This window comes from Schistocerca serialis, chromosome 10 (assembly GCF_023864345.2).
Source record: "Schistocerca serialis cubense isolate TAMUIC-IGC-003099 chromosome 10, iqSchSeri2.2, whole genome shotgun sequence".
Lineage (NCBI taxonomy): Eukaryota > Metazoa > Arthropoda > Insecta > Orthoptera > Acrididae > Schistocerca > Schistocerca serialis.
In genome coordinates, this window is record NC_064647.1 from 51,206,771 (window position 1) to 51,438,562 (window position 231,792).

The following is a 231,792-nucleotide window of genomic DNA, read 5'->3' on the forward strand; positions in this document are numbered from 1 at the left end:
CGCGTCGCCTGCCACGAGTGTGAGCGGCTCGCGGACCTTCACCGGACCGCTGCCCCGCGTCCAGCCTGGAGCCCGGATCTCTCATCTGCCGACCTGCAACTGTTTGGCCAAGTGCAGGACGCACCCCACGTGGCTGATCGGCAGGCTACTGACGTCAGCTCTGAGGCCTTCCCAGTGCGGAGGCGTGAGGCCGTCACGTTGAACGAAGGTTACGTTAGAAACCTGGGTTTTGTAGCCAAAAGTGTGGGGAGTAATACAGTGTATTGTAATCCTGAATAAAACCAACCCACTTTCAGAACAAAAAAATTTTCGCGTCAGTTAGTAAACGTCCCTCGTGTTAATTCTCATTCCAAAGAAAGCAAGTGCTGACAGTGACAGGACTGAATGTTACGGAACTGTCGACTTCATAAATGACTGTTGCGAATTACCGAAGTGAATTGTTTGCGGAAGAATGGGTAAAAAGTGGTTGTTGTTGTGGTCTTCAGTCCTGAGACTGGTTTGATGCAGCTCTCCATGCTACTCTATCCTGTGCAAGCTTCTTCATCTCCCAGTACCTACTGCAACCTACATCCTTCTGAATCTCTTTAGTATATTCATCTCTTGGTCTCCCCCACCTTATCTTCAGCATTCTTCTGTAGCATCACATTTAAAAAGCTTATATTCTCTTCTTGTCCAAACTATTTATCGTCCACGTTTCACTTCCATACATGGCTACACTCCATACAAATACTTTCAGAAACGACTGACACTTAAATCTATACTCGATGTTAACAAATTTTTCTTCTTCAGAAACGCTTTCCTTGGCATTGCCAGTCTACATTTTATATCCTCTCTACTTCGACCATCAAAGTTTTTATTTCTTCTGCACGGATTTTAATACCTACTCCGAAATTTTCTTTTGTTTCCTTTACTGCTTGCTCAGTATACAGATTGAATAACATCGGGGTGAGGCTACAACCCTGTCTCAGCCCCTTCCCAACCTCTGCTTCCCTTTCATGCCCCTCGACTCTTATAACTGCCATCTGGTTTCTGTACAAATTATAAATAGGCTTTCGCTCCCTGGATTTTACCCCTGCCACCTTCAGAATTTGAAAGAGAGTATTCCAGTCAACATTGTCAAAAGCTTTCTCTAAGTCTACAAATGCTAGAAACGTAGGTTTGCCTTTCCCTTAATCTTTCTTCTAAGATAAGTCGTAGGGTCAGTATTGCCTCACGTGTTCCAACATTTCTACGGAATCCAAACTGATCTTCCCCGAGGTCGGCTTCTATCAGTTTTCCCATTCGTCTGTAAAGAATTCACGTTAGTATTTTGCAGCTGTGACTTATTAAACTGATTGTTCGGTAATTTTCACATCTGTCAACACCTGCTTTCTTTGGGATTGACGCCAGTTTCGGTTCCGGAGAAATGTTGGAGCACGCGCGGTAATATCCCACCCACGATCTGGGGTAATGCTGACCCTACGACGTATTTTTTGAGTTCCGTTAAAGGAAGTCAAACCGATCGACTTTTGCAGCATTTGTAGGTTTAGAAATAATATTCGATAGTTTTGAATGAAATAAACTCTTTGAAATTCTGAAGATGACGGGGATAAAACGCGGGGAGAAAAATGCTGTATGTGAATTTCACGCAACTTTTATAAAAACCGGACTTGAGCTACAAGAGTTCGAGGAAATGAAATGGTAGCAGTCAGTCAGTACAACGAGCAAGCTGTGAATGAAAGCCAGGTGAAATTTGGAAAGAGAATTTAAGTTGAGAGAGAAGAAATTAAAACGTGGAAGTTTTCGGACGACATTGCAATCGGACCGTAAGGGTCTCTTTCTCTCTGTTGTGATTGTCTCGAACATGTCCGTACTGAAAGAGAGCGGTAACTCATTACAGTGAGTGGAAAATTTGTACGGGTCTTTCCGCAGTAGGTCGCGATCGTCCTGCGCTGGTGACCACAGCGTCGTCAGCGAGAATTCTGGAACTGCTGTCCGATAAACACGTGTTATACTACCTGGTAGGAAATTTTGGAACCCGCAGGGCTGCCTGCGAGGTCAACGTGTTTTGCGGAACACGTCGAACCGGTGTGGCTAGGTCGGCCAGCGCGTGCACACCGCACTCCTCAGGATCGCGCAGAGCGCAGCAGCGCCCGCGGCCGTCCAGACGCGACGCCCCTGCGCCGCCGCCATTCCGTTTCTCCTGGGCGGGCTGCCACCGGCGACCACTGCTCGTGAGCCTCTTTGCGCGCTGCGTGAGTAGTTCTGCGTCTAGATTCTAGCACCTTGCAAGCCCCTTTTACACGACCCACTTTGTTGTCTAGATGGCCTACTGCAGACACGTGCGTCTACTGCAGCGCCCTTGGCGTTCTTTTCCCGTACTGAGTGTCTCGCCTGTCTCCAGTGTTCGCTTTAGTTTACGCGTGACAGCTGTCCGGTGTGCCATTCGGCATCTGAACGGTGCAAATTAGGCAGTGGGGGACTACCCTTTCCACCGACAAATCGTAATGTACTAATAAAATTAAGGAACGAGCACAAACAATAGAGTTTATTAGAAACCAAAATAGAATTCATAGTACAAGTTCTTGCCAATGGTCGTACATTGAACTCTTTACACTTCTGAGAACTGAAATAAAAGTACCATCGAAACATTTCACAACGTATGCATCCATCTGCTCGACAAAATATGTAAAACATGTACTTGCAGACAAATTAGACAATATTTTTTTCGTTTTTAAATTTTTCGAGTCAACCGTCTGCTTACTGGTTTGGTACGGCCCGCCACGAACCTCTTCATGTCAGTGTAGCCCTTGCACCCCACGTCCCCATTATTTGCTTTATGTATTCCAATCATTGTCTTCCCGTACTGTTTTACCCTCTACAGCCCCCTGTCAACGGTTTCTGTATATTCTTCTCCTCAGCGAATCTGCGGAGAACCTCCTCATTGCTTACCTTATCAGTCCACCTAATTTTCAACATTCTTCTGTAGCGCCACGTCTGAAATGCTTCGATTCTCTTCTGTTCCGGTTTTCCCGCAGTCCACAGTTCACTGTCAATGCTGTTCTCCAAAGGTACATCCTCAGGAATTTCTTCCTCAAACCGTGGCGTTTGTTTGAGACCAGTAGACTTGGCTCGTACACCAATGCCCCTTCTGGCAGTGCCAGTCTGTTTTTTATGTCCTCTTTGATCTTTCCATGATGCGTTATTTTGCTGCCTAGGTAGCAAATTCGTTAACATCATCTACTTCGTGATCACCAAGCCTGATATTAAGTCTCTTTGCTGTTCTCATTTCTGCTGGTTCTCATTACTTTCGTCTTTCTTCGATTTACTCTCAGTCCATATTCTGTACTTATGACAATGTTCGTTCCATGCAGAACATCCTGTAATAATTTTTCATTTTCAATCAGGACACCAATGTCATCAGGAAAGCTTATCATTGATATCCTTTGACCATTCTGGAACGCTTCTTTTATGTCTCTCATTGTTTCTCCGATGTGTAGATTCAATTTTGAGGCCGGAAGACTACGAAGTACTTAAAGGGGTAGTCAAAATCAAATGTGTTATGATAAGGACGTAGCCAGGAAGCCAGGATTTTGAGAAGCGCGCGCGGGGGAGGGGGGGGGGGGGGGGGAGAGGACCTAACTCTCAAGTTTTTCATTTTACTGAAAATTTCCAAAAAGGACGATAAACCATTTTATTGGAAAATGATCTCGGTGTTTCACCAAGCGTAGGTATAACCTAATTACTCAGGAGTGCTGTATTTTGACAAACCCCAACGAAGCCGCCATGGTCCGAACTACCTTCACGCTCCAAGGTCGTTTTAAACCTTTCCTCTTGAGCTAATTTTTCGGGACACCATTAGTATTACCGACAGGGCTTTTCGAATCAAGAGATCTCTGTCTGACGGAAAAGACAGAATAATGTGGCGTAAATGCGAGGATCTGGAATTATTCAACCTTACACTCTCCCAGATTTCCTCATTTACGTTACGTGATGTAAGAAAGATGCTTTTCTGCATTGGAGATGTCCCGGCAGACAAATGCATGAGCCTAAATGAGGAGGTGAGGAGATTACTTTTTTGTTTATCGTACGGCTTTTGGAGATGGGGGTGTCCAAAGAGGTGCTCGGATCACCTTCTATGCGGCTCTTTTCATTTAAGCAGGGGTACTGCATCTTCAACGGCAGTGGAATTTGTCAGGAAAGATCGTTATTCGGAAGGACTTGACTGTCGCCTATAGAAGAGACCAAACCCTGCATTTGCCTAAACTGAAAAACAGCGGAAAACCATTTTGAAGGTTGTCGGCGGATGGCTTTAAGCCACCTCGCATCTCGGATCCAAGGGTTCCTAGCTCAGCGGCTCCACCCGCAGAGCTGTCCCAAGTCGGTGCAGAATTTTCAAAAACGGGTTGTTGTACGCTCTTCTAAAATAAAATAAAACGCATCGCAACAAAGATATTAAATTCTGACATTGTATTTTCTTTAATTGTGCGTGTTTAGTCATTTGATAGTGCACGAATGCATGAATATTTTAAGATTTAATCGTGCATGGAATTGCTGGCTTCAGTTATTATAGTATTACAAGAGCGTAAATAGATTTTGGACGAAAGAGGGCCGCGCTGTTCGAGGCGCCATGTCGCGCATTGCGCGGCCCCTCCCGCTGGAGGTTCGAGTCCTCCCTCTGGCGTGGGTGTGTGTGTTGTTCTTAGCATAAGTCAGTTTAAGTAGTGTGTAAGACGAGAGACCGATGACCCCAGCAGTTCGGTCCCTTAGGCATTCACAGACATTTGAATATTTTTGACGAAAGGGGGAGGGAGGGATCTAGAACGCACTGGGCTCGGGCAAATTCACGCAGGATGCTGTAAACATCTGTTAGGAACGAACGGACTATAGAATGTGCGGTCATCACACACCCCTTGCGCTCTCCACGAACCACTCCCCATCGTTCGGTATCGGAACTGGCTTTCATAATCGGCACCGCCCGGGTGACGACATTCGGCGATATTTTGCCATTTGGGATACTCGAGATAGAATATTGAGCAGATTTCTTAAAGAAACGCAACCATTGTCATTTGGGCGATATTTCTGTTGATCAACTGGATTTTTGTACGGCATAGACAAATCCAAGTATGTTTATATGCACTGATCTTAATTTAATGTTAGACAAATAGACAAATCCAAGTATGTTTATATGCACTGATCTTAATTTAATGTTATTTGTAATGATATTTAAAGCTCCCCTGCCTGACGTATTGTAACCCCAAAGTTCTACCAGCCTCAAAATAACGACTTTATTGATTACATTTAACTGCCACAGACAGCTAATTGGGCTGTTATAGTAACGCTTACATGTTTTTAAGTTGCCATAACACCAACGGGCGACTAAAAATCTGTTTTCCTCTTCTTTCATGTTACATACATAATGAAAAAGTATCACAATAGCATACAGCACTAAAACAATAAATGGAAGGTCTTATATTACATTCAGTTGTTTGTAAGAACTGAACTAACTGAAGCAACAAGTGAGCTCAAGATAGGCCAACAACTAGTCTTGGCTAAAATAGGGGAGGGCGAGAGCCAATAGTGCTATGGATGTATAGATAGCTTAAATCTATCGTTGACCTTGCTGGCTGTCAACAGTGCGTTTCCCATTTTCGTAGTATGACTGAAAATCAAAATATCTTTCGATTTCACTACTTGGCAACTGTGTCGTATTTAATTTCATCGAGGCGATAGCCCGCTGAAGGGGCTACGTCCTTTGTTCTGAGTGGTGATAAAGAAAAATGTAGATTCCAACAATTTTTCAGACTTTCTGTTTGTACTTATCGAGTGCAGTTTTTTGTACAAGTTTCAACCTTGGAATCCAGTCTTATGTGAACTTGTTTGCGCAGCAATCGCCGACATAGTGTAGCTGAGGCGGAATAAGGGGAACCAGCCCGCATTCGGTGTGGCAGGTGGAAAACCGCCTAAAAACCGTCCACAGACTGGCCGGTTCACCGGACCTCGATACAAATCCGCCGGGCGGATTCGTGGCGGGGACCAGACGCCCCTTCCCGCCCGGAAAGCCGTGCGGTAGACCGCACGGCCAACCGGGCGGGCTGAATCTAAGATGTAGTTTCCACTACTGAAAAATGGTTCAAATGACTCTGAGCAGTATGGGACTTAACATCTGAGGTCATCAGTCCCCTAGAACTTAGAACTAATTAAACCTAACTAACCTAAGGACATCACACACATCCATGCCCGAGGCAGGATTCGAACCTGCGACCGTAGTGGTCGCGCGGTTCCAGACTGTAGCGCCTAGAACCGCACGGCCACTCCGGCCGGCAGTTGTTTTATGTGAGTAGGGCGACAGTTGCTGACGAGTCTTCAGGGCTGTGTGACGGCGGTCGAAGAAACTTTTCTGTATGCATTACTTGCTTTAGTTTAGGTATACTTTGTAATAGCACTAAACAAACACTACTAAATATAATATACATGGGTACCACATACTATTCCAAGTTCATAACTTCACTTAAACCGCCACCGCCACATTAGCGGTCCCCCCCTCCCCCATTGTTGCAGGAGCTATAGCTCGTCTAACAGTACACATAGGAAGAGAATCCAGAAAGCAAATTACAAGTTTCAAGAAACCTTCGTAAAACCAGGAGGGTACTGGGTACTGACATGCAACCTGTCTACCTGACTCAATTTGGATAACAAGAGGTACACTTTCGTTTGAAGCAGTCTGAGGCGCACTATTACTATTCCTTTTTTCATATGGGAGCAGTTCCCAAATTGCTATCACAATAGGTTGGCTTTAACCTACCAATTCAGACCGCGTCTGGTTTACCATTTTTGTCGATCATAAATACCTTGTCATCACGCTGTAGGACCCTGAAAGGGCCAGGATAGTGAGGGGTAAGGAGAGAGCTGACAGCAACATCACATAAGGAAAAATAGTGACACGTCTTCAAATGCTTATGTACAAAACAGGTTAGGTCCCTGTCCAGTAGGGGTTTTGGGAACCGGATATTTCATAAGCATTTGTAGTCTGTTTAAAAAAGTTACCAAACTCCTCGGACAGTGACGGAGGAAGTTTGGATAGCAAAAAAATGAGCATGTGCATTTATTGATCCACCATAAACCAGCTGTGCAGGGAAACATTGCATGTGCTGCTTAATACTAGTAGGCAGTCCCAATAAAACTAAAGGCAATACCAAGACGGCACGACAACGCCCGTCTTTAAGGTGCGTTGCATACAATCTACCATCCCGCTTCTGGAGGGATGGTACCTCATAGTACGGATATGCTTGCAACCACAAATATGCAATAGTTCTGTGAATAACTGGCATTCAAGCTGGCGTCGCCTTTCTAACTTAATGACCTGTGGGATACCAAAACGGGCAAACCACAGATATCAAAATGCGAGGAATAGATACTGCAGAAACGTCCTGACCATGTACAGCCTATGGCCAAAGAATAAATTGGTTGACCATCCTTCAGAAGGGGGAGGGGCCCAGCAGTGTCGACGTTCAGGTGAGGAAACCTCCCAGAATGGGTGGCAAAACCAGCAGCAGCAGAGGCACCAAAGTGTCTGCTGACACTTGACGCATTCCCTCGCCCAACTTCGGCAACACTTCAGTATTTCGAGACAGACAACTCTCTAACGAAACTCAAAGTCCACCTTACTCCTGGGTGAGCCAAAGGCTAAAATTAATGAAAAACGTTTCGACCCCAATTTCCCGTGATTAATGGACGTATTTTTAGTCCAGAGGCATCAGACTACATACCATTTGCGAAACCAACCAGCGGTGGGCGTTTCTGGATGCAGTTGATGTTGGAGTGAGAGTGGGTCTGTGTCCAGATCTGCAGCCACTTTCACCCAATCACTGACGCTAATCGCCACACAGTTGCAAGATAAACAATCTGACACCAATTTGTCCTGCCCAGAAATATGCTGGACATCCGTAGAAATTTTAGCTACGAAATAGGCCTGGCGTACTTGTTGTGGGGCTATTAGATCTGACCATTTTTGAAAATGGATGTTAATGGTTTGTGGTCAGTATATACAGTAAAACTCTGGTCTGCAAGCCAAGGGTGAAAATGTTTTCCAACAAGAAAACTGGTTATCAGACATCAGAAGCATTCCAAGGTTGTTGCTGTTTTTAGAAATTTTTGGAAGAATATTGTTGCAATACAGCATCCGTAGTGACCTGACTAGTAGCAACAAAAAGAGCAATGGGAGTTTTAGGAGGGGGGGAACCAGCTAAGAAACCTAAGCAAGTTTTAAGTCCTCGAAAGCCTTAACTGCCCTATCATTCCAAGAAACCTTTCTGTTGCCAGAAGTGTTCTGTCCTTTAAGGAGGCTGTTAAGGGGACATTGTACGTCCTATGCCGCCAATGTTAAATTATCGAATTATGTGACCCATCATCGTGAAAAAATTTTTAAGACACCAACTTACAATTTTCCATAATTATTGAATGCACCTTTTTAGATACCCTGAACTAGAATCATTAATAAAACTGTATTGTGGGGCATGTTATCCTTTTTTCACTCAATTTTTGACAGAATTTTGTAAATAAATGAATTTAAAAACAAAACAACTCAGGATATTTTAATTATTCTAGTTCCATATGTGTTGAATCTCACACTTGACATGCTGTGAAAATTTCATGTCTCTACCATCAGTACTTTTTCAGAACACGGGTCATTTATTGCAAAAAATGTAGTTCAGAGATATTGAGGTTTAAAACTTTTTTTATTACAAATTCTTATACAGACTTAGTCTGTGTCTTCTTCCTCCTTTTCTTTCTTGCTAATTTTGTCATTTGCTCAGCAGCCAACTCTGCTTCACAAACACGAAGCTCATCCAGTTCTCGCAGTCCTTTAGCAGTGTTCTGTCCATATCTTACCCCTAACTTCTCCAGAACACCTTAAGTCTTTCATAGTTCCCACCAGTAAAAGATATTACAGCATCAGACACTGCTAACGTTAGAGTCATAAGGCCAACAAGTACATTTTTAGGCACACGGCACTACGCAACCAGGACTCAATCACATTCTGGGTCTTCCCATGTAAACACTTCTTTAGTAGCTCAGGCTTTGCCAAATCTCTGTAAATAGGTTTTATTGCCTCCATTACTGCCAAAGGAGGAGTATGTTTATGTGTAAATTCATGCAGGGTGCCAGAAAATTCAGCTTGCTTATATTTACACCAAGCGTTTGGTGAAGGTGGACACAAAGCATGATATGGCTTTTCATCGGTTGATATTCGATTAAAGAAAGTGCTCCACACAGCTCTTTTCATCTTGTCTAAATTGCCACAGTTATCTCTAATGGCTTTCCCATAATATTCCTGTAATTCATCAATTACTTTGTCCGTTAGTCTTCCAGCACATTTTATTGTCTTGCCATCAGACAGTTTTGTGTTACCCAGCTTGGTTCTTAGGTTACGCAGACGTGTTCCCATCCTTTTCTTGACATGTCCTACACACTCAAGATTTTGTATAGGAACATCATATGGCTTACTGTTTTGTACTGCAGTGAAAATCTTGCTGTCTCCATCACCTAAGTAATTCACATATCTGACACCTCTTTCCTTCTGCGAATGATGGAAAATGTTAACTTCTCCTTTTACCTCCATTCCTCCACTTGTGCCATCATAGTTTTTTATACACTGCTGCTTATGAAGTAATCTGTTCTTGTGGTTCACTGTACTACCTTGGCAGTACTTACTGAGAACTTCAAAATCCAGAACTTTTCCAGTGTCAATATTTATTGCAGATGTAAAACCATTTTTAGAACTAAACCCAAGCTTTTGGCTGGATCCATCCACAGCAATGCTGATGTCTCTGTCACCCTCATTTTGTTCAACGGCTTCTGATCTAGCAGCAACCATTGAATCTTCAGCCACAGCATTTACAGAATCCCCAATCGCTGTTACATATTTCGTATACCTAGAAGATAATTTTGGCAAATTCACCACAGTGCAGAGAACATTACCAGCCCTAGCATCTTTACCAATGCATCTAAGGCCATAGAACAGGCTCCCATTATTTTCATACAATTCATTACCTGAACACTTTGATGAAGTATGAAATGCTTTTTCGTTTTTGCTCTTCTGACATTTAATACTTAATTTAGACACAACACCTATTCTGGCTCCAATGTCCTCATAAAGTTTAACTTCACCAGCACAAAGACAGCGAGAGACAGTTTCAGAAAGAACTTGTGCAAGGATTTGCAGATCAATAATGACTTGTCCATAATATCATTACTTTTACCACTGTCACCCGTTTCTAAAGTTACTGTCCTTTTCGATGGATTAGGGGGTGTGGTCACTTCAGGAACATTATCTTGGTTTCCTTCACTGCTAGCACTCATGTTTTCAAGTACTTCAGAAGGAAATGCAGGTCTCACATATCTGTTACCCGAAAATTTGCGTTTCTTGAAGTTACTTTTACGCTTAGTCATTTTATTGACGTATAAAACTCAATATAAGTTAGCTTACTACAAAAATAGCTGATAGTCACACTACTTTCAACGAAAACTGGAATCAGAAACAAAGGACTGATTTGTTTATTCGTAGTGCCAACTTGTGAGACGTAGCAGCAGGCACCAAACAAAGCAATTCACAGCCTTCTAGACTGTGTAGTTCCCAAGATATGACTGCTCAGCTGTGGCAGTATATGTGTAGCCACGAAATTTGACAGTCACATGTCAATATTCAAAATATTATTTGAAGCTCTCACAATTATCTGATTTTAATGTATTATATACCAAAATGTTCAGGACAGTCCAAAGTACAATATGGAGTAGGAAACAGAAAATGTCAAATTTCATGTACAATGTCCCCTTAATAGCCTCTTATACTGCAGCCAGCATCGGAAGATGTTTGCGATGATCTTTTTTTCTTTTGAGTCATCAGTCTTCTGGCCGGTTTGATGCAACTCGAAATGACTTTATCTCCTGTGCGAACTTTTTCATCTGAGATTAGCACTTGCAATCTAGGTACTCAATTATTTTCTGGATGTATTCCAATCTCTGAGTTCCTCTACAGCTTTTACCCTTTATAGCTTCCACTAGTACCATGGAAATTATTCCCTGAGGTCTTAATAGATGTCCTGTTATATTGTCCCTTCTTCTTGTCAGTGTTTTGCATACACTCCTTTCCTTGCCGATTCTGCAGAGAACCTACCTATTCCTTGCCATACCAGTCCACTTAATTTTTAACTTCTGTAGCACCACCACTACATCTTAGATGCTTCGATTATCTTCTGTTTCGGTGATTCCACAGTCCACGTTTCAGTACCATACAATGCTCTGCACCAAACGTACATTCTCAGAAATTTCTTCCTCAAATAGAGACTCTGTCAGAAGCATGTTTTGAATATCAGAAACCTTATCACGCATTAGAGAAATGCCCTTGTTCGACACCTTGTAGACAAAGAAAGGAACCTCTTTCTTCATTTAAATGCACCTGTCAGCGTAAATCATGATACCACAGTCCTCCTTTCGAGCACGCCAGGAAAATATCTCAGATGGCCCTCAAACGTTGCAGAAAAAATTAATATGTCATCGTCATAGCAAAAAACGAATGGACAACCCTGACGAACTTCGTGCATGAACCGCTATAATATTTGGGCTGCCTTAGGCAGTCAAAAACTCGTAATATTGTGTTTGAACAGCCCAAAAGGTGCAGTAGTAGCAGCCTTCATTTTGTCTGTGGGGACCATGGTAATCTGTGTAAAAGCCTTAGGACAGTAAAGAAGACTAAAAAAAAAGTACACCCGACAAGTTTCTTGTAAAATCAAGCACGTTCAGGACAGGGTACCTTTGAGGGATTGTACTAGAGTTCAAAACTTTGTAATATGCACAGATTCTCGAGTTTCTTTCCTGACCATCTGTAAGGGAGAATCAAAACACTCATAGAGCGAGGAATACAACCATCATTAATCATTAATCATTCCTCCAAACTTTTTTTGAGCAGCATGTAGCTTTTCCGGAGGCACGCAACGAGGCCTCTTAACCACCGGCGTTGTTTTGATGTGATGCAGAGTAGACTGGCAACCCTTCTACGTTTCAGGCGTTGAGTCACTCAGAGTTAGAAAATCCTTTAGTAGGGCATCGTTCTCACGAGAGCTGCCTTTAGAAAAGCGCCGAAATGAGAGAAATGGGTAGCGAAATGCTTATCGACACGACAACGCTCTTAAAACTCGCCGCCTTGCTATCGAGCAGTGCGCTACGTTCTCCGGAATGCGCCACACGGCACAGCCAGTTCGTGCCGACTACGGAGGTCGAATTTCGCTCTTTGCAATACGCAAAATCGTTGTCTGAGTGTGGTAATAAATCTTTACAAAATGATGCTTGGGAGGAGAAAGCAGAAGACTGGGAATCACCAACCAGCAAAGAAAAAGAAAATAGTCGACGTCAGTACGTAATGTATCTTTATTTCAATAACGTAAAATAATTTAAAAAATTATAAAAAAACGTTCGATGTAGGTAGTTCCAGCAATTGGTCTTTTATTCATCTTCCCGTCTGTTGACAGCTTGGTATTGGCACGAAATCTAACCTTGTGCCGCTATGAAATATTTAGCAAAATAATCTCGTACTTCCAGACCTACCTAGTTACTTCTTAGCCCTGTTAGTTGTAAATGTTGTAATTCTCTATCATGAAATTGGACTCTTATCTTCAGTTCTGACAGAATGCTTTAACTACTTATTTTGTGCGATTGTGTTGAAGGTGTATATCTGTAACTACAGTTCTCTACTTGTTCGAAAGAATACCGAAAGTATATTAAATCATTCTTCATTCTCGTGTAAGACGGTAATCATAAATACGTTATTGCACAGTTATGTTGCGTTTCGGATACGGTCTTAATACATGTCTAGATAAAGACAAATGACCCTAGTTTTCTGTTCTTATCATTACGTACTATTCTCGGTTCTGGTAAATCGAATTTTCCCGATGCCAGTATCCTGTTAAATGACGTATTTTTGTAGATCTCATATACGTAGGGGTTCAAATCCCAGCCATATCACAAACTTTAATTCAATTCGTGAGCTTCTATCCTTATCGTAGATATATTTTTACATATGTTTGAGTCAACAGAACCAACGTGTGCCCCTACTTCAGTGCATGTAAAACTGTAGTTTGTATCGCAGATTGCCAGTAAAGTAATAGAAAAGTGATTCTAAAAATTGTAGTACAGGGAACCACTTTGACCGCGTTTTGCTATTCCATTAAGTTTGCCGTCTACAGCCCTGAGCACATTATGAAAATTTGTGAGGTGATAAATGTCTTCTGAAATTTTTTAAGGTAATCCTCGTTTCTTCTGGCTTATACATAGCCATTAAACAATCCCATATTGCGTCAGAAACCTTCTGAACAGTGTAATGTATGGTAGACAGTCCAAGTAGAAACTGATAATGTAAATCATGAAAACTATTGCCTGGCGCTAGAAGTCTGTATAAAATGAAAATGAGGTATAACCAGATAAATAAATAGTTTCATTTTTTAAAGTTTAGTCAGATATTAAGCAAAGTTGAAACATATAAGAGGAAATTTTCGGCGTGAGTATAAAGCCTAGAAAGGCGTTATATAAGGGCAAGGCGCAAAGAGGAGAAAAAATACAGATATTACGGGGAATTTCTATTTCTTGTTCCACACGTCAAAGATGTTAAAACGTTTGAAAACTACAACACCCCACGGAGTTAATCACAACGAAGTGCTGAGAGCCACGTATCAGTAACACCGTGTGCTGGAAGTTCACCGAATTCGCCATCTACGTCCTTTAGTGAAGGTCAACGAACCACACTCAATAAGAAAAAGAAAATGCTTACGTATTTTGAAGATGAGATTCTAAAAGGTGTAAGAAATGAGATGAAAAGAGTACATTTTGTATGTCCTTCATCAAATCGCTGAAAAACATGGATGACGACAGTAAACTGTCAGCAAAAACTGAAACTTTAAATTTAATTTGTAGATTTTCAAATACGTCGGAGAGCAGTTCCCATTAGTTTTCCATACTACAATTACAAAACAAAATTTTAGTCAGACACAAACTACACAATCGGCATTACTCACAGTCAACGTTCCTCTATGCACAGACCATGCATCAGTCCTCTTCTGTTAATCACATACTTCGATTAAAGACAATTAAGACCCTAGGGAATTATCAGTACAGTCCCTCTACACGAGTTACGCACGGTTCTTGACCAGATTAGGTGCAAAGCTTTTATCCCGCTGACGATCGTGTTGTCAGGTGCTGACACATCAACTTCAATAACGGTACGAAGAACAACAGATGTACACACACCTGATCAGTTGTACAGTATGTCTCGAGGCAGCTACTGAATCCAATACGTATATTTTAATGATTAAATAATGACTGGGTGTAGAATTTTCCTCTTAATTTTAACCTGCGTACCTCGGTGTGACAGTTAATCGTTGTACAGCTGGTATCGCCAACTGCATGTTGTACCACGAAGTGTTATTCGGTGCCCCATTATTCCCAACTGTTCGTCAGATGTGCTTATGGACATCGGAAAATATTTAAAAAATTTGCCAGAATACTGCCTCAAATCTTCGTAACATGCAACGAATCCTCCTCTTAAATACCGTTTGTCATTCAGGAAATGCACCAGCCCAGAATACCTTCTGTTTGTTTCTTTGCATTCCTGCAACACAAATCGCTGTTCCTAGTGATTTTGTGGAATTCATTTCACTTCCAACTGCACCGAGAAACGAGAAAAGGGAGATATTAAAGCGTCCGTATGAACAGCGATGTCAAAGACCGTTTTAAAAGCGCCAACGTCGGGTTTTGTTGACGCAATGCTTCTGCGAACGCTGCCTAGCGGTTGGCCGGTGGTCGGCCTCAGGGGGGAGGGGGGGGGGGGGGGGGGAGGAAGGCAGCACATGTCGTAATTACTAGCGCTCCCGCTCCAAGGCCACACACACATTGCTTTGTCCGATTTCGAAACACCTGCTTTCGATCTCGTAGATAGGCTGTTGCATCGATTTCTTCACGTCACATTTCCAAACGATCTACAGTGAGAGCTCTAGCTAATGAGGACTATGCGTTCAATTGCAAAAATTGCGTCATGACACATGCAGGAAAAAGTGATTTCTTCTTGACTGTCGCACGTGTGTGTGTGTTGCGAGAGCGGACGAGTGCAGCTCCGAGATGCGTTGCACCGTCTCAGGAGATGCGTCCGGTCCGGGTGCCCGTGGCGTGAAAATAGCGGCAATCGCGAAGCGATGTGGTAGGGACTTGAGAAAACAGAAATCCTTTCATAAGGCACTGATTCACCAAGTCTGGTACCAGAGAAGTACGACGCAAGAAATAATAGGTCGAGAAACATTGGCAACAACAAACGTCCAAGTGGGCGAAAAATCATTCTCCAAGTCCAATGTTAACGTTTGTTTACTAAATGGTTTAAAGGTGAGTTACTAGCTGCCATTAAAATAGATTTTTAGTTGTAAATGTTCAAATGTGTGTGAAATCTTATGGGACTTAACTGCTAAGGTCATCAGCCCCTGAGCTTGCACACTACTTAACCTGAATTATCCTAAGCACAAACACACACACTCATGCCCGAGGGAGGACTCGAACCTCCTCCGGGACCAGCCGCACAGTTCATGACTGCAGCGCCTAGAACGCTCGGCTAATCCCGCGCAGCTATATTTTTAGTACATTGTTTAAAACCACTTGAAGTTGGAGGAACAACACTAATTACCAATCCAGTATTAGTCACACAGCTTTAATGAACAGTCTTGCAGGACCAGCAACGTCGGTAACCGTGACATTTGAGAAGAACTGCAGACTCTGTAACCGAAACCGACGAGCGGGCAAGCCTACTGGCAGACGTCGGTGAGGTTTCGATACGAGTAGGGTTCGGCACACTGCCTTGCTGCCGCCCCAGAGTGCTAATGATACCAACACCACCTCCAAGGGCTCTCATATATAATTTGTAGGGTTCAAATGGTTCAATTGGCTCTGAGCACTATGGGACTTAACATCTGTGGTCATCAGTCCCCTAGAACTTAGAACTACTTAAACCTAACTAACCTAAGGACATCACACACATCCATGCCCGAGGCAGGATTCGAACCTGCGACTGTAGCAGTCGCGCGGTTCCGGACTGAGCGCCTTAACCGCGAGACCACCGCGGCCGGCAATTTGTAGGGGAACCGGCAAACCGTGGGGAGGGCTTGTATGTAGCACATCTCTCACTCTCTGGCGCATTTTGTACGTGCAGGATGCATGTATTTGTCCGTCCCTTCTATTAAACTATTGTTATGATAATTGTTTTATGGCCTCTGGAGGTTGATTTATGACCCCCTGAGGATAATCCCCAACCCTCTCCATTCCCCTCATCCTCTTCCACCCCTCTGGGGAAAGAGGCATTCTTTTTGTTACCCCTCCACAGTTCAGTTCTGAGCCACTTGTGGCCTCCTGGGAAATCCTCCAGCTTACCGCTCCCCTACTCCACTCCCCCCCCCCTCCCCCTCCCCCACTGCAGTGGGAAAAGTACTCAGTCTGTCCTGAACTCCTGAGGCAAGATAATGCTTCATTTATTCACTTTTAAGGGTATTGGATTGTCTTCCACACTCTGCCACCCCGGCCCCGCGCTTTCCCCGGTTGGGCTCGTATGTTCACCTCGAAGTTTGGAGACCACTAATAGAGGGTGACCCCACCCACCTGCACGTTCTGCTGGCCCCTCTACCCCACTTGCGAATCGGCTGGAAAAAGACTGTACTGGAAGGAACTGTCTTTATTTCTGGCAGCAAGTGTGTTCAATTGAAGAGCAGTTTAATAAGTGTTTCCTGTAAGCATACAGCTGAGAAAAGTGTCTGTGGACTCCTGCACAGGGAGTGTAAGGAGGTGACAATGGATCAACGTAAGGAGAATACATTTCAGCAAACAATGATGATGTTGCAGAATGATCTGACGATGCATTTTCCAAATCACAGAGACTACTGCCCGGATCAGATGTGAACAGTGGGCGAGACACACCTTTAGAAAGCTATATATTGCATGAAGCGCAAAGAACCTTTTTTTTTCTTTTTTTCTTTTGGAATAGAGTTTCCCACCATAGTGAGTGGGGTGGACAAATTGTAAGGTAAATGTACGTCACGAGTTGGAAATATATTTCCTGCACTCGAGTATTAACAGCATTGCATTCCACGCTACTAATGTATCGGAGACCACACCGCTTTAACCTAATACCCTGCTTAAGCGCAGAACCACGTATCCTTAGGAGTGTGTGTTTACGTTCTACAGTCATTTCTCTCTCTCGAGTTCCTTCTTGGTATGGAATCCAAGCACGGCAACAGTATTACAGAACTGATAGCACAAGCAATTTATATAGAATGTTTCAAACTCCATCCATATGGAGCTCCATCACGCATAAACCACACGTTTCTTCTTCGTAATCGTATGTTATATCACCACAGCACGTTGAAATGTATCAGACTCGTATTTCCTACACACCAGTAAGGAGCGCTAACCTGCTCAGCATGCACGCGTCCAGAGAGATTGTGTGTAATTTAAATGGTGTCGTGAGTAAGATTGGCACGGATGAGTCTTTGCAGAACGGCAGTTCCTATATTGGAGTGAAAATACCAGTCTATATCGCTAGCATCATTCGGTTGTACAAGTTTGGAACGCACGCTATACTCTTTCCGAAAGCAAAATATCGAAGTGTATTAACTGCATGGAACTCATCTCGTTCTGCTCCTTTACAAAACGTCGAATGTAGCGTGTATAACACCTTCCTACTTCTCTTCAGTTCCAAATTAAATCGGAGACAATGTTGCGGGGAGGGTTGGTTAAAGACAGAGGAAGACCTATAAGATTAACACAGACCATCTAGTGTTCTGCTACGCATCCTTAGCCAGTAGCTTAAACGAAGGGCCAGATCGTTTTGAAATAGAGGACAGAGTGTTGCTATGGATATGATTTGTTTGATGGGGAGGTGATCGTCAAAGATGTAGGTGAGAACTTTCGGTCTCCAACTTTATCCAACGAATGCAAGAATACCTTGCAACTCCCCTCCACATAGGGGGAGATGATCAATCACAGTAATATATTACTGAATTTATAAAGTGTTTTGACTAAGGGATGTAGTTTTTGCGCCTCTTCTTTGCTGATGGCTATTTACCACACTACGAAACAGCATTTGTGTGATGTGGTGTGGGCAGTGTAACAGCGTCCACAATGTATCCACATGTACATAGCACACACAGAGCAACGGAGGTGGTCGTTAGCACTGACACAGAAACTGAAACGGTGCTGCAGTGTCACTGGCTGGTAGCACCAAGAGGCACAAACGATGAGACGTTTTCTGGACATGAGAAGTCCTCGAGGACAGTGGTTTTGACCTCAAGCAATTGAGTAAAATGCGTTGAAAATTCGGAAAAACTGATAAAATTGCGAAAATTGATGGAAAATACATAAAACAGAAGAACAAATGGAAACGATTTGGAGGAATGAGGGTACTTACATGTTTTCCTGGTTGTATGAAAATCATTCCATTCCTCGGCCAGTGCGACTGACAATAGCCGATGCATATTATCCTTGCTCTGTGGGTTTAACTCCTGCAGAATGGCCCTTTACACCTTTGTCCCACATGTGGTTATGCACTGTAAGCCATAGAAATTTGGGTAATATACATTGACATCACACAAAACCTGGTAAAATTGCAAAAAATTGATGGAACATATGTAAAAATGAAGAAATTATGACAAAGATGCTGATGAATGAGGATAATTACATGCTCCTTTAGGTTTATGAAAATCCTTCCATTCCATTCCTCTCTCTATTGTGGTGGCTGTGAGTAACGCAAGTGCACTGAGGATCTCAAACAGCTTGGTCCAGGTCAGTACTGGACCCCAACACACGCACCACCCATTGGCTCATCCCAGCAATACCAGAAGTTCGCAGTGTGGATAGGAATACACCAATAGCCACTATCTATCACATCAATGTATGATGATGCAGCATTCATTGTGAAATCTGGAGACTGATCCGTTTATTTACAACATCCCAAGAGCTAAATACTTACAGTCTTTGCTTGATTCTGATTGGCTGGAAGACCTGTGTGTTAAGCCATTTCGTGGAAGTGGTGAAATCGAGACCTCGTTGGGATGAGACGTCTGGGATGCTGAGGTGATGTTTTCGTAGAACTTAGCTGGAGCCTTCTAAGTTACTCATTCTACATTAAGTGAGTCTGTTCTTCCTGCTCTGGCATATGCCGAATATTTTGGAAGAGCGTACGTAACGCAAATAGAAGACGCAAGTGCTCTTTAATTGTGAAGTGGACTGACAAGGCAGCCAGTCCACAGTGACGGGTAGCCGATAGAAAGGCACGCGTACACACTCACGCCGACGGGCGTCAATTCTGGAACAGGATAACTATTGAATGGTAGCAAGAAAAGTACGTAGCTGCTTTATACTTAACTTTATTATTTGATGACTACAGCATTCTTCTTGAGACATTTATACTATAACTCTCAAAGTAGGTAAGGCTAATGGCGCCTTGCTAGGTCGTAGCCATGGACTTAGCAGAAGGCTATTCTAACTGGCTCTCGGCAAATGAGAGGAAGGCTTCGTCCGTATGGTCGCTAGCAATCTCCTCGTACAACTGGGGCGAGTGCTATATCGTCTCTCGAGACCTGCCTTGTGGTGGCGCTAGGTCTGCGATCACACAGTGGCGACACGCGGGTCCGACATGTACTAAATGGACCGCGGCCGATTTAAGCTACCACCTAGCAAGTGTGGTGTCTGGCGGTGACACCACAAATTGTAATTACTTCCTTTATTCCTCGACAAATATGTAATAACGACGATGTGGCCGGAAGGTTTTGCTACTGGTAAGCTGTGGTAGATCGTGCGTAACGACACTCAGCTGGTTCGGACGCTATACACCTACAAATGCTAATCGCGCTACTTGTTGGGAATGCTGTGCTGTCGGAACGTTATTGTTCCGACATATCACGAGACGTGTGGGAAGTGATCAGACTAGTATTCACGTAAACAAAATTACGTACGTCTGTCGGTAAGGGTAGGATAGATTTGACATGGGAAATCGTGATTTCAACCCATTGACAAGTCTGTGTCTGACTGTAACGGGGGATAGATTCATTTCATAAGCACCTGCACAATATACTAATGCAATGGTTCAAATGGATCTACAGGGTGTCCGAAAAGTCTTTCCCTGATTGCATAAATTGATAACTCAGGCTAGAAGTAAGATACAAATATGAAACAGGTGTCTAATTGTTTACAAACTATCAAAGTTTTTTTCACACATCAGTAAACTTCCACATGAGCACCCTTGGTAGCACGTAGCACATCTAGGCGATATTCAATTTCCGTCCACACATTAGCCAACATCACTGGAGGGATCGATTCAACGACTGTGGTTATCCGTTGCCGCAGGATTTCAAGACCTGGTACACGTGTTCGGTAGACCTCGTCCTTGACATAACCCCATAAAAAGACGTCTAATGGGGTTATGTCAGGAGAGCGTGGAGGCCAAACTGTTGGCCCATCACGACCAATCCGTCGCCCAGGAAAGGTCATATCGAGATAGGCACGGACGTCCAAACCCCAATGAGGCGGTGTACCGTCTTGCTGAAACAAGACATCGGGGTGATATTGAAGCAGCTGAGGAACAGCATCCAGTTGCAACATGTCCAGATACACTGCAGATGTGACGGTAGCCTCAGCGAAGAAGAATGGCCCAATAATTCGATCGTGCAATAGCGCGCACCAAACATTCACCTTTGGACTGCCTCTAGTGCACTCCGTGACCTCGCCAGGGGGTTGTGAACCCCAAATGCGCACATTATTTCGATTCATTACTCCACTGACAAAAAAAGTCGTTTCGTCGGAAAAGGCAATTCGTCTGAGATAACCATCATCGTTCTCAATACGTGATAGCATTTCGACCCCAAAGTCATATCGACGTGTACTGTCATTGGGCAACAAGGCCTGAACGATTTGCACGTTGTATGCACGAAACAATAAATGTTTGTGTAAAATGTCATGGAGAGAGCTTTTTGGCATCTGTAATTCACGTGAGGCCCTGCGCACCGATTTCTTCGGACTTCACAGAAAAGACTGTCTTACAGCTTCCACCCTGTCTGCTGACGTTCTTGGATGACGAGACCTCGGAAGGTCAGCAACCGATCCTGTGTTCTTGCACTTCTCATACCAGGCTTTAATGCTCTCGACATCAGTTGGAGTTCTTCCAAATGTTGTCTGGAAGTGTCTGTGCACTGTGGCTGGTGATGGTGTCTCACGGTACCACAGGACACACTGTGCCTTCTCCTGATTGGTTAACATGGCTTCTTCGGCACTGCACCTCATCCACTACTTACGTACTGTGAACCTAAAACAGAAAAAAACTTTGATAGTTTGTAAACAATTCGACACAAGTTTCATGTTTTATCTTATCTCTAGCCTGAGCTGAGGGAAAGACTTTTCGGACACCCTGTACTATAGTGCACAGCGAGTGTTTACGATGGACGATTGTTCCCCTCCGCGTGAATTGATTGGTCGACTGGCTGGCGGTCGCAGTGACAACCTCTCCGGCCTCTGACACTCGTGCGGTACGTCTGGAGACGGGCGCACAAGCGGCTGCGTGGCCAGAGGACCTGCGTGACTGCTCGGCAGTCAGCGGACGGTGCGTGCTTTGCGATCGGCAGGTTTCTTCGACAGATATGTTTAGTGTAAGATGGAAACCTTGTGCTGGAGGAGGGTGCTTGTGTTCTCAAACGTCTGTGCATGCAAGGCCTCCGATAGATTTAGCGCTACGATCTATTTGTGGCGGCAGTTTAATTACTTGATATGTAAACAGTTTGCACGTTATTCTGAAACGTTGAAAATACGTTTCATTACAAAGAAGAAACGACATAAGGTAGTGGTCAGTGTATTCAGCGATATACCTGACTCCTGTAAATTGCTGAACAATTAATCTGATAGAGTAGTGCAGATGGATTATTTCCAGTCATTTATAATACCGAAATTTCTCGGTGGTACGGACGCGCAGTGTGTGGAAGAGGGTGCTTGTGTAGTCATTTATAACGAGTTTCATCTAGATCTCTTTGTGCATAATCAATAACAAGCTACAGCAGGCCTGCAAAATCCATATCCCTGCCTACAAGAGGAGGAGGACAGGGAGGGAGGAGCGGAGGTACGTGGGGAGGTAAGACTGGTGCTGAGCTGCTCAGTCAGTAGCTGCACATTGAGTCGAACGAGTCAGTTGTGTATTTTTTTTATTTACACGTCGAGTTCCGTAGGACCAAATTGAGGAGCAAATCTCCAAGGTCATGGAACGTGTCAGTACATGAAATTACCACATAAAAGTAATAACAGATGTTTATAAACCCGAAAAAAGTCAGTCCATAAGTTAAAGCAAACGCAATCAAGAATACAATAAGAATCAGCTTATTTTTTCAAGGAACTCCTCGACAGAATACAGGGAGTGACCCATGAGGAAACTCTTCAGTTTCGATTTAAAATCGCGTAGATTACTGCTCAGATGTTTGAATTCGAATGGAAGCTTATTGAAAGTGGATGCAACAGTATACTGCACAACTTTTTGCACTACAGTTAAGGAAGCCCGATCCAAATGCAGGTTTGAGTTCTGTCTAATATTAACTGAGTGAAAGCTGCTTATTCTTGGGAATAAGTTAATATTGTTAACAAGAATTGACAATAAGGAATATATATATATTGAGAGGCCAATGTCAAAATACCCAGACTCGTGAAGAGGTGTCGACAAGAGGTTCGTGAAGTTACACCACTTATTGCATGAACCGCCCCTTTTAGAATGGGAAGAGTTACCCCAAAATATAATACCATGTGACATAAGCGAATGAAAATAAGCAAAGTAGACAAATTTTCGTGTCGAACGATCACTCACTTCTGATATCGTTGGAATAGTAAAAATGGCAGTATTAAGTCTTTGAAAGAGATCCTGAACGTGGGCTTTCCACCACAGTTCACTATTTATATGAACACCTAGAAATTTGAACTGTTCAGTTTCACTAATCATTTCACCGAAATTAAAACGTCAGGTTTTGTTGAATTGTGTGTCAGAAACGGTAAAAACTGAGTCTTACTGTGATTTAGCGTTAGTTTATTTTCTACAAGCCATGAACTTAGGTCATGTACTGCACTATGTGAAACCGAGCCAATGTTGCACACAACATCCTTTACTACCAAGCTAGTGTCATCAGCAAACAGAAATATTTGAGAGTTACCTGTAATACTAGTGGGCATGTCATTTGTATAAATAAGGAACAGGAGTGGCCCCGACACTGATCCCAGGGGCACCCCCCACTTGACAGTACCCTACTGAGACCCCACATCACAGCTGTTATCAACTGCCTGTTTGTAAAGTAAGAGGTGAACCAATTGTCAGCTACTCCCCGTATTCCCTAATGGTCCAACTTCTGGAGCAATATTTTGTGACCAACACAATCAAATGCCTTAGTTAAATTAAAAAAAAAATATGCCAAGCGTTCGAAACCTTTTGTTTAGCCCATCCAGTACCTCACAGAGAAAAGAGAATATAGCATTTTTAGTTGTTAAACAACTTCTAATGCCGAACTGTTCATTTGATAGCAAATCCTGTGATATAAAATGATCAATTATCCTTACATACATAGCCTTTTCAATAACTTTTGCAAACACTGATGGCATAGAAATAGGTCTAAAATTGTCTAAATTATCCCTTTCTCCCTTTTTATAAAGCAGCTTTACTACTGCGTACTTTAATCGTTCAGGAAACTGATCATTCCTAAAGGAAAAATTGCAAATATGGCTAAATACAGGGCTAACATGTACAGCACAGTACTTTAATATTCTGCTTGACACTCCATCATAACAATGAGAGTCCTTAGTCTTCCATGATTTAATTATTGACTCAATCTCCCTCATGTCTGTATCACAGAGGAGTATTTCAGACATCAATCTTGGAAAGGCATTTGCCAAGAAAGTTGTATGATTTCCTGTAGAAACTTAATTTTTATTTAGTTCACCAGCAATGCTCAGAAAATGATTGTTAAATACTGTACATATGTCTGATTTATCAGTAACAGAAATATTTTTACTGCGAACTGACTTTATACAGTCAACATTGTGCTGCTGACCAGACACTTCCTTCACAACTGACCAAATGGTTTTAATTTTATCCTGCGAATTAGCTATTCTATTTGCGTACCACATACTCTTTGCTTCCTAATAACATTTTTAAACAGCTTCGAATACTATTTGTAATGGGCTACTGTAGCTTGATTGTGACTACTCATAACATTCTGATATAGTTCCCGCTTTGTTCTACGAGATATCCTTATCCCACTAGTCAGCCACACAGGCTGTCCATTACTGATAGTACCCCGTTTAGAGCGTTGTAATGGAAAGTAACTCCCAAATGAAATGTGTTAATAAAAGCATTGTATTTATCATCTATGTTATTAGCACTATAAACATCCTGTCACTCTCGTTCCTTGACAAGGTTTAAAAACTTTGTATTGCTGTTGGATTAACTTTCCTACATAGTTTGTAATTAAATATGACATTGGTTTGAATACAAAAGCCTTTTAGTGTTAAAATTTGTGCATCGTGGTCTGAAAGGCCATTCACGGTTTTACTAACAGAATGCCCATCTAGTGATGAAGAATGAATAAAAATGTTGGCTATGGCTGTGCTAATGTTCCCCTGCACCCTAGTTGGTTATAAGACAGTCTGCATCAGATCATATGAATTTATAAGATCTACCATCGTCCTTTTTCTTGCACCATCATATACAAAATTAATACTGAAGTCACCACATGTAACTAATTTCTGGTGCTTCCTAAAAAGTGAATCAAGAGCCCTCTCTAGCTTGAGCAGAAATGCTCTGAAGTCGGAGTTAGAGCACCTATAAACAACAACAATTAGAAGTTTAGTTTCACTAAATTCAACTGCCCCTGCACAACATTCAAATAACTGTTCAGCGCAGTGCCGTGATACGTCTATGGACTCAAGTGGAATACTGTTTTTTACGTACATGGCAACTCCCCCACCCGGCAAGGAGCGCCTTGAGAAACAGCCAGGTGATCTATATCCTGGTAAAGGAAACCTCTGAATTGTCAAATTATTTCAGTGTTTTAACTTCGTTTAGTGTTCCAGTGGCCGTTTGAATTTATTGGTTTTAGCTAATAAGTTTGCGAAGTTTTGTTGGTATTGGTATTAGCTGTGGTGTAGTAGTATTAATACAAGTAGTTGCTTTCTTACTAGGCAGAGAATTTCGAGACCCTTATTGTTAGTTTCATAAATATAAAGTTCGAATGGTGTAACTGAACTTTGGTAACGTAGACGTATAGTTTTTTCAGTAACTGTAAAACTTTACGATGAGTTAGAAGTGTGGGCTCTGTCGTAGGTTTGTGAGTAGTAGGTTACGGTGTGGGATGTTCAATGTGGGGGAGAATGCAGTGGGGAAGCCAGTGGTCATTTTAGTGAGATCCTCCCCTGGGAATGCAGAATCTGTAGTAGAAATAAGTTGGTAGAGGAGCAGGAGCATAAGATCTATGCCCTTCAGGTGCAGTTACGACGCGCAAAGGAGTCACTAGATAGGTTGAGAAGTTCGCAATGCATGTGTTGTATTATGATCCGTTGTTTGCGAGTGGCCTTTTTTTGCTCCTTTTTTTTTTCAGGACAATTTCGATATGCAGTTAGGGCCGTGAAGCATTCTAGGCGCTACAGTCTGGAACCGCGCGGCCGCTACGGTCGCAGGTTCGAATCCTGCCTCGGGCATGGATGTGTGTGATGTCCTTAGGTTAGTTAGGTTTAAGTAGTTCTAAGTTCTAGGGGACTGATGAGCACAGCAGTTGAGTCCCATAGTGCTCAGAGCCATTTGAACCATTTTTTGAACCGTGAAGCATCCTGCGCCAGTTGTGGCAGCGTGTGTTGACCTTCCGACACTTCCGCGATAGTTTGCTGCCCTCTCCCTTCTTACCACGTATCTGTGTACAAGTTCCACAGCAGCCACACAGCTGTAGATTTCTAGGAGGCAATTCTTCCGGCAGCTCTGGTTCATTCAGTCTGGGGTAGCGGAATAGGACAAAGTTCTCCGCTGCGCTGCGCATTGACCGGCCATTCCAGCGACGGTTACTATATTTTCAACTACCTTGGTGCAACTACTTTTCAAGGTCTTCCCCACCGTATACTGCCCTGCCCACCATATCCAAAAGGCACACACACAGATTAAATAAGAGATTCTCTTAGGCTGCTTGACTGAGTAGAGAATACAAAAGCAAATATTCTTTTACAAAAGCTTTTATTAATTTTTGCATATAAATTTACGCACGGAAAACAACCATTTCTTTATTTTTGTTTGATGTAGTTTTAATAACATCCAACATAAATTTTAACTTATTATTTATGTCTACATCTGAATCATATATTTCATTCTCCAGCCAATAATCTGATAAGTATAAAGAAGGTATGTACATACATAGATTTTTCCTCCAAACTATCTCACTTATGGCTTTAACAATGAGTTGTGTTCTTTCATGCAGTTCTTCTATCTGATGGCATTCAGGAATTTTAATTTTTCCTCTTATTTCCTACATAACACAGTTATTTAAACACTCCACATCGTCCTGAGTTTATGTTGATAGATCGTCAGATCCACATTCTTTCACAATTTCCGTACTGAAATTTAACTTTACCATTTTTGCAAACTAATTTCCATTGAATGATGTTACTCCATCAGTTAGAAATTCTGCAAACGGGTATTCTGTTACTAAGGGCACAAAACTGAGTCCACAAGATTGAGGAACAATGTAACCATCCTTTTTAAGCGGATCGTATGGGAATGGGACATCATAAATAGATTTTTCGTCTGTCTGTCAACGTAGTAAATGTTATCGATGCCGGCATTTTTGGCCAGTACTTCAACATACGGCCTCTTTCTACAGCTGTTTACAGTAAATGCTGATATCTTATATTCTACACTTTCCCATACTCTGTGTTTAAAGTAAATTGTTGTTCTTGTCTGTACATCGGCAGAGGCTTCTTAGTCTTCCAGGAGCAGTTTATACTCCTCCTTTGTGGCAATTGTTTTCGCCAAGTACTCCAATTTTCGTTTTTTGCTTCGACCTCTTCTGTTTCCAGTGTTCTTCTTCGTATATTTAGTACATTAACACCACTGAAAGGAGTAATTTTTTTCGTGCGGTATGATTTAAGCCCGTTTGATGGATTTGTTCTTTTCTTAAAACTTGAGGTTGAATATTATTTGTAGGAACAACTCTCAATTCGGCGATACAATATCCGATGGTATTGTGGAGAACAATGGCCTGGATTGAGAGAAATATGTTTCTCCTACTTTAACATAGCACTTCTGTATAATGCTTACATTGTCTTTATTGGAATCAGTTTTCAGAATCTGCACGTGGTTTTGCAGGTGGGTAATTGAAACTGTGTGCCGACAGAACATAGCTTATAAGCTTTTCTTGGTCTTCAGAGGCGGGCAACGTTCTCGCACATCAGTGGGTTGTCGGGTAGGCAAGCCGCAGAACGTTCATAAACACCACACAGAAGCTGTTCTGTAAGTCAGTAGTCAGCTGACACCACATGGGTGTGACTGGCACAGAGTACAGTGGAGCGCATTGTAAATACTCTTTGTTAGAGTTTAAAACACTTAAACAGTTTTGCACAGGGTCAAGCACACGACCCTTCTGTAGTTGTATATTGTAGCCTCCAGTCTGGTAATACCATGTTGTTTAACCAAGGAGCATGTAAAAATTTCTTGTGGCTGCATGTCTGGACACTTTATAAAATCTATAAGGTTACTACCGATACCTTTATTCACACCTCGACTTGTGATCTGACACATAAATTTGTGATAAATTTTTTTTGAGTTGGAAGTCATCCACCTTAAACAGACTGTTTCAGCGGTCTTATCGTTGTCCACAATCACACTGCTGCTCCCCTGGCGGTGTCCTCCCATGCAGAAGTCGTGGTTTGAGATCAGGTAGTCGCGAATCTGGATTTAATTACAAATCCCTGCGAAATCTCTAACATGTGTGAGACTAGTTCTGATCTATCTTCGTACCACAGCTGTACGAGGACGCTCTGTGAGCGTTTTAGGAATTTGTGTTGAACCAGCGGCCTGCAAGGTAGGAAGACACCAGCTCGCCATGCAGAGTTCAGAAGAGTGCAGCAGTGCGGGCAGTGATGTAATCAGACAACGATCTAAATGTCGGTTTCGCTACATTTTCCGCGAAGGAAACATTATCGCTAACAGAAATTAGTGTACGGATTTTCGTTATTAAGGTTTATTTTTTGCTCTAAGAATGACTTTATAACATATCAATCATACTTATAATACGTACAGGATGGAAAAATGTTGATATTGGGTGTTCACAACTGTGAAACGACATTCCTAACTATTCTATGGTTCTTTGATACGTGAGACGGTTGATGACCATGTCTGGGGGTCGATGAAATACAAACAAATTAAATACAGCTGGGGTCAGAGATATCAATTAAGCTAAAAACGCACAGTGAAAATAACCAAATAATGGATGGAGTCGGAAGAGAGCAATCAGGAAGGAGTACACAATTACAACAATTCAGTAACTTCAGGGTATGAAGCACTCTACAGTGGATGATCAGTTCTTTTCGCGAAATCGGATATCTCGCGTTTCTGCTTCAACTAAGTCCGACAATTGTGAGTATGCTTAACCACCGGTCATGGCTGGATGTACGAAAAAATAGGGGAGATGGAGACGACCGCAGTTCTGACTGTCAGTTGACTGTCACCTGCTGGTGTGGCGGGAGCGCACGTGTTTGCCTTCCATCGGCGGCGGCAGTGGCTGCCGCTGGTGTGAGCCGTGAACCTCCGAATATATTCTAAATCTCTCTCAACTGTTAAACATCGGTTTGACACATTTCTTACTTCTTTGATAAAGCCGTGACTCCTAGTTGTTCCCTAGCTAAATTAATTGGCATGGTACACGGTGTTTCGCTGGAGTAGTGCGTACGTTGTTGCCCTGAAACCGCCCGCAAGCGTCAACTGTCAGTGCTCGGTGCAGTTTTACTCCTTATGAGTTAAGACGAGCCTGTGAACAAGTGTTGCCGGCCGGGGTGGCCGAGCGGTTCTACGTGCTTCAGTCTGGAACCGCGTGACCGCTACGGTCGCAGGTTCGAATCCTGCCTCGGGCATGGATGTGTGTGATGTCCTTAGGTTAGTTAGGTTTAAGTGCTTCTAAGCTCTAGGGGACTGATGACCTTGGCTGTTAAGTCCCATAGTGCTCAGAGCCATGTATACAAGTGTTCACATAATGAGTCTCACAATCGTCTCGGCGCGGCGCGAGTCGCCTCGCTCAGACACTCGACGATCTGCTGCAAGAGAAGGAGCGCATCTCTCTGTCTGCAATTTGCTCTATCGTCTGGCCAATCACAGCGTTTGCACTTTTTATAACTCCACACAGTAGAGTTTCTCTAGTCTATCACAGGCGTTGTTTCTTTTGTAGGGCAGAGTTTAACTTCTGCTATCTAACACTGAAACAATCAGCTTTCTTCCCTGAGGGTTTTTACGCAGATGACCACAGTGAGTGACCAGTGTTCTCTGGACGTTTATCTGCCACCTCCAGCCGTGTTCCTGTAGAAAAGCTTTTCCAAAAGTCGTCGTTAAAAGCTCTGCACAGTGGCTCCAGCGTCTCATCGTGTTCTCTGGTTGTCCCATTGTGAGAGTCTGACATACACGGCACGGGCGTTGCCTTCGTAAAATACTCCTTCCGTGAGAACTGCGCCTCATTGCTCGGGTCTGGGAAATTACTCGCGTGCAGTTACTAGTGTGAGTGGTGGTAGTTTACATTCTGCTGCATATCAGTAAGATTCGCACAATTTCAAGTAACTAAGTTGCATGACATATAGATTTAACTGGAGTTGTTTCAGCAATTCAATGTAAGGTGTGTTCTTTGTCCGACACCTTACAAATCTTGTGTTATGTCCAAATCCGAAAGGTAATACTCGTCCACAAGTAGCATGCTGCAATATTCCAGGCAGGCCTTCCATTAGAAATTGCATTTTACCGTCACCTAATTCGACTTTATACAGTATAGTCACAGGATTTTTATATTTCTTCGAAATGGTTTCACGTGCTTCCTTGCCGCTTTTACCCAATATTCCTGTTGCTGTCACACTGTCGCTTCCATGTAGGGGAAATGGTAGCTTCGTCTTGACACTTTTTCTTGCAGTGGCGATGTTGGAGAATTTGCTATGTAGATAATTGGCAAATGAGTCACACGTCTCCTTCTTCAACATTACTGATCACTCCTTCTCTAACTGCTGCTGGCAATCCTATTGATCACAGTTAAAGTTATCACAAAACGGTTCTGTAATAGGAGTGAGCACATTTAAATTCCTTGCTTTGAAGCGTACCGTTTCCTGTGTAATTTATGTCGCCAGTGTCAGAAACAACATTGTCCAAGTTGTTCAGTAGTAACCATAAACCGGAGGATTCGTCAGCTGGTCTCTTTCTCCTCCCTAATAGCTGAGGCATATTAAGCGCTTTGGAGGAATACATATTGACACTTTCAACTACCACAGACGACTAATCAGTTGCAGCTGCCAAACCTCCTATTATACTTTAAAGATCCGAGATGTTGACACTTCCGGTTACGTGATCTTCCGTTCGTACAATCTAAATTTGCTTGCACTTGCAATACAATTGTAAACTCCTAGCCCAATTGCATTATTTTGTGTGCAGGGTGTCCATGGGAAGCAGGAACACTGCCCTTCACAAGTACCACCCTTATGCATTGGATAGAACCCACGCAGCCAGAATGCATTGTACAGAGGTGTACCTGCACGCATTTTTAGACAACATAGTTCAGCATAATATCCACATAGTAGAGTTTGGAAATGTACCTGAATGTGGTTTCGGACAGGGTCATGCAATGCACTATTCACACAGTAGATTTGTGCAGTCTGTACCTGGACAATGTATTGGGGTGGGTTGGTCCGGCGCAATACCTCGACAGAATAGTGTTGTGCTGTTTCCAAGCATGTTAGCAGGATTGTGCACCATGGGATACAGTGGTACTTGCGAGGGGCAATATCCCCTGATTGATTAGTTTATTGCTACAGACTGGTACTGCGAGCACACTGCATCAAACCCCTGTCCTGTCTCCTGCACATTGTTCAGTACAATAGCGCTGTAATTTGAAATCCTCAGTATCATTTTCAGCTACCTGCAACGTAATGTATTTCCTGCCAAACAGCCTAACTGTGCCAGTGTTCACCAATAGGAGAAAAGAAAAAAACCAGATGGAGGAAAAGCAGGGTTTGGAAACCGGACACTTGTGGGATAAACCCCAGAAAACCCCAGAATTTCATTCCAAATACGCCAATACTAATATCCACCAACAGGAAGCAAGGAAATACTTTACTTCACGTAGGGTGTCGATTCAGTTAATTAGTCAATAGATTCCATTGAGTCAGGAAAGTGCAAATGGACTGACTATTGCCAAAACATCCACAGCTTGGCATTTTGGGAAGGGGAGGGGGGGGGGGCTGGGGATTTATCAACTATCTGCAACTTTGTTGAGGATAAAGTGGGTGTTAGCATGGATTCTGGTGGTACTTGATAGGCACTTGCTGGTCAGGAAGTAACCACTTTGTTGAGGATAAAGTGCGTGTTAGCATGGATTCTGGTGGCACTTGATAGGCACTTGCTGGTCAGGAAGTAACCACTTGAGATAGTGCGCATGTTCCGAGGCCACAAAAAAAAAAAAAAAAAAAAAAAAAATGAATTCCCAGGTTTCAAATATCAAACAGTTGCCGCCACCTGATGCTTTTTCGGAGGTTGCCTTGGCTTCCAGTCTGCACAAGAGAGCCAGCTGAGCACACATGTGAGTCTCTCTCCTGATCAGTGCACACAGAAAGGCGCAGTGTCCCTTCCAGGGGGGACCCCACCATGTCTGCCATATGGTCGCCACGATAAGAATGTTTTTTTCCCACCCGATATGCGGTGACTGTTTCAAGCGAGTTTTCTTTCCCGCAAATTGCAATATTCTGCACAGTAAATCAGTTTGATAAGATATTCCTCTTCAAACATACAAAAGAGCTGTAGTGATCAATCAAAAGTGTCTCAATATTTCTGGGGAACCGACAGGTATGTGGGATCGATGCAGTAACTGCACCAATATCCACCAGCAGGCTGTCAGGTGACATCATAAGAGTGAAGGTGCGGCACCTGAGCGATTTCCCACCAGGGAGGTGCCCTGTCTGCTGCGAACTAATTAAATAAAGTGCTGCAGTCCCCGTACCGTGGAGCGCCAGCGGCCGGATGTCTGCTGTGCGCTCGTACCACTGCAGGGCGAGGAAGTCAGCAGAGAGGCCACCAGGGGGCGACTCGAGCGTCGCACACAGCTGGAACTCGCGTGCGCAGATCGGCTCTGTGTTCTTCTTCCGTGGCCCAGCTCTGCAGCCAATCAAAACGAAGTAATCCTCCACGATGCGAGGATTTGAGCTCCCACTGCAGCAGCAGAAAGCAGTGACACTGGCCTGCCTAGAACTGACAGCCACCGCATCATCAGAGCCGCTGCCAGTGCAGCTGTCGCCGTCCAGTTCACCGCTCACCTCAGCTGTCCCGACCGAGACTCTGCGCTATCGGGCACCGGACCCTACCAGCTTGGCATATCTGGACTGGGACATCGTTTTGGGGATTGTAATAAGGAAATTTAACTTGACAACACTTGTACTCATTAAAGAACTTCGCATTCGAGATGAGTGGGCTAGTAGTGTTTCAGAATTTAACTTTTCTTTCCACCATATAGTCTAACAAGTTACTTCATTCTTGGCAGTAGCAAGAATGGCCTTTTATACCATCGAAGAATTACTGAAGAAGTGTTTGTTTACTTGGTGTTTTATCTGGAAGATTGCTTGTTCAAATAATCAGAATTGTGTGAATAAACAATTAGTCATTTCACCTGAATGTGCGTGTCTTGTGTTGGACATAAAGTATATGCAAATTGAATTGAACAGAATATTTTATTATTGACATTTATTTGAATTTTGTGTTGTGTGATCCTTCCTCTCCAGCACAGACTGAGTCTCTTCCCCTCCAATTCACAAGTGGTGAGGGGAGGGGAAGTGTGGGTGGGGAGGGATAGGCAGTACTGATTCCTAGGAGGGAGAAAAGTGGTTCAGACCTTAACTACGGAGGGGTGACAAAAAATGTGTGCCTTTTCCCAGAGGGGTGGGGGGAAGAGGAGGAGGAGAGAAGATGTGTGCATTTCTCAGGAGGACAGACTATGGTGTGGGGGTCATAAATCAATTAGCACAACAATAGGTGTCCTCAATGAGTCATAAGACAATTAACACAACTATAAGGTAATTTTATTATTCAGTCAACTGTCACAATTTAATTAATTAGTATATCGATTTGATATCAAAAAGTGCTCCAGAACTCGCTTTGTCCCAATACTTTTATACATACAGCATTTCTGCCTGTATGTACAGGTTAATCTCAAGAACTGGTACAGGAATTTTGATAGAGTCTTCTTTAATAGAGTGATAAAGGAAGGTTTATTCAGATTAACTTGGAAATATTTCGTGTAAATGATGCACTAATGTCCAATGAGGTGTGAGAACGATGCTATCGCCATCTGGTGAAACACCTTGGAAGTGCAGCTGTACGACAGCGCGACTTATCCTTGTCGAAACATTGAGGATGCGGCGCCGAACACTTTCTGCCTGTTGGCGGTACGCCAAAGGAAGACGATCGTTTGCATACATTCACTCAATGTGGAAGTGCCTTAACTTATTCACGTATATTCTACTAGGGCACTTTGAAATTGAACTTAAGAGCGCATTCGTGAGTTTCTTCAAGAAGGAAACTCACATATCTTCTTGGCACGTTAAAAATAGAATATGGAATGGGATCCACAAATTCCCTGCCTATAGCTACTGAATGTTTCGAAAGACTTCTGCAGGTAGCTGGGGATACATTTTGAAAAAAGATGATACATCCAGACCGCCAATTTCTGCTTGCCTCAAATCAGCAGACGCAATTCGCCTATCATTTTCATTGCAATTTTTTCAAACAACGGACAGTGCATTACTTAACTTCGAACTATTGTAGTGATGACCACTTGGTCATGATGCTGTGATGTGCGACGATAAAATGCGGAAGAATCAACTATTTTTACCGGATAGTTTCCCTGCAGCCGTTTGAGAATAATTCCACAGCGAAAAATCGGGCAAATCAAAATTCTGTAGTTCTTCATTTTTTATGTAGAATGTAAAAACCTTTTCCGCAAATCTACTTCCCTGGGGGATGCAGTTTTGCTTCGTTTACATACAGAAGGTTATTTCAGCAGTGCAGCACATAGGCGAACTTTCAGCTTTCTGCTTCCCTTGAATTAAACCTTATGTTGGCTCGATTATTTGCGTGGTGGGGTGAAAAAGTCCTGCCACAAAGATTCCGTGACGAAGATTTGCGGCAGAGAGTCTGCACAGTAAATCAGTGTCTACTAATCTTTACAACTGAACTGCTGTCATGGGCTACACGTCTACCTCAGATGTGTTTTTTTTTTCTTTTCTGTTTCATTTTATTTGTGGCCTTCAGAAGTGATCCATTCAACGAGTGTCCAATAGATGGTATGCTAAAAATTAAAAGACATATTCGATCACACACACATTCAACCACTAATCACATATAACATTTACATTTGTTCCAACCATATTTATTGAATAGCAGAGTACTTGTGGCGTACACATGGTTTTTTTTAGGCTAGGCAGTAGTGCGAGGTGTTCTCATGAACACTCACCAGTCGACGCGCAGGCAGGGAAATCAGGACGCGCTCAGTCTAAAGACACTTCAGCTATCAAGATATTAGCAGTAAATTTTCAGAGTGTTCGGAATAAAGTTCTTGAATTCACTGCCCTCCAGGAAGCGTGTGGCGCGCAAATTATTCTCGGGACTGAGACCTGGCTGAACCCTGATATAGGAAGTTCTGAAATATTTAGTGATGGTTAGAACGGGTTTCGGAAAGACAGATTAGACACCGTAGGAGGTGGTGTCTTCATTGCAGTTGACAAAAATATTGTGTCTACTGAGGTCGAAGTAGAGTGTGATTGTGAAGTTATCTGGACACGTTTAACAGGGCTACGGGAAATAAAGTTAATTGTGGGGTGTTATTACCGACCACCAGGTTCCACTGTGACAGTTCTAGAATCATTCAAAGGGAGTCTACATTCTGTACCGCAGAAGTACCCGGATCATGCTATATTAGGCGGAGGCGACTTCAACCTACCTGGTATAGACTGGGATATCTATGGATTCATTACAGGTGTTACAGACAAGCCGTCGTGTGAATTACTTTTGAACACATTATCCGAAAACTGTCTTTAACAGCTAAATCGACAGCCAACGCGTAACGGAAATATTTTAGATCTGGTAGCCACGAACAGACCAGACCTCATCGACGGTGTCAGTGTTGAGACAGGGATTAGTGATCATGATATTGTCATTACGACTATGGTTACGAAAGTTAAAAGGTCGTTCAAGAAGGCTAGGAGAGTATTCTTACTAGAGAGAGCAGATAAGCAGTTGTTAGCATCCCACTTAGTAACTGTATCGATTTCATTTGCTTCCGGTACGATGGACGTGGAAGAATTATGGGCAAATTTTAAACACATTGTAAATCACGAATTTAAGAAGTATGTGCCGAAAAAGTGGGTTACGGAAGGAAAGGACCCACCGTGGTTTAACAGGAGAATGCTCAGGAAGCAAAGGCAGTTGCACTCGCGGTACAAGAAAGATCGGGAGAATGAGGACAGACAAAAGTTAGTAGAGATTCGTGCTGCTGTAAAAAGAGCGATGCGCGAAGCATTCAACCACTACCACCGTCATACCTTAGCAAAACATGTTGCTGAAAACCCAAGGAAATTCTGGTCTTACGTAAAATCGGTAAGCGGGTCGAAGGCTTCCATCCAGTCACTCACTGATCAGTCTGGCCTGGCAACGGAAGACAGCAAAACGAAAGCTGACATTTTAAGTTTAGCATTTGAGAAATCTTTCACGCAGGAGGATCGTACAAACATACTGCCGTTTGTGTCTCGTACAGATTCCCGCATGGAGGACATAGTGATAGACATCCTTGGGGTTGTGGAGCAGCTGAATGGGTTGAAAATAAATAAATCGCCAGGTCCTGATGGGATTCCAATTCGGTTTTACAGAGAGTACTCTACCGCAGTGGCTCCTTACGTAGCTTGTATTTATCGCGAATCTCTTGCCCAACGTAAAGTCCCGAGCGACTGGAAAAAAGCGCAGGTGACGCCTGTATATAAGAAGTGTAGAAGGACGGATCCTCAAAATTACAGACCAATATCCTTAACATCGGTTTGTTGCAGGATCCTCGAACATATTCTCAGTTCGAATATAATGAATTTCCTTGAGACAGAGAAGTTGCTGTCTATGCATCAGCACGGCTTCAGAAAGCATCGCTCCTGCGAAACGCAACTCGCACTACGATCTTGCGAACCATTGATGAAGTGTATCAGACGGATGCCATATTCCTTGACTTCCGTAAAGCGTTTGACGATAACTAAGGTACGATCATATGGGATTGGTTCCCAAGTATGTGATAGGCTCGAAGACTTCTTAAGTAATAGAACCCAGTACGTTGTCCTCGATGGTGACTGTTCATCGGAGGTGAGTGTATCATCTCGAGTGCCCCAGGGAAGAGTGGAAGGTCCGCTGTTATTTTCTATCTACATAAATGATGTTTTGGATAGGGTGGATAGCAATGTGCGGCTGTTTGCTGATGATGCTGTGGTGTACGGGAAGGTGTCATCGTTGAGTGACTATAGGAGGATACAAGATGACTTGGACAGGTTTTGTGATTGATGTAAAGAATGGCAGCTAACTCTAAATATAGATAAATGTAAATTAATACAGATGAATAGAAAAAAGAATCCCGTAATGTTTGAATACTCCATTAGTAGTGTAGCGCTTGACACAGTCACGTCGATTAAATATTTGGGCGTAACACTGCAGAGCGATATGAAGTGGGACAAGCATGTAATGGCAGTTGTGGGGAAGGCGGATGGTCGTATTCGGTTCATTGGTAGAATTTTGGGAAGATGTGGTTCATCTGTAAAGGAGACCGCTTATAAAACACTAATACGACCTATTCTTGAGTACTGCTCGAGCGTTTGGGATCCCTATCAGGTCGGATTGAGGGAGGACGTAGAAGCAATTCAGAGGCGGGCTGCTAGATTTGTTACTGGTAGGTTTGATCTTCACGGGAGTGTTACGGAAATGCTTCAGGAACTCGGGTGGGAGTCTGTAGAGGAAAGGAGGCGTTCTTTTCGTGAATCGCTAATGAGGAAATTTAGAGAACCAGAATTTGAGGCTGACTGCAGTACAATTTTACTACCGCCAACTTACATTTCGCGGAAAGACCCCAAAGATAAGATAAGAGAGATTAGGGCTCGTACAGAGGTATATAGGCAGTCATTTTTCCCCCGTTCTGTTTGGGAGTGGAACAGGGAGAGAAGATGCTAGTTGTGGTACGAGGTACTCTCCGCCACGCACCGTATGGTGGATTGGGGAGTTTGTATGTAGATGTAGATGTAGATGAATCACTATGTGCTTCCATCATTGGACGAGATGTCATTTCATACGCCACTTAACGTATAGAAAGGATAATATTCACGTCTTCTGAGAACTTTCCTGGCGTGCATTGCATAAAACGATTCAGTTATATGAAAGCGATTATATTCACTTACTTAACATTGTTTTCTGAATTTATACACAGTCCTACGCAGCGGTCCATAAACAAATTTACTGGCACGCTAGGCAACTCTTCCAGCCGCAGATACTTGCCAGTAGTACAGCCCGAGCGATGCCGAATGGGCCGCCGGTTTTTAGTATTTTAGAAGACGAACGGCGACTTCTAAATACCCATAAAAATTCTAGTTCTGCCGTAGTTTAAAGCTTTGTCCTAAAATACAAGGCTAAGGTACTCATCCTGTATTGAAAAATAACAAGAAGTTATTTTTACTAGACTACTGGCCATTAAAAGTGCTACACCAAGAAGAAATGCAGATGATAAACGGGTATTCATTGGACAAATATATGATACTAGAACTGACAAGTGATTACATTTTCACGCAATTTGGGTGCATAGATCCTGATAAATCAGTACCCGGAACAACCACGTCTGGTCGTAATGACGGCCTTGATACGCCTGGGCATTGAGTCAAACAGAGCTTGGATGATGTGTACAGGTACAGCTGCTCATGCAGCTTCAACACGATACCACAGTTCATCAAGAGTAGTGACTGGCGTATAGTGACGAGCCAGTTGCTTGGCCACCATTGACCAGACATTTTCCATTGGTGAGAGATCTGCAGAATGTGCTGGCCAGGACAGCAGTCGAACATTTTCTGTATCGAGAATGGCCCGTACAGGACATGCAACATGCAGTCGTGCATCATCCTTCTGAAAAGTAGGGTTTCTCAGGGATCGAATGAAGGGTAGAGCCACGGGTCGTAACACATCTGAAATGCAACGTCTACTGTTCAAAGTGCCGTCAATGCGAACAAGAGGTGACCGAGACGGGTAACCAATGACACCCCATACCATCACGCCGGGTGATACGCCAGTATGGCGATGACGAATACACGCTTCCAATGTGCGTCGCCAAACACGGATGCGACCATCATGATACTGTAAAGAGAACCTGGATTCATCCGAAAAAATGACGTTTCGCCATTCGTGTACCCAGATTCGTCGTTGAGTACACCATCGCAGGCGCTCCTGTCTGTGATGCAGCGTCAAGGGTAACCGCAGGCATCGTCTCCGAGCTGATAGTCCATGCTGCTGCAAACGTCGTCGAACTGTTCGTGCAGATGATTGTTGTCTTGCAAACGTCCCCATCTGTTGACTCAGGGATCGAGACGTGGCTGCACGGTCCGTTACAGCCATGCGGATAAGATGCCTGTCATCTCGACTGCTAGTGATACGAGGCCGTTGGGATCCAGCACGGCGTTCCGTATTACCCACCTGAATCCAAAGACTCCATATTCTGCCAACAGTCATTGGTTCTCGACCAACGCGAGCAGCAGTATCGCGATACGATAAATCGCAATCGCGATAGGCTCAATCCGACCTTTATCAAAGTCGTAAACGTGATGGTACTCATTTCTCCTCCTTAGCCTACACGAGGCATCACAACAACGTTTCATCAGGCAACGCCGGTCAACTGCTGCTTGTATATGAGAAATCGGTTGGAAACTTTCCTCATGTCAGCACGTTGTATGTGTCACCACCGGCGCCAACCTTGTGTGAATGCCCTGAAAAGCTAATCATTTGCATATCACAGCGTCTTCTTCCTGTCAGTTAAATTTCGCATCTGTAGCACGTCATTTTCGTGGTGTAGCATTTTTAATGGCCAGTAGCGTATTTCATTGAAACACCAATTGAGGAGGAAGGTCCTTATATCTTATACGTCAAACAAACTGAAAATCATGGAGCTTTGTTTTTTTTTTTCCAAACACTCTTTATTGGTCCAGGCTTCGTACCATAATCTGGCTTCTACTTCCACGTTGGCGATTTGATAAGTCGTTTGCAAACTTTTTATATCTCTCATTATATCTTCTTTCTTCTCCTTTTCCATTAAATGTGGGGGAAAAATTCCACGTTTGAAAGGTATGTCTTTACCCTTTTCAAATCTTTTGACAAATGGCGTGATTATAGAAGCGATGTACCAGTTGTGAACTGTCGCTATCAAATAGTCGTTGGGCACTCAGAACTTGACATTCACATTGCACCTGTGGGGCTGTCTTCAAGCCAGTCTTGGGATTTTTATATCTGTGTCAAGTTCTTATAGTTTTCCATCACTGCCTCGAAAATGTTAGTGAATTCGTCATTACTTGCTCCCTGCTTCTGAAAACTGACTGGCGTGCCAGTGTTGTGTCTACAGGCAGAGCGGTGATCAGTGTCAGTATGGTAGACTTTGCTGACTATTGGTTCTAGATACCAAATCTATCTTGAGACAATGACGATGTTGCGCTGTCTACTTGCCTGGCACGTGATCTGACATTCTGATTGTTTTCACTGTCGTTTGCAAGGTGACTGGAGGTGTCTTTCACTGGCAAGAAGTTTTCTCTGAAAGCCTTTATTGTTGTATATTTGTGTGACCATTTAGTTTCACAGAACAGTGTAATGTTACGTCCTGTTTTCCTACGCAATGCACCTTCTTAAAGAGCGTAATAACTTCATTTATAGTTCCTACAGTGTTACGAATTTCCTGGAAACTGTTAAGGTCATGAACACTAAATTAAGTATGTGCAGTGCACAATGGAAATAGCAGCTCACGGATATATTTCTCTGATCCTAGCTTGGACCGGAGTTTGAAGACCTGCGATTGTCGAATAGCCATCAAAGCTTAAGCCAAAGAACTTATTCACATCAGTGCCAAAATTTTCGACGGATTTTAACATATATGAAGAAATTATCTTAGTATCGAATGCAATTAGCTCTGCAAACGCTAAAAATGCTTCTTTTAGTGTAAAGTTCAGTTTCTCGTCTGCGAATCGTACTCCCACAGGCAGCAGTTATTTCCGGCTAATATCAGCCGATCCATCACCCAGTAATGAAACCACGGCTGATCTGGTTATCTCAACAACTATCTAGTGTTGTAACATAGAACCAGATGTACTTATTAAATTGTTTTGAACTCTGTGCGATGTACATTTTGTGTTTGCTCTCTGGTTTAGTAATTGATCCTCCAACTCTTCGTCGCGTACACTTACTCTAAACAAAATTAAATCTTGGAATTTTTCTAGACTCGAATTCTTTCCTCTAACAGATATGTCATGAGTGCCACAAAATATTGTATCAAAGTAGCAAGAATTAATTTCAGTTTTATTTTCTATTGGTATTTACAAGAGCTAACTGTTCGAACACGTTGTTCTCTCTCATTTCTACGCACTCTCAAACACTTATGGTCTTACTTGCTGAGTCGAGGTGTCCATTACCCTTTTCATGGGCTCGAGCATTATCATGAAAGTGTTTATAATACTGGTGAGCCTTAAACACGAAAGCACCGAGTATTCCTCTTTTTAAAACTGGTTTGAATAGAGTAAAAAAGATACAGAGCGCTCCATTCAACTTGCATGAGTATATTAGCCATGAATACTTTTCTAGCCAAGCTTTCTAAAAAGGGCCTTTTTATAGATTTTTTTGTCGTCAACATCCTTTCTGACATCATCAAACGATTTTAGAGCACGTAGACGAGTTAGAAACAGATACTTGACTTAGTCTGCCATTGAATACGCATTCGTGTGAATCAAAGCTGTGACTGACTGCTAATTAATGAGACTTCCCCAGCTTGTTGACAGTAGGGACTGAAGTTGATGGGCTGACGTGATCCAACTCGGTCGCGTCAAGAGTTGTGACATCAGAAGACTGAACACTAATGGTGGGTGAACACTGCGGCGATGGCACTTCAGATGACCGGCAGTGGTGGGGATTCTTCTCGACAAGTAACGTGAAGTTAGAAGCTTGTTTTGGCAATAAACTAGTTGTTGTGGGATCCGAAGGTACTGGACGTGGAACTTCTTGTGAGTGTGTAGCAGAACACCTTTCTGTCGAAAGAAATTCATGATATCTATCTCTGAAATAAATAAAATGAAACTTAACTTCAGAATAAGTTAATAGTAATCCCCTTCAGGGGATCCCCAACCTGCCATAGTAAACCGACTTAAGAATTTGGCCGGCCGGAGTGGCCGAGCGGTTGTAGGCGCTACATACAGCCTGGAACCGCGCGACCGCTACGGTCGCAGGTTCGAATCCTGCCTCGGGCGTGGATGTGTGTGATGTCCTTAGGTTAGTTAGGTTTAAGTAGTTCTAAGTTCTAGGGGACTGATGACCTCAGATGTTAAGTCCCATAGTGCTCAGAGCCATTTGAACCATCTGAACTTAAGAATTTAGTGTCTTTTTAATTAGAAACAGTAGTATGCATAATTTATAATAGTGTACACTCACCTGGAAAATTTTAGAAATTTTGAACCGATGCAACGAAACAGGAAAACCGAACATCACACAATAATCGTAGTTTTCATATTTACACTTTTCGCCGATTTATTTACACTACTTTAAAAGTTATTTCCACCGACTGAATAGACTAAACGAAGTCCAGACGAGACGTTTGGGAACTATAGCCCTATGATGAAAAAGCTCGTTTTTGAGAAGTTAACAGTGAACATACGCATTGTTGTGTTTTGTTGCTGCGTGCGGTTTTCTAGGACAGCGGAGAGGGGATGATTAGACAAGAGCGTTGCGCTTACATGAACTTTCTCGCTGTATACCATGTCTTAGGAATGCTTCAACTCATGTAATAAAATGAAGAATGCAAGCAAAAAAAAAAGGTATGTAAAAATATTTCAGTGTTGAAAGACTTGTTACCTTTCTATATTGTAATTTCATCCCGCACACTCCATATGGGCGGAGGGTAAGCTGTCAACGGCACAACATTCCGCTCTTCAGCCTAGAGCATTCATAAAGAGATAAGATAGGTGATAGAAAGATGAAAATATGAAAACTGTTTACATTTTAAATTAAAAATATTGATGATGGACGGCATAAAGGGTAAAAAATATATACAGTTTAAAAAACACATTTGCGAAGAGGTGATATTTTTCTATAATAAAAACATTGGGGGAATGCACTTTAAATTATATCTGAAATACTTGAACTGGCTGAGAAGTGTTGTGGGATGAGACAATATGTTGGAGGGTGTGGGTAAAGAGATGAGGGTCCGTTTGGAGGAGGAACAATGGAGATGATAGGTAGAAGGTGAAGTGGATAGTAAGGATAAAAACGTTGGGAAGGAAATAGAGGGAGGAGGACTAATGATGGTGGGGAGGGTAGTGGCAGAAGATGAAAGGGACAGGGGGGGATGGAGAGCGGAAAGGAGAGAGGAGCCGTGACGTGGAATGAGACAGGTGGGGAAGGGCTAAATTGAGAGGGAGGGATAAGTATCAGGGCAGAGGGAGTTGATTGACGTTGCAGTGAGATAGGATATGGAGTATGTGAAGGTGTAGTGATGGAGGGATATGTTTGCCAAGGCGCAGCAGCATACCAGCGTTGGTGATCAGAGGCAAGGCAATGAGGTTACTGGAATCCAATTTACGGGTAGTACTGGAGATGTAGAGGTGTTCAGTGTGGGTGAGGAGTGATGGAAATTAGATAAGATGGTAGAGGATCCAGGTAAAAGGATGCAGGAAGCGGGGAGGAGCGCATGGTGTACGCAGGTGTGCCATATTAAATTCTTTACTCACTTCACGTGCTCACAGATAACGAACTGCTGGCTGACGCTTCGTTAAGGATCTTTTGGATGTGCAGGCTCCAGAAAATGTTAGGGTGGTTCTGCTGCCCAGCAAACTCGCTCACTATTAACGTTACCACTGTAGGTACACTACGTAATACCATCGAACAAAGACTGTTAAATGTACTGAACTTTCTTCCATTTATTGTATACTTTCTTGAGAGCACGCACAATAATAATAGATCACAAAAATGTATCGCAAAGAACTCAATCCTTATACGCAGATATCACCTTTTATTCTAACTTCATAACTTGATCCAAATCGATTGCGCCACATTGATATTATTAGTATATATCTGCATTCCATACAGTGTTATGGCATTTTGTGGAAAATGAACATCCCACCGGTATGTCTACACACTATGTCGCCAGTGAAAATTTAAGAATTTAAGTTAAGCCAGGTGAGAAGGAAAAACAAACGCGTAATGTTGGAATGCAGCATTCGTTAGGTGCTGCTTGACACAGCCACGCCGGTTAGATATGAATCGTAATGTTGCAGAGCTATGTTGAATGGAACGAGCATCTAAGGACCGCAATAGGGAAGGCAAGTGACCGACTTGGGTTTCTTGGGAGGATTTTAGGAACGTGGGGATCATCTTTAAGGACTCTGGTGTGACATATTCTTGACTTTTGCTCGAGTATTTGAGATCGCTACCAGGTCGGATTACAGGAGGATATTGAAGCAATTTAAAGGCGGGCTCCGAGGTTTGCTACCAGTAGGTTGGAACAACACGCAGGTATTACGAACATACATCGAGAGCTCAAACAGGAATCGCTGGTTCAAATGGTTCAAATGGCTCTGAGCACTATGGGACTTAACATCTGAGGTCATCAGTCCCCTAGAACTCAGAACTACTTAAACCTAACTAACCTAAGGACATCACACACATCCATGCCCGAGGCAGGATTCGAACCCGCGGCCGTAGCGGTCGCGCGGTTCCAGACTGTAGCGCCTAGAACCGCTCGGCCACCCTGGCCGGCGGAATCGCTGGAGGAAAGGAGATATTTTTTTTCAAGGAGCCCTGTTGGGAAAATTTAGAGAATAGGCATTTGGTACTGACTGCAGGATGATTCCACTGCACCAGCGTACATTTCGCGCAATGACCATTAAGGTAAGATTTGTATAAATTAGAGATGATACGGAGGAGGCGAGTGGAACAGGAAAGGAAACGCCTAGTAGTGGTACAGGGTGCTCTCCTCCACAAGGCGGCTTGCGGAGTGTGTGTGCACATGTAGGTGTAGGTGCTTCATGAAGTGCGGTGTAGAGGGTGGGCGTAGCTTCGTGAAACATCCCGTCGTTATTTGTGTAGTGCCGTAGCTTATCGACGGTTCTGTAGCTGGCGCGTCGCCGGGGACCTGGACGGCGCAGTCAGTGAGCAGCCAGGACGGAGTTACAGGTGGTGGGCGCCCGGCCACCTTCTTCTACCTCGAGATGAGTTTCGCGCTGCTAGATGGCGCCAAACGTTTCACCGAACTGTTGGCGGCTAGCTCTACCGGCCACCATGCGGTGTACTTAGACCCACGTCCGCGTCAGGCTTCTGCTTGCAGCTACCCACAAGTTGTCAACAGTGTAGCAGTTCTTCAGCGACAGGTCGAGTAAAGTACAGCGGGAGTCAAAGAGGACTTCACAAGTTTAGAATCATATAGAAATTTACTGAGATAACTTAGGGAATCGGTAGATGCGTCATTTTGTAACAAACATGCTCAATTTTCATATAAAAATGTCAAGTGTCACTTGGTTCGGTGTGACTACTATTTGTTGATAGCCCGCTAAACCCGCTGGGCACAACAGGTGATTAGGATTGTGGAAAGGGCAAAATAAGGTGTCGGCCAGTTTCACTTCAAAATTGTAATTTAATAACACCTTTAAACCAAAACGGCACATAGTCGAACCTTTACAGCTACGGGTTTCAAAATACAATTCTTTCACGGCTGAAGGCCTCCAAAGAAGAAATCTTAAAAAGTGACTGAAGACATCATGTTAAAATTGCAATGAAAAGCATATACAAGGTGCAATACAAACGTCTGAAGGCCACATTTAAATTTCAAAATTTTAAAATATATTACCATAATCTTTTAAGGGAGAAGGCCGCAATGTTTTCGCTTAAGTGGAAATTTTGAGAATAGTGCTTTAAGCGGCTGAAGGCCCACAGTTGATTTTCCAAAAATTCAAAAATACCTAAACCTTTAGGCTTTCAATGGCCGAACACACACTAAACGAGAAAGCAATGCAACGACAATAGCTGAATTTAAGAATAGGGTTTTAAGTGGCTGAAGGCCCACAATTGATTTACATAAATTGGTTTACATAAAACACAATATATTTTTCTTTTAAAGCATTGACTATATTACCAACAGACCATTAAACACCCATGAAAAGGGCAGTATAGACAACGGCACTCAGACACCTCCAGGGGGGAGGGGGGGGGGGGGGGGCTCCCCTCGAAACATTAGCGTTCACTTAGGTGAGACAGGTGGTGGGCCCAACTACACTTGATCCGTCAGTAACCCAACCAAGAGACAGTCACGGACCGACCGACCAAACGACTTGCTTGCCACCAATCGGTACATAAAAACTCAAAGACCAAAGTGTTACAGACGTGATTATCCACAATAAAATATGTTTTAAGTTGTCAAAACTACACACCATGTTGGACAGGAACAACAGGTGAGGAAAGGACGCGGCCTGAAATTACGTTAGTGGCTAGGGCAGGTAACTGGAACACTAACGCCCACAAGGCAGAAAATTCTGCTGGTGCACTCGAATTTTAGTCAAACAATACAGTTAATTCCACCACACGGCGGCTCGATTTCACCACTACAAACACTCAGAGTCGCTCACAGGAAAAGCTCCCCAACAGCGAACCACTGAAACGAACGACACAACATGAACGGACATCGCTTGGGTACTTAACAGGCCACTCAGCTTTCACTTCCTGCGTCGGTGAGCCCCGAAGCTCGTAGCGATCGGACAGCTCCACACGCGCTCTGACACTGTGCAGGGACCGCCAGCGGACCCAGCCGACTGCACCGCACGGTCCACACCAACCGACCGACTGCCCTTACAATGCCGACAACATCTAAAATTGTCATCTGTGGAAATAACGCCAACTACACACACAACCTGAAAAACACTTGCACGAAGACCTGTACAATACCCAACAGTAACTAAGCACGCAACAAGACAAATCGGGAGTCGATGCACACACCCACACAGCCGACTCATGAACGATTAGCGAGCCAAAACGCGTCGTCCGGTAGGACGACCGACCGCCGATCCAGCAAGACCGTGGCCCGGCTCAAGTGATGCGTGGCGGCAGCGGTCAGCGAGCCATGTCGACGCAGACCTCACTGCTCCAACCCGACTGCACTACTCCAGCACTGCAATTCCCTGACTGGCAGGTCCGGACTGTGCTCCGGACACGTTCAAAAATGCCTCCGAGCACTATGGGACTTAACTTTTGAGGTCATCACTCCCCTAGAACTTAGAACTACTTAAACCTAACTAACCTACGGACATCACACACATACATGCCCGAGGCAGGATTCGAACCTGCGACCGTAGTGGTTGCACAGTTCCAGACTGAAGCGCTTAGAACCGCTCGGCCACTGCGGCTGGTCCAGTCACGTTCCAACTGACTGGCAGCCCGAACTCGTGACCCGAACTCGCTTATGACAGACAACGACCGGGAAGTAATGACAGTCAAGTAACGATACTACGAGAGGGGATATATTGATACGCGCTCCTAGGGCCGCTCATGGTCAGGCAACGCAGCAACCCAGTGACACCAGTAATTTAAATTAACTTAGTGACGTAGAAGTACGTTAAAACAGGGTATAAAACACATGATGCCACGCACGGCTCATTTATAATGTGGCAAACATCCCACTAGTAATAAATTTTTTCCCATACGCGTTGCAGCGTAGATTCGATACTTCACTTCAGCTCTAGTCTTGTTTGGAGGTTCTTTAGCGTATTCGGTGCGACATTTACGCCGAACAGTTGTTGCAGAGTTCGTTTCATGAAACTACAACACCCAGCAAGCACGCTCTGCACCAATGAATGTAGCCATTTTAATTGTGCACTATACTGGCCCTCATGGTGGCGGAATGGGGTACTGATACACCACGTGAATCAAACTTCAGGTTGCTTGCTACAAAGTGACTCCTTTACCGATTCTGTAAGTATTCTTAGTAAATTTCTGTATCATTCCACAGATCAAATGTTCAAATGTGTGTGAAATGTTATGGGACTTAACTGTTAAGGTCATCAGTCCCTAAGCGTATACACTACTTAACCTAAATCATCCTTAGGACAAACACACACACCCATGGCCGAGGGAGGACTCGAACCTCCGCCGGGACCAGCCGCACAGTCCATGGCTGCAGCGCTTAAACCGCTCGGCTAATCCCGCGACGCATTCCACAGTTGTATAGTCGTTTGTGACTCACCCTGTATACTTATTTAGAGTACACTTTTGTCATCTAACCGTTTGCTTGCCTGTCCAGATTCCTATGACGACAGATCTCTTGCAGCTACTTTTCATTAGCAAGAAGAACATAACATTTCGATCCTGGGAAGACACCTCCTACGGTAACAGTTTCTTGTGACATAGTGGGGTAGGCAGAGTGGGGAATCACCTGCTTCATTTTCAGTTTGCTTTCGAAGGAGGAAGTGCATGAACACAGTGTGGCGGCCTACCTTACCTCGCGCCTCAACCCCACACATCCCGCCCTTGCGGGCTTTCAGTAATATAAATGATGAAATGGCGTGGCCCTCAACTACGCACCCTCCGGCCCATACATGCAATATTAAAAGTTTTTGCTGGTTTCGTTGTCTAGGGGCTGGGTTACGTAGTTGCCGCATTACAGGCCAAACACTGCTGAGTATACAGTATACGATAGGAATACACACACGAATCGAATGGGCGAAGGTTTCTATCACTCGGCAATTGCGAATTATGAATGTAACATATAAATTTGTAAGTGTAAGATTGCAATTAAATAAAATCTGCAGGTACTATCTTAATAATTTTAAATGAGTACGATAGTAGAAGTACTTTTGAGAATGCAGTATATTTCTGCAAAACACTTATTGGTGTCGATGGTCCAGAAATAAAATAAAATATAAGTTGAATAACAGGGAAACAATAGATTCCTACTGCATGTAATTGGCCAGGAACAACAACAAAGCTCACGAGATATTCACTTCTAAACGCACACCACGTCTTCACTGTAGAAGCCACGGAAATCTCACAAGTGCACAAGTCAGCACTGCGAAATATTTCTATCTACCGCGACCACGCGTAAACCGCTTCACACTCTCCAAGTCCCTCTCGCGACTGTCGCGTCCAGCACTACGTGCCGTACTTCCGTGTTCTCTCGAAACGATGCTCTTCTCCCACTTCCATCCAGTCACCCCATTCACAAGCGCTGTGATTGGCTAGAGCGCTCTCCCCTTGTCTTCAAGCTCACAAACATATTGAAACACAAACGAAATGCTGGATTTACATTTAAAAATCTTGAAATTAAATGTATATTCCTGTCGTTGGAGCATAAACACGCTCTAAGACACATTATTAGATACATAAGCCAATTAAATAAACATATATCAAAGGAACATGACCATAGATGTTAAGTCCCATAGTGCTCAGAGCCATTTATATCAAAGGAACAGAACAGAAGGTAGGCGATTAGCCTAATGACTCTGTCCTTTCTAAAACATAGTAAATATTTAACCAATTTCTTCATGAATAGTATATATCGGATATAAAGAAAGACAGACGAATAACTGTACCGTTTTTTCGTCTAACTGTGGAGTACTTATCGCCTGATGCAATCGATAGTAATTGTCCAGTTTGACTATTCAAGTTACATACCTGTAATTTATACCAATTTAAGTTTACACTGATAGCTTTCTAAAGACACATCGATCGACGAAATCAGATGAAGTGTTTAAATTTTGGAAATTAGTTGCAAGGTGTAACTTGTCTAATTCACATTCAGGTACTAAACTTTAAACTAATAAAGATATTCAAAATCTGATTATATCACCAGAATCGTCATGCAAATAATAGTAAAGTACACGTTTCTTTTTGAGGTATCATGATTCATCTGGCTACTATTAATTTCTGTACGAACTGTGAAATGGCTGCCATTAAGGTTTCACAAAGTCCGCCACCTTTGGCGCTGCCGGCGTGTCTCCTTCATCGACACAGCGTCACCACGGAGTTCCCAGCCACGCTATCGGGCTGCACCCCTCTTGCTTCGGCCGGCATGGTCAGCCAGCTGAGCGGCCCGCACCCGCCATGCAGCCCGTACAGCCCACTGCTTCCTCCAAACTTAGAATAGACGACTCGCCCGTTACCTCACACCCTTCATGTGGTTGGAACAAGATTTATCTCTTAATATGGTTTTACTGCACGTAAATGTTGTATCTACATTTGATACTTGTTCTTAACCCACTTCGTTTAAAGACAAGTGTGTACCCAACAATATTTCCACGAATCTGAAAATTTTCCCGTCCTCTGCAACGCGGAAGCTATTAGCCACACAGAAAAAAATGAATGGGACACTTTTTGTAGGAAATGTAATGCAGTGTAATTATGTACTGTGAAATATTTCCTCTAGGCGCCGCGGTTTTCGAGTTATCGGAGAAATACGCAACAAAGTGACCTTTAAAAGCCTTCACGCCTGCCCTCCATGTGCTCGGAAACCGCCGCTCCCCACCGGTCACGTTCTTTATTTAGTATTGTGGTGTCACCGCCAGACACCACACTTGCTAGGTGGTAGCCTTTAAATCGGCCGCGGTCCGTTAGTATACGTCGGACCCACGTGTCGCCACTGTCAGTGATAGAAGACCGAGCGCCGCCACACGGCAGGTCTAGAGAGATGTCCTAGCAGTCGCCCCAGTTGTACAGCCGACTTTGCTAGCGATGGTTCACTGACAAATTACGCTCTCAATTGCCGAGACGATAGTTAGCATAGCCTTCAGCTACGTCATTTGCTACGACCTAGCAAGGCGCCATTACCAGTGACTATTGATTGTAATACATGTACCTTCAAGAGCGATGTTCACCAATTATGGATTAAAGTTAAGTATTCCAGAAGCTACGTCCGTTTTTATAAGTTCTCATATCCGTGTCCTGTTCCAGACCTCACGCCAGCCTACGTGAGTTTAAATGCGTGCATTTCGGCCTCCTCTAGCAACACGGTGTTGGCTCTTCTGCCAACACAACAAGTATGTTGTTCAGAACACTGCTTTTTAGTACAAACATTTGAGCCTGCACCGTTTGCTCGTCAAGATTCCTTCGTCGAGTGCACAGTACAGGGCAAGTCAACGTTGGCGACATCGTCGAAGCTTCTGGCTGATCTTGAATATGTTTTGAGAGCGTTCTTTATTTCACGTTCATTCGTCAACAAGTGTTAGCGTCCACGAAGTGACGTTTTACATCCTGATACCTCGTGCTCTTGCAGTGAGGGAAGATACCGATACTCTTACAGATTTGTCCAGGAAAATTATACGTGAACATAATGTTGCACTCATTTAAAATGCTGAAAGCTGTACACAGATTCTTCGTTGCGCTATGAAAGCGCTTTCTGCTTCTGAATATCAGATAGAAGCCAGATCCCGTTAATATTAATACTCGAGTAATAATTTTCCATCAAAATTGGCATATTTTTAGGACATTTTCACGTAACTCATATCAGTTAAGTATTCAGTTTAGTCCAAAACAAGTTGGCCAGGTGCGAGTACGACGCACATACTGAGGGTCCCTCACACACTTAGCCTACTTGTGTACACAGACAGTCTCTAAGGCGTTGGAGTCATGTGTGGCTGGTTCCAGTGGAGGTTCGAGTCCTCCCTCGGGCATGGGTGTGTGTGTTTGTCCTTAGGATAATTTAGGTTATATAGTGTGTAACTTTAGGGACTGATGACCTTAGCAGTTAAGTCCCATAAGGTTTCGCACACACACACACACACACACACACACACACACACACACACACACACAGACAGTCCATCCATTGCAGGACTCGAGGAGCTCTACCATTTTTGCCTCTTTTCGACATAGATACTGCCATGATATCTGTCACAAGAATTCCCAGATTTCCGAGAAAGTTTTAATTTCAAAAATATATATGTGGCATAATGTCATGCAGGAGGCAGTCAGCCATTATTATAATAATCAGTAGTTCTCCATTCAGGCTAACTGGGTGACAATGATAAGAGTCAAACAGCAGACCAGGAATGACGTTATTGCTCATATCCACGAGCTAGTACTGCACGTAGATATAGCGTTTCAAGACTCCGGTGCGAATGTTTGTGTCACATACAACTTGAAACTCTTTATCTACGTGTAGTAATCACTTCTGGACATCTGATGGTGGATAAATTCCGAAACACGTAATATGAGCAGTAAAGTCATTGCCTGCCTGATGTTTGACTCTTAGCATTGCCACCCACTCAGGGTGAATGCAGACCTGCTGATAGTTTTAATTTCAAGCTTTTCGTCGGATAACAAATGGCAAAAGAATTTTTTCATGTGATTTAATTACAAAATAATAATTTTCGGATTTTTTTTTCCTTTACTTGTACTGTGAAACCTGACTTCTCAGCAACTTTTCACATTATAGATTAACAGGAAGTGTCCTATAGGTTCTGATGAGTGAGTTTCCAACTGTCAAAATGTGCGACATAAACGGCCGTTCGATCATACTGCACCGACTTAGAAGCTTCAGCTTTTTTACACTGCCAAGGGCTGTTGAGCTCAATAGGTGACGTGGCTTTGAACTTGATACATCTACCCGTCCCTGAGCAAAGGGGTTTTCAAGAGAGTCAAGCAAAAAGATAGATACACAGACAGACGGTCACCAAAGCGTTCCTATGAGGGTCCCTTCCCTACCGTTTGAGGCACGGAACCCTAAAGAAAAAGACAAGTGGAAAGCCTTTAAGGCGTGTCCCTGTCACAAAGCCAGAATCTAGCTGCACTTGTTCCAGGAGCATGATAGTGAACTGACTTTGGTGTCTTGGCTACGAAATTCGCCTGATCCGATGCCAATGGAGCCCTTTTGTAGCCCTATGGGCGCTATCTCCGCAACCAAAAACCGCCCGGCCGCAATTTACTGGGCTCTGCGTGACATGTTGGTAGGCCTGCGTGGTGCCGCAGACATCCAGAAAGCTACCGGGGACTCGTCAGTCACGTCCGTGCCGCGCGGGATCGCCGATGCACTGCGCTCCCAAAGTGGGCTGGTACACTACTGAGCGTGTGGCTGCAGCGTGTTGGCTGCTCAGTGTTCAGCGGCAGGCCTCACCGTCACCAACCACAGGTGTAGACGTTGGCTCGACAATCACGTAGCAGTACTTTTGCAGTGAATTTACGAAACCAGCTGATATTTCATGCATTGTTGGTGTTGATCGTGAAAGTGTGGTGCATTTCCGACTGTAGCTCTTCTTTATACGGCTGTTGTGGTAGTAACTGTTTATATTTATCAGTTGACGTTCAATAAATCTACATGTAATATTACATTTTATTCAAACAAAATTTTCTCTACTTCACAGGAGGATTTCTGTACGGTCAGTGGCACTAACCACCGTCGTTCTTCTCCATCTATTATGTTTCGCCAAAAAGGAATAACGGAGGAGGAAGTTTACCGAATATCATTTGATGAGATTCCTTCTAATGACAACGGAGTTGACAGTGATGAGAGTGATTCGACATTCACTTTCATCGAGAGATGTAAGAAAGTCTGTTGGCTCCAAAAATAGTTTCGGTGGCTGCTGCGTCATCCTCTGCATACAAAAATGATTTATCATCTCAGAGCAAGCCACACAAGTGATACGCAGACGAAACTATCCGCCACGAAAGCTGTAGACATCAGTCTATTCACTCATCATTTAGAGGATGTGGAGTCTCCAGTTCGCAAAGAACCCTGGCCGATGTTGTGTGGATGTGTTCAGTGTGCAAAGTACTTTTCTGCTGAAAGCTGGCAAGAACTCTTTCAAGAGATAGCACGAAAATTAAAAGAAAGTTACAGCAAGTTGAACCACCAACTATCGAACTTACGTACTGTGAAGGGGTGATTGTTACCTGCGGTGACCAAATTTAATGATAATATTTTGTTGTTATTAAGGTGAATTTTTGCAAACTAACTGTAGAAAACATATCATACTAGTAAAATTACGTAAAGTCTTACAGGTGACTCAGGTTTAAAACATATAAATTATTGTTCATGCTGCTCTAGGACAAATTTTTATGACGTTTGCCTACCCTCGCAGAGTTAATTGACCATTTATTTGAAAAAATATTTTTCATTTCTTGTACTTTTTATAAGGGGCGATCAAAATGTTTCAGTTTGGCGGCGTTTCTGGAGCACATATGCAACGTAGCGCGACGCCCATGCGGATATGGAAGCACCGATTAGTAGCCAAGAGATTAGCACAGCATTCATGCCTTTTCAGGTGAGTCTGCGGTAAGTGCAGAAACGACAACATTGGCGACGTTGTTACCGAGTGCTTCTAAGCAGGGCGAACGTCCTTCTTTTCTTGGTGGTATAACGGCTCTTCTTCTTGATGACTTGGTTTCATTTGTACTTGGCCTCGGCTAAAGCTCGTCGACAGTCGGTAGACTGTTGTGATCGTTATCAAGTTACGAAGACGACGTTACACAAAATAACAGTGCTGAACTGAAATGTCGACGTGCCTGAGATATTTACTTCACCAAGTATCGTAATTAATCGTTCGTAATCGATGTTTAACTGATTAATGATGAAACATTAATGATAAAACCAATACAAGTCACATCCACAACAAATTCCCTACAAGCTGGTCGTAATTTCAAGTATCTAAGAAATGTAATAGTGGGCTTGTTATTTGAGTCAAAGATTCTACACAAGCGCCGAGCGCTACAGTCAAATATTATCGCTGCGCGTAATTATTACTCGGGAGTTTCATGTCAATAATTTGATAGAATTTTAAATTACAAATGCACGACTTCGCACGAGAGGGTGTTTTATTGCACAATATCAGTCACTTCCTAACCGAGCCTTGAGAAAAAAACTTTCCCAGGTGTTGGGGGGATTCAAATGATATGCTTCGGACCTATCACTGAAGTTCCATAAACCCCTGGCTATTATGAATGAAAATTGTCTATCGTGTTCGTTGCCTAAATCACTGTCCAAGTAATGTTTAGTTCAATTATCTAGTTAAAAGTTCACTTTATTCTAGTAGGTAAAAGTCCTCCGTTCGAATTCTAATGCCGTGATATTTGAAGTCAGAAGATCGTATTACTGCGTCATAATAGATCGCAATTATTCAATCTCAAAAACAATCTAAGCGCGCCTACATGTACGAGCACTCAAATATATGACCTGCTTCGGTTAACTCTCATAACGTAGTGACAATGCATTGAATTATACTTAGCCATTACTCACGATTCCCAAAGAGTACTCACACGGAGTATCCTTTGGGACCGTTGGTTCTACTTTGCGAATATTAATTTATGCTAATTTCGCAATTTACTATGATTTTGATTTTAATTTTACTGAAATTTAATCTTTCTTTCGTAGACTGCTAAATTGTCAAGTCTTAGATTCCTGATTTAATTACTTGTTATTGTCCTAATAATGTTGTTCTGGTCTTCCGTCCTGGGACTGGTTTGATGCAGCTCTCCATGCTACTCTATCCTGTGCGAGCTTCTTCATCTCCCAGTACCTACTACAAATCCTTCTGAATCTGTTTAGTGTATTTATCTCTTGGTCTCCCTCTACGATTTTTACCCTCCACGCTGCCCTCCAATACTAAATTGGTGATCCCTTGATGCCTCAGAACATGTCCTACCAACCGACCCCTTCTTCTAGCCAAGTTGTGCCACAAACTCCTCTTCTCGTTCGAGGAAGTGACATTACAGTAGCCAAAGGTAAAACAGCGGCAGACATTCATGAGAGGATTAAGAATGTGTACGGGGCAGCATATCTGTGGAAAGCCACCAGTGTGGAACGGCGCGCCGCGTGCCGTGTTGGTCACGGAGGCCGGCCCCGTCCAGCCAGCTCCAGTCGGCTGTTTAGAAAAAGCCTTGAAAGGTCGCCGACTCCTGTCGGAAAGTCTGAGGCTGTACACTTGTCAGTTACCGACTTATTCACGCACCAGAACACGCTGTTTTACCAAATGGGCATACTCGACCTGGTGCGTCGGCTGGACGATTGCCTCAATGACTATGGCGATTTTGCCTGACTGCCATAGCTATTCTAAACTGCATGCCTTCAAACGGAAACTTTTTGATCATCATTTATTTGAACGCAATACATTTAAAACACCGATATTGTTGACAAAACATGTGGTGGTGCCCATTATTTCTCAACTTGACTGTTGACGGTACCGAGAAACATCAGAATACGTGACCAGCTGTGCTTCTGACTGCAGGTCGGTTGTCGGGAGCCTCCGTTACCTGTCGAACAATGGCGTGGTGGTGGTGGTGGCTGGTGCAGTTGGCGGTGTGGTGCTGCGTCAGCTTGGTGGCGGTGCTGTGGTGGATGTGGGCCACCAAGCCCCATGTGGACGCTCCGGGGCCGCCCACGCTGCCCATCATCGGGAACATCCTGGAGTTCCTCGAGATACCGGTCACCCTCCGTAAGATGTTCGACCTCCACCGCCGCTACGGAAACTTGACGAGGTAAGCTTATGCCATCTGGCAGGTGAGTGGTCGGCCACAACGAAACGTACACAATGAAACATGACGTCTCATCTCTGGAAATTAGTAGCATAATTTTGGGCGATACAATTTTTTTCCGTAACTTGAGGCATTACAGTATTAATGAAATGAACTATGATGTGAGACATTAACTTGTCCCGGCGAATTGAATGTTCAGATAACTTACGGGTTTGCTGCCGGGTGACGTCGTCGAACACCGCCGATTTTTCGACAGGAGCACACCCTGCCATTCTCAAGGCACAAATGCAAGGTAGAAGAATCGTGCAAGGAAAGTTAATACCTCCGTTCACAGAGGAGAAAAAAAGAAGACACCACATACAGAACAAGTGTCAACACAAACAAAGATAACCAACATCAGAAATATCGATAGCTACCATTAATCAACAGGTGAGGTAGCACTAATTCTGTCCCTCTTGGATCTTATACATATTGTATATTACCTGTCTCTCCCTATAGCTTACCCCTGTTTTTCTGAGAATTTCGAACATCTTGCACCATTTTATATTGTCTAACGCTTTTTCCAGATCGGCAAATCCTATGAACGTTTCTCGATTTTTCTTTAGTCTTGCTTTCATTATCAACCGCAATATCAGAATTGCGTCTTTGGTGCCTTTACCTTTCCTGAAGTCAAACTGATCGTCATCTAACACATTCTCAATTTTCTTTTCCATTTTCCCGTATATTACTCTTGTCAGCAACTTGATTGCCTGCGCTGTTAAGCTGATTGTGCGACAATTCTCGCACATGTCAGCTCTTGCATTCTTCGGAACTGTGTCGCTGACATTTTTCCGAAAGTCAGATGGTACGTCGCCAGACTCATACATCCTGCACGCCAATGTGAATAGTCGTTTTGTTGCCACTTCCCCCAATGCCTTTAGAAATTTTGATGCAATTTTATCTATGCCTTCCGCCTTATTTGATCCTAAGTGCCCAAAAGCTATCTTGAATTCTTATTCTAATACTGGATCCCCTATCTCCTCTAAATCAACTCCTGTTTCTTCTCCTACCGCATCAGACAAACCCTCCGCCTCACAGAGGCGTTCAGTGTACTCTTTCCACCTATCCGCTCTCTCCTCTGCATTTGACAGCGGAATTCCCGGTGCACTCTTAGTGTTAGTACTCTTGATTTTAATTTCACCGAAGTTTATTTCGACTTTCCCGCACTTTCTATTTATTTCATTCTTCACCTACTTGTATTTCTGTATCCCTGCATTTCCTGAATATTTTTGTACTTCCTTCTTTCATCGACTAAAGTTATTTCCTCAGTTACCCATGGTTTCTCTGCAGTTGCCTTCTTTGTTCCTATGTTTTTATTTCCAGCTTCTGTGATGGAGCTTTTTAGAGATGTCCATTCCTCTTCAACTGTACTACCTACTGCGCTATTCCTTATTCCTGTATCTATAGCGTTAGAGAAGTTCAAACGTATCTCGCCATTCCTAGCACTTCCGTATCCCACTTCTTTGCGTATTGATTCTTCCAGACTAATGTCTTGAACTTCAGCCTACTCTTCATCACTACTACATTGTGATCTGAGTCTCTATCTGCTCCTGGGTACGCCTTAAGATCGAGTACCTGATTTCGGAATCTCTGTCTGACCACGATGTAATCTAACTGAAATCTTCCCGTATCACCCAAGTATACCTCCTCCTCTTGTGATTCTTGAACAGAGTATTCACCCCTACTGGCTGAAATTTATTACAGAACTCAGTTAGTCTTCCTCCTCTGTCATTTCTTGTCCCAAGCCAGTATTCTCCTTTAACCTTTTCTTCTACTCCTTCCCCTACAACTGCATTTCAGTCCCACTTGACTATTAGATTTTCATCTCTTTTCACGTACTGTATTACTCGTTCAATATCCTCATGTACTTTTCTCTGTCCCTTCAACTTCAGCTTGTGGCCGTCGTAGGGATGGAAAAAACCGACTGGTGAAAACGATATCTACGTTTATTACAGAAAATAAAAGGAATAAAAACCAAAAATAGATTTTTCAGAAATAGATTATTTTGAGTGGTTTTAACAGTCAGTCTGGCGTGAAGAAAAATCGATATAAGCGGAATCCGCTTGTTTCAGCGGATACCGTCAACCCCAGGCTGTCGCCGTCTCGGAAGACCGCGGTGTCCCCAGCATACTGAGCGCGATGACGTGCAGCGAGGGGTGGGTAGGTAGGCTGCCTCCTCATATCGTGCACAGTCTCCTTTTGCTTGGCTTATGAAGCATCCCCAACTCTCTTGTGGTTCCCTTTTTAGGTACTCCACGTCGACGTCTGCTCGTAGATACGTATCGTCGGTAGGTTTTCCGGCTTTACTTCCCGACGTGACAGCGACGACTGTCCGATGAGGTGCGGGCCTCGTGTTTTGTTATTACTGCGAGTCTTGTAAATATCGCTTTTATTTAGTAATTTGCCCGGCTAAAACTCTCCCGTTTTATGATGAAGACAGCCTGTGCCACCTTTCGGAGGGAGTGGGGACGTCAGAGAGCCACAGACGTTCATATTAAGCAGTCCGTAGAACACGTACACGTTCACTTCAGTTAGCGTGTCAGTTAATGCCTACGCTTTCCGGTAGATGGTGCTGACTTACTGCTGAATAGTTTTGGTTCCGTAAAACCTTCACTGATTAGTACTAGATAAATGAAATAAGTACAACACTCTTATATTTCACTTTCACTCTATATTCAAGAATTAAGATGGTGATGGATGATGGTCTATTTAAAAGGTTCCTAGCCTGGAGGAATCTAAATAGTCCGCAAATGCCGATATGCACGCGCTCTACGTCCAGATTCGCAACTAACGGCACACGACACTTTCAAAAGCCCACACGTTAATATCTGAATACCGGTATCTGTGAATTCACTCGTATCAGCAAATAATTTGAGGTTCTGTCGTCTATGTATCCGTAAAGTTCCAATCTAGCACTAAAGTCCTAAAATCCCCTTAATACTCCGTTGCTACCAACAGTCAGAGATCGTACACTACATCACTTTTAATCTCCGTAATAATCTAACAGTTTATCGTGAATCTTAATACGATAACGTCCAATCTAATTATTGTGTCGCCTTTAACGAAACAATCCAGGAAAAATGGCGGCAATAATGACGATCAGGCCTTTTTATAGGTTTTTCATCACAAGAGTTTAACGTCACTGCCTTCTCCATGACGGAGCTTCCGTGGCTTTGCTGTACTTAGACGTTAAACTACTTGCTGATATACTATAACTTTGATCTGCAACTACCGAACTCGGATTCTACTCTATTTTCCCCTCTAAAAATTCTTAATTTTACATTATTCTTTCTATAGCTTTCATCACTGTAAACTGAACCGAGGTGTTACACTTAGGGCGGCTACTAGACATGGCATGGAGTCTACAAGTCATTGGAAAAAATATTGATCCACACTACCTGTATGGCGGTCAATAATAGCAAGAGTGTTGCCGATTTGGGATTTTGTGCGCGAACTTACCTCCCCGTTATGTCCCACGATTGTTTGATGGGATTAATGCCGTTTGCTCGAATTGTCCAGAATGTTTGTCAAACCAGTCGTGAAGAATTATGGGGCAGTGCTTTGATTCATTGTATCCATAACAGTTCCATCTTCGTTTGGGAACATGAAGTCTATGAATGGCTACAAAACGTCTCCAAGAAGCGGAACATAACAATTTCCAGTCAATGACCGGTTCTGCTGCACGAGAGGACGCAGTCCATTCCATGTAAACCCAGCCCACCATCCAGCTTGCAGAGTGCTTTGTTGACAACTTGGATCCACGGCGTCGAGGGGTGTGCGCCGCACTCGAACCCTTGACCGTCGGCTCTTACCAACTGAAATCGGGACTCGTCTAACCAGGCAACCGTTTTGCAGTCGCTTAGTGTCCAAACGATACGGTCACGAGCCCAGCAGAAGCTCTGCAGCCGATGTCGTGACGATCTGCCACTGCCATAGCCGAGTAACACCAAATTTCACCGCACCGACCTAACGGATGTTCTTCGTATGTCCCACATTGATTTCTGTACTTTTATCCTCTCTCCAAAGCCCGTTGAGGATAACTGGGCTCGATATTCAATTATTTCGGCACACAACAAAAGATATTTCGCAGATTAATCCCTTCGCTGCGTACCTTGTAGTTTTATCTTCATCCCACTTGCGAATGGATTGTAGATTCTAACAAGTTCTGCGGTCGCAGAAGGAGCAATTTTATTTTATTCTTTCACAACTGATTTAACTTCTGTTGAGACGAGTTTAGTTTATGACAGTAAATTACAGTGTGCTGCTATCAGTCCAGAAGGATTAAAGCTGTGATATTTACGACGTAGCTGAATGGCTACCATCATTAAGTTTTGCAGTTGCTAATTAATGAAAACTAAATTACTGGAAAATAAGTGAAATTACTCTCATGATCAATATCAGCAAATACGTTACCAATGCGATCGGTAAAGGGTAAGTTAGCGTGCCACTAGTAAATTTCGGATGAATACAAATAGATCTGAAGCTGTCTTTTCCTGCTTTACTAAGGGGGCCATAATTAGTTCAGTGGTAATAGTATTGTCAGATTGTTAATATAATGACCGTCTGAGGTTTCCTACTGACTTACTGTCAGTACTAAAAATATTGAGGAGCAGTACTGATGGCCCTCAAAATATTCTCAATATTGTCTACACATACTGAACGTGTGAGATCAAATGTTAGCCGTTTACCAGTATCCTCCACTCATATATTGCAAAGATTCATGAACGAGCCAAAACTTTTTAATGCAGTGAAGAGTCATTGCAGCAGCAAGAGTGAAGTTTTGTGTAAAATGCATTTGTTGCACGCAGAGGACAATAGTCCTGTAATAGGCCTACACCTCAATAAAATTTGGGTTTCACGAAACCACACGCAAAAACGTATTTTACTCGACTTCAACGCAAACATTGGCTGTACGTACGTTTACTTTCGTGTAGTGTACATCGGTGATGTATTGATGGGTGCAGTGATAAAGGGGCAGTAGGAGCTGCAAATAAAATTTTTTATGGAGGCTGGGAATGTTCTCGGTCTTATCGAGGCGAGCCGTGGGAACTGAAATCCTGGCGCCAGCAAACCAGCGCTGTCGCGCACGGAGTTTCTCGTAAAGAAAATGCGTTCATACCTGACACGATAAAGTACTAATGTCTTAGATGTTATCAACATTAATTCCATAGTTTTCTTAATAACTTTCTCTCTGGGATTTTACGCACTCATACTACAGGGTGATTTTTTCCACAGTGTACAATTCTAGGGAAGGTCTAATGAACTTATGTCCTCAAATGCACGGTTTCCACGCTAGAGACCATTTATCCAGGCAACTTTGTTCCAGAGACTGCGGTCTAACACACGCTGTACGTTGCAGCCACAGTTACAGTGTGTCTTGAAAATGGTTTCCCTGTACCTCAAAGTGTGCGTGACCTCTCTGACACGTCCACATCCGCCAGGCAGCATTCGAACGGTGTCGAAGGCAGCATGAACACGCTGTTCCAGGCGATGAGATGGATCCGTAACAAGAAATCGCATGAGATTATATATATGAGGACACTGGAACAGCGTATTCACGCTGTCACGCTGCCTTCGACACTATTCCGATGCAGCCTGGCCGATATATATATATATATATATATATATATATATATATATATATATATATATATATATATTATTATTATTATTATTATGTGCGATTGGACCCATACGGATCACGCAAAGCTTTTCCGATTCAATTTTTTAATTCTCCAAACTTCTCTCATTCTTTCCCCATGAATTCTCTTTCTTTCCTCTGTCCATTTTGTCCCCTGTCTCTTGCAAACTTCATTCTCGGGTTGTACTTTCCAACTATTGATTTTTTGCCTGTATACATTTCTGTTTATAACTTCTGAAGAATTTATTTGTGCATTTGCTAGATCTGTTTTGGTTTCTTGTATCCAGGGTATGGTTTTCAATTTTTCAATGTATATTAAAATTTTGTGGGAGAGTCTAGGTGTTGGGAGTCTGTGGATATGACCGTAAAATTTTAGTCTTCTTTTCCGGATGTCTGCGGCGAGGTTAGATAATTTTTCTGTAGTTTTCCGAGACTGTAACCTGTATCCATCTTCCGTTCTTTTTGGGCCAAGAATCTTTCTGATAATTTTGCGTTCCTCTTTCAGGATGCCTTCCAGATCGCCTTTTCTATGGAGTGTGAGTGTTTCGCTGGCATATAGTGCTTCGGGCTTGATTACTATATTGTAGTGTCGTATTTTTGAGTGAATGGAGAGACACTTTTTATTGTAGATGTTGTGGGTTTTCCAGTATGCTCTTTTCAGTTTTTGCAGTCGAACTTTTTGTGCAGTTTTCTCTCCCCCTGTGGGTTCTAGGACCTCGCCTAAGTATTTAAAGAATGGAACTCTCTCAATTTGTCCATATTTTGTAGTCAGTTTTTGAGTTTCAAATTTTGAATAGATGAATTTGGTTTTTTGGAAGGAAATTTGTAGCCCAACTTTTTCGGCGCATTCTTTGAGAATGTCTATCTGTTTAATTGCTGTGGTCTCGTTTTCTGCTACAATGGCCACGTCATCTGCAAATGCCAAGCATGAAATTTTAATACCATCTTTAGATCTTCCTAGTTGTATAGGCTTCCAGTAATTTTGATTCTTCAGTTCTTTTTCCCATTCTCGGATGACTTTGTCTAAGACAAGGTTGAAGAGGAGTGGAGACAAGCCGTCACCTTGTCTGACGCCGGTTTTGATTAGGAAGGGCTCTGATATTTCACCCAGGAATTTTATCTTAGAAGTTGTGTTTGTGAGCGTTTCTTTGATAAGGTTTAGGGTTTTCGGATCGAGTCCTAGCTCCTCAAGGATAATAAAGAGAGATTGCCTATCGATTGAATCATAAGCCTTTGCGAAATCAACAAAGGAACAAATGATCGGACTGTTTCTGACTGCTTTGTATTTTAGTGTTGTCTTCAAATTGAACGAACAAACATCAGAAGAAATTTTGATATATATATATATATATATATATATATATATATATATATATATATATATATATATAAAGTTTCTTCTGACGTATATATACTTACTTATTTATCGCGAATGGACCCAGAAGGATCACGCAAAGCTTTCTGACGTCGTTTCTTCCATACTTCTTTCATTCGTTCTCCATGTTTTCTTTTTCTTTCTTCTGTCAATTTTGTTCCTGGTCTCTTTAGTGCTTCCTTCTCCGACAATACAATCCACTTTTCCACCTTATTTCTAAAAGTTTTTCTATCTTTGACATCTTTAAGTTCAATATTTGCTTTTTGTAAATCTAATTTCTTGGCTAATCCATGGTGTTGTTGATTTGACTTTTTCTATGTAAGTGAGAATTCTGTTGGTGAGTCGTGTGGGGGGAAGTCTAGTGACATGTCCATAAAATTTTAATCTTCGCCTTCTTATGTCTGCTGCCAGGTTTGATATAGTTTCTGTGGTTCTTCTTGATTGTATCCGGTATCCCTCTTCTGTTAATTTTGAACCTAAAATCTTTCTCATAATTTTGCGTTCTTCTTTTAGTATTTTTTCTAAATCACATTTTGTGTGGAGTGTGAGCGTTTCACTAGCATATAGTGCTGCTGGCTTAATTACTGCGCAGTAGTGTCTGATTTTTGTGTTCGAGGAGATGCATTTTTTATTGTATATTTCATGTGTCATACCATATGCTCTCTTCATTTTCTGTTGTCTGATCTTCTGTGCAACTTTCTCTCCTCCGGTTGGCTCCAAAATTTCACCTAGGTATTTAAAATGTTTTACTCTATTTATTTTTCCATATTTTGTGTTCAAACTGTGTATATGGAATTTCGTACAGAAAAATTCTGTCTTTTGAAACGAAATTTGTAAACCTACTTTATCCGCGCATTCCTTAAGGATCTCTATTTGTTTGGTGGCGATTTCTTCATCATCTGCAAGTATGGCCAAGTCGTCCGCGAATGCTAAACAAGATATCTCCACGTTGTCTTTGGTTCTACCAAGATGGATTGGTTTCCAGTAGGATTGATTTTTTAATTCTTTTTCCCATTCCTTAATGACTTTATCCAGGACTATATTAAACAGAAGTGGAGATAGCCCGTCACCTTGAAGTACTCCAGTTTTTATGAGAAAAGGTTCAGAGATTTCTCCCCTGAATTTAACTTTAGATACAGTGTCTGTCAGTGATTCTTTTATAAGCCTTAGTGTTTTGGAGTCAAGTCCAAGTTCCTCTAAAATGTTAAACAAAGATTGCCGGTCAATTGAGTCATAGGCTTTCTTAAAATCTACAAATGTACAAATTATGGGGGCATTTCTAATTGCTTTGTGTTTTAATATTGTCTTTAAATTAAATATTTGTTCTATGCATGAGCGACCGGGGCGGAAGCCTGCTTGATAATCACCAATTTGGCGTTCCAGCTGCTCTTGTGTTCTTTTCAGCAGGCATGTTGAGAGAATTTTGTAGGTGACTTGTAAAAGTGAGATTCCCCTGTAGTTATTGACATTTGTTCTGTCTCCTTTTTTATGTAACGGGTGAATAAGGGCACATTTCGAATCCTCTGGTAATTTTTCTGTTTCCCATATTTTTGTTATTATTTTTGTGAGCTCTTGCAACGTCTTTGGTCCTAGGTTTTTTAATAGCTCTGCAACAATGCCATCTTCGCCAGATGTTCTATTATTTTTTAAGTTTTTAATGTGACATTTGATTTCTTCCTGTGTTGATGGCAATGAATCCCGTTGAGCGTTGGCACTGATTTCTTTGGGAAACCTTAAACTAGGTTCTGGGCAATTTAGTAGGTTAGAAAAATATTGAGCCAATACTTGACAGTTTTCCTGGTTTGTTAGGGCTAATTTACCATCTGGTTTTCTGAAACATAAATTTTGAGGGATATATCCTCGTATTTTATCTGCGAAAGTTCTGTAGAAGTCTCTTGTATTATAGTTTTGGAAATTTTCTTCTATGGCATCCAGTTGTGCCTTTGTGTACTTCCTTTTTGCTTGCCTAATAGATTTTGAAACCTGTTTTCTAACCTCGTTAAATAAATGTAGACTTTCTTGTGATTTTTTACTGTTATATTCTTGAAATGCCTTTTTTCTCCTTTCCAATGCATTTTCACAGTCTGAATCCCACCAAGGGTGTTTGAATATCTTTTTCAAGGGAATAGTTTCCTTAGCTATTCGCGTGATTTTAGAATGAAATTCTTCCCATGTGTTTGCCTTTTCCTTCTCCCATTCTTCTTTTACTTTAGATTCTTTAATCTTCTTGGTGTCATATTTCTGTATTTCTGTTTTCTTCTGATGACTTCTTCGTGCTGTAAACTTGATTTTAATTCTAGTTAGGTAATGGTCTGAATCAATGTTTGCTCCTCTGCGTACTTGGACGTCGTAAATTTCTTTTTGTACTGGGTATGAAATCGCCACATGATCTATTTGAAACTCGCCAATTTGTTGTATAGGAGATCTCCATGTCTTTTGTTTTCTTGGACATTTTCTTAGAGATGTTGACATTATCTTCAGGTTATTCTGCTTACATAGTTCGACGAGCCTTGTACCATTTTTATTGGTAAATTTATGTGCAGGATATTTGCCTACGGTTTTTTGGTGGATTTTCTCTCTACCAATTTGGGCATTAAAATCGCCGAGTAGAACTTTTGTATCATCTTTTGGAATCTTGGCCATTATATTCTCCAAATTTTCCCAGAACTTTTCTGTTTCTATGGGGTTTTTCTTGTCTCCGTTTGTGGGAGCATGAACATTAACCATTGTGTATGTTTTGTTGGCACATTGTAAGCGCATCGTCATTATCCTATTATTTACGGGAGTAACTTCCTTGATGGAGCTGAGCACGCTCTTGTGTATGATAAACGCCATCCCGAGATGGGGGGCTCCTCTTCCGATTCGTTTATCCGTCTTGCTCTTAAAGATGCGATAGTTGCCATAATCTGATGTTTCTTAATCTGTAAAACGTGTCTCCTGTAAAGCTAGTATTACTATCTTTTGCTTTTCAAGTTCTGTTGTAAGGTTTAGAAGTTTTCCTGGTTGGATTAATGTATTTATGTTAAAGGTTCCAATGTATATATATATATATATATATATATATATATATATACGTCAGAAGAAACTTTATATATATATATCAAAATTTCTGCTGATGTTTGTTCGTACTTTTTTGCAGCAGCAGCAGTTTGCAAGAATTTTCTTTACACAGTACTCCATCATATTGTAGACTAAAAATACAGATGTATACTATTTTCTTTCGGAATTTTTACTAGCACTGAAAATTATCACTATCAATGGTATGGGATTCAGGAGCCCATTTTCGTGGCGGCCGCTATGGTAGCCAACGGACAGTCTTCCGCTGTCGCGATTCCGGAAATCTTTTGATCGTTTGTACTCAGTTAGAATTACCGAAAAACAATGACAAAGAATTCGGGATAATGAATTTCAGAGACCGATTTTAAATAACTGGCTCTACTGAATAATGGCGTGTGATGTTAGGACAGTAATCTTCCATACACTTCTATTCGCTTATATTTAATAAAAATTCTTGTCCTGTTTATTGTAGCTGTTATGGTGTTGTAGTTGAAGAGCGCAGAACGATAATTGCCCTCACGCTTCATCTCCTTTGAGATGGAATTAATTTATTGTAAAGTTGGCTCAAAATTCCATCACAGATTAGTGTTGGATAACCTAGCTTTCCAAACCCCACCATTTCTGGAGACAGCTTTATGACACATGTGACGCCGCCACCCCAATTTTCACTCGAATGTGTACAGTTTTAATACTAAAAAAACATTAACATCGCCAGACGTCACACAGCTACTGTACATCCACACACCAGGCTTCCCTGCCTGCGACTGTCACCTTTTGGTTCTTCCAGCGCCATGGTAATCCACACAATCGCATTGAAAAGTTTCAAAATCCCTAGCTGATCTCTGTCTCTCTTAACTCCTTTCTGAAAAGCGTCATACATTTCCCAATAACCTCTGCATATTACGCTTGTTATAACTGTTGTTGACGTTGGACTTGTGTTGCTGTAAATTTGGTTAATATAAAGTGTTGCATAATATACGTAGTTCCTTTGTCATAAAAGTTCCGGGTCAGGTTTTTTTACAAATAAAAGATACTCCTATCGAAGTAGACCCCTTGACTATCTTCACACAGTTGCCAACGTTTATGGAGGTCTTGGAAGCAAGCAAGGAAATATTCAACTGCTATTCGTGTAAGCTCATTCGTCACAGCGCGTTGGATTGTGAAATCTAGATTAAGCGTTGTTTTTAATCGTTGTAGACAGGCGACCAGCTCCGGGTTTGTCTTGCACTGAACCTCTGCCTTCACGAAACCTTTTGTTCCACTCGAAACCACGATTTCTTGAAACTGCCTCGCGTGCATATGGCTTACTTAATCGTTGTTCACGTTTCACTAGGGGTTTTTCCGAGCTTAACGCAGAATGTAATGTTCATTCTTTGCTCACAATCAGCATCCATTACGTAACTACTGCGTCAGTAACCACAACAGGGCGTTGCTAATCACAGTGCTGCCACCTAGCGAGGCTTTGCAGAAACATGGCCATCTCAAGGACGCACACGTACCAGGAAACATAAAAACAGCTTTTGTTGCTTTTTAGTACTGCAAACTCAGAAATAAAAGAATCTCTCCTGGAATTTTTTTTACATGATGGGAGTTACTGCCATTTGTTATTCGTCATATAAGATATCTGACACGATGTATGAAGATGCACAAGAAGAGTTCTGATTTGAGACGCCATCCACCGCTGATTGTAGGCGCCAATGTCGTCAGTACTGGGATTTAGTCTAGTTCAAATGCAGTTTTTGAACTTGTCTACAACGTGAAATCGGTCTGACATTCAGTGTGACTATGTATTAGGGAAATGCTGCCTACTGTATGTGTAAATGGCTGTTTACTAACCATGCACTGTTAGCGCAGGTATGTTATAATTTAGCGAACAACTAATGAAATTATGTTTTTTATAAGATTTTATATTTTATCTTGAATAGGCCTGGATTGAAAACTAACTTTCGAGTTTGAAACTAGTTACCAGCATAATTAAATGCAACTGTGGTGCATTTATGATATCTAGATTACCACCCCTGTCTTGACTTATAGTTGTAAATACGGAGAAATACTGATTCGTTTGTTTTTATCGTGCACTTCTCGATCTGTTTAACATGCCACATGACCATATTTTAATTTCAAAATTACGAATTTGTGATGTAACAAAATAAAAGTGATGTTGTTATTCAACAGAAAAGTTGGAAATTGAGATTTCGCTTACTGTTTTATCAGTCACAATTGGCGTAAGAATCATGGATTGACCATTGTCATAAAATATTGCATTATGAAATGTGAATAGTCCTTACTTGCAGTTTCGCGTGGCTTGAGGCAGTTACAGCTAGAGTGCTATTGATTAAGAAATTGCATTATCGCCTTTCTAATTACTTCATGATTGTAGATACGATCATACCCGGTCGTGAAATTATTCTTATGACAAAACAATTTCCTAAGGGACCAGAAAGTTCTTAAGGGCGCAAAAACAACTGTAACATCACACAAAAGGGAAATGCAATATTAAAGGTGATGCAAGATGACGATAAAACAGTTTTCTTTTTATCAATGTAACACGCACATTGGACTGCTGATCTTGGCGTCTGTAATCTTAGCAAAATGCATAATTAAAATGAAAATAATACTGAGGAGATGATAGGAATGTGCACTACTAAATGAGTCAATATTTCCAGAACAAATATTTATTATAACTATAACATATATCGTACCTTAAGCTTAGTACTACAATGACAGTGGATTTTTATGTTCGTTTCGTGTCCATTGAGCGCTCTTTTATATAGACAGCCATTGTCCTCTTTGAGTCGCTCGCGCGTCGTCACGATAAGTTATAATAATTCTTCTTTCTACACTTCACTCAAACTTAGACGGAACACGTTTTCATACATTCAGTAAAAATTAGATCAGACTGCCACAAATCTGCGTCCGTTTTACTTAAGAAAAACAGTACAAGTGTTTAGCGCTCAAGGCTTCATTTGTTCTCTAGCGAACAAAATAGTGAAGGATCGCATATCTATCCGTATTCTTTTGTTTATGTTGCCGCCCAAAGACGACGAATTACATTATTTAAGAAATTCCACCATTTCTATGCGACGCCTTATTATACAGTAATCATTCTTTATAAACAAGTATTTGCCTTCTGGCTGAAAGTATTAACCATTTGCTGTTTTAATGAAGCCAAAAATAGCGAATACCACACCGCCTCCCATGAGGAGAGAAGGAATGCCGAAGGATTTCCTCTATCCTCATGTCCTCATGAGATATTCGTGATTTTTGGTAAGACACTTACATAATGTTACTGGCGTACTAAGTACATAAATTGAAATTACATTTATAAACATATATCAGATATTTATCATTTTTCAAAATAAAGTTTTTCATTCTTTGTTCATCAATCACTTCATTCCATAATACCAAAATTAACATTTATGTGCATATTTAAGTTTGGTCCATATTTGCTTATAACAATAAATGAACGTTCATTTCGCTCTTCAGGGGATAGAATTCAGAAATTACTTTCTCTTGAGCTTAACAACTAATACATGAGTACAGTGAGTGCTTATTTTCACTAAACTAGAGTGGACAATGTTCGAGCATCCGTTGACTCATTGTGGTTCAATTAAAGTTTAATAACGTAGCACTACACTTCGTGATGCTTTCACTTACTGTGTTAGCTGGCTACGGCGTTCATCATGCAGTACATCTGTCCTTTCCACTGTGGTGCCAGGGATTCAAGTGGCTTCCCGGGTTTTTATTTACAATATGAAACAGAAGAAGTGGAAAAGTATTAGTATTAACTTACAACCTATTGGATACATTGGTTAAGGATCAGGACTGGTCTGGAGTTTAGTGTCTTCCTATAGTGCACATTCATTTTCTTTGTCCATCAAGAGACAGGATTATAATTCATTTTAGCAGTGTTCAGGAGTGCCGGTATTAATGGCTTTAAGGTCTGAGTAATCTAACAATCTACTTCTTACTCATCTTAACTTCAACTCAAGATAATTGCTTAATTTACGTATGAAGATGTAGTCACACAAGTGTACAAATGTCTTTCTTCCAGTATGTACGATGGAAGTCATGGCGGTTAGCAGTTTAAAGTTTGGATTGTTTCGTCACCCACACGTTAAAAGCCACTCACAGCGGCCGCACAGTGTTGCGTGAGCTCCAATACTCAGTAGAGCTGCCGGTCGTCGATCGTCCCTTTTTTTCCCTTGTGAACTTCGTATCACGCGAGTGCATCGATACACACACCTCGCGCGCGTTTTCCATCGGAGGAGCCGGACACTGAAGCTGCCTCCATACTTCCCTGTCAACTGCCTCCCGTGAGACTCACAGGTAAGTGACGACGAATATTTCAGCTGTCGCTGCACTTAGAACAACACTGAACTTTGCGTTGCACCTGTTGTCGTAGTCTTGACTTATTTGTACACTTGCAGTATAACACTACCACTAATACACACTGAACAGTTATAAGAATTATGCACGTCGCACTGTAGTGTGCACCTTCATACAACATTCGTACACACTTCCTTCGTCGATAGCGTTCATTTACAAAACAGTCAAATTTGCAGGTTTCCTCCATTGGTACAGAAAGACTATTCTACTTTTTACAAAAGATCACATACGAGCTAATATTTACAATTAGTGGTTACTCCTTTGGTCGAGTCCAGTGAACAACTGCTTTATGAATGGACTCTTTATATCTCAAGGTTTACTTTCACTAGTGAACCTAAAAATATTCTTTCAAACTTTCTTTTAACGGCTCATCTCCTCATTATGAAAACTACAGATTTCGTAACAGTCGTTGCATTTATTCTTTAGTGCACCCAAGATCATTTTCTACTGCCACGTAGCATGTCTACTATTTACGAGTACCCATTAACAAACATTACCAAACCTAGCGAAGTTCATCGCACTACGTGTGTCATTTCTCATAAGCACTGCTTTGTTTGCCTTGAAGCACACGTGCCTTTTACAAGTCGACCCTTGGTCTGGGTTAATGAACCAGGATCAAAAGGAACGGGCACATGGAAAATGGATTTCATAAGAGGAGTGTCTTAGGAGATATTTTTACAATAAAATCTGCACGTAAATGAAATTATCATTATAAACATAGGCACATATATAAATTTTTAACGTCTTTCATTACAGTATGCTTTGCTACTTCTACATCTTAGTCTCGTTATAGTCAGCAGTAAGTTTAAATATCACTGCATTGATTGTTCTTTAGATTAGCCTTCAATTAGGGTATTGAATGGTCGCTAGATTACAGTACAAAACTTCTGAAGACCTTTATTTGGACTTATTTATGATACAGGGGGGCTTGCTATGTGGTTGTTTAGTACCTTGATTCTACTGAAATCAATTCGTCAGCTAACATTCCTCATATACTCTTTAGATTGGGACCCAGCGAGGTGGCGCAGTGGTTAGACACTGGACTCGCATTCGGGAGGACGACGGTTCAATCCCGCGTCCGGCCATCCTGATTTAGGTTTTCCGTGATTTCCCTAAATCGCTCCAGGCAAATGCCGGGATGGTTCGTTTCAAAGGGCACGGCCGACTTCCTTCCCCGTCCTTCCCTAATTCGATGAGACCGATGACCTCGCTGTCTGGTCTCCTTCCCCAAAAACCAACCAACCAACCATCTTTAGATTGGGCTCAGATCACAGGGAAACAGTTTACTCTTATAGCAATTAATGGCCTCCTGGAGTACTTACGCTACATTATTCATGCTTCATGGTTTGCCTCTCTTTTTGTACTGTAATTCAATTAACTTAGTTTACTACAGCTTGTCGTCTACTTGCGTGAACACATGTGGGTTACCACTTGTTTTCTCATTTAACAGCACGCTTTAACTGAAGTTTAAACTATTTCCTCCACTCCTGTTCACTGTCTGGACGTTTTGAACATGTATTTTTTTAAGCAGGGGGGCTTAAGCGTTTACAACAGAACTTCAAGTACTTACATTACTAAAAATAAAGCTATAAATCTTCTTGTACCTTGAGAGCTTATTTACGCACCCTCCTCCATTTCTCACCTTTACATATTTATATAGCTCCAGGCAATCACCTCGCAAGCACTTTTTTTTTATTGTATACTAACTTAAATTGAAATTCTTTCTGCAACCTTAATTTCCTGCTTCAGCTCGTTGAAGAAATATCAGTTCATGTACATCACTATAAACAATTTTTCATACTTAACATTTAATACTTAAAGTTTCGATGTAGCAACCGTTACCATTAACAGTTCACACAAGGACATTTCCAGTACGCAAGAATTCATTTCCACGACAGTACTTAACCACTACCATTATAAAATTTCTTCAAGTCTTGGTGGTGAAATAAGCCTTTTACTCTCCCCATAGCCGGGTCAGTTAATAAATAACTCCCTATGTGCGATTTCCTTAAAATAAGGATATGTTGCCACTTGCGATTTTTCTTACATATTAAGGAAGGCTTGAAATGAGTCTTAAGTAATACCTTTTCACCTACATGGTAATTTACAACCTTTTTTACTTTTTTTATCATACCCCTTCTTCCTTAATGAAAGGCGCTGCCTCTAATTTTCCGCAGGATGTTTAGTCTGTTTGTCATTCATGGCCGTAAGTGTTTGTTTCGTTTCATATTGGTGCTGGTTATGTGGTACAAATGCCGGTGTAAAGCGTTCAAATCCACTGGGTGCATTCAGTTGTGAATAGAATACTTGTGACGGCTGCTGTCGCCCGATCTTTTGGTTGCCGGCAAAACCATTTCCTTGTGAAGGAAAGTTCGCATTTGGTGCCGTTTGAAAATTGTTCCGCGGTCCTCTATACTGGGAAAAGTTGTTCTGATGCTGTGCTGGGTGGCCTCCGCCTTGCCCATGCCACTTGCTGTTTTTCGACCTATAACTTAGATTGTACACTGGCCCATTTGAAAAATTACCACTCGTTTGTGGGGAATTTCCATACTGCTCAGGCACAGAATTAAAGGGTGGGTTTCCGTACTGATGTTGTACCTGGTGGTTGTAAATTGGGTGGTATCTCTGCTGATTACTGTAATAGGTTTTCTGCTTCCGTTTAAAGTTATTGCCGTTTGTGTTTTCATAACGGCTGGCAGGTTGGCAACAGCGGCCGCAGTAGCTCGCTCTCTCCTTCGGCGCATTGTTGTCCACGTGCGATGCAGTCTGCTGGCTGCCAGGGAAGAATTTGCCGCTGCCAACCTTGGAGCGCACATCCTCGCTAATTAAATCTAGGGAATCCAGCACAGAAAGGAATGCATCCGTGTTTTCTTCGGACACATTTACTAGTTTCTCTATGATAGACACAGGGAGTTTGCTTTTGAGAATCGTAATTACGTCCTTGGAAGTAATCGGAGAATCCCAGAATTTAATTTTTGCTAGATACTTCTCGAAGTATCGCCGGAGACTTCCATACTTCTCATTGAAAATTTCCGCACCATACACCTCCTTCCTTAATCTCGGCTGTACCCCATTACACCAAAATTTTGCCAAGAACATTTTCTCAAACTCTTTATAATTCCTACACGTGTCTACCATTTCCGTTCCCCATAATGCTGCATCACCGGAAATAAATCCAGTGACGAACTGAATACGCTGCCTGTCTGTCCAGTTCCTGGGAAATATGCCGGAAAAATTCTTTAGGAACACGATAGGGTGTATTTCGCGCTTCTGCGGATGAAAAACAGGAAAAGTGCGATGCCTAATCACACTTTACTCTTGCATTAAACTCACAATTGTGGGCGGATCATTTACTTTCCCCACTCGGGGCTCAACAGGACTGTTGTTTTGGATGTGATCAGGCGGTGAACCATAAGGAGTTGATGACATTCGTCACCGTCTAAAGAGTTGTTCCCTATAGTTTGCGTATGCGTGTGCGGATTTTCTACCCAGTTTCTCAGCATTCTGACCTCGTCCACTACTTGCTGCTTCCACTCGGGAAGATCCCGTGTAAGAAGTGTCCTTCGAATCTGTCCCAATTCAGAAACCACTGTGTCTCCCGACTTACCAAGAGCAGCTAAGATTGCATATGTTACATCCTTGACAGTCTCCCTAAGCTCCTCCCTAGCCTTCTTTTCGATAAAAATATCTTTACCCTTTATTCATTCACCGTAGTCTTCCGACAATGCCTCCGTGTGTGTTTTCACGGTGCTCTTAACCTGTTCTTCGATGTTAATTGAGTCTATCTGCCTCGACAGATCCTCCACTACACCTTCGATGTCAGATACTGCATTTCTAACTGAGTTTATTTCTTTGGTAGCTGCCTGAATTTTTGTGTTTAATGTTCCAGATACTTCAGCTATTTCACTTTTCACCTGTTTCTGCATTTTCTGAATTTGATCGCTGATCTTAGTTTGCACCTCTCCCAACTGGGTATTTAATTCAGCCGTTTTGATTGTGGCTAGCTGTGTTTTTACTGATTCGCTTCCAGCATCTAATCGGGCGTTAACAGTCTCGTTTTGTGTTTTTACTGATTCGCTTACAGCATCTAATCGGGCATTAACAGTCTCATTATGTGTTTTTATAGTCTCATTTACTGCGTCAAACTGTTTTTTCAGCATTTCCATTAACGCACCGAGGTCATTTGTAGCTGCAGCGGGAAGAGTTTGGACTTTAGGGTCACTTTCCTCTGTTACAGACATAGTTAGTTCAGTTTCCACATGGGAACCTACCGTTCGCGATCGTAAAGGGTATGGAATACTGTTAACGTCTTCACTCCCGTCTCCTGTTGTCACATGTCTGTTTACTATGTGCCATTTTCGTCAGTAAGTCACGTGCTGCGCAAGGCTTTCGTCGTTTGTCAGTGACGTGGTGAGTCCGCTAAGAGCACCGCTGTCGCGTGAGCAACAAATGAAATTCTATCTGGCGAGAAGACAAGATGGAACCTAAACATTTCAGACAAATGAATGAAGATGCTCTTCACTGCAAATTGCACGCACTATCCACGATGTTGGAAATGTAATACAGCTATTCTAACAATGGAAAAAATTATATTATCAGACTACGAAAAATTTTACTTTGAAAGATAAAATAAAGCAGATTTTCTATAGTGGGAAGGAGATAGAAGGGATGTGGATTGACTTGGAAAAGCAACGTTGCTACTGAAGCACTACACTGCGTATGCAAAATTCTGACTTACTTTTTGATGGCTTGATTACCGCTATGTTGTCTCAGAAAATTCGCGTCTCTTTTCTTTTCCTTCCTCTCGGTAATTAAACTGCGTTATTGACCAGCATATTTTCCGTCTTTCTCTCAGAGGGATGACGTGTACATGAAACGACAGAACATTTATTAACACAAGCACATAGAAAATTTTCCAAGTATTTGAACTAATTTTTTGTCAAGTCCCTGTTCGGGCGCCAAGTGTGATGTAACAAAAAAAATGTGATGTTGTTATTCAGTGGAAAAATTGGAAATTGAGATTTTGCCTACTATTTTATTAGTCGCAACTGGCGTAAGAATCATGGATTGACCATTGTCATAAAATATTGCATTATGAAATGTGAATAGTCTTTACTTGCAGTTTCGCGTGGCTTGAGGCAGTCACAGCTAGAGTGCTATTTGATTAAGAAATTGCATTATCGTCTTTCTAATTACTTCATGGTCGTAGATACGATCATACCCGGTCGTGAAGTTATTCTTATGACAAAACAATTTCCTAAGGGACCAGAAAGTTCTTAAGGGCGCAAAAACAACTGTAACATCACACAAAAGGGAAATTCAATATTAAAGGTGATGCAAGAAGACGATAAAACAGTTTTCTTTTTGTCAATGTAACACGCACATTGGACTGCTGATCTTGGCGTCTGTAATCTTAGCAAAATGCATAATTAAAATGAAAATAATACTGAGGAGATGATAGGAATGTGCACTGCTAAATGAGTCAATATTTCCAGAACAAATATTTATTATAACTAAAACATATATCGTACCTTAAGCTTAGTACTACAATGACGGTAGATTCTTATGTCCGTTTCATGTCCACTGAGCGCTCTTTTATATAGACAGCCATTGTCCTCTTTGAGTCGCTCGTGCGTCGTCACGATAAATTATAACAGTTCTTCTTTCTACACTTCACTCAAACTTAGACATAACACGTTTTTATACATTTAGTAAAAATTAGATCAGACTGCCACAAATCTGCGTCCGTTTTACTTAAGAAAAACAGTACAAGTGTTTAGCGCTCAAGGCTTCATTTGTTCTCTAGCGAACAAAATAGTGAAGGATCGCATATCTATCCGTATTCTTCTGTTTATGTTGCCGCCCAAAGACGACGAATTACATGATTTAGGAAATTCCACCATCGCTGTGCGACGCCTTATTATACAGTAATCATTCTTCATTAACAAGTATTTGCCTTCTGGCTGAAAGTATTAACTATATGCTGTTTTAATGAAGCCAAAAATAGCGAATATCACAAGTTGCATCCAAGACAGCAACTTCAAAAATCGACACGATTGTTGTTAACATAATCTTACAAGATATCTTCATTTACCACCTCACGTTATGTGATGTTAAATGTGTGTTTATCTACATGACTATGTTGCAGAAAGGTGAGTACACCACCCTCTAGTTTGGAAAACACTTTTATTCCCAGACGTCTTCATCACGTTGGATGGAGTTACAACATTTCACTAGTTTCGAATCTTGTGACCTATTATGGTCTTAAAAATGTATTATGTTGGACGGTCAGATAATACTCATCTTGGTGTCTTGATATCTTGATTCAATCGCAGCATTCATTTTACTCGTAATGACACATCTTTTCTCTGGGCATCTTGTTCGAAGACGTTCTCTGGAGGCTGGATCTGTCTCGCATATACCATTGGGTCTACTTCTGTTATCAACAAATCACGAACCACATACTGTTCGAGGGGAACATGAATGTCATTCCTCACTTGCTAACGCAAGGGTCGCATTTTACCACTATTTATCATTTCAAAATGTCCCACAGAGATGGTATTTTACGTGTTAGCACAATTCTAGCACAGTACGTTGTTCAGAGGCCTAGCGTGAGAGATAGGGGAGAGAGTGGACGTGATACAGGATTTGGGGTAGACGTAATCGGAACGAGGCGTTTCTCGTTGCGGTGGCATCTTCTGACGAAATTTCAATCACCAACTTTCTCCTCCGAGTGCGAAAATATTTTGTTGACGCCGAGCTACATAGGGAGAAACGATTATCATAACAAAATATAAGAGAAATAAGAGCTCACACGGTAAGATATAACTATTCGTTTTTTGCACACGCTGTTCGAGAGTGGAATATTACACAGTTATTGTGAAGGTGGTTCGATGAACCCCCTGCTAGGCGCCTAAGCGTGATTTATGGAGTATCCGTGTAGGTGTAGATGGGTTGGCAGCACTTGTTCATTCCCACCTCCATTGCTGCTAATAAATATTTGTGGTCAAAGATGCAAGAATTATTGAGAGATCTCCAGGAACAGATGCACTCCGTCTCTGACTTGTTGCCAAGATGCTTAGAGACTCTGATTACGGTACTTGAAGAAATCACGTCATAATGACTTCTTAGTGCATTGTACACGTCTTATACAGTCGTGTAAACTTTCTCACTGGTGTATTGTCATGTTCGTGAACTGTTGGGTCACACTAATTATAGTTGTAATAGATGTACATCTGTTTTATCTGCCATACCGACAATTGAACATGTGGGAACCCGTTTTATCCTGCGGCAGGCTGTACCTGGGCCCAAAGTTGGTGGTGCTGGTGGCACACCCAGATGACGCGCAGCACATCCTGTTGACGTCGAAGCTGGTGGACCGAGGCAACTTCGGCACCAGCGCCATGCGGACCTTCGTCGGCGACGGGTTGGTCACCATAGATGCCGTCCGGTGGAGGGTGCACCGCAAACTCATCAACCCCACGTTCCACTCTGAGGTGAGTCAGCCAGCCGAGGTAAGGCAGCCGCTGAAAGACATGCTGAGTTCTGAAAAACCCCACAGTTATCTCTGAGGCGAACTAACTACTTTTATTTGTACAAGCTAGGCGGTTTTCATTGTTTGTAGTCGTGCAGGGTAGCCGTGCGGTCTTGGCCGCCTTGTCGCGGTCCGTGCGGCTCCCCCTGCTAGAGGTTCGAGTCCTCCCTCGGGCATGGGTGTGTGTGTTGCCCATAGTGTAAGTTAGATTAATTAGTGTGTAGGCTTAGGGACCGATGACTTCAGCAGTTTGGTCCCACAAGACTGCCACAAATGTCCAAAATTCGTTGTTTATAAGGACTTATAATAACGCGCGAAAGAGGCAAGCAGAAATGAAAAAGGAACATCTTGTAGGAATAGCTGTACATGAAGATACTTTTATTCACACCCTACAGAGGCTGTAGGTTATTTAAGATCGAAATCTCAAGCTCATACTTCATAGGACTGATACCGTTCAACTATATTGTTATTGTCTTGTTCATCATATCATATGTGCAATGCATAAGCATGGACTCCAAAATAAAGCACTCCGTCTTCAGGCCATCGGGACCATCCGACCGCCGTGTCATCCTCATTGAGGATGCGGATAAGGGGCGTGTGGTGAGCACGCTGCTCTTCCGGTCATTATGATGGTTTTCTATGGCCGGAGCCGCTACTATTAGGTCGAGGAGCTCCTCAATTGCCATCACGATGGTGAGTGCACCCCGAAAAATGGCAACAGCACATGGCAGCCCAGATGGTCACCCATCCAAGTGCCGGCCACGCCCGACAGCGCTTAACTTCGGTGATCTGACGGGAACTGGTGTATCCACAGCAGTAAAGCTGTTGTTCATTCCAAAATAAACAAGTTAAATTTTTTATGCCGAGAACCTAGTCACTCTGGTCGAGATGAAAAATATTACGTTGGTGCATAATTTCTTAGCGCTTTTCTTTTGATCTTGGGTATTAGTAAGAGCTTCAGCTGTATTCGGCCCTTTATTACTGTCCCATTACTTGTTCTGTGGCGCTAAAAGCCTCATCTTCAGTTGACACATCATTAAAACATTAGAGCGGAAAAGCTTGGAATCTTTTTTCCCCAACATTCGTTGTCTGTCAAAACAAAACACCGCTAAAAGACGGTATGCCATGGATTAAATACTGTCAGATTCCAGTATAGAGGATGGGTTCGAAACAAATCGTATCACAGTGATTGCTTCTCCGATCTAGGTATTCCAATTGCTATGGGATTTTTTATCGATTGTTATTTTTTATTTGTAGTTCGCTGTTGCTATTTGAGTTTACATGTTATCATTTCGTCATTCGGAGCTGTGGATGCTTTAGAATGGGGTATTGAGTACAGAAATAGGAACATTTCCGACATGTATTACAACAGAGGGATGACAGCTGCGGAGTGAGCTAGAAACATTTTCAGCGTGTATGTGAAAAATACCATTGGATAGAGAACGATAAGGAAATGCTTTACTCGTTTTAAGGAGGATCGTTTTGACGTGAGTCGACACGTTTAGAAAGATCTTCGAGGTTTGATGAAAATCGTTTAAACGCATTAATCCGCAATGACTCTCGTCAGTGTACTTGAGAACTGGCAGATGTCGCAAACTACGATCATTCCACCGTCGTGCGACATTTGCATGCAATGAGGAAGGTTCGGAAATCGGCTGTGTGGGTACCGCGTGCTCCTAGGCAGCATTGCAAAAATCAGCGGTTGACCATTTGTACATTTTTACTTGCTAGTCATCAATTGACTTGTGAACAACAGTACTCTTGACGAGAAATTGTGGCCCTATGCTAAAATAAGGGAAATACAGGAATGGTTGAGCCCAAACAAAGTAGTAACTCCTCATAGAAAGGCCTGCAACCATCCGCAAAAGATAATGTTACGGATCTGGTTGAACAGCAGCTGTGTGGTGTACCGAGGTGCAGCCGCCGCTGCTGACGACAGCCTCGCAGGCGTAATCCGAGAACAGGGGCCAGCAGTCGGCGCGACTCCACGATAGCGCCTGTCCGGGCTGCTAGACTGACGAGAAACGCTGAACAGAAATTGGGCAGGGAAGTCATTCTGTACTCACATTATTCACCTCATCTTTCGCTCTGAAATTTTCCGCTCTCTATCGAGAAACTTTCAAGGAATCTCGTTTCCGGATGAAAATACGCTCTGAACATGGCTTGACGACTTCTTCACCTCAAAACCAAGTGATTTCTACAGTCGCGGAATTAAAACGTTACCTCAGCGTCGACAGACTTTTGTAAATAGTGATAGAAAATACATAATTCTTGACTAAAGTCTCTGTTACGTGTATCTGTTTGTTAATTAAACTTATGGGAAACGCTACACAAAGATCCATTATTATACACTGCTGGAAAGAAATTATTACACGTGGAAAGACGACGTCGATTTTGATCCGATGAGAGCATATGCCATCTACAGAATAGTAGATGCAACGATAATGGTTTAAACGTCGGCCCACCAACAGATAGTGTAGTTGCACAGCTACCAGAGGGCCTTCTGTGTCCACGGGCGCCGACACCATGGGACCTGAGGGGGGCCGAGCGGGGGGAGCCCCTCCCCCAATAATTTAAGAAAATTATTAGTTATATTATGCTTTGTAAAAACACAAAATTATGTCGGTATTTTTTATTTTCCTTGTTTTACGATAGTTACCTTTTAAAATACATTGAGTAGTGAGTTAAAACCAATAATTATTACGGTAGTAAGCAGGTTAACTGAAAACGAGTGGTGTGAATCATGACAGTGTTACGGTGCTGCGGGAACACTTGGAATTTGTCCCGGTGCGCGAAACTTTGGGTAAAGTCTGGAGCCGGTGGGCCAGCGCCGCGGCGCCTGGAACCCTCCGCCTAGCGTCGCCTTGACGCTTCGAGACACTACGACGCCTCGGCTATATTAAGCCCACCCTGCTGTCACAGTCATTTAGTGTGGCTAGTTTCGTTCAGTGCATGCTGCAGACGTGTTTAGTGTTCCGACTTAAGTGTCTAGTGGACTATTTTATATGACTTGTGAATTAAGTTTGCAATGGATAAATCTGTAACCAAAAAGTCGCGTTTGGATGTTGATGATACTGCGAGTCAACCTCCAACAATTATTGTGTCGTCAATTGCTTCATTGTCTTCAGGCGAGAACCGTTCACAGCCGAAACCTGGACAATCCGCTAAGGGAAGAGCATCTCAGAAGTCTTGGTTGATCAAATAAACATGGCTAGAATATGAAACATCTACCGAAAAAGGTTTTTGCAAAACATGCAAAGAGGCAGATGGTAAAAATCTATTACAATTTTCTTCAGAAAAAGAAGATGCATTTACTTCCGTAGCGTTTTCTAACTGGAAAAAAGGCTTTGGAAAAATTCCGTCTTCATGAAAATACTTTTATGCATAAAGAAGGTGTTCTGAAACTAAATTCTATCACTAACCGAAGTGTGGCCTCCCAATTGAATGAACAGTGATATGAAAGAAAGACCGTTTAGCTCTTGAGACAATTTTGACTACCGTGCAATTTCTATGCCGACAAGGAGTAGTAATTAGAGGGCACGAAGATCTAAACTCAAATTTTTTTTAATTGTTGGAAATGGGAAAGAATGACATACCTGAGTTTAAAGATTGATTAGGGCATTCGGTGTATAAGTGGGCCTCCTGCGATATTCAAAACGAGATCACTGATCTATTAGCAAAGTCTGTCTTCAAAAAGGTACTGGCTTCAATCAAGAAGACTGAACATTTTTCCATTATGGTTGACGAAACAAGTGATTCTTCGATTCACGGACAAGTGTCATTTTGTATTCGTACTATCAATATTCCTTAATCATCAACGAAGACTTTATTGGCTTATATGAGACCCCCAACACTGAATCACAAACTCTTGCTGTATTTTAAAAGACGTTTTTGCTCGTCTCGATTTGTCAGTGGATAAGAGGACAGTGCTATGATGGTGTCTCGAATATGAGAGGTAAGTTCAAAGGACTAAAAAATTTAGTTTTGGATATACAAGATAAAGCATATTATGTGCACTGCACTGCTCACAGTTTAGACTTGTCAGTTGTAGACAGTCTCCACCATCTTACGTCTATGAGAGATATTATGGCTTTAGCCAAAGACTTAATAAACACCGTAAGGGAATCCAACAAACGGACGGGACTTTTCAGAAGCATACGATGTGAGAGCGCCAACGACCAAGCTGGTCTACGACCGCTTTGCCCGACTCAATGGACTATGCGAGCTTGTAGTTTCTTGAGCATACTGAAAAAGTTTAAGAACTTCCAGAGTTTTTTGAAACATTTTCTGGAGAGGACAAAACAGAGGCAGGTTACAAATGTGCAGGCTACCTCGAGTCAATATTACAATTCAAGATTTATTTCATTTTACGCCTTATTGCCGTGCAGTGAACTGTGTAGAGCAGGCTCGTCCAAACTGTGCCCCTGGGGCGCCAGCGCCCGCGATCGCCCGCGGCCAGCGCCCCGGGCGAATTCGTACGTTGCTGCAGTGGCCGAGCCGTGCCGCTTAGCTGGCTGTGCGGGCTGCCCGAACGCCAGCCGATACACATGTTTGTTCGCCCGTACCCCTTCGGGCAGAGGGCGTCTCACAAGTGCTTCAACTAGAGCTGATTGACCTACAGTGCCATATCCGCCTGAAGGACCGCTTTCTTATGCGTAAAACTTTGGATGACTTTTACAGCTGTCTTCCACGAGAGAAATATCCTCTATTGCACAAGCACGCGGACAAAGTTCTCTCAATGTTTGGTTCCACGTTTATTTGTGAGCGCTATTACTCTCTTTTAAAGCTTGCTAAAACTAAGAACCGTTCATTCCTTGGCGATAAAAATTTGACCAATTCTTTGAGGTTAGCAGTCTCGCAGAATATTGTACCAAGCCTAGACAAAATCGTTTCCTCGAAAAAGAAAAACGTGTAAAATGTTAATTGTCTTCTTTAACAGTGTTGACTGTAAGAATTAAGGAGCTTTATAACCTTAATTCTATTTTAATAAGTTTTCAAACTTGGTCAGTTAAAATTATTACGTACAAAACAGCAAATTAAGGATCCGATTTCTAAACTCTGAAAAGGGATACAAAAAATTGTAGCACGAAGTATAACAAAAAATACTTACTTGTAACTACTAACAGTAAGAATGAGACTCTATATCCCGTTGTAATGACACATTCCTATGCAGAGACATACAATATCTTAAAAGCTGCGCCAAAGATAAATTGAGAGGCATGTATATTATAATCTTTGTAAAGTTCACATTGGATTCTCTTTTGTTTGATACTCCAAGGAGCTAAGGGACACTTTCGATTGTTGCCTTGTGGAAGATGGACGTGAGTTTTGGACTCTGCGGAAAGGCAGCCATATGGTTGGTAATTATGGTTTGTGCGACGAGCACAGCAAGTCTTATTGTGTTGTGAATAAAAAATAGTGAAAAGTATCGAAGTGTTACGAAAATTATTTATAGCGACGTAGCATAGTATTCCTTGGTTTCCACCGTCTTCGTGAAGTGAACCGATGCCGACTCATGATGGTACACACGGTCAACAAAGAGAAGAACATCGATGGCGACTAATGAATTAATATTGTGGCAGAAGGACTAATTCTACGTGTAAGGTGAGGACTCTGATTAAATCAACAATGACGTGGAATTTAAAATGTAAAATGTTTTTTATTTATTTCGCCACACTGGCGACCGCTGACAGGGACAGTGCTGGTGGAACAAAGAGTAAGTACTTCATTGGTGTGCTACAAATGTACTTGTACTAATTACTGTTTCTCTGTTACATGACGCACATGGAAAATGACGAATAAGGTGAAACAATATTAACTGTATAAACGGATGGCACAATAACCAGAAGGAACAAGGACAAGGATTTACAAAACTAACGTAATCGTGAGTGACGCAACTCAGTCGGAATTAAGGTAGGAAAGCGCAAACGCATGCAGTGGCTGCACCTTGGCTTAGCTCCACTTAAAGCAGAACCTTTTCCTGTCCATATTAAAATCCTGGTAGTGTTTGTGGCAACACACAATTACACTTTGATAATTACTTTTTTATGTTCAACAATCGCAGAATTAGAAGACGTAGTGCGCCATCTTGTAAATTTCCGACGCGCAACAAATAACAATCGCGAGATATTTTTATTCATTCAACTGCGAGAGAATTTAAAGATTTAGATTAACAGTAAAGTACAGATAAAAATAATATCTTCACAATGGAATCGAAGAACTTTAATTTGACAAATGTTCATGGACACGTCACCGATTCTGACAATAGTGACGTAAATGATGACGCAATTAGTTTTTCAGCACAACATAATGTAGAAGTAAATACAATTCAATTGTACTCCACAGGGGTTAACAATAACGAACCACTTGCAAATGAAACCTTGTGCACAGTCGATGAAGCATCGATTACCAGATCAGATGAAAATATTTCGCATGAAATCAGTGAACCTAGCCCGGTTTCGATTCAATCAGACCGTGGCAGAGAAACAATGGCAACAAATAATGGCATAAATACAAACACACAAGCTTCGTCAGTTACGCTTGAGGCATTATATAGTCTGATGTCAAACGTGAGCGAGCAATTATCTGATTTAAAGATGAATCACAACACAACGAACACAAAACTGGCGAATCTAGAAGTCAGCCACAACACAACGAACACAAAACTGGAGAATCTAGAAATCAGCCACAACACAACGAACACAAAACTGGCGAATCTAGAAATCAGCCACAACACAACGAACACAAAACTGGCGAATCTAGAAATCAGCCACAACATGACAAACACAAAATTGTCAAACATGGAAATTGGGTTCCAACAGCAGTTTTCAAGTGTAAACACGCAATTTGAAAACATACACAGACATTTCGATCAACGCTTAAATAAACTCACCAATGAAATCGATCAAAAGATCGAAGACAAAGTCATCAAAACCGTCAATAGTGTATACAATGTATTGGCAAATGACTTAGAAAAGAAATTGTCAGATCTTACAAACAAACAGGAACAGGAACTGTCAGAAATAGTAGAAACACACAATCAAACACAAACCGTACAAAAAGAAATACATGAAAACGTACAGGCTATTCAATTACATTTAACAAGAGTACAGTCCGCATGTGAAGAAATACCTGACCAAGTTAATAAAGTTTCGGTTTTCTGAAACAGGAGACTCGACGTATCAACGCGGACATTATCAAAATAAATGAAACTTTAGAAAACGGTAATGTAAATGAATCAATAACTGACCGGGAAACAAAACTTTTTGAAAAATTAGGTAATGAAATCAAAGTAGCCGAGGACAGAATACGCAAGGAAATTGCTGGCAGACTGAATGTTTCAAATGACTTGCCTACGTTAAGCAACAGGCAGCGCGACACTTATTCGCCCGTGCCAGATTACGATGTCAATAACGCAGAACATCAGGCGCCCAGTCCGGCGTATGTGCACGCACCGGCACAGGCAAACAATGGCTATTCGCCAAACGCGGTGCTGCAACAGGCAGTAGGTGTGTCGCCTTGCATCTCGACGATTCTAGTCGATGAGAGCCTGTTGAAACATAGACAGTTTCCAGTTTTCTCCACAGAATCCAGAAAAACTCATCCAGTCGTATTCGTAAGAGCATTTAAAAATGTCTTACCAAGAAACTGGACTGAGGCACAGAAGATTAGATAGTAGGCTTCACACAAGGCGACGCACCTTTGTGGGCCACAGACATGGCTGAACAGTGCGTCACCTACGAACAATTTGAACGGGCTTTCTTGGAGAAATATTGGTCTGCTGGGGTCCAAGAAAGACTGCGCCGTGAAGTATTCAACCCACAACCGTTCAACCTAAAAAAACGGCGGTTTGAGAAAGTATTTCGAAAAGTACTTGAATAAGACGCGCTATTGGAACAATCCAATACCGCACGTAGATGTTCTCAAAATTCTGAAAAACAGACTACCCGCGAACTTACGCGAAAAATTGGTAACCATACCGGAGAACGATCTTGAATACTTTCTTTCCGTGCTTGACTCAATTGATCTAATATACGAAGAAGAGCCGAGCACAAGTAATCGGAATGAATATTCCGGAACCAATCAAAACAACGGTAACGGATATCATTTTAATGGCAGTGGACAAAACCCACACAGTTGGCATCCGTATGCGACAAGGCCAAATAATGGAACCTGGAATTACGGAAATCGGAGGAATTCGGCGCCACAGAGACGTGAAGACCGAAGGTACAGTACAGATTACGGTCCACGCCGGTATGGAAATGATAGAAATCACGTGAATGATTGGTCAGGCCCGCGTGATGAAAGGCGGCACACAAATGAAAATTACAATAGTTACAGTAATAGGAATGATAGACCAAGGAGGAATAGCGACGGCCGGTCGCAAGAAAATGTTGCACGCAGCGGTCCGGAAACTAATTGGCGACAGAATAACCACTCAGTACACTTTGTAGATGTAACGGACAGTACTGAAGCAACGCCGTTGTCTCCCCCGGTAAACAACAATCGGTCGTAATGAGCCCCCACCGGCCGACCGATTTGACAACAGGGGGCACAAACAAGCACACATTACATCTTAGACAATTATTTTTAAGATATGATCAGGATGCGACCGTAGAAGATGATCTATGTGAAGAAGAGATGAAAGCACCGGACAAGGGAAGTGACCTCGTGCAGGCTGTAATAACAGCAAAGATAGGAACTATAATTACCAACGTAATTGTAGATACAGGCGCATCTACGAATATTATTTCTAACAGTTTATTTAAAGAAGTTTCGAAAGCATTAAAAGTACCAGTGTTGCCAACAGAAAATTGTAAAATCTTGACAGCTGTAGGTAATAAGTCAAAAAGTATTAAGTGGCAGACGCAAATACCTGTTACCATTAGCGATGTCACGATAAACTGTACATTCTTAATCGTTGACAAGTTAATCGTCAATTGTATTTTAGGCATGGAAGTTTTCCGGCAGTATAAAGTGAACATCGACATAGGCAGTGGACTTTGCTATTTCCGAGTGGGCAGTCGTAGTGTGAAGGTCAATCTTGTAAGGTCAACAATAGATCGTAATGGCCAATTACAGAAACAAGCTGAAGTAAAATTAGTTTACCCACAAGTTTTATTGATAGATATTCCTTTCCCCGAACAATTAGACACGGAAATAATTAACGAACAGGCCGCCCACGAGAAGGTAGGAAAATCCACTTGTCTTTCAGAAACTCAACAAAATGAACTAGCAGATCTTATTTATGAATACCGCGACATTTTTAGAAAACAGCCAACAATAATCAAAAAGTATGAATACAAAATGGAAGTCTACCCACATAAAACGTACTGCCATAAATCATATGCGATACCATGGGCAAAGAAGGAAGCGGTTCGCAAAGAAATAGATAGAATGATTCTGTGGAAGGTGATAGAACCTTCACATTCACCGTACTGCAGTCCCATCCTTGCTGTTAGCAAACCTGACGAATCAGTCAGATTAGTACTTGATGCGCGGGAAATTAATAAGATCATCGTACCAATATGCACTAGGCCGGAGAACTTAGATGAGCAATTGCTTAAATTTCATGGAGTGAAGTATTTAACATCCGTTGACATGAAGGCTTCGTATTGGCAAATAGCCCTACATAGTGATAGCAGAAAATATACTGCGTTCATACATGCTGGCAGAAGCTATCAATTCCAAGTACTGCCATTTGGACTCAACGTGAGTGCTGGGGTGTTTATAGAGGCTTTAGACAGAGTATTGGGTCCAGAACTGATTAGCAAAGTGACGTTGTATGTAGACGATCTCTTGATAGCCATGGACACCTGGCAAGAGCATGTAGAATTGGTACACAAGGTGTTCCAAAAGTTCCGAGAATATGACGTCACAGCAAATTTTAAGAAGTCCGAATTCGGAAGGGATCAAATAAAATTTTTAGGCCACATTATTTCACCAGGCGGAATTTTACCAGATCCAAAAAAGCTTGATGCCATAGAATATTTCCCCTCACCACAAACACGTAAACAATTGAAAGCTTTTCTGGGGCTCACGTCATTTTTTCGAAAATTCGTGCCCAAACAGTTACTGAATAGTGATTACCTACTCAACCTTTTAAGGAAAAACCACACATGGTTGTGGACAGTAAAATGTGAGGAAGATTTCGTAAAAATCAAACAGGCACTCATAAACGCACCCATTTTGAAGCATCCTAACATGAACTACAACTTTTGTTTGAGCACGGACGCATCATGTCAGGGATTAGGCTCTTGTCTGTTCCAATTAGTAAATGACAATGGAGTACAGAAAGTAAACATAATTAGTTTTGCCAGTAGAACGTTAACGGAATGTGAAAGAGCCTATCCGGCAACTGAACTTGAAGCGTTAGCTGTAGTGTGGGCTTTCCGCAAGTTCCAATACTATCTCTGGGGAAGGCATACACGAGTGTTTTGTGACCATCAAGCACTATCGTTTTTACTCACATGCAAATTGTTGCACAAATGGATTGCACGTTGGTGTTTATTCCTCCAGGAATTTGATTTCGAGATAGTTTATATCAAGGGTGAACAGAATGTAATTGCCGACGCATTATCGCGCTTGCCACAAGGCTTGAGCGAGTTCAATGAATTGATCGAACAGACTTCCGATTTTAGAGTTTTTCTGATGCATGATGGCACATTTCAACCATATTACAGAAAGATGTGTAAGGACATGAGCAAACTACAAAAGGAAGACAATAGATGGAGACAAGTTATGCAAAAACTGCGGGCAGATGACAATAGTACATTGAAACAATATTACACAATGTCAAACGATGTTCTTTTCTACAGGCGCAATCCACAATCCAACACCTGGTGTGTCTGCATCCCGGAAGAATACATAGACAATTGGATAAGACACACACATAGAGTATGGGGACACTATGGGGTATCAAAATGTACAGCGAAAATATCAACGTATTGTTACTTCCCAAATCTCAGACGCAGGATTGAACAAATAATAAAAAAGTGTACAATATGTCAGAAGGTTAAACATCTTAATAGATCTTGTTTGGACGTATTACACCCTATCATTCCAATTAGACCAAGAGAACTAGTTTCCGTGGACGCAGCAGGACCATATCCACGAGCTAGGGGAGGAGTTAGATACGTGATCGCATTTTATGATGTCTTCACAAAGTATTTAAAAATGTATGCTATAAAAGCAGTACTGTCGGGATCAATAATCAAACGCATGATAGAAGACTACATACCACTAGTGGGAAAACCGAAAACTATATTAACTGATAATGCAACAAACTTCACTAGTAATAAATGGAAAACATTTCTCGAATCTCAAAACATAAAACATATATTGGTATCCAAATTTCACCCAGAATCGAGCCCGATTGAGAGAAATTTTAAAGAATTTAATCGCTTTATAAGAACTTATGTACCAAATAAACAGACAAAATGGGTAGAATACATAGCTCCATTTCAGCATATTGTAAATAATTTAATTCATACTTCAACAGGCTTTACGCCTACAGAGTTAATGTTTCAAGGCACAGAACTTGACGAATGGGCTAAACCTTTACCTAAATTAGTCACAAAGGAAATAACATTAGGCGAAAAGGTACGTCAAGCATTACTACAGATGGAAGAACAAGCAGAAATAAGGAGAAAGCAGTTCAACAAAAAGATAAGAAAGGTTACAGAATTTAACATTGGACAGGAAGTACTATTACGTACCCACCCAAAATCCTCTAAAATTAAGGCATAAAACAAAAAGTGGCAGTTGTTGTATGATGGCCCTTTCATTATAATAGACAAACCTCACCCAGGATGTTATCTGTTAGGTAACACACGAACGGGCAAGGTGAAAGGGTTATACCCCCACAAGGACATCAAGGAATTTTTTCATTAAAGGTTATATGTTATTTTAGCAAAATTGAAATTGTACAACCTTGGATCACATAGTAAAATTGCTGTCATTAACCTAAGAAACTTGCGAACAACTGGGGGCATATGCCAGCTTAAAAACGCATATTTAACCAAACCTAATGAAACATGTGTTACTGTGAGTCTTAACACTTTAAAATAAACCATACGGTACTTTAGTAGTCTAACTCAGTTATTTAAGAGAGGGGAACAAAGACAAATTAGCGCGAAGGTCAGAGTTTGTTCGCTTGAGACGAGCAACAAACCACACGTCGAAGTTGCAATCCAACGCTCAGCTCATGAGCACGCGATAGCTGCATGTCAAGACGAGGTCATTGGCCGCGCTGTAGGCAGCGAGCCGGGGAGAAATCTTCCCCCCTTCCATGTCCGATCAGCTGAGCGTATACAAAGCGCAAAGGCGCATGCGCGGTCGAGTCCAGGTGTCACGTGACTATTACACGATGGTGGCTATCACGAATAATGTTCACCAACAATGCAGAGTTTTCCCCCGCACCTACAGTCCAGTCGTGGTACGTAAGCGCGCATGCGCGGAAAGTTTAAAAGTTTTGAGACCACTCTTACTATGAGACACAGAGACGAAAGTCATTCAAAAACAAGAAAGGAAAGGGTACACAAGTCTTGTAAATAGTAACTTAGAAAATTTAATTATAAGCTGGTATTACGTAATAAAAGTGAACATACAAGTACATACTGGTCATGGACGGTATTGTAATATTATATTAACCTGAGTAAAATCTTAGCTTGTACGGAAGGAGAAAGAAAAAAAAATAAATAATGCAGATATATAACCGGAAGAAAGGCTATGTACACGAGAACAAGACACAATTACATATAGGGAAAAAGCAGCAAAGAGGAAAGAAAAGAGATAACGCATACATTTACATTACACAGTAGCGTGTGATTTTCAGAATGAACAACAAGGCAAACGCGTTAATTTTTGTGACTTAGCACAAGCTTTAAAATAGGAAAATAATAAACAGATCTATGCAACGTGAGTAACGAACTGAATCGCCCTCAAAACAAATACCTAGGGTTTATAGAGGGAGAAACACATTAACGTTAGGAAACACCTAAAGCACTCAGCAAACAACTTTGTAGAATATATAAGCTATACACGAGGATACATGTACGAAAGCTAAAGTGTAAAGGAGGAAAATAGGGAATGTTGCGCATTAATGGACTGTAAGGCAGTTATGTATGTAAGAAGAAATATTTAGTTGTAAGTATTATTAGTATAAGGGACGATGCTCAGCACACCCTGAATTATTTTGGAATATTGAAGGAATGGTGCAGGGTACCGAAAAAGGGCCCCACCAGCAAAGTGTATATTATAGTGGTAGATATTTTTTTGTGTATAAACGTATGTATGAATGTGTGAAAGGCGAAAGAAGCACTGTACATGTACGGAACTTAAACAACGTAGAAGTGTATAAGGAAAATTAAACTCTAAGACAACCTCTTATAAACATGTATACCTAACGTCAAGAAACGACTTAATTAAAACCGTAAGACTCTACGAGTTTACGAGAAAATGCGAAAAACCTGATACAAAGTGCAACATTAGCGATGCTTCACTCATGTATGCAAAAGGAAGGTATGAATTACTTTACCCACTTGAAACATGAAAGGAAAAATCATGTCAAAATTATATCTTTCACACATATAACAATTTACAGTCACAAAGAATGAAAATGATGTCGCCGCTATACGAGAAACAGGTAAGTAGTGTGATCGACGAGCTGTAAGCAAAGGAATCGTCTATAAAATGAATTATGAACAAAAACGTCATAAAGAGTTTCATGCTGCACTGAAGCTATGAAAGTGTGATTATTCGTGTACATAGATTTTCATGACAACCGATGCATTAAAATGTCTGTATTTTTTCTCCCATGATAACACAAGACGCCTATAAGCGCACTTTAATTGAAAATGATAAACGCCCACAAGGGCGTGCCGCTATTATGAAACACTGTACATATTAATAGTAGCTTCACCCTGAACTTCAAGATTGTACGTTTATATGTCTATGTTAATGTAGGAAATTTTATTAGAGGTAATGATTTACAAGCACACCAGAACGTGCTTAAGCACGAGACACTGTACATATTAGGGTTATGCTGCATATAAATGATTATTTCGTGCATTTTCAGATTTTATACGTAAAAAACCGTAGCATACACGTAGTCGTTGCCACTACCCTAAGTAGAAGGTAGAAAATTCCCTTCCCAAGCTTCAGTGGAGCGGCTACAGCTGTATTCTCTGCATGCTCATGCATGTCGTTGCGTATGAAGAATACGTAACGGAGGTAAACCTTAACTTATACTCGAGTTCAAGAAGGAAAACAAAGGACTTGTTCCTTCTAACAGATTAATGGAAAAAGGCGAGTGTGTGTGTCAGTAAAATCCAAGACGAAGAAGCCACTATGAGTGGTCAAAAATTTTTTCAATTTTAGTCGATGGTTTTTTCCTGTAGTTAATGTAAACAATGTATTGTATGTATTATATGTTATTCCATTGTATGTGATGTATTTTGTATTTCATGCCAAGTCCCGTGACTTACAAATTATGTACATTGACCAGAATGAATCTCAGTACAATAGGTAAAAGGGGTTAATGCGAAGAAAAAAAGTGTAGTGAAAAGGAAGTTTCGATCGCAATACTCGCGGTTAAAGTGGTGTGTGTAGAAATTAAAATTGTGCAAAGTAGTGCTACGTTGCAAGTGTCAGCGAGCCTAAACAAGTGACATCGAAAATTGAAGCTTGTATCGTCAAACGACCCATGGCGTCACCGTAGGAAAGGACAATGCCAAACAAGTTTGACATGGTACGCTTCTTACCAGGAGCTGCATCGACGGGATCGTCCTCCGCCTCGCACATAGTGTGGTGTGTTCTTCGGGGCACATATTCCAGTGTACCTCGTCGTATCCAGTCTAAGTACTGGAAGGAACTACAAAAAGCACACGCATACTGAGGTTCGGAAGTGTCGACGGTACCCGCACGTCGGTGTATATTCAGTGCACTGGCGCGCGCATTCAACCAACGTCGCCCGCCAACGGACGACCAAACAATCAGGCGCGCGTATCACCCGCCCATATTCAACACGGGCCAGCGAACAAAGCTCGTCGCCCCAGAATAAATACAGAAAGCAATACAAGGACTTAATTTTCACCTCTGATGAGGAAGGAAACATTTGTATGTAACGTTGTATTCAGTGTATATTTTATTGTACAAACTTTACTACATGATGTCATTTTCTCAGTATTAACCAGAACTTTGTATATTAGGATTAAGGTTTGTAAATATTAGCATAAGTATACCAAAAAACTGACACACACTCAGAAATACCAAAGAATTCACAGTGCCATGAAAATGAGACAATAAAAATGAAGTGTGTAAATAAAAGACCCCCAAACCTATCAATTGCAAGGTCGACTACTGTATCCTGTCAATCAAATAAAATTTTCTAGTGACAGTATACAGTAGGGGGGCAGTTGTAATGACACATTCCTATGCAGAGACATACAATATCTTAAAAGCTGCGCCAAAGATAAATTGAGAGGCATGTATATTATACTCTTTGTAAAGTTCACATTGGATTCTCTTTTGTTTGATACTCCAAGGAGCTAAGGGACACTTTCGATTGTTGCCTTGTGGAAGATGGACGTGATTTTTGGACTCTGCGGAAAGGCAGCCATATGGTTGGTAATTATGGTTTGTGCGACGAGCACAGCAAGTCTTATTGTGTTGTGAATAAAAAATAGTGAAAAGTATCGAAGTGTTACGAAAATTATTTATAGCGACGTAGCATAGTATTCCTTGGTTTCCACCGTCTTCGTGAAGTGAACCGATGCCGACTCATGATGGTACACACGGTCAACAAAGAGAAGAACATCGATGGCGACTAATGAATTAATATTGTGGCAGAAGGACTAATTCTACGTCTAAGGTGAGAACTCTGATTAAATCAACAATGACGTGGAATTTAAAATGTAAAATGTTTTTTATTTATTTCGCCACACCGTACATAAAATTAATTCTAAAATGGAATAGTCCAGGGCAGAACAGTGCTGTGCAGTCTCACTCGCTCTGCAGCTCTCTCTCTCTCTCTCTCTCTCTCTCTCTCTCTCTCTCGCTCCTGTGGCATCACCAGCCGTGCACGGGGCGCTGAACTACACTGCCTGGCGCCCGCCGGCCGCAATTCTTGGATGAGCCTGCTGTAGAGAATGTCAATGACAAAATTCAATGCTCTCATCTAAGTGTTGTTGATCTGGAAAAGTATATGAGGGCTTGATTTGTATATTGATTAGTTGTGAACACTTCTGGGAATTGTGTTTAAAAGAAAAACCTTCACAAGCTGACGATCCTTTGCTTCCTCGGAGTCGAAGTATACCAAAGAAGTATGAAAACAACGAAGCCAGCTCACTGCACACTTTCAAAACCCCAAAGGAATTCACATTGAAGTCTGTGAGATGATGCAAACTTGCATTACTGAGCGGTTTGCTTCAACTGGACTCACACAGGTCATTGCAGTTGAACAAGAGTGATTGCTTTTAGTAAACACACTTGAAAAAATTTTGGAAAAATCAACTGAGTTTTTCAAAAATGACCTAGACATTGAGAGACTTCGCTTACACTTGAATATGTTACCCGATATCACTAATAAAAAAGAACTGGTCTTAAAGAACACGTGTCATATAAGAAAGCACATTCCACAAGAATCTGCATTTGGAGAAATGTTATGTGAAGTAGTTAAGTGCATTGGAGTTCCAATCACGACAGCAGCAGCAGAGCGCTGGTGAGCACTGTCTCTGAAAGAGCATTCGCCCAAGACACTCTGGTGCCACCAAAGGACTTATGAACTGGGGTGCGACGAGCTGCAACTCTCGTTCACCTCAGGTGTTTGTGGAGAGCGTGGTAACCAGCGCCCGGTATGTGCAGAATATTATTACCACTGTTCTTTTGACGTCGTTGCAACACGAAGGTGATGTGTTGTTCCAGCAGGATAATGTTCCCCCAAATACTGCCCACGAATTTGAATGTGCTCTGCAAGATGTGCAGAAACTTCCCTGGAGAGCTATATCCCCAGACTTGTCTCCAATCGAGCACGTGTGGAATGTGATGGGAAGCGAAGTGACTTGTGCGACTGGTCAGCCAACAAGTGTTAGAGAGGTGCGTGAAGAGGCTGAGCAGGCGTAACGCAACGTTTCCCAGGACAGCATTCCGATTAGATGCCAGAGGCAGCACCTGCATTGGGGCCCATGGCGGCCACACAGTGTACTAACATGGTCGATATGTGCTCCTCAGAACTGTTTGTGTTATTGATCTGTAAATGTAATCATTTCAAGTACTGCATGTGCGCTGTTGCAACGATAAATTTTTGAGTGATTTGGAAACCTCTAAAAGTCTGCACTAATTTATTTGTTCTGGATATGTATATTAGACACTACAAATTACCCAAGGTAGTACCCTGTGGTACACAATTCCTGATTCCTTGCAGTTCATAGTGCATAAACGAACAAGCGAGACACTTTGATTTCTATCGTGAAAATTAGATAAATTCAAATTCCTGCCAGTTATAATTGGAGAGTAAGCTCGTTGCTGGGTTACAGATTCTGGATGGCTTCCTGGAGGCTTTCCACGACGGTGGTCTCTTCGTGAGCGAGCGCCTCGCCAGGGCCAGAGGTGCAGTTACCGAGATCCACCCTCCAGTGTTCTTGGCAACCATCCGGGACTTCCTCAGCACCCTCATCGGCATGGACCCCGACCAATTCATACCAGATGCCTTGGCAGAGGAGGAGATATCTGCCGCGATGAACGACGGCCTGACCACCGTGCAGGTAAGGTCGATTGAAAACGACTCACGTTCCGAGAACGGCATGGTCTTCTGTCGCAGCTATTTATGTACCCCTGAGTCTCTTTAAGATTTGTATCGTAGGAAAAATAGTGCATTGTCCCGCACCGCGAGTGCTCATCGAACAGCGAGATATCTTCAGGAGTCCTCAGCGAAGTGAGGCGTAAACGGGGTGTTTCAAAATTACTGTTGCGTCTGACTTCTTGGGTAATGAGAAGGATACTGATAACACGATTAATTAGAACACTATGAACTTTATTAAATACAGAAAAATTTATGTTTGCTCGCTAGGCTCGCCTGTAGCTATGAAAGTGCACACGTGACACGTGGACTTGCTGTTCAGAACACACTAAATGAACCACGATTACTGAGTGGCGAACTGATACTAATTCAGCACTGCTGTAGTGTGGCTTCACTACAGTGACCAGAAAACACAAGTTCATAGACACTTGTTGACACAGTTGTGATAGCATTGGCGCAATTCACAGGAGACGTGAACCTCTTCGCTCCGCGACGGTAGACGTGGGCTGTGCGACAGCGAGTGGGCTGTCCCGACAGGAACCTCCCTGGGGAAAGCACGCAGGCGCCGGCGCCTGTCTCTCCGACCCTCTGTAGCGTCCTTGGATGACGTTTCAGGACACCTGTTCCTATCCTCATTTTGTTCCTCAAAACACGCTCTACATCGCCTCGAAGTTTGACGGTGTAGTTTTGAAACACCCTGTATATCGAGTTTCTCTCCTACATCTACATCTACATGACTACTCTGCAATTCACATTTAAGTGCTTGGCAGAGGTTTCATCGAACCACTATCCTACTATCTCTCTACCATTCCACTCCTGAACAGCGCGCGGGAAAAACGAACACCTAAACCTTTCTGTTCGAGCTCTGATTTCTCTAATTTTATTTTGATGACCATTCCTACCTATGTAGGCTGCGCTCAACAAAATATTTTCGCATTCGGAAGAGAAAGTTGGTGACTGAAATTTCGTAAATAGATCTCGCCGCGACGAAAAACGTCTTTCCTTTAATTACTTCCATCCCAACTCGCGTATCATATCTGCCACACTCTCTCCCCTATTACATGATAATACAAAACGAGCTGCCCTTTTTTGCACCCTTTCGATGTCCTCCGTCAGTTCCACCTGGTAAGGATCCCACACTGCGCAGCAATATTCTAACAGAGGACGAACGAGTGTAGTGTAAGCTGTCTCTTTAGTGGACTTGTTGCATCTTCTAAGTGTCCTGACAATGAAACGCAACCTTTGGCTCGCCTTCCCCACAATATTATCTATGTGGTCTTTCCAACTGAACTTGTTCGTAATTTTAACACCCAGGTACTTAGTTGAATTGACAGCCTTGAGAATTGTACTGTTTATCGAGTAATCGAATTCCAACGGATTTCTTTTGGAACTCGTGTGGATCACCTCACACTTTTCGTTATTTAGCGTCAACTGCCACCTGCCACACCATAGAGCAATATTTTCTAAATCGCTTTGCAACTGATACTGGTCTTCGGATGACCTTACTAGACGGTAAATTACAGCATCATCTGCGAACAACCTAAGAGAACTGCTCAGATTGTCACTCAGGTCATTTATATAGATCAGGAACAGCAGAGGTCCCACGACGCTTCCCTGGGGAACACCTGATACCACTTCAGTTTTACTCGATGATTTGCCGTCTATTACTACGAACTGCGACCTTCCTGACAGGAAATCACGAATCCTGTCGCACAACTGACACGATACCCCATAGGCCCGCAGCTCGATTAGAAGTCGCTTGTGAGGAACGGTGTCAAAAGCTTTCCGGAAATCTAGAAATACGCAATCAACTTGAGAGCCCCTGTCGATAGCGGCCACTACTTCGTGCGAATAAAGAGCTAGCTGCGTTGCACAAGAACGACGTTTTCTGAAACCATGCTGATTACGTATCAATAGATCGTTCCCTTCGAGGAAGAAGGGTCAGGCGTATTTCCTATGGTGTTCGGAAGATATTTGCAGTTTCATTTTTGCCGTGCGTAGCACGAGTCAGCCGAAACAGATGTTCTTCGTGACGTCTTTCATGCGGCACCCACTGTCCAACGGTAAGGTTAGGATTGTTTCCCTTTACAAACAAGACGCTTTTACGTACTCATTCTAAACGCTGATTTTTCCACAGTGTACAAATTCTAACGATTGATCGATGGGAGGATACGGAACACAAAAGGTCCATTAGACTTATGCCTGGAAACGCATGGTTTCCGTGCTAGAGACCGTATATTCAATCATTCATTGTTACAGAGACTGCTGTCTAATACGCGCTGTACCGTGCGCCCACAGTGGATGACTTCATCCAAGAGCGTGGTACTGTTCCTCATACGTTACGCCCTAGCGCAGGAGTGCCATTGTAATTGGTAATGGTGTGTCCGGCTCACTTCTCTTGCTGACACAGCTTGTAGTGAATGTGATACAGCGTTGTACACAATGGTTCCGTATTCGAATCGAGAGCTTGCCGACATGGTGTTTGCTATGTCTGCGTAAGCAGAAGAAACTAACGATCAAAGTCCGAAAACAATTTATTGGACTGTTCTATTAACCAAAACAAATTCTCGAAGTATCACATCAACACAAAATAGAGATCCGTCTTCGAATCACAACTACATACAAGAATAATTTAGAAAACAACAGAAATAATTTCCTACTAGTCTCCGCCAGAGACTTCTCCGATATACCAAGCCTAATCCAGAGATCAGCGAGAAGATTCAAGCCGGGCTGCAGGGGCAGCAGCTATCCACGTCTGCTGACGGTCGATCAACTGCCGATGTGCGGCTTTTTTTTCCTTTATTGTTATTTTTAAACCTGTTTACAGGCAGGACAGCAGCAGCATACTACGCCGCTCTTTGGCCGCAGAGAAACACAAAAGATACAAATGAAGACAATTAGAAAGAAAAAAATATGGTGGACATAGAAACGGAGACAAACACTTTTTAAAATACATGGAGCCGTTCACGGGCGTAGAGTCCAAGATAAAATTGGTTCAGACACTTGGACACATACATAGACGAAAATTGTCACACGTGAATGTAGGTGCACAAAACGAATAACAATGAACCACTTAAGCACAAAACGACGGCGCACACAGAAATACGAGGCGTTGATCTCCGGCGCGCGAATGTTCACTAGCCGTGTACGAGTCTGGGGACCTGCCAAGAGAGGAGGAGGGAGGGTGGGAGAGGGATAGGGTAGAGCAGATGCCATGGGCAGGGGAGATAGGGGGAAGGGAGGAAGCGGGAGGGGTAGCGTGGGGGAAGAGGGGTGGAAGAAGGGGATGGGGGAAAAGGGAAGAGAAGGGAGGGAGGGAGGGTGCCTAAAGGAAAGGACACAGGAAGTGGGGGCGGGGACGATCAAAGTTGATGGGAGGGGTAGATGGAGAGGAGGAGGGCATCATCAGGGAGGGGGAGCTGACGGAAGCCATCTTGGGAGAGGGTAAGGAGGGTGGAGAGATGGAGACCAGGTGGGACATGGGAATACAGGTACGGCAGCGGGCGGCGGTGGGAGAGGATGGGCGAGGCAAGTGGGTGAGGGGGATCGAGTTTTCGGGAGGTGTGCAGGATCCGTACCCTTTCAAGGAAAAGGAGGAGGTGGGGGAACGGAATGAGATCATACCAGATCCGCGTGGGGGAGGTGAGACAGATGCAATAGGCGAGGCGGAGAGCATGGCGTTCAAGGATTTGAAGGGATTTATAAAAGGTAAGGGGGGGTGGAGATCCAGGCCAGATGGGCGTAACAAAGGATTGGGCGGATGAGGGATTTATAGGTGTGGAGGATGGTGGAGGGGTCCAGATCCCACGTGTGGCCAGAAAGGAGCTTGAGGAGATGGAGTCGGGAGCGTGCCTTGGCTTGGATTGTCCGGAGATGGGGGGTCCAGGAGAGGCGATGGTTGAGGGTAACGCCAAGGTACTTAAGGGTGGGGGTGAGGGTGATAGGACGGCCATAGACGGTGAGATAGAAATCAAGGAGGCGGAAGGAAGGGGTGGTTTTGCCTACAATGATCGCCTGGGTTTTGGAGGGATTGACCTTGAGCAACCACTGGTTGCACAAAGCGGTGAACCGGTCACGATGGGATTGGAGAAGGTGTTGGGAGCGCTGCAGGGTGGGGGCAAGGGCAAGGAAGGCGGTGTCATCGGCAAACTGGAGCAGGTGGATGGGGGGGTGATGGCGGCGGCATGTCCGCCGTATACAAAAGGTACAGAAGGGGGTAGAGGACGGAGCCTTGGGGCACACCGGTGGAAGGAAAAAATGTGTAGGAGTCGGTGTTATGGATGGTGACGTAGGAAGGACAGTGGGAGAGAAAGGAGCCGATCAGATGGACGTAGTTAATGGGAAGGGCGTAGGTTTGGAGCTTGAAGAGGAGACCAGAATGCCATACACGGTCATAAGCTCGTTCGAGGTCCAGGGAGAGGAAGATCGCAGAGCGACGGGAATTAAGCTGTTCGGAAAAGAGATGAGTGAGGTGAAGGAGAAGGACGTCAGAACTGAAGGACGGCCGAAAGCCACACTGGGTAACTGTGCTGGTAGAGATGCTGGTGGATGCGTCGGGTGAGGATAGATTCCAGGACCTTGCTGAAGAATAAGGTAAGGCTGATGGGACGGTAGGAGGAGACAGCGGACGGCGGTTTGCCAGGTTTAAGGAACATCAGGATACAGGAGGTTTTCCACAGGTTGGGGTAGTAACCGGTGGACAGGACTACATTGTAGAGCCTGGCCAGGGTGGAGAGGAAAGAGACAGGTGCTTCACGAAGGTGATGGTAGGTGACACAATCGTGACCAGGAGTGGTGTTGCATTTTGTGCGAACTGTAGCAATGAGATCCTGTGTAGTGATAGGGGCATTGAGTTCCGTGTGTGCAATGTTGTCCAAGTACTGGAAACCAGGTGCGAGGGGAGGGACAGAGGTGTCAGTTCGATCGCGGACATCTGGGAAGAGGGAGTAATCAAACTGGGGATCATCGGGGATGGAAAACATCGGAGAGCTAGGAGGGTGTCATGGAAGGGGTGATCATCATGGAGAAGATAGTAGGGGGAGGGTTTAGTTCCGGTAAGGCGACGGAAGGCTGACCTGAACTTGGATGAGTTCATAGGTAGGGTAGCATTTAAACGGGTGCATGTCTGTCACCAGTCCCGGCGTTTTTTAGCCGCGAGCAAATTACAAATGTGTCGCTGTAGTTGCCGGTGGCGTCGTAGTGTGTCCGAGTCACGTGTGTGAAGAAAGGCATGGTAGAGACGACGGGATTCACGGAGGAGGACGGCCTGTGGGGGTAGGGTAGGACAGTGGGGGTGGATGGCGACAGTAGGGATGTGGGCCTCGACGGCCTCTGACAAGGTCGGCTGGAGAAAGGAGGTGGCGTGGGTTACATCGTTAGGGTGGTGGTAGGTGAAGGGGTGGCTATTGACCTGGGTGGAGAGGGTATCCCGGTAGGCATTCCAGTTGGCACGGGAATAGTCATGGACGTACTTGGGGGGAGGGTCATTACGAGGGTCGGGGAGGGGGCGACGACCATCTGAAACGGTGAGGAGGATAGGGAGATGGTCGCTACAAATAGGCTCTAGGACATCCACCGGTATGTGACCAAGGAGGTTAGGGGAGGAAAGGATAACATTGGGATTGGAGTTGGATTCGGGACGGGTGTGCTGGGGGATGGGGATGAGGTCGCCTTGAAGGGAGGAGAGAAACTGATGCCACCGCCGTAGCTGGGCGGGGGAACGACTATGGATGTTGAGGTCGGCGGCGATCACGTAGGAGGAGAAGGTACAGTCAATGTGGGAGAGGAAGTCGAAGGGAAGAGGGGAGTTAGGGCGGACATAGATGGTGGCGCAGGTGACGGTAAGGCCGGGGAAGAAGAGACTAAGGATCAGGTGTTCGGTGGGGTGGGGAAGGAGAGGTTGGAGCCGAATGGGGATCTGACGGTGGTGACCAATGGCCATTCCGCCACGTGCAATTGGGAGGGGATTATCGGAGCGGTGAAGGAGGTAGGGCGAAGTGTGGACGGTGTGGTGGGTTTGGAGGAAGGTTTCATTGAGGAGGAAGGCATCCACGCGGTGGGTGGCAAGGGTGTGCAGGAAGAGGTTCTTGTTGGCGCGAAGGGAGCAGATGTTGTTGAAAAGGATACAGTGCTGTCGCGCCATGACAGGGATTTAGACGAGGGTGTCAAGATGGGAGAAGGTGAAATGGGCCTGGTTGTTGGAATAGGTGGCGTACATTTTTAGGTGGAAAACGAAACGGGAGGCGAGGGATATCTGTTGGAGGGTGTGGGGGCGCTGAAAAGGGTGAACATTCTGAAGGACGTGAATCTGATGATGTCCTCAGCGGTAGGGGGTGGGTGAAGGGGTGGGGGTGTCCAGATGGTGGACAGGAACGGTGAGTTCAGGAGTGGTAGGAGGGGGTCAGGCCTTACATTTCTGGGAGTAAGTAGGATGAGGGAGGTTACAGGTATTACAGGAGGGGGGGGGGGACTGGAGATTGGGGCACTGCCGTAAGAAGTGGGCTTGTCTACAGTGCGGGCAGGTGGGGGCCTCACAGCACTCAGATGTCGTGTGTGCATTATACCGCAAGCACCTCTGGCAGCGGAGGGATTGGGGAGGGTAACAGGAAGGGTCAACAGGGTAGCGTTGGTGAAAAAGAAGGGCACCCTTCTTCAGGAGATGGTCTATGGAGGGGGCGTGTTCGGAAAAGACCCGCATAAGGCGGGTAGGGCCGGCTGAGTTGTGGATGTGGCGAACCGCACGCTCCTCCAGATTGGGCTGCGCCTCGAACTCCGCCAACACCTCCTCCTCCGTGATCGCCAGACTAAGTCGAGTGATCACGGCGGTGAGGGTCGACGGGCGACACAGGGGTTGGGTTTGGCGGGAGGGAGGCGGGGAAGGAGCAGGTGTGAGGGAGGCATTAGGGCCAAAGCGGGTGACAGGGATGCGGGAAAGGAGATCTGTGTGGAGGGTAGGGCTGGGGGAGGAGACGAGCACCGAATCACGGCGAGGAGTGAGGAGGGAGATGGGGGCACCAAGAAAATTCTGGCGAAGGAAGAGGGTGAGGTTCCGGGCCTCAAGAAGGGAGGGATCAGGACGGGAGAGGAGGTAGCGGTAGGAGGAGGGGGTGGAGGAGGAGGAGGAGGGGGCAGGGACAGGTGGGGAGACATCCATGGCATCATGGGCTGGAGAAGGGGGACGAGGCGGAGCCTTTTTGGGAGTAGAGGAGGCAGGGGTGCCACTAGGGCGCTTGACGGTGGCGGAGGAGGTGTGGGGGATGGGAGCGACTGGAATATGGCGGGGAGTGGAAAGTCCCAGTGCCGGAGTTGGCACCGGAGACGGTGAGGGCGATGGCGAAGGCGACGGTGAAGACGACGATGACGAAGGCGAAGAGTGTGGGCCGTAGCCCTCCGGGTGACCACCCTAGCGGGGGCTGCAGAAACGGAAGGAGCAGAGGGAGGGAGTGGAGGGATGGGATCAGAGGAGGCGCGGGAGGTAGGAACCGGGGATGGGGCGACAAATAGTGAGGGAGATGGGAGAGTGAGGAGTGGGGGGATGGACTGAGGGGGGAGCGATGCGGCACACCACGTGATAGTGGTGGTGGCGGCGGAGGGGGATGTGTATATGATGGCAGTGGTTGTGGCAGTAGTGGTGGTGGTGGGGTCGACATTACGAGAAGGGGAAAGACACAGGACAGGACAAAGAAGCAAACGAGGGATGGGCAAGGCGACGAGAGACACAGAGTAAAAGGGACGGAGAACGATGAAGGAGACTGGGGCCAAAGCACCACTCTGCTGCTGCTGGCGGGGGAGGCGACCTGGCTGGCTGGCCGGTGGGGGCGCTGCTGCTGCTGCTGCTGCCGCTGCTGGAGGCTGGCTGGGACCGCTGCTGGCTGGACCGCTGCAGGGTGCTGGCACCTGCAATATACCTAACACTTCGATTAGAACCGAAAGGCCAATCAAAGTGCGGTATCCTTGCTGATTACCGCCGGAGATGCCGATGTGCGGTCGAGCGCTGACCTCTATAGCGCTTCGGCGGATGAGTACCTCGGAACTATTTTACATCACGTAGTTTGACGTGTCAAAATAGTTCCGGGATCTGCAACGACCTCTTCCTTGTGTTTATGTGGGCCGGTAGTGGCCCCTGGTGTCTTTGCTGTGGTGTTGTTGTGGTTGTGGTCGTTGCTGTCGCCGTTCATAAATATTGCCTGTCGGTTGTGTAGTGCTTCGGTGTGCCTGCGAGCGGGCAACCCGCCGCTGCAGGCTGTCAGTTGGGTTGCTGATACTGTAGGCGCCGTGATGTCTGGTGGAGAAGGCCACAGCAGTGTTTACTTACGGAAAGATAAATGGCAACAGGCGGCGGGCAGCAAAGTTGTATCAGTAGACCTATCCCCTCTGACAACAACCACAGCATTCAATGTCTGCAACAGCGTTTAGCCGTTTGTCTGAGACTGGGTCGTTTCAGCAAGCAGGAAATCATGAAAGACGTACGCAGAAACGTTCGGACACCGGACACGGAGGAAAATGTGATTAACACTTGTAACACGCCCGGGGGTACAACTGGTGGGGGTCCTTTAAACTGTTCTCTCTTTCACCCTGCTCCATGTCCACGCCACGTACTTGGTACTCTCGCGGCGATCGTGTTATTCCTGCTCCACACTGGAGAATTATGTACAGAAATATGCAAGCGGGCTTAGGGGAGCCACTCGGCACTAGACGCAACACCGTCCTACGTCTGGCGTGAACGATTATATTCTGAGACTATAAGAAAATCGCAGGTTGCACTGCTTATACATTAGGTCGTAAGTGTCGATCTCAATTAACATTCTTGCTAATTTGATGAGAGGTCATAATTATCCTTCCTTTATTACTGTACAGTATCCTTGACGATGTAAATGTCTGTCACACGTGTTACACAGTGTTACTCTGGCCGAACCTTCGGTGATAGATACACAGGCAATGCTGATGATTGTGTGTCCACATTATTATGTGTCCACGATTATCAGTTGGAAAGTGTACGCCTAACCGACACGGCGCGGGTGATTGTTGATGATGCGGAAGCCGAATCGTCGAAAGAAAGTCCTTAACGCTCGTCACGTACACACAGATACCTGGTACCAGTCCTTATTGACACTTGTAATAATAAAACACTGTTCTTGAAGTTTAAGTTACAGTTCACCTTTCTCACTTCTACGAACGTGCGCGAAAACGTGGTGACGCGGCTGATTGTTGATGATGCGGAAACGCGATGTCTCACGCTCGCTACAAAACACTGGCACTTGATTGCTCTCCTTTGTGGTAAAATATTTTACTGATCCCCATAACTTTCGTTCTGGGAGGCCGGAGACGACGGGGAAGATTGGTGTTGTACGGTACGACACGCAAACGGGCGGTTACTCAAATTGGCAGCATTTCTTCTTTCTTCTTCTTTATCGTCGCCTTGTCCCTCGTCACGTAGGGTCGGTGTTGCTCTTCTGGATCCTTCTCCTCCATAGTTCTCTATCCATTGCTTCTTCCTTCTTCCATCCTTTCTCCCTTAGGTCCCCGGATATCTTATCCTTCCACCTCATCTTCGGTCTTCCTCTCCTTCTCGCTCCTTAAATCTTTATATCTTCAACTTTGTTTCCGATATACTCTTCCCCTTTTCTCTGTAAGTGTCCGTACCACCTTAGTCTGCTCTCTTGTATCTTTTTCCCCGTGGGTCAAATGGCTCTGAGCACTATGGGACTTAACATCTGTGGTCATCAGTCCCCTAGAACTTAGAACTACTTAAACCCGACTAACCTAAGGACATCACACACATCCATGCCCGAGGCAGGATTCGAACCTGCGACCGTAGCAGTCGCGCGGCCCCGTGGGTCCCACTTTCACAGTTCCTCTAACAAATTCATTTCTAATTCTGTCCTTCCTTGTTACCCCACACATCCACCTCAGCATCCTCATTTCCGCCACTTCCATCTTCCTTTCCTGGACACTGCTCACATTTAATTACTTCTTTACCCTTTTTTCACGGAATCCACTTCTGATTAATAAACAATAATAGTGCTTGCAGCCACACTTGAACTTCCATAATAGTGCCTTTTGCATACAGAGCTACCCGCAACACAACATAGCAGCTCCGTGACCCGTGCTCGACTCCCTGATGCAGTCCCTCGGAAACACACTCCGCAACCGAGCCAGCGATTTGACAATACGCTCACACACTTTGGAAGGCGACCGCCGTGTCAGAACCAGGCAGTTGGCGCGCCAGTGCAGGGTAAGCCAGACGACCGTGTGGAACATTCTCCGTGACAATTGTTACTACCCGTATCACTTACAGTGTGTGTGTAGGTCTTGCTAGCGTCAGATTTTTCACATCGAGAGCAGTTTCGTCATTCGATTCTTCACCAGGCAACGACGGTTTCGGGATTTGTGTCATCCGTCCTATTCACAGACGAGGCCGCCTTTACGCGGAGTGAAATCTTCAACTTTCGTGACAGCCATCCTTGGCATAGTATGCAGAATTCCCACGGTATGGTGACAGCGAATCATCAGCATTGGTGCAGCCGGAATGTGTGAGCCGGGATAATTGGCGACTGTATTTTGAGACCAGTTTTCTTTCTCTGTCTTCGCTTGTTATTGCTCGCGTAACAACTAATATATTGATAAATGTATGAGATTAATATGTTGCTACGAAAAGAGCCCTGAAATACTTTTTAGGGATTCTGTGCTGTGACTTTCTTTGGATCATTAATTTTCAACAAAACAAAATATATTAAATTCTTATTTTTCTGGATCTGGCTTTCCATTAAAGGAATATTGTTTCGTTACTGTAACTCGCTATAAAGTTCAACATATCTTCCTTACTTTACAGTTACTGAAAAGGTTACTGAAAATTATTTCGTTATCAATGATGATGTTACAGTACGCAATATTCGTTCAACATCAAAATTTTGCAGTGGATTTTTGTTAACAGTAAAACACCAATAAGTACCACGACTAACACGAGAACATGAGACTATTATCAGAGAAAAAGATGTTTTTACTATAATGTTTGCCAGACCAGAACTACGTACAGCAAGATTTCTTTTATGTCGTGAAGGTAAATTATCTTTTTGCACTGTTAATAATATATCATCTGCAGCCTGCGTTCACCTGTGAAACACATCATAAGATCTGCTGCTCTGCCCTGCAATTCCGAAAGCTGAAAGAAATAATTTTAGTCCACTATTACCTGTCCGCTTCTTTGCGGTATGATTGGTTTCACTTAATGCAGTTTGAATGCGCCGCGGCTGCGGCTCGTTCGTTCGTAGCGCAGCTCTGCACCACGAATAATATTTAAATAGCTGAAAATGTCTTAAAAGGATGGGATAAAACACCAGGCAAGCATATTACAGATCATAATGCAAGTTTTCACTAAGTAACTCTATTCAAAACATTGAGACAGATTAAATTCTTACACACCTTTACAAATCAATGCCTAATGGTGTCTTTCTCTCAATCTTGACAAAAGAATGCTATACAAGCATAAAATATAGCATCACAGGCTCTTCCTACTCACATAAGTCAAAAAAGACGACAGAGAAATTAATGCTCGGTCACTACTATTTATACTTGGTTTACATCTTGTTTGATATTTAATAAGAATCGTCTGTGGCGGTTTCAGTACTCGCCGACACAGATATTATTTATAAAAATCGATACATAATTCTATACAAATATAAACATAACACATAATGGTTTCTCTTTATTACATAAAGTTCACACAATCATTGTCCGTGCATAAATAAAATTACAACCATCCAGTTCAATTTTTTTTTTCTTTTCCATTTTTTTTTTACCACGTATAATATGGGTTTTGCCAGGTGACGTTACACTTCCAAACACGACGCCTAACGGGCCGGAACTATCGGTTTCTTGCGGGTGACTTTTCCTCCCCTGCTGAAAGAAGTGCCGTTGATGATTCGAAGGGTTATGTGGCTGCTACACGGTGGTGCTCCAGCCCACTTTCCTGTTATGCAAAGAGAGTTAAGCGCTGTGGGCGAGACGCAGCAGTCTGCTACAAATGCGCCAAACCGGGACACGTTCAAACCGATTGTACTCATAACGCGGTTGGTTGCTACCGTGTATGTACAGAAACCGTACTTCCAACAAAGCAGGCGGTCCGGAAAGCCCCACATACAAACTGTTACTTGAAAAACTGAACGGTAACGCAGACTGCATTACTAAGACCACAAGATGTCAAGAGGACCTTCAATTCGGTTTTACAGAGAGTACTCTACCGCAGTGGCTCCTTACGTAGCTTGCATTTATCGCGAATCTCTTGCCCAACGTAAAGTCCCGAGCGACTGGAAAAAAGCGCTGGTGACACCTGTATATAAGAATGGTAGAAGGACGGATCCTCAAAATTACAGACCAATATTCTTAACATCGGTTTGTTGCAGGATTCTCGAACATATTCTCAGTTCGAATATAATGAATTTCCTTGAGACAGAGAAGTTGCTGTCTATGCATCAGCACGGCTTCAGAAAGCATCGCTCCTGCGAAACGCAACTCGCCCTTTTTTCACATGATATCTTGCGAACCATGGATGAAGGGTATCAGACGGATGCCATATTCCTTGACTTCCAGAAAGCGTTTGACTCGGTGCCCCACTGCAGACTCCTAACTAAGGTACGAGCATATCGGATTGGTTCCCAAGTATGTGAGTGGCTCGAAGACTTCTTAAGCAATAGAACCCAGTACGTTGTCCTCGATGGTGAGTGTTCATCATAGCTGAGGGTATCATCTGGAGTGCCCCAGGGAAGTGTGGTAGGTCCGCTGTTGTTTTCTATCTACATAAATGATCTTTTGCATAGGGTGGATAGGAATGTGCGGCTGTTTGCTGATGATGCTGTGGTGTACGGGAAGGTGTCGTCGTTGAGTAACTTTAGGAGGATACAAGATGACTTGGACAGGATTTGTGATTGGTGTAAAGAATGGCAGCTAACTCTAAATACAGATAAATGTAAATTAATGTAGATGAATAGGAAAAAGAATCCCGTAATGTTTGAATACTCCATTATTAGTGTAGCGCTTGACACAGTCACGTCGATTAAATATTTGGGCGTAACTTTGCAGAGCGATATGAAGTGGGACAAGCATGTAATGGCAGTTGTGGGGAAGGCGGATGGTCGTCTTCGGTTCATTGGTAGAATTTTGGGAAGATGTGGTTCATCTGTAAAGGAGACAGGCTTATAAAACACTAATACGACCTATTCTTGAGTACTGCTCGAGCGTTTGGGATCCCTATCAGGTCGGATTGACGGAGGACATAGAAGCAATTCAGAGGCGGGCTGCTAGATTCGTTACTGGTAGGTTTGATCATCACGTGAGTGTTACGGAAATGCTTCAGGAACTCGGGTGGGAGTCTCTAGAGGAAGGGAGGCATTCTTTTCGTGAATCGCTACTGAGGAAATTTAGAGAACCAGCACTTGAGGCTGACTGCAGTACAATTTTACTGCCGCCAACTTACATTTCGAGGAAAGACCACAAAGATAAGGTAAGAGAGATTAGGGCTCGTAGAAAGGCATATAGGCAGTCATTTTTCCCTCGTTCAGTTTGGGAGTGGAACAGGGAGAGAAGATGCTAGTTGTGGTACGAGGTACCCTCCGCCACGCACCGTATGGTGGATTACGGAGTATGTATGTAGATGTAGATTTCACATGTCCCGACAGCGCATACGAAGACATTCACCTCCGGAAAGACAAGACTCCAGCTACTGAGGAGAGCTCGTGGCGCCGCGCAGTGGCACGGCGGCAACAGACGGGCTTCCTCCAGTAGACGTTCCATGACACTGGAACGCTGCCGCCGTCGGCTGCCAGCGACGCGGTTCGGCCACGTGACGGACAACGCAGCACGTCGACCTGCTGTGCGTGGAGAGGGTCGTGGGCTGTGAGGTCGCCAGCCATCTAGAGCGTGGAGCGTAGCGATGCGCTACCGTGCAGACGTGCTTCTTCTGAAGACTAGAAGAATTAGAAATAGAGTTAGTTAATAATGATTATGGAAAGCGTAGACATCACAAACAAGCACAACGCGGAATTAATGACGACATGTGCACCAACAACTACGCAGGTCACACTCAGGGATTCACACAAAACAAAGACATTGGAAAAAGCACCGTGACAGAACACAAACGTGACAGACTGAAACATAACAGGGTGTACAACACTGGGGAAAAGTACAAACCGTACAGCGGACCAGTGACGTTCATTTCCGGGTGGTTTACAAACACAAATAACAGAGCACGCAATATCACAATGCATGGTGATGAACAGAATAGAAGGAAAAAAGTAAAAGCTCGATGACTCCAAAAGAACACAAATAGACACAGTATCCGACACAACTTCAACTACATAAGCTCGAACGTAAGCATGAGTACGCCAGTAGACAATACATACAGGCGCCCACAACACACTCGCAGCCCGAGCAGACAGCGGCAGAACGATCAGACGCAAAGAACACGGAACTTGGGGAACAGGCGACGTTTTAAACTTGAAAGAAAACATTTAGAAGCCAAAAACCAGGGGCACCTTTTAAACAGCAGTGCGACTTGTGACTAGAACTGGCAACTCAGAAGGTGCCACAATCTGCTGTCCGCCGGCCGAGCATAGAGAAAGACTTTCGCTGAAAGTGATTACAAAGCACAACGGGCTGCAATTCCGACCGCTGACATAGAACGAAAGTTAAACATACCGTGGACTAGGAGACTAACAAGGCTGCGCAAAAAGGTGAGAAACTAATGGAAGGGGTTTCAAAGGGCGACAATGGCAAGCGGCAGAGATGTCAGACTCATACAGTTCAGGGATGCAAAACAACGCTGCAAAAAAAGAGTTGCAAAAAACACGAGGAGATCATATGGAACATATATGTGCAGAAACAGCTCGAAACCCTTCAAAATACAAAGGGAGCGTCTGGGGACGCCACTAGTCTTAGCAACGCTGAGACGAGATGACGGCAGCCTAACATAGGGCTGGAGAAGTTCTGACTAATTCCTGCTAAACAAACTCCTCCCCGATGACGAGCAACAGTTGGATGAACAGATTTATACTGGACAGCGAACCCTAATGAAGTCTTGCTATGAAAATAGTACCGTCATTACTCCCTTTGCATGTGAGGAGGTCGCGCTTGGGACTGCCAAACTAAAGAACAAAAACACCCCCGGGCCAGATGGTATCCATTCCGAGACAATGAAAATTGTCGTTCTACTCAATGCAGCGCTACGGCTTGGACGGGTACCTGCGGTCTGGAAAACAGCAAATGCCGTCATAATTAAAAAATCAGAGGATAAGAATCCCTCAGAACCAAAAAATCTTTATAGACCTGTATGCTTAATCAACATCTTGGCCAACGTCCAGGAACGACTTCTGTGCGATCGCTTGCAATTACACTAGGAGCTCCTTGGCCTCAGTCGTCACCAATTCGGTTTCAGGTCGGGGAAATCTATAGATTAAGTACAAAATGAGGTACTAACCGCTGTTCATAACACAGAAAACAAGTATACAGAAGTCATAAAGTTATTAAACGAATTACCAGAGGTCGCCTGGAAGGATCAATCTGTAGCCCCGTCTTTTGGGATTTCGCCTTTCAAGACCTCCTACATCAACTGGTTGGCGACAGCCGTGCCAACAAGGCGACAGCATACGGAGGTGGTCTCCAACTACTGTTCAACTGTGTGTGAAATCTTATGGGAGTTCACTGCTAAGGTCATCAGTCCCTAAGCTTACACACTATATAACCTAAATTATCCTAAGGACAAACACACACACCCATGCCCGAGGAAGGACTCGAACCTCTGCCGGGACCAGCCGCACAGTCCGTGACTGCAGCGCCATAGACTGCTCGGCTAATCCCGCGCGGCTGTGGTGGTCTCCGCGGACTCAAGAGCGCAACTCTAACACAACTACTCACAATCATCAGCCAGTGGTGCAAACATAATAAACCTTAGATGGCTCTACAGCAGACAGTTTATATACTACTCAAAGGAACATTACAATGTAATCCAACCATGAAACTGCACGACATCAGCATACTCAGACAACGGAAAACACTAGATGAACGACTGCCGTTTGACGAACACACCAGAACAGCAACTGATATGGCTGCGAAGATCATGCACAGGCTGGCTCAACATAACACACTTCAGGGAACCATTACACACACTGTGAACTTACAATTGTGTGCTTTTTGAGTACGTGGTCTGTTTTTAGCCAGTGCATGGGCCCACAGAGCGCGTCTGAAGACGAATAGGAACATCATCGGCGAGGGCAGAGAAGTGCCCCGGTAAGGGCGTCAGGGGCTGTCAACACCACATCAGTGGAATCACTGTGCAAGGTGCTTCGAACCTTCCCTATCGACGTAAACATCCGGTTTGGGACTGCAATGTACTGGTCGAGGAGGAGAAGACAGGACAAGATAATCGAGATTACCGGACACGACATCGCAGAGAACCGCCAATTCGTTTGTGGATACCTGGCGAAGGGAGTGGGAGAGAAGCGACGAAAGCTGTAGAGTGCGTCACTTCCTCCCGGGCATCAGGGAACGTCTGAGACTGAACCGTGACAGGTCACGGCCCCTGTCCTGCACACTCACACCGCACGACCCACGGCCAGAGCGCGCTGCTTCTAAACGTGGCGAACGTCGATCCCCACAGAACATACTTTTTCACTGTCACCGATACAGAGCAAAACACCAGACATCCACAAAGTACGCTGATGATGTCTCGAGGACATTTCATGACGAATACAGACAGGAACTGCCGTATAACGGAATACTGCAACACACAGGAAGCACTAAGACAAGTTCCAATTCGTGCACCAACACACACAGCAGTACTGAAACACACAGTGACTCAAGGGCAAACACTTTCACGAATGTGTACCAAATGGTTCAAATGGCTCTGAGCACTAAGGGACTTAACATCTGAGGTCATCAGTCCCCTAGAACTTAGAACTACTTAAACCTAACTAACCTAAGGACATCACACACATCCATGCCCGAGGCAGGATTCGAACCTGCGTCCGTAGCGGTCGTGCGGTTCCAGACTGAACCGCTCGGCCACACTGACTGGCGAATGTGTACCGCAGACAACCTTAGACAACATCTAGAATAACGAAACTGTATTACAATAAACAGTGTAAGGCAATCAATGCTTTAAACCTGTTATAGCTTAAGTATAAACAAGAGGGACATGAATACCGCGGTGGTTATATCGCTGCTGGGATGTAACACTCGTAACTGAATACTTAGAATACAAGCAGCATAATACGTACAATATAAGGCACATAATACAGAAACTGAAGGTTAATTAATAACCACAAGAAATAACATACTTTACACTCACAGACCACTGTTCTCTCGACAATGTACATAATAGTTATAGTGTTTAAAAATATTAATCCATAAATTACACTCTAGTGGACCGGGACAGACTCAAAGTAGTTCGGGGGCTTTCAGATCACGCTGGCTCAGATAGGGTAACTTTTCTCTCCATCTCTTACTATCCAAGTTTTTCCTAGCATCTGTTATCATATCTTCTTAAAATGTGGATATTTTCGCGTTTTTCTTGTTTCACTTTCTAATGTATTTTTAATTTATCATTACTTTCATTGTAACAGCTGAAAACAATAATTTCTGTTTGTAGTAGGGAATATGTTTCGTAATCTACATGAAAAGCTCAAAAATGAGCAATAAATGACCAATAAATCAAAAATGAGCGGCAAATGAGCAATAAATCAAATCCCCGTTAACGGCCGGGAGCATCTCAGTCGTGTCTCCCCCGGTCGATGGATGGGACGAGGGGGTGAAGTTGCACAGCCTGCTCGTCCACTTGATGTCAGCCCGGGGCCACCTCAAAAGTACGTGCATGAAGACTGTGGAGCAGCGTGTTCGTGCTGCCGTCGACACTGTTCGGACGCAGCCCGGCCGATGTGAACGTGTCAGACACATCATGTTACAGGACGTACGCGCATGCATTGAGAGTTCGGAAACCATTTTAAACAGATACTGTTAACTGCATCTGCGTGGTACAGTGCATAGAAGACCGCAGTCTCTGTAACAATGTATGACTCAATGAATGTTTTCTAGCATGGAAACCGCGCATTTCCAGACACCTCTGTTGCTCCGCATCCTCTCATCGATAAATCCCTACAGTTTGCACACGGTGGAACAAATCAGCCTGTATAGAGCAGTCTCAAATTGGTGTAACGCGATGTTCGTGTTGTCGGTGTGTGTTTCAACAGGGGCGACAAAACTCGAAGAGCAGACCAGAGCGGCACGGCGGGAACACTGGCTTGTTCTTCGCGCTTTGCCGCCCCTGTTAATACACACACCGACAACACGAACATCGCGTTACACCAATTTGAGACTGCTCTATCGGGAGCGCACATCAAATTCCGCTTTTAAGAGCATTTTGCTTATAACGGGGAACAAACCGAAGTTCTCCATTGACAGTGGCAGTCGCATGGAATAAGTGATGAGCAGTATTTGTTTGGGCTCACTCCATATGCACATTGCAGATATAGAAATGTATATTACTGCTGAAACATCAGATAATATTTTCCTGGTGGTTCTTATGAGAGGCAGCCTCTGCATATAGGTGTAGATCACCTCAAACTTGCACCGGATATATTGTGGAAGTGGAAAGTGCTACTCATGTGTGGTTTCCACAGAGTGAATTGGTAGTCAGTATTGTTAATCAGTCAACATATTATAATAATACTTATAAAGAGTATTTTGGTGCAAACGTACATTTTTTGAATGGAACAATGCCTCTTGACATTAACAAATTGAAAATATTGTAAATCAGAATGTCAGTGGTGTTTGTTGCAGGATTCTAGTGCGATTCGTTTAACGAGGTACTTAGTTTGAAAAGTTCCCACACTGACATTTGGACTACTCTTTTGGTGCGTGCACTAATTACACGGATTGTGACCAGCAATGAGACGATTGTCCATCACAGGTTGTGTTCAAAGTGACCACGGGCAGCGGCGGTGCACGCTTCCAGTCTGGGACAACTGGTGCACATGTGGCAGCAATTCAGCAGACATGTCTGTGCGGGCTGCAGTGATGTGTCGCTGCATGTCGTGGTATGTCCTCGTAACAGCGTCTTTCAGCTTTCCCCACAGAAAAAAGAAAAAGTGTGCACGCAGCCCCTGGTGGACACTTGCCTGACAGTGCTGCTTCTTCGTACGATCGCGTGGGAGCTAATGTGCAGAGCAACTGCAAGAGCAGCGAGAACATTAATTGTCCCCTCTTCCGTGGTCAATTGTTCCCATCTGTTACGTCGTCTAGGTATTACACTACATCCTTCTTGTAAGTGGTTGAAGAGGTTGATAAACAATTGCCGAGATCGTTGACATCTATTGGGAAATACCATCGTCCACTGACTGTCCACTGCCTGGACCGTCACACACTAACCGATTAGCGAGTGAAAGTGCATTCGAGGAGTACACACGCACAGTGTAAGCAAACGTGAAATCGTACGTAGCAACTGCGCTAGCTGAATGGCACAAACAAGTGTCGCAGTGGAAACTTTCCACTGGGGTGACAAGTGTTATGGCATAGCAATATACCCAACATACCAATGACGGTAGTGACGTGAAATCAAGGTATATTGATGGAGCTGCCATTTTTAGTCTGCTGATTCTGGTGAAAAGGTTTCCGACCTGATAATGGACGCAAGACGGGAATTAACAGACTTTCCACGTTCCAGCTGGACGCATCAGTGCTAACAGACAAGCAGGAGTGAATGTGGGACGTACTACGAATGTACGCGTTAGGACAGTGCGGCGAAATTCTGTGTTAAGGGCTATGGCAGCAAACGATCGACGCGGGTGCCTCTGCTAACAGAACGACATCGCCTGCAGCGCCTCTCCAAGCCTCGTGACCACATCGGTTGCACCCTAGACAACTGGAAAAGCGTGACCTGATTGGACAAGTCTGGATTTCAGTTGGTAACAGCTGATGGTAGGGTTCGAGTGTGGCGCAGACACCACGAAGCCGTGGACCCGAGCTGTCAACAAGGCACTGTGGAAGCTGGTGGTGGCTCGACAAAGTCGCCAGCTATGTTTACACGGAACTGACTGGGTCCTCTTGTCCACCTGAAGAGGTTATCGACTGGCAATGTATATGTGCCGCTACTTGGAGACCATTTGTAGTCCCACACAGCAATGGAATTTTTGTAGATGACGACGTGCCGTGTCACTGGGCCACAATAGTTCGAGGCTGGACAGATGAACCGAATGGTTTGACAACCCAGCACGAATCTCATTGGACATTTATGGCACATAATACAGGTCAGGTTGTTCGCAAAATGCTGCACCGGCAACGTTGCGCAACAATGACAGCTATAGAGGCATCGTGGCTCAGTATTTCTGCAGCGGACTTGAAACGATTTGTTGAGTCCCTGCCAAGTCGAGCTGACTTACTACGGCGAAAGAAAGGAGTCCAAGTACAATATTAGGATCTGCCCCATGACCTTTTTCACCTCAGCGTGTAATCTCACCGGACAAAATAGTAGTTACTGCTAGAGATATCAATACAACCACAATTTAGTTCCATGTAATTCCGTTTCTGAGCTTGATGACCGCCTGGATTCGGTTAAGAGGTGACTCCACACGTTCGTGCAGGCACGTCGCATCCAGGTTAAGCCACCCGATGAGGATTTCGTGGCGTAGTTCCACCAAATTGCGGCGTTTTACCCGCTGTTCCAAAATTTGCCTCAGATTTTCTATGGGGCTCATTTTTGGTGATTTTGCGGACTATTCGAGATGTAGGAGGGTTGGGGGGACTATCAGAGAACTAGCCGCATGTTGTTGTAGTCCAGTGTACTTTGCTGTAGTCATCTTTATGTGCCTGCGTGAGCAATGGACTCTTGCTACGTGACGAACACCGAATGTTCGTTGCATGCACTTCTCGTCACAATGTTCTCTCGCCAATAGCTTGTCATAACTGTCGCCGAACACCAAGCGGTACGTTTTCTGTTGTATCGAACAAAGTATTGCAAGGAAATGTACGATACAGGGGCGCATTCAACTTGTCCAGCAATAGGTAACGCCCACGGCTTTCTCCCATAATGTAAAGCCAGGTTCACAGGTGAAATGTGAGTTACGTTCCAACCAATAATGGCTGTTGTGGATGTTGAAAATACCTTCACTAGCTTAGCTCGATTTGTCAGTCCATATCACGTCATTTATAATATGTTCATTATCTTCCACTGGTGCAAAAGCCATTAATAAACCTTTATACGTCGAATGTGGTGGCTGCTGGTGTTACGTTAACGTACAATGTGTAATGATATGTATGCAGTTGTGCGTCATGCTGCAACCAGTCTTTGAGAGCTGTGGAGCTGCCCTGCAGTATTGCGGGTATTTCGACAAGGTGACTGGTGAACAGTTTGAAGAATCGCAACGTTTGTGGAATATGTGTGGTCATCGGACAATACGTGTCTTGTGGACGAATATTATCAGTTTCCCAAAGGTGTTCCTCCAGGCAACGAGGAACTTGCTCAGCAGGCCGGGCAGCACACGCTGGAGCAGCAGCAGCGGCTCGGTTACCGGCTGCACCCAGCACCAGAAGCTCACCGACCGACAAGTCCATCGCCTGCGTGCTGCAGCGCCACACCGCCCTACGTGAACCTGACTGGACCAGTTGTGGTTGTGCACCGCACCATTTCTAGTTTCGTGGCTGGACTTTAATAGACGGTGTAGTAAGTCAGAAACCGATCACACAACACGCGTCTTTCATGAGAGGTGCGTGGACCACCGAAGCCTCACGCACTTACTACAGCCAGACGTCAGCTGTCCCACAACATTGTTTATATGTGGTTCGTCCATGAACTACAGTGACGTTTGACGTCGTTCTTTTGGGATTCTGCTTTCAAGGAAACCGCATAAATTATCTCATAACTTAATAAACAGAGGCAACGGTTTTAATTTGCACAAGGCATGCAACCTGGCTCTTGGTGTAATTAAATAGCAGAGGAGTAGTTAAGGTCTTCCAGCTGCCGAGTATTCATCAACAAGCGAATCGAATGCCAGAGCACTTTCGCCATATAAGGAGGCACTTGCCACCTTGTCGTTACCAGCCTCCGTGGTGAGCCTCCTCTCCCACAACACACCTGCCCTGAAAGTAACTCCATCCAGGATGTTATTCTCACTTCACAAACCTCCTCGGTCGTAATGCCGCCGACGTCCTCAATCCCATTGGTACTGACCACTTTCCCATCCTTCTCACCATCTCGTCCACCCGTGGCCACCCTCCAGCCACCCACCCTGCTGCCCCTCCGTCCACGACTGCCGTCGCGCCGACTGGGATGCCTACTAGGAATCCGTTGCCACACAGGTCGAAAGCAACCCCCTTGCCATTCACTGTCCCACTAACATCACTCGTGCCTCTTCCATCACTGACGCTGTGGAGGCCCACGTTCCTACCAAACTCGTCCACCCTCACCGGCCTACGCTGCCTCCGCAGGCCGTCCTTCTTTGTGAACCCCGCAGGTTCTTCCTGTGCACCCTTCGCCGAGGTACACTCCTCCACAACCGGCAATTACAGCGACACATTCTGAACCTCCTTACAGGAAAGAAACGGCGGGACTGGCGCCATACATGTACATACCTCAACTCCATCCTCCCTGTCAACTCCTTCAAGATCTGGTCAGCCTTCCACCACCTTACAGGTGGCCATCCCGACCCGCATTACCTTCTTCTCCATGACAACTGCCCCTTCCCTGGAAACCTCAGGAAGGCTAACCATTCTGCCATTTCCTGACAATCCCTAATTAGATTACTCCCTCTTCCCCACTGTCGTTGAATGTACTGATACCTCTGTCCCACTGCTCGCCCCTAGTTTCTTTTACTTGAATCAATTACCCCCCCCCCCCCCCCCTCAGGCATCAACTCTCCCACCACTGCAAAAGACATCACATTCCACTGCAAATGCAACACCGTCCCTGGTCATGGCGGTGTCACCTATCACCACCTCAAGAAATCCCCCTGTCCTTCCTGGCTGCCCTTGCTACGCTGCACAACGTCCTCCTCTCTACTGGCTTTTACCCTGACCTGTGGAAGAGTTCCTAAGTCCTGCTCCTCCCTAAACCCAGCAAACCCCCCTCTGACACCTCTTTCTATCATCCCATCTGCCTCAGTAAGATCTTTGGGTCCATCCTCCCCCACTGTATTCGTCACCACCATCTCCTTCACCTTACCCAGTGTGGCTTCCAGCCCTCCTTCACATCTGACAACCAGCACCTTAAACTTACCAATCTTCTTTACCTCCATCTTAACTCCCATTGCTCTGCTACCTTTGTTTCCCTCGACCTCCAGAATGATGCTGTCCCCATCAATTTCATCTGTCTCGTTGCTTCCATCCTCTCCCATCATCCCCCCTATGTCACTATCAACAATTACAACTCCCATACTTTCTATTCCACTATTCCACTGCTGGTGTTCTCCAAGGCTCCGTCCTTTCCCCTCTCCTCTATCTCCTGTATACTGCCGATATGCCCAAACCTTGCCTGCCCGTTCATCACCTCTAATTTGCTAATGATACCGCCTTCCTGACCCTTTATTCTACCCTTCAACGGTCACAACGTACCCTCCAAACCCACCTAGAACAGTTCACGACTTGGTGTAACCAATGGTTCCTTCATATCAACCCCTCCAAGACACAGGCAATCATCATAGGCTGCACCACCCACTCCTTCCGTCTCTGTGGTTTCTACCTAATCATTTATGGTCATCCTATCCGCCTAACTCCTACCCTGAAATACCTTGGCCTCACCCTTGACCGTCATCTCTCATAGAATCCCCATTTCCTTACAATCCGGCACAAATCCCACAATATACTCCACCTTCTGAGACACGTGTCTGGCCAGACATGGGGACTGCATCCTTCCACCACCCTTCACACCTACAATTCCTTCATCCGCTCCATCCTTTGTTATGCCAGCATCGCTTGGATTTCTGCCCCTCCCAGATGCTATTGCCCTCCAAATCCTAGAACGCCATGCACTCCACCTTGCCTTCTGTATCCGCCTTCCATCCTCGACATGCATCCTCTACGACCTCATCCTTTCACCCACCTTCTTCTTTACCTCGAACACATCTTCACTCTGTACATCACCTGCTGACTCACTCCCCCTCCCCAGCCCCTGGTGTCCCACTTCCTCTCCATGCCCAGCTCATTGCTATGCCTTTACCACTGCGTCTCACCCCCTCTCCACCTCCACATCCTCCACCTCCTTTCCAAACACAACTTCCAGCACCTACCCCTCCCAGATGATGAGCTTTGCCCTGATATCTATCCCTACTACCAACTGTAACCCTACCTTGTCCTCTCCCACTCCTCAGGGCTCCCTCTCCCCTCCGCTTCCCTTCCCCTGAGCAGTTTTCCATCCTCCTCCACTCCCCTCCCTTTTCAGAGCATCCTTTCTGTGCCTCTGCACTCCTTCCTGACCTGCTTTCCCCACTCATCTCCTACCCCTTGGTGCGCCTCATGCCCCCCTTTTCTTTTCATGCCACCCCCTCCTCCGATGCACCTTGCTCTCCCCTCTTTTTCTCTTCCTCAGCAGGTCCCTCCCGGCAGTTTTTATTCTTCATTGTGTGTGCTTCGTCTCTTACAGTGGTTTTGAAGTGTATTTGTTCTGTAGTGTTTAATACTGTGGACAACTTTTAACCTGTGCGTCTGACTTCAGTGTATTTTATATGCTCCAAGAATCATCAGCTCTGTTTTTTAACTTTATGTCAACTTTTTTTAACAATCCCACAGTGAACGTTTCAGTGTATATTTTAACCCTCATTGTCTCCACTTATTCTGTTTTTATGCCCCCTTATTACCGCCTTTATATGTATAGTTTTCTCCTTTTATTAACTGTCAGTACACCCGGCTGAAGAGCAGTGGATTGTGTGGCTGCCAGCACTCCCCTGCCCATATGGGGCAGGGGAATGAAGAAGAAAAAAAAAACAGGAACAAAAACCTTGCCTTCAGTCTTACAACTCACTCTGAGGATGGCCAGACCATATGCAGCCGAAATAGCAATTGAAGAAGACGAAAGCCTTGTGGTAACACAATGGATAACAAGCTCTGTGGTACAATTCTAAGACCATCTGCCTTCCCATGCGGCTCACCTATGTTTTAGTTCCAGAAGGCAGGGTGCATGCTATTGTACTGTACTGAACTACAGAGTCCATAATGACAAGATATTTTTAGAGCCAGTGCCGCTACTGGACGGACAGAACTGTGTTACTTGGTTTATGGGGGCACGCTGGGTCTAGGGTACAAACCTAGCTTATCATCAAGTACCGCTCACCAAAGATTACCAACCATGTAAGTGCATTTTGCACTAAGTAGAATCTCTGATTTTAATAGAGATCCTTGTGCATTATCCACAGGGGCAGCCGCGTTGTCGTGACTTTCAGAGTGTGTGATCTAAAGTTCAGAACCACATACAAGTATCTGAATGATGCAGTTGTGTACAGCTCGATCTCCAAGAGACCATCCAACGTCTGAAAGAGGTTCTGATGTACCACCATGAGGACAGTTTGACTGTTAAGCCATCTGAGATTAGTCCTGCCAGCAAATTTACTTTATGCGGTATTTGGTATCACCTTATGATATTAGTTCTCGAAAGAAAACGAAACTTGCATAAATGTCTCTATGGAAGGAATAAGAAGAGAGTCACCCATGTCATCAGCATGGCAAAATTCTTTAGGAAGTTCGTGGCTAATTTTACCCAATGGATCACACCAGTGAATGATTCACGTAAGGAGAGACAAATTTTCCAGTGGGCAAAGAGCCAGTAGTCCAATTTGCCTCTGGCGTCCTTAGTAGTCCACCAGCTTTGTCCACTCAGAGTTTCGAGTGCTCCTTCGTGATCTAAATTGTGCGTTTTACGCCTCAATGGCCATCTCTGCAGCTGACCTAAAGTACTCAGTCTACGAATGGCCCTGGCAGTGATGTTCGCCCTGGAAAATTTTAAGTAGTATTTAGAGCACCGCCAAGCTACCCTTGAGACCGACAATCGGGTCTTAAATTCGGTCCCAGAAGAATGGGGGCAATGGCACAGTGGACTGCACGCGTTTGTGCATTTCGTTTCTCTGTGAAGGACATTAAGTGTTCAAATAGCTGATGCCGTTAGTTGTGCGTTTTAGAAGGGCGATAAGGAATTCCTACGATATTAGTGACATGTTGCGGTGTTTCGCCTGTACGGCTGGCAACCATCTGGCACTCCAACGTTGCGGGTTGCCTAAGTGCCACTCACATGCTCTGCACCAGAAAACAGTTTCGCAGCAGTTAGCAAAGGCACCAGAAGTCGCGCGGACTGGGGAAGAGGGAACCTGTTTGCGTGTGTGGCCCACGTGACCTAAAATAGTTCCTGCGATATCCTGCCGCGCGACAGTATTTAGGTCTGCGCACTGCCGTACAGCGTCAGTTCGCGTCGAGCCAGAGCTACTGAGCTGCAGACGAACATCCGCTCCTGTACGACGCTGCTGCCCTCTGTCCACCGCGTGACCTCTTCAGCTTGGCCGACGGTCCGGTCTCTGTGCTTCTGTGTTACAACCTACTTCACGAACTTTGCTAGAACACTGACCATATTCTGTTTTTCCAGTCATCAATAACACTGTGCACAACCTCAAAGTAAACTCGTGTGGAACTTGGTTATCGAGTGCAGGAGTAGAACTGTGTGAATATTAATTTCTGGAAAAGTGGCTCGAGTTCGAGACTCTGAGTTGTTAAACAAAGGCCGTCAAGCTATCAGTCATTTTTGAGCGTTAATTGTGTTTTGCTCATCCGAGCAGACGAGCGTACTATCTTTTTCCCGAATAAAGTACACTCACGTTCATAAAGAACAGAACCCTTGAGTAGAGACGCGACATTCATATCACAGAACATGTATATTGTATATTCTGCACAAATGATTAGCATTTGAACCATGTGGGTCCACGGGTTGAAGGTCAACATCGACATCGTGGCGCAGCATCTGCCACTTGCCAAAGTGTGCCTGCGGCCCTCGTTGTCGCTATAATGCAGGGCAGACTTGCAGGACGCCTCCAAGACGTATGCGCAAAGTGTACCGTAAAATCAGTGAGTTTGAAACAGCACGCATCACTGGCATGAGAGAACGTGATGCATCCATCCAGGAAATTGCCCCTCGCGTGGGACGAAGTGTTTCTGCAGTGCAACATGTGTGTGCAGAATGGTTCACGGAAGGCGTGTAACACGACGAGATGGGTCAGGTCACCCAATCCATGGTATGTGGTAAAGCATTTCACGACAATCCCTTACTACCCCCAGTCCTAATTTGCAACGAGGGTCAATCGTAACTTGAAACCTACAATGATAATATTCCGTGCACTCACTCAGAACAAATGGGATACATTCGTACCCTGGTTGAAGCGAGCATTTAACTCCACCCATCATGAAGTCATCAGGGCAACTTCCCGTTCTCCCTTTGCCAATTTTTGTCCGTGAATAATCTCTCTCCAGAGACAATTAACCCTGAAATTATCCAGTAAAAGGGAGCCTGGAGTAATACTGATCTCACGCATCGGATACAGCGGCAGTGTTATAATAACTGTCAGCGTGTATTTAAGTTAAAGGTCCATGATAAAGTCCTCATTCGTAACTTCACTTTAAGAGACGAGTGTGATGTCATTTTGCATAAGGTGTGGCTTCAGTTTGTGGGAGCGTATGAGGTTATTAAGTTACTGGGTCCAGTCAGCCTCTTGGTCAGCAGTCTCATTACAGGCAAGACATCTTACTTATTAAGTAATAGAACCCAGTACGTTGTCCTCGCTGGTGAGTGTTCATCGGAGGTGAGGGTATCATCTGGAGTGCCCCAGGGAAGTGTGGTAGGACCGCTGTTATTTTCTATCTACATAAATGATCTTTTGCATAGGGTGGATAGCAATGTGCGGCTGTTTGCTGATGATGCTGTGGTGTACGGGAAGGTGCCGTCTTTGAGTGACTGTAGGAGGATACAAGATGACTTGGACAGGATTTGTGATTGGTGTAAAGAATGGCAGCTAACTCTAAATATAGATAAATGTAAATTAATGTAGATGAATAGGAAAAAGAACCCTCTAATGTTTGAATACTCCATTAGTAGTGTAGCGCTTGACACAGTCACGTCGATTAAATATTTGGGCGTAACACTGCAGAGCGATATGAAGTGGGACAAGCATGTAATGGCAGTTGTGGGGAAGGCGGATGGTCGTATTCGGTTCATTGGTAGAATTTTGGGAAGATGTGGTTCATCTGTAAAGGAGACCGCTTATAGAACGCTGGTGCGACCTATTCTTGAGTACTGCTCGAGCGTTTGGGATCCCTATCAGGTCGGATTGAGGGAGGATATAGAAGTAATTCAGAGGCGGGCTGCTAGATTTGTTACTGGTAGGTTTGATCATCACGGGAGTGTTTCGGAAATGCTTCAGGAACTCGGGTGGGAGTCTCTAGACGAAAGGAGGCGTTCTTTTCGTGAATCGCTGCTGAGGAAATTTAGAGAACCAGCATTTGAGGCTGACTGCAGTACAATTTTACTACCGCCAACTTACATTTCGCGGAAAGACCCCAAAGATAAGATAAGAGAGATTAGGGCTCGTAGAGAGGCATATAGGCAGTCATTTTTCCCTCGTTCTGTTTGGGAGTGGAACAGGGAGAGAAGATGCCAGCTGTGGTACGAGGTACCCTCCGCCACGCACCCTATGGTGGATTACGGAGTATGTATGTAGATGTAGGTGCATATCATGCAGTGAAAGGCGGCGCTTAGCTATGCTTATTTCCATGTCGAAAGCAGCGAGGGAGATTTTCCAGCTGTAAGTGGGGGAAGGTGGGCCATGCAGGCTCCTATCGATTTTTTCGACAGGATTTGTAATCTTTGACTGTGAGCCACGTGGGAGAGCTAGATCGCACGCGCAGAGAAACTGTAGCGAGTGGGGTTCCGAACTGCCAGTGGGCTGTAGTGGTGGGACGGCCCGGCCAGAGGCCACGAAGTGCGGACACGGTGGGCTGGGGCCAGCTGCCGTGGCGTGGGCGCCCACGAGACGCCTGCACAGCTACTGGGGTGGGCCGCGTGGCTCTGGTCGGTGGAACACCTTTCTCCGGACGTCACGCACCTCCCTGTCCACTGCCTGTATACAGGGTGTGAGAAAAATGTGTGGCACGAACTGCAGGACACATCCCTCGTACACACAGAGAGAAATCATGTTATGTGAATACTGGCATCGAAACGCTTTGTTTCCATGTTACAGTTCACTTTCTCCAGCTCATTATCGTGGCAAACACTCAAGAACAGAACGTTATAATCATAGGGAACTCACGCACTTAGTGATGTCTCTTTACTTCGTGCACCGCAAGTGTTTTGCTTTACATGTCCCTGTTGCCGTGTGACGTTTTACGGGTAACATCAACTGCTACAGCGATCAGTATGACCGTTGCAATCTCACAGGTTTCTACGTAGAGTTAAGCACACACTTGGCTCATGCAATGGCAGTGTACGTAAATGCAGAGACGACAGATGCCCACCTGATGTGTGGATTTGGTGGCAGCAGCGGCGCTCGCTCTCAACATTTGACATTTCCAGGACGGAGGTTCCCCATCAGAAGAACGTTTGAACGCATTGATCGTCGTCTTAGGGAACACTGGGGCATTTAAATCTGACACTTGCCACCGGGGGAGCTCTAGAAGGACGAGAACACTGCAAATTCTTTGTGCGGTTGACGATGACTGTAGTGTCAGTACCAGACACGTAGCTGGATCACTGAATGTTGTCTGGCGAGTGTTACACCAGGATCAGCTGTATCCGTACCATTTACAATGTTTGCAGGCACTATCAGCAACTGTGATTCTTGAGTTTCTCCCGGCGTATTTGATAATCAAAATATCCACTGGTGTGCTGCCGGTCTATAGTGTCCAACGGGCACAATATTTCGGCGATCACACATGTCGCCATCATCAGGTGAACTGACGGACTGAGCTCCTGTGAACGTGCCGGCACGGAGATCCGTACGCTATGGCTGCTCAGTGGGAACTGGGTTCGGTCGCGGCGGCGGCCGATTTAAATACCCTCCGCCCGCGGCGCGCTCCCTCCGCACACCGACGTCATCTCAGACGCCGTCGCAATCTGTTCCACCGCGCGACCGTGGCGCGGGGCGCGGACAGCGGAGGGAGCGCGCCGCGGGCGGAGGGTATTTAAATCGGCCGCCGCCGCGACCGAACCCAGTTCCCACTGAGCAGCCATAGCGTACGGATCTCCGTGCCGGCACGTTCACAGGAGCTCAGTCCGTCAGTTCACTTGATGATGGCGACATGTATGATCGCCGAAATATTGTGCCCGTTGGACACTATAGATCGGCAGCACACCCGTGGATACTATCAGCAACTGGTTTTCCTGCACGGGTTCTCTTCTGCTTACGGTTTGTTCAATAAAGTGTCAACCCTAACTTCCGTTCAGCGCTGCTGTTCACAGATGAGGCGTCGTTTCAGTGAGATCAGATTGAAAATTTGAACAAACGGCATGTATGGGCAGACGTCAGTCCTCAAGTAGCAAAGACTTTCTGTCAGTGTTTTGGCCGGCATTGTTGGTTATTGTTTGGTACGCCCTCGCTTTGTTCCACCGAGACTCGACGGACAAATTTATCTTAATTTTCTAGAGAATACGTGATCTGTAAGCAGATGTGCCTTTAGCTGTGCGACAACACATGTACTTCATGCACGAAAGAGCACCTGCACATTTTATTGCTAATGTCTAAATAACAGGTGCGGTGACACATTGACAGCTAGAGACGGGCCGGTCGCCTGGTCTGCACGCTCTCCGGACCTCAACCCACTGGACGTTTATTTGTGGGGACATTTGGAAAGTCTGGAGTATGCAACCCCAGCACAAGATGTCCACGTGCCCGTATAGTGGGCGGCTACAAAACCATACACAGTACTGTAGGGATACATCAGCGATCCGAATTTCTCTATGGCGGCGGGTTGACACATGTATCAGTGCCCAGTGAGGGTGCACTGAACATATCTTGTGAGAAAGAGCTGCACGTGCTATGCTGGTTGGTTCTCTCCGTCAAGTTTCGCATGATTAATGAGTCGGAGAAAATGAGTTGTAACACGGAAACAAAGCCCATGTTCATATAACATAATTTCTTCCTCTTCGTGTGAGGAATGTATCCTGCAATTTATGCCATACGTTTTTTTACACATTGTGTTGAAAGGCATCTGACGTACAATCTCTTGGGTACAGAATGTTTTCCGATGATTTTGTACTGTACAGGAACTGTACTGTATGGAACTGTAGGAGGATAAATCTTAGTTAATCTGGATGAATAGGTAAAACAATCCAGTAGTCTTCGAATGCAGTATTATTATGCGTTGCTTGACAAGAACACGTCTACTAAATATCTGGGCATACCTTTGCAAAGCAATATGATGTTCAAAGCTCTCCTAAGGTCGGTTATAGGGAAGGCGAATGGTACACATTGGTTTATTGGGAGAATTATGAGAAAACATATTTCATACATTAAAGAGACCGTGAAGAGAATACTAGTGCGACCCATTCTTGAGAACTGATGCAGTGCTTGAGATCCCCACGATATCGGACTGAGGGAATACATCGAAACAATTCAGAGGCGTGCTGTTGGATTTGTCACCGAAGGTTCGACCAAAATGCTCAAGGAAGGCAAATGGTAATCCCTAGAGAGAAGAAGACGTTATTTTAACGAAAGACTGTTGAGAACGTTTTGAGAATCAGCATTTCCAACAGACTGAAGATGGTGCCTACTGCCACTGAGATATATTTCGCGCAAGGACCGTGAAGAAAAGGTCAGGGCTCATACAGAGGCATTTCCGCTGTTCCCTCATTCGGTTTGCGGGTGGACCAGGAGAGGAAATTACTAGCAGTGATACGCTCTGCTGTAGCCCGTTTGTAGGCTTGTGGAGTGTAGAGATAGATGTAGATGTAGTTTGTAGGTCTACCAAAATAACTTTACATCCATCCCGGTTCAATCGATGGTGACTGTCAATACCCATATGAATCAATCCATTTGTTGTTGTGGTCTACAGTCCTGAGACTGGTTTGATGCAGCTCTCCATGCTAATCTATCCTGTGCAAGCTCCCAGTACCTACTGCAACCTACATCCTTCTGAATCTGCTTGGTGTATTCATCTCTTGGTCTCCCTCTACGATTTTTACCCTCCACGCTACCCCCCAAAGCTAAATTCGTGATCTCTTGATGCTCTGAACATGTCCTACCAACCGATCCCTTCTAGTAAAGTTGTGCCACAAATTCCTCTTCTCCCCAATTCTTTTCGGTAAATCCTCATTAGTCACGTGATCTACCCGTCTAATCTTCAGCATTCTTCTGTAGCACCACATTTCGAAAGCTTCTATTCTCTTCTTGTCTAAACTATTTGTCGTCCATATTTCACTTCCATACATGGCTACACTCCATACAAGTACTTTCAGAAATGACTGCCTAACACTTAAATCTATACTCGATGTTAACAAAATTCTCTTCCTCAGAATCGCTTTCCTTGCCATTGCCAGTCTACATTTTATATCCTCTCTACTTCGACCATCATCAGTTATTTTGCTCCCCAAATAGCAAAACTCCTTTACTACTTTAAGTGTCTCATTTCCTAATCTAATACCCTCAGCATCTCCCGACATAATTCGACCACATTCCATTATCCTCGTTTTGCTTTTGTTGATGTTCATCTTACACCCTCCTTTCAAGACACTGTCCATTCCGTTCAACTGCTCTTCCAAGTCTTTTGCTGTCTCCGACAGAATTACAATGTCATCGGCGAACCTCGAAGTTTTTATTTCTTCTCCATGGATTGTAATACCTACTCCGAATTTTTCTTTTGTTTCCTTCACTGCTTGCTCACTATACAGATTGAATAACATCGGGGAGGGGCTACAACCCTGTCTCACTCCCTTCCCAACCACTGCTTCCCTTTCATACCCCTCGACTCTTATAACTGCCATTTGGTTTCTGTACAAATTGTAAATAGCCTTTCGTTGCCTGTATTTTACCCCTGCCACCTTCAGAATCTGAAAGAGAGTATTCCAGTCAACATTGTCAAAAGCTTTCTCTAAGTCTACAAATGCTAGAAACGTAGGTTTCCCTTTCCTTAATCTAGCTTCCAAGCTAAGTCGTAGGGTCAGTATTGCCTCACGTGTTCCAATATTTCTACGGAATCCAAATTGATGTTCCCCGAGGTCGGCTTCTACTAGTTTTTCCATTCGTCTGTAAAGAATTCGCGTTAGTATTTTGCAGCCGTGACTTATTAAACTGATAGTTCGGTAATTTTCATATCTGTCAACACCTGCTTTCTTTGGGATTGGACTTATTATTTTCTTCTTGAAGTCTGAGGATATTTCGCCTGTCTCATACATCTTGCTCACCAGATGGTAGAGTTTTGTCAGAACTGGCTCTCCCAAGGCTGTCAGTAGTTCTAATGGAATGTTGTCTACTCCCGGGGCCTTGTTTCGACTCAGGTCTTTCAGTGCTCTGTCAAACTCTTCACGCAGTATCATATCTCCCATTTCATCTTCATCTACATCCTCTTCCATATCCATAATATTGTCCTCAAATACATCGCCCTTGTGTAAACCCTCTATATACTCCTTCCACCTTTCTGCTTTTCCTTCTTTGGTTAGAATTGGGTTTCCATCCTTATTCAATATGAGTTCATGTTGAGGAGGTAATATGTTTCCATATATGGTACTGAAAATGGACACTGGAGCTTGTTAACGATATTCTAGAACTAGAGTTTTGTAGAAGACCACCACTTTCGTGCCTGATCTCTACTTCCTTAGGTTCATGGTAATAAAACTGAGTAACTCATTATCTCAGTGTGGCAGTTCCTTCCTCTCTGGGTATATTTAAACGGTCGTTCCGTCAAAATCGCTCCAGACAGATACGCTTAATTAAGCAATGGTTGTGACTCATTCCACAGGTTGAACGCCATTGGTATGTTCAAACGATATCTGTTCGCTCCGACTACACATTGTTTTACGATTTTACTGCGAGTTGTCTGGTTTTTCATCAATCACCAACATTCTTCCTGGTACACACATACACTATATGATCAAAAGTAACCGGACATCTGGCTGAAACAGACTTACAAATTCGTCGCGCCCTCCATCGGTAATGCATGAATTCAGTATGGTGTTGGCCCACCGTTAGCGTTGATGACAGCTTCCACTCTCGCAGGAATACGTTCAGTCAGGTGCTGGGAGGTTCCTTGGGGAGTGGCAGAACTGAGGAGAGGTATCGATGTCGGTCGGTGAGGCCTAGCTCGAAATCGGCGTTGCAAAACATCCCAAAGGCGTTCTACACGATTCACGTCAGGACTCTGTGCAGGCCAGTCCATTACAGGGATGTTACTGTTGTGTAACCACTCCGCCACAGGCCGTGCATTATGAACAGGTGCTCGATCGTGTTGAAAGATGCAGTCGCCATCCCCGAATTGCTCTTCAACAGTGGGAAGCAAGAAGGTGCTTAAAACAGCAGTGTAGGCCTGTCCTGTGATAGTGCCATGCAAAACAACAAGGGGTGCAAACCCCCTCCTTGAAAATCACGACCACACTGTAAGGCCACCGCCTCCGAATTTGACTTTCGGCACTACACACGCTGGCAGATGACGTTCCCCGAGCATTCGCCATACCCACACCCTGCCATCGGATCGCCACATTATGTACCGTGATTCGTCACTCCACACAACGTTTTTCCACTATTCAGTCGTCCAATGTTTACGCTCCTTACACCAAGCGAGGCGTCGTTTGGCATTTACCGGCGTGGTGTGTGGCTTATGAGCAGCCACTCGACCATGAAATCAAAGTTTTCTCACCTCTCTCCTAACTGTCACAGTACTTGCAGTGGATCCTGATGCAGTTTGGAATTCCTGTGGGACGGCCTAGATATATGTCTGCCTATTAGACATTACGACCCTCTTCAACTGTCGGCGGTCTCTGTCAGTCAACAGACGAAGTCGGTCTGTAGGCTTTTGTTCTGTACGTGTCCCTTCACGTTTCCATTTTACCATCACATCGGAAACAGTGGACCTAGAGACGTTTAGGAGTGTGGAAATCTCGCGCACAGACGTATGACACAAGTGACACCAAATCACCTGACCACGTTCGAAGTCCGAGAGTTCCGCAGAGCGCCCCATTCTGCTCTCTCACGATGTCTAATGACTACTGAGGTCGCTGATATGGAGTACCTGGCAGTAGATGGCAGCACAATGCACCTAACATGAAAAACGCATGTTTTTGGGGGTGTTCGGATACTTTTGATCACATTGTGTAACATAAGCAACTTTCGCATGATGTGTCATTGCCAAGTAACATAGGTCAAGGATCTTGGTACATACACAGGAGAAATGCTACACTACAGTAAAGTACAAACTGAAAGAAATACTAAATGAGATGAACAGAAATGACAGTCGCATGGTAAGGTCGATAGGTGGAGTAGCAACATACCTGTAGGAGCGAACGAGTACGAAGCTAAAACTGAGTGTCGCACGGAACACTGAGAGTGAGTACTTGCTGTCGTTATTGTGAGGCTCTAGATCAGGAGTTACATCTTTCGTGTCGACACATACCAGAGACGAGGAAGCTAAAATGTAAACATATTACGCTACTGTTTCGATGCATATCGCGGACTGCGAATTTCAAATACAAGCACAGTACACTGAGGTGACAAAATTCCGGGAGTATCTCCTAATATCGCGTTCGACCTTTTGTCCGCAGTAGTGCAGCCATTCGATATGGCGTGGACTCGACAAGCTGCGGGAAGTCCCCTCCAGAAGTACTGAGGCATGCTGCCTCTATAGCCGTCCGTAACTGCGGAAGTGTTGCGAGTGCGGGATATTATTCACCAACTGACCTCTCGGCTATGTCCCATAAATGTTCGGTGGGTTTCATGTTGGGGAATCTGGGTGACCAGATCATTCCCTCGAACTGTCCAGAATGTTCTTCAAACCAATTTAAAACAATGGTGGCCCGGTGGTATGTCGCAGCGTCACCCATAAAAATCGTTGTATGGGAACATGAAGATCACGATTGGCAGCAAATGAGCTCCAGGTAACAGAACGTAACCATTTCGAGAGCTGGACCAGATGACGACACCGTTTCATGTCAGCACAGCCCACACCGTTATGAAGCTGCCACCGGCTTGCACAGTGCCTTGTTGACAGCTTGGGGCCAGGCTTCATGGAGGCTGCGCCACACTCGAACCCTTCCACCAGACCAGCTTGTACCAACTGAAATCAGGATTTATCTAAGTACGCCACGGTTTTCGTCTAGCGTCCAGCCGGTATTCTCAAGAGCCTAACCGTCGCCGTGCGCCGACAACCACGTCGGAATCCTCTCGGGCGAGTCGCCTGACCACAAGCGACCCTTTCATTCGCTGTGTGGGCGATACTGCTGCCGTCTCTACACGTGCACATCACTATCCCGTAACTTCTGTCAACTCAGTCTAAATTCGTAATAGCAGTGTTTGTATATTATTGCTGAATTTTGCATGTTTATCCAATTATATGTCGGAATTTGTTCTGTTTATTGGATTGTGATAGAGAAATGCACATGTTGTGCGGTGTCCGCCATTAAGCTAGCCAGCTGCAGTCAGTCAGCAAACAGTAGGTGTCTTTTCATTGGTGAAGTATTTAGACCACGTGAAACACGTCTGACATGCATGTTGCATGGCATTTGTTTACATACTACTACTCGTCTTACCGTCGTATTCCAAGCCATTTTCGGTCATTCTATTGGGGGGGGGGGGGAGGGTTCTTTTTCCTTACAATGAAAATATATAGTTACACTACAGGCCATTAAAATTGCTACACCACGAAGATGACGTGCTACAGACGCGAAATTTAACCGACAGGAAGAAGGTGCTGTGATATGCAAATGATTAGCTTTTCAGAGCATTCACACAAGGCTGGCGCCGGTGGCGACAACTAAAACGTGCTGACATGAGGTAAGTTTCCAACCGATTTCTCATACACCAACAGCACTTGACCGGCGTTGCCTGGTGAAACGTTGTTGTGATGCCTCGTGTAAGGAGGAGAAATGCGTACCATCACGTTTCTGACTTTGATAAAGGTCGGATTGTAGGCAATAGCGACTGCAGTTTATCGTATCGCGACATTGCTGCTAGGGTTGGTCGAGATCCAATGACTGTTAGCAGAATATGGAATCTGTGGGTTCAGGAGGGTAATACGGAACGCCGTGCTGGATCCCAACGGCCTCGTATCACTAGCAGTCGAGATGACAGGCATATTATCCGCATGGCTGTAACGGATCGTACAGCCACGTCTCGATCGCTGAGTCAACAGATGAGGACGTTTGCAAGACAACAGCCATCTGCACAAACAGTTCGACGACATTTGGAGCAGCATGGGCTATCAGCTCGTAGACGATGCCTGTGGTTACCCTTGACGCTGCATCACAGACAGGAGAGCCTGCGATGGTGTACTCAACGACGAACCTGGATGCACGAATGGCGAAACGTCATTTTTTCGGATGAATCCAGGTTCTGTTTACAGCATCATGATGGCCGCATCCGTGTTTGGTGACATCGCGGTGAACGCACATTGGAAGCGTGTATTCGTCATCGCCCTACTGGTGTATCACCCGGCGTTACGGTGCGGGGTGCCATTGGTTACACGTCTCGGTCACCTCTTGTTCGCATTGGCGGCACTTTGAACAGTGGACGTTACATTTCAGATGTGTTACTACCCGTGGCTCTACCCTTCATTCGATCCCTGCGAAACCCTACATTTCAGCAGGATAATGCACGACCGCATGTTGCAGGTCCTGTACGGGCCTTTCTGGATACGGAAAATGTTCGACTGCTGCCGTGGCCAGCACATTCTGCAGATCTCTCACCAATTGAAAACGTCTGGTCAATGGTGGCCGAGCAACTGGCTCGTCACAATACGCCAGTCACTACTCCTGATGAACTGTGGTATCGTGTTGAAGCTACATGGGCAGCTGTACCTGTACACGCCATCGAAGCTCTGTTTGATTTAATGCCCAGGCGTATCAAGGACGTTATTGTGGCCAGAGGTGGTTGTTCTGGGTAGTGATTTCTCAGGATCTATGCACCCAAATTGCGTGAAAATGTATTCACTTGTCAGTTCTAGTATAATATATTTGTCCAATGAATACGCGTTTATCATCTGCATTTCTTTTGGTGTAGCAATTTTAATGGCCAGTAGTGTAAATAGAGAAGTGCGCACACAAAAAAGCCACAAGTTTTCACTAGAAGAAACTAAACTTACTGTTTTGTTTTGACCCCACCAAGCGTGCCTTGCTGTTACCGACATTACCTCCAGATAGCTGTTTTCTACATTTTCTCGTACAAAAACTCTGTTCACTTAGCAAATGTTAGCCCATTACATCGCTCTGTTTCTTACAAAAAGCGGAAAAGAACTATACTGATGATTGTCGATCACTCCCGACTTCATACGCCCTGCAGTTTATAAACCACAGTTCTGCCTCATAAGGCTCACGACTTGCGTCCTACGTTTGCGAGAGACTCACGAGCAACTAACAATGCTCCACAAAATTATTTTAAGGTGTCGGCCAGTCGATTAAGCAGCTTCCACAGCAGAGTAAACACTGATAAGCCAAAACATTGTGACCACTGGCCACCGCGGCGTTAAATGCTACCTGCTGGGGCTGCGGGCACTTGACGCGGTAAGAAAGGCACGTAAGCGGAGCACACACCGACGGGGGATCACCTAGCGGAGATAGGGTTCCAGGTGGGGAAAGCGACCTTGGTAAAGGGCAGATTGTTATTACGGAGAGGCTGTAAACGAGTATGTCGAAAACGGCGAAGTTGGTCGAATGTTCACGAGCTGCAGTCGTGAGTACCTATGCAAAGAGGTGGATGGACAGTGAAACTGCCACTAGGTGCTAAATGGTTCGACGTACACGACTCAGTACAGAAAGTGGGGTTCGGAGAATTGTCTGCTCTGTAAAGTGGGACAGATGGTGATCTGTGGCAACTCTGCCGAAAGATCGCAATGCTTTTGCTTCGGAGCACACCGCTCATCGCACACTGTTGAACATGGAGCTCCGCCGCATCATCCCCCCCCCCCCCCCCCCCTATGCGTCCACATGTTGACCGAACGACATCATCAGTAACGTTTTCTTTGGGCACGGAACCATCAAGATTCGACTGTCGATCAATGGAAACGTGTCGGCGCTTCGGATGAATTACATTCTTGCTATCCTAGGTCGATAGTCGTCTCCAAAAACGCCATCGTCGAGGTGAACGACGGCTCGACACGTGCAGCGCGCCACGGACACAGGCTGGTGGCAGCAGTATTTCGCTATGGGAGATATTCTCCTGTTCTTGCATCCAACCTGTGGCAGTAATCGAAGATACGCTGACAGTCGGGAACCACTTGCATCCCTTCATACTTGAAGTGTTCTACGAAGATGATGTCGTCTTTCAGCAGTATAATTATCCATTTGTTTGAGCCGGCACCGTGTTACAGTGGTTTGAGGAGCATTATAATGAACTCACACTGATGTCTCGCCGACCGCGGTCACCTGTGTAAATCCTATGGAACTCACCTGAGTCACTATCGGGCGCCACCACTGCTTATGCCACCAGCGGCCCGTTATTTTCGCGAGTTTTATGATCTGTGCGCAGACATCTAATGTCACATACCTCCAAAAACCTGCCAAGTTCTTGGATCCGTGATACGCAGAATAAATGAAGTATTTCGTTGCAAAGGTGGACAAACAAGCTAGTGAGCAGGTGGTCATAAAAGTTTTGCGTCATCAGTATACGTACTTCATTTTCCTGTGTCCCGGTAACGCATGTAGTACTTACTCAAAGGTGCTTCTTTCTGTCAGTCCCCTGAGAAGTTTATTTTCCAAAAGCGTATTGGGGAAAACTGGCGTTCCTTTGGAAGTCACTTGCCTTTGCAAACAGGAGGGTTGGGCCAGACAGGTGTGTGTTAGCTGGATAAAGGAAAGGCTGATTCGTCATCTTCAGGCTGGACAATAGTATCCATTTCCCGGAAGCTGAATTACCGACATTAGCATTTACAATAGCGACCACCACTAACAGGTAGGAGCAGCCAGGAACAGATATGTAATAGTTTATACGTTTAATCAGTGTTTTAATTTTTGGCATGAATTTAATTTTGGACCTTACGTTGTTGATTTTACATAGAGAGTGTTCGTAATTTGATTCACAATTTGTGCGAGCTGATTTGATTAACAGAGACCAGTGTTGAGTCCCGTCCCTTCCCCCCCCCCCCCCCCCCCCATCCCACACCCCCACCTTCCTCGCCGAGTTGGAGACTACCAGTGACGAGTGCCACATGGTTTTTACAGAAGATGCTATTGCGACCATGGATGCAGAACAAGATCCTGCTGAAGCTAACCTCCAAAGGACGTGGCCTGTTCAAGTTCGTGAAAGTAATGGAGAACTGGGCGATGCAGTGCATCGCTCTTAGGTCGGCAGCCACAGAAGACAGAGCCACCAAGACACGGCAGCGCCTGCTGGAAGCTCTGGTCAAGCCAGGTGGGCAGATTGTGATGCCACTCGACGAGGTTCAAGGCGAGGTGAGTCACAGTTATCTGCCCTCCAGTTTCTTACTATTTTCTTGTTTCTGCTAATTCTCTACGACCTTGTCTCTTTCCACTTCATCCACATCTGTAGTTTTCCCATTTCTTTCCTTCTGCTTCTTCAGCTGTTCTTTTTACTACGGTTCTACCTTCTTTTCCTCATATGCACTTCTCTACTTCCTCTCTCACTTTAACCTCACCACTGCATCATTTCCGCTTCTCCTTCATTCTTGCTCCACCACTTCATCCAACTCTTCCTGCTCCTGGTCATCATTCACTACTTTATTTCCCATCACTTGATCCACAGCTTCTGAGCTCCTACTCCATTTCCATCCCCTTTCCCTCATCCACATTACTCTTTCTCTTGCACCATATTATCCTACTCATATTTCCAGTTCTATTTCATTCTTCCTGCACCACATCACCCAACTTTTCCTGTTCGCCTTTCACTGTCTCATTCCCCTTCACTTCTTCAGCTCCTACTTCTGCTCCACTTCCATTTCACTTTTATCATCTTCACTTCTCTTCCTCCTCCCTCAATTTATCCTTATCCTTCTCCAAGTTCCACTCCTCTTTCATGTTTCCTTGAACAGTTCATCCAGATCTTCCTCCAGCTGCCCACCCACCTCTACCTTATTCCCCTAAGCTTCTTTTCATATTGATCATTCACCTTCTTTCACTTCTTCTTCTATCTTGTCTTCTTATTTCAATCCTTTGTTTCTTCTTCCTCCTCTTCTTTTCAATCTTTATTTGCCTCTTTGTATATCTTTTGCTTTCAGTATACTTTCACATAATACTTCCTTCTTCGTGTCTTCTTCTCATCCTTTTTTGCTTTATTTTCGTCCCCTAGCCACATTCTTCTTACCCTTCTTCTCCCTTTCTTCCCCCTGCCAGTTTTTTCCTCTGTCTACTTTTCCTCCTACTTACCTCCACTCTCGTCGTTATATTTCTCTACTGTTTGTTACCCATTTCATTCTATTTTCTTCTCCCACTTCTTTTCTTGTCTTTTTTATTCATCTTTTTCTTCTATTCTGATTCTATACCATTTACACCTTTATGTCATCATCCACATCTCTATCCCTCTCCCTCTATCTTTAGAATTCTCCTGGTTTTTCGTCTTATTTTTCATTCCCCCTCCTAACTCTTTTCTCTTTGTTGGCCTACTCATTCTCTTCATTGCTCTTTTCCTTCCTCCTCTTCGCCCTTATAGCTCTTCAACTTGTCATTCTTCTCCATTTTTCATAGACAAAAAATATGCTATTACAAACTAAATGGGCAGGTTGAAAAATTCTCAGCTTGACAGTGTATGACTGTCTGCTTTTAAAGTAAAAAACACATTTATTTTTTATGTTGATCACATAATTAGTTTACTCGATAGATTTCATTAATAACGTGCAATTCGATGCAGTCTGTGAATAAAACCATCTGTCCACTTTCATCAATGTGAGAAACTTTCACTTTGATCTAGTAACAGAGAGTTTATTAATGAAACAGAATAAGAACAAACAGCATAGAAACAGAAAGACTGTTTCTTTTGTCCAGATACGTGTTTATCATTATTATTATCATCATCATTATTATTATTATCAGTAATATAGTGACCATAAAATGTTTATTCACTGGAAAGTAGAGGAAAAGATGAACTTCAAGTACTTGTTAGTTGTCAGTTTTTCTATTCAACCGAAAATATTACGTAGCATAGCTCACAAAACTTCACGTCTTTCCAGTGCTCTACTTGTGCATATTTTAAGTACATTAACCCATTTCTGCTTAGCGTGACATACGCGTCATGTAACATTCTACCATTTATTCTCTTGTTGGCAACGATGAATGCATCTGAAATGCCTGTTGTTGTACGTCTTTAAGGAAGCTCTATTGTTGATATTTAAGCGACTTTCTGCCAGTAGAAAGCAGGAAGAGGATAGTTTCTGGTTGTTCATTTACTGGAGACTTTTTCTGAGTGAGATTATGTCTTGGAATAAGAAGTAAGTATTATTTTCTGAAGCAATATACTACACAATTGTTAAAACTTTTGCTTAGTTATAATATTAAAGCGCTGAAATTTATGTTATAGGTTAACCATAAAATGGAGTTCAGTATTACGGCTGCAGTTCCAGTTTCTAATTGCGTTCAAAAATGGTTCAAATGGGTCTGAGCACAATGGGACTTAACTTCTGAGGTCATCAGTCCCCTATAACTTGGAACTACTTAAACCTAACTAACCTAAGGACATCACAAACATCCATGCCCGAGGCAGGATTCGAACCTGCGACCGTAGCGGTCGCGCGGTTCCAGACTGTAGCGCCTAGAACCGCTCGGCCACTCCGGCCGGCTCTAATTGCGTGTTGCTCATATGTTACGCTAGGCAGAACAGTCAATATAATTTTTCCTTCTTTCTCAGAGGCCTGCTTGTGCATGAAATATAGTTATACTTGAGGCTGAGGAAGAAGATGCACCGGATATATTTACAGAACCTCCTGAAGCTAATGTAGAGTCGGATGAATATTCTGGTGAAGAAGATGAGGGTGGGAAGATGGATGATTATCTTGGACCAAGGAAACCTTATGCTGGAGCAGAAGCAGTATTGACCAACAAAAACTGGTTAGGTGGTAAACCAGAAAATGTCGTTTCAGATGAAACAGAAAAGCTACAGATCTCAAACTGTAATAAGAGATTGGAGAAGGGAGAATTTGCAAAGTGATGACGCTTTATTTCCTGAGAGAGATCACAGTAAATGCAGAAACGTGTCTCCAATTCAGTGCTTTGAACTCTTTTAGAATGTTGAAATGATGAAGTTTCACAGCACTGAAACTAAAAACACGCTTTGTTCAGGAACTGCCTAGATAACACGTGAAGAGGTAAAAGGTTTTTTAGGCATTCTAATTCTCTCGGACTATAGTCCTCTATCTAGCAGAAGATGTTACTGGGATGCAGGTTTGGGCATGAGAAACGAAATGGTGCACAACACGATGAGAAGAGACAGATTTGAAACAGTTACGAGATCGATTCACTTAGGTGATAACACACAAATTAGTGCAAACGATAAAATGTGGAAACTTCTTCCATTAACGGACATGTTAAGAAAAACGTTTTCTCTCCATTTTCAGCTTGTGGATTATGATGAGAGTATAATAAAGTACTTTGGTAAGGATGGATGCAAACAATTTCAGAAAGGTAAATTCATTAGATTTGGGTGCAAAGCACGGTGCTTAAACACAAACCTGGGTTATCTAGTGGAGTTTCAGATATACCAAGGAACCGATCCACAAAGGAACGAAGTGTACAAGAAAGCATTTGGAAAATGTACTACACCTCTGGTTAAAATGACTGATTCACTTCCTGGTAAAAGTAAAAATCTGCCCTACAGATTTTATTTTGTCTATATGTTTACATCGCCAACATTGCTGGTTCACGTAAAATAACGAGGTTATGGTGCAACTGACAGTATTCGTGAGAACTGTCTCCCTAAAGAATGTCACTTATACCCTCTAAGACAATGTCCAAAAGGAATAAGTGAGGAGATTTTGATTAGGAGAGGAGCAAGGAAAGTGGAATGATTATTTCTGGATGGCTACATGATTATGCAGTAACAATTGCTTTGACCAGCCTTAGGAACAACCTAGTTCAGAACAGCAGACGAAGAGGAAGTGCGGAAGTTAAATAGCGTAATTGTTCAGGATCAGCATATGGCAGGTTCCATGAAGGATAGCCTGGAGTGGCACACGGCATTGCTATCGAACTTAGAACAAGGGATGTTGAATAACACGAGAATAGTAGGCGAATTAGCAGCAGAGCTAACCTGGTGTGCTAACGAAACGAGGGAGGTACCGTATAGCGATTTGGAAAAAAATATAGAAGCAACTGAGTGTGTTGGACAACAAATTGAATGTAGTGACGTTGTTGCGTGGGCTAGCGGAGCAACGTTTAGATCTAGGAATGAAGTGGCGATATTGCAAGAGGCAATGTTTTATGCAGTGGATGGACAACTTAGTCCTATATTGGTTACACTGGGGGAATTCACGATGGGACTGCGGTGGGCAGAAAGGCAGTTTCCTGTAGAGATTCAGCAAGCAGCCAAAGTACCCCAGGAGAATCTGCCACTGCTCTTCCGCATGGCCAGGGTGTATGTGGAAACAGGTGGAGTCAGGGAGCACGTAGCGGCCCGAGTACCTGTTGCAGGAGAAACTCTGAGTTTCACTGCTATAGCATTCACTTGTATCCAATGAGATGCGGAATATTCAGTAAGTGGGCGGAGGCAATAACACAGGAAGTAATGCTAGTCTTAAAGGACAGGCAGGCTCACGTGGCAATGTCACGAATAGAGTTGCAAAGTGCCTACAAGGGAAAGTTGTGATCTGTCCGGGTGGCCAGATATTGACTTGCACTTACTGGCTCAACTGTTATGACACTGTCGCAGAATACGTTGTATTGGCCAGAAGGATTTTGTCGTATCGGCCGCCGCACAGCAGCCGTCAACTCGGCGCGGCGTTCTACAACACGCGCGGCTCACAGCGAGTGCCGCTGGCGCCGCACACGATGTCAACAACTGGCGCCAGTGAACGCGTCGTCGCGGGGTTAGCGGCAGCGTACACACCACTGTCGACACGGATACCGGCGCCTTCCTCATGAACCATGGACCTTGCCGTAGGTGGGGAGGCTTGCGTGCCTCAGCGATACAGATAGCCGTACCACAACGGAGGGGTATCTGTTGAGAGGCCGGACAAACGTGTGGTTCCTGAAGAGGGGCAGCAGCCTTTTCAGTAGTTGCAGGGGCAACAGTCTGGGTGATTGACTGATCTGCCCTTGTAACACTAACCAAAACGGCATTGCTGTGCTGGTATTGCGAACGGCTGAAAGCAAGGGGAAACTACAGCCGTAATTTTTCCCGAGGACATGCAGCTTTACTGTATGATTAAATGATGATGGCGTCCTCTTGGGTAAAATATTCCGGAGGTAAAATAGTCCCCCATTCGGATCTCCGGGCGGGGACTACTCAAGAGGACGTCGTTATCAGGAGAAAGAAAACTGGCATTCTACGGATCGGAGCGTGGAATGTCAGATCCCTTAATCGGGCATGTAGGTTAGAAAATTTAAAAAGGGAAATGGATAGGTTAAAGTTAGATATAGTGGGAATTAGTGAAGTTCGGTGGCAGGAGGAACAAGACGTTTGGTCAGGTGATTACAGGGTTATAAATACAAAATCAAATAGGGGTAATGCAGGAGTAAGTTTAATAATGAATAAAAAAATAGGAGTGCGGGTTAGCTACTACAAACAGCATAGTGAACGCATTATTGTGGCCAAGATAGACACAAAGCCCATGCCTACTACAGTAGTACAAGTTTATATGCCAACTAGCTCTGCAGATGATGAAGAAATTGATGAAATGTATGACGAGATAAAAGAAATTATTCAGGTAGTGAAGGGAGACGAAAATTTAATAGTCATGGGTGACTGGAATTCGTCAGTAGGGAAAGGGAGAGAAGGAAACATAGTAGGTGAATATGGATTGGGGGGAAGAAATGAAAGAGGAAGCCGCCTTGTAGAATTTTTCACAGAGCATAACTTAATCATAGCTAACACTTGGTTCAAGAATCACAAAAGAAGGTTGTATACATGGAAGAATCCTGGAGATACTAAAAGGTATCAGATAGATTATATAATGGTAAGACAGAGATTTAGGAACCAGGTTTTAAATTGTAAGACATTTCCAGGGGAAGATGTGGATTCTGACCACAATCTATTGGTTATGAACTGCAGATTGAAACTGAAGAAACTGCAAAAAGGTGGGAATTTAAGGAGATGGGACCTGGATAAACTGAAAGAACCAGAGGTTGTACAGAGTTTCAGGGAGACAATAAGGGAGCAATTCACAGGAATGGGGGAAAGAAATACAGTAGAAGGAGAATGGGTAGCTTATAGGATGAAGTAGTGAAGGCAGCAGAGGATCAAGTAGGTAAAAAGACGAGGGCTAGTAGAAATCTTTGGGTGACAGAAGAAATATTGAATTTAATTGATGAAAGGAGAAAATATATAAATGCACTAAATGAAGCAGGCAAAAAGGAATACAAACGTCTGAAAAATGAGACCGACAGGAACTGCAAAATGGCTAAGCAGGGATGGCTAGAGGACAAATGTAACGATGTAGAGGCTTATCTCACTAGGGGTAAGATAGATACTGCCTACAGGAAAATTAAAGAGACCTTGTATGAATATCAAGAGCTCAGATGGAAACCCAGTTCTAAGCAAAGAAGGGAAAGCAGAAAGATGGATGGAGTATATAGAGGGTCTATACAAGGGCGATGTACTTGAGGACAATATTATGGAAATGGAAGAGGATGTAGATGAAGATGGAATGGGAGATATGATACTGCGTGAAGAGTTTGACAGAGCACTGAAAGACCTGAGTCGAAACAACGCCCCCGGAATAGACAACATTCCATTAGAGCTACTGACAGCCTTGGGAGAGCCAGTCCTGACAAAACTCTACCATCTGGTGAGCAAGATGTATGAGACAGGTGAAATACCCTCAGACTTCAAGAAGAATATAATAATTCCAATCCCAAAGAAAGCAGGTGTTGACAGATGTGAAAATTACCGAACTATCAGTTTAATAAGTCACAGCTGCAAAATACTAACGCGTATTCTTTACAGACGAATGGAAAAACTGGTAGAAGCCGAACTCGGGGAAGATCAGTTTGGATTTCGTTGAAATGTTGGAACACGTGAGGCAATACTGACCTTACGACTTATCTTAGAAGAAAGATTAAGGGAAAGGCAAACCTACGTTTCTAGCATTTGTAGACATAGAGGAAGCTTTTGACAATGTTGACTGGAATACTCTTTTTCAAATTCTGAATGTGGCAGGGGTAAAATATAGGGAGCGGAAGGCTATTTACAATTTGTACAGAAACCAGATGGCAGTTATATGAGTCGAGGGACATGAAAGGGAAGCAGTGGTTGGGAAGGGAGTGAGACAGGGTTGTAGCCTTTCCCCGTTGTTATTCAGTCTTTATATTGAGCAAGCAGTAAAGGAAACAAAAGAAAAAATTCGGCGCAGGTTTTAAAATCTGCCCTTGCCACCAGAGTGAGCAACCGTATAAGAGCGCCATCTTCCAACTCTCTGATTGGCCGGACCTGCGGATTTAAGCGAGCTCCCTGAGCCCGTTTAACCAGTTCAATCTTCGCCGATGACTGTGTTACTACCCGGCTGCTGGATTCACGACGACCGAACCGTACTATGGCCTCCCTGGCTGGAAACTGGCGACGCGTCGGTATCGACTATGCGGACATAACACAACAGATCTCTGAGGGTGTTACCGTTCAAAATGTAACGTATTTAAATTACTCACTCAATCCAGTGCTTTTGGAGTACTTCTACAGATTAACAAAGCCTCAGTAACGGAGAATTTCGCTGGAACAAATGTGGGAGTATGTATACCATTTCCTGGAGGAAGAAGAGCGCAAAGTATTAGTCGTGACCATATCGGCTACCAATTGTGACTTGTTTCTAGCAGGCTTTTGCGTACTGTGTTTCTCGGTAAGACACCAGAGGGTATAGGCTGTGGACATCCTAACACAACAGTTACCTGTAGAATGGTTGACCGGTATTGATCGGAGTAGCAAGTATTTTTAAGGTCTTAATTAGTATATAATGGTATAATAAGGTTATAACAGTAGTATGGCGATGTAAGTGCTGTTCTGTCACCTTCTAAAGGCCGAACACGCACGGTTTGTACTCTTGCAATTACGTTTAGTATTTCAGATGTTATTCTACTTTGGTAATTGAAGCACTTAAACACAACTACCTCCTTCACAAACGCTAGTGACCTCAGATGTCGCGTAATGTATAAAGCTCGGTCAAATATGAAATTATCCTATAGTCTTGGTTGCATCTTTTCTATTCCGTCAAACTAGTTCTTGCGAGTGATAATAATACTGAAAAACACTGTCGCCAGCCAAAATGACGAATCGATTGACGTTATTCAACAAATTCACCAAATTTGGTATTTACTATATTTTGGTTGTTATTAAAACTTTTTCTCTTTTAATAATTTCTATCACTGAAGGAGCAGGGTAATGCACGTTAATAGCAGAGTAATGACTGCTTTGAGAATTGGTCACACGCACACACTTAGAAAGTTTTGGTCCATGAAAACAACGCCGGAACGACAGTAATACCTACTTACGTTTCTGAAAACTTGTATTATACACAAGCAATATTTTACGGTACTTTTGTAAGTATCGAAATGATTGCAAAAGTTGTTATACTTGGTTTTTCTCAGTTTTATTGAAATAGTTACTTTAGGTAATTTCTTGGACACACTAGGTAGAATTTTTATTTACTTTACGTACTTTCAATGCAATCTACAATTCTCCACATTTACTTTAATTGCTGCACTTGAGTGATGATTTAAATTTACTTTGAAAGAAAACACTCCAATGGATTCTCGGTTTCTTGCTCTACAGTATAGGAAAGGATCCCTACTTCGAACACTTTAGGTTAAATGAGTCGTTTTGCGTTAAAAAAATTAAATGATTATTGAATAAAACACACAAAAACTTATCAACACAGCTCGTGTACGGAGCTATGGACGGTTAATTTCTGTATTGTCGTCGTGAGCACAGTTGCTGGAGATTTAGGTGCTTTGAAGGCACGTACCGTTTTGCAGCGATTGAGATTATTACTTGTCTTCGTGGCGTCGAATTATGCGCCTTATACCGGCGCAATTATGAGTTTGGCTTTCCTGGGGATTCGTGTCGATGTAAGTAATGGATGCCTTAGACCTTTCCCATCCAGGAAACAACACTCGCTCTGGACGTAATTTTATATCTCCCCTAAAGCGTTTCAAACATGTACCTAAGCACTTCCCCTTCACTCACGCCTATTAAGCAGTTAAACTGTTGCCTTTGTTTAAACGACACTGCGGAGTGCAGCGCGCATCAGCTTTCGTCAGCTGCCTCCACAGTGTCTCGCGCGTGTCCGAATTCTCCGTAACGTTGGACAATGGTGTAGCTCTTGAATCTGTACTTCGTATTAATATTGTCAGCTTTGCAATTCAAAGGAAGTGTTGCCTTAACGGTACCTCTAACAATTTTTCAAAGGATGGTGATCTGGAGTGCCGCCACCCAGCTACTCAAGACATTTGCAGCGAAAATGAAATTCAATATTCGACATAGCTTTGCTGCACAGAATCCGGTGCTCTGTGAATGATACGATCAGTGGCTTCCACTGCATTGTGAATTTACACATATAATAAAATTGTAACATGAACATGTCTGTACGTAGGACATATTTAAGAAAACTGAATGTGAGGATGTTTTTTATTGCAGCTATCGAGGCGAAAAAAATTATTTTTAGTATTTTTGTGTACGCGCACCACGCACCAGGCACCGCGCAAAAATTAATGCACTGAATTGGATGCGATTTTCAGTTGTATTTTTGCAGGTCTAACTTAAAACGTGATACAGCTTGCAACTGACACGTCGGGTAGAATCAAAATTATCGCAGTTTTGCCATAAAAGCACGTGCCGTCACACGCCGCAGGAGACCTTCGCCGCCGGCCGGTGTGGCCGAGCGGTTCTAGGCGCTTCAGTCTGGAACCGCGTGACCGCCCCGGTCGCAGGTTCGAATCCTGCCTCGGGCATGGATGTGTGTGATGTCCTTAGGTTAGTTAGGTTTAAGTAGTTCTAAGTTCTAGGGGACTGATGAGCACAGATGTTAAGTCCCATAGTGCTCAGAGCCATTTGAACCATTTGAACCAGACCTTCGCCTGCTGCAGACAATCAAATGTGCCGGCAGCACAGCGAAGCTCTGTGAGACGCCGCCTGCGCCGGCGAACGAAGTCTCGGGTAAAAGCTGGTCGCAGCATGAAAATGTAGAAAGCAAAGAGGTCTCTGGCACCAGTTACAGACTAATAAAGCACGTGAACAGTCTCAAAACTGTATTTCGTGGGAAATGGCGAAAGAAAAAAACGTGTACTAGAGAGCGGTTACGTGTGATGGCATCGGCTTTTTTTAATGTCCGTTGAACGAAACTACGCACACAACTGTCACCATTTAGTAGATTTTTAGCAAAGAGTCTTTATGAATGTGTTGTTGTCAATCATTCTAACTTCTCCGACAACGGAAACAAGTCCGGGCTTATCTCAGACACTCCCTCCCCGCAATGGACAGCTTCGGATGCGGTCAGTGCGAAGACAAATCCGGAGACAACCCGACGTGTCACAACTCTGAACCAGTAGGCGATCTTCCTCCACCTGGTTTTATCGTCGTTCCGGAAACGGCAGACTCTTCAGTTCCATGTTTTCACAAGATTTTGTGATCTGAAAACTATTACGGTATGAGAACTAATCTACTGTGATCTTGTATTATTGTATGAAACACGTCTTGTCGGGACATTCGCCAGTATTCCTTGTCTACAAAATGACCTGTCTGCTGAAATACGATGCTCATCTCGTGCCCCTAGTATGCACGTGGCTTCTTTCAAGAGCGGAAACAGAGGCGACAGCAAGTGTATCGATCTGCAGACACCGCCGGCACGTTGTGTAGCTGTATGAAGTATTACTGGCGCACAGAAAACACGAGTGTGTCTTCTTTCGTCCCGTTTACATAGGACGACCATACGTGATGTCTAAAATGAAAATACTCTTATACGTATTCTTTTTATCGAAAACTCTCCTAGGCATAGTAGCTACGGTGTCGTTGAAAAATTCTTTACAGACGGTAAATATCCCTTAACTCGCCAGGGGACTTTTCTGTAACGTATACCAGCAGGTGTGGTCTCTGGGGCCCCTATGTTTAAACCGAGGTTTAAGGCGAAAATCATTTGAAATTTTTAATTTATTCTGTATAACATTTATTTTTACAGTTATTTAACTGTTGTTTAAATGCTTATAGTTTATTTTATTACTCTAAACAAAGCCTGCAGCATTTTACTATTGATCACACATAGGCACCTAATTTCATGTGGTTCTTTTAAGTAGTACAAATAAATAGACTGTTAGAGTACTGAATTTCACTTTCTGAAAAATTATACAGTCTCTGTAGCAAATAAATTTCCAAATAAAAATAAATTCCAGGGTTAAATTTGAGCATAAAAATTCCACCCGATAGATACAAAAAGAAAGTCTGTCAAAATGACATTAATTGCTGGGAACTACATTTTTATCACCACTCAGAACACATTCGATTTTAATAGACGCTTTAACTATTTCATTGAAGAAATAGACAGATCCACATCACAACTTGCCTGGAGTTCTTCCTCTGATTGAGACTCCTGTTCGATAGCAGAACTGTGATCACTGGCTAGTGTAAAATCCTCGTCTTTTTCGTTTGTTTCTTGGCCTATATCCATAGACCGATTAATAATTTCATCAAACTCGGGAAAGTTAAAACTGACACATTCGTGCCAACACATTTTGAGCTATACGGCACCGTACTGAAGAAAACAGCTACGTAGTTCACGAAGCGCGGTCTGGGCGACTCCAACACCTATCAGTAACACGTGTCAACAATAAACACAGAAGGCGATAACGCAACCGACACCAAAACATCGTAGGCTTGGCAATTGAAGGAGGGTAGGGGCAGTATAGAAGCATTCCAGCACAACTGGCCATGGAGAGCGAGTTGGAAAATTTTCTCGCGGTCTGAGTGAGCACCCCTCGTCAGTTAAAACTGTTTCGGAACTATACCAAGGTGTTTTACTGTAGTAAGATGGAGTACCTTTCGCACCACAATAGAACTCTTATTGAATACCAACGTAACAGATTATTTTTAAAAATTGGGCCCACATGTAACGTCCCATTGCTCAATATGTTAACGTCGCGTACCGTCACCTTATTGTAGCATACGATTTTAAATTTATGTAGATTGATTATGTTGACCTTTGAAAACATTTGAACACGCGTTCTTCCCTATTTACTGTTAATTTGCAGGTCGGTTTTGTTACAATAATTAAAAAATCTTGTTAAGGGCGCTGAGAGATTCTCTTCTTTTCAGTCTTCCAGAAAGTGACAGACCGTTTCTTTCACTCCTTCGCTATCATCTCGAGCTATTACTGATGATTTTAAATGTTCAGAACACTGTTCATTATGACTTACTTCCTCATTTTAGCGTCCATCGGAGGGTGTAAAGAAGCATCGAATTTCAGTCCATTATTTCCATCTTCATTTGGAAAGTTGACTATGATCTACATCTACATCTACATTGATACTCCGCAAGCCACCCAACGGTGTGTGGCGGAGGGCACTTTACGTGCCACTGTCATTACCTCCCTTTCCTGTTCCAGTCGCGTATGGTTCGCGGGAAGAACGACTGCCTGAAAGCCTCCGTGCGCGCTCTAATCTCTCTAATTTTACATTCGTGATCTCCTCGGGAGGTATAAGTAGGGGGAAGCAATATATTCGATACCTCATCCAGAAACGCACCCTCTCGAAACCTGGCGAGCAAGCTACACCGCGATGCAGAGCGCCTCTCTTGCAGAGTCTGCCACTTGAGTTTATTAAACATCTCCGTAACGCTATCACGGTTACCAAATAACCCTGTGACGAAACACGCCGCTCTTCTTTGGATCTTCTCTATCTCCTCCGTCAAACCGATCTGGTACGGATCCCACACTGATGAGCAATACTCAAGTATAGGTCGAACGAGTGTTTTGTAAGCCACCTCCTTTGTTGATGGACTACATTTTCTAAGGACTCTCCCAATGAATCTCAACCTGGCACCCGCCTTACCAACAATTAATTTTATATGATCATTCCACTTCAAATCGTTCCGCACGCATACTCCCAGATATTTTACAGAAGTAACTGCTACCAGTGTTTGTTCCGCTATCATATAATCATACAATAAAGGATCCTTCTTTCTATGTATTCACAATACATTACATTTGTCTATGTTAAGGGTCAGTTGCCACTCCCTGCACCAAGTGCCTATCCGCTGCAGATCTTCCTGCATTTCGCTACAATTTTCTAATGCTGCAACTTCTCTGTATACTACAGTATCATCCGCGAAAAGCCGCATGGAACTTCCGACACTATCTACTAGGTCATTTATATATATTGTGAAAAGCAATGGTCCCATAACACTCCCCTGTGGCACGCCAGAGGTTACTTTAACGTCTGTAGACGTCTCTCCATTGATAACAACATGCTGTGTTCTGTTTGCTAAAAAGTCTTCAATCCAGCCACACAGCTGGTCTGATATTCCGTAGGCTCTTACTTTGTTTATCAAGCGACAGTGCGGAACTGTATCGAACGCCTTCCGGAAGTCAAGAAAAATAGCATCTACCTGGGAGCCTGTATCTAATATTTTCTGGGTCTCATGAACAAATAAAGCGAGTTGGGTCTCACACGATCGCTGTTTCCGGAATCCATGTTGATTCCTACATAGTAGATTCTGGGTTTCCAGAAATGAGATGATACGCGAGCAAAAAACATGTTCTAAAATTCTACAAGAGATCGACGTCAGAGATATAGGTCTATAGTTTTGCGCATCTGCTCGACGACCCTTCTTGAAGACTGGGACTATCTGTGCTCTTTTCCAATCATTTGGAACCCTCCGTTCCTCTAGAGACTTGCGGTACACGGCTGTTAGAAGGGGGGCAAGTTCTTTCGCGTACTCTGTGTAGAATCGAATTGGTATCCCGTCAGGTCCAGTGGACTTTCCTCTATTGAGTGATTCCAGTTGCTTTTCTATTCCTTGGACACTTATTTCGATGTCAGCCATTTTTTCGTTTGTGCGAGGATTTAGAGAAGGAACTGCAGTGCGGTCTTTCTCTGTGAAACAGCTTTGGAAAAAAGTGTTTAGTATTTCAGCTTTACGCGTGTCATCCTCTGTTTCAATGCCATCATCATCCCGTAGTGTCTGGATATGCTGTTTCGAGCCACTTACTGATTTAACGTAAGACCAGAACTTCCTAGGATTTTCTGTCAAGTCGGTACATAGAATTTTACTTTCGAATTCAATGAACGCTTCACGCATAGCCCTCCTTACGCTAACTTTGACATCGTTTAGCTTCTGTTTGTCTGAGAGGTTTTGGCTGCGTTTAAACTTGGAGTGGAGCTCTCTTTGCTTTCGCAGTAGTTTCCTAACTTTGTTGTTGTACCACGGTGGGTTTTTCCCGTCCCTCACAGTTTTACTCGGCACGTACCTGTCTAAAACGCATTTTACGATTGCCTTGAACTTTTTCCATAAACACTCAACATTGTCAGTGACGGAACAGAAATTTTCGTTTTGATCTGTTAGGTAATCTGAAATCTGCCTTCTATTACTCTTGCTAAACAGATAAACCTTCCTCCCTTTTTTTATATTCCTATTAACTTCCATATTCAGGGATGCTGCAACGGCCTTATGATCACTGATTCCCTGTTCTGTACATACAGAGTCGAAAAGTTCGGGTCTGTTTATTATCAGTAGGTCCAAGATGTTATCTCCACGAGTCGGTTCTCTGTTTAATTGCTCGAGGTAATTTTCGGATAGATATCTGCAACAAAACTGAAAAGTACAAACAAGAGCGCAAAGAAAAGCCTATACACTTCCATTGCATGTGAAATAGCCGGAAAATAATGATTTAAGTCGGTCATGTCTTTACTACCTCCCGCTATTTTACATTCAACCGTTTCAGTTTGACCGTCTTTCCATTCAAGTCCAGGAACGGCCGCAGTGCAGCTCGCGGGTAGCCGGTAAGTCGAGGTGACGTGCAGTTTGTACCTAAAGTGGCTGCAGTGTGGCAGGGCGAGTGACCAACAAGTGCGCACGAGTGTAGCCAGGTCTTAACTGCATACTTTCACTACGTGGCCCACGTTCTTAAGCCAGGCCGTTTGTGGGAGCCGACATTTTACCACCGTGCTTGCCTTATTAAATGTCAAACATGAAGCCAAGTGGATGATGTTTTGTTGAGAGCGCTGATTACCAATAATTTAAAGATGTGCCTGAGTTTGTATTGATGGGTAGATAACAGCTGAGAGCTCACTCTCAACTCGTTTTCCCCTTCTTCCTGCATAATTTTTATAGCCAGAGATTCAACAGATCTCGACAGGCGGGAAGCTGTAGCAGTGTGAACTCTCGGAAGGCGGCTGTCAGTTCCGGCCCACTCTCGTACAGGGCTGGTGAGCAGACTCTCGCTTCTGCCTACGTTGCACGTACCAGTCGCAAAAGCTCTGTGGGTAAAAAACTCTCATATATATATATAGCTTAGCACTTGTAGCTTCAATAGAAAGTGGACGTGTATTAGTCATGATACTTACGCGTTACGCAATCCGATTAAATAGTAGTGTTCCATTTTATTTTGTAATTTAATTTTTCCCTTCTACCGTGAGCAGCAGACAGAGAGATACTGGACGCGACTACGCTCCTGGAAGCGCAAATCGTAAAGCAAGAGATGAAAAGGAGAGATAGACACATGCTGTTAGATTTGAAACACGTAAACTGAGTTCTTTGATATTCAGAATGCGTTTGCCAAATATACAGAAAATGAAGTACAAAATAGAAAAGTTGTAGTTGATTGTAAGGATGATAGCTACACCACAGAAGATTCATCAGAATATGCAAATCCTTCTGATGTAGTTACGTTTTCCACGAGTGATACAGCAACTGAACAGACGGCAAGTCTTCCCAGTTCGACCACATCTTCTACGAGCCAGACTGAATTGAAAAGCATATCGAGTCCTATCGGCCCGGAGACCTCGTCTTCAAGACAAAGAAAAGTCGAAAATATGTTACAGGCTTCTGATGTTACCGCATTTTGTACAAGTGGAACACAAAGTGAAAGCGAAATGTGCTCTAACGATGGTGATGAGGGCCAAACAACTTTGACAGGGATTATTAGATTATGAAAGGAAGTAGCCAAGTTCAGCATACGAACAGTAGTTTCTTGTCTTCATTCAAAATATAAGAGAAGGAAAATAAACTAAGATTCTGTAGAAAGTCGTTTGTCACATATAAACATAAACTAACGAATAAGACTTACATGAGGGATTGGTTGTGCTATTCAGAAAGCAAAGGGCGACTGTTTTCTTTTGTCTACAAAGTGGCAGATTCTGACGGCTCGCCACGGCTTACGAAAGACGTGTTAGACGACTGGAAGAATGTAAATATTTTGCTGACGAGACATGAAGAAAGGAATTCGCATAGAAAAGCGGTTATTTCCCTGTTAGTTCTAAAAACAAGGATGCACTTGTCGATTCTCAACTTGTAAGTCAAACTGAGAGTGAACAAAAGGACTGACGAACACACTTAGAAGGAATTGTTGCAGTTATAAGATTTTAGCTGAGCGAGGGCGAGCATTTCGAGATACCGATGAAACTGTTGGTTCACCCATCAATGGAAATTATTTAGGGTTTTCAGAATTACTAGCCAAATTTGATGTGCTTCTGGCCCAACATATACGTATTCATGCAAATAAAGGAAAGGGACATGTGTAATATTTGTCAAAAACAACGTGCGAGAAATTTATCCATCTAATTGCAGCAGCCATACTGGATCATATTATTTGCGAAATTAAGAGATTCAAATAATATTCAGTCTGTGGATTCTACTCCTGATATACCTCACGTAGATCAACTGACTCTGATAGTCAGTGGAAAGATTTGTGAAGTTTTCGGATATGGAAGGTCATACTGCTGAACAACTCTCCGAAAACTTATTGTCTTTTTTAACACAGAATGACGTTGATATCAAAGATTTTCGTCGGGAAAGCTATGACAACGCCAGTAACATGAGTGGCAGGTTCACCGGCTTAGAAGCACGAATTCAAGATATAAATAAGTTATTATTTATTCCCTGTTTTTCACATTCGCTAAATTTGGCCGCCAAGTGTGCTGCAGAATGTTGTACAGAAGCATCCATTTTCTTTGATCTCCTTGAAAGCTTCTACACATTTTTTCCGCTTCTACCTATCGATGGAGCCTTCTTTTGAAAGCACTGAAAAATAACTGTACTAAAATTCCGATTTTGAAAAGGTTATCAGAAACTAAGTGGTTCCCCAGAGGTGATGCAACAGAGGCGCTTTCATTTGCTTTTCGTGCGATCAGACAAGTTTTGAGTGACATATCTGCTAATATGCATCAAAAGGTAGAGTGCCGCAAGCAGGTTTTGAAAATAGGTAAGTTGGAAACGGGAGTAATGTGTGCCGCATGAAACAGAATCCTAGAGCGCTTGCAAGCGACTAGCGTCTCACTGCAGTCGTCTGATCGAGATCTCAGCGCCGGATATGCACTTTATACATCCTTATACGAATATATCCAAGCAATGAGGTTCACATTTTCATAAATTGAGGCAAAATCCAAATCCCTGACTAGCTGTGAAGAATATCAGTAACAAACTTCAACACGACACAAGCGAGATACAAAGTACGACAATTTTAGTGGATCAACTACACTCGATGAAGTTGTAGAAAGTCAAAAACCTGGAGAATATTTTGAGTCGCAGATGTTTGTTGTGATAATTGACAATGTATTGGCTGCATTAGCTAATCACATACAAAAATACCATCACGTGACTAACGTTTTTGGAATATTACGGGACTTTAAATCTCTTACGGCAGAAGAGATCTTGAAAAGAGCTCCTCATATAGTGAATGCTTACCGAGATGGTTCAGAAGAGTCGCTAGGGGACGGACTGGTACTGTTAGCTCAGCTGCTGAAAGCGGATATCGCTGCTGCCATCGACAGAAAAAAGAACGAAGATTTGGAACTACAAATTGACAAATTTTTAATGGAAAATTCGTTAGGAACTTGTTTTCCACATGTAGAAATAGCCTTACGCATTTACTTACCTTTAATGATCACGAACTGCAGTGGAGAACGTTCTTTTTCAACGTTAAAGTGCATTAAAAATGAATTAAGAAACACGATGGGGCAGGAATGTCTAAATGAGTGTAGTATAATGAACACTGAATACGATTTGCTCAGAGACATTGATCTAACTGGTATTATTTCTGAATCTACCGAAATTCAATCGAGAAATGTTTATTTGTAACAACCTTGTTTTATTTTATATCCTAAACCATACGACCCAAACAAACAAAGGGCCCCTTGTCAGAATTAGCTTCGGTCCACGCACTTGCTTAATACGGCACTCGCAACACGAGTCACACTTTATGGGTCAAATGTGCTGTTTTTCAATAATTTTGAACAACCAGGATTAAATGTATTACATTCAGTAAATAATGATCCACTATTTTTTCTGTGGACTTTTTGATTATTAAGAGTTAGAATTTGGTGATGAAGTACTTTTTCTAGAGTCTGTCCATCTTGTTGTATGGGCTTATGTGAGTGACATGTACTAGTATGTATTTTCTGTCGGTAAAAGCTCTTGTCTTGTGCTGATACGCATGTTTCCACTATGTGAATTACGCTCTCACCGTGTTCAAAGCGCATCACTTGTAGAGAATTCCTAAGTGGCCGTAGCAGAGGAAGTCCGAGGGCGCCAGTTCTGTGCTATAGGGTGTACAAGAAAATAACTTGGAAAACTCCACAATAAAGGATGACAGCCAAAAACAGTTGCAGGATAGAATTTTTTTATTAAAGAATTTTAATAAAAAAATTCTATCCTGCAACTGTTTTTGGCTGTTATCCTTTATTGTGAAGAATTCTAACAGTTGCTGCTGCAGCCATGTTTAAAATCTTGACTTGGAAAACTATTTGGGGATGTCTTCACGGGTTGTGACACTTGGATATGGGCGTGCACTATCGTGTTGGAATAAGATTTTTTTCGGGTTCCTTTCAGATGTAAAGCCTTGTAAACGGATCTTGAGTTTTTTAGTGGCATCACACAGACTTCTGTATTAATCATAGTAACACAGCAAGGCGTGGGCCAGGGATTATATCTGTGGTGTCACCGCCAGACACCACACTTGCTAGGTGGTAGCTTTAAATCGGCCGCGGTCCATTAGTACATGTCAGACCCGCGTGTCGCCACTTTCAGTGATAGCAGACCGAGCGCCACCACAAGGCAGGTCTCGAGAGACGGAATAGCACTCGCCCCAGTTGTACGGACGACGTAGCTAGCGATGCACACTGACGAAGCCTCGCTCATTTGCAGAGCAGATAGTTAGAATAGCCGTCAGCAATGGCTACGACCTAGCAAGGCGCCATTAGTAACATTGCATGTATCTATGGAGTCTCACTTATATCGTCAATAACGATGTACCAAGGATGGATTAAAGTTAAGTATTCCAGAAGCTACGTACTTTTCTTTATAGCATTCATTACGTATCCTGTTACAGACCTATCTCTTGCCTGCGTGAGCTAAACACGTGCCTTTCGGCTTCCTCGCATTGTGTCTAGGCTGTCTTGCCTAGACACAACAATATCCACCCTTTGTAAATATTTTAATGTACTTACATACTACATATTTTAAAACTTGAAAGCAAATATTTATTCTTTTCAATTAATATTTCTACGTGACCTTTAATTGTTTTAATGTTTTCAGTTAAACTTAAAGCAAGAGCTGAAATCGAATTGATGTGTAGCAGTACGTGTGATTTTCCACAACAAATGTCATAGTCGATATTTTCCGATCTAGACCCTACTTAGACATCAATATCTGTGTATTGTCAATAAAAGTGAACAACAATTAAAAAAATTTGCAATTTTTTTGTACTAGCACTAGTATTAGTAGTAGAAGTAATAGTAGTATACACTACTGAAAATATAGAAATATGGTGTTGGTGCTTAAATTCGTAGTGTTATTCCATAAGTTTAATAAAACCCTCAGATATACATAACTGAGACTTTTGTTGGCTATTTACAACAGGCTAATGATGGGGTGAAACTGGCACGAGTGCATTTATTAGTGCGGGTCGCCTACATCAGGGGCAAGTAAATATTCAGAGGCAAACCTATTGTTCTGTTTTGATTGACAGTTCCTTAACCTGTTGTTCTGCTAAGCGGATTATGACTCCCTCGGGATAATCCGTCTTTCTAAGAAATCCCCCTCCCCTCTCCCTCCCCCTCCCCTCTCCCTCCATCTCCCCTCCCTTTTCTTCTCCCCCAGTCCTCTGCCAAGTCCCCCACCAACACAAGTTGTCTTTTGATCTCACATTAATTGACTAATTAAGTAAATCAAAAAGTTAATGAACTACTCCTCCTTTGGGAAACCCCCAGCCCGTCCTCTCCTCTCCCCCACCTCGAAATTGGCGGGAAGAAGACGCAGTTGATTGGCTATTTGGCGGGAAATCGAATACACTGTATGAAATATTTTTTAAATAATATGTGGTAGACAATGCAATGTATGGAATATTGTTTATTTAAACAATTTATTGGATACAAGGCAGCGTTTGGAATACAGTTTATTTATTTATTTAAAGAATTTGTCAGGAAAGTGAATGCACTGTATGGAATTCTGTTTATTTAAGCAGTTTGTAGCTGACGAAGTGGTACGGACATGCGGCGCTTTCTTGTTTCGATTGCAAAAGGAATGCTGTCAACACAGCTCACCTCATGTAATCACACTGTTGAGAGCTCGTGCCGTCTGCACACTACTCCGCGGGCACTGTCTCGCACCGCCGCAGCAGTCGCCGGACGGCGCTGATCCCCTGAACGAAAGCTGCAGGCGGCGGCAGACCTCTGCTGCTGCCTCCTGGGAAACCGCCTCTGCTGTCGCTCAGGTGGCGACATCCTCTCCCGTGCCACTGCACGCATTGTTGGTCGCGGTCAGGCGGAATTGCAAACAAAGCGGTGTCTAATCGGTAAATGCCCAGCTGTGCACGTCTTAGAAATATTCCCTCAGTCTATCAGATTGATTGACTAATTAATTAAATTGATACCCTTTGTGTTGGACAGTTTGTCCTTGCATCCTATTGGTGGATACTAGGAGTGGAATATGTGGCGGGATTGGATACTGCAACCACCTGGTTTCCAAACCCTACTGGATTTTTCCCCTTGTTTCCTACTAGATTAGATTAGAGATTCGATTAGTACTTGTTCCATAGATCATGAATACAACACTTCGTAATGATATGGAATGTGTCAGGTTAATAAAAGGTGTCTATACAAGATATTACATTACACAAAATATTACATGACACTCAATATTTTTTTTGGGGTGGGTTTGGGAAATTACCCACTTACTATATCCAAAAATTCATCTAATGAGTAGAAGGAGTTGCCATTAAGAAATTCTTTTAATTTCCTTTTAAATGCTATATGGCTATCTGTCAGACTTTTGATGCTATTAGTGACCAAAGACTTCTGTGGCAGCTTAATTTACCCCCTTCTGAGCCAAAGTTAGATTTAACCTTGAGTAGTGAAGATCATCCTTTCTCCTAGTGTTGTAGCCATGTACACTATTACTTTTGAATTCGTTCGGATTGTTAATAACAAATTTCACAAGTGAATATATATATTGTGAGGTTACAGTGAAGATCTCTAGCTCTTTAAATAAGTGTCTGCAGGATGATCTTGGATGAGCTCCAGCAATTATTCTGATTACACGCTTTTGTGGAGTGAACACTCTTTTACTCAATGATAAGTTACCCCAGAATATGATGCCATACGAATGCAGAGAATGAAAATAGGCGTGGTAAACTAATTTACTCAGATGTATATCGCCAAAATTTGCAATGACCCTAATAGCATAGGTAGCTGAACTCAAACGTTTCAGCAGATCCTCAGTGTGTTTTTTCCAGTTCAACTCCTCATCAATGCATACACCTAGAAATTTTGAATATTCCACCTTAGCTACCGATTTCTGATCGAAGTCTATATTTATTAATGGTGTCATTCCATTTACTGTGTGGAACTGTATATACTGTGATACTGGCACAGTTTCGTCATTTGACAGGAAGTCCATGACGCTGGAAGTAGCTCGAAATTTTCATTTTCATCTCAGTTACATACTATGTCCTTGAACAATTTGCGGAAGAGACTGGACAGATGCGTGTTCGTAATACAACTATCGGAAACAATAGATTGATGTATGGGGAATTTGATGTTGCGAATAGGTTTTTACAGCACTATACAGCCCCTAAGTTTGCTGTCTCAGCTACATCGGGACGAAGAATGAGCAGGGAGAACAGGAGCAGGGGGAGCAGAAGGATCTACTGCGTGATAGGACAGAGACAGTAGCAAACAACTCTGCAAGACAGAGCCCACTGAGAAGCACTAAACACGGCGCACTTAAACCACGTCCCAGTCCGTAGTAGAAGTTGTCACGGCTGGACGTCGGGGGCCGTGTCTGCGCGCAGTACCCCGGCTGAGAGAGTCGCACAGCACGAGCTGCCGCAGTGGAGGCGCACCACCGCGAGCCCGGAGGACGTCCGGCCAGCAGCGGAGCGGTAGGAATTCGGATGTTATCGTAACGTGCAGCGGCAACACCTGCCATTGATCGATATTGAATCGCTCAATTTTCCACAGAGAATACATGCGACACATGCCATCGCTGAGACAGCCCAACATATCTACATCTACATCCATACTCCGCAAGCCACCTGACGGTGTGTGGCGGAGGGTACCTTGAGTACCTGTATCGGTTCTCCCTTCTATTCCAGTCTCGTATTGTTCGTGGAAAGAAGGATTGTCGGTATGCCTCTGTGTGGGCTCTAACCTCTCTGATTTTATCCTCATGGTCTCTTCGCGAGATACACGTAGGAGGGAGCAATATACTGCTTGATTCCTCGGTGAAGGTATGTTCTCCAAACTTCAACAAAAACCCGTACCGAGCTACTGAGCGTCTCTCCTGCAGAGTCTTCTATCACCTCCGTAACGCTTTCGCGATTACTAAATGATCCTGTAACGAAGCGCGCTGCTCTCCGTTGGATCTTCTCTATCTCTTCTATCAACCGTATCTGGTACGGACCCCACACTCGTGAGCAGTATTCAAGCAGTGGGCGAACAAGCGTACTGTAACCTACTTCCTTTGTTTTCGGATTGCATTTCCTTAGGGATTCCAATGAATCTCAGTCTGGCATCTGCTTTACCGACGATCAACTTTATATGATCATTCCATTTTAAATCACTCCTAATGAGTACTCCCAAATAATTTATGGAATTAACTGCTTTCAGTTGCTGACCTGCTATATTGTAGCTAAATGATAAGGGATCTTTCTTTCTATGTATTCGCAGTACACTTGTCTACATTGAGATTCAATTGCCATTCCCTGCACCATGCGTCAATTCGCTGCAGATCCTGCTGCATTTCAGTACAATTTTCCATTGTTACAACCTCTTGATATACTACAGCATCATCTGCAAAAAGCCTCAGTGAACTTCCGATGTCATCCCCAAGGTCATTTATGTATATTGTGAATAGCAACGGTCCTAAGACACTCCCCTGCGGCACACCTGAAATCACTCTTACTTCGGAATACTTCTCTCCATTGAGAATGACATGCTGCGTTCTGTTATCTAGGAACTCTTCAATCCAATCACACAATTGGTCTGATAGTCCATATGCTCTTACTTTGTTCATTAAACGACTGTGGGGAACAGTATCGAACGCCTTGCGGAAGTCAAGAAACACGGCATCTACCTGGGAACCCGTGTCTATGGCCCTCTGAGTCTCGTGGACGAATAGCGCGAGCTGGGTTTCACACGATCGTCTTTTTCGAAACCCATGCTGCTTCGCACAGAGTAGATTTCTAGTCTCCAGAAAAGTCCTTATACTCGAACATAATACGTGTTCCAAAATTCTACAACTGATCGACGTTAGAGATATAGGTCTATAGTTCTGACATACTGACTATCAGTTGGCTATTCAGCTTACAGACAGCGCCACCGCCGAGACTCGCCCCTGCAGCTGTGGCACGAACCGGCTAGCCAGCTGGCTGGAAGTTATCTCCCCCATTGGTTGCGAGAGGCTTAAGTTGGAGATGCCCATTCGTTCCGGTCTCTCTATTGAACTTAAAAAGGAGAATATGTGGCAGGTATTCCGATTTCTCCACTCGGCACTTCATTCTCTAGCGTCCACAGCTCCGCCCACCTCCTCCAAATGGCAATACGTAAACACAAATAGCAATAGTCAGCTAAAATTAAAAATTGATGATCGATGAATAAACCCATAGCAACAGGAATACCAACATGCAAAACACAAACGCTATGAAGCTGTTCACAACCCTAATATGTTGTTAAGTCAGTACTGTTAGATATTTTCATACTTTGAACTCTACTTATAAATCAGTAAACGTTAAAAAAAGTGTTGTTAGTAATATTGAGAAACAGTTATCGAACTCTATGTTTTTTAGGTTTGATAGTTGACGGTTTGGCAACAGATCCACGTGAGTGACATCAACACTATCCCAAAAGATTGTCACGATTTTTGTCAGGAGAGGGAGCTGGGCTGACCTTTTCCTCTTCCGTGAATGCAGGTGGTGCAACTACAGCGACTGTATACGCGTTTCTGGCTCAACTGATGCACCAAAGCTGCATCATCTGTAATGGTCTGTGACAGAAAGGTCTCTCGTTTGCCCGCAGACTGCGCCAGTATTTCAGATGAAGAAGCTTTTTTTTGTGTTGTGATTTCTTCTGAGCATCTGTGGAGAATTAATTTTAAATTTCGTCGAAGATTCTCAGTCACTGGGCACACACTTAGACTATTCTCACTGATAGCGAAGTGCCTGTTGTCGAGTTCTGATGCGCCAGTCTGCACGAATAATGGCATATGCCCGTTTCACAAGTCGCACACGTGCTGAAAAAGAATATCAAATATAAATCACGTAAATTAACTTTTGCTATATATGACGTTCTTGGTGCATGAGTTCGTAGCGTTTTTGTTTTGTATGTTGGTATTCGGGTTGCTATGGGTTCATTTATCGAATATAATTTATTATTTGTAGTTGCTATTTGGGTTCATATATTGTCTTTTTGTCATTTGGAGATAGTGAGTGGGACTGTGGACGCTAAAAAATGGAGTGCCGTGAGGAGAAAGCGCAACATTTGTGACACATTCTTCTGTCTAAGTTCAGTGGAGGGATGACAGAAGCGAGGGCAGCCAGGTAGAATGTACGCCGCATATGGGGATAATGCCGTTGGACAGAGTATGGCAGGAAAATGATTTTCTCGTTTTGAGGAGGATAGTTTTGATATTAGTGACCCTCCACGTTCAGGTTTGATGCATACTTTTTAAAGGTGTCAGTCCACAGTGAGCCACTTCATTGTACTCGGGAGCGGGCAGCTGTGACGGGCTGTTCCGCCATTGTGCGACATTTGCATGCAGAGGGGGATGTTCAAAACTCGAGTGTATGGGTGCTGCGCGTTTTAAGCCAAAATCACAAAAATCAGCGGGAAGCCATGTGTGCACCTCTGCTTGCTCGTTATCAACTGTCTTGTGATCGACACCGACCTCTCCTGTGCTGTGTCGTTACTGGAGGCGGGACAGGGAAAAGACAGGAATGACTGAGCCCAAACAAGGCAGCAACTCCCCATACAAATACCTGTGCGCATCCACAAAAGGTAATGTTATGCATCTGGTGGAACAGCGACGGTGCGGCGTCCTGTGAGTCGCTTCTCCACTGCTGACATTTACTGTCAACAAGTGGGACGTCTTTCAGACGCGCAATCCAAGAGAAACGATCGGGAACACTGCGTGAAGCGACGCTACTCCACGATAACGTCTCCCCCCCGCCCCCCCCCCCTCCCCCGACATTGCGCTAGACTGACAAAAAACACTATAGAGGAGTTGGGTTGTGATGTCATTCTGTCACCACCGTACTCATCTGATCTTGTGGTCTCAAAACCATGTTATTTCTACAGTCGCAGAATAGAGAAGTTACCCCAACATCGGCAGACTGTTTTAAATAGTGAAGGAGAAATACCGGGTGATCCAGAAGTCAGTATAAATTTGAAAACTGATTAAATCATGGAATAATGTAGATAGAGAGGTACAAATTGACACATATGCTTGGAATGACATTGGGTTTCATTAGAACAAAAAAATATAAAAGTTCAAAAAATGTCCGGCAGATGGCGCTTCATCTGATCAGAATAACAATAATTAGCATAACAAAGTAAGACAAAGCAAAGATGATGTTCTTCACACAAAATGCTCAATATGTCCACCATCATTCCTCAACAATAGCTGTAGTCGAGGAATAATGTTGTGAACAGCACTGTAAAGCAGCTATGGTGAGGCATTGGCGTCGGATGTTGTCTTTCAGCATCCCTAGAGATGTCGGTCTATCACGATACATTTGCGACTTCAGGTAACCCGAAAGCCAATAATCGCACGGACTGAGGTCTGGGCACCTGGGAGGCCAAGCATGACGAAAGTGGCGGCTGAGCACTCGATCATCACCAAACGACGCTCGCATGAGATCTTTCACGCGTCTAGCAATATGTGGTGGAGCGCCATCCTACATAAACATCGTACGTTCCAGCAGGTGTTTATCAGTCAGGCTGGGGATGATGCGATTCTGTAACATATCGGCATACCTCTCACCCGTCACGGCAGCTGTTACAAAACCAGAATCACGCATTTCCTCGAAGAAAAAAGGCCCCATAACGGTAGATGTGGTAAATCCAACCCATACCGTGACTTTCTCGTCATGCAATGGAGTTTCCACGACAGTTCTAGGATTTTCGGTAGCCCAACTTCTGCAGTTGTGGGCGTTGAAAGACCCTCGGAGCGTGTAATGAGCTTTGTGAGACCACAACACGCTACTCAACCAATCGTCATCTTCCGCCATCTTTTGAAACGCCCACACCACAAATGCCCTCCGCTTCACTAAATCGCCAGGTAACAGTTGATGATGCCGATGGATTTTGTACGGATAGCATCGGAGGATACGCTTAAGTGCCAACCGAACAGTAGTGTATGGAATACCGGTGCGACGTTTGATTGCACGAGCGCTGACTTCCCCGTGCATAGACGAACCCGCTACAGTCTCCATTTCTTCCTGAACTGTCTCAGCAGCATTACGCCTTGTGCTTGGTCGGCCACTACGGGGTCTATCGTCTAAACAACCCGTGGCTGCGAACTTTGAAATCAATCTCGCCACAGCTGCATTTGTGAACGGACCTTTACCCGTTCGAATCCCCTTCCTATGGCGATAGGATCGTAACGCTGAACTAGCACATTCCCCATTCTGATAATACAGCTTCACTAAAGGCGCCTTTTCAGGTAACGTCAACATGCTGCGACTGCTGGCGTATCTGATTCTCTCTCTCATTACAGATCCTTTTATACACGATTCTCATGCGCAGTCACTGACGTTTTGCTGTCTAGCGCCATGTGTCGGACATTTTGTGAACTTTGTTTTTGTGTGTGTGTGTGTTCTAAGAAAAACCCATGTCATTCCAAGCATGTGTGTCAATTTTTACCTCTCTATCTACATGATTCCGTGGTTTATTAAGTTTTCAAATTTATACTGACCTTTTGATCACCCGGTATTATTGATGACTGAAGTATTATTAAACGTATGGAGAAACGCTACGAGCTTATGGACCAACCCGATATGTTGACAGCTGTAAAGAAATTATCTATTGATCAACATTCGTACAATAGCAGTTCCAAACTCTTAGATGGCCAACAGAAGTGGAACATCTGATTTATTGCGATTCTTCAGTTTCTCGTGGTGTATTTGTTGGTCTAACAGTCCACGGGTGTAGACCGTCGAAGAACCTAGCCGAGAAGACCGCAGACACACTCGACTAATGTATCTCAACTAGTCAGCAGTCGCAGAGCTCTGTTTGTCCAAGAACCGTGCCACGGACTGCAAATGTAGCAGGATCTTGGCACAGACTTCCAAGTACTGGTACAAAATCCCATAGAAATTCGCACAAGGGACGATCTCGTGAGCCGAGATTGCGCCTATAATTTTAGGAATGCCTGGGAAGCAGCACTGAGTTTAATTAAGAAGATTCTCGGCTAACGAAACGATGTGGCGACCGGGGCAGACAGAGAACTTGCACGAACGCCAGCACAGACGCCGACCCCGACGCTAGCGCCTTCCCGCCTCCCGCGGTGGGCCTCGGACGGAGCTGCCCGCGGCGGCAGGGGCGCTGGGGTCGCAGCTCAGGTCGCCCACGCACTTGGCGACGGCCCGTCGGACACTATCAACTGGCGGTACACCAGTGGACTGTTCCATCGTCTGATTTATTTTGCAATATTCTTCTGTTCATCTGCACGGGCAGGTTTCGGCTAATAGTGTGTTCTGGATTTGCCTCACTTACGATCATTTCTGGATGTTGGACTACAGAATGCACACAGGCTGACCTAACTGAAATGCCTCACAGCTCACGAACCTGCTGATAGCGGCCACGGAGACGACCTCTGTGACCATCAGCTACGCACTGGCTCTGCTGGCCCTGCACCCCGAGTGGCAGGACGCGGCCCGCCAGGAGCTGAAGGACGTCTTCGGCGACGGCGAGGACTACCTGCGCGCCCCCAGCCTCGCAGACCTGGGCGAACTCAGGGTCGTGGAGAGCATCGTCAAGGTGAGCCGCTGTCCACTGGCTGTTCCGTACGCGAACTGACCCAGCAGGGCCCCATATTCTATACGTACTGACGGCTGGGTTACCGGCCAGTACACTTTAGATATAATATTGTATTTTCTGTATGATGATTTCTTATCATTATTTGTTCTTTGTGCAGCATTACTTTCAAATCTTATATCAAAATTTTAAAAGGACACTGTGACATTCTCAACCAACCACCAGCCGATTTTCTTGTGGAAGCAAGTGAAACATCGTCTCTTAGGCCAGGAGTATCAAAATTACGCAAAAACGTTATATAGAAAAGAAAAAAAAAAACGAAATGATTTAAGATGAGAGAGAATAGCTGCAAAATAGGTATTGCAAAAAGGATGACCTAGTTTCAAAACTCCATATGTTTTGATAATATCAAAATACAAACGTGGGATGAATTCCAAAATACTCGCCTTATCTTAAAGTTTTACCTGTGCTGCGCCACACGCTCCGTGTGTACACCGGCAGCAGCGCCAACAACATCTAGAGGGGACCCCGAGCCACTGTTCTGTACTCTTCGCCTCCAAGCTGCCAAACGTGACGCCATGCGACTTTTCATTGTGGGGATGTGTGAAGGAAAGTGTGTTCATCTCCCCTTTAGCTCATGACAAAGAAGAAGTGATGAACAGAATAACAGCTACCAAACTTCTCTAAAAAAAAAAAAAAAAAAAAAAAAAAATCCAGATACCTTGTGTAACGTTTATGTCGAATTTAGCTCTCGTCTAGATGTTGTTCATGCAGCATTCCTAATAGCACAGCTAAAACTTTAAGATTCAACTTTTAAGAGAGTATTTTACAACCCATCCCATGTCTGTTGTGTGGTTTTATCGATAAATATGCAGTACTGAAATCCTGTCATTCTTTGTGAAACTGTACTTCCAGCAGCTATTTCCGCGTGCACCCAGGAATGTAGGTCACAACCGAATCTGGTGACGATGAACAGTGCCCACTGCCGAGAGGAATGTGTGCCACAGAAATGCGGCAGAGAGTCGGTTGTACATTGCGATGCACTCTACAGCAGATTAGTACACAGAATTTCTCGTGTAGGCTGTTATGTCAACATTGTAACTGTGACTCAGTTGATGAAATTCGAATGATTTAAATATACTCATGATCCATGAACCATGGACCTAGCCGTTGGTGGGGAGGCTTGCGTGCCTCAGCGATACAGAGAGCCGTACCGTAGGTGCAACCACAACGGAGGGGTATCTGTTGAGAGGCCAGACGAACGTGTGGTTCCTGAAGAGGGGCAGCAGCCTTTTCAGTAGTTGCAGGGGCAACAGTCTGGATGATTGACTGATCTGGCCTTGTAACACTAACCAAAATGGCCTTGCTGTTCTCGTACTGCGAACGGCTGAAAGCAAGGGGAAACTACAGCCGTAATTTTTCCCGAGGGCATGCAGCTTTACTGTATGGTTAAATGATGATGGCGTCCTCTTGGGTAAAATATTCCGGAGGTAAAATAGTCCCCCATTCGGATCTCCGGGCAGAGACTACTCAAGAGGACGTCGTCATCAGGAGAAAGAAAACCGGCGTTCTACGGATCGGAGCGTGGAATGTCAGATCCCTTAATCGGGCAGGTAGGTTAGAAAATTTAAAATGGGAAATGGATATGTTAAAGTTAGATATTGTGGAAATTAGTGAAGTTCGGTGGTAGGAGGAACAAGACTTTTGGTCAGGTGAATACAAGGTTATAAATACAAAATCAAATAGGGGTAATGCAGGAGTAGGTTTAATAATGAATAAAAAAATAGGAGTACGTGTAAGCTACTACAAACAGCATAGTGAACGCATTACTGCGGCCAAGATAGACACGAAGCCCACGCCCACTACAGTAGTACTAGTTTATATGCCAACTAGCTCTGCAGATGATGAAGAAATTGATGAAATGCATGATGAGATAAAAGAAATAATTCAGGTAGTGAAGGGAGACGAAAATTTAATAGTCATGGGTGACTGGAATTCGAGAGTAGGAAAAGGGAGAGAAGGAAACATAGCAGGTGAATATAGATTGGGGCTAACAAATGAAAGAGGGAGCCGCCTGGTAGAATTTTGTGCAGAATCATGAAACAAGGTTGTATACATGGAAGAAGCCTGGAGATACTAAAAGGCATCAGATATATTGTATAATGGTAAGACAGAGATTTAGGAACCAGGTTTTAAATTGTAAGACTTTTCCAGGTGCAGTGTGGACTCTGACCACGCTCTATTGGTTATGAACTGTAGATTAAAACTGAAGAAACTGCAAAAACGTGGGAATTTAAGGAGGTGGGACCTGGATAATCTGACTAAACCAGAGGTTGTACAGAGTTTCAGGGAGAGCATAAGGGAACAATTGACAAGAATGGGGGAAAGAAATACAGTAGAAGGAGAATGGGTAGCTTATAGGACGAAGTAGTGAAGGCAGCAGAGGATAAAGTAGGTAAAAAGACGAGGGCTAGTAGAAATCCTTGGGTGACAGAAGAAATATTGAATTTAATTGATGAAAGGAGAAAATATAAAAATGCACTAAATGAAGCAGGCAAAAAGGAATACAAACGTCTCAAAAATGAGATCGACAGGAACTGCAAAATGGCTAAGCAGGGATGGCTAGAGGACAAATGTAACGATGTAGAGGCTTATCTCACTAGGGGTAAGATAGATACTGCCTACAGGAAAATTAAAGAGACCTTGTATGAATATCAAGAGCTCAGATGGAAAACCAGTTCTTAGTAAAGAAGGGAAAGCAGAAAGGTGGAAGGAGTATATAGAGGGTCTATTATACAAGGGCGATGTACTTGAGGACAATATTATGGAAATGGAAGAGGATGTAGATGAAGATGGAATGGGAGATTTTTGAAGAGTTTGACAGAGCACTGAAAGACCTGAGTCGAAACAACGCCCCCGGAATAGACAACATTCCATTAGAGCTACTGACAGCCTTGGGAGGGCCAGTCCTGACAAAACTCAACCATCTGGTGAGCAAGATGTATGAGACAGGTGAAATACCCTCAGACTTCAAGAAGAATATAATAATTCCAATCCCAAAGAAAGCAGGTGTTGACAGATGTGAAAATTACCGAACTATCAGTTTAATAAGTCACAGCTGCAAAATACTAACGCGAATTCTTTACAGACGAATGGAAAAACTAGTAGAAGCCGACCTCGGGGAACATCAATTTGGATTCCGTAGAAATGTTGGAACACGTGAGGCAACACTGACCCAACGATTTATTTTAGAAGAAAGATTAAGGAAAGGCAAATCTAAGTTTCTAGCGTTTGTAGACTTAGAGGAAGCTTTTGACAATGTTGATTGGAAAACTCTCTTTCAAATTCTGAAGGCGGCAGGGGTAAAATACAGGGAGCGAAAGGCTATTTACAATTTGTACAGAAAGCGGATGGCAGTTATAAGAGTCGAGTGGTATGAAAGGGAAGCAGTGGTTGGGAAGCGAGTGAGAGAGGGTTGTAGCCTATCCCCGATGTTATTCAATATGTATATTGAGCAAGGAATAAAGGAAACAAAAGAAAAATTCAGAATAGGTATTAAAATCCATGGAGAAGAAATGAAAACTTTGAGGTTCGCTGGTGACTTTGTAATTCTGTCAGAGACAGCAAGGGACTTGGAAGAGCAGTTGAACGGAATGGAGGGTATAAGACTAACATCAACAAAAGCAAAACGAGGATAATGGAATGTAGTCGAATTAAGTCGGGTGATGCTGAGGGAATTAGATTAGGAAATGAGACACTTAAAGTAGTAAAGGAGTTTTGCTATTTGGGGAGCAAGATAACTGATGATGGTCGAAGTAGAGAGGATATAAAATGTAGACTGGCAATGGCAAGGAAAGAGTTTCTGAAGAAGAAAAATTTGTTAACATCGAATATTGATATAATGTCAGGAAGTCGTTTCTGAAAGTATTTGTATGGAGTGTAACCATGTATGGAAGTGAAATATGGACGATAAATAGTTTAGACAAGAAGAGAATAGGAGCTTTCGAAATGTGGTGCTACAGAAGAATGCTGAAGATTAGACGGGTAGATCACGTGACTAATGAGGATTTACCGAAAAGAATTGGGGAGAAGAGGAATTTGTGGCACAACTTTACTAGAAGGGAGCGTTTGGTAGGACATGTTCTGAGGCATCAAGGGATCACCAATGTAGTACTGGATGGCAGCGTGGAGGGTAAAAATCGTAGAGGGAGACCAAGAGATGAATACACTAAGAAGATTCAGAAGGATGTAATTTGCAGTAGTTACTTGGAGATGAAGAAGCTTGCGCCGGATGGTGTGGCATGGAAAGCTGCTTCTGGACTGAAGATCACAACAACAACAACTCAGCATGCTCTACAGTGTCCACGTTGCTTTGGGTTGCTCATTCACGAGATGTGTCTGCAATCGAGCACATATGGGACATCATTGGGCAAAATCAGCAGCGTTATCCACAGCTAAGTGCGTCAGGCAAGAAATTCCATCCCAGAAATTAATGTACGGTACCTGTACACGGGTTTGCGTTCTTTTATTCAACATTCTGGTGGTTACACCGATTATTAATATATCAAGCATTTCACATTTGCAATAGCTCATCTTGCACTTACATTAACCACCTGCAATCTTGCACTTAAAGATATTACCTGGACAAATGTATTCACGAAATTTCATTACTCTACATTGATTAGTTTTTTGTGTTGTGATTTTTTTAATCAGTGTATCTTCACTGTCTTCTGGTGTGACCTGCAGGAGACACTGCGACTGTTCCCAACAGTCCCAATGCTTCCTCGGGTGGCCACGGAGGACCTTTGGCTGTCTGGAGGGTCTGAAAAGCGGGTGTTGGTCCCAAAGGGTACCCTGCTTGCTGTATTGCCCTTCCTCACACACCGCCTGCCGCAGTTCTTCCCAGACCCACAGCGGTTCGACCCTTCGCGCTTCTTGGAGGACCGCGTCGGCAAGGAGCACGCATACAGCTACCTGCCCTTTGGGTTGGGCCCGCGCAACTGCGTGGGCTCCCAGTACGGCCGCCTGCAGGTCAAGACCTACCTGGTAGACATACTCAGGCGCTTCCGCTTGCTGCCGCACGGGCGGCGGGAGGACCTGGAGGAGAGTGCGCTTTCCTTCAGCCTGAACCCCATCAAGCCAATCAGACTGTCCTGCGTGCCTCTGCAGACGCCTTGCACAAAGGACCACCCTCAACATTGCTGATCGTCATAGTGGCCAATGTCCTGTAAGTTCAATTTTTGGAGGTAGTACTTACATGGCTGTAGAGATAGTTGCTGGCATCCAGTAAAAATCTTTATTCAGAGATGTAATCTTGTATTATAGCCAATAAAGAGATATTTAATTAAAGGTGTTGCACTGATTCCTACCAAAGCCAAGGGCCTCTGCTGGATCCCAGGACACATGACCACAAACCACACTCCTGGATATGGAGATCTCCCTAAACATTGTTCTGCGCTGCTTCCGCTATTTTCCCGAATTGCTGCTGTGAGAACCTGGAGAACAATGTAGTGTCTATCAGCCACGCACCATACAGATTTTTAGGCATCCTATATGCAAGGTTCTGGCACATTTAACCACTCTCTGTAATACTGAATGGCTTTCTGTCAAACATTCCAAAGTGGTTCTGATGCTTCCTGTATGCCTCAAAGGACCTTCTAAACAATGTACTGAGGGGTTTTTGCTTGCTGCTGCGCAGATCCTAGGAGGACCTCGAGGACGACGACCTTACCACCAGCCTGCATACCACTCAGCTGATCAGTCTCCTGCACGCTCTGCAGGACCACATCCTCCTGGCCAATATCCTGAGGTCACTGGGAGTACGTCGGGGACGGTCCGCTGTCCACCACACTACATATCATCGAGTTAAACTGGGTTATTTTGTGCCTGTTCATGATCTCAGCACACAGGGCCACCCTCCAGACTGCTGAGACTGCAGGTGTTCCACGTGAACACCCTGAGGGTGTTTCTGCACAGCACAGGTACTGGACGGACCTGGAGGACAATGTGCTCTCCATCAACCCACACACCATACAGTCGATCAGGGTCTGCTGTGTGCCTCTGCAAGGCCCCAGCCTGTAGGATAATTCTCCACACTGCTAGAGATGGAAGTCTTCTTGTTCAATGTCCAGAGGTTTTCCCACTTCATCTCAGACAGCTGCTGAGAGGGCCTGGAAGACTAGTTCCCCGTAAAGGAACATACCATCCAGCTTGTCAGAGGTTCCTCCATGCCTGGAGAATGTTCCAGCACAATGGATAACCTTATACCCTGCTGGAACTAGTAGTTCTAATATCCTGAGGTTTCCTCACTGCATTCCACATGCTGGATGGTTGTAATTAAAGTGCAGTTACTCACGGACGTCCAGCGTAGACTACGATTATCCTACGACAGCGAAACGTGGTGGATATGCTTACGCATTGATGAAGAACCAATTTACGCTGGAGAACACATTAGTTTCGATTGGGGACGACAGGTGCAAATCTGGCGCTGTACGCTGTATGTACGGAGGTATGACTTCCACTCTGTAATTTCACAAGTCATAACGTTAATGAACAGTATGGCTATAGAGAAGAGAGACCGTGCGCTATTAGTGAAAGCATTTTATGTGGATGGCAATAATTACAGTACTACATAGAGAGAGTATTGCTGAATGAAATGCCTGAGGAGAGGTTCGACTTCATCAAATAGTTTAAAAATGCTAATAATGAAATTCGGAAACATGGGTGAGCTTTGTGTGGCCCCTATAAGAGGACATTGATGAGCTTGCTGTCGCTGTAACTGGCCAGCCAGCATGTACTCGAGGTAGTGTGGTGGCGCTCGTGCATTGTCACGAGGATTATCTATCCAATAGCCAACAAAATGGAAAGTTTTGCTATCTGTTTTACCCTAGTACTTGTACAAGATACAAACGATGTAGCAACTGAAACCTCATGATCTGCAGCAATGTTCTGAATTTGCTGTTCAGTTTCTGGCATGGACCGATGTTTGGACTGGCAATATTCTATGAAGTGTTGATGCAAATTTTACACTAAAAGGTACAGAGAATACAGAGATCTGCCGAATTTTTGGAACTGTTAAAGTATGCTGTGCATGAAGAGCCATTACACGCGCTACATGTGTCTATGTGGTGTGGATTCACAAACTCATTTCTTTTCTATGCGTTCTTCTTTGAAGAGAACACACCCAGAGGGCTGTCACATTTACTGTGAAGACTGAACGTTATCGAAACCTCCTTAAACAGGTTGTTATTCCTGCTTCGGAAGAGCGTAACTGCAACGATATCACTGTTTTCGTGCAACATGAGACAACACCTGATGACTCTCGCCCAGTGAAAGATTTGCTTAAGGAAAACTTTCACCAATGTGTTATCTCCAGAGGTTCTCCAGATAAATGGGTTGTAAGATCACCCGATCTGAATCCATGTGACTTTTCGCTCTGGGGATATCTAAAAGAGGACATTCGGTCTCTACCTGATCTGAAGGTCAGTACGCAAAACACATTCTTCAGGTTGCAACGGAACTGTTGCGAGCAACTGTTGATCACGTCGTTTTTGTGGATACAGCACGTCGCCGAGGTCTCCAGTGCTCAGACTGAACATACTTTGTAAGTGGCAGTTTATAATAAGATCAACATTAAGCCTTTCTCACTTGTTTGACTTGTTCTGCTCGTGTTCAGTTCCTAATGCATTACATACAGAAACACTTCTATGCCTGTTTCTTGCATTCACAGCGCCAGATTTGCATCTGGTGGCCAAAATTGGAACTAATTTTTTTCCCAGCGTAAATCGGTTCCGCATCAACGCATTAGAGTATCTACCAAGTTTCGTTGCCATGTGATATTATTAGCCATTGACCTCTGTCGGTAGCTGCACTGTAGGTGGCAGCTGCCTGGAGAACCTGGAGCGCAGTGTGCCCTCGCCTCGTCCAGCTGTGCAGCATCTCCCCCTCCCCCTCGTGTCTCTCCAGTGGCCTCCAGCAGCCCACATGCAGAGCTGGCCACCAAACAGCTGGGCACTTCCTCGGCAACTGTTGCGCATCTTCCTGAACGAGGAAGTTATGTGAAGAATCATACCCTGTGAGCACTCGACGTAAAATGTGTACTTTTTGTTTCCCACTAGTGTGACACATGGAGTACATAGCAAAGCCGCAACGCTTTGTCGTGCTGTGCAGCAGTGCCAACCGCCGCCCAAGTCACGCTGTTCAGTGTTCAGCCCCCAACAGACGTATCTCCTTTACTGTCCACTGTCCAGTTTGTGCTGTTAAAATGGAAAAGTGGCCGGGGATGACAGTTAAAGTATCAAGACTGAACGTCATTCGAGCTAATCACCACACTAAACGGTATAGCTAGTTAGTTACTTTCATGTTCCACGGATCGTTTGGAATGAGTCATTTTACATGCACATGGTAAATTAATTTGTAAATACGGTTGCATGCTGAACATATACAGATCAAAGTCAGTGACTTCTACACGCAATTGCTCTGCTCATTACAGTAATAGAAATCCGTGTATGGAATAGGAGGAATTGTTAAGGAGAAATTTTTTCAGTTCGTTTTCAAATTTTACTTTGTTCTCTGTGAGACATTTCATATCCCTACGTAAGTTATCAAAGTTTTAGTTGTAGCACTGTGCACCCCTTATTGTGCCAAAGACGACGTGAATATGGAGTACTGAATGTCATTTTTCTTCTGGCATTTGTTCCTTTTAAACCGCAGTGTATTGTTTACAACAAACTTCACGAGGAAATAAATATACTACGAAGCAGTGGTCAGAATGCCCAACTCCTTAAAAAGATGTCAACAAGACGATCGTGGGTGAGCACCACATGTTATCGTTACAGCACGTTTTTGAGTTAGGAAGACTATCTCTCTTAAAGAGAGGTACCCAAGAACATTATTCCACATTACATTATTGAATGAAAATATCCAAAATATGTCAGCTAACGGATTTGTGTCTCTCAAAGATTTGCAGCCATTCTAAGTGCAAATGGGCTGAACTAAGTTGTTTTAGGACTTTCAAAATGTGCTTTTTCCAGTTCAAATTCTCATAAACATGATAACGTAAGAATTTTGTTTCCAGCCTATTAATTATTCCTTACCATTTGTTACACTTATCATTGCTATAGCACCCCTAGACTTGTTGAAATGAATAAGTTGTGACTTTTTAAAACTGAGGGTGGGACCATTCGCAGATAACCAGTGAAATGAAATGAAATGATCGTATGGCATTTATTGGCCGGGATATCCCCTTTGGGGTTCGGTCGCCGTATTGCAAATGTTTTTAGTTGACGCCACATCGGCGACTTGCGTGTCAATGATGATGATAATGATGATGAAGTCAATGATACTTTTAATAAGATTGTTTACCGTTTGTTCTGTTTCTGTATGTGTGCTTGGATTGATTACAATATCAATGTAATCCGCAAAAAGAACCAACCCTTATTTTTGTGTATTAGATGGAAGATCGTTTACATATGTGAAAAACAACAGTAGACCTCAGATTTATCGCCAGTCAGAGTAATGTTTCCAGACGACGTTGGCTTATTTACTAAGTACAACATTATCCATTGGTTGGCTATTCAATCTATCCAACAAAACTTCAATTTGCTTAGGAGATTACTTTGAGTCACACAGTCAAATGTCGTAGATTAGGTCGCAGAAAAAAACATCCAACGCTGTTTCATTATTTGATGCTTGTACCACTAATTGCTTGTAGTGTATCTCACCATCCTCTGCCTGCGACGTCGGCATGTACGCCTGAAGTATTGTTGTCGGTGTTGGTTTGCTGTTCTCATCAGAATCTACTGTAGACCAACACTGACAACGATAGTTCAGCTAGACATGCCGACGACGCAGGCAGAGAATTAAGATCCAGCGAAAGCATATGAGGATACTGAACGGCTAATTCAGTAGGTAAAGGGGACTGGAATGCAGTTGTAAGGGAGGGAGTAGAAGAAAAGATTATGGGGGGATATGGGCTAGGTGGTAGGAACGAGAGAGAAGAAAGGCTAATAGTGTTCTGCAGTAAATATCAATTAGTAATAGCCAATAGTCTGTTCAAGAACCACAAGAGGAGGAAGTATACTTGAAAGAGGCTGGAAGATACGGGAAGATTTCATATAGATTACATCATGGTGAGGCAGAGATTCCGAAATCAGATATTGGACTGTAAGGTGTATACGGGAGGAGGTGTACATTCTGATCGCAACTTAGCAACGATGAAGAATTGGATGAAGTTTAAGAGAATTATCAGGAAGAATCAGTGAACAAAGAATTGGGATACGGACGTATTCAGAAATTGAGAAATCAGAAATGAAGAAATACGCTTGAAGTTTACTGAGGGTGTAGACACTGCGATACTGAATAGCTCAGTATGCAGTTCAGTTGAAGGGGAATGGACATCCTTAAAAAGGACAAGAAAACCGTAAGTACACGGAAGGTAAGTGCGAAGAAGCCATAGAAGACATAAAAAGCTGACTAGCACTGGTAAAAAGCATTCCTAGCCAAGAGAAGTCTTCTAGCATCTAACGTAGTCCTTCAGGGCGGACGTTGATGAAAAACACACACTATTTCAAAAATGCACCAAATCCACAGTTTTGGAGATATGGCGATGAAATTTTGTACCACGCTTTACATGAAAGTAACACATTTAGATATGAAATCCTTTGGTTATATATGTTAAACTTTTTTAATGAAATTTGAAGTTCTATTTTCAAAAAATAATGCTTGTTCCTTTTCTCAGAAAGTATTCAAGAGATTTCTACAAAAATTTCTCTGTTTCGTTTCTTTAAATGTTGTAAGTGTCTCTCATGAGGTTTTTTGAATAAGTCAAATAGAAGAATTTTCATAATTTTTTAATTATAATTCCACAAGTACAATTTTAAATTCATGCAAAATTCCGAGCACTTTGCCCCGTATCTCAGCTCGCAATCAGAATTTCAAAATTTGCTCTTGCGACAACGTTCATTAGGTTTACAGAAATATGAGTACAAATTTCATAATTCTAGCATTCGTAGAATCTGAGGAAAAGGTACATAAACTTTAAAAAACAAACTTTTCAGGAAAGGCAATTTCAAGTTCAACCTAACTTTTTTCCTTATGTCACTTCTTCAGAAGGCACCACATTTGTACTCTAGCTCGTCTTCCCTTCAAGGCTTCTCTTCTGGTTTCTTGTTGTCTGTCTTCTTTCCTTTACCAGGTCTTCAACTGAATTTTCAGCTGCAGAGACGCGCTCTAAATCTACTTTTCTGAGCAAATAAATTTCCTATCTTGAAGCCCACTCTTTCTAATACCTTCATCCTCTCGACGTTCCCACCATTAAATACAATAACTGCATCATAAGTTGCAATTCTGACAACTGTAGAAGATGCAAATGTGTTTTTAGGGCATCGTTTCCATATGAGTGAATTTAGAGACTCATTTGGATTTTGGGTTCTGCCATGAACACACTTTTTGAGAAGAGCAGGATCGGCCAAAGACGATCTATAAAACCAAAGTATTCCGCACACGTTTCGTTGAAAGTAATTCACAGAATCGTTGTTCACTGAGCTGGTATTGAAGTGCTGCTTCAAAACGTGGGCGTGGGAGGGAGGCCGCGTCACGCTTTTAATTAATTTTCAGGCACTTCGGATGCGATTTCGACATTGAAACTTTGCGAACTTACTGACCATGAGTTGTACTAACAAATAAAAAATAAATCGAAAGTTGACATTTTTGGTCAATTTCATCAACGTCCTCCCTTAAACAGCTCACGTATCGAATTTGCTGTCATGAATAATATACAAAAGAAATCATAAGAAATTTGAGGATCTGTTAGATGATGATCAGTTTGGCTTTAAGAAAGGTAAAGGCACCAGGGAGGCTGTTCTGTTTTTGTGGCTGATAATGGAAGCAAGTCTGAATAAAAATCAGGATACGCCCATAGGATTTGTCGACATGGAAAATGCATTCGACTATTTGAAATGGTGCAAGATATTCGAAATTCTGAGAAACATATGGGTAAATTATAGGGAAATACGGGTTTTATGCAATATGTACAACAACAAAGAGAGAACAGTAAGAATGGAAGAACAAGAAAGAAGTCCTCGGATTAAAAAGGGAGTAAGGCAGGGGCGTTGTTTTTTGCCCCTGCTATTAAATCTGTACATAGAAGAAGCAATGGCAGAAATAAAAGAAAGGTTCAAGAACGGGATTAAAATTCAAGGTGAGAGGATATCAGCCATAAAATTCGCTGATGACTTCCGTATTCTCAGTGACAGTGGACAAGACATACGGGATCTGTTGAGTGAAATGAATAGTTTAATGAGTAAATCGAAGAAAGACGAAAGTAATGAGAAGTAGCAGGAATGAAAATAGCGAGAAACTTAATATCAAATTTGGATATCACGAAGCAGACTAAGTTAAGAAATTTTGCGACCTATCAGCAAAATAACCCATCGTGCACGAAACAAGGAGGACATAAAAAGCACACTAGCACTGGCAAAAAGCATTCCTGACCAAGAGAAGTCTTCTAGCATCTAACATAGGTCTTAACCTCAGGACGAAATTTCTGAGGATGTACGTTTGGAGGACAGCATTGTATGATCATGAGATATGGATGGTGAGAAAACGGGAACAGAAGAGAATCGAAGCATTTGTGATGTGCTACAGAAGAATGTTGAAGTTTAGATGGACTGATAAGATAAGGAGTAAGGGGGTTTTCCGTAGAATTGGCGAGGAAAGAAATATGTGTAAAAAACTGACAAGAAGAATGGACAGGGTGATAGGACATCTGTTACGTCGTCAGGGAATAATTTACATGGCTCTAGAGGGCACTGTAGAGGGTAGAAATCGTAGAGGAAGACAGTCACTGGAATATATCCAGCAAATAGTTGAGGATGTAGGTTGCAGTTGCTACCCTGAGATGAAAAGATTGTCTCAGGAGAAGAATTCGTAGCGGCTTGCATCAAATCAAATAGAAGACAGATGACTCAAAAAGAAAAAATGTGGTGAAATTGCTGAGTGAACATGTAAACAGCATTCTCGGTAAAGCAACTCTTTGCTGAGGATATTATTGTTGATCAGGTGAGATACTGTTCTAGAATACATCACCTTCTTAAAAATTTTGCAACTTGATGTCAGCAGTGAAAGCAGCAGGCATCTCTCCTGTCAAGTTTCTTGTGGAAGAGTTTGACAGCAGCATATTTCAATCCCTCGGCAAAAGTGGAGTTTGTGACGCATTTCAGACAAGACCAGACTTATTGTACGTTAACAAATCATTAAAACTCTGTTGGAAACATCATCAAAACCAGATGAGCTTTCAATTTAGAAAGAATATACAAATTTCTTAATTGCAGGAGAAGTTGGTGACACATACATAGGACTGAATTTTATGAGAGATATTTTTTCAACATACTGCTGGGATTTTTCTCTTCAACTGTACTTCCTACTATATTTAAGAAATGGTTATCAAATATATTTGATGCCTGTAACTCATAATTTATGGCCCTTCCATTCAGTTTAAAATTGATGGCATCCTGTACTGTGGCTATAGAAACCATAAACAGAAGATGACATTTGAAACAATTAAAAACTAACAACCAAATCCCACCTGGTTCTGTTTCATCCACTGAGGAACGTTTACTTTCATTTGCATGAAACTGAGTAACAAGAGAATCGAAGAAACAGATGTGCCATAGCAGGAAGATGTTGGAATAATTTACGGCATTCTCATTTAAACCAACATCTGTACTTAGAAGACAAGAAATGAGGAGATTCTGTGCAGAATCGACGAGGCGAGTTATACGGCGAAAACGTTACCTTTCAAATGCGACAGGATTTTAGAACATGTATTTAGACTTCAGCCAATGTAAACAGTAAAAACTGTAAGTGAACACAAAGACTGAAATATTAACAACAAATGAAGATGTTGGCGCAGAAAAGGAAATCATGGTGGGCCACATCATACTGGTCACAGTTTTTAATCACTACCACTCCCCCTCCATATAAAAAAAGAAATCAGATTGTGCTGAGCTGCATACAATTGTAGATTGTAGACGTAGAATTACTCTGGATGCACAGTACTTCCACTTTCCTGTCGATGACCACTACAACAGTTTATCTGAATATCATAAATAATAGAAATGAGAATAATACTACCATTTGTCAACTTAAAGAAAGTTTTTCAGTTTGTATCTATAGAAGCATAAATCAAAAAAATTGAATCCTTCCATATTACAACAATATTTCCATACATCATTTGTTATAACTTATCAAATACATCCAGACAAAAATTTTATTCAGAAATTTTTCATTTTAGTCTATCACCAATTGTAATATTATCATCTTTTACAGTTTGAGTTTATTTCAGAGTAACATTTAAGGGCCTATGTTTGAGACTTGCAAGCTATAAACTGAATGACTGATTGGTAGTAAGCGTATCAGGCACTACGACTACAAAAGTGCCTGGCTTTACAAGTGATGATGCGATACTTCTACCCGTCTAAAAAACTCACTCGCACTTGTTACTTACGTACAGAGATTAAAGAAGCAAAAATGACTGAAAACAAAGACAACTTCACAAATATAATAATCATGCGTTGGATTGCTTTGGCTTCTCTCCACAGTGGATGCTGAAGTTAGACGCTGATTATATTGCTGGCTTTGATGACTGAAGAGCCCCAGGTAAACAAACACAGATCAGTTTTATGGAGGTCAGACAAGATTGTAAGGATGTAAAATGGCTAAATGAAACCATACAGTTTAAAAAAGAAGAAATGCGCTACCAGCCATTTCTCCAGAGTATCATTTCCTTCAAGAGTGTTAGTTCCTTACGTTCGCTGGAGAAACTCTGTGAAGTTTGTGAGGCACAAGAAGACATACTGACGGAAATAAAGCTGTGGTGATGGCTTCTCAGTAGTGCTTGACTATATCAGTCGGTAGAGCATTTGATCACAAAAGGCAGAGTTCCCCGGTCCTAGACCCAGTCTGGCACTCAGTTTTAATTTTGAGCCATGACTGCATTGTAATCGATACCTACCTCTCGTTAAATCTTGCAACTCCTGATATTCTAGCGACGGTATCACAGGCTTGCTGAGAGAGGGAACATGTCTCTGGCCAAACACGCTCACTCCCTCTAGGTGTCAGCGAGTGCCCACTGTTTGGCATAGTAACGTGGCTTGTTCAGCGAGCACTGAGATGCGATTCGTTGTCTTCTGGATGGCTGTGGAAAGCGTGGCTGCCAAATTTGTAAAATTACTCCTTCCCTCTGCTCTCACGATCGTGGATTTCTGTCTCCAGAGTCGGCACATCTCCTGCACCAGTTTCTTTGGTTTGTGGATGCTGAGTTGCCAGTATTTACTCTTCAGCCTAGAACTGGAGTGGAAGTAGAAACGGTGAGTGCCTTCTGCCGTGTGCGACTGCAGTGTCGGTTCTTCTTTGGGCGACCCTCGCTGCAGAGACTGCGCTGCACCGCTGTCTGTATTTGAGTAAAGACCGTTCTTGTGGTCTTTGGCCCTCAATGTGAATCAGCATTCCGAGTTATTAATACAATACCGAGTGGTTTTAAGCCTTCTAAAGGCAAACATAATCTAAATTTTAGTGTTGATTCTCTTGTGAAAGTTTTATTTCGGTATTTATTTGGTAACAAGAAATTAATCTCTTAAATATGTAAAAACTTGAAAACCTCTAAAACTATTTCTCTTTCACGAATGAGACTTCAAAGGACCTTATGAGGTTTCTTACGAGGTTTCTTGCCGAGAAAATTACAGTTCATTTCCGTTATTGTTATCTTTTGTCTGTATGGTTTTAAACTTATCTCTGTGTACCTTCTAGAATTCTTAATTTTAGCTGACTAAAGAGATTGAACGATGTCTGGGCTAAGATAAGGGAGACGCATTATGTTAACGTCTGTTTAATGACCAGATGTGTTTGTCTCAAGCCCTTAATTGTGATTAATATTAATGGTTTCCTCGTGCTTTTGTTACGTGGTTTTCTTATCTTGAAAAAAAAAAAAGACCATGTGTGAGTAACTTTAAAAATTTCTTTAGTATTTAAAGACTTGAATTATCATTTTTATTGTGGCGCGTGTTAAATGTTTTATGGTGTTTCTTAATGGTTAACGTAGTCAATGTTAAAATGTTTTTGATGCAAACAAACATGGTTGAGAGTATTTTTTTCTTTCGCTCTGCACCTTTTCACTCCCAGTTCCGTGATCCTTGCCATTTAATTGGTGGTAAAGCGTGGTTCTTTTAGTGTGTGGTGTTGTTGTAAATAAAAAAAAATGGGGTGGGAACAAGTTTGCCTGTTCTGTTTGCTGGCCATGGACAAGGGAACCCTACCGCACCTGTCATGTTCGACGGAAAACCAAGTCCAGAACAAGTTGACAACGGGTCTACATTGTTTACCCCAGAAGGCAACATCAGTGGGTTAAGCCAGTGTTTCCGCAGTGCGCTGGACCACCGACTCTGCGCCGCTGCTGACAACTAGGTGCCTCCAGTGCTGGCTGTGTGCAGTGGTCTACTTTCTGCAGCGCAAGTGGATACTGAACGGTTGCAGCGAACTTCGCGTTTGCTTTTGCAGATTTTTAAAGTCCAGGCACATGTTGAGGATAGTCTGATAAGTCTAGTAAATTTCCATGAAAAAGTGGAACATATTTATTGAGCGTTAATCGTTTGTAAGCTTGATTATTTCAGACCCGAATACAGAATTTCAACAATGTGGAGCTTACAGTTCCTTGGTGACAGCCGTCTGAATTCGTCAGCGTGTCGACAGCGACTGCAAATGGAGAAAAATGAGCTGTTATTAAACATTTTCATTTGGAGCGTTGAACTGCCGAACAAAGCAAGACCGAGCTGGACTGTGCACCATCCGTGAAGACAATTCACGTTTGGTTTACTAGACTTTGAGTTCAGCACAAAGGAAACCATTCACAAATTCCATGATATGTTAAATCAAAACCGCCTAATAAAAGTTCTTGAGATTTCTCAGACATCTCAACTGAGCGAGTGCCTAATATCCTACACGGAGAATTGCATATGAAGAAGCTGTGAGCGAGGAAGTTGCTGCAGTTGTTCACGCGCATCCGCACTGCATTTCAACACGTTGTCTGGCGATGTTTAATTGCAGTCTGCAGTTTATGACTGTTGATGAAACCTGGATCCATCATTACACAACATGGTGAGAACGGCTGCCAAAACAATCGACAGAGGCTGTTGAAAGTGCGTAGGAGAGCGCTAGACCATTATCTCAGCTCGTAAGGAGATGGACACTGTTTTTGGGATTCCCAAGGAACGATCCTCATACATTACTTGGAAAAGGCAGAACCATAGCTGGGCCTTATTATGCTACATTGTTGGATCGTTTCAAGTTTCCGTTGGCTGAAAAATAGCAAGGTTGCACACAAAAAACGCTCTTTCGTAAGGAAGTGCGCAATTCAACAAATCAGCGATAACGATGGCGAAAATCGGTTCTTTGTTGGTTCCTTATCCAGCCTCTTCACTAGACTTAGCCGCAAGTGACTTCTTTCCGTTGCCTAACTTGAAACTTTGTCTTGTTGGGAAGGAATTTTCGTCAAATAGGGAAGTGTTAGTTGCAGTCAACGAGTATTTTGCAGAATTTGACAGAAACTATTTCTCTGACGGGATAAAAAAGCTGAAGGATCGTTGGACCAAGTGTATATTTGTCAAAGGAGATTATGTCGAGAAATAAGATAAGTAGTACATGAGACAAACATTTTATTCTTACTTTTTACTAGAATTATCAAACCATACTTGTAAACCATTTGTGTAAACATGTTCTGGATTTACAGGTGGTGAATCCGGACCACAACCAAGGCCTTGTTATTGAACAGATACATGATAAAGCAATTCATCTGAAATTTAATACTATTTTACTAAACTGAAAGGGTACCACTGTTCAGGATAGAGTGGACTGTTTTCTCAGGGTCATGAGTTTGTAATCATGGGCAGAGAACGTGAAGGCAAGTGGAAAGAGTTGAACAAATCATTTAATCCACTTCTGCAAATATCGCAAGTATTCAAGACTGGTACAGTTAGACGAGAAGCTTATTTCGACCGCATTGCCGTTTCCAAGCGATCTGCAATAATATAGGGCTATTAACACACACAGATTTTACGTTATACGGCATATCTCGTTATACGGTATGTCTGATGGGTTTTGTAACAATATGTTGAATAGTCTGCTTACTTCCATATCTCATCGTTGATGTTGTAGCTGTCAAATATTTGTACGTACATGTATTCAACAACAAATGCTGTTGTTAGCTAATTTTTGTTGACATTTTTGTTTTCTATAAGTTTGAAAGCCTTACACTTCAGAAGCCAACGATGATGAATGGTTAGATGTTGTTTTTCCTCCTTCTATGGAATTGTGTTGTTGTTATAGATTCTCAGTATATGTTTGTGTGAGTAGTCGTTTCGTGTCATGTCAACTATTACGTGTTCTAAAATTTCGATGAAATTTTCAATAAAATTTTGATGCTCATGTTGAGTCTATTCATTTAGGATTTTGTCTGCGTATTTTCGTGTATGTCCGCGTACGTATCTGTTTCTTCCAAAAGGGTCGTTATTGGGCTGTGGTATTATTTGTAGGATTTTCATTGCGTAGTGGAACTGGTTTATGTTATGGTTTTCTGTTTTCAGATGGCAGAAGAATGTGGAGGGATTTGAATTGTTCTTTCTGCTATCTGATCGGAAAAATTTGTCCTGTTATAATGACAGTAAAAAATCCTATGTAGGCCAAACAGGATGAAATTTTCTTACCAGATAACAAGTATATGCCAGAAAGAGCGATACAAATCCCTCCACATTCTTCTGCCATTTGAAAACAGAAAAACATAACGTAAACCAGTTGGAACACGCATTGAAAATCCTACATATAATACCTAACAGCCCAATAACGACCGTTTTGGAAGAAATAGAAATACGCCACACACTCAGGAAAATACCCGAACAAAATCCTAAATGAATAGACTGAAACTGTGCATAAAATTTTATCGTAAATTTCGTCGAAATTTTATATCACGATAATGGACGACATGATAAGCAAATACTCTATACTCTATAAAAAGAATTTATGACCACCACATAGTTCCGTAAATGAATCAGATAGATATGTAACACAGCCACTTATTATTAGAGAGGCAATACCGTGTCACTGAAGCTAGTACTTTAGAATCGCAATTTGGTGGCGAGTGTAAAACAGAGACAAAACAGTCGTAAGAAATTAGAATAAACTGATTTAGCTACGTCACCTTTAGGATTTAGACTTAGTGGACAATACATGCGTCGTGTTTGGCCACAATTTTTCTTACAGCGGACGCCGCCATCCTACCAAACGCCATGCTTCAGTGAAAGACGTGCCTTTGCCTGTCTATTAACGTATGCCTGTCATGTGTAACCAAACAATATCGTTGACTTCTGTCGATTAGAGCTGTTGAGGGAAGATGGCAATGCTGGCTCTTTGTCTTAGCGTTACTGAACACGAAGTGGTAATAATATCTGCGAAGATTTGATGCCGGAAGACCATTATAGTGTTATATTAACCAAAAAACCGCATACTTTTGCTGAATCAGACAGGGTGACTGGGGTATAGAGAAGACCCGGTTTGATGACGAAAAGCGCATCACTCGTTAAAGTTCGGCTGCCGCCCCCTTAATTCACTTGGAGTTGTATTTGGTCTATAGGCAGAGCCAGTGAATAAGCTATGGTACCGTCAAGAAAAATGAGATCAGTATTTTTGTTGGCAGCGATTTTTGCTTTTGACTGAAGCATCTTATAACACCTACAACATTCTATTCTCTCTCTTCGTCCCATTTTTCAGTCTGTGACACCCTCTGCAACAAATTCCGCACAGCACTTTGGAACAGTAGCGGAGACTGATCGGGTCGTATAGGCGAACTACAGTGTGGCCAGGCCGCCGAATTTGCGGAAGGAGCGCCAGACTTTAGGCAGCAAGCTTGACTCTAAGAAACTGGTTTTGCTGTTCCTTCAGGTTGTTAACAGTTATCCTCTGCAGTGGCGCACCAATGTACTGTTCGAAACAAGTATTGCCACCACCCTCATTACTTACTGTTCGGTTCTTCTTCGGTCCACACACGTTCACAGATCTGCAGGTGGCGCAAAACTTTTGTTGATCAGCTTAGTCTCGCGGTCATGCAGACACAAGCCACTTGTGGTACTATCGAAAATGACAAACACCGGCCAACAATGCCCAAACAGTAGTCGATACGCGTGACCTAGCCCGCCGCTACGACAATGTCCGCCGCACTCTCCGAACAATCCAACATTTAATGAAATGAAAGCAACGTGATGAGCTAACTGTGAGGAGAGGCAGTATTCTAGCCCTCCCGCCCTTCACGCCGTGGCTACATCGTCATGCAGTGCTGCTCTGGTAACGAACGTGACACGTGTGCACCGTAACCGGAGATTTCTCTCCAGTTTCCTGTACAGAGATAAAGACACACACATTTGATTTGCAATATCGAGGTGATATGAATGAATCTTTGTGGTGAAAGGTATGTAATTATTTTATGTCATTTAATTGTCACAAATCTCCTAATTCAATACTAATTGTTCACAGTGGGTCATTGAAGAACGTAAATGTAATTATATTTCCACACTTCTCACTTAGTCTTCTGTGTGAAAGAGGGGGTGGGGGAAACTAACGCGTACTCGAAAACATTTGCAAAAAAATGCCAGTTTTTTAAATTTTGAGTTAAAGGGGCACTAAATCTCAATGCAAAAGTGATAAAACGGTGCCAGGATCTACACTGTCTACCGTATCTTCCTTCGCCGTCGGCGTTGTCGTGGTTACCGTGAGACACCGTTATACCAAGAGGAAAGGCGCGTCGATCTTAGAGCATGAGATATGATGACCTTAAGCCATTGACAACACACAACGGTCACGGTGGCACCTGATGCCAGAATAGCTGCAGTAGTTAAGATCTACGAACTATCCCCTGTTGACCAGGTCCCCAAAACTTAACTCGTAACGAGATCCCTTCAAAGCAAATTGTCATAACGATCGTCTATAAAGGCTTCATACAACGAGAATAAATGTTACGGTTTATGGAATAATAACAGATACGACCAAACTGTCTTGTCTCTTCTGCTTTATTTAACATAACTTCGTTCACAGTTTCATTTCGCATTCACCACTCATTCACTGAAACCCTTTGATGAACAGTTTTGGTTGCATAACACCAACAGTCAATGATAATGATACAGCTTTTCTCCTTTTTATAAATTGAAGCCCGCTCTCCGTGATATAATAAAAAAAACCGGTCTCAATACCGCGTGCCTCGTGAGACGCGAATAGACTTATCCTGGAATTGACCGCCCTGTAGGTGTACTCAATTTAATGGCCACACTACACTGTCCGCTATTTCGCGTAACTGAATGTCCATTTGTTAGTATGATTATACACTGTAGCTATTTAAAATTCGCCCCTATATTTTTCACAACGCACAAATAGCACTTCGTTACTGGTTTTCTTTTTTTTCTTCTAAGAGTAAACGGAAAAAAAAACGCCGTATCATCGGCTTAGTCGATATAAAGCAAAACACCTTAATATGCCCAATTTTACCTCTTCTTATAGGATCGGCTACCTTAATCATTAATTTATTACATATTATTTCCAATAACGCTAAACAGGTATCGCCGTTATATTTTAATTGTATTCAAAAGCATGTTACTACTATTATGACCGACCAAATCATAACAAATCGCGCGGCGTGCGTTTTTAACGATAACTTTACGCTATTCAAGTTCCGTTACAGCTGTCTTGACTCGTAATGTTACACGGCCCCCAGACTGTGATGTCTTGAAGAGGGTTCCAGACAGAACAGGCTTTTTTTTTTTTTTTTTTTTTTTTTTTTTGTGGACTGTGACAGGAGAGGGTATTTGTTTCGGCGAATACACTCACTCTCAGATTCACTCAACAAGTCAGGACATACATTCTACAATATTTAAGTTGAGTTAATGGGCCTAGACAAAATGCCCTTAACTAAATTCCACATTTGTTTATAGGTTATCTTAGAAGCACTTCGCACTAATCACTTCATATTCACACCACATTTTTTTTCTTGGATGAAGCCCTCAGTTCTTCAACCGACTGTGCAAGGCAGGGATCACAGCCGGGTTCGACGATTGGCATCCTAGGCCAAAACCCTTATCAGGCCACTTGTTTAACCAGAGAGGATTTGGTCCTTTTCTTTTCCTCTTAATTCCACTTTTAAATCATCCATCCTCGCTGTTCGGTGAGAGGATAAATCGTATTTCAGCGTCGTCATTGTTGCTGATACCAAGAAGGTATCTCATGGAAATCGTCGGTACAGTCTTTAATTTTCTTTGTAAGTTAGTATAAGTACGTATTTATCCACTGGTGCTTTTATTTAGTCCACTGAGTGTAGTCTTGGTATCATTCAGTGTTTCTTGAATCTATATTTTGCTCATTATTGATAATATTTCTTCAGGTCTATGTGAGGGAACAAGCCTTTAATTACATCAGTATCACAATCTGCCAGGAGGTAGCTCCCTTCATGAGGTATTTTCATTATTTTATATGGACCTGTATATAAATATTGCCATTTCTTATTCAGTCTTTTCCTGGTTGATGCTTTTGGGTGATTTCTCAATAAAATTTCTTCCCCTACATCATATGTGACTACTTTCTTCACATTTTTATCAAAACGGGTTTTTCTCAATTGTGCTTGATGCTTCAGGTTTTCGTAGACCTTCTTCACCATATCTTCTTTCTTGGTAATCTTTTGTTCTATTGCAGGTAATTTCTTCATCCATTCTGGCACAATACTTTCACCAAATACTATTTGGTTAGGTGAATAACCTGTCGATAAGTGTGGTAAGTCATTATACACTTTCTCAAATTCATAAATCCAATCGATCCATTTATAATGTTGTTTGGGTATGTACGTCCGTAAAAATCGGTTCAACTCTCGGAAGATTCTTTCAACCGGATTTCCACAAGAGTAAAATCTTGAGATGTAAATGTGCTGGATTCCTTGTTCTTTCATAGTGTCTCTCCATACTTTGCTTGTATAATAAGCAGCGTTGTCTGTCAAGATCATTATAGGTTTGCCAAGCTCAGTTATGTAGTTGTTGATAAATTTGCGTAACCTGGGTCGAACGTGGAGATTTTTCAAAGGATATAATTTCACATATTTTGAAAAGAGATCATAGAAAGCCAATACATATTTGAACTGTCCACGTGTCATGGGACATGGCCCACAGACGTCACATGACACCAACATTAAAGGTTGTTGTGGGATGATAGGATGTAATTCTATCTTCCGACAATAGTTTATGGGTTTCGCCTTCTGACATATTTTGCACTTCTTAATAATATTTGTAGCTATACGTCCCAAATTTGGATGATAGCAGTATTGTGCTATTTTGGCTGTACATTTAGCGGCACCAAAATGACCCCAATTCAAGTGAGTGTACCATACTAGTGATTCAAAATATTTATTTGGAACACAAACTTTCCAAACATCTTCTTCATCCTTCCTCCGATACAATATTCCGGATTTTAATTAATACTGTTCTTGAGAGTGACTTAGCGTTTTGCTTTCAACAGCATGCCTAATGGCTTTCCACAACTTATCATCTTCTTGCAGTTGTGGAAGACTTCGAGATAGCTGTGAAATCTGCCTCTCACAATATTGCCTTGATAAATTCATGACTTTAAAGTCAATAGTCCGTTCTTCACACTCGTCGTCATTCTTTCTTTTCGGTAGTCTTGAAAGAGCATCGGCTATGATGTTGTCTTTCCCTCTGATGTATTTGAGCGTAATATCATATTCTTGCAGTAGCAAGGCCCACTGGGTTAAACGTGAATGGAACATCCTTCCTGTTAAAATAAAAGATAAAGCTTTGTGGTCGCAGAATACAATGATCTTCTTTCCATATACAAAATAGCGAAACTTTCTAAGTGACCACACGACGGCCACTACTTCCAATTCAGTAGTACAATATGCACGTTCACAGCTAGAGAGTGTTCTGCTGGCAAACCCAATTATCTTGATGGTACTGATATCTTCTGGATTGTCCATCTGGAAAAGAGTGGCACCCAATCCTGTTTCAGAAGCATCCGCAGCAATATAAAAATCTTGATCAAGTCTCGGATGATGTAACAGTGGAGCATTAGTCAAAGCATTGCGGATGTTATCAAAAGCTTGTGTGCATTCGGAATTCCACTCCCACATGACATTTTTTCTTAACAGCCGTAACAAACAGTCTTGGCTTCCTAATTGATTAGGTAAAAATTGTCGAAAAAATGAAACTAAGCCGATAAATGACTTTAATTCCGTTCTATTCTTTGGATAAGCACATCTGTTAATCGCATCCATCTTTTTAGGATTTGGTTTTATCCCTTCAGGAGTGATTATATGTCCAAGAAATTTCAATTGGTTATGAGCAAACTTGGATTTGCTCAAATTTACAGTAACTCCGTATTCCAAAAATTTCGCAAAAACTCTTCTTAATAAGTCCAAATGTTCCTCCCAAGTTTCAGAAGCAATTAGCAAATCATCCACATATAAAGTAACTTCATTCAAAAGGTCTCTGCCCAGTATGGTATCTAATGCTGATATGAAAACACCACCGCTTATTTTCAACCCAAATGGCATGACAGTAAACTGGTAACTTTGGCCCAGAAAAACGAATGCAGTATATTTTCTAGATTCTTTTGATATTCTAGTTTGCCAATATGAACTACGCATATCCAAAGAAGTTAAGAAGCGGGCAGCATAAAACTTTTGTACTAACTCTTCTAGGTTCTCCGGTCGCGTTTGTACAGGTATAATGATCTTATTGATCTCTCTGGCATCCAACATCAATCTGATGTCACCATTGGGTTTAATTACCGTCACAAGAGGGTTACAATATTCAGAATCTGAGGGCTCAATAATACCCCATTCTAACATTTTATTGATTTCCTTTCTGACTACTTCTTTCTTTGTCCATGGGATAGAATAGGAAGTACGACAAAAGGGTTTATGTGCATACGTCTTTATATGGTATTCAAAGTCTTTTATTATACCCGGACGTTTACTAAAAATTGACTGATATGCTTCCAACAAGTAGTACAGTTCATCCCTTTGGATAACAGATAAATATTCTGATTCTAACACCTTTTCCTGCAATGACATTTTATCCATCATTTCTTCAGAACATTCAATAAGGCATATATCATACACATTTTCATCATCAATACTGACATATTTTACCATTAGATTCATACACAATTGATTTGGAATTACTCGGCCCTTTCTCAGGGTGGCTGTCAAAACATTACCATTTGAATTAAATATACATTCACCTTCCTCTAAATTAATGATTGCACCTGTCTCACATAAAAAATCCAAACCCCAGATACATGGTACTGTCATTTTAGGATCAACCAGGAATGTACTTTCTATTTGAGCCCCCTGTATTGTAACGTCAACACGTACCTGTTTCACAACTTTTTGCATTTTTGCGCTGAATGCGCCAGACATGGTACATCCTGTGATAGGAAAAGTGGGCATTTTTACCCCTCGGCTTATCTGTTTTAAACAGTCCAACGTCATGACACTAATAGTTGCTCCAGTATCAATTAATATTTCAACATCAACATTATTTATACTTGTTGGAATTATTGCCTGTAAAATTTGTCCACATTTATTAGAAACTTCAGGTTTTTCTTCAATTAACTCATTCCTTATATCCTGATCATTATTGTACCTTAATACTCTCAGTTCAAATTGGTGCCTGCCTTCCTTCTCCTTTCCAGTCATCCTAGGAAGGCATTTGGTGACTGGTATTAGTTTAATCTATCTCGTTGAGTCATCGGTGGGGGTTCATGAACTTCCACAATCCGTACAGTATGATCCGAGTTATGGTATTCACCCCGTCGCCCATTGGTATAACTCCTTGTGCTGGATGAGGACTCGAGGCATTTGTTCCATCCTGCCGATGAACATTATGCTTCGAAATATCTTCCCAAGGTCGAACGCAATTGGGTTCATCACTTGGGTACCTGTTACTCTTATTAATATCACTACTATGCACATTCGCGTCACCATATCGAGGTTTACCTCTAGCACAGTAAGTATCTCTTCTATATTTATTATAATCATTGTTTTTATTGCAACCATAGGATGAAGATTGTCCACGCTCCTGTGATGCGGGTTTGACCTGGTTTTCGGTATTATTATTATCATACATTAAATTATTATTATAATTATTCGTATTACTATGAGTGTGAGTCGACATTTGATTACTACTCATTTGTCTTGCGTCTTCCATAATCATATCTATAGAGTCAATCACCGACAAGAATTGTTCTACATCGTGGTCAGGAACATTTATTAACTTTTCACGTATATTTATGGGCAACCTTCCCTTCAAAATTCTGATCACTTCCTTGCGAGAAATTGGATCACTCCAATAACGTGTCTTATTTATGTACTTTTCAAAATATTGCCTTAAAGTACTCCTTTTACTGTTAAAATACTCAGGTTGGTAAACCTCTTTTCTTAATTTCTCTTGTTTACTCAACGACCAGTATTTAGCCAAAAAAAGTTGTTCAAACTCCGCGCAAGTATGGCAACTTTCACATACTTCGGCGGCCCATAATGCGGCTTCTCCGGTAATTTTGGATACTATAAATTGAAGTCGGTCGTGTTCTGACCAGCTACGCGGAAATATTCTTTTGAAATTATTGATAAAGATTTTCGGATGCAGGTTGTTCTTTTCAGTGGAGAATGTTGGGAATTGTCTACTTTTAAAAATGCTGTTCTCCACCTTTAAAGAAGACAAATATCCTCGCTGACCAAAAGAATCATCATCTTTACCAACCGAATCATCAACTTCCCAATGCAAATTTTCACCACAATGGTACTTCGTATTATCACATGTTCGGTTGTTTTTCGACCTATTCTCCGAACGTTCGTCCTCTGTCAATAAATTTTGTGATGACTTTCGTTCTAACTCCGCCAATTTATGATTGGTTTCCTTTTGCCATTTAGGTAACTCATCAACTATTTTGTCTTTTATTTTCTGAAATTCGCTAGTGAAGAGCTTAATTAATTCATCATTTCTACTTAGGTGCTCATTGATATTTTCATTTGGCTGGAATCCAATATTAGTCTTAACCTTGTCTACAATTTCATTTCCTTTTATTTCTATCCATTCAGATAGATCTTCGTCAAGTCTTTTAGTTTGATCTACTAAATACTTGTCAATCCCCTTACGAGCATCAGACTCAAACTCGACTATTTGTTTTGAAAGCTCTTCTATCTGCACGCTAGCATTGAAACAGCTGCTTTCACACTTAACCATCCTATTGGACAGGCCATCATAACTCTTGGAAACTACCTCATATTTCTTTTCTGCGTCATGAAGTTTTCCCATTAAATTATTATATTGCCTTTTTAAGGTGTTAGAAAACTCTACATCTAGTTCTCCAAATTTCGCATTCAATTGAGTCTCCCAGTCCGCTTTTAATTCTTTCTTAGTATTTTCCAGTTTATAATCAAAGGTGTTCAGTTTGCTTTCCAAAGAATCCATTTTAATTTCTAATGAACCAAATTTGGCCTCAAATTTTTCATTTAACTTTTGATTGTCCTCTTTTAATTGCTTATTATCTTTTTCTAGTGAACCAAGTCTTCCATTCATTACACCCATTTGAGTATTTATTGATACCAGCATATCAAACATTTTTTGATTAATATTTCCATTTTGAGGATAAACTTGCTGATCTACTTCCGAAACCTCAAGGTCTTTATGTTCTCCCACGCTGCTTACCTTACTTATCATTGTATTTGAATCTCCTAACGGCTCTAAATCAATAACTGTATTATTATCTATACATGTCTCCTGTCCCACATTGAGCTCATGGGATGCATCATCCCTATCCTCTTCACTTTCCTCTCTCTCTCTACTCATTATTCTACTCAACTGCACATTATCATGTATTCTTTTCGTTCGTTTTGACATGATTATTCACTACCAAGACATACACTTATTTTCACTATGTATTTATATATATTTATCTACCGAAATCACAAGTCTCAGCTTCCTTTTTTGTTTTATAATTATACAGTTATTTTAATCATACCTGGTAGTATCGCTCACTTTTAGCGATTATTGAAGAATACCTGTTTCATTGGACAGACTCACTGGCTGCTACAATATTTTCCAACTCTAGGGTTCGTGAATCCGGATGACACTCGACTCGATGCAGCAATCCTCCTCGATCGAGCCGCACGTTGTGGCGCCACTTCTACCGTATCTTCCTTCGCCGTCGGCGTTGTCGTGGTTACCGTGAGACACCGTTATACCAAGAGGAAAGGCGCGTCGATCTTAGAGCATGAGATATGATGACCTTAAGCCATTGACAACACACAACGGTCACGGTAGCACCTGATTCCAGAATAGCTGCAGTAGTTAAGATCTACGAACTATCCCCTGTTGACCAGGTCCCCAAAACTTAACTCGTAACGAGATCCCTTCAAAGCAAATTGTCATAACAATCGTCTATAAAGGCTTCATACAACGAGAATAAATGTTACGGTTTATGGAATAATAACAGATACGACCAAACTGTCTTGTCTCTTCTGCTTTATTTAACATAACTTCGTTCACAGTTTCATTTCGCATTCACCACTCATTCACCGAAACCCTTTGATGAACAGTTTTGGTTGCATAACACCAACAGTCAATGATAATGATACAGCTTTTCTCCTTTTTATAAATTGAAGCCCGCTCTCCGTGATATAATAAAAAAAACCGGTCTCAATACCGCGTGCCTCGTGAGACGCGAATAGACTTATCCTGGAATTGACCGCCCTGTAGGTGTACTCAATTTAATGGCCACACTACACTGTCCGCTATTTCGCGTAACTGAATGTCCATTTGTTAGTCTGATTATACACTGTAGCTATTTAAAATTCGCCCCTATATTTTTCACAACGCACAAATAGCACTTCGTTACTGGTTTTCTTTTTTTTCTTCTAAGAGTAAACGGAAAAAAAACGCCGTATCATCGGCTTAGTCGATATAAAGCAAAACACCTTAATATGCCCAATTTTACCTCTTCTTATAGGATCGGCTACCTTAATCATTAATTTATTACATATTATTTCCAATAACGCTAAACAGGTATCGCCGTTATATTTTAATTGTATTCAAAAGCATGTTACTACTATTATGACCGACCAAATCATAACAAATCGCGCGGCGTGCGTTTTTAACGATAACTTTACGCTATTCAAGTTCCGTTACAGCTGTCTTGACTCGTAATGTTACAACTGGAATACTCAGAACTAGCTTGACTATCCGTATCAGTGCCAATCAGGTCAGCCCCGAGGATTCAAGCAGGATAAAGCGAAGAAATGTTCCAGAAACAATTAACAATTAACAAGCATCGGTGAATACTCATTCCCTACCACTACAACAAAGCAAGTACAGGTCCAATCAACAAAGATGTAGATAATCACTATGTAATAATATAAGTTAAACTGGTGCAGAAAGGCATAAGCTACGTACATATAACATCGTATCGAGAACTAAGACAGAATAGTTCTTGTGAGTTGCAAAAAAACTAGTCTTTGGAGTGATGCGTTAAGTGAAGCGTTGCAAGAAAATCCCTCCATAACCTACGGCAGCTTGTCCTGATATTAGGCGTCAAGACGGTGTACTCTGATCATTCTTTTATTCCACAGCAAGAGAAAGTCCACTGCTGTTGCAGGATGAGAAAAGCGAAACGTATGTTCCGAAACAATACTGTACAGCAAGTTGTTGAGAAGTTCGTCATTCCAGACTCGCACTATGTTCACATTTCAGTATGAAAACTTTAATTAATTTCACGAGTTACTACTTGTGTCTCATAGAATACATAATACATTCATGATTTGACACACGCTGCTTTGTTTAGGGGCCATATTTCTCATAGTCAAACCTGCGACAGTAGTTATGCAATGCACTCAATCAGTCGTGGCAGTTATTGCTTAGATAATGTCTTTCTTGCTAAAAACAGGCCCCGATATACTACGGTATTGTAGATAATTTTGTCCTCATGTCTAGTTGCACTGACTTATTATCTACACTCATTATTGCAATTCCTTACCCCTGATTCATAAACGCATTATTATTGTTGCGGACTGTTTGAGGAAAACTCTTTCTCGCCTTGAAACACAAAAGAACCAAAGCGGAAATTAGGGAACTACATGATCTCATAGATCAACATTTTGTTTTAACAGGGTAATGAGGCATATAGTTTCACTGTTTGTGTCGTTTAGTTTTCTTGTGGCAAAACCTGAAGGTTGGTCGGTGGTGGATCACAGGCGCCGACTCAATGGGGCCTGAGGGGGGCCGAGCCCCCTCAAAAATTCGTTTGGGTGGGGAGCCCCTACCCCAATAATTTAAGAAAATTATTAATTATATTATGTTCTGTAAAATCAAAAAATTATGTTCGATTTTTTATTTCCCTTGTTTTACGGTAGTAATGAATGAATCATAGACCTTGCCGTTGGAGGGGAGGCTTGCGTGCCTCAGCAATACAGATGGCCGTACCGTAGGTGCAACCACAACGGAGGGATTTCTGTTAAGAGGCCAGACAAACGTGTGGTTCCTGAAGAGGGGCAGCAGCCTTTTCAGTAGTTGCAGGGGCAACAGTCTGGATTATTGACTGACCTGGCCTTGCAACATTAACCAAGACAGCCTTGCTGTGCTGGTACTGCGAACGGCTGAAAGCAAGGTGAAACTACAGCCGTAATTTTTCCCGAGGGCATGCAGCTTTACTGTATGGTTAAATGATGATGGCGTCCTCTTGGGTAAAATATTCCGGAGGTAAAATAGTCCCCCTTTCGGATCTCCGGGTGGGTACTACTCAAGAGGACGTCGTTATCAGGAAGAAGAAAACTGGCGGTCTACGGATCGGAGCGTGGAATGTCAGATCCCTTAACCGGGCAGGTACATTAGAAAATTTAAAAAGGGAAATGGATAGGTTAAAGTTAGATGCAGTGGGAATTAGTGAAGTTCGGTGGTAGGAGGAACAAGACTTTTGGTCAGGTGAATACAGGGTTATAAACACAAAATCAAACAGGGGTAATGCAGGAGTAGGTTTAATAATGAATAAAAAAATAGGAGTGCGGGTAAGCTACTACAAACAGCATAGTGAACGCATTATTGTGGCCAAGATAGACACGAAGCCCATGCCTACTACAGTAGTACAAGTTTATATGCCAACTAGCTCTGCAGATGACGAAGGAATTGAAGAAATGTATGATGAGATAAAAGAAATTATTCAGGTAGTGAAGGGAGACGAAAATTTAATAGTCATGGGTGACTGGAATTCGAGAGTAGGAAAAGGGAGAGAAGGAAACATAGTAGGCGAATATGGATTGGGGATAAGAAATGAAAGAGGCAGCCGCCTGGTAGAGTCTTGCACAGAGCATAACTTAATCATAGCTAACACTTGCTCCAAGAATCATGAAAGAAGGTTGTATACATGGAATAATCCTGGAGATACTAGAACGTATCAGATAGGTTATATAATGGTAAGATAGAGATTTAGGAACCAGGTTTTAAATTGTAAGACATTTCCAGGGGCAGAAGTGGAATCTGTCCACAATCTATTGGTTATGAACTGTAGATTAAAGCTGAAGAAACTGCAAAAAAGTGGGAATTTAAGGAGATGGGACCTGGATAAACTGAAAGAACCAGAGGTTGAACAGAGTTTCAGGGAGAGCATAAGGAAACAATTGACAGGAATGGGGGAAAGAAGTACAGTAGAAGGAGAATGGGTAGCTCTGAGGGATGAAGTAGTGAAGGCAGCAGAGGATCAAGTAGGTAAAGAGAGGAGGGCTAGTAGAACCCCTTCGGTAACAGAAGAAATATTGAACTTAATTGACGAAAGGAGAAAATATAAAAATGCAAGTAAATGAAGCAGGCAAAAAGGAATACAAATGTCTCAAAAATGAGATCGATAGCAAGTGCAAAATGGCTAAGCAGGGATGATTAGAGGACAAATGTAAGGATGTAGAGGCTTATCTCACTAGGGGTAAGATAGATTGCCTACAGGAAAGTTAAAGAGACCTTTGGAGAAAAGAGAACGACTTGTATGAATATCAAGAGCTTAGACGGAAACCCAGTTCTAAGCAAAGAAGGGAAAGCAGAAAGGTGGAAGGAGTATATAGAGGGTCTATTATACAAGGGCGATGTACTTGAGGACAATATTATGGAAATGGAAGAGGATGTAGATGAAGATGAAATGGGAGATACGATACTGCGTGAAGAGTTTGACAGAGCACTGAACGACCTGAGTCGAAACAAGGCCCCGGGAGTAGACAACAATCCATTAGAACTACTGATGGCCTTGGGAGAGCCAGTCCTGACAAAACTCTACCATCTTGTGAGCAAGATGCATGAGACAGGCGAAGTACCCTCAGACTTCAAGAAGAATATAATAATTCCAATCCCAAAGAAAGCAGCTGTTGACAGATGTGAAAATTACCGAACTATCACTTTAATAAGTCACAGCTGCAAAATACTAACGCAAATTCTTTACATACAAATGGAAAAACTAGTAAAAGCCGACCTCGTGGAAGATCAGTTTGGATTCCGTAGAAATATTGGAACACGTGAGGCAATACTGACCTTATGACTTATCTCACAAGAAAGATTAAGGAAAGGCAAACCCACGTTTCTAGCATTTCTAGACTTAGAGAAAGCTTTTGACAATGTTGACTAGAATACTCTCTTTCAAATTCTAAAGGTGGCAGGGGTAAAATACAGGGAGCGAAAGGCTATTTACAATTTGTACAGAAACCAGATGGCAGTTATAAGAGTCGAGGGGCATGAAAGGGAAACAGTGGTTGGGAAGGGAGTGAGACAGGATTGTAGCCTCTCCCTGATGTTATTCAATCTGTATATTGAGCAAGCAGTAAAGGAAACAAAAGAAAAGTTCGGAGTAGGTATTAAAATGCAGGGAGAAGAAATAAAAACTTTGAGGTTCGCCGATGACATTGTAATTCTGTCAGAGATAGCAAAGGACTTGCAAGAGCAGTCGAACGGAATGGACAGTGTCGTGAAAGGAGGATATAAGATGAACATCAACAAAAACAAAATGAGGATAATGGAATGTAGTCGAATTAAGTCGGGTGATGCTGAGAGAATTAGATTAGGAAATGAGGCACTTAAAGTAGTAAAGGACTTTTGCCATTTGGGGAGCAAAATAACTGATGATGGTCGAAGTAGAGAGGATATAAAATGTAGACTGGCAATGGCAAGGAAAGCGTTTCTGAAGAAGAGAAATTTGTTAACATCGAGTACAGATTTAAGTGTCAGGAAGTCGTTTCTGAAAGTATTTGTATGGAGTGTGATCATGTATGAAAGTGAAACATGGACGATAAATAGTTTGGACAAGAAGAGAATACAAGCTTTCGAATTGTGGTGTTACATTAGAATGCTGAAGATTAGATGGGTAAATCACATAACTAATGATGAGGTATTGAATAGAATTGGGGAGAAGAGGAGCTTGTGGCATAATTTGACAAGAAGAAGGGATCGGTTGGTAGGACATGTTGTGAGGCATAAAGGGATCACCAGTTTAGTACTGGAGGGCAGCGTGGAGGGTAAAAATTGTAGAGGGAGACCAAGAAATGAATACGGTAAACAGATTCAGAAGGAAGTAGGTTGCAGTAAGTACTGGAAGATGAAGAAGCTTACACAGGATAGAGTAGCATGGAGGGCTGCATCAAACCCGTCTCAGTACTAAAGACCACAACAACAACACTGTCGATGATTCCTTAATCATCAACGAAGATTTTATTGGTTTATGCGAGACCCCCAACACTGAAACACAAACTTTGTTTAGTATTTTAAAAGACGTTTCTGCTCGTCTTGATTTGTCAATGGATAACTTAAGAGGACAGTGCTATGATGGTGCTGTAAGGAAATAAAAAAAAAAAAAAAAACGATGGGACCTTTCAGAAGCATATGCCGTGAGAGCGCCAACGACCAATCTGGTCTACGACCGCTTTGTCCGACTCGATGGAGTATGCGAGCTTCTAGTATCTTGAGCATACTGAAAAACTTTGAAGCACTTCTAGAGTTTTTTAAAGCAGGTTACAAGTGTGCAGGCTACCTTGAGTCAATGTTACAATTCAAGATTTATTTCTTCTTACGCCTTATTGCCATGCAATGAACCCAGTACAGAATGTCAATGAAAAACTTCAGTGCCCTCATCTAAGTGTTGCTGATCTGCAAAAAATATATGAGGGCTTGATTTGTGTATTGCATGGAAGGAGTGATAGTTTGAACACTTTTGGGAATTGTGTTTAAAAGAAAAACCTTCACAAGCTGATGATCCTTCGCTTCCTCGGAATCGAAGTATACCAAAAAAGTATGAAAACAATGAAGCGAGCTCACCGCACACTTTCAAAACCCCAAAGGAATACTGCAAAACTATTGACATTGAAACAGTGCAATCTTTTATTACTGAGAGGTTTGCTTCAACTGAACTCACACAGGTCATTGCAGTTGAACAAGAGTTCTTGCTTTTAGTAAACAGAGGTGACACAAATATGGAAAAATCAATTGAGTTTTTCAAAAATGACCTAAACATTGCGCTTACACCTGAATATGTTAGCCGATGTCGCTAATGAAAAGCAAATGGTCTTAAAAAATGAGTGATGTAAGAAGTACATTACACAAGAGCCTGCAGTTGGAGAAATGTTATGTGAAGTAATGAACTGCATTAAGTTTTTCCAAATAGTTCCAATCACGACAGCAACAGCAGAACGGTAATTTAGCGCCGTTAGACGTCTGAACACATATCTCCGATCAACAATGGGACAGAAGCGATTGAACAACTTGGCTGTTCTTCATGCCCATCGAGATGTTATGGATATCCGACCAGTTACCAATGGCTTCATATTCAGTAATGCAATCAGACGGTCGACATTTGCACTTTTCTAAAGACACTGTAGCCCTAATAATGGCATTTAGAGCAATATTAAAAATCTTTATAAAATAGAGAATTAAATACATACATAATGTTAATTTTTCAGTTTCGAAATATTAGTACTAGTTTAGTACTGAATTACTATATTGCTGTATTAGTTATTTTCAAATGCTTAAATATTTTTGGGTGTAAGATCCAATTAAAACCCGCTATTTACATACTTTTCGACTGATAGTATTAGGCATACTGTGTTAACATTATTAACTGTATTAAAGCATTAACTTTGAGATATTGTTTTTGTTTAATGAACCCTGAGCCTTTTTCGAAGTAAGCTTAAATTAGCTTATTAATCAAAGTGCTATTACTGTGTGACAACAATATTTTATGTTTTATTCTTTTAATGATAGTTTAGGATTTATTTAAATATAATTTCAGTCTTTTCAGAGCTATATATTCACTGCTCTGTAATAGTCTATAAGTATGATTATTACCGTCAATTAAATCTGCTTTTTATGAAAATACCGTGCGTGTTTATGTTTTTTTTTTTCAAAGCCAAAGAATGAGTGAGGCTTGTCGAGTTTCCCGGAGTGTCGAATTATTGAGAGTTCAGTTTTCGGGGTTCCAAAGTTGATCATATGACTCTAAAATGCTTAAAAAGCTTCAAAACTTACTATTTTTCATCTAAAATTGAGAAAATTTCCCGGGCAAGACCCCAATATGGGCCTCCCAATATTTTTTATAAGTCGGCGCCCTTGTGGTGGATTACAGGGCTGTCATTCGAAAGGTGATATTGGAATTGGTTTGCTTGTGCAACATCAGTGACTGTTTCACTTGGTTTGTTAGAGCTTCGTAGTTTTCAGTTCTACGTCTTAATCAAACCCATCATCAAGTGCCTCTTATCGCATTTTGTGTGAACTGGTATTTGTTCGAATACAACAGTGTTCCCCTCTGTTTGTCCGTTGAGCCGACTGTGTCGTCACATTTACTGGATTAAGTCTTAGATCAACTTAACTTTAGATGCGGGTACAATTATCTAGGCGACGTTGTTGTGTACAGCACAATCTTTTCTGAAGACCTTCTTTTTCGCCAGATTTTATGGCGTTTGCGGTGTAATGTCAAATAAAGCAAGGGCTAATTTTTGCGTGACTACTATTAGTATTTTTCACTGATCTGTACACATTGGTACAAATAATTACCTAAAGTCTTTGAATTTCGTTACTGTTTTGTTTTATATAGAACATTCACATTGACGGATGTATCTGATGTAAGATTATTAAGTATTATCTTTCGTTGGAGTAACAATGATTACTCTGTATGAGTTTGAAGAATTATGCATGACGGGATAATAAGATGCGCAACAGATGGCGTTACGATAATTGTAATAACATATTTGTATGAAAACACTCTTCAAGAGGTTAATTAAGGGGCATAAGCTGCCGCCTCCTCCTTTGACAGTTATTCAGAGCCTTGATTTTATTATTTTCTGTTCAAGTTACACCATGTTCCAAATACAGTGAGGCATCGTATTTTCCATATGATGCGCATTAAGGAGCTGGGAGAATAACAGTAATGGTAAAAATAGCAGTGTTATCCGTAGTCTCTATTATCGAAATAATTAGCCTGCACTTTTACACCATTCCGCTATTTTAATTGCAGCGACTGATTTAAACATTCTTGAAATATTAAGTAATTTTCTTTGACATCTTCTTTACACTTTCGACAAATTTAGTTGCAAATTATTTACTTCTAGTTCATCACATAGGTTCAAGACAAGATTGCTTCGCCATCTGTACGATTTTAAAGTGTTCCTGATGACATTACATTTATATATCACTTTATTCTACGTCTCTGCAATAGTACTGTGAGATTTTATCTTATATTATGCTTACATCTAGATGGAGTGATGTCTATCAAACATCTTTGGACGTAATTTCTTTTATGTAATGTGTTGTTAACATAGGCCACATGTTTACTTTCTACAGAATAGTAACTGTGGAATTTCATTTTTTCTTCTCTCCTTTTTTTTGGCTTTTAAAATTTTTTAAATAGTTCCAGTGTCAATGTAATAGCAGTACGAAATTTTATCCTTTTTTTTTTAATTTTTTTTATTTTATGGCCTTCATTGGACCACTCTAGTCAAAAATACAAAGTTGTAAACAAGTTGTTACACAGGGATACAATTTGGCTCAACAATAACTTAATGTGATATTTAGGTAATATAATTATTAGAGTCTATTCTTATATGAAAGGTGTTTTGCTCTTCTGTCTGCCCAATATTTCTTCATTCTTTCAGATATTTTCTTTCTTTCTTCATCTGAGACCACTCTTCCTGTACTCCTTTTATTGATTTTCATTTGTAGTATGGTTTGCGGGTCTTGCAGTATTCTGATTTTCTCTGTCTTGTTTTATAGGTAATCTACTGTAATTTGGAGTTCTTTTATATCATCCTTAATTTCTGTGATCTATTTAATGTCGCTGTTGCTATTCCACAATTTTTTTATTATTTTCTTTACTAATTCTGTTTTCTGGAGTTCTCATCAGATGTCCAAAGAATGAGATGCATTTATTCCTGATCGTGCACATGACTGCTTCTATTTTATTATATGCTGTTTCATTTGATGCTATTCTCCAATGTCCATTTATTTTATACTGTTTATTTATACATGTCCTAATTATTCTTCTTTCTATTTTTAGTATTCTGTCAATTTCTGCTGTATTACTTGTTTTGAAGATAGTTTCAGCTGCATACGTTATTTTTGGTTGTGTAACTGTTTTACAGTGTTTTAATTTTGCATCTATAGATAGGCTTTTTTTGTTGTATGTAGTTTTGGTAATGTAATTTGTGTAGTTCAGTTTTTTTATTCTGTTCTGCCATGATGGCTTCTCATTTAGATTGTATGTTATTGATTCGCCTAAATATTTAAATTTATCAACAATTTTGATTTCATGTTTACCTTTTGTAATTTTGTTTGCAAGTGGTGGATCAGTTAGCATAATCTACGTTTTTTCAAATGATATTCTAAGGCCTACTTTCCCTGCTATTTCTTGTAGTGATTTCACTTGTTGCCTGGCTTCTTAAACAGTTTTGGCTAGGAGAGCAAGATCATCAGCGAATCCCAAGCTGTTTAATCTAATATTATCTTTTGCACTTCCAGTTCTTATCATCTTTGAATTGTTCTTGTACCATTCTCTTATTATGTATTCCAGTGCACAGTTGAACAGTAATGGTGATAGGCAGTCACCTTGTCTTAAGCCTGTTTTTATGAGGAATGGTTCCGAAATTTCTCCTCTCAACTTCACTTTTGATTTGGTGTTGGTTAGAGTGAGTTGTATTATTTTAATTAGTTTTGGACGGAGTCCTAGATTTCTTAAAATTTTTAATACTGAAGGTCTGTGGAGACAGTCATATGTTACTGCCAGAGGTTTGTTCCGTTTCTTGTAGTATGCCATAATCAATTTTAAACTAATTATCTGCTCTGCACAGCTTCTCCATGGTCTGAAACCTCCCTGATATTCCCCTAACTCCTGTTCTAATTGCTCCTTGATTCTTCCATATAGGATCTTGGATAGAATTTTGTATGTGCAATCTAGTAGAGAGATTCCACTGTAGTTGTCTGAGTTGCCTTTATCTCCCTTTTTGTGTAGTGGGTGGATGATAGCTGTGGTCCACTGTTTGGGGAATCGTTCTGTTACCCGAATTTTTGTTAGAGCCATGTGTAAGGAAGTATTGACTGTGTCACTAACATATTTCCACATTTCAACAAAAATCTGGTCTTCTCCACATGCCTTATAATTTTTTTGTCCTTTAAGAATTTTTTCTACTTCTTGGAAAGTTGAAGGGTCTAGTTTGTTAGGTTTGGTTTTTACTGGGGTATTTATGTTGATTTGTAAGGGTTCTTTGGGTTCCTCGCAATTCAGAAGTTTGTTAAATGCTTTTGCCATGATTTCTGCATTTTCCTTGGTACTGTGTGCCATTCTTCCATCTTCATCTTTCAGTGTTAGTGTAGGGGCCTCATATTGTTCTAGTTGTTTCCCAAAGATTTTGTAGTAGTTCCTGAAGTTGGTTTTATGATGATTACCTTCTATAGAGTTTATAATATCTTTATGGAATCCTCTTTTGATTCTTCTAATATTTTGTGTGAATTTTTTTCTTTCATTTTTTAGGTTGATGGCATTTTCTTCAGTTTTATGTGTTTGAAACTTTAACCATGCTTGGTGTCTATCTTCATGGAATTTGTCACATTCTGATGTCCACCATACATGTTTCCTTTGTGAGTTCAAGGGAGCTAGATTTTCTGCTTCTTTTTTAAGATTAGGCACTAGTTGTTCTAGATCATCTGTTAATTTGATGGTTTGTGTTATTTGCTGGTATTTATTATTTGTAATTAGCTGATGTGGGTCAAACCTCCTTTTTATTTTATTAGTTTTTCCGACCCTCTTCTTTAACGGAGTGAATTTGATTTTAATTTTAACTATATAATGGTCTGAGCTTGTGTCTACTCCTCTCATACTTTAACATTGTGGATCTCCTTATGAAAATTTTTGTCCATTCAGACATGGTCTAGCTGCCACTCCCCCTTCCTCCAGTCTGGATGTTTCCATGTTTTAAGTTTACTTGGCTTCCTCTTAAAGTATGTTGATTTATATATATTATTATGTTCTCTGCAGAGTTCTAAAAGTCTTTGACCGTTTTTGTTCGTAAATTTATGTGGACTCCATTTTCCAATTATATCTTTATATTTCCTTTGTTTTCCCAACTGAGCATTGAAATCTCCCAATAAGATTTTTAGATTCTTTTTATTTACTCTGTTCACAGTTTGTTCTAGAAGGTCCAAAAATTTATCTACCTCTTCCTTTGTTTTTGTTAGACAATTTTTTTCGTTTGTTGAGGCATGAGCATTTATTATTGTATAGGTTTTATTCTTTGTTTTAGAGCTTAGAGTCGTAATTCTTGGTGATACTGATTGGAAATCCGTTACTGAATCTATTATTTTTATGTTTACTAAAAACCCTGTTCCAAACTGGGGACATTGTTTCATTGCCCTCGGTCCTGGTTTCCCATTATAAATTCTGTATGCTTGTGATTCGACTGGGTCCTCTGTAGTGTTTCTAATTTCTTGGATCCCTGTTATTAAAATTTTTTGTTTATTTAGTTCATCTGTGAGCTCCTTGAGTTTTCTTGTGTGAAGTAGTGAATTTATGTTGTGTGTTGCTATATAATTTATCTGCTCATGTTTAATCTTCTTTTTGTGTTTTAGTGTGCATTTTGATGGTTGCAAACGCTCCGATTCGTTGCTGTCTTCTAGTTGACTACCCACCGAATCCAATGTATCCTTTTCCTGCCTTTTTGAGCAGGACGGTGGAATTTTTTCCTAAAAGACCTTTCCATTTTTGACTTTCGAAGGTTGTCAAGCTTAGTTGGAGCAAGCTCCGATTTACAACTACGGTTGTTAACCGCAGAGGTTGTGTTTGGTGCACGAGAGCTATTTTATTTCACTCAAGTCCGCCGGTAAACCAGTGAGGACTTCCCTATCGGCCACCTGAGACACGTCACGTGGGAGTATCACCTCTCCTCCTACTATGACAGCATAGTAGGTTTGTGGAATTTTATCCTGTATTATACTTCTGCAGCTACATCTACATCTACAAAGACACTCTGCAAATCACACTTAAGTGCCTGGCAGAGGGTTCATCGAACCCCATTCGCAATAATTCTCTGTTATTTCAATCCCGTACAACGCGCGGAAAAAACTAACACCTATATCTTTCTGTGCGAGCTGGGATTTCTCTTATTTTATTTCGAAAAACGTTTGTCTCTATGGCGTTAGTATACGAGGCATGAAAAGGTAATGCATTGAGGGAACTGTCGTTTGTACTCAGGTGGTTCACACGTTAAAAGCTTTCCGAGGTGATTATGGCCGCGCGACGGGAATTAAAAAGACTCTGATGCGGAATGATGGTTGGAGCTGGACGCAGGGAACGTTCCATTTCAGAAATAATTAGGGAATTCAATATTCCGATGTCCACAGTGCAAGAGTGTGCCGACAATACCAAATTGACAGAGCCCAATTGCCCCATGTATAAAATCATGGGAAATTCTAAATTTGGTGGGAAACAGATAATAGTCAAGTTGTGCTGCAAGTTTTTCTCCATTCCACTGACATCATTGAGGAAGTAGGGTAGTTATCCTGCGTGTAAACTAGCGGTAAATTAAAAAATCAAAGCGGTCATTGTCCTGTTGGTGTGGAATTCAAAAAATCCGAGATGGCGATCCAAGATGATGGACCTGAGGATCTCGGTGCTGCTAGCATATTTGTTAGATTTGCCGGCTTTTCCCTCAGCCCTACGAAGTAAAAATTCGTGATGGTGAACCTGAGGATACGGGTGCAGCTTGTACAGTTGTCAGATTTCCCCAGTCCTATGAAATCATAATCCAAAATGGCTGATCTGGGACTACAGGTTGAACCTGCACGGTTGGCAGATCGCTTATGCCGAGATTAAACTGGCGGGAAATTCAAAAATAATCTGAATACGCGGCTTACTTGTTTAAACAATTGTTACTTAGTCCACTTAGGCTCCTGTCACGTGGGATAGGATGGGAACAACTGCGTCTTTATTTAAACAAATACCACACCGAAGAGAAACCTCCTGCTGCAGTTTCCGGGCACACAGGTCGAGAGGTTGGCAGCGTGTGTGCACCGTCGGCAATGTGCAGACGCACCACGTGACGTGTACCCCTCACTCAGCTGCCTAACGTGGAGCGCACGGCGGCAGTCCCCACTTCCATTGTTATGATGCTGTCCGACTTTGTGCTACAGTCGCAGTTGTGTGACCTAAGTAAAAATGGCGAGGTAACTGGAGAATGCAAGGAGCACATACTGTGGAAACAAAAATCGTGGGACACCACCTAATATCACGCCGGACCCCCTTTCACCAGGCTTAGTGCAACAGCTCGACGCGGCGTGGACTCAACAAGTCGTTGGACGGCCCCTCTGGAAATATTCAGCTTTGCTGCCGTTGCAGCCGTCCATAATTACGAAAGTGTGCACAATTTTGAAAGCAAAAGGACCTCTCAGTTATGTTCCATAAATGGCCAACAGGATTCATGTCGCGCAATCTGGGTGGCCAAATCATTCCCTCCAATTGTCCGAAATGTTCTCCAAACCAGTCGCGAGGATCTGCGACAAGCTGATATGGTGGACTGACATTCATAAAAATTCAATTGTTGTTTGGGAACATGAAGTCCACGAATGGTTGCAAAAGACCTCCGAGTAGCAGAAAATAAACATTTCCAGTCAATGATCGGTTCAGCTAGACCAGAGGACACAGTACATTCCATGTAAACACAGGCCACACCGTTATGGAGTTACCACTAGCGTTGCTGACATCTTGGGTCCACGGATTGGTGGGGTCTGCGCCACACTCGAACCCTAACATAAGCTCCTCCCAACTGAAATCGGCAGACATCTGGCCAGGCCACGGTTTCCCAGTCGTCTAGCGTCCAACCGATGTGGTCACGAGTCCAGGAGAGGCGCTGCAGGCGATGTCGCGCTGTTAGCAAAGGCACTCGCGTCGGTCGTCTGCTGCCACAGCCCATTACACGCCAAATTTCGTCGCACTGTGCTAACGGATACGTTCGTCGCACGTCACACGCTGATTTCTGTGCTTATTCCACACAGTGTTGAATGTGTGTTAGCACTGACTTGTAATGCGGAATGGTAGTTGGAGCTAGACGCATGCGACATTCCATTTCAGGAATGGTTAGGGAATTCAATACTCCGATATCCACAGTGTCAAGAGCGTGCCGACAATACCAGATTTTCGGCATTGCCTCTCACCACGGACATAGCAGTGGACGACGACGTTCGCTTAACAATCGAGAGCAGTGGCGTTTCCGTGGATTAGTGACTGCTAACAGAGGAACAACACTGCGTGAAATAATAACAGAAATCAGTGTGGGACGTACGACGAACGCGTCCGTCAGGATAGTGCGGCGGAATTTGACGGTAATGCGCTGTGGCAGCAGACGACCGACACCACTCCCTTCGCTAACAGCACGACATCACCTGCAGCATCTCTCCTGAATTTGTGGCAATATATGTTGGACCATATGCGACTGGAAAACCGTGGACTGGTGCGATGCGTCCCGATTGCATTAGGTGAGAGCCGATGGTTCGAGTGCGGAGCAGACTCCACGAAGCCGTGGACCCAGGTTGTCAAGAACGCACTCTGCAAGCTGGTGGCGTCTCCATAATGGTCTCGGCTGTATTCCCTCCAGTCCAAATGAACCACTCATTGAACGCAAAAGGTTATGTTCAGCAACCCGGAGACCGCCTATTGGCTTCCGTCTCGGGTTCTTCGGCCGACGATAATCTAATTATTTTACTGACGTTTCGCCAGCACCAGTGGCTGGCATTGTCAAAGCTTCACCCTCCATTGCCGGTGGTGAACTGGAGCCGAGCTCGCGGGCGCAGACTATATGTACCTGGCGCGCCAACGTCCGAGGGCTTCTCCTCGGTCATTTCCGGTGCGGTTCTCCTCTTGCTACCTGCGACGGTCATTCGCTGCAGTACGGGAAGCCAGGATCCGTTTACCTTAAGGCTTTCCTCTTTCTTGTTGAAACTGTTCGCGTGTTTTTGTATTTCTACAGCTTCTCTGAACAAGCGCGTGTGATAATGCTTCTCTACAGCCAGAACTTCCGTGTCGGCGAATTTTATCACGTGGTCGGTCTCACTCAGTGCGTGCTCTGCCACGGCCGATTTCTCCACCTGTCCCAGCCTGCAATGTCGCCCATGTTCTTTGATCCTGGTGTTGATTGATAGTCCAGTTATTCCGACATAAACTTTACCGCATGCGCATGGTATACGGTATATTCCCGACATTGAAAGTGGGTGCCTTTCTCCTTTGCCGATCTAAGACACTCTTTGATCCTCCTTGTCGGTTTGAAAATCGTTTTTACGCCATGTTTGTGCAATATACGGCCGATTCTGTCCGTCACTCTGGGAATGTATGGCAGAAAGGCCGTACCCGATATTTCTTTTTCTGATTCCTTACTTCGTCGAGTGTTTGGCTCTGTTACACTTCTAACATAATTTGTGGAGTACCCATTGCTCCTCACAACACTTTCAGGTGTTACATTTCACGTCTTCGTTGCTGCGGCTCACATAGTCGTCCTGCTTGCGTTACGACCGTATTAATTATGCTCGTAACGCGAGCAGTCCACTCTCCTGATCATCTGCACGCGTGGCAACAGTGTTCTTGGGAAACAGGAGAGCCGAAAATTACAGGGACCTTGTGCATGGACTACTGATTACAGGGTGAATGGCACTGCTGTGGCTGTTCCCACATTTTTTGGCAATACGTCTCGTGCCACCAGTCACCGTATAAAAGTGTCGTATCTAATGTCTCCTCACTAGTGTACATGTCTGCACACAAGGAATGAGCTCAGTTCCTGCTAGTTCTGGAGTGCGGGCAAGCAAACAGTCGAAAGGCTTGATGCAACGACGTAGCCTATTATGCACGAGTTTACAACGGAACAGCCGATTCCGGCAGACTTACGTTTCAGTTTTAGAATAGTTCTTCCATACTTTTGAGAGGGTCATCGCCAAAAGGTATCTGCCTTACGGCCTCTCCCCGTCATTCACGTCAAATTGTAAACCTCAAGCTATTGCGTATTATTTCTTTCAAAATGTGGAAATTTGGTTGCTGTTGCCCGCAATTTAAAATAATGTAATGTAGTTTGATGCAATACCCGTTTCGATATCTGGAACACTTCACGAAATACACTTTTAATACTCTATTACATCTTTCAACAACAGATGCTTTTAACTCAGCAAAATCTGCATAATGATTAATATTGCATTTATTCATAACTTCTTGAAATCTTCATTATAAATTTCTTTACCATTATCTGTTTGTAAATTTCTTTGACATCTTTGCTTTAAAATTATTTCGAACATTTCTCAAATATTTTACTATTTCATCTTTAATTGGAAAAGCACAACGATATGTTGAAAAAACGTCAATTGTTGATAGTAAATATTTATGTCCTTTATTTATTTCTGAAATTCTTTTTAAATGCCTGAATCAATTTCTACTAAATCCGCTTGCCATAAATCACCTGTACCATAAGAAATAAAATTTATTCTTTAAAAATGTATTTGAATTGGTTTATTTAATTCATAACACATTTCCTGACGAATATTATTATGTTGTAAACCATTACCTACCAATTTTTAACAAAATTACTTTTTTAGATTTACAAACTGAACAAAGTCCTTCAATTCTTTGCCTTCCACATTTTGTTGTTGTTCTATTTGGGTTATGTGTTTTAGTAAACTTTAAACATTTTAGACACCCAATATGACTATCTAGAGGGTGATTGAGGTTATTCATTTATATCAGATTAAATTTCACCAAATAAAATTGTTTTCACATCTACCGAAATGGTTTTAGCTTTATGTATTACTTTTAGAATTAGAAAATTTATACAACATTTTACTGATTGTTTCTCCTTTTCAATTTTTTTATTAATTTTAGATTCTGTTTCTAATTCATGTTCAATTAAATTTTCTGCTTTGCATATATTTTTTAAATTTTTTCTAATTCATGTTTATTAATTTTTGCATTGATGTTGCAATCTATTTCTTCTGGACCACACTGTATACCACTTAGGTTCCTTTCAGAGAAAGCTGATACAATAGCTCCATACTTAACAATCATATACAAATGCTTGTTCTACAGAAGCTCCATACTCAAAGACAAGAAATATGCACAGGTCACATCAATATTCAAGAAAGTCAGTAGGAGTAATCCACTAAATTACAGACTCATATCATTAACATCCATATGCAGCAGGATTTTGGAATATATATTGCGTACAAAAATTGTGAATTACCTCTAGTAGAACAGTATACCGACACACAATCAACACGGACTTAGAAAGCATTGTTCTTATGAAACACAAATAGTTCTTTACACATGAAGTGTTGAGTGCTGTTGACAAGGGATTTCAAATTGATTCCATATTTCTATATTTCCAGATGGCTTTTGACACAGTACTTCACAAGCAGCAGCTTGTAATCAAATTGTGTGCATATAGAATACCATCTCAGTTATCTGACTGGATTCGTGATTCCTTGCCAGAGAGGCCAGAGTTCATGGTAATTCATGGAAAGTCATCAAGAAAAACAAAAGTGGCTTCTGGCTTTCCACAAGGTAGCGTTATAGGCCCTCTGATGGTCCTTATTTATATAACCAATTTAGGAGACAATCCGTGGCTGTCAGGACATGGTCTGGCAGCCTAGAAGAACAACATCTAAAATTCCATAAAGTTAATTACCACACCATTACAGATTTCGAAGCCTTGTTCTGGTAAATTGCACTAGATGAAGATGACCGTAAGTGCAGTTCTTTTGTATGTGGGGGCAGAAGCTATAAGTTTTGTATTATCTCTTTTGGTTTAAATGTCAGTGCAGGTGTATTTATTTCTGCTTTAGATCGAGTCTTAGGACCTGAATTCTTCAGCAGAGCGACTTCACAGGTTGATCATTTACTGACTGCTACCCCCATGTGCTCCGAACACGTAAACCTCTCGGCACAAATCTTGTATAGGTTTTCAGAATACAGTCACAGCTAACCTACTGGTCAAATTTTGGTAAGGAAAGGGTTAAATTCCTTGTATTCCTAATATCACCTCAAGCCATACTTCCAGGCCCTAGGAAGTTCGATGCAATGAGACATTGCTCTGTACCTCAAAATAAGAAACGGTTGAAGGCATATCATCGATTAGTATATTTCTTCAGAAAATTTATACTACAGCAGCTTTTGAATAGCAATACACTACAGAATATTCTACAGAAGAAACACCACTGGTTATGGATGAAACAATGCAAACTGATTTTGATGTCATTAAAGAATCTCTTTTGAATACCAACATATTACATTATCTTGACATGACCCACTATTTTTGTCTCTGTTCAGACACTTCCTCCTAAATCACTGTCATGAATGGGGAGTTTACCCAAAAAATAATTAGTTTTGCTGGTAGCACCCTATCTGAAGCTGAACTAGCATATTCTGCTATCAAATTGGAAGCTAACACAGTAATATGGGGAAAGGATACCAAGGAGTATTGCTACCATCAGTCTTTGTCCTTCCTTCTCACTTGTAAGTCTAACACAGGAGGTTCGCTAGGTAGTGTTTTTATTTACAGGAATTTAATTTTGAAATTGTGTATATCAAAGGTAATAAAACGTAACTGCTGCTGCCTTATCGAGGCAAGGTCTAGACGAATTCTTGGAAATTGTGGAAAACAATTCAGAAGTCAGGGTTTTGTTGATTAAAGATAAAACACAACAGCCATACTACATTAGCATTCGTAAAGGCATGAGGCAACTAAAGAAGCATCACAGATAGCAAATGGTAGGACTAAAGCTGCTGCAGAACAATGATGATGGGTTAACAAAATATTTTATAATTATCAAGGTGTGTTGTTTCACCTACACCACCAAGAACATTTTTAAAGGATCGTTTTGGAGTAGAAGTCAACACAAAGAGAGAATAGCTGATGCAGCCACACTGGTATTGTCATACATCATAGGGTAGATGAGGTAAATATCTAGTTGGGTACCAAAACTCAAACTAATTAATCTTCAATCAATGATCCAAAAATTCCAAAATGTGGCTTAACCTGCATGCATCTATACCTGTTTGCGTTTCTGAACACACAATTCCTGGTGTGAGCAGATGTTCATTAGAATAACTATCAGCTCTGAGAAATTCACATTATCTCTCTCCCTAACCACCATATAATATTTGTAATATTTTTTATTCTAATTCCCATAAATTTGTGTTTTACTAATTTTTGATTCTATGATCTTTTTAATTATTCATCTATTACTTCTGTTTTATTTTCAGATATGTCCATTTATTAAATTTAAAATATCTTGCAGTTTATAATCATCTGATAACAATTACAACAAATAAATGTTCACAAATGAATTCATTAAGATTTTATGTCCTTACAACATTATAATATCAATCATTTTCCCATTTAATTAACGAATTCTTTTGGTATATTTCCAAAAAATTTATCAAAAACAATTTTTGTTTTATAGTAAGAAATCCATTAGCAGAAATGTAAAAAATTACATATGCCACATTTAAATTTTTTTCGATATATCAGGTAAGCAATCAATCATAATATGATTCTATAATGTTTAATTTTCAATTTCTTAGAAAGATTTCCTGTATCATAATTTGGTAAAGATTTGTTATTTTTTACTTTTCTTATTTCTTCAAATTTAGTTCCTTTCTTTTCCATAGTTAAATTATCTCTTTTTGTTCTTCAGATTTACTATCTTATTGCTTTTACTTGCTTATGGTTGTGTTTCCTACTGTACCAGCTAGTGTACCAGCAGCAGCTAAATACTGGTAAAAATCTACCCTCATGTCTTGTTATTCCAGAATCTGTTTTTCTTTTTGTAATATGTTCAATAATTGTTTCACAATTGAAATACCTACATTTATAAGTAAATGTCCACCACTTCTTTATATCTTTTTTCTTTTGTGTGTCAGTTAAAAGTTGTTATTACTACTTAAATTTTTATTTTTACCTTTATTTTAATTGCTTTAGGAATAGTTTTACCACTTGGCAGCAAAGTATAACCAGTTGCAAAATTATTCGGTTATTTAGATTACAATTTTGTTAAATTTTGTTTAAAAATTTATAAACATATTATTGAATATAAATAAAATTTACAAATTTGGTTAAAAACTAATGAAAGTGTTTTATTTAGTATAATTATAATTTTTCAATTTTGATCAAAAATTTATAACAGAATTGACTTGATATAACTAGTAATTTATAATCACCAACCAATGTCATTGAGGCCCATTCCTAATATTCGTTTCCCAAATATATGCGATTAGTTTTGTATTTTTTTTTATAAAATCTTGGGCAATTTTTTCCTCTAAACCTCAAACAGAATCGAAATCTGCTTTTTCTTTGAAAAATAAACATGAAAATTTCTTTTACAAAATATTTGTATTTGTTACCTTAACTTCATTTTGTTTTATTTCAGATATTATCAAAATATAATGTGCCTTAATTGTATAAAATATCCACATAATATGATAGATCAATAACAGCCCATATTTTATTAATGTCATACATGGTACCCTGTTTTTTAATAAAATATTTATTAATTCATTTGTTCCTTGATATTTTTATCACCAACTATTAATTTATCTACTATAAAATTTTCTGGTAATGTACAACCAATTTAAATGCACTGACAGGTCGTAATCCAAATACTGTAACTTTGCTACAGTTCATACATTCAATCGTTCTTTCACTTACTCGTTCATCTATTTTTTTATATTTGATACTTGTCCATCATCTCTTGGCCTTTTTTATATTTAAGTCTTCTTCATATTTATTCAATAAAACTTGTATTTCTGATTGCTTGAGCTGCCTTGTTTGTATATCGTTAAACAGTTTTAAATAATGTTGGTGTTGTTAATGATAATTAACAATTTGTTTTTCATCTTTTATATTATATTTTTCAAAGTTCTCCAGGTTTTTTTTCCATTTTTTAAATTCCTCTCTTAATAGTTTTTTATCTTTCTATTTTCTGTAGCTTTGTATATCAAATTTGTAAACATTTATTAAGAATAATACTTAATCAATTAGATTTACTTTGTAATGTCCTTTGCTGATGATTATGTTATTAAAAATCTTGACTGTTTGTTTTACTTAGTTTGACAATTGTATTGTTAAAAAACTACAGCATTTATGTTTTCTTTACATTGTTAAAAATGTTGTTTAATGGTTATGTTGTTAAAAATCTTTAACATGTTTTGTTTGATTTTGTTTATGTTGTCAAAATTATTGTTTGATGTTTATGTTAACAATTACATTGTTTAAAAGATCTTTTTTTGAGTAGTTTATATTCTAAGAAAGTTTTTTAATGTTTATGTTAAATGGGTATGCTGCTAGAAAAATCTTAAAATTGTGTGGTTTATACTGTTAAAAAGCGTTTGTTCAAAATCTGTATCTATGGTAGTAAAACCTAATGTATATCATTATTCCAACATCTGGTACGCATTCCTCTAGAGGCGATAAATTTTAAATAGCTACCAGCAAATTAATGACATGTACATTTAATTCATATATTTTTCCCTAAAAATATAAAAAAATTAAAATTGTCTGTAGCTAACTGTTTTGGTATTTTGAATATGACTGTGCTAAATAAAAATTATCTATTCCTTTATGTGTTCTTGCAGTAAAACATTCTTTGTTTTGATTTTCATGAATAAAATCATCAAATAAAACAATTGAATTAACTTCACATTCATCTAATGGTATAATTTCATCATTATTTTCTATTAAAGTTGCAATTTTTTGATATATTTACTTTTATATTTTCACATATATTTATTAATTCTGAGCATCTTTGTTGATCAAAACTTTTAGAATAAATGTATAAAAGATTAGTATTCTCCCAGTTTAACCATCAAGTAACTAAAATATAATTGTGGGTCATTAATTCTGTTTGCCATATCCACTTGGTCCTCTTATTGCACATCTAATAAATTTCAGTAATAGTTTATCATGTTTATTTTTGAATCTCTTTTCTGGCATTCTTGTTTGTGGTTTCTCATAATTTAATTAATTAAAATTCTATCAATATTAAATTAGTGCTCTATTTCAATAAAAGGTAATTTAAGAGTTCTTAGAAAAAGAATGTGCATTCGTATAAGTAGTTGGTTTTCATACAACTTTCTTAACTCCACATAGAACTTCCAAAAATAATTATTATGTTGTCCTGGAGAAACTATGATAATTCCTATCGGTTAATAAAAGTTAAAACCATTGGAAAACTTTATTCATACAGAAACAAATATTCACATTAAATAAGTTTAAGTTTTAAATCGAGGTATCACTGACAGCTATGTTAAACTGTATGTGGACACAAAATGTAATATTTGAAAAATGTTAGTCTTTAATCATCAAATTATTGAAGCTGATCAATAACTTTTTGTGCATAATTTATCAAAAATTATACCTTTTGAATGGATAAATGTAAATTTTAATTTAGCTGTTGCAATGTCTGTAGAGATAATAAATATTTTCATGAAGAAACTAATATTAGAATTTGCTTTACCTAATTTAGAATTTGATTTTTCTGTAATTAATGAACCATAATATTTTTTATACATTCCAATTTATGATAATTTAATTAACGATTTAGAAATAGATATTACTGATGATAATAATAATTGCATAGGATTTAATGGGCTACTTTAACAATTAATTTAGAAATGAACTAATTATATTAAAATAATTGAGATGATATACAATTTTCAAGTTCTGAGATAATTTTTTATGTAGAAATGGAAGCATTTACTGAGAAGATCAACAATCTAAGCAATTTCAATTCGTTTAAAAAACTAGTGAGCTTCAGTTAAATTTTTTATGTAATATTATTTGCTATGAGTATTTAAATTCTGGTTTTGGTGAAAAACTTTGTTTATCACTCAATATAGATTTAAAATTATTTTCTCATGTAGATATACATAACAAAGTAATTAATTGATAGGACTCTAATTTAGAAGATATAAATATTAACATAAAATATAAAGAAAAGATAAAGTATAATAATGATGGGTATGATACATGCTCTTAAATTCACAAACTAAGAAAACTCCTTTATAAAAATCTAATAATTTTTAATTTTGTAAGAAATCTAATCACCTATTATTTTTTAAAAATCTAATAAATTTTTATCTTGCAAATTAGCTTGACCAAACTTCGTTTTTACATTTATCAATAATTTTTATTTAAAAAAATGATAATTTTTATTCCTTATAAATGAGCATGCAAATAATAAGCGATTTTATTTTGTTCAGGGAAAATTGTAATCTAAAAATGGATTTTTTTAAAATATTGCTGACTTTGAATATAAATACTAATTATGGCAAAAGAATTTGTTTGAAACTCAATAATAAATTTAAAATTATTTTGTCAAAATGTTGTAATAAACTGATAAATTTTTCAGCATAATAATAATACTGCAGCTAACCGGTTGCAAATAACTGTCTGGTACATTGATTGAGGTTTTGACACCTCTACATATGTCTCCATCAGAATGAAAATTTTAAGAAACCCTATAAAACAATACATAGGAAATAGGTTGGAGATAAATTATTAACCAAGCTGACAATCATCATGGCATACAATGGTTACTTAAGCAAAATTACATTGTGAAGAAGCAGTTGTTGAAGTTTTGAGCAGCTATGCTCAAGTCAAAAATTAAAATAAAACCGATTCAAATCTTGGGCATGAATGCCTTGCAAGGAACAATATGTGGCTGATCAGCCTAGTGCCCTACATTGCTACAACATAAACAATACAGCTTGTGCCACCTATCGACTGCTGACAGTGAACTCTGCCCATTTGAGACATTTATCACTCCTTAGCAGGCTGTTAGTCTGATGGTATAGTTTGGAACGCCGATGCCAATAGTTGTTTTAACAGGTATGTTAGTATGTAGGTTCATAATGTCTAGTGAAAATAATTTAGTGTATTGATCACACTGAAAATCATTGATATTGCTGACTAAATTGTTACTATTGATGACAGAATAATTACTTAGAAAACAAATGATTTCTTAATTTTTCATGAGGTAGCCTTGCTAACTCATGATATGCACTATTCATACTGTTTACAACTGAATATATTGTATGGTGAATTTCCTATACCTTAAACTGGGAGTACAACTTTGAGACCTGTGGATTCCTATTAATAAACTATATTTTATGAAATGGTTTAACCAAATGCATAGCGCTAATTATGGCATGTCTAATTTCATTTTGTATCATGGAGGTTGGATCGTCATCCAGCTAGAAAACATTATTTTGTTGAAAAAACTGTAAAGTTTTAGACTCACATTCGTTCTGGCTAGCAAAGGTTACAGCATTCCCTTTGCCACACTTCGTTATAAAGGAACGGTTTTCCTTAAGCTTGAAATTAATACCTTTAGTCAAGTTTTTATCACATTTACCCTGACAGAAGTTTTTAGCTGCTTGTTTCTCAAAAATACTACATGCATTTTGAGGTACCCTCGTTTGCTGAGAAGCATGTAATTTGATGTGATCAAGGCCTATGTATTTTCTACAACATTTAGGTCTGAAACTGTAATTAAGCCCTTTTTCCAACTATGTCTCAAATGCTTACGTCACTGCCTGCACCCAATAGGTGGTGCAACCAGTATTTTTTGTGGCAGCAATGTCAAAAATTTTGCCAATCGTCTGATGCTGTTCCTAGCATGGCATACATGCCAGAGGCTTGAATGTGTTTAATTTTAATTTTTGACATGAACATATCTGTTCAAAACTGTCATTAGAACTTTCTTACACTGTAATAATATGTAAGTAACCTTTGTAACCCATGACAATTGTCTTCTTCATTAATAATTTTGTCAAACATAATTTTCTATATATTATTTTATGTGATTTCTTAAAATTTCATTCCAGTGAAAACATCCTTACAGGTGCTGAAACATAAGTGAACGTACAAAACAGTTATTTGCAACTAGTTGGTTGTGTGATTCCTATACTAAAACTTATATACAGATGCTGAGCAACAGACACACTTAAAACTGTAATTGATGAATATATTTTTCAATTTCTTGAAGAAGAGATTCCTAAGCTAAATATAAAGGAGCTGAAAGTAATAATTTTTTCGACCTAGAATTCACTTTTATACAGATTGTGATTGAAGCTTGGGAGTTTCTTAAAACCAACTTCACTGTAGATGAACTTCATGATATCTGAAAATTAGAAATTTTAAAAGACTGCCATACAGTAAATAAATATAAGGGAATCACGTTTTTAATTAAACCCTAAATATGTTACAGAATAATCGAAAATCTATTACCTTTTTCTAATATTGAATACAATTACATAATTTTTAAATAAACATTTAGAACAACAGTTGATAACTATTTATCTGGAAAAGCATTTTAAAAAGATGACAAACTGTATTTTCCAGAAATAATATGCACTCATTTGAGCAAAACCATATGCTAAATGTGGCAAAATCAAAAATTATGAAAGTAGTTAAAGTAATTTTAGAATTATTTAAAAGTTGCATAATAAATTTTAATTCGTCTTGTGAATATAAAATGCAAACAAATAATGATATCAAGGAATATGGAGTTCGAATCGAAAGTACTAGAATTGCTACAGAGAAAGATATAATGACAAAGTTTAACAATGTGAACCAAAAAATTTTAACAAAAATACCTAGTTTTCAAGCTCAGGATTCCGGCTCAACATTAAACAGAATTAATGGAATACAAATAACAATTAATAAGTATATTCAGTTACAAAACACATCTTACACTGAATTAAAAGAAAAGAGAAAAAATTTGCATTAATGCTAAAAATAATGATTAAAATGTGTTCTATGGACTTGAAAATCTCAATTATATCCTATGCATAAAAATCCATAGAGAGGCATGAAATATAAAAACGTAGGTCTCAATATTGATCAAAATCTTACAGGTTTGGAATTACAAATTAAGGATTATGGTATTTCAAAAACTTATACTAAAATTAATAAAACTATTAATGTTTCTTTCTTCTGATAAAAAATAACAGATACATCCATTTCAACCAATAACAATTTCAAAAGAAGACAAATTTAATTTATTGTATTTTATGGAAGGAAATATTTCACACTAGTGCTACATAAAATATTTGTGTAGACTTGTTTCACCTGAAGTCTTGAAACATAAAAAAACAAAGTTTGTTTGTGAAATGCTGTTATCACATTCTAATAATAAAGAAAAATTAGATGAACTTATAAATTGTTGTTTAATTAATAATCCCATAAAAGCAGAACAATCAGTAAAAGATGAACACATAGAATTTGAAAATTGTATGTACACTCAAACAGTTCCTGTTGCTGTATATGCTGATTTAGAATGTTTGTTATTAGGGTTGGATGACTTTCAACCAAATTTAAAATGGTAAAAATATTTGAATAAATTCAGAAATATCTATTATTAACAGAGAATAAAGTTAATAATGGTTTTTAGAAAGAAATAATAAAATATTGATTCAAACTTAGGAACAAAAAACAAATACTATTGAATTATAATTAAATGAGGATAGTTATTGTATGAAGTATCAAAAACTTGAACGGAGTGGTTTCTGTTATTATATTAAATATATGAATGGTCCCTACAAAGAACCAGTTATTTATACAGAGCCAAACACAAATAAAAATTTCGTTGAATGTATGGAAAAAGATGGGGAAAAATTGGTGAAAGTTATTCAAAAATTGAAGAAATGGAACCACTAACAAGTGAAGAAGAATCTAGAAACAATAAATCTAAAATTTGTTCTTTATTTGAAAAACATTCCACAAAAAATAAAACAGCTCGATGTCATGATCATTTGATGTGAAACACACAAATAATTTATACACACATCAGAAAAAGTCTTGCATCATCCCAGTTCCCAGAACTCCTGAGGATAGACGTTGACTGTGGATATTGTATCACAGATACAGTCCCTTTGACTGTTCAGAGATGTCGCTAAACCCGCCCAAAGATGTAAACAACCATGCATGAACAGTGCATGGAGGGGGTCCAACAGCCAATCAGTTCCAGTCATTCTACCAGGAAGAAGGTACATGGCTCGTGTTATCTGTAGTTCAGCCATGCCTAGACAGTCATTAACGCGATTAGATCGCGTCTGCATTGTTACTTTGTGCCAGGAAGAGCTCTCACCAAGGCAAACATCCAGGCATTTAGTAGTGAACCAAAGCGATGTTGTTCAGACATGGAGGAGATACAGAGAGACAGGAACTGCTGATGACATGCCTCGCTCAGGCCACCCAAGGGCTACTACTGTGGTAGATAACCGCTACCTACAGATTATGGCTTGGAGGAACCCTGACAGCAACGCTACCATGTTGAATAACGCTTTTTGTGCAGACACAGGATGTCGTGTTGTGACTCAAACTGTGTGCAAAAGGCTGCACTATGTGCAACTTCACTCCTGATGTGCAGTATAGAAGGGCCAACAACAAGCCGAATGGACCCCTCAGGATTGGTATCACATTCTCTTCACTCATGAGTGTTGCATATGCCTTCAACCAGACAATCGTTGGAGATGTGTTTTGAGGCAACTCGGTCAGGCTGAACGCCTTAAGCATACTGTCCAGCGAGTGCGGCAAGGTGGAGGTTCCCTGCAAGTGCAGCAATGTTCCCTGCTGTTTTGGACTTGGATTATGTGGGGCCAACATACTCCGCTGGTGCTCATGGAAGGCGCAGTAACGTGAATGCCATCCTCCGCAGCATACTGGCGAGGCATTTTGCGCCCCCCTCGTGCACATCTTGTGAATGACTTCCTACAGGATAAAGACATCGTTCGACAAGAGTGGCCATCATGTTCTCCAGACATGAAACCTACCGACAATGCCTGGGATAGATCGAAAAAGGCTGTTTATGGACGACATGACCCACCAACCACTGTGAGGGATCTGTGCCAAATCTCCATTAAGGAGTGGGACAATTTGGACCAACAGTGCCTTGATGAAATTGTAGATAGTATGCCAAGATAAATACAGGCATGCATCATTGTAAGGGGTATTGGAGGTACCAGTGTGTACAGCAATCTGGACCATCACCTCTGAAGGTCTTGCTGTATGGTTTTACAACATACAATGTGTTGTTTTCATGAGCAGTAAAAAGGGTGTAAGTGATGTTTATGTTGAGCTCTATTCCAATTTTCTGTATAGGTTCTAGAAGTCTTGGAACCGAGATGATCTAAAACGTTTTTAATGATTGTAATAACTGTAATCTAGGACTAAAAAAATCGTAGTATTTATCAGGATAAATTATTAAAAGACCTTCGTTGTGATGAAAAAGAAATAAATTTATACTAAATAATGAAACTAAATATATTAGTTTAATAAATGAACAAAAAGTCTGAATATGAGATTAATTGACTCTTAGCTTTCATATACATTCTTCAAATCCAAAAAAATTACCTGATGACTATTATATTTTTTTCCAAAAGAACGAAAAAATTTAGTAACTAAAAAAGAAGTTTATCTTAATAATTAAATGGATAACTGGGAAAAATTTAAAGAAACAAAACTTCCACCAAAAGATGATTTTTATACTAAGTTAAATGAATAGGATATTAGTGAAGAAGATTATAAACATGCCCACTTAGTTTGGGAAAACGTTTGTGTCAAGAACCTTGGTGAATGTTATGATTTATAATTTAAAAACGATATTTTATTTCTGAAAAATTTAGCAACCCTTCTATAAATAGTTACGATTTAGATGCATCTTAGTATTATAAAGCATATACTTCTTCTTTTGACACTTTGTTAAAAATAACCTAACAACCAGTTCAATTATTGCATGATTATGAAATGATTTTAATGACTGAAAAAGAAATGAGACGTAGTATATCCCAATGTTGCAAATATATGTTAATGCAAGAAATTGATATATGAAAAAAATTAATTAAAATATGATAACGAATTATTTATCATGTTCAGATGCAAATAATTTATATGGTTATGCTATGAGTCTGTATTTAATATATTGTGGATTTACATGGGATGAAACAGAGCTTTTCATTACAAAAAAGAAGGAAAATGTCAAACACTACTAAAAGTGGTTATATTTTTAGAGCAGATTTAGAATATCAAAAACATATACATGCTTTCCAAGATGCTTTATTTTCAGCCACCAAGAATAAAATTGTGTCAGGAACTAATGCAAAAAAAGAAACTACTATAGATAATCAATATCATTATATTGTCCAATATAGTAATTCTGAATAATATCTGTCTCTAGAAATGAATATTAAACAAATGATAAAGTTTCAAAATTTAAACTATCTGATTGTTAAAAAAAGTGTATAGAGTTAAACACGAAAATGATAACAAAAGCAGAAAAATGATTTTGAAAATGATTTCTATAAACTGATGAATAATTGTGCATTTGGAAAAACGATACAATTTAGATATAAAATTAGTCTCAGAGGGGCAAAAATATAAATTAATAGCTATACCAAATTTTTAAAAAAATGTATATACTGATTTATCGAAATAATATGGTTGATTTTCACTATAATGTGATGAAACCAAAATATTACAAAAAATTTAACTTTGCTATCAAGTTACTGATAGTTATAGCTATAATAAAAAACTGTAGATTTTTATAAGGATATGAAACGAATGATTGACTATTTTGATGCTAGTAACTACCCACAATATGGTACTTATAATTTGCCTGAAGTTAGTAAGAATGTATTAGGAAAAATTAAAAATGAATGGAAACAAAAATTAATACAGGTACATTATCATATGAGCACTCTTGAACTATATTATTTAACAATTTTGGTTATTCTGTTTTAATTTTTCATAAAATTCACAGCTAATGTATTTATGTTTTCCAGTAAAAAATAAAAGTTATTTTTCTTTCATCCAAATCTATATTCTTTAGCATCATTATCTTCTTTTAAACTTGTAACACCAATAAAATTTGATGCTTTTTCTTTTCATTATTCTTGGTATGTGTTCTTACTATGCATTCTTAGTATATATTTTATGTTAAATTTTCCAAAACCTTCCAAAACAATTAAGAAGTCCCATTTACATAGAATTATATTTTTCCTTTTTGTTATATTCTAAAATTCATTATTTTCATTTATCTGAATATTTTTCCTTAGTTGTTTGATTCTTATAAAACCGATTTAAATCTTTAATTTTTTTACAATTTTTACATTTTTTGAATTTACATCAGCTTAAGAAGACTCTTCATTTTTTTATGTTTTCCAGTGGTAATAAGTTTCTTGAATATTCTCCAATTGGAATTACTTTTAAATGCTCTTTAATATAATATTTAGAAATATGTTTTCCACCTACACAAAGAATTTGATTTTTATTATATATTTTTATGATAGTCACATAAACAAGGGCCACAATTTTTCTCTATATTTTATATTATTTTTGGAAGTGATATTATCAGTTTATTTCTCAACCACATAATTTTTATGAGTTCTTAAATTGAAAAACTTCCAATTATTAAGAAAAATTTATTGGAAGAAATGATGTGTTGAAATTTGATTTCAAAAAAGTTAATTTCTTCACATGAGCAGTTTTCAGTTCAGTTAAATAATTTTTGTTCAGTTAAAAATTACAATTTTTCTAACGTTTATTTATTTTTATATTTGCTTAAAATTTATAATTTTATGGCGTTTTGTTCGTTTTTGTTCATCAAATTCGTTTTCTGTTTTACTTCTGGACAAATAAGAGACAATGGGGCTGCAAAACATTAAAAACAACAAGTCAAAATAATAAAACAAAAATGAAAAAATGAAGAAAAATTAAATCGGAAAATAAAAATGATAAAAAATTGAAATGCAAAAAAATAAAAAAATAAGGAAACAAAAACATTTATATTTTTAACATTTAACTTCTAGAAAATTAATTTATTCATGTAGATATTTTTTTGTTCAGTTAAAATCATTTAATAATCGATTTTCGGTAATTTTCGTATTCAGTTAAAATTTATTTTTCTATTCGGTTAAAATACATAGTTCTGTGATAGTTTATTTACTTTTATTAAGAAATTCTGTTTTTATTTTACATCTGGCAAAATAAAAATGGTGTCCTTAAAACTCAATTGCAATTCAGTTATTGTAGGTAGAAAATGGGGCCACACCAAAATGTATGCTGGTAGTCCAGTTGCCTTCAACTGTAATCTGAAAATTTCTCCTCTTAAAGAATGACATGAGTATTCTATTTCCTAGGAATTCTTCAAACGAATCATAAAGATTATCTGGTATGCTGTTTTTTTTTCTTTAGGTCATCAGTCTTCTGACTCGTTTGATGCGGGCTGCCACGAATTTCTCTCCTGTGCTAACCTCTTCATCTCACAGTAGCACTTGCAACCTATGTACACAATTATTTGCTGGATGTTTTCCAATCTCTGTCTTCCTGTATAGTTTTTGCACTCTACAGCTCCCTCTTGTACCATGGAAGTCATTCCGTCATGTCTTAACAGTTGTCCTGTCATCCTGTCCCTTCTTCTTATCAGTGTTTTCCACATGTTCATTTCCTCTCCGATTCTGCACAAAACCTCCCCATTCCCTACCTTATCAGTCCACCTAATTTTCAACATTCTTCTGTAGCACCGCATCTCAAATGCTTCGATTCTCTTCTGTTTCGGTTTTCCCACAGTCCATATTTCACTATCATACAATTCTGTGCCCCAGACGTACATTCTCAAAAATTTCTTCCCCAAATTAAGGCCGATATTTGATATTAGTAAACGTCTTTTGGCCAGGAACGCCCTTTTTGCCATCGCTAGTCTGCTTTGAATGTCCTCAGTGTTCTGTCCGTCATTAATTATTTTACTGTCCTGAATTTCATCTACTTCATGACTACTAAACCTGATGTTTAGTTTCTCGTTGTTCTCGTTTCTGCTACTTCTCATTACATTCATCTTCCTTCGATTTACTATCAGTACATACTGTGTACTCATTACACTGTTCATTCCGTTCAGCAGATCATATAATTCTTCTTCACTTTTACTCAAGATAGCAATGTCATCAGCGAATATCACTGGTACCCTTTCAACTTGAATAATAATTCCACTCCTGAACATTTCTTTTATTTCCATCATTGCTTCGTCAATGTACAGGTTGAACAGCAGGGGCGAAAGGCTACAGCCTTGTCTTACACCATTTTTAATATAAGCACTTCGTTCTCGGCCGTCCAATCTTATTATTCCCTCTTGTCTGTTGTTCATATTACACATGACCCGTCTCTTCCTATAGCTTACCCCTACGTTTCTCAGAATTTCGAACATCTTGCACCATTTTACATTGTCTAACGCTTTTTCTAGGTCGACAAATCCAATGAACGTGTCTTGATTTTTCTTCAGTCTTGCTTCCATTATCTACTGCAACGTCATCAGAATTGCCTCTCTCATGCCTTTACCTTCGCTGAAGCCAAACTGATCGTCATCTAGTGCATCCTCAATTTTCTTTTCCATTCTTCTGCATATTATTCTTGTAAACAACTTTGATGCATGAGCGGTTAAGCTGATTGTGCGATAATTCTCGCACGTGTCAGCTCTTGCTGTCTTCAGAATTGTGTGGCTAATGTTTTTCCGAAAGCAAGACTCATAAATTCTACAAACCAACATTAATAGAGGTTTTGTTGACACTTCTCCCAATGATTATAGAAATTCTGCTGGCATGTTATCTATCCCTTCCGCCTTAATTGATCATAAGTCCTCCAAAGCTAGTTTGAATTCTGATTCTTATACTGGATCCCATATCTAAATCGACTCCTGTTTCTTCTTCTATCACATCAGACAAATCTTCCCCCTCATAGAGGCTTTCAATGTATTCTTTCCACCTATCCGCTCTCTCCTCTGTACGTAACAGTGGAATTCCCCTTGCTATTAATGTCACTGAAGGTTGTTTTGACATTCCTGCATGCTGAGTCTGTCCTTACGACAATCATTTCTTTTTCCGTGTCTTCACATTTTTCCTGCAGTCATTTCGTCTTAGCTTCCCTGCACTTCCTATTTATTTCATTCCTCAGCGACTTGTATTCCTCTATTCCTGAGATTCCTGGAACATTTTTGTGCTTCCTCCTTTCATCGAACAATTGAAGTATTCTTCTGTTACCCATAGTTTCTTCGAAGTTACCTTCTTTGTACCTATGTTTTCCTTCCCAGCTTCTTTTTAGAGATGTCTATTCCTCTTCAACTGTACTGCCCACTGAGCTATTCCTTATTGCGGTATCTATAGCCTCAGAGAACTTCAAGCATGTCTCGTGATGCCTTAGTACTTCCTTATCCCACTTCTTTGTGTACTGACTCTTCCTGACTAATGTCTTAAACTTCAGCCTACTCTTCATCACTACTATATTGTGATCTGAGTCTATATCTGCTCCTGGGTACACCTTACAATCCAGTATCTGATTTCGGAGTCTCTGACCATGATGTAATATAACTGAAATCTTCTCGTATCACCCAGCCTTTCCAAGTATACCTCTCGTGATTCTTGAACACAATATTCGCTATCACTGACTAAAACATGTTACAGAACTCAATAAGTCTTTCTTCGCTCTTATTCCTTGTCCCAGGCCCATATTCTCCTGTAACCTTTTCTTCTACTCCTTTCCCTACAACTGCATTCCAGTCCCCCATGACTATTAGATTTTCATCACTTTTTACATACTGTATTACCCTTTCAATAACCTCATACACTCTCTCTATCTCTTCATCTTCAGCTTGCAACGTCGGCACGTATACCTGAACTATCGTTGTCGGTTTGCTGTCGATTCTGATAAGAACAACACTCTCACTGAACTGTTCACAGTAACACACTCTCTGCCCTATCTTCCTAATCATAACGTATCCTACTCCCATTACACCATTTTCTGCTGCTGTTGATATTACCCTTCACTCATTTGACCAGAAATGGTTGTCTTCTTTCCACTTCACTTCACTGACCCCTACTATATCTAGGTTGACCCTTTGCATTTCCCTTTTCAGATTTTCTAGTTTCCACGTTCTGATATTCCATGCCCCGACTTGTAAAATGTTATTCTTTCGTTGATTATTCAATCTTTTTCTCATGGTAACCTCTCCCTTGGAAGTCACCTCCCGGCGATCCGAATGGGGGACTATTCTGGAATCTTTTGCTAATGGAGAGATAATCATGACACATCTTCAATTATGGGCCACATGTCCTGTGGATACACATTACGTGTCTTTAATACAGTGGTTTCCATTGCCTTCTGCATCCTCATGCCGTTGATCATTGCTGATACTTCCACCTTTAGGGGCAGTTTCCCACCCTTCGGACAAGAGAATGCACTGAACCTCTGTCCGCTCCTCTGCCCTCTTTGACAAGGCCGTTGGCAGAATGAGGGTGACTTGTTATGCCAGAAGTTCTCCGCTGCCACTGCTGATTATTAATGAAAATTTAAGCAGGGGTGGGATTCAAAGCTGGGACCAAAGATGTTTTAATTATGAATCAAAGACGCTACCCCTAGACCACAGGTGCAATATGGTATTCTGTGCACATATATTTTGATATTAATTTAAGTATGTTACAGGCACAGGAAATTTAGTAGGAGGCTACACCAATGGTATAAAAACATTTATTTTAATGCTTTTGTTGAGAATAACTTGTGCATATACCATGCATTTTTTGGTTGGTTCTTTCTGGAGTGCCCAGTGTGATGTATGGTGATGAAGAAGCAATACTGGGCTTTGTCCTGTTATTCTTGGTGAGGCTTTCAATTGCAAGAACGGTGACATACAATTCTCTAGGCTCTTCTGTCGAAATCAAGCCTCTTCATCTCTCCATACCTACTACAGCTTACTGTGTTCTATCTGTAACTACCCTCTACAATTTTTACCATTCATACTTCCCTCAATTACAATCCTTTAACGCCTCAAGATGTGTTATAACAACTGATCCCTGCTTTTGGTGAGGTTGTGTCATAAATTTCCTTTTCTCCATATTCGTTTAAGTATCTCCTCATTACTTATTAAATCTACTCACATAACTTTCAGCATTATTCTGTGGTAATACGTTTTAAAAGCTTCTAGTCTGTTCTTGAATGAACTGTTTATTGCCCTTGTTTTGCTTTTATACAAATATGGTCAGAAGAGACTGCCTAACATGCAAATTTAAAATTATTGTTAACAAATTACCTATATTCAGAAAACTTTTTCATACTAATGCCAGTGTGCGTATGCCAGTCTTTACTTTGATTACCATCGGCTACATCGGAGCCAAAACAGCAAAACCTGTCTAGTTCTTTTAGTGTCTACTTTTCTAATCTAATCCCCTCAGTATCACTTTATTTAATTCGACTACATTCCATTATCTTTGCTTTACTTCAGTTGTTGTTCATTTCCTGATCTCTTTGCAAGACAATATCAGTTCAGTCAGCTGCTTTTCCATTTTCTTGATTGTCCTTTGTTAAACTTTCAAGGGCTTGTCAGGTTTGAAACATTATCCGATGACACTCACTCATAGTTTGGGACATAAAAGCACTCAATGGTTGGGTGGTAAATATCTGTCAATGTAGATATCTAAAGCTGTCCTCAACCCAAGGAACACCACATTGAACCGGTAGTAAGATGCCACTAGCAGTTATAGGGATGGGTGCGGACAAGAGGTGCAACAGAAGCATAAATCTGGAATGCTAGGAGCTATTTCAAGCATACACAGAACATATATGACTGAAATAAAGGCTGTTGGTGTACGATTGCCATAATGTCCTTAGGATTGGAGAGTGAGTGAAGAGGATATGTATGTAAAGCAAGTAATAACCAATGGAAAAGCAGCCAGCTACTGCTATTCAGGCCATCGCAGAAAGTATTCCATATTTTGAGAGGTGATAGTATGGGCCGTAACAAGAGAAACATGTCCAGTAAATATGGGCTCTTAAACTATGAGTATTTGTTGATCTTTGCTACTGTGAAACATTTTTCTTCCTGTGAAAAACCTCTGCTATTATGAACAATCTACAGAATGCAGTAAATAACTGAGGACTGATTTTTCTGTTACTCTCCATGGATACGACATGCGATAAACATCTATTAGCGCTGCTACTGTAGATTGTATTCACAGTTCTGGGTAAGTGCAGAGCATCCATTGTTTCCAATGGAACCAGTTTACATTCTGATAAGTTTGCGAAATGCTTTTTCAGATAGTGCGTGAGCCCCTAAGGCATCAGACAGCAACATGACTTAGTTTTAATGGACACCATACTGAGTACCAACCTTTAGCCAGGGCCCACAAGTACAAGATCAGTGTAACAGCGAGCAGATTAGATTAGGATCTTTGCATTTTCACAGTGACAGAATAATGTGTTCTCATTTGTTTACTGCAGTCTGTAGGTCGTTTGTAGAAGCATACAGCTTGCTCTACAAGAGATATGTTTCACACTATGGAATAATTTTTAACACTATGTATAAGTGCTACAACTGTGAGAATCTATTCCTCTCCTTTACACTTGCGCCTGTAAGGCACATGAACGACATTACATCTCCAGTCTGCATCATGATCTATGCATGTAAGGAATCACTGTTACATTTTAGTGTTCACTTTTATAGAATGTGTTTAGACAAACAAGTTGGTTGAGTCACACAAAGGGAAGTGAGCCGTGAATGACTTGTGTTCATGCCATTCATTATTTGACATCTTGTCTTTCTGCTACTGTCATACCGTTTCTTATCCGATTTACGAGCCACTAAGTTGCTGGCCTACCTGCCTGTGAGTGGCAGCAGCAGCGCTATCTATAAGAGCACTGTCATACTATCTTTGGAGCGACCACTAGTATTTCCGGGTCGTGGTGTGTGGTGAGTTCAGTTGGGATGGAGCTCCAGTAAGGTCTGCACAGCCAGTACTCGTCTGACTGCTGGCAACAAACATGCACTGTCCAATGGAAGGAGACTTTAGCAAGGACAACTGTTTTCTGGGCCTCTTCAATTGGTAATCTTGTGGGACGTGGGTCAGATCCTTCCTTGTGCAGATATGTTGGGTGGCCAATGGGCAAGTGTTCCCTCTCCGTGGTTGGGTCTGAGCCAGTGTCTCTGGATCGTCATGTGTCCTGTGAACGGACATCAAGGGAGTCGGGATGGAGCTCCATTGAGGTCTGGACAGCCAGTACTCGCCCGACTGCTGGGGACACACACATGCACTGTCTGACAGAAAGGAGACTTGATCGGCGACGACCGTTGGTTGGTCGTTCGGTCGGTTGTCTCATCGGGCGACGTGTATTTGGTCTTCTGATCGCTTCTGGGGCCCTTCAATTGATCAGCTTGTGGACTTGGGTCGGATCCTTCCTTGTGCAGAGATGGCGGATTTCCAATGGGCAAGTCTTCCCTGTGCATGTTTGGGTCCAAGCCAGTGTCTCCGGGTTGTCATGCATCTGAAGGCAGTCGAAACGGAGCAGCAGTGAGGTTCAGACAGCCATGACTTGCCCGACCGTTGCCTACACACATAACTTTAGTGGGGGCGACCTTGGTTGGTCGTTCAGTCGGTCGTCTCATTGGACAACATCTATTTGGTCACCGACCGCTTCCAGGTTCCCTGTGTGTGTCGACTTGTGATTCCTCCTAGTTGTTCCACAATGAGTTGTTTGTGGAAGTGTTCCTGCAGAACCGTGTGTAGCTTGTGGTTTTGACTGACTAGTTATTGTAACGCTGTCTGCATGTTGGATGGAGTGAGTCTGTTGCGACGGAGCAGCAAGCGAGTCTCTGCTGCGCCAGGCCAGGCCGGGGCCGCTGGCGGCGTGCATGCGCTGTCGGATCGTGAGGCACTAGCTGTGAGAATGACAAGTATGTTGCCCACTGAACCTGGACGCTGAAGTTGAGTGATCAGTTAATCTGTTATGAAACCTCAACTATTGTGACATCTCCTCGTTCATGTGTGGGTTGTTGCCCCCTTGGCCATTCAGGCTAGCAGCATCATATGATGTGCTGGAGTTGCGAAATCTTGCAGCCGTCTTTCTATGTTGTGATTAATTATTAAATTGACTGTTACTTATCAGTGAAGTGCAACAGCGGTATTTTCTGCCCTCTGGCCATTAACGTTCCAGTTACCTGCCCTGGTCGTTAGCATAGTTTGCAGGCAGCGTGCCTTTTCCTCGTCGTGTTGTTGCTGTCCAGCATGGCGTGTGGTTCTACAGCCTTTTAAGTTGTTTGGTTCATATTTGCTTAGATCGGTTATTGTTCCCCTGGCTGTTTTTAGACGCCAATTTCTGGAGGTGTAGTGCTGTTCGTATTCTCGTCCTCGGCCGATATTCTCCATCGTTGTGCCGTTGGTCAGACGGAAGGGAATTGGTTAAATTGTTGGTCAGTCCTTGGTCCATCCCTAGTTTGGGTTGCTATCCGATTACCACACCTTAACTCTTGGCTG

The 231,792-nt window shown here is 42.0% G+C and overlaps 1 protein-coding gene and 1 pseudogene across 1 annotated transcript; one reads left to right on the top strand and one right to left on the bottom strand.

Annotated features, from left to right (window-relative positions):
• Positions 1-2,104: 2,104 nt before the first annotated feature.
• Positions 2,105-170,178, top strand: LOC126425143 (cytochrome P450 4g15-like). The gene is made up of 7 exons (XM_050088090.1): positions 2,105-2,234; positions 55,792-56,041; positions 77,834-78,035; positions 95,608-95,835; positions 136,228-136,458; positions 164,632-164,832; positions 169,576-170,178. Exons 2-7 carry the CDS (start codon positions 55,827-55,829, stop codon positions 170,032-170,034), a joined length of 1,536 nt encoding a protein of 511 aa, XP_049944047.1. The 5' UTR covers positions 2,105-2,234; positions 55,792-55,826; the 3' UTR covers positions 170,035-170,178.
• Positions 78,786-78,903, bottom strand: LOC126425392 (5S ribosomal RNA; annotated as a pseudogene).
• Positions 170,179-231,792: the final 61,614 nt, after the last annotated feature.

Bases quoted from the DNA above. Each gene is read 5' to 3' on its own strand.
- LOC126425143 (XM_050088090.1), top strand. From the start codon at position 55,827: ATGGCGTGGTGGTGGTGGTGGCTGGTGCAGTTGGCGGTGTGGTGCTGC. The intron at 56,042-77,833 runs GTAAGCTTATGC...ATCCTGCGGCAG, and splicing joins CGCTACGGAAACTTGACGAG to GCTGTACCTGGGCCCAAAGT. The intron at 136,459-164,631 runs GTGAGTCACAGT...AATGCCTCACAG, and splicing joins TCGACGAGGTTCAAGGCGAG to CTCACGAACCTGCTGATAGC.